The 262,440-nt window shown below is 43.4% G+C and overlaps 3 protein-coding genes across 18 annotated transcripts; 1 reads left to right on the top strand and 2 right to left on the bottom strand.

Moving 5' to 3' along the window:
* Positions 1-43,252: 43,252 nt before the first annotated feature.
* LCLAT1 (lysocardiolipin acyltransferase 1) lies at positions 43,253-173,041 on the bottom strand. 16 transcript variants are annotated; one of them, XR_004971894.1, is made up of 8 exons: positions 172,874-173,038; positions 158,353-158,413; positions 126,448-126,616; positions 115,496-115,694; positions 97,891-98,037; positions 92,606-92,722; positions 44,202-46,931; positions 43,253-44,101 (listed from the first exon to the last, which is right to left on the bottom strand). XR_004971894.1 is itself a non-coding variant. In XM_036334962.1 (7 exons), exons 2-7 carry the CDS (start codon positions 158,406-158,408, stop codon positions 46,429-46,431), a joined length of 1,191 nt encoding a protein of 396 aa, XP_036190855.1. In that variant the 5' UTR covers positions 158,409-158,413; positions 172,874-173,038; the 3' UTR covers positions 43,253-46,428. The 16 variants fall into 16 exon arrangements, 15 of the variants coding, with proteins under 15 accessions (XP_036190855.1, XP_036190856.1, XP_036190868.1 ...); XM_036334962.1 differs by having other exon boundaries at positions 43,253-46,931; XM_036334963.1 differs by lacking the exon at positions 172,874-173,038 and adding an exon at positions 172,687-172,850 and having other exon boundaries at positions 43,253-46,931.
* LOC118669377 (integrin beta-1-binding protein 1-like) lies at positions 108,065-112,396 on the bottom strand. The gene is made up of 2 exons (XM_036335502.1): positions 112,328-112,396; positions 108,065-108,916 (listed from the first exon to the last, which is right to left on the bottom strand). The coding sequence occupies exons 1-2, from the start codon at positions 112,394-112,396 to the stop codon at positions 108,263-108,265; spliced, it is 723 nt and encodes a 240-aa protein (XP_036191395.1). The 3' UTR covers positions 108,065-108,262.
* LOC118669135 (eukaryotic translation initiation factor 1-like) lies at positions 166,792-167,334 on the top strand. The gene has a single exon (XM_036334978.1). The coding sequence runs from the start codon at positions 166,799-166,801 to the stop codon at positions 167,138-167,140; it is 342 nt and encodes a 113-aa protein (XP_036190871.1). The 5' UTR covers positions 166,792-166,798; the 3' UTR covers positions 167,141-167,334.
* Positions 173,042-262,440: the final 89,399 nt, after the last annotated feature.

Consider the following 262,440-nt stretch of genomic DNA (forward strand, 5'->3'; position numbering starts at 1 on the left):
CTGTGCAATGAAGCAGCCACTGGAACACAGAAAGGCCTTGTCCGATGAGCTATGTGAGCTTCTGCCCAGAGCCTGGGGCGCTGAAGACCCTCAATAGTCTACTTTCCTCCAGGTCACTCCCCACAAGCTGTGTCAACAGCTTCAATCTGCCCTTGGACTCTCCAGGCAAGCTGTGGTGTCCACCACTGTGAGCCCACCTCTGTCTCCCTCCTTCAACTACCTGTTGCCTCTGCCTTAGTAAGTGAGGAGGTAGAAGTGTGCAGCCAGACAACACCTCTTCCTCCCCTACCATCAGGCCTGTTTCTTTTCAACAAAGCATGCACCTCCATGGCCACACATGGGCAATGCTTCTGTGAAAAATCTTCAGAGCTATCAAGTTCATACTTTTAAAAAATGACTCCAAAAATACTCAGAGCATCCATAGATGGTCCTTGGACATTTGAGACTATGTTGATTTTAATTGGTTTCCATCTAGAGGTTTAATACACTGCAAGTCACACCTGCTGAGAGTTTGTCCAACTAATGTCATGTACATTCACGTGGATCTACTGTCAACGTGGCAGTACAGCGTCTTATTCTAACAACGTTAGTAGTTATAACAGTTTCCCACTGCGCAGAAATAAGGTGTGGGAGCAACATGCCAGCTTCTGCTACTCTGCATGAAGGTAAAATGTGCCAGCAGCAGCCCTGATCCTGCTGATTTACCAACAACCCAACCACGGTGTCACTGGAGTGGGCTAGCTTCTCTCCTAACAAACCCGCCTCTCCATCCTTCAGACCAACGGAGTGCTTCTCAAGAGTTGGGGGTCTGGACTTGCCTCTTTGGTGTGAAAACTCCTCCCTCCTTTGGCAGACAAACACCTGTTGGTGAGCGGGTACCTTTCAAACCCAGGATGTCCAGCTTCTGGAGCTGGATTTTAAAGAGAAATGTATCCACCTAGGGATACATGACATGGGCCCTCCAAGGGCATGAACCAAGAAGGAGCAAGTTGGAATCCAGGAAAAAAGCGGTCCAGCCGTCCAAGGACCAGAGCTAGGCAGCTGAACAAGGGAGCAAGAGGCCCGGTGAGGAGCAGGAAAAGGGACCCCTGGGGGAAAAGGGACCAGCAGTTCTGTCTGACCGCAGCGTAATCATGGGGAAATGGTGTTCAGATAGATTTTGAAATTCGGCTGGAGAGCTTAGAAGAATTATTAGGATAATAATGTAGTCTAAGCGGATTTTTAGAATGAGGTTATTATTAATTCCTGGAAGAACAAAGAGCTATAGAAGAAAAGTAATATGATCCCAGAGTATTTCTTCCCTCAGCAGTCAACAGTACATATATAATTGTAATAAAGCAAAAATGGGATATTGATTTCACAAAAAATGTGACATAAATCTATTAGAGAATGTAGGGAGCAAAGGCACAGGTATGCAAGTGGGCGAGGAGCATCCCAGCCCCATCTTCCATCATCAGTCAATAGGCATTTCCCATTAATAAGCCAGGGTTAACCACGGGAGCATATTATTAAGAAATATGGAGGTCGCCATCAGAAGAAAGAGTTCGGAAAGAGGAATTCAGGGTAGGAACGGAACAGGGGGCTGCGTCCTTCCTTCCTGCCTTATAATACTAGCTGTATATTTAACTTAAGTACTTGGGCTGGATTTTTATGAAAAATAAGTCAGCAAACTAGCAAATAGTCTGAGACTCCAGAGAAGAGGAGAGAGAGCCAGGCTGCTTTGCCACATGGGCGGAAGTTGACTGATGATAGTTGTAGAAGAAATGTTTATACAGGAATGTCGTTTTAATCCAAGAAATGTAGCCATGGAAAAGTCACCCTCTTACAGGACGGCAGAGCCCTCAGATGGAACAGAGGGCAGAGCTGCCTTTGGTCTTAGCCCTTCCAGCCCATGGTGGGGAGGGGGTCGGGGAAACATCTGCTCCCCAACTTCTCTCCATTTCGCTCCAGACACTCGGGTGCTAAATAGGCTGTGGTTTGCACTCAGACAGGCAGAGTAGGTGGGTAGGTGCCTCCGGGGATCTCTGAAGAATGAGATGCTGACATTCGCATCCACTGGGGAGCCCTGGGCATGATGGGGCTGGTCCAGCCTTACCTGCAGGTGGTACATGTGCTCCCCCTGCTGGTGGTTCTGAACAGTGTTCATGGGAATGAGGCTGGGTCTCTGCAGCCACTCAACAGAAGGAAAAGCTCTCCTCTCCCTGGACTTCTGTGTTTGAGCATCTGTGTCTTCCTCCAGGACAGGCTCCCAGTGATTGGTCAAGACCCTGCCCTCATTCCAATGGGCCATGCTGCCCCCGGGATTGTGATGCAAATGGCATCTGCCTTTTGGCAATGCAGTCACAGCTGCCTTCCAGGAGCTGGTCTGGGTTGCCTTCCAACGGGTCCAGCTGGGTAGCCCTGAGGTCACAGGACAGGTCACCTGAGAGTTTGGGGACACCAGCCAGGAACCTTCTGGACAATGAAGCAGACGTTCCATTTGGGAAATGAGGGGAGAAGCTGCACCTCGGTCCCCTCCCACCAGTCCACACAATTCTTAGAAAAGCCAGAATGAGCCAGTCGCCTACCTACAAGGTGCTGTGGGTGACCCAGGATCAATCCACCGGGTGTTAGCAGAATAATCATACTCTCCAGGGTCTGAATCTGGAATGTTTCACAGCTAAGTGGCAAAATAAAACATGGTTCCCACAAAGGTCTTGGACTCCATGGCGAGTAGGATCTTAGTTCCGGATAGAAAATACATTAGGGGAAGGAGAAATCCAGCCAGCGAGGCAGGCACCTCCCTCCCTCCTTATCCCTCAGCTTGTCATCATGTCTCTCCCAGAGATCATGGCCCATAGAGCGCAGAAGAGGTTCCAGCCAGTGACCAGGCCAGACCCCACTCGGGAGAATCTGCAGTTAGAGAACTCATCCCTGGAAGAGTCTCCCACGTGGGAACCCTCGCAGTTCTGTGTGTCAGGAGGGCAGGAGGGCGGGCCTTCCTGAGTGTGACCTTGCTGGCCAGATGCCCTCAGGAGGCAAAGGTGTGGGGAGGGAGGGAAGTGCCATTATGCAAATTCCCACGCTCAGGAGCCAGGTCAGTTTTCCAAAGTGGACACATCCTTGTACAAGGGACAGACACACAGCCGACTAACCTGCATCGCACAGGGACTGTTGCAAAGCGTCGCAGTCTTCCGTGGTATAGCAGCATCAGACACAGCGAAGCCAGACCAGGTCACGTCGCCTCCGGGCCCTGTGCTTGGCTAACCAGGACAGATGGCCACGGTCAGCACTGTGGGCTTTGCAGGCAGTCAGAGCCCAAAGACCCGGAGTCCTGAGCTGTCAGGCTGCCTCATTACATAAGCTTTTCTACACACAAAGCACCAGTACTGACAGGTCAGCACAGTCTCTGCTTAAAAAGGGAAAGCCAGGAAGAACAAATGAATCATTTTCTGGCAGGATTCGGAGATGAACCTCACCTGAATGCGCAGGTAGGTAGTCCAACACACACCATTCCTGCACACTTCGCTGCTCCGACCACATACCGCCCCAGGCCTGCCTGGGCCCTGAAGACAAGAAGGGCAGAATTCTACAGACCTGGGGTCAGCTGTCAGCAGCCCAGGGGTCGCCATGCCCCCCTCTGAGACAGTGGGGTTGGTGTCCACAGGATGCAGAGCAGGGTCCTATCTCCCAGGGCTGAGCTCAGGGACCAGCGCTTTGGTAACGTCACTGAACAGTGGAAGTGCTCTGGGCGGCAATGGATGAAATGCCTAATGAATTCAAGCTTGTGGCCTGCAATGCCCAGAGCCCCCCACCCACCCCACCCCAGCCACACCGCTGCCTGGGGCATCTTCCAGATCTCTTCCTCCCAGCTCCCAGCTCCCTCCTCCCTTTCCTCCAAGCTCCCAAAGAACTGGTGTCCTGGTTGATTTTTACCTCTAAACAAGCTAATTAAGCAATAATCCTAGAAGAATCCATCACTCTGACAACTTGGTGATGAACCATCCCCAAGCCGAGCCAAAAGTGCTTAATATCCCAGCAGAACGGTCAATAATGAGTACAGCAACAGCTGCAAACAGGTGATGGCTGTATCTGAGAAGGCAGATGCAGAATGGCTGTGGGCCCTCCCTTACAGCCGGTGGAGGGCAGTGGAGAGGAAGGTGGACTGGCTTCCGGCTGCACAGACTGGGATATCTCTAACCAGGTTCTAGATCGTAATTCTGAGACCATCCGGTGCCCCAAGAGAGTATTTAAGGTTATGAACAACTCTGGACCAGGGCAGAAGGGCCAAATGACAGAAGGCTGGACACGGAGGCATCATTCTCCAACTTGACAGCGGTGTCCACTGTATAACTGCTGCGCTGGGAGGAGCGAGATACAATGACTGCCTTTAAGAGAACAATTTCAAGCCCAGACGGATACATCTCTTTCTTTCCCACGTGTAGACTGTAATCTTAAACACCACCACCCCCCACCCCCCACCCCCGCCTGGTTCCTGAAGATTTACTTTCTTCAGTGCTAGGAAAATAGTCCCTTAGAGTCCCCAAGCAGGAGGTGGCCAAACACTGCCTCCTGGTGGTCATAGTGGTTGCAGCTTTGAAGCGTCCACCTTCCAAAGGTTCCTTCCCACCTAAGCATCCAGGGAGGTCCCCAGGAGGCCCGCCCGCCGCCCCGGGGAGCATGCCCCCTCGGAGCTGCCATGTCTGGGAACTGCCCCGCCAGCTGTCTGACTCCGTCTCTGCCTGAATTCTGGTCTCATTTCTGCTGTTTTACATAAAGAGTGGGTGGCGTTGGCCGATCCTCTGGACGAAGGGGAGAGAAACGGAACCCCCGGCTGTGCCGCCCTGACTTGGTCATTGACGTGCCCTGTCAGCTTACGTCTGTAAGGGTCTCCCATTGTGTTCCGCCACCGAGCTAAGAAAGTAGCATCTAGTCCGTGCTCCGTGGTGTTAGGAGAATGCGTGCCTGCACCTATGGCGTGTGAAGATGGGAGCGTGGTGGACTGCATGGAACCCTGGGCCTCGGGTTCAAGTCCCGGCTCTGCCCCCATCCTGCTGGGTGTGGCCGGGAATGGCCCTCTCTTTCTGGGCCTCCTTCTTCACTAAAATGGAGGAGCTGAACTTGAAGACCTCTGAGGTCCTTGCCATGTCACACACTTGGAGAGCCAGGTCCTGAGGATTCGAACCCACAGTCGTGATTAAGGGGCAGCAATTCGCCAGGAAAGAGCCCCTAGCAATGCAGCACCAGCAGCTCTGACTGGGAACCACGCTCTGCGGAAGTAAACCAAACACTGCTCTCCTCCCTCGCTCAGCCTGGGAGCCGCTGCTCCTTTTACGAGGCCGGTGACAACGGAAATGCAAAAGCCCCTTCGCTCGCCCCAAGTTGGCCCTTGGCGTTGACATTGCCTTGGGGAGGTGGGATCCGGCCACAGCGCCGCTGCAGAGGGTGATGAGGCAGTGCCACCTGGTGGCCACTCCCACCAATCACAGCTTCGCAGCCCTTGCCAGCCTCCCATGCTCCCGATGGCAACATGGGCAGCATGAACCACCCTGTGAGGATCGCAGAGCCTTGGGTTGTGGTCTCAGCCTTCCAGTTGCCTCTCTGTCTCACCTTCGTTTCTTCAAATAGGAGTTTGGCCCTTAAGTCCTCCCCTTGCAATCGCCCCGTTCTCTGTGTCTCTGCCTTGGCTCACGGTGAGTAGTCAGGGATCCTAGGCCCACATGCTGGGCCGGATATCCGGGCCAGGACGGTGCAGCACGCAGCTCACGTGGGCTCCCCAAGGAGGGGTACAGTCCTGCCACACATTTGCCTCTGCACGGCTGTGAGACGGGACCATGTAGCTTCGTTGGCTGCAGGTTTCATGCCAAGGCCTGCCACCCTCCTGGCTCCAGGTGCTGCGAGGGAGAAGGTGGCAGAACCAGCCAGAAGGCAGCCTCGTGGAGTAGCTTTGTGTTCATCTGGCTTCACGCACACTGGGTACTAGGATCTACCCTATTGGTGGGCTCCATCGGGCCCATTGTTCCCAGCATCTCTTCTTGGCCTTCTCCTCGCAGTGAGGCAGATGCCCTGTGGGTGCTCTCCGGCAGTGATTCCCAAACAAGACCCCTGGGAGAGCTTGGTGAAAACAGAGGCTCCTGGGCCTTCCTCACAGATTCCAGATGAGCAGACTGGGGAGGGGGCTGGAATCTGCATTTAACAAGCTCCCCAGAAGGCCCGATGCACCCATGTGCGAGGACTGGAGAGTGAGGACTGCCTGTCCTGGGATGGGGGAGGGTGCTTCATGCTAATAAGCTCCTCTCTGCCCCAGCGCCCCGAGGACAGGTCAGTATTGATACCTGGTTTCTGAAATGAAAATCAAACAGGGCACATGGGTCTGCGTCATGGGTGATGAGGTGGTAATGGCTCTACAGAGGCAGAATTGATTCCTGTGTGTCACTGGAGGATGGGCTCTGGGGCACGGCCCCCTGCCTGGCAGCCCCTCAGGCATATTCTCTGAACAGAAGGTATTTCAGACTAGGGCGTGCCAGAGGGAATCCCTGCTGGCTCAGGAATAAAGGCCACCAGCTTTCAAGTGCCCACTATATGCCAGGAACTGTGCCCCGCTGTCTCCAATCCCTACTGCCTCTTGCAAGGATGAACTCCACGGCTCTCGGATGAGGGAACTGCGGGTCTTGCCCAAGGCCACAGGGATTCAAGGAGCAGAGTGGGAATTCAGGGGCAGGTGGGTCTCTGCCCATGGGCCCCCGTGGCCGGGGGGAGGAACCAGCTCCTGGCTCAGGCCCCTGCCAGAGGAGGGCCATGCCGGTCCCTCGAAGGGCTGACCATTTGCTGCCCTGGTGGCTGGGTCAGCACAGCCCGGCAGGAGGGGCAGAACCTGGGCCAGGAGGCCCCAGAAGTGCCTCAGACCAGATTCCTCCCTTCCTCCTTTCACTGAATACACTGCTGAGTGATGACTATGAGCCAGGCAATCTCTGAGGTCCTTCCTACAAGGCAGTGTAAATGCCCTGGGAGAGAGATAAGACACACACGCCCTCCAAGCATAAGGGTGAAGATGAAAAGTTTCCTTGATCACGGTTCCCAGGGATGGCGCCTTCCTCCCAGGCTCCACCCTTTGGACCCACATTTCTGTGCCCACCTTCGTGGGGGCAGGAGGTTTGCTTGGAAAGCGCTCCGATAACTTGGAAGAGGACTTGAGGGCTGGGCTCTTGTCCTCAGTTTCTGTCCAGAGCCGATCCAGAGCAAACAGGCTGCTCCCTGACTCCCCTGAGCCTCCCCCGTCGTCGTCCCCCCCCACCCCCCCTCATCCTCCCCGCCAGGCCCCTACCCCGTGAGCGGCTTCAGAGTTCTCTGGGGAAGCAGAGATGCTCAGACAAGCACGAGCTTAACTCCAAACAGAAACGGTTCCAATCTTAGCTCTGCTGTTTCCTTGCTGTGACCTCGGGAAGTTATTTGACTTCTCTGAACCTTCCTGTCCTCTATTTAATGGAAAAATTAAATCTCGACCTAACATGGTTGTAAGGATGGGGAAAAAATATGACCCAAGTAATGTTTCTGGACACATAAAATAGCAGCACCTCTTTATTTAATGCAGGTTATTAGGTACCTCGGCTTTAAGTGAAGTAATCCCTGTAAAGCATTAGGACTGTGCCTGGTGAAAACTCCACATCCAGTAACTGTTATCTTCATCCTCATCATGTATCAGCCTCTTCAATCCATTACATTTCCTCCTTCTGACCACCAGGTGGCAGCCTGAGGTCATGGACCGGAGCCCTCTTTCTCTAGGTCAGTGGTTCTCAACCTTCCTAATGCCGCGACCCTTTAATACAGTTCCTCGTGTTGTGGTTGAACCCCAAACATAAAATTATTTTCGTGGCTACTTCATAACTGTAATGTTGCTACTGTTATGAATCGTAATGGAAATATCTGATATGCAGGATGTATTTTCATTGTTACAAATTGAACATAATTAAAGCATAGTGATTGATCACAAAAACAATATGTAATTATATATGTGTTTTCCGATGGTCTTAGGCGACCCCTGTGAAAGGGTCATTCGACCCCCAAAGGGGTCGCGACCCACAGGTTGAGAACCGCTGCTCTAGGTGGTCACCCCCCAGAGTGTGTGATCGAAGGCTTTGGGGGACAATAACCACAGTTGCTATTGAGCTCTCACCACACGAGGGCATGGGAGCCACGGACAGACACTTTGTAAGGACGTCAGGAGGAGGGGCAGCCCACCCCCTGGACCAGGAAGGAAAGTGGGCTCAGGCAGGAGGAGAGATAATGGGGCAGAGCCAGGAATCAGACCAGTCCCCCTGCCGGGCGGCACTTGCTCTGAGCGAGGGGCCTCCTGGTGGTTCTGGATCTCCCCTTGGCAGGAGAGATGGGGGGGGGGGGCGCTGGGGGGGGAGAGGGCGGGGGGGCAGGAAGGAAGGCACTAGAAGCCAGGACCCTGACCCCCAGGAAAGTGCCCTTCCACACAGCTGGCCTCCAGGGAGTGCCCATCAGTCCAGGCCCCGCTGCCCTGGGGCTCAGCCTGTGCTCTGTGGGAACTGGGAACCCCAGGGAGGCAAGCACCCATGGCTCCTCTCTGCCTCACCTGACAGGACCTCCTCACCCCCCAGGTAACTTCGCCTCTGAAGCTGCAGTGGCTTGTGGGAAACTGCCTCCAAATCTCAGCTAATCCTGCCTTGACCGAACCCCATTAGCAATTGTCTTTCTGGCTGGGTGGCTTCTAAGCCCTTGGGACCCACATGTTCCTGGGAACACACCTGTGTCCTGCTGGGCCCCTCCGCCAGCAGCTCTGAGCCGGAGGCCTGAGCCACCATCTTGCCCCTCTCAGCGGCTGCCTCTTTTCTCCCCGCCAGGAGTCTCACCAGACAGCAGCCCCAGAGCCCAGTCCCCCTGCCCCTCTACCCCGAGGGACCCTCAGAGAGGCACCCTTGTTTGAAGTGAGGGCTCTGTTTCCACCTCTCTCGATGGGGTAGAACCAGCCCTGCCTCTTAGGGATGCGGAGGAGGGTGTGCTAAGGTGAGACAGGGAATGAGCTGAAAGCAGAGGCTGGAGTCTACAAACAAGCCAGTCACCCCGGAGTGTCTCCCTGCCGCACCCCCTCGCTCTCTTCTCCGGGGTCACACTGGGTGCTCACAGGAAGATTGGGGACAGGCCTGAGGACCCTCTCGTGGTCCGGGTCTGGGTTTGGGGGAGACCAGTGCTTCAGGAAGTGCCTCAAGCTCCACATGGCTCCTTCTCCCTGTATCCCTTGTGGGAAAATGAACCCATTTTCAGGGGAAGAGCCGCGAAGCATGTTGTCCATAGGGCACAGGAGGAGGAGCTGGGACCAGGGAAGGGCAAGCCCTCTACCCCTGGGGGAGGGGGAAGTGCACGGACAGCGAGTCTCCTACCTGTGGAGACACAGGGACGCTCACCCACCTCCACCCAACCCCCAGCCCAGGCTCACGAGCACTAACACCAAAGGCACTCCATGGCGAGGGGAAGACGGAGAGCACGAAGGCACATTCCCTCTAAGATTCAGGTGCAAAGGGAAGCCCTGAAGGGAGGACTCATTAAGATGTCAGGTCGCCCTGAATTGATCTGTGCATTTCATGCAACTGCAGTGAAACTCCCTGCAAAATGTGTAATGGAAATGGACGGGCGCCTGTGGGAACATGGGCGCGGGAAGGCAGGGGAACCCGAATGGCCAAACCCACTGTGAAGGAGAGCCGAGTCGGAGCGACTGACTACAGTACTGAGGTCAGCGTGGTTTCGGAGAAAAAAATGCGTGTAAGTAACAATCAATGGCAATAAGAGAGCCCAGAAATAGACCCACACGTGTACAGTCAACTGACCTTTCATAAGAGTACAAATACCATTCCGTGGAGACAGGATGTTCTTTTTAATAAACGATGCTGAAATAATTGGACATCCGAATGCACAAAGGCAAGAGCCAACCTCGAGCCATGCGTCCACACGAAACAAAAATTACCTGCAAACGGATGCGAGACCTGCATGTGGAACCTGAAGTGATGGGGCTTCTGGGGCCACAGGAAACCTATGGCAATCCGCCTCCTGGGGACGGGGACGCTGTGGGAATCCGTCCCTGCCCTGCCTCCCTGCGGACACTCGCAGGTGGATGTGGTTTTCATTTAAGTGCGAAACAGAAGGTGTTTGTCTGTAGCGGTTCACCTGGTCGTGTGCTCAGCTCGCCCTGCCATCCTGGGTCCCGCTTCAGCCGTCTCGTCCCAGGGCTCAGCTCCCTGCCGGCTGCAAGCTCAGGGCGTCTGCTGGGCAGCTTCCTGGACGCCAGAGAGCAAACTGCTTTCCAACCTGGAGCCCGCACGTCCCCCCTCCCCCCTGGCAGGTGCCCCTCGGGCCTGCTCCCCCACCCTTGCCCAGGTCCCTCACACAGAGGGGGCGGTGTCCTCGGTGCTGTCCCCTCTATTCTGTCTGTCTCCCCGCTTTTCTGTCTGTCTGTCCAACAGGCTAGGTAGGCCAGAGTCAGCCCGAGTCTTGGTTCCTGTTGAACAAGGCCTGCCTTCCTGTATGTGTGTGTGTGTGTGTCTGTGTGTCTGTGTGTGTGTGTGTGTGTGTACGCCTGCGTGGGTGTGCTTACGGCAGAAGCAGAGGCAGGAAGAAATGAGTAGGAATGAGAAATTCTTTTCTTGGAAGGAAAGAGCCAGAAATGACATCTGTTCAAAAATGTCCTGCCTCTCTCACAGAGAAATAGACTGACGCGCGTCCATGTGTCACGGAACGAGACTTTCAAAACGAATCCGGGAAGAATTACTAGAAGGGGCGGTTCGCGCAGCCCCTCCCTGTGCCCTGTCCCTGCTCCCAGACCACGGTCAGGATGAGACCAGCTCTGGCCCCCAGCATCCGGCAAAGCGGGGAGCAGGGGGGGAAAGGGTGCTCCTGACAGGGCCGCGGCCAGAAGGCCCAGGTCACAGATGTGCCCTCGGGGGGGAGAGCTCTAGAAGCTTCTCACGGAAGGGGAGTGAGCTCAGAGCATGAGTGCCGCCCACAGAGGCCTATTGCCAGGCGTGGTGGCTGGAACCCAAGGGTGCCCTTAAGATCATTTGTCCACCAGCAGCAACAGCCAGAAAATGGACTCTTGGCGAAGGGGAGGTGCGGTGGCCACAGTCGGCTGAGACTCAGCTCCCTGTAGACCCACATGCAGTCGATCCTCCCAGCAGCCCTGTGGGGAGGCACTGTCATCCCACCTGTCAGATGTGGAGCCGGAGGAGACGGGAGTGACTCGGTGCCTCGTGCAGGGCCCACAGGTGGTCTGGCAGGGCCAGGCTTTGCCTCTTCTGAGAGTGTCAGGGAAGGTCTTGAGCCTCGCAGCTGCTCCACTTGCAGGAGGGAGAAGTTGTGCTGACCCCCCAGCTCCAGCCCTGCCTGTCAGGAGAGGGCCTGGCCAGCTGGGTCACCGAAGGGGCAGGACCTGGCCCTGATTCCTGTGGGACCAGAGTCATCAGAGCATCACAGGTCCTCTGGGAGGAAACAATCCGAGTCTCACACCTCCCTCACCCCCAACTCAGCCGGACCCCCTCCAGCCTCAAGCATCTGTCCCTCCGCCTCTGCTGCAGGCCGGGGACACCTCGCTTGCCTGGCTAAGCAACAGCTCCTTCAGCTCCTGGGCTCCAAGCTCTGATGGAAAGTCCCTGGGCATCTTCTGGACCTTTGGAGTCAGACAGACCTGGGTTCAAATCCCCCCTCTGCTACAACCCTCCGCTGTAGCCCTGGGGGAATCGCTGCCCTCTATAATCGTCTCCTATTGCTGCTGAAGCAATCACCACAAACTTTGTGCCATAAACTCACAAATATATCGCCTCCCGGTTCCAGAGGAACCCGTCTCCCTGGGCTCACATCCCGTGTCTGCAGGGCTGCGCTCCCCTGGCTCCAGGGCGAATCCACTTCCTTGCCTTTCCCTGTGTTCCGTTCCGTGGCTCCTGGACCCACATCACTGAGACATCTGCTTCCACCATCACTTCTCTTTCTCTGACTCTGGACCTCCCGCCTCCCTCTTCTAAGGAGCCCTGCGGTTGCATTGGTCCATCTGGATAATCGGGGATAAGCACCCTCTCCCCAGATCCTTAATCACATAGGCCAAGCCCCTTTTGCTGTGTATGGGAACCTGTTCACAGGTTTGGGGGATTAAGACACGGACATCTTTGGCGGGGAGCATTATGCAGCCTACCACACCTCAATTTCCTCACCTGTGAAATGGGGATGATAAACCGGAATCTCGCGGTTACTGGGAGGAGGAATATGAGAGCGGTGCCCAGCCTGCACCTGGCGCGAAGTTGAAAATGGGATCATGAAAAGGTGGTCCCTGCCCTTCTTCTTCTCCGTGTTGCTTTCTCTGGATCCCTGGTGCCTGTCCCCAGACCTGGCTCTCAGCAGGGACTTAAAGAATCCGTGTTGAAATGAAACGCCAGGGTGATGGATGGCTCTGACCTCCCAAATGCCGGGGGAAGGGCTGTCTGCAAACTCAAACGCTTCTAGGCAGTAGTGGGAGGAATTTGAGCAAAAACATGGAACGGTATGTGCAGGGACATACATTCCAAGTGATTTTCGTTGGGAAAGCTGAACAGAAAAGCATTCCATCTGCGTTCCTCACGGCGGAGTTGCTCTCTCCCAGCTCAGCTTGGCTGAGACTCACTCCCTCAGCCGAGCACCTGTCCCTGGAGGCAGGTGAGGCTCTGCTCGGGGCCAGGGCAGCTCGGCCCATGTCCCAGAGAAGTTGCTCCTGCTCCTGCCCAGGCCTGGGAGGGTGGTGGCTCCAGGTGACAGGGCTGGAGTAACAGGTAGCTTAGTCCTGGAGCAGGGATGGGAAGACCCCCTGTTCTGGGAAGGAAGTCACACATTGCAGGGGCTGGTCCTTAGTGAAGGAGCATGGGGCGGGGAGGAGACCAGACCCCCTTCCTAATGCCCCCTCTACTGGAAAGCTTGCACCAGCACAGTTTAAACCCATTTTAATCCAGTCCTCTTATTAGTAAAACATCGTTCAGCATGCCTGCCAATGAATACATATTTATTTTTAAACTAGAGGACCAGTGCACGAAATTTGTGCACTCAGGGGGGGTCCCTCAGCCTGGCCTGTGCCCTCTTGCAGTCCAGGAGCCCTCGGGGGATCAGACATCCTTAGCGCTGCGGGCGGAGGTGGGAGAGGCTCCTACCACTGCCGCTGTGCTCACCAGCCATGAACCCGGCTTCTGGCTGAGTGGCACTCCCCCTGTGGGAGTGTACTGACCACCAGGGGGCAGCTTCTGCATTGAGCATCTGCCCCCTGTTGGTCAGTGTACATCATAGCAACCAGTCATTCAGTTGTTCGGTCAATTTGCATATTAGCCTTTTATTATATAGGACTGCATGACATAAATTACTGTAGAAATATATTATACACATTAAAATGTTCAAAAATATAAACAGTAAAGGGCTATAAATGAACCTACCTAGACAATCAATCATTTGATCCTGCATTGGAACCAATAAATGGGTGGGCACCCCCAGGTGAGGCCTCTGGTAGTAAAACAAGCACTGTGTTCATGGCTCTTCTGTTTTCTGGAGTCTTGGTTCTTGATGTGTTTGATTCAGTGAGCACTTCTCCTGCCAAGCAGTTAGTACCCTGTTTCTCCAACTGGCTTATGAAGTTGCCAAAGACTAAGAACATCTACACTTTAGAGAGTGCAATGTGCACGGTACACAGCTGGTGCCTATTAAGTCATTTGGTGAATTTTTTCTGAGCAGGTGCTTTGAGCCCAGCTCTGTGGAAGGCTCAGGGGGTTCCAAAAGCAAGACCAGTTTTCATCTGGTAATTTGGAATAATAACAGCCCTCACCTTAAAACAGTGGTTTGCAACCTTCTGGCCCTTTAAATACAGTTCCTCATGTTGTGACCCAACCATAAAATTATTTTCGTTGCTACTTCATCACTGTAATGTTGTTACTGTTATGAATGGTTATGTAAATATCTGATATGCAGGATGGTCCTAGGCGACCCCTGTGAAAGGGTCGTTCGGTCGCGACCCACAGGTTGAGAACCGCTGCCTTAAAAGGTTGTTTGGGGGATGGAAGGAACTTATGCGCGTACAGAGCTTGGCTGGCTCAGTAAATTCCTCCTACAACCTGATCCTTTTCTCTGGACAAGAGGTGGGCACCTGCCACAGCATCCTCCCCACACACGCCCTCCCCACGCTTTGCTTCTGAAGGAGCTCCCAGACACAGGTGACCTGGGAGCTGGTTTTCTCCACCCAGGCCTGAAACTTAGTCCTTCCCATTTTCCAAACATGTCCGTTGGCATTCACTGGGTGTTTTGGTAGCAGCAGCAGCAGCTAACCCAGACGGTACACACTGTAGCTATTATCTAATCGTCTGATAATTAGCCTGACATTTATAAAGGGCCCTGAGGCCCTTGGGATGACAGTGCTGTTTTCAAATGCAAGGATTCTGGGATTTTGCACCTGTGCCGGGCAAGATGCCAGCAGAAGGGAAAAGGGACCCAAGGCTGTGCATGCCCTCAGCCGTCCGTAGCATGTGCAGGCAGAGGCAGATGGTCCGGGAGCCAACGGAGCGTAACCTTCAGAGCCCTTGACTTGCACAGTCCCGTGTTCTCTGTGAGGTTTGCAATGGTAGTATGTGTTTGCATATTCTGTCCTAAAGACGCTTTCCAAAATTGTATGAACTCCACACAATACCTAACCCACCCCTGGATTTAAAACCGAAGTTGGCTGTTGGGTCTTCCCTGCCTAGAAGCCAACCCTGCCTATTCTTGTCATTTAAAACTGGCAAATAGATTTGGGGGTGCAAGCCATAGAGGGGGTTGCACTGCGGGCTAACGAATGTGGTGATTTGTTGGAGCAGAATGGAGCCCTGGGCCCTGAGGTAATCGGTTTCCTGCCCTGCCACCTGCTGGCCAGGAGACTTGGGTGCAACCACATAACCTCAGCCTACTAGTCAGTCCTCCACCAGAAAATGAAAACACCATTTGAAGGATATATGCACCCTTATATTTGTAGCAGCATTATTTACAACTACAAGCCCGATGCACGAAGATTCATGCAAGAATAGGCCTTCCTTCCCCTGGCTGCCGGCACCGACTTCCCTCCAACACCCAGGACCCGGGCTGCTTCGCTCCGGCTGCTGCCGCCACCCACCAGGGCATGCTCCGAGCTGCACGGCTGCTCAGAGCACGCCCCCACCCCTGGTGTGTGTCTGCTGGGGCTGGCACGCAGTCCCCTCCCACCCATCTGCGCACACAGCTCCTCCTGAGCAGTCGTGATGCAGCCTCCTCCTGAGCTGGTCATGATGCCTGGCTAATTTGCATATTACCTGTTTTTATATATAGATGGTCACGATATAGAAGCAACCTAGGTGCCCATTGATAGATGAATGGATAAAGAATAAGTGGTTGCCCCAGCTGATTTACCTCAGTGGCTAGAGCATCAGCCTGTGGACTGAAGGGTCTCAGGTTCGATTCCAGTCAAGGGCACATGCCCAGGTTGCAGGCTCGATCCCCAGTATGTGCAGGAGGCAGCTGATCAATGATTCTCTCTCATCATTGATGTTTCTATCTCTCCCTCCCTCTCCCTTCCTCTCTGAAGTCAATAAAAACATATTTTAAAAGAAAAGAAGCAGTGTATATATACGATGGAATATAACTCAGCCATAAGAGAGAAGGAAATCTAACTGTTTGCAACATGGATGAACCTAGAGGGTACTATGTTAAGTGAAACAAGTCAGACACAGAAGGACAAATACCACATGATTTCATTTATATGTGGAATTTTTTAAAAATTCAAAGCAAATAAAATAAAAATAGACTCTTAGAAACAAAGAACGAACTAATGGTTGCCAGAGGGGAGGGGTTGGAGGGATGGGTGGAAAAGGTGAAGGGGAATATAGTTGATAAGATTGTAATCACTTGGCACAGTGATATTTGGTTATTAGACTTTGTGTGGTGAGCACATTGTAAGGTGTGTAAATGTCAAAGCACTATGCTGTACACCTGAAACTAATATAATATCGAATGCCAACTGTACTGTAATAATAAACAGCACATAAAATGCTTCTGAGAAGCCTGATCTGCCCACAGCGCAGGTCAATATAAGGAACAAATGGGTTATCTGTCAACATGCTAAGATGCTGTTGTCGGTGGTGATTGCAAAAACACATAAAACACTGACTAGGGATGCAAAAGCCAGAGAGAAACTCCCTACCTCAGCCCCTGGCAAGTCTTGGAGCGAGGTACTCACCTGTGTGTGCCTTACTCGGCTGAGAAATGAAATGGGGAAACACTAAATACTCCCCTCACCATCATATCAGGAGCACAGGGCTGTGGAGGCGAAAGCAGCCATTGCTGTCCTCGACTGTACAGCCTCAGATCTCACAGGGTAGCCCCAGGAACAGATGACCAGGGAAAAGCCTGTGGTTTCAGCCAGGACGTGGAGGGCAGAGGGGAGAAGTAAATGAACAGCAACAAGGCCAGGCGCTGCCATGATTTCTGTTCATGGCCACACATCCCAGCTGGGCTCAGACCCACAGCCCTCTGACACCTTCCCTTCCATTTCTCCCACATCTAATCTGTTGCTAAGTCTAACACTTCCACCTCAACGTCTGCTGCTGTGTCCCCTCCTCTCTGATTCTGCCGGCCATCATCCATTTCTTACCAGGCCTAGAGCAACAGACACCGAATGCAGGGCTTCCAAACAAGTAGGTGTGGGTGTGCGGAGTTCCATCTTTTTCGCCCTCTGGTGGCCAGACCACGCTGGGGAGGGGAAAGGGGGAGCTAGAGCCTCTAGACTAGCATTCTGCAGCCTCAGACAGTCTGGTTAATCTCAGTGTGCAATTCAAACAGCATCAGTTTTTATGTTGCTTCCATGTGGGAAATTTGGGGAAACACCAATCTTCCAAGTGTCCCCTGCTGCCCACTGAGACCATCCATCCTAGACACTGCGGTCAGCGTCCTCTCCATGGAGTCCAACAACAATAGTGCGGCTTGCCCCCAGAATGGCCACCAAGAGCCTATACAATATGAACGTTACTGAAGCTACAAGGTCAGGCAAGGGGAACCAGCGCAGGGTCTTTTTCACAGTGAGGGTTGAGGTGATGTGTGGAGAAAGGCTGCTCGGAGACACCTGGGAAGGTAGCTCTCAAACTCTGAGTGTACAAGTACCCCTGCAACCCTTGTGGAAAACGCGGATCCCAGGGCCTCCTCCGGCCCCACCACAATGTCCAGTCTGTGTTGCAAGCAGACCCCGCAGTCTGCATTTTCAGGGAGCAGGCCGGTTGCAGACTCAGGTGCTGCCCAGACTTCACTCTGAGAAGCAGCACCCTGATCAGCTAACCGGCAGAGACATCACTTTTGAAATATACATAAGAATAAGGGATCCTTACAATGTGGAAGTTGGTTGAAAGGAAGACCATCTGGACGAACCAAATTTACTCATTCCCAAGAACATTCTCCCAAAAAAGGTAAACTGCATGGAAAATACACAGTGCAGTCTTAAAGAAAGTCTTGAAATCCTGGAAAGAAATGATTCATAATCTATAACCAAGGCAGCGCAGGGCCAAGATGGACGTCACACTGAAGACATGGACTTATGTGTGTGGCCAAGTGCTGATGGGCCAGGGGGACACATGCAGGTTCCTTCAGGAGGTTTCCTGAGTGGAGAGGACTTGTTTGATGGCATTGTTGCCTGCAGGGGGTGATGTCTCAGCAACAACTCCAGTGGCTCAGGGGCTGGCGCCCTTACTCCGCCGGCCGGCCAGCAGGCTGCCAGACTTTTTCTGATTCCCAGATGGAGACATGGTCTGGCTCACAAGAAGGCCATCCACACCAGGCAGGTGGCACCAGACATTTGCAATCCGGACTCATTTGAAGATCATTGGTTCACCCTGATTTGGGGGGGGATGTTTGCATCTTCCAGTTGGAGATGTTGGCCTTCCCTGTGGATTGTTGCTGCTGCTTCCTCCTCTGCCTTCATTATACGCTGCACGAACCATTTCATCAGAGTTCAAAACTCCTCCGGGACACAGAGTGGAGCCCAGGGCTCACGGGTGAACGGGCTGTAGCTAAACAGTGACCCGGGTTGTAGCTTCCTTCAACCCGGACAAATGCCGTGGCCCTTCCTCTGCTGGAGGAAGACAGGGGAGGGGGGAAGGGGGACTCTGGAAGGGCAGCTCATGGGCTGATCCGGGCTGGTTCCACGCCAGTGGGATGGGCTCCCACTGACAGTTCCCCAGGGAAGGTGGCATTTCTTGGCGATGATTCAGGAGGCTGAGAACCAGCCAGAGGAAGTGATTAAAGAAACCTGTGTTCAGCTCTTGTGTGAGGCTCTATTTTTAACTGTGATAGCTTATCTGTCTAGGGAAGAAGCACAAAAGGCTCAGCGGGTCCTTTTGGAGGTGCGCTGAGTACTCTGCTGGCCCCGCACAGAACAGCCTCATGGCCGCCACTGCGCGGGAGCCAAATACTGCCATCATGGACACCCTTTGGGATGCAATAGTAAACGTAACATTTTATTTTAAAATGTGAAATTACAGTGCTGCACTGTTGTTATTAAAACTATTTTGTTATTAATTACTATTCAGATTTCTAGGTTGACTGGCGCAGGAACGGTGTCCCAGCACTGTCTTCGGGGAGATGGCTCCCACCTCACTGTGATGGCGTTTACAATACTCACAGATGCTCGTGTATCTGAGGTCTCTGCCGAAAGGCTGCTTGTGAGGCGAGGTCGTCCAGCTGTCGAGCTTCCATTTGTCCTGAACTATAACCCCTGACATCAATTCCTTTTTGACTCCTGGACATATAGAAGTCTCAGCCAGAACTTCCTGAAAGATTCATGGCACATGTTACATTAAATAACTTAAAAAATCACACGTAGCTTTTATGCGCTAATTTGTTTACTCAAGTGCTTCTGACCCCATAGAATTCCATCAAGATTAGAATGGTAATCTAACCTAGCCTGTGTTCTTCTGCCTTGTGGTACCGATTTCATCGTTATGAACTGCACTACAGGTGGCCACAATCAAATCCCCACTCAAGATCTTTCCCCCACGTGGGGCTCATGGAGGGGCCTTTGTGAAGCCTCAGGGATCAGAGCTGGAGTAGACTTGGAGCACACGACCCAACCTCCGGCAGGCTGCCTGCCACCGTGCGGGCCATCAGCACAAATTCGCTGAGTGAATGAGTGGCAACATAGATGAGTAAATGAAGGAATAAATAAAGATGAAAGCCAGAGCCAAGTTAAGAGGAGCCGGCACCTGAAGGCTGCATGCACTAGGTAAGGTGAGGTGTGAGAGGACTAGAGCAGGCAGGAGGATAAAGTCAAGCCTATTTGGAACCCCAACATATACAGAGGAACAGGGGGGAGGCTGCGACAGGGCAGCCTGGCCAGAGGTGGGGGAGAGGGTATCCTGGCAGGTAGGTCCATAGGTGTTCCAAGAGTAAGAGACGTGTGAAGGTCACACAGGGGACACAGAGCCTAGAGCAGGACTCCAGACCCCAACCAGGGTAGGTGGTAGAGGAAACAGGCCTTGGGCCAGGTGGAAGTCTAGGAAGCTATAAACATATGACACCAAACAGGGCACTGCACTCAGCAGAGAAGGTGAGCTTGAGCCTTTAAAATGGTTTCAGGCTTTGATTTAAATTGACCAGCTGTCCAGGGCCTGGGTTATCTTAACTGATAATCAATTGGCCAACAGTGATTTGGTGAGACCTACAATGTGGCTAGAATTGTGCTTCCTGTTAGGGACTGGGGGCATGAATAGTCTTTGAACAGACGAGTTTATACTACACATGCGTAATGTGTGGCTATGCACAGAGAAGAAAACGAGGTGTTAAAGGGCCACAGCCAGGTAATGCTGCAGAGGAGCATGGGCAGCAGAACTCAGGGAGGGCTCCCTGGAGGAGTGGGATGTGCCATGGACCTGCATAAGACAGGATGATGGAGCAGAGAGAGGACATTTACCACGGATCCCTTTGGGATTCCTGACTGCTCAGAACACACCCATCAGAGCTAAGCAAGACAACTTACTAAACTGCAAGATAGCCGAGGGAAAGAAAAGAGAACTCCTTCTTGCGTGGTGTGCTCACTGAATTCCACCTCACAGGTGAAACCCTGAGGCACAGCAGGTCAGGGCTTGCTAGTGATAGAGTCAGATGAGCAAGGGCCTCCCCTCCCACAGGGCCAGAGTCACCACGGTCTGTTCTAACACAAAAGAGCGGCCCTCCTTTCTCCTGCTAATTGGAGAGTTGGCTTTGACTTTGAGGTGAATGTAGGGAGGGGCTATTGGGTCAAGCCTCAGACTGACCTGTGGCAGAGCCACATACTAGTACAAGTCCCAGCTTGGAGGCCAGAGCCCTCCTAGCACAATTAAGCTTGACCTTATAGTCCTCCCTTGTTCCTAGGTAGTTAATGGGCTGTAGGAGGTGCAGTAAGTGCTGCCCAAAACAAGGCTTGACTAAAGAAATAGACTTGAAACTCACAAGAACATTGTAAACATGTTGACCACTCCCTTTGTTTTGCTTTGTATGATCTGACTATAAAATAAAGCTTCAGCTTACAGGCTGTGTCACTGTTTCCTCGTCCAGGCACAGTGATCCTACCTTGCCCCAACTGTATTCTCTTGTCTGTTTTTTTTAATCCTTTACCACCCCACCCCTTCTCAGGTTCACCCCTGGCTGTGCCAGACACGGTTCATGTGGCGCCCAACGTGAGGCCTGAGTACGGGGGAACTACAATTGCAAGGTGAAATGTCGCTCCAGTGAAGCATGTGCAGAAAGTGAAAGTAAGGTAGGGAGCGAGGTTTGGGAGCAGCTGGGTGTAAAACATGGGAAATTCAGGATCTCAGGAAAGGGATCTCTAAAACAATGCTCAAAGAAGCGTAGTCAAATTCTAAATTTCTTAAGTTGTGTCTAAGGACTGTAAAGAAAAAAAAAAAAAAGGAAGTCCTGATAGCAATGCTTAAAGCTAAGCCAGAGCATTTTGCTAAGGACTGTAAAGCTGAAAATGGAAGTCAAAAGGACTGAAATGTAAATAGTGAAGGTACTAACTGAAATACTGCTTAGAAGATACAGATTAAGTAGAAAAGTAGAAGATAGAAACTGAGATACAGATTAAGTAGAAAACTGGGAGAGGAAGATAGTACAGGAATGAAAACAAGGAGGAAATTGAATGTTTAATAATTTATATGCTCATGGGCACTGGGCCTCATGGGGCTTTGCAGGCTCAGTTAAAGTATAAAATTTATAAAGGTTGCAACCCAGGGAAGCCTAAACAAAGGCCAGCCAAGCCTACCTATAATTAACAAGCCATTATTTTCCCCACCTGAGGCAAAGAGGGAGGGGAAGGAAAAAATTTAAATTGGATATATTTGACAGCTTTCCAAATGTAATATTTCAAGAATTTAACTGAGAGACAGCTTTGTGACATCTCAAGGGCCCTGAGGTGACACAAAGATCTACTCTCTACAAAAACAAAGAGGGGGAGAAGGATGTTATGTGTTAATTTTTTTGAATTACGATGCAGAGGGTTGTGCAGCAGCTGAAAGGCATCGGACTTCCAGTACAATAGCCTCCGCTGTGTTAGCCCAGTGGAAGGATGCACAAACCAGACAATGATTTGAACCAGATCCAGTAATGATGTGGGGAAGAGGTTGTGTTTGTATCTTTCCAGAAGGAGCAGCGCAGCCAATTTGGGTGCCAGAGTGTTATGTGCATCACCACAATGGACCCAGAGAAGCTCCTCGTCGCCCCGTTCAAAAGACTGAGAGTTGCCCCGATGATAGTGATGCGGAAGAAGAAAACAAAGGCTACGTAAGGGGCCGAGGTGCCAACATGGGGTCAGCTGAAGAAGTTAGCGACTGAGGCCCAGCAGATGGTAGAAAAGCAAGACGTGGAAGCTACTCTCTCAACCATGTTTCTGGCCATGCTAGCGTTGGTGAGCTGCCAGTTTTCTGTGAAGTCTTGCGCAGACAAATCTGAGGATTCTGAGTAGATATACACCAGCAGCAAAAGAAACTTTCATTTTGTAGAAATAGTCCTGAAAAATGTTAACATTTCTGTAGTTTGGTTTCTCTCTTATTGCTGTGTTGTATTGACATTATTTTGTTGTTTTGTTAATAACCAGAGTTTTGTTCTTGATGTTTTGGTTATGCTGTGTAGTTTGCCTAGACCTTTGATGCCAAGTAAACAGGAGCAAGTTTTTACTTTTATGTTTATTGTAGTAGCTTAAAATTTTCAGAATTCCTAATTTTGGAATAATCCTTATAATTCCAAGTAATTATAGTGAATACAGTAAATGGAAGTAAATAAAAACAAAAAAAGGGGAAGATGTAGGTAGCAGCTATAGGGTTAAGCCTCGGACTGAACTGTGGCAGAGCCACATACTAGTACAAGTCCCAGCTTGGAGGCCAGAGCCCTCCTAGCACAATTAAGCTTGACCTTATCGTCCTCCCTTGTTCCTAGGTAGCTAATGGACTATGGGAGGTACAGCAAATGCTGCCAAAACAAGGCTTGAGTAATGAAGTAGATTTGAAACTCGCAAGAATATTATAAACATGTTGACCACTCCCCTTGTTTTGCTTTGTGTGATCTGACTATAAAATAAAGCTTCAGCTTACAGGCTGTGTCACTGTTTCCTCATCCAGGCACAGTGATCCTACCTTGCCCCAACTGTATTCTCTTGTCTGTCTTTAATCCTTCACCCCCCCGCCCCTTCTCAGGTTCACCCCTGGCCATACTGGACATGGTTCAGTGAAGGTTTTGGCTGTTTCATTTGTTTGGGCTTTTTCTTTGTTTTGAAAAGGCCACTGAAGGAGGGAAGGAGAGAAAATGACTTTTTCTTCTCCAGTGATAGGACTGGTTCTGCCCTTAGACATGAGCAGGCCATCATAACATGGTTGTTGTATTAGTTTCCTATTGTTGCTATAGCAAATTACCACGACCTTAGTGGCTTTGATTGACACAAATTTATCATTTTAGTTCACAGGTCAGAAGTCTCACAGGGTGCCGATAGGATTGCAGTCCTTCCTGGAGGCTTCCGGAGAGAATCCATTGTCTTGCCTATTCCAGCTTCTAGAGAGTGTGGCATTCCTTGGCTTGGGGCCTCTTCTGTCGTCAAAGTTAATCATGGCTGGTCAAATATCCTCACATGGCCTCACTTTGACCGTGTCTTCTGCCTTTCTTTTCCACTTTTAAGGACCCCAGTGATTGTATTGGGCCCACACAGATCACCTATGATATAACCTCCCCTTCCTAAAGTCAGTTGATTGGCAACCTTAATTCTGTGTACAACCTTCATGAGATATATTCACAAGTTTCTGAGATTAAGACCTGGACATCTTTGTTGGGGCGGATGAGGGGGAAATGGGGACACTATTCTGCCTACCACAGTTGCCAAACTCAGAGGATAGAATGTATGTTATCGAACAATCTGTTAGCTTGGTTTATAATTTTAATTACTTAGAGAGATATTGTGTGGCCTCCATTTGTGCTCTTGACCCAGGTCCTGCAAATGTTAGGGCTGCCCTGGTGGGACTGGGGACACTGAGTACTAGTCTTTGGCCAGAAGCTTCCCCCTCTGGACAGTTTCAAAGGCCTCCCCCTGCCCTGTGGAACACATCATCTTCATTGTCCTATCTCTGATTCAAGCTCTGACTCCCAACACTCTGCTCTCCTTACAATAGAATTCCTCCCCCAAAAAGTGAATTTCTAGTTCTTTTTGCTTTTTACTTTTCATAAAAATGTTTGAAGCAAAGGAAGGAACCTCCTACTCATCCCAACCCAGTAGTACAGACACATCAAAGGATGCCAGGCCCCTTGGGAAACCAGACCTCGGCTTACATCATCCTGCAGCACATCGCTAAGCAACTGTGGGATCAACATCTGTTTCCATGGAGATGTCACTTCATCACCATTCTCTAGGCAGAGCAGAGAAATGCATCTGGGAGAAATGAATATGCTGGGCTGTGCCAGAGAATAACACACTCTGGAGACCATGAGCAAAGAGCTATAATCAAAATGAAAGGTTGATGAGAGAGAGAAGGGGCTAGAATGAGAAAGAGGGAGAATGGACTGGATGGATCCAGTGGGGGGTCACCTGGTTTACCTCCCTCAGCACATAGAGTGGCCAATCCTGTACCACGGTTCACAGGTGGACCTGGGCCAGGACCCAAGCCCTGTGCCTTCCTGTCCAGAATTCATCTCCCATCTAGGGGAGGCACTAAGGAGCCAGTGGGTTCCTGGCAGGCAAAGATTGTCCTTTACCTTGGCCTGCCTACCACATGCCTTCCAGGAACAAGGGCTCCCACTCACCTAAGACAAACCCTATGGTTTCAAGGCATGGCCTTCTGAAATGACAATGCAGAGGGAAATGGAAGGAACTACTGTTTACCCAGTGCTTGCTATGTGCTTTTCACAAGCTGTCTCAGCTAATCCTCAAATTCCCATGTGTTGGGGGGAGTGTTAAAGCCTCATTTTACAGACAAGGGACTGCGGCTCAGAGAGGCAAGGTGGTTTATTCAAGGTGATGATAATAATAGTGAACTTTTATTATTTTTTTAAATATATTTTTATTGATTTCAGAGAGGAAAGAGAGGAGAGAGAGATAGAAACATCAATGATGAGAGAGAATCATTGATCTGCTGCCTCCTGCATACCCCACACTGGGGACTGAGCCCACAATCCGAGCATGTGCCCTGACCAGGAATCGAACCGTGACCTCCTGGTTCATAGGTCCATGCTCAACTATTGAGCCATGCCGGTCTGGCAATAGTGAACTTTTAGAATTCACTTACTTTGTGTGGAGCTGAAGTCCTGGACACTGCTGGGCCTGTGAGGCCTTGTACAAGATTAGGCGGGAGTCTGAGGCCTCTCTTGGCCACTCCGTGTACTGAGAGAGGTAAGCCAGGTGATGTGTCCCTGGGTCGGCCCAGTGACTCCCCACTGGACCCGTCCAAGGCTCATTCTCCCTCTCCTCCTCATTCTATAGGCTCTCTCCTTCATCAACCTTTTACCTTGATTATAGCTTTTTGGTCAAGGCCTCTTTCGAAATATTAATTCATTTCATCCTCACACCAAATCTCTGAGGAGGTATTCTTATCTATGGGTCAGTAAGTAGCAGAGTCCAGCTTTGCAGCCTGGGGTGCCTTTTCCACTGAAAACTCTGACCCACTATCCATGCCCAGGGTAGCAGGTCAGGAGACGGCCACACAGGAAAGAGCTGATGATGGATTGAATGTTGAAACCGGATGCTTTCTGTCATTCAACATTGTGTTTTTATGCCTCATCCATGCTATGCCTGACTCATTTTTACTGAGGAGAGGGAAAGAACTGAGAACAGTATAATTTGTTCTGGGTGTGTTTGAGAAGAATATGTATTCTCTAATTAGTAAGTGGCAAATTCTACTTTTAAATCAGGTTTGTTACTGGTGCTATTCAAATCCTTGATATCCGTACTGGTTACTTATCTTTGTGATCTAACAATTTTTAAAGGAACATGATAAAGGAACTCACTATGATTATGGATTTATTAATCCCTCTTTTACATGCTCTTAGGCTATTTTTCTGGTATGACTATTTATATAAGACTAGAGGCCTGGTGCACGAAATTCGTGCATGGGGGGGGGAGGGTGTCTTCAGCCCGGCCTGCACCCTCTCGCAATCCAGGACCCCTCGGGGGATGTCTGACTTCCAGTTTAGACGCAATCTGGCAGTCAGACATCTCTCTAGCAATCTGGGACCACTGGCTCCTAACCGCTCACCTGCCTGCTTGCTTGATCACCCCTAACCACTCGCCTGACTGCCTCATCACCCCTAACTACTCTGCCTGCCTGCCTGATCACCCCTAACTGCCTCTGCCTCAGCCCTGCCACTGCGGCTTCGTTCAGAAGGATGTCCTGAATGATGTCCTGAAGGTCGTTCAACTGTCTGGTCTAATTAGCAGATTACACTTTTATTATTATAGATTTCCTTTAGCTCACGTTTCACTGATATATATTCTCCCATCCTTTCATTTTTATCCTTTAAAACCCTTATTTTTTACATATGTTTCGTGGGGTTCCTTGTTTTTTACATGTTTCTTATGAGCAGAATATAACAGAATATTATTTCTCTCTTTCAACCAATCCAACAATTTCTATTTAAACCAACATATTTAATCCTTTCAAATTTAGTGAGATGGTTGATATGTTCAGATTCAATTCTATCAGAGCTAAATTGGTTTATATCTATGTACACATTGCTTTTTAATGGAACTTAATTTTGTGTTTTAAAGCTTTGTTGAGATATATTTGACATATAATGCACTGCCAGAGGGAAGATGGTCAGGAAAGGGAGGCTCTGGATTTGTAGAGCCAGTGAAATAAATCATCCATTATTGTCCCAGGAGACATTGTCCTCTTGTGGAAGCCCCAGGCCAGCCCACTGGGCTCAGCTAGCTCACTGGCAATAGAGCAGTGGTTCTCAACCTTCCTAATGCCATGACCCTTTAATACAGTTCCTCCTGTTGTGGTGACCCCAACCATAAAATTATTTTTGTTGCTACTTCATAACTGTCATTTTGCTACTGTTATGAATCGTAATGTAAATATCTGATATGCAGGATGTATTTTCATTGTTACAAATTGAACATAATTAAAGCATAGTGATTAATCATAAAAATAATATCCTATACTAATAAAAGACAAACATGCAAATTGACTGTACTTTTGCTACCCCTTAAGCCATGACCACCAGCCAATAAGAGTGACTATATGCAAATTAACCGAACCAAGATGGCAGCCGGCAGCCATGGAGCTGGAGTGAGCAGGAGGCTTGCTTGCTCCAGTGATGGAGGAAGCCAGCCTGCCACTGGCTCTGAGCTACACTCAAAGCAACAAAGTTTCAATTATAGAAGGTAAACAAACCCCAGATACCTGCTTTCAGCCAGCCATGGCCACGGAGCTGGAGTGAGCAGGAGTGGGTTGCCCCTGTCGATGGAGGAAGCCAAGCTTTCCGCAGGCCTCTGCCAAAGGCAACAAAGTTTCAATTATAGAAGGTAAATAAATCCCAGAATAAAAAGGAAAAAAGGAGAGGCTGGGAGCTTACTTCGCCAGGGTGCTTGGCCAGCCTGAAAATGGCCCTCAGCCCCTCACCCAGACTGGCCAAACCTCCATGGGGTGAGGGTCCCCACTGGGGTGAACATCCTCCGAGGGGTCCCACACTGCAAGAGGGCATAGGCCGGGCTGACGGACCCCCTGAGTGCACAATTTTTTGTGCACTGGGCCTCTAGTGTAATGATATATGTGTTTTCTGATGGTCTTAAGTGACCCCTGTGAAAGGGTCGCGACCCACAGGTTGAGAACCGCTGCAATAGAGGACGACACCACAGCTCCCTAGAATGCACTCTGACCTCACTCAGCCCTGACCCTGTCCCATCTGCCTGTGGTCCCTGCTCTGGCACAGCACCCACTCTGCTGCTTCCCCCACCCTTCCACTCTGGGGCCAGATCCCAGCAGGCTCCCCTGCAGGCCTTTAGCTCCTCAAGAACCTGACACAACACCCAAGAGACAAGGGGCCACACCAACACCCCCAGACCCATGTGTGGAGTCCACCTAGCTGAGAGCAGGCTCCAAAAGAGTGAGGACATGGAACAGCAGCCCCACACGGGTGCAAGTCCAAGGCCGGACACACAGACATGAGACAGTGTGGAACAACGCAGTTAGTATGAGCCACGTTGTAAAAGCCAACAAGGGTGGGGGAGGGAGAGGAGCTGAAAATATTTTCTTATCCCAGACGCCTATCCCCAGCTTTGGTCCAGGAAGCAAGCTCTATTATTAGTGTTTTGTGAATTCTTATTCTTCCAAAGTTACTCCACACAGAAAACAGGGTGGGGCAAATGTAGGCTTATAGTTGTGAGTATGGGAAACACAGTTCATTCTTGTATTATTTATTCATGATTGTATCATTTTTTCATATGAACAACTCTAAACCTGTATTTTATATATCTAAATAGGTTGCATATACACCCCACACATTAGATTAAATCTTAGCTCCAAATGGAGCAGTGTGTTCATTCACTCATTTGTTCATTTTAAATGGACTGGATGCTAAGGATACAGGTCCCTGCTGTCACAGCGTCCAGCACACACACACAAGCACCAAAGAACCACACAGATGACGCTGTCACCGGACCCTGGGACCCAGCGAGGAAAGAGGTGAGACCATCTGAACTGAGAAGCCCTTCAGGTGACAGGCACATCTTTCATTGTTTAGCGGACAGTTACCAGCATGCTGGGCCCCAGACCTGGCCGTGGACACATTCTCCTCTGGTTTCTAATATGCTTCCGATGAAGAAGCAGAGCTGTGACTCACCGCCCTCCTCTCCTCTGCTGCCCAGGGCTCACATGACTCACCCCGCCCCGCCCCGTCCCCCAGGAGGGCTGCAGAGGAAACAGACAAAATTGTCCCTGTGACTCAGGCAAGGAAGCTCAGCTTGGCCTGGCTCACGCCCACGGCTCCCTCCCTGCCTGCAAAGCCGTGGTGGGTGCAGGGATGTGCTGATGGAGTGAGTCCCTTCCTGGCAGGTGTCCTCAGACCATGAGCTGTGATGCGGGGATGAATACCCCTGGCAGGGCTGGGCTTGTCAGGGGGAAGCAAGGAATCTGACTCGGTTCCACCTCCTGCCTCAGCAGGGCCCTCCCTGACCAGACCTTCCAAAGGGAGAATTCCCAAGCTGGGTCCCGGGTGCTCGGGGTACACCGAGCCCCAGGCTGGTGTGCACATGCGTTTGCGAGGGCTGCCTCTGTTGTCAGCACTTCAAACAGAGCAGGCCACCACCCGGCCACAGCTAAGTGTAGCCACAGGGGAGCCACGGTCCCAGATGGGTCACAAGGACCCAGCTTTGTCTGTAAAACCTCTTACTTCAGAACATTTGGTAACTAATTCACATTTGAAACACTGGAAAAATATTCTTAGTCCTGCATTTTGGAATTTCCTCTGTCCGGATCTCACCTCCACTTCAGCACCATCTCCCAGAGCAGTGATGGCGAACCTATGACACGCGTGTCAGAGGTGACACGCGAACTCATTTTTTGGTTGATTTTTCTTTGTTAAATGGCATTTAAATATATAAAAAATATCAAAAATATAAGTCTTTGTTTTACTATGGTTGCAAATATCAAAAAATTTCTATACAGTGGGGCCTTGACTTAAGAGTTTAATTCGTTCCGTGACAGAACTCATAACTCAAATTACTCGTATGTCAAATCAATTGTGAACGAGTGAGACATGTGATGCTGGGCTGATGTTGTGGCGTTCACTGTGACGTTCGCTGCGCCAACTAGCGGTGGGGTATCTGAAGATGGCTCGTAACCCGAATTTTAGCTTGCAACTCAAAGCAAAAAATCGGCCGAGAGACAGCTCATACCTCGAAAAACTCGTTAGTCGGGACACTCGTAAGTCAAGGACCCACTGTATGTGACAGGGCACCAGAGTTAAGTTAGGGTTTTTCAAAATGCTGACACACCGAGCTCAAAAGGTTCGCCATCACTGTCCCAGAGCAGCCATCCTCCCTGCGTATGACCCAACCTGGGCCATGCTGCAGCACACTAGGGCACTTGTCACTTCCGTTGCACTTCCACGCTCTCGCCGATGCTGCTCCCTGCACTGCCCTGTGCTTTCCCTTCGCATCTGTCCAAATCCCAGCCACTAGGGAGGGTCACCTACCACCCTGCCTCCGCCCAAGGCCTGGCTGTGCCTTCCTTCTCCGGTTCATGCTTCCCCTGCACGCTGTGCCTCTGTCCTAGTACAAGACACAGTCCCACCTGCCATCGGCTGTGCGTGTGCCCGTCCTCACACAGTGGGAGACTCTCAGATACAGACACTGTGTCTTTTTAAAAAATATACACTTTTATTGATTTCAGAGAGGAAAGCAGAGGGAGAGAGAGCTAGAAACATCAATGATGAGAGAGAATCATTGATGGGCTGCCTCCTGCACTCCCCACACTGGGGATCGAGGCCGCAACCCTGGCGTGTGCCCTGACTGGGAATCGTGACCTCCTGGTTCATGGGTCGATGAGCCACGCCAGCCAGGCCAGACTCTGTGTCTTATTTGCAGCCCCTGGGAATTTGGTAGAGACCCCAGAGAGGGGTCAGGCATCGTGCTAACTAGAATCGAGGAAAGTAGACTAACACAGCACCGCATACAAATCACTTCAAGTGCTACAGTGTGGGTTTGGGAGTTTGGGGTGTCAGTGCACCCCCTGCACACTCAGGGCCTGCCTCTGTGGCATGGCTCCCTGGGCTGCACACCCAACTTCCCGGGGCCTCTAGCCCTGAGTCCCAACCCAGCCTGTCGGGCGTGGACATCAGCACCTGCGGAGGTTCTGAGTCACCCTCTGAGCATCAGCCTAATGCTCTTCGCAGGCCTTGTCGTTAGCAACCGGACCGCTCAGTGCTTTGCCGTCCCCCCCCCCCCAACCCCGGTTTATGGCTAAAAACATCTGTATGCAATCGGCCTTGCCAAAGTGTTCACACTCACTCCCCTGCACCTGAAGTCCCCGCCGCTTCCGGCCCTTTATGACTGTTTGCTGTGGAAACGGCTGGCTTCAGGGCTCAGGAGGGAGCAGGTGCAGAGGAGCCTGGAGAGCAAATGAGTTCATGCGAGTCAACGAGCCTGCTTCTCATTCTGAACCCGGAGCGGGAATGTGAGCCAGCGCAGCCGGGGAAGGACGTGGAACACAGTAAAACCTGGGCTGATTCTCCGGGAGGTGTGAGCTGGACGTGAAATGGCCTCCAGATGTGGGTCTGAGACGTCCCCTCAGACTGAAGCTGGACTTCCAGCAAAATCCCTGCGGGGACCGGAGGGCCCTCCCGAGGCCGCAGCTCCTGCTCTCAGGGTCCCCGGCTCTAGCGCATTCACATGGGCCGGGCCGTTCAGACATGAGCTTCTAGGACACAGCTGCCCACCTGGGTGATTCCCCTTCCACCCCTCTGCTCCGTTCACAGATGGGAAGGGTTGTCTGAGGACTGAGTGAAAGGCTTGATGGGCCCGGGGGGTGGGGTGGGGGGGAAGGGGGCACTATTTACAATTGGCGATTCTACTCAGAGGCTGAGGAGTAACCTGCGAAAGATAACAGCTAAAGGAGCAGCACCCATTAGCAGATGCTCTTATTCCAAGTTTGAGTTCAGATCTTTCCTTCAACAAGCCCTTTCCAAGCTCCTCCTGAGTGCAGAGCATGGAACTGAGCACTGCAGGACACACCGGCACGAGGTCCCTGCAGCCCACCAAGGGAGAGGAAAACATACAGATTGCTTCAAGTGCTGAGGCCATAAGAAAGGAGCTCGGGGAGGGAGGGGCAGCACCTGTGAGGCTGGCAGGCAAGGAGACAGTGAGGATGCTGGGGAAGGGTGTTGGCAGACAGTGCAGGGGTGGGGTGACACTGGGGGAAGTTGGGGGGCAGGGTTGGAGGGTGTGTGGAAGGCCTCAGAAGGCTGCCTCTTCAAGCACACGTGGCCCCTGACTTTGTGAGTTGGTGGGAGTCCTGTTTGTGGGAGTCCTTGAATGGTCACAGACAAGAGCTGGGGGTCAATGAAGGAGTTGGCTGATGAAAATGGGAGGTCACCTCCTTTTGTTTCATGGCTGACATGGAATCACAACCCAGTTCTGGACAAACAAAGGACTCGGACCCCATTAGCAGTGTCTGCTTTGGGACTCCAATCCTGCCAGCCCCTTTGGTATCAGGGTGCTGACCTGAGGGGGCAAAGCTAGGTCCTAACCTCTCCTCCTTCAGGAATGGTCAGTGGCCAGGCTCCTCCCCCATAACTACGGTCTTGACAATGCCAAGTTAAAGGTTTTCTTTATGTTCCAAGAGAAAGGAGGCTTTCTTTTTAAGCCTCTATAACCTCATAAAAAGCCATGTTTCTACGTGGGAAGTGGGCATCTGCCTGGATTGTTTCAATATCTCTCCTACTCAAGATCAAAGCATTCACTATACAATAAGAACATGACCATTTTCTCCCTGATAATTATGAATCACTAGAGGCCTGGTGCACAAAATTTGTGCACAGGAGGCAGGGGGACGGGTCCCTTATCCCAGCCTCCTGCACCCTCTCAAATCCGGGAGCCCTTGGGGGATATCCGACTGCAGGTTTAGGCCTGGCAGTTGGACATCCCTCTCACAATCTGGGACCACAGGCTCCTAACCGCTTGCCTGCCTACCTGCCTGATTGCCCCTAACCACTCTGCCTGATGACCTGATGCCCCTAACTCTCCCCTGCGGGCCTGATCACGCCCAACTGCCCTCCCTACTGGCCTGGTCACCCCTAACTGCCTCTGCCTTGGCCCCTGCTACCATGGCTTTGTCTGGAAGGACATCCAGAAGATGTCTGGTCTAACTAGCATATTAACCTTTTATTAGCATAGACTAGAGGCCCGGTGCACAAAAATTTGTGCACTCAGGGGGGAGGGGGAGTCCCTCAGCCCGGCCTGTGCCCTCTCGCAGTCTGGGACCCCTCGGGAGATAACGACCTGCTGGCTTAGGCCTGCTCCTGGGTGGCAGAGAGCAGGCCCAATCCCTTGGTGCAGTCCCTGGTCGGGCTCAGAGCAGGGCCGATTGGGGAGTTGGGGCGCCGCCCCGTCATGCACAGTGCAGGGTGGATCGGGAGGTTGCGATGCCACCTTCAGTCACGCTCAGGGTAGGGCTGATTGGGGGGTTGGGGCACCGCCCCCTGTCACGCACAGAGCAGGGCCAATCAGGAGGTTGGGGCGCTGCCCCCTGTCACTCATAGAGCAGGGCCCATCAGGGGGGTTGGGGCTCCGTACCCTGTCATGCACAGAGCAGGGTCGATCAGGGGGTTGAGGAGCTCTCCCCGTCACTCACAGAGTAGGGCCAATAGGGGAGTTGGGGCACTGCCCCTTGTCACACACAGAGCAGGGCGGATCAGGGGGTTGGGGCACCGCACCCTGTCACACTCAGGGCAGGGCCAATGGGGAGGTTATGCCTCTACCACGTCACACACAGAGCAGGGCCCGTGAGGGGCGGTTGGGGCACCGCCCTCTATCACCCACAGAGCAGGGCCGATCAGGGGGTTGGGGCACCACCACTGTCACACACAGAGTCACAAGGCGATCAGGGGTTTGGGGAGCTCCCCCCTATCAGGCACAGAGCAGGGCTGATCAGGGGGTTGGGGTGCCTTCCCCTGTCACGAACAGAGCAGGATGGATAGGGAGGTTGTGGCCCCGCCCCCTGTCACACACAGAGCCGCAGGGAGATCAGGGGGTTTGGGCGCTGCCTCCTGTCACGCTGATCCCAGTGCTGGGAGGCCTCATGGCTCCGCTGATCCAGGTGCTGGGAGGCATATTACCCTTTTACTATATAGGTTAGAGGCCTGGTGCACGGGTGGGGGCTAGCTGGTTTGCCCTGAAGGGTGTCCTGGATCAGGGTGGGGGTCCCGCTTGGGTGCCTGGCTAGCCTGGGTGAGGGGCTGATGGCTGTTTGCAGCTGGTCACACACCCTTCAGGGTGGGGGTCCCCACTGGGGTGCCTGGCCAGTCTGGGTGAAGGGCTGAGGGCTGTTTTCAGGCTGGCGGGTGACTGAAGCTCTCAACCGCTCCTTTTTTTCTTTTTTATTCTGGGCCAGCTTTAGCTCTGAGGCTTGGCTCCAGCTCTGAGGCCTCAGCTTCTGAAAGCAGGTATCTGGTTTGTTTGGGATCTATAATCGAAACACTGTTTCAACTCCAGCTCTGAGATCCTGGCTGGCTGAAAGCAGGTTTCTGGGGTTTTGTTTAGCTTCTATATTTGTAACGATGTTTCAAACTGCAAGCTCAGAGGACAGCAGCGGCAGGCAGGGAACATTGGCTTCCTCTGTCACTGAAGCAAGCAAGCCTCATGTTTGCTTTAAGCTGCCTGGCTGCTGGCCGCCATCTTGGCTGGCAGTTAATTTGCATATCGCCCTGATTAGCCAATGGGAAGGGTAGCGGAGGTATGGCTAATTACCATGTTTCTCTTTTATTAGATAGGATTACCTTGAACAAGGTAAAGTAGAAGCTCTCAACCATCCCTCATTCCACACTCTCACACACCTCCTTCCCTCATGGTGAGTTCCTATCTTCTTTCAACTTCTTCTCCACAAGTTGAAAAGCTGACTTCTGCTGGGGTTGGGAGGGGATTTTTAATTTTGGCAGTAGAGGGTTTAGTTATTGTTTCCAAGACTCCTTACCAAGATTTCCCACAAAGCCTGGGAGGTTTATGCAAATTAAGCTCTCCCTCCAAGGCCCTGCTCCCCACCTCATGCCAGAATTCTTGAGCAGGTTGGCAGGTCAGGCACAACTTTGACCCAAGGCCACATATCCGATGAGGAACAGCTTCCTGATTCCGACAGCATCTGTGCTCTTTTACGTAATATGCTCCCAGTTCTGCTAATTAATGCTTTACCCAAAGAGAAGCCTTGTATGTCCTGAACCAACTCACCCAGGACCACAGTTGTCAGATCAGAGGAGGCCTGTGTTGTGTTCTATGCTAACTACTTATTTCAAGAATATTCTAGGTCTCCATTAGCTGCTTTTGTGATCAACTGCATGTGCTCTTCCCACAGCACCAGGTTGCCCTCAGAGAAGTTAAAGGTCCTACCCACAGACCACAATGACCTTGAGTCTCTTCTAAAGACAGGTAACTAGCTTAGCTTTACTGACCTGGCAGGGCAGAGTTGTTATCACCAGAGGGCAAGCTCTGGTCAAGGTTGCAAATGAGGGCAGAGGAGCAGAGCCAGGGGTAGCTCGTCACATCGTGTTAATCACTCCTCCTTCTAGTGCTCTTTCCTTCTAGCTTTAGTAGCACGAGGAAGGAGCTGGGGAAGAAGCCAGCATTGAAGCCCACTCTGTGGTACCCCATGGCCTCTGTTCTATGAGGGGAAGTCTTGCAAATGTAAGCACGTCTTTCTCCTTTAATTTCCCAAGACTGCCCAGAATTTCAGAGATACTAGCCACAGGTGTTGTCCCAGATATCTACCATTGGGGGTGAGTGGAGAAACCAGCTGTGGGTATGAGGGTAGGGTCTGGGGCCCAAGAGCCTTTGTCTGAATCAGCACACAGCAGATCTTTGACATGTAGCAGGGAGCTGGTTGGATGGCTGGGAGGTTGGGTGAAGTCACTAGGCCACAGAATAAGGAATCTAAGGGTGAGATTCTAAATTAAATTTGGCAAAGGATGGGGGAGCATGAAATACTGCTGCTCCTTGCATATGGACAATACATGCCTCAGCCCAATGGCCTCCCCTGAATTGATGAGCTGATCTCCCCAGTTCCACTTCCAACCACTGCAACCCATCCTCCATGCATCACTAGGGTGACCTCTGTATTTAGAAGATAAGCCAGATTGATACTCCCGGTAACATCTCTTCAACATGCATACACTAGGCCATTTACACTTTATGCTGGAGCCTGCAAGGCCTGCATGGACTGGCCCTGCCTCCTCTCCCCCACTCTGCACCTCAGTAGCTTTGCTGCAGCGCACTGCCCCTCACAGCCCCCGCCCCCATCCTTCTGTCCCCAGTAGACTCAGTGAGTGCTGCCTGAGTGAGGGGGTGAGCAGCAGGTCTGAGCTGCTGACCCGATTATGTTTGCCCTCAAGCTTTATTGAGACACTAGAAGCCCAGCACGTGAAATCACGCAGTCCTGCCCACCCACCCTCTGCCCTGCTTTGACACCCTAACCTCTCCACCCAGAGCTTGAGCATGCCTGGCTCTGACCCTGATCCCTCTGGCCTTCTCTGGCCGCTTCAAGCCCCACCCTTGGTCCCACACGTCGCCTCGTGCTGGTCCCGCCTCCTTCGGGTGCCTCCCCGCTTCTGCCCGGTCTCGGGAGCAATGAAGTGGTGCACAGCCTCCTGATGAGCAGTCGTTTCGGCATGAGGGCATCACGACCGTTAGCATATTAGCTCTTTATTATATAGGATTATTAACATATAACATACTCAAGTTTAAGGTATAAAGCATGATGATTCGATACATGTATGTATTGAAAAATGACTTCCACAATAAGGCTAGTTAACATTTCCATCCCTTCACACAATTACGATTTGTGTGTGTCCATGTGTGTGTATGTGTGTGTGGTGGTAACATTTAAAATCTACTCTCTTAACTGCTTTCAAGTATGCAATGCAGCTTTGTTAATTATAGTTGCCATGCTGTACATGACCCCCCAGATGTTATTTATCTTATAGCTGGGAGTTTGTACCCTTTGACCAACATCTCCTCATTTCCCCAATCCCCCAACCTCTGGCAGCGACCATTCTACTCTTATTTCAATGAGTTCAGGTTTTTTAGAATCCACATATAAGTAGAATCATAGGGTATTTGTCTTTCTCTGACTTGTTTCACTTTGCATAATGCCCATACATGTTGTCACAAAAGGCAGGATTCCCATGTTTCCGTGGCTGAATAATATTCCGTTGTGAGTGTGCCTGTGGGTGCCTCACACACACACCCGTCGATGGACACCTAGCTCATTTCCACATCTTGGCTGTTGTGAATAATGCTGCCATCTCTGTGAGTTAGCGTTTTCCTAAGTGGGATTGCTGGGTCATATGGTAGTTCTATTTTTAGCTTTTTGAGGGCAAGCCATACTGTTTTCCATAGTGGCTGCACCAACTTACATTCCCACCAACAGTGCCCGAGTTCCCTTTTCTCCACATCCTCGCCAACACTTATCTCCTGTCTTTTCTTACACGTGTGAAGTGACATCTTATTGTGGTTGGATTTGCATTTCCCTGGCGACCAGTGATGTTGAACACCTTTTTATGAACCTAAGAAATTTGAGTATGCTCTATAAATTAGTTCACATTACGGCATCATTGCTCATTTCTTGGTTTTACTGACTGCTCTCTGGTTAGGTAAGAGGGTAGGGCTTGGGGGAGCTGGGGGAGGTGTACACTCCTGCCTCAGCCTTCTTTGCCCTGCGGTTCGTTTTGCCAAGCTGCCTTTCCCAGAGAGCCACGTGGTTTGCTCATTCATCCCTTTCCCGTCCTTACTCATATGCGAGGCCTGAGATGTCATCAGTTTTTCCACTGTGGGCGAATGCCATTCAACCAAGCCACGCGCTTCCCATTCACTTTTTAGGAAATGTTCCCACAATCTTCCTATTGAGATGGGAAGGAAAAATATCACTGATGGGAGAGACTGGCCAGTGCGTCATCTTTCTTGGCTGGAAGAAAGGAAGGTCAAGGGCAGAAGCCATGAGGGGGCCTGCAAATGTCCAAATGGGGGGTGGTGTTAGGCAGAACAATGGTCAGCTTCTGCCCACCACTCCTCCTCACAGGGCCTGGGGCCAGAGTCAGAGCTGGTCAGTGACTGAGGCCAAGAGCTCCCATTTCCTAGTCACCACCAGGGGTCAGCTGTTCCCAGACACTAAGTGACTGGACTGCAGGGCCTATAGGCATACTGCGTGCCCTGTCTTGCGCGGGATGCATGTCCACTGTGGGGATGGGAAGAGGCCAGGCCCTGTCTGTAAGTTTACAGACGCCTGCTGGAAACCTTTCCCGTTTCCCACCCATTCTTTGATTAGAACCTCATAGTATTCCGTGATGGAAGGAAGCCGGGTGGTGGGCATTTCCAGTTCTCAGACATGGAACCCAAGGCTCACTTTGAGTATTTTGCTTAAGATCACAGTTTGGAAGCCATCCCAAGTCAGCTTCTAATAGGAAGCCAGTAGGTCTCCACACTGTCCCGTTCCTTCCCAAGACTAGTCGCCTTGCACGTGAGGAAGTGCTTGGAGTTCAATGGCACTATACTGGGACTATGGGGTTGTGAGTTTGAATCCTGGCTCAACCACTTAGGAGCTGAGCCATCTTGGGCATGGTCCTTAACCCTTTGGGGCTGATGTTGTCATAATCTGGATAAAGTCTGAGAAAGTGCTTTGCAAACTGCAATCTATCTGCCTGTCACTCTTTAGTGCCTGTGTGGGGACAGCAGGGGGGTTAATATTCCGGGCTTGTTGGGATTATCAAATGGCCACGGTACAAGTAACAGCTCCATTAAGGCATGCCCTGTGCTACGGTCCCCTGCAAATTGCCTTTCGAGTTCTCACTGTAACTCAAGACAGCGCTTGGGTTTTCTGCTGCTAGGTTCCCAAGTTCCCAAGCCCTAGTGACTTACATTAGCAACAGTCGTGTGTTATCTCTCAGACCGCCTCCCACCAGCCATGGGATGGAAAAGTCCCACTGTGGGCTTTGTCGTTTTACAGTCGCTTCTGGAAGTCGCACCACCAGCTGCTGTGGCAACACCTACTCAGCCATGTGCCATGGACTGAGGAGCGCAGGGCCGGTGCCTCTGTGGCCAGCTGCTTCCGGGGCACCCACACTTCAGCACCAGACATGGGCCTTGGACATCACGTCCTCTCACCTTCTTTATTTCGGTCTCGTTGGCTTCACACCCGAAAGCTGGTGCTTCCTAGGTTTTTTGGAAAGAAGGAAAGCATGTATGAGGGCAGAAGGGCAAAGAATAAAGCACATTTTGAGCCAAGTTGCTACTTTTAAGAGTTCATATACTAATATATTTTGATAAATTATATCATTAGTCAAAAATGATTGGATTCTTGTAAAAAAAAAAAAAAGCAGTGGATGGGCTTGCGGCTCAATTTTTTGTTATTTTTAATTTGTAAATTTCTGCACCCAGCTTTAGTTTAGAACAGGATCCTTTCTGAATGACTTCCAGGGAATCACTACTAAGAATTTCTTGGGCAAAAAGAATGGATAAGATGCTGGGATGAACGCTGTTTGGGCTAAGCGAAATATGAGACATCCTTATCTTCGCTTTCCAGAAGCTTCTAATCCAGCTGAGGCGATAAGGCTGAAAAATAACTAACACAAGATAGCAATCCCGTCTAGCGGGCATTGCTGAGAAATATCACCATGGCAGGAGGCCATTTTAAGTTACACGGATCAGGAACAGCTGTAGGCAGAAAGTGGGATGTGACTGGATGGGGTTGGTGAAGGATGAGCAAACATGGGACAGGCGAGGGGTACGTGAGGTTTGGCACCAATGAGGTTTGGGCAACCAGTTGTGTTGATACAGAAAGGTTCATGCCTGGGGGAGTCCCTGGCTGAGGAGGGTCTGGGCTGTCTGACCGTCAGCAGGAAACCACTGAGGGTGCGAGAAGTGGGGAAACCACTGAAAGTGGCCCATGGAGAGCGTAGAGCAGGGAGAGCGGATAGGAGGCTGGCAGACCTGCAGAACTAAGGCAGCAGGAAGGGCTGCCCCCCAGGGGAGGGTGTGGGTGGGGTGACATCTTGCCTGTCCAGGCAGACGAGGGAGGAATGGGTGATACGCCGAGATCCTGCTGGGGGAAAAAGTGCAGCAGGCGACAGGGGGAGATGACAGGGAGAGGCGTGAGGCTGCTGTGTCCAATGGGTTTCCCAGGGGAAGAAGAGAAAGGCTCCCAATACTGAGTGGCTTGTCTGAGTGAGCTGCGTGGAGGTGATGACTGAAGCATTCAGATAGAGGGACTGTTGATGAGATTACCTGTGCACAGCCAGGGGGACTCTTGGTTCCCAGCTGTCCCTGGTGTTGTTGGGAAGCTGCTGGGTGGCTCTGTGTGTCCCACTGTGCAGGGCCGGGCCCCGGGGGTTTGGGAAGTTCCATAGTGAGGTGGACAGCTGGCCACCTATTCTCTCATCCTATTCTCTCATCCTAGTCTTAAAATTCATCCCTCCAGAGGCACAAGCTTCACCCCTGCCCCTGGGGTGGGGTCAGGGGGGCCAGGCAGCGAGTAACCCCCATCATATTTCTGGCCAAGCAAGTGGTTCAGGAATGAGCACTGAACTCAACTTAGGACTTGGGTTGAGCCATGTGGAAAGCAAACTCTCTGGGTCTTTCCCACTGGACTTGAACCGAGAGAATGTGGGGCTGAAGCAACTACAGGCACCAAGCCCCATGTGGATGCTGCCAATCAAGTTGGCCTGGCTGGGAGCAAAAATTTGTCATAGTAATCCTATCTAATAAAAGAGAAACATGGTAATTAGCATACATCCGCTACCCTTCCCATTGGCTAATCCCATTGGCTAATTCCCATTGGCTAATCCCATTGGCTAGGGCGATATGCAAATTAACTGCCAGCCAAGATGGCAGCCGGCAGTCAGGCAGCTTGAAACTAACATGAGGCTTGCTTGCTTCAGTGAAGGAGGAAACCAACGTTCCCCGCTTGCCTTGCCGGCCTCTGAGCTTGCAGTTTGAAACATTGTTACAAATATAGAAGCTAAACAAAACCCCAGAAACCTGCTTTCAGCCCGCCGGGATCTCAGAGCTGGAGTTGATACAGTGTTTCGATTATAGAACCCAAACAAACCAGATGCCTGCTTTCAGCAGCAGAGGCCTCAGAGCTGGAGCCAGAGCTAAAGCTGGCCCAGAATAAAAAGAAAAAAGAAAAAAAGGAGCAGTTGGGAGCTTCAGTCACCTGCCAGCCTGAAAACAGCCCTCAGCCCCTCACCCAGACTGGCCAGGCACCCCAGTGGGGACCCCCACCCTGAAGGGTGTGTGACCAGCTGCAAACAGCCATCAGCCCCTCACCCAGGCTGGCCAGGCACCCCAGTGGGGACCCCCACCCTGATCCAGGACACCCTTCAGGGCAAACCAGCCGGCCCCCACCCGTGCACCAGGCCTCTAATCTATATAGTAAAAGGGTAATATGCCTCCCAGCACTGGGATCAGAGGAGCCGCGAGGCCTCCCAGCACTGGGATCATTGTGACAGGGGGCAGCGTCCAAACCCCCTGGTCGCCCTGCGGCTCTCTGTGTGACAGGGTGCGGCGCCCAAACCCCCCCCCCCCCCACAGGCCCTGCTCTGTGTGTCACGGGGTAGAGCCATAACCTCCCCATTGGCCCTGCCCTGAGTGTGACAGTGGCAGCGCCCCAACCCCCTGATCAGCCCTGCTCTGTGGGTGATAGAGGGTGGCGCCCCAACCCCCTGATCCGCCCTGCTCTGTGCGTGAAAGGGGGTGGCGCCGCAACCTCCCCATCGACCCTGCCTTGAGTGTGACAGGGGGCGGTGCCCCAACCCCCCAATCGGCCCTACCTTGAGCGTGACTGAGGGTGGCATCGCAACCTCCCAATCAGCCCTGCACTGTGCATGACAGGGGGCGGCGCCCCAACTCCCCAATCAGCCCTGCTCTGAGCCCGACCAGGGGCTGCACCTAGGGATTGGTCCTGCCCTCTGCCACCCGGGAGCAGGTCTAAGCCAGCAGGTCGTTATCTCCCGAGGTGTCCCAGACTGTGAGAGGGCACAGGCCGGGCTGAGGGACCCCCCTCTCCCCCCCGAGTGCACAAATTTTTGTGCACCGGGCCTCTAGTCTATACTAATAAAAGGGTAATATGCTAATTAGGCCGATAGACCAGGCATCTTTTGGACGTCTTTTCAGATGTCCTTCCTGACAAAGCCAGGGGCGTGGCTGGCCTGCAAACACCCGAGGCACCTCGCCCAGGCAGGCCCTACCCCCCAGCAGGAACCCCCATCCCGATCAGGAGCGTGGCAGGCCTGCAAACCCTCGGCGGCCCTTAGCCCAGGCCAGTCTTGCCCCCCAGCAGGGACCCCAATCCTGATCGGGGGGTCTGACCTTCAGACTCCTGAGGGCCCCTCGCCCAGGCCGGCCCCGTGCCCAGCAGGGACCCCCACCCTGATCCAGGGCCTTCTCCAGGGCAGGCCAGTTGGCCCCCACCTGTTCACCAAGCCTCTATCCTATATAATAAAAGGATAATATGCAAATTGACCCTAACAGCAGAACAAACCAGAACAACCACTGGACCAGTCATAATGAGGCTCACTGCCCACCTCTTGGTCCCTTTCCCTGGCCATCAGGAACCGATCACCCGATGGTGAACGGGAAACGGGGTGGGTGGCGACGGGGGGTGGGACCAGCTGTGGGCAGGTGGGGAAGATGGCCATGATCGCAGGCCAGGCCTAGGGACCGTACCCACACACGAATTTCATGCGCCGGGCCTCTATTTTACTTTAAAAAGGTTTCTGCGTGAGGAGTGTGTTGTCTGTGTGTAAATGCCGTCTGTGCATGTCGCAGGGCTTCCTAACTGGCCTTTGAAGTCCTTGCATCAGAAACCCACCCACCACAGGGAGCTGCATAAGCCCCGTGTGTAACTCATCAGTGAACTGAGTCAAGTGGAAGAACATGAGGGGCTAGGAGACGGCCATCGATGAGCCAGTTCCTGACAGGGCTCTAGAGGCCTGTGCTCTTGCGCCCCACATGGAGCCTCTTTCCCAGAGGATGGCACTGTGGGTTCCCCGCAGGGGACTCCTTCAAGCCGAGTGCTTGTTGCACAACCAGGAGCCAGTGAAGCCTTGCAGAGCTTAGAAGTAGGTTCTGTGGGGGAGGAAAATAATTGTCCTGCTGCCCTTCTGAGTTCTTGGCTGAGGCCCCGTAATAAACAAGATTAACAAGAGAAAACAAACAAAAGTCTACTAATATGTGTCCCTCGTTATACATGGGAGAAACCCAGGAAAAAACTACTCCCCAAGGTGACTTCAAATTGAGGATTAGATAGGAAAAGGGGAGGGGGAGTAGAACTCTTAGGGGAGAGTGACTTTTAGGAAAGGTGAATGGGCCCTTGGGAGGGATGGAAGTATGAGTCTGGGTGTGGGGTCGGCTTCTGGTGACAAGAGGCAGTCTTCCCTGGTTGACGACACTCCGTGGAGGGGATTTATGGGAATAAAATTCCTTGTGGAGGATCACCTTAAGGCAGAGAAGGGAAGTTCAAAGAAAGCCTCTCCCTGCACCTGCTGTTTCAAATGCCCTGCTCAGAATAATATACCAGAGCAGCATGCTTTGGGGTGCTGTGTCCTGAATGCCTACTGACACATTTTGGGGCGGCATATTCTGCTACCCTTCAGTTCCATGATTTCTGTGCATGTATCTGTTTGCTTAGTACATTTTTTACATTTTCCAGGTTTGGGTCTAAGATTGGCTTCATAGGAAAACCCCGATAGTAGGAGGTGGGGCAAGTAGGAGTCCCATTTACCTCTTTCAGCTGTTGGTTCTGGTATTAGCATAGAACCCAAACCTGCCCTCAGGGATGAACTGAGAGAGGGAAGACAGTCCCTAATCCTGAATTCAACTGTGGCCTCTGGACTCCCAGTTAGGGAGGCAATATATTCCCTTCTTGCTTCGTCATTTTTAAACAGCTTTGAAAGGGGTGACTAGTCTTTCTTGACTATTACATATTACAAGACTAGAGCAACGTGTAGAAACAAAGTAGAACCCTGTCTTTACTGCAGAAATGGAAACATAGCCCACGTGTAAACTCTAATTCACTCTGATTTATTCTGAGGTTTACATTACAGGTAACACAACTCACAAACATACCAGTGGACACTGAAAACTAAGGCCTTCTGTGAGTTATTTTTAAAACTTGGTGTTTTGCACATAATGATCCTTTAAAAAATAAATTACCAAAACCAAGACTCTCTTCTGAAATAAAGATTTAAGGTCGGTACAAGACACCTTCTGGGCCACATCTAACCTGAAGCGCACCCTGTGACGAGACCATGCATGTTCTCTATGGCAAATACTAGTTCCCAGGCACCCGGGAACTAGTATGCCATGCTAGTTCCGGCTCTTCTCCTGGTGGCATCCAGAGTTGTGTTTACCATGGTGCCCGGTGGCTAATGAACCACTCCCACTGAGTAGCGAAGAGACCTAAGAAACACCTTGTGAAATTCTTGGAACAAGAAAAAGAAAGGGACCTATAACTAAGGCACTGAGAGCACATTATTTATATAAAGAAATGTAAACAATTGAATACCAGCAGGCACCTCCCTCTCCCCACCTTCAGAGTCTCTTGTGAAAGTGCCGGGGCATGAGGTGGGGCCAGCGCTCAAGTCCTTTCGGCAGCGTCCAGTCCCGGCTCCCAGGTGACTCAAGTGTACGTTATTATTTCCCCCTAATCTGTGTGTAATAGTATTACACACAAGGAGGGTTTTATTAGTTTTAAATTACGGGCTCTAACACTTATTTTTCTTCTAACCTTTTACCGTGTTCTTCCGCTGAATCTCACAATTCCTTTAGCTGTTTCGGGAAAGGTTTCTGGTGGAGGAACCCGGGTGCCTTCCTCCTGGGCTTTCGTTTCCAGTGGAACGTTCACAGCCTCTATAAACCACACGCACGTTACTGAAAGCGTATCCGGGTGGTAGTGATTTAACAGCTGGACACACAGCACGGTAAATACTTCAAAGGCCAACGAGCTCACCTGCAAAGGCCTGACAGGGCGATGAGTGGGTGCCAGCAGCTGCTCTGAGTCCACAGAGACGATGTGGGAAGGTGTGCAGGGGTCCTTCCTGAGGCCACCACAACACAGAATCTAAATTCATTTCTACTTGACATTTCCTTGCCAACTTCAGATGGCTCTAAGTTCCAAATCAGAAACCGTTTAGCTCTTTAATTTCTTTAAGTGAGAGAAAATACAAGTGTGTTGGAAAATAAGCAATTTTTTTTTTTCTGAAGTAGGGTCTCTATACCTCAGTTTTAGCGCTTATGAATATGGGGCAGGTTAAAAAAGTTTGCATTTTATCTTAAACGTGTTATTTTTATGAGAAAAAAACATTTTTAACAGAAAGGAAAGGATTTCCCTTCCACCAGTGCAGCGTTAAGGAGGACATGCCCTGGGAGCAGTGAGCGGTGAGGTTGGAAGAGGGGCTGCAGTGTGAGCACCTCGCCATCCTGATTGTTAAGACTAGTTGTGTGTTTCCAAATATAACCAAAGGAAGCCTGAGAGAAACCTCCTTTATTAGGAAAAATATTAAAATAAAAATACCCTAAAAAACGACACACAGCTGGGCTTGCAGCAGATGCACACAATAACTGATTAGGAGCTCCTGGCGGTTTAACAGCCTCGAGGGCTGTTACATATAGTTGGTGCGTCTGGCGGAGGTCCTTGCTAGTCCTCCCGCAGTGAGGACGGGGGTCCACATTGCCCTGCGCAGACAGAACTTTCTCAAAGAAGCCACTCGGTAAGTTCAGCTCACAATGTGCGTACCTCATGTTTCAACTGTTTGTAAAAGTCACCGTCCAGCAGAAATGAGATGGAAGTAAGGGGAAGGCATTCGTGCCAAGAGTACTGGGAGCAATAAACAGCTTTTGAGGCGGGTTCCAGGCAGGAGTAAAGCTGACAGGTTTGCTAACAGCTAAAGCCTTTCAATTGCCTCCGATTCTCTGCTGCTCTAACAGCATCCTCATTATGTGACAAAAAAAGCAGTGGCAGCTTCAGGAGAGGGGACATGACCATGTGCTTCTCATGCCTTGGAGGCTGGTGCTGTTGGTTTACTGAGTTTTCCACTGACTCCAAATGACTGAAATAGGTGGACAACTGGTCAAAACTGGGTTTAAATTTTACTATTGAAAGAGGAAGCCTAGGATTAAAAATGAGATCGCTCCCTTGTTATTAAAAAACACACAAAGGATTCATTTTTGCGTTATTTTGGTTTTAAGAGAAGAGCTTGTCAAGGCTACGAGAGTTCAGTAATTTAGGATAAACCATTACTGCCTTGTCTGCAAGGGTTTTGTTGTTGTTTTAATGGCAAAAGTTAGAGTTCCGTGCACATGTAGAAAATGCACTAACCTTCCTTTTGTAGGCAGGTTTTGGAGAAATATTTCAAAAGAGACAACTTCAAAGAAGAGTTTCTGACTGCAGCAACAGAATGTTCTACACTTTCCTTTAAAAAAGTGACTTTTTACTGTTTTTAACACACAAGAGGCTACACCTGCTGACATGCTGTAGCGAAACCAGCACTAAGCATATGCAATTAAATAGAAGTGAAGAACTACACTGTATTAGTTCCTATCGTTAAAAAGTAAACGAAGGTTTCTAAGTGGAAAGTCTGCGGTTGCCCTGAGACAGCCCAGAGCTTATTCTCCACAGGAGAAAAGGGCACAGGTGGTCTTCTGACTCCCAGGTCGCGCAAGGCTAACTGCCACGGTCTTATGAATAATGAAGGACTTCTATCAAAATGTTTGGTCAAAGGACAAGAGTTTTGTTTTCTGGTCTGAAGGAAGGATGCAGTGGTTTGATTGGCACAGAAAGGAGTTGGGAGGGAGGGGCCTGGAGGAAGTGCCAGCAGCTGAGCTGGGCCAGTGCTGCGCCTCTTGTACACAGTTTGTTAGAAAATGGGATCGAGCCTTTGAGAAAACCTTGTGCGCACCTTGTCTGTGAACAGCTTGATGATTGTTTAAGAATACTCTGGCCCGAGTTAATTCACAGCAATTGCTCCCTGCTCTGCATGTTGAAATTACATTCAGAGATTTAAAAAAAAAATCATGTGTGTGGCAATATTTTCCCACAAAACTAAGTTCAAAGTATCTTCAACAAATAATGATGGTAGTAGGAAATATCTGACATAGTCATGCAAAAACGCATCTCAGTTTACAAAGGCTTACATTTCCCAAATATTTCCTAGGTTGTCACACTGGACCGTACAATCTTACTCATCTTTCTTTGCAGTTGAATGTGACTGTTTGTGTAAAAAACGGTAGCATGCAAGTTCTATTATCTCCAGCCCACCAAATATTCTCTCTTGCAATACAAAGATGACAATGGTGATTATAAAATACCATCGAACAAGACTGTACAAATACACGAGTAGGCACATGGCAGGGCTGAACAGGGTCCAATACAGTATAGAGAGAAATTTGACCACGAGGACCCTGAGCTCAGACTTGCATGGAGGGATGACAGGCTGCCCGGTGAAGCTGAAATTCTTCTCCCCTTGGTAGAAGGAGCGCAGCCTCTCCTCCTTCTCCTCCCACCGCTTGTGGCACCAGAGCTGCAGGTCCTCCTTGGATGCGGGCAGGGTGTCTGCTGGGTAGCGGTGCACGTGGAAGTGGATCTCCCTGGGGAAGTCCCCCTGCAGGAGGTGCCTCTCCGTCTGAGGGATGTTGTGAGGGTATGCCACCGTGATGTCGTGGACAGCGTCAAGGTTCTTCCCTAGGTGTGGAAAGATGGAAGCATAGGTCGAGTTAGATAATTGGGCAGCAATACTGACTCACAATGCAAGGCAGCACCAAAACCTGAAAAACAATCAGAACAGAGTGAACCGTGAGGAACAAACAGGGCTATAAATACTGGCGTTCCAGGCAATCGGGTCAATATTTACCAGTCATTTTGGTTTTAGAGAGAAATGATCTTCATTCGTGGAAACAGTAACCTACATCCTAGAACTAAAAAGGTAAGCACAGAAGTCAGGTTTGAGACAAATGAAAAGGCACAGGACCAGCCCTCTTATAGGATTCACTGCTTTGATGCCTCCTATTAATACACCCTTCTCTCCAAATACACCACAAATTGTCCACCTTTAACCCAATATTACCATGACAGCTACTGCACAGAAAAACTCAGAATCAGACTTGATAAAATGCCAGAAACCGATTCGGAACCAAGATGGCGGCATAGGTAAACACCGGAGTTAGCTGCCTCGAACAACCACTTCACAAATACAAGTAAAAGACGGAACGGACATCACCCAGAACCACAGGAAAGCTGGCTGAGGGGAAATTCTTCAACTAGAAGGAAAGAGAACAGCATACGAGACTCAGGGGAGGCGCAGTGCGGAAAATATAAAGGTGCGGAGGTACGCGCGGAGCCGGCTGGTAGCTGAGGGCGCGGTTGTCCGTTTCAATCGGGAGGAAGTCTCAGATTCTGAGCTCTAGTTCTGGGCGAGTCTCTAGGGACCCAGACTCAAAAGGGAGAAGCCGGACTGTCTAGCATCGGTCGGAACGCGAGGGCAGCTTTCTCTCCGAGGTTTGCAGCGGTTGCTGGGACTCTGAGAGGCAGAGCCTCTGGGGACGGGACTGAGAGCAGCCATAACTGCTCCCTCCACCCGCCCTGTTTGATCCCGTGCGACCTGCCCCGCCCAAGCCCTGCGCAGAGCCATTTGCCAGATAGCCTCAGGCACCTCCCTAGAGGACAGAAGTTTTCCCACTGCAGACACAGCTGACTTTCACAGCCAGTTGGCCTGGAGGTCAAATCCCCCTAGTATTAACTACAACAATCAAGGCTTAACTACAACAAGACTGCGCACAAAGACCACTAGGGGATGCACCAAGAAAGCATAAAAAATGCGGAGACAAAGAAACAGGACAAAACTGTCAATGGAGGATATTGAGTTCAGAACCACACTTTTAAGGTCTCTCAAGAACTGTCTAGAAGCCGCTGATAAAGTTACTGAGATCCTCAAGAAATCTAACGAGACCCTCGATGTTATGATAAAGAACCAACTAGAAATTAAGCATACATGGGCTGAAATAACGAATATTATACAGACTCCCAACAGCAGACCAGAGGAGCGCAAGAATCAAGGCAAAGATTTGAAATGCGAAGAAGCAAAAAACACCCAACTGGAAAAGCAAAATGAAAAGAGAATCCGAAAATACGAAGATAGTGTAAGGAGCCTCTGGGACAGCTTCAAGCGTACCAACATCAGAATTATAGGGGTGCCAGAAGATGAGAGAGACCAAGATATTGAAAACCTATTTGAAGAAATAATGACAGAAAACTTCCCCTACCTGGTGAAAGAAATAGACTTACAAGTCCAGGAAGCACAGAGAACCCCAAACAAAAGGAATCCAAAGAGGACCACACCAAGACACATCATAATTAAAATGCCAAGAGCAAAAGACAAAGAGAGAATCTTAAAAGCAGCAAGAGAAAGAAACTCAGTTACCTACAAGGGAATACCCATACGACTGTCAGCTGATTTCTCAACAGAAACTTTGCAGGCCAGAAGGGAGTGGCAAGAAATATTCAAAGTGATGAATGCCAAGAACCTACAACCAAGATTACTTTATCCAGCAAAGCTATCATTCAGAATTGAAGGTCAGATAAAGAGCTTCACAGATAAAGAAAAGCTAAAGGAGTTCATCACCACCAAACCAGGATTATATGAAATGCTGAAAGGTATCCTTTAAGAAGAGGAAGAAGAAAAAGGTAAAGATACTAATTATGAACAATAAATATGCATCTATCAACAAGTGAATCTAAGAATCAAGTGAATAAATAATCTGATGAACAGAATGAACTGGTGATTATAATAGAATCAGGGACATAGAAAGGGAATGGACTCACTATTCTTGGTGGGGAAAGGGGTGTGGGAGATGCGGGAAGAGACTGGACAAAAATTGTGCACCTAGGGATGAGGACAGTGGGGGGGTAAGGGCAGAGGGTGGGGTGGGAACTGGGTGGAGGGGAGCTATGGGGGGAAAAAAAAGAGGAACAAATGTAATAATCTGAACAATAAAGATTTACTAAAATAAAAAAAAATGCCAGAAACCCATGAAAACTTCCATATGATTTTTTTTTTATTTTAAAAAACTTATCAACTTGAAGTCCTAGTAAGACTGTGACCCAATATTACCATCAATCTTAGCACTCTCGTGAATTTTTCTGGGGTTGTTTTCAGCAAAGTCATATGTTAGATGCTAGAGATAAAGAGATAAGTAAAACATGGGCCTTAACCTTACTCATGAGTTTACAACAGAACTAGGGAGACAGGCATGCGTACTGCCCTAAACAGACCAGAGTGCATCTGTAAGGGGGGAGGGAACAGGTGAGGCAGTTGGAGGGGGCAGGGTGAACCTCTGGCAGAGAGCAGGGTGGGGCTGTGGCACTAAGAGCAGGCTGGAGGTGGGCAGTAAAGGCCCTCATTGTCAAACTTGGGAATTGGAACTGAGTTCTGCAGGTGGGAGAAACACTCAAGTGGTGGAGAACCACTTCAGGATTTTTAACAGGAAAAGATCCATGGTTTCATTTTAGCAAGAATTACCTTGAGGGCAATGAAAGAATGATTTGGAGAGGACCAAGAGCAAGAGAGGTAGGAAGAGTATTTGATGGTCATTGTAAGACAGGAAAGACAAGAAATAGAAGGTAGAGGCCAAAGGAAGTGACATGTCTGACAAAGTTACAAGGAAGAACTGATGTTACAGAGTGAAAAGGTGGATGGAGCCCAGGTTTCTTGCTGGCCCAGGGGATCAAATGGATGGTGGGGCCTTTGAGATTACAAATGTATGCAGAGTGTAAGATCTTTAAGGAATCATGAGGATCACCTAATCGAACACTGCAGGCAGGGCCCAGAGAGGTTAAGTGTTTTGGCCAAGGGCACACAGAGTGTTGGTGCAGTGTCTGAATGTCGTTTTGTTCTGTTCCATATTATTGTCAGTGATAGACTTTTGATGTGGACTTTGATTCATTAAAGAACTATATGAGGCAGGAAAAATTAATCCATGGTACCGTAGTGGGCTGTGGGCACTGATTGAAAGGGGGTCATGAGGTAATATTCTGGGTGGCAGAAACATTCTATATCTAGATTAGGTATGCATTACATCAAATTGTACATTTAAATTTCAATGTACAATTTCACTCTATTTAAATTTCTTTAAATATTAATAATAATAAAGAGATGCAGCAACTTCCCCATCATCTCCCACCATGCTACCCTTTCTACTGAACTTGTTAGGTTGTGCTCATTTTATTTTAGTGTTTCTTTACGTCTTCTGTCAATGTTTACTGACCATCCTATTTACTTAAGGGTAAGGACTGGGTTTCAATTTGGTGTCAAAACTCTCTTATAAAGATAATCAGATAATAAGGGCTTTGTTATAAAAAGTGAAAATAACTGCACAGACTTCGAACAAAATTAAATGTTCATCATTGGAAACTAGAGGAAAAGCAGAAGGAAAACAGAGGGTCAGGAGGCACTAATGGTCAAGTCCAAGGAGCTAAAAAAACAACAAAACACATAACATTCATGCCCATGGAGGCCCCTAATTCAGGATGTTTATTTACAATCTGTTTGTTTCTGGTGACACTGAACTTTTGATAAAAGAGAACAGCACATTTAATATGTTGAAATATTTGGAATGAAAATTGATTCCTAAACCCAAGGAACACAGAATGTACTAACTCTAAGCTCAATATTATAATATAAAACAGAATCAGTGTATTGTTTTCTATGATAGCCTGTTACAGCACTTGTGATACTCTAAAATTTAGCAAAGTGACATCAGATGTAGGTTTACAGGACCATTCAGACAGCAAGGTCTTACATACTGGGGAGATCTATGACTATAAAGATGACTTTAATATTTCTAATCCTCTGATGTTAAAAACAATTTCCACCAGACATTGATACACAAGTGGATAAATCACATGAAATTAAATCAGTCTGTACTTGGAGAGCTATCTTAATCAGAAAGAGATTTAATGAAAAGCCTCAGCTTAGAAGAATACCCTAATTATTACAGGCTAATATTTGTCCACAAAGAAGGATTTGTTTCAGGATTAGTCAGAGACCAGGAGAAGCCAGAGACACCAATTCAATAATGGAATGCCTAATTAAATGATAATGGAATCCTAATGATAATGTATTGCTTTCCCCTGCACATGATTTATTTACCACAACTGCTTTTCACTTGGTTCATTACGGAAAACTAAATAAAATGCAATTACTAAAAATAAACTGGGAAAGAAAAAAGAATTGGTAAATTAGACCTCTTTTTTAACATGGAGAAATTCAGATGTAACAAAAAGGCTGTTAGAAAACAGTCCTGCTGCAGAAGACACAGCAGTTCTATAAGAGAGATCTAAGTAATCTGTATTCGTATTCGTGTGCATTGTTTTAGTTTTTGGTTGTGAGTCGAGTGAAACCTGTAAAGTATTTTTAAATTTTAAGTGCTTTGTGGTGGCACTTAGCTTTCCTTAATTCTCACATATAAATCTAGAACTTTTAGGTCTTTTCTTTATCTTAAAATGCAAAGAATTTATACTATATGAGAATCCATTATCTTTCTTTTCTTTTTTAACTTTTGCTTTGAAATAATTTCAGGTTTACAAAAAATGTTGCAAAGTACTAAAAAGACTTCCAGTAAACTTCACGCACTTCTAGCATCTTATACAACCACTAGAGGCCCGATGCACAAAATTCATGCATGGGGGGGTGGGGATCCCTCAGCCTGGCCTGCACCCTCTTGCAATCAGGACCCCTTGCTCCTGCCTGCTCCCTCCTAACCGCTTACCTGTTCACTCCTTACCGCCCGCCTGCTCACTCCTTACCGCTTGGCTTGCCATTTCTTAGCACTGTCACGGAGGTGGGAGAGGCTCCCACCACCGCTGCTGCGCTTGTCAGCTGTGAGCCTGGCTTCTGGCTGAGCGGTGCTCCCACTGTGGAAGTGCACTGACCACCAGGGGCAGCTCCTGGTGGTCAGTGTGCATCATAGCGATCAGTCGTTCTGGTCGTTCTGCCATAAAGGTCACTTGTCTTTTATACATATAGACAGTACACTTACTGGTAAACAAAATTACATTAATGTCGACACTTTGCTATTAGCTAATCTATATATGAAATTTTATTCAAATCTGCCAACTGTTCCACTATTGTCCTTTTTTTGGTTCCAGATCAATCCAGGAACTAATGCTGATAGTTACTTTGTGGAATGTTTCTCAATTTGGTTTGTCTGGTGTTTCCTCATAATTAAAACCAAGTGATGCATTTTGGCATAAAGTGAAGATGCCCTTCTCCGTGAATCCTCTCAGGACCTGTTATCTTTTCAATACAAATGGACACAACCTGGAAGGGGTAACAGCCGCTTCTCACGTACACATCACCATGGTTGTGTTAATAATGTAACATCCCAAGGTTATGTTTTACTCTCTGCTGGTCGTCGGGACGCTGGGATTTGATGAGAATGTACACATTGTTTTCCTTCTCTAAATCCCACCGCTCTCTATGTGAGCTTCTCTTATAGTACTTAACCATTTTTCTAGTTTATACTAAGTGTTTATGTCAAAATCATATCTCTTGGATTAGACTTTATATGTCTCAAGGGCAAGCTGCAGGTCTTTCTCATCTTTGTATTCTCCACATGACTCTGAACATAGAAACAACTATTAGAGAAATGACTCCTCAATAACTATGAGACTAAGAAAATGAATAAATACACGGAATTCCAAACAGTATGTAGGTACTCTTTCATGTTATTTTATTCAATACTCTCAATAACCCCATGAAGTGGATCTTAAGACCCAGGTTAAGTATTCTGTCTGAGGCTGCAAAGCCAGTAAGGGGCAGGGATGGTTTAACCTAGGTCACTCTCATTCTACAGCCCTGGTGATTAGGTTCAAGAATTTAATATTGGGAGACAGTTGAAGACTTGCTCATTTTCAATTTAGTAAACTGAAGATCAGAGAGATTAAGTACTCTTTCAAAGAGGCTTAGAGTTGGCTGAATAAAAGGACTAAATTTAGAATCTAGTTTTCCTGCCTCCCAGTGTTAGTTAGCTCACTCCATTGCATAAAAGGACTGGAGCAAAGGCCCCCAAATTGTAGTTTGGTACTCTCAACAAGCACCACTTTTAAACTTTAGAATCTGGAAGAATACAATTGGTCTTTACATTATCTTTTTTTAAAGTCTCTCAAAATGTTAAGTTTGGGAGCAAAAGTCTTTTAGACAAACTTAAATATATTAACTTAATTATACTGCAAACATAACTGAAATTCTTTCCATTTCTGAAACATATTACAAACAAAAACATCAATTAATCAACATTTACCCTCAGTGGAAGAAACACACTGTTCTAATTGAGAATGTGTCCAATGGAAAAGGACTGAATTATGATGTGTTTCTGCATATGGTTATGAAATGAAAAAGTTTTCCATTACTCTTCTAGGTATGACTATGAAAACCTAATTATATTTGAAAGAATTATGGCCCACATGTGAATTTTTAAATGGGTCCTTCACTGACCTGTAATAAAGGGAGAAATGGTATAATCTATCACATTCCTATGTTGAACTAGGTTATCTTTTATTCCAGTGAATTTACATTGCTTACAGTAAATTTGCTACTTAATATTATGAATAAACTTTCTTTTAGTAAGTATCTAGTCTGACAGAGGAAATGAAGGTTTATAAGTGAGTAGAATGACCATATAAACAAGTATTCTCTTGTGGTTCATTTATCTCTGCCTATAGCTTTTTCTTTATGGTGTTGCTACTATCCATCATTCTTATGAAAATTTGTCAGTGACTCTTGGGGCAATATTTTCCTGTCTCTCTACAGAAATAGAAATACTCTGTTATCGCTGGTTCAGCTACAGTCACAGTATGACTTCCAGTCTCTCTGGCTGGACTATCTTCTAAGTCTCTCTCTGGATGTAACCTACACCTTTCTTAACCCTTGCTATACATACAAAAATACTGCCCACACTGGGAAGGGCAATTTGATAGCAAAAGTAAATTCACTAAGACTCTCAGAAACACTAGCTTGCCATTCACAATGAAGGCTTAACTTGCATTCTGGTATATTTTTCAGCCTAGAAAACAGCTCAATTATTCTAAGGCTAATTTGTCTCATATACTGTTGTGATGTAACTTATTCTCACTTAAGTGTGTGTGTGTGAGATCCTGCTCTAAGTTCCAAGGTCAAAGTCAGTTTCAAAGTCAAACTAAGCTGTCCCTGCTTTAGGGGTGGAGTGGAGTTCCTGAAAAGACAACATTCTTGATCCTATTAAATACTTAGAATGACTTAAAAGTAGTCTCAGAATCAGCTCTAGACCCCTGTGGAAATAGAATATAAATGAAAATTAACACTTGAGACTTCTAAAAATTGTCATAGATCTCAGGAATTCATCACTGAATCATAGGGAAACAGGTTTTTCATCTCATAGTTTTTTCATTGTTTTTAAAAACTTATCAACTCAATCAGGGATTTTACCAGATCTTATAGGTTTCTCAAGAGTAATGGGTATTATAATGCTTTTGTATGTCCGATGGCACCGAGTTCAATGCTGTCTCATTATAAGCAACCAGTAAGTATATGCTGACTAAATGGATAATTGTCATAATTGGCTTATAAAAATGTCTCAACCTTGTTGACATTCCTTTTCATTGAAATATCAATGAGATAGTAGTAAATTATATCTTAAAATGGCAAATTTAAACGTATGTGGCTTTAAACTCATTATCGATTAGTGAAAATGGTATCAGGTTGGCCAGAAAGTTGGGTGCTCTATTTTTTTTTTATTGCTTCTGAATTATTAGCCCAGTTGTATTTGAACCTCAGTCATATACATGAAAAAAAGAGTTGCATCCAAGGGTCGCACTCATCCAAGAAATAGAGTGGAATGTTATTTGCTAAACTCCTATTTTTAAAAGTAACTAGGGAAGGTCTATTTGCAGCCAATAGCCCTGGGCCAACCATTCGTTATAAAGCTTGAGAACAGAGTAATTTCAGAATTGTGTTCATTTTAATAAAAACTTCAAATGATTTGCAATTCTTGATCATAATAATGGCTTGTCCCCCAACCCCCCATGCCTAATGATGAACAACATAAATGACTGCATGCTGCTGTGGTGGAAGCTGAGGGTACATGACTGAGCACTAACAATAATCTCACTGGGCCATTATTAATAGGAAAAGATTTTTCTGGTTATACTTGGGCTGAGAAGAACCCAACTCTGTTCAATTGACCTAGGCCAAGACAAATTTTTGGCATTCATCAAAAGGAATAAACTAAATATTTGTGAGCCACCTACCAGAACATTTCTAGCTAGAGAGTACAGAGGACAGTGACGCTAGCAAACAGAAATTAAGTTGGGAAGAAGTAAGGAGTTTGGTATAGATATAGTTGAGGTGATAGACTGAAATGAAATGATCCCATCCACCTATGGGAGACACAGGTCAGACCTCAGGAGACAGAAGAGTGGAGGTAGAGTCTAAGGGAGAAATGAATCCTATATAATAAAAGGCTAATATGCAAATTGACCATCACTTTAACACACAAGATGGCTGCCCCCATGTGGCCACAAGATGGCCTGCAGGGGAGGGCAGTTAGGGGCAACCAGGCCAGCAGGGGAGGGCAGTTGGGGACAACCAGGCCTGCAGGGGAGGGCAGTTAGGGGTGACCAAGATGGCAGGGGAGGGCAGTTTAGGGGTGACTGGGCGGGCAGGGGAAGGCAGTTGGGGACGACTGGGCCTGCAGGGGAAGGCAGTTGGGGGTGACCAGGCCTGCATGGGAGAGCAGTTGGGGACAACTGGGCCAGCAGGGGAGCAGTTAGGGCAGGGGTGGGCAAACTTTTTGACTCGAGGGCCACAATGGGTTCTTAAACTGGACCGGAGGGCCAGAACAAAAGCATGGATGGAGTGTTTGTGTGAACTAATACATGTTAACACTGCTGCTGGTGAAGGAGCGGAGGGGAGAGCAAGAGAACCCTCCACTCTTTCGGCTCCACAGGCCGGATAGAACAGCCGAACGGGCCGGATCTGGCCCGCGGGCCGTAGTTTGCCCACGGCTGGGTTAGGGGGTGATCAGGCTGGCAGGCAGAAGCGGTTAGGGTAATCAGGCAGGCAGGCAGGCAGGCAGGCGAGCAGTTGGGAGCCAGCAGTCCTGGATTGTGAGAGGGATCCCAGATTGGAGAGGGTGCAGGCTGGGCTGAGGGATTCCCCCCAGCCCCTAGTGCATGAATTTTGTGCAACAGGCCTCTAGTATAATATAATGAGAGAAGAGCCAAAAGGAGGACAGATTTTTGGGAATGGCTTTTCCACTGGAGACCAGAAAAGCAAAGGAAGGCAGCTCAGGAGACCTGAAAGGAGAGAGCAGTTAGGAGGAGAATCAGCAAGATGAAAAGATTGGCAAATACACGAAAGAAAACGTCCAGGATACCCACAGGGTCTGGGCGCACTAGCACGTTTTTACCTGGACTTCCTGTAGAGCAATCATTCTGATCACTGGTTTCAGGGCACTGACTGGGAGAGCCTAAGTCTCTATCAGGGAGGCAGCAGCCTCTTGGTTAGATCTTTTGATTAACCTTCCCTTTTGGGAAATCAGTCAGAATTTAAGATTTGGGAAGTAAAAATGTGAACTTGGTATTAAACTGGCACGGATAATGTAGAGGACACCATAGAACAGAAAAGATTCTGCTCATCCATTTTCTAACCTTGCACTATCCAGATTCATTCTGATCATTCACTGAAACTGCATTTGAATCTTTTTTTAAAGATGGAGGTTCAGGGCTGCGGGGAGAAAAAGGGGATGTATATTTCACTCTTAGAAGTGGAAGTTATGTCACTGATGAGAAAATTGCTTTCAGAATTACTTTTAAAACTCATTTTGCTAGGCTGAAATTGCCTGAAGTATCTAAAGATATTAAATATCTAGGAATAGCAATACACAGAAATCTAGAGAAATAAATATATTAAAATGCGACATGCAAATTGGTCTTCTTTAGAATAAATCTGCATATAGTGTCCTGCAGTGGTACATTTTACAAAGGAAATTAAATCCATGAAATTAACATTTTAATGAAGCAGAAAGACTATTAACACCAAGACTACTTACTGATTGCAGTTTCCAGGTGGCCTAATGAGATGAAAATGAAGTCTATACCTTCAGCTAGTCTAGGCTAAGGATGTTTGGAGATTATGATTGAATTTAACTTAGGAAATACTGCTGTGTGCAAACAGGTTTAGGCTAGCAAGTAGTCTTTGCAAACCTTGGCACCATAGATTCTTAATTTAAAATACTTAAGGCAACACAGGCACATACACACATACCTAACTTTTTCTAAGAACTGTCCTAAACTGTGGGAAGTGACTGTACTTTGGAGAACATTAAAACAGTTTTATCTGAATGATCTAATTTAATTGTTATAGAGCCATGAAATGTAAGAATTAAAAGGGAGCTGAGCAACCTCCCACCACTATGGGAACATTTCAAACACAGGGACATCTTGAGGCAGCCTTTTCTGCACAGGCAGTTCTGATTAGTAGAAAACCCCCAACTCCCACTCTTTAGTTTTACGTCTATCCTCTAACAACAAACAATATATTAGCTTTTCTGCACAGCAATTCTTCAAATATTTAAAGCAGGGTAAGCAGCTTTGAATCCTGGTTAGGGTATGTGCCTGGGCTGCAGGCTCGACCCCCAGTAGGGGGCGTGCAAGAAGCAGCTGATAAACGATGTTTCTCTCGCTCCCTGTCCCTTCCTCTCTGAAATTAATAAAAACATATGGGAGGCTGTTTCCAAATCTTAGCTATGGTGAATTGTGCTGCTATGAACATAGGTGTACATATATCCTTTCTGATTGGTGTTTCTAGTTTCTTGGGATATAGTCCTAGAAGTGGGATTACTGGATCAAATGGGAGTTCCATTTTTAGTTTTTTGAGGAAACTCCATACTGTTCTCCACAGTGGCTGCACCAGTCTGCATTTCCACCAGCAGTGCACGAGGGTTCCTTTTTCTCCGCATCCTCGCCAGCAATTGTTGTTTGTTGACCTGTTGATGATAGCCATTCCGACAGGTGTGAGATGGTACTGCATTGTCGTTTTGATTTGCATCTCTCAGATGATTAGTGACTTTGGACATGTTTTCATATGTCTCTTGGCCTTCCTTCTGTCCTCTTTCAAAAAGTATCTATTTAGGTCCATTGCCCATTTTTTGATTGGGTTGTTTATCTTCCTTTTGTTAAGTTGATGAGTTCCCTGTAAATGTTGGAGATTAAACCCTTATTGGTGATAACATTGGCAAATATGTTCTCCCATGCAGTGGGCTCCCATTTGACCCAGTGATCCCACTTTTAGGAATATATCCCAAGAAACTAGAAACACCAATCAGAAAGGATATATGCACCCCTATGTTCATAGCAGCACAATTCACCATAGCTAAGATTTGGAAACAGCCTAAGTGCCCATCAGCAGATGAGTGGATTAGAAAACTGTGGTACATCTACACAATGGAATACTATGCTGCAGTAAAAACAAAGGAATTCTTACCATTTGCAACAGCATGGATGGAACTGGAGAGCATTATGCTAAGTGAAATGAGCCAGTCAGAGAAAGATAAATATCACATGATCTCACTCATTTATGGAATATAATGAACAACATAAACTGATGAACAAAAACAGATCCAGAGACAGAGAAGCATCGATCAGACCGTCAAATCTCAGAGGGAAGGTAGGGGAGGGTGTGGGGTAAGGGGGAGAGAGCAACCAAAGGACTTGTATGCATGCATATAAGCCTAACCAATAGACACAGACAACAGGGGGGTGAGGGCATGAGGGGGGGGGGGGGAGGGGTTGGGGGGGGGTAATGGGAGATAAGGACACATATGTAATACCTTAATCAACAAAGAAGTTTTATATATATATATGGCAAAAATAAAGCAGGGTCAGTAACTAAGGCCTAAGGGCCAATTCCACCTGTGTTTGCACATCTTGTGAGAGAAGAATGTTTGAAGAAAAGTAAAAAGAATATATTTTATGACACCTGAAAGTTATATGAAATTCAGATTTTGGTGTCCCTAAATAAAGTTTTATTGGAACACAGACCCACTCACTCATTTGCACTACAATAGCAGAGTTAAGTAGTTGCAAAAGTAACCACATGGCCTGCACAACCTAGAATAGCTAGAAAAGTTTGCCAGACCCTAGCTCGTTTGGCTCAGTGGATAGAGGATCGGCCTGTGGAGTGAAGGGTCCCGGGTTCGATTCTGGTCAAGAGCATATGCCTGGGTGCGGGCTCCATACCCAAAGGGGGCGTGCAGGAGGCATTCAATCAATGATTCTCTCTCATTATTGATGTTTCTATCTCTTTCCCTCCTCTCCCTTCCTCTCTGAAATCAATAAAGATACATTAAAAAAAAAAAAAAACAAGTTTGCCAAGTCCTCCCTTCTTTAGGCTGCGAAGTCACAGTTCAAGAACACAGGAAAGGCTTCCAGACTACTGGGTACACTGCAGTTTGTCCTGGTCCCTTGCAGGTTGCTAAGGCACAGGAAGAGGTGCTGAAGGGCCACACCACTGTAGCCCAGAAATGACACAAATCACTTCTGCTCTGTCTAGGCCAGAGCTGCTCGTTTGGCCCTGACAAACTGGAAAGGAGCTTGGAAACAATATGCTCCCGCTTTTCCAGGAATGAGAGAAGAGCCATATGATGAGCATTAGTTATGTTTGCTGTGGCTTTTAATCAATACAGGAAGCAACCACCTGCCCAATTCCTCCATACTTTGTAAAGCCACTTCACAAGATAACCATTTCCAACATGTCAAACCGTTTATTCTCATATTTACATTTATATAAGCTAAATAAAATACCTACACAGACATGTCATTTTCTTCACGTTTCCTATTATCTATCAACTTCCTACTACAAAAAAATAAGGTTTTACTCTTACAACATTTCTCCCATACCCCCTTCCTCCATAGTTATACCATAAATTTAGCTATACCATAATTCTTGGTAAGGTTAATATTTAGTGTTTGCATTATATAACAAGGCAGATATTCACAGTAGAGCTGTGTAGTAGCTTTTCTTTTCTTTTTTCTTTTTTTTGCGCTATAATTTTCCCTGGAGTTAATGATCAGCATGCTACTAGTTCATCCCCAAACTTGGCTTGAGTGTAAATCTCCTCCCAGCACATTCAAACACATCAGACAGTGTGTCAGCTTCATCAGCTTGGAGGCATTCTTCCAGGAACCTTCCATGCTCCTGCACAATCTATAGCCAGGGCCTGCTGCACAGCTATCGCCCTGACCTCCTAGCACATTCTTGGACATTCCCTTCCTGTGCTGTTTCCCTTGTCTCCTGTATCCTCTATCTTCCTCATCTCTTTAATTTACTTTTTTGTAGGAACTCATTCTCCAGTTGCTCCCAAAGAAAGGTATGTGAGAGGTGAATTTTAAGACCTCAAATGTTTGAAATGTTCTGTCCTCACACTAGATTGAGAATTCGTGTATATTCAGGATTCATGTTTGGAAACCATTTTCCTTCCCCAAATTGAAGAACTTCCTCCACCTTTTCTACCGTTGTTTCTTTGGACAATGTGATGCTATTCTAGTTTTTTATCTTTTGAATGTTATTTCCCCTCTTTGGAAGTTTGTAGGATATTTGTTTTTATTTCAGGCATTGTGGAATTTAATAATGATTATAACTTCTGGTAGTGTTTTTCATTGTATTGTGTACTCACTGGGATTTCTCTATCTAGACATTCATGTTTTTTAAAAATTGGGATCATTTCTTGATTAATTTCTTTGATAATTTATTCCCTGTGGCAAAGACTGCAGTTTTAGGAAATAATTTTTTTTTTTTGCATGTTTACTCTGCCAGGCACTGTTCCTTACATATTTTGTTTCTTATATAGTTTGAATTATGTATTAGTGCTAAGTGTCTTATATATATTTTATTTCACTAAAGCATCACAATAAGCATTAAGTAAATCTTTAATATCCTCATTTACCAATGAAATGATAAATAAATCACCACGGTCACACAGCTAGGAAGACATGGAATTATGATTCTAGTTCAATTTTTTCTTAATTGATAAGCTGTAAATTATTATGCTTTCCTGTCTCCACTTCTAGAGATTTTATCTTTCTCTAAATTTATATGTGATCAATTTAAGGACAAGGGATGGGGAGCCAGGGCTGACCTTACTGAGTCAGTGACTGGAAGAACACCACTCCAGGATCAGCATGCTATCAAAGCCTCTCAAGTAGATGGCCACAAGGCTTAAACTTTCCACCATTAGAACCACTCCTTCATTTCAGAGCATTAAAATAGACGTTCTCCTTATTGAATGTGCATAATACATAGAAAGGAAGGAAAAGAAAGGCATTCTTGGGAGAAACAATGGACTGGGTGATTTGTGTTGGACAAAACTCTGAAAGAAATGAGACACCCCGTCTGATTTTGGGTAAGTACAGAGGCTAGAACAATCCCCAGTGCCTGTGTGTCCGGGCAGAAGCCTAAGATGGCCAAGGAACAGCAGGACCTCCATCAAGGATGGGAGGACAGAAAGGGCAGGTGATGGGCTTGAAACAAACCTCACCTCTTTAACCATTTTCCCAAAAGCCGGTATCATGAAAGAACTTCTCAAAGTTCTCTTTAACTCTTGGACCTGAAACCCTGTGGACCTGGCTCTGATGCTGAAGGAACAAACTATGCTCTCTTCTGAGGGGCATTTTCCAACTTGCTGGAAAGATAAGTAAGATCCACAGTTGCAGGGAAGTGATCAAGGTTTTAAAAGCTCAGCAATCTACTCTGCTGTGCTATTAACACAGCTGCAAGGATACTCTCTCAAACACACTTATCAGCCCATTGCTTCCTGGTGACAGGCCAATTCCATTTGTCTATTTGATCGAGTCTAACTACTGTAGCACAGAACTACTGGAGAAATCTTTCCGAGAAAGAACTGGATGGATACCAACCAACCAGTCCCCGCAACCTAACAAGAGAGGTTTGGCAGCTGCCCCCTTTCCCTCATCACTTATATTCACCCCAAAGCTCACTGTTGAAGTTGGCCCCAAACATGTCTTGTTCTAAACTTTATCCTATTTCTTCTGCAGGTTTGAAATTCATATTTTGACAATTATTTTATTTGATATACCAACTGAATTATACTATTTACGAAGAACTTACATGCAACACATTGTCACTTTGTTCATATGTCTCTGGCACCGCATTAAAAAAAACACAATAGAAACCTTGCCAGTTAACTTAAATGCTTTCATTGAAATGTACAGTTTTCTGCATTTGCTAACCTTGAGATATGAAGGTTGTACCCTGACAATGATAAATGGGTCTGCGCTAAACTAGTCATATTCATGTGAATATGGAAAAGTATTTATTGGTGGGAAGTTAACTGGCCCACATGGGATTAAACCCACAATCTTGGTCTTGTTGGTCTTTAACCAAAAGAAATAATATATTGAGGTAAAGTTAGTGTTCTGCTTTGGTTGTTTTACCACTTCAGTAATTATCTTTGCTCCCAGAGCAACTCAGTGTTGAAAAATTGCCCAGAAATATTACAACAGTTCTTGGCATGCAGTAAGAAATATCTGAAAAGTGATAACATACCATATTCAAATTTAGAATCCTGAAATGCAGGCTTGCTTCTGGAAAACTATGCAGACCTATTATTTGAAACCCTCAGTATAAGTATCACTTTATATAAATAAATAAAGCTTTCTAACATTATTTTTAAATATACCTATTAAGGTTAGTAAAAACTCAAAGTAGCTGGGTGCTGATGGAATAGGAAGAAATCGGGCCCATTTGGTGTAGTTCAGTGATTGAGTGTTGACCCATGGACCAGGAGGTCATGGTTCATTTCCCAGTCAGGGCACATGTCAATCCCCAGTAGGAGGCAGCCAATCAATGATTCTTTCTCATCATTGATGTTTCTATCTCTTTCCCTCTCCCTTCCTTCCTCTTTGAAATCAATAAAAGTATATTTTATTTAAAAAAGAAATATGGAGGATGGATGAGAAAGACATTGCAAGAAAGGGCAAATGTTTCAGTTGGGAGTGGGCACAATGTGTTCAGGAGGCACTGAGAATCCAAGTTCAGCAGAATGGAGAGAAGGTGGCGGCATCTTTGTGCAGCTCCAGTTAGTGCTGGCACATAAATGCACTCGATACATCAGTGATGGAATGAATGACGAAAGCTGGGTCTCCCCTGAAAATCAGGAAGAGGATGGACCTAAGCGAAAGACAAGGAATGGAAACCACACAAGCAGGAAAAAGGTGAGGAGGGCTGCTGTACACCAGTAATAATGTATTACAGAGCAGTAGCTAGCAAGAAAACAGATGAAAGATGAGAGAAATTCAGTGGTAAGAAATGGGTGTATAACAGACAACAAAATAAAAATTGATTCTCCTTTAAATATCAGGAAGACAAGAAATAAACCTCTTTTTCACAAAAAGACTTTTAAGCTGATCTTCAAATAACATAAAAGGTAAGGGAAAAAAGGTCAAACAAACTAATAAAATCTATAGGCAATTATTTCTGAAAATTAGAATAATCAAGGTGATACCCTTTAGATTCATGGTTTATGGGGAAAATATATGTACATAATGCTTATTTTATGCTTGGTTAAAATACTTGAGAATTATATAATAAGATACCAAAATACCATAAACTTTGCAGAGATGACTTTAAAAATATCCGGTAAAATTTGCTTCATTGTTATTGTTTTTCCTAGAGAACTATTAATTATGTCCTGTTTCATTTCTATTAAAATGGAATTCTTGAGACAAGAGTCGAAATAGGGAGATCACAATTTTATACATTGTGCTGAGAAATAAGAGACCTTCCCACGTGCTGGTTAATTCATAGAAGTAATGTGTGTACATACCTATAAATGTGCACACACAAATGATTAAAGGCATCTTAGGAAATAAGACTAAATGAACAACAATACAACTTGATACAAATTAAGAAAAGTAAGCCAAAAAAAAGGAATTCATAAAAGTGATCTAAAAGGGGATTACAGTAGGTCTTCGGGTTATGTCAGAGATCTGTTCCTATGGCGAGACGTAACTAGATTTTCGCCATAAGTAGGAACCCACCTACATAAGCATCTACATCACTCACATGGAGCACATACACAGCAGTAATGAAGTGAAACAGTAAAAAAAATTAAAAAGATAACAATTCCTAACCTTTACTTGTGGTAAATAAATAATAAAAAACATAAAGCACACATGTGCATACGTTGAAATGACGGAACTTTTTTTTTTTTATAAATAAATGGGAGATGGCGACGTAACCCCGAAACAATGTACGTCGAGTCTGACATAACCTGAAGACTGTCTGTATTAGCAGATCAAGAAGGGTAATGTTAGGGTAGAATCTATGGTGAGTGGAGGGTATGCAAGATAAACCTTTTTTAACTTTGCTTATCCTTGAATTTTTTCATAATAAAATGTGGGGTAAAAATTAGGTGAACTGGCAGGGCTATTTGAAAAGCATACATCTGTCATGAACATATTTATGAATCATTTTGGGTTTTTTCCCTTAATTTTTATTAGAATAACATATACATATAGATTAAAAAGTCATATGGTACAATAAAGTTTATAATGAAAAACAGCAGGCCCCTACCATATTCCTATAAGTTCTCAAGTCCTAAAAACACAAGGGTGAAATCATTAAAGCTTTATTAAAATATAAAACCTATTACATTTCTTGTGTAATTTTTTTTTAATGAGTAGGAGGGAATAAAACCAATTGGAGAGTCATGGAATGATTAAAATTTTAGAATTAGAATATTACATGTTCTGATGAAACACAAAATTGTCTTCTAAAATGATGTCACAGAAATGTCTTCTGCATGTGACTGGAGTAGGAGTGAAGTAGTCACAGGGAAACCTAAGGAGCCTGGTATGGCAGTGGTCTCTTAGTGGTGCTGCTGATTGACACCTTAGGCAAGGGAAAGAGGAGAAAGCTCAGCTGATTAAGAAGCCAAATCAATTTAATAACTGAGACCAGAAAATGTATATCATTGTCCAATCCACTGATTAAGAGCTCAACCTGAGTGAAATACTATGTGAGAGGACTGGGTTATATTGGATTGGATTACACTTCCTTGAAATTTGTTTCAGGCAAAATTTTCTAGTTCTCCAACTAGATAAATGCTTGGATCAGTCCTGGGGAAATATAAGGGCGATATGCCATTTTGCCAGAATTAAAATTTTTTTTTTTTTCATAATGGAGTTTGCAGACATACTACGATTTAAGTAGTATGGTCAAATTCTTGATTTGCTAGCCAGGGACACTCTTTTTTAAAAAGTGATTGTTAAATTCTAATTCATTCTGCCAATAAGTATAATGAATAATTTACCAAGCATAGGAAAACTATTTTCTTTAATGTGATTTCCTTTGGAAAGACAAAATATAAGCAATCTGATATTTTACTAAAGTTTCAGTATAATATTCTCCTAGTAGTGTTGGTATTCTCTTAATCAAGTTTAAGACATTTCATTTTGCCTTAGACAATTTAGACAACTGAAAAAAGCCTGTATTTCTTGGCTATACACTTACATGAACGGAAGGAGTTAAATATAGAAAGGTGGAAGAGATCGGGATGATGGGCACGCAGGCAGACTGATATGAAGTTAAACAACACAAAAGTCCAGGAGATATAACTCTATTACTGTTTTTATCTACTCCAACTTTGTCACACAAATTAAACCTCATTTTAGTATAAATGTAAAATACACCTTAGTTTTCAAATAACAAATTTGGTTGACCAGGAAAAACTTAAGAGACATGGAACATTACCCTAAAATATTTAATTTTTTATATAGAATCATAGGTCAAATCAGGCAACATTAAAATAAAAATGAGCATTAATAGTAAAAGTAATTATCTTTCCTAAAGGAGCTTAGACCTAGGTCATTAATTAGTTTAATCTCACAAAAAGTAGCTTTCCAAGTGTTGAGAATAATTCTTGAAAAATAAGTTTTATGTGATAGATCTATAATCCTTGTAAAATTAACCACCAGTAAATGCTTTATCATAAATATTGAATATTGGTTTTGAAGGGATATATAGACTCTATGATCCATGTGCCACAATATGATATATTAGATTTTATTATAAATTAATAGAGCTTTCCAACTAAGCTTTAACTCTATAGCCACTCATCACTGAGGGAAGGGAGTTCAAGAGCTCTTTAATCTGGATTAACTGGGAAGAAGAAGTATTTTCCACTTCAGATTTCTTCAAGAGTGGCATTTTGTTGCTTCAAGTGTATTTTGTTAAAGGAACTGCTAGTAGCTGGTTGGCAAATAATAGTTCCTATTGGATGTACTTATAATAAAAGATCACCTATTTATTACATTTATAATCTATCAAGTAACTGAATATTTTTAAACGGATGCTATTAAAATGTATGAAATGTTTTAACAACCCTCCAGCATTTTTATTCACATTGAGCTTTGCTTGGCAAGCCCCTTCTTCATATAAGAAATAATGATATATTTCAGTTCTGGTCTATAAACAATTTAATTCATTATAAATTGTGAAAGTCACTTTAATAGGGCTACACTATGCATGAATATAACTATTAATCTAGGAAAAAATAATGTTTTCTTATCAATCAAATTGATTATTTGCTATTCTTTTTTGTTAAAGAGTTTTGGTTCATTTCTGTGATGTTCCGTCACTTCTCTTCAAGGTGCATGTTGGAATATGGGAAAGGGACTGGAGAGGAAAGAATAGTAGACAGTAAAATTCATCCACATTTATTAAGTGCTTGGTAGGTAGTAAGTCCTGTGCTAGCAGCTAGGATCACAAAGATGAATGAGAACTCTCATGACTTTAACAGTCTTATAGAAAAGATAGGCATGTAAATAAACAAATTACTATACTATCGATATAAGAATTACAAGATACAGAAACATTCAAAGGAAGGAAGAAACTATGGTGAAGGGGGTGACAAAGAGAAATTTCTAAGAACAGCAAAACCACATCCAGTTTTCTAGATGTATAGGTATTTATCTCCATGCTAAATGGGGTAATTAAGGCAAAGAGAGAGAGAAAGATGAAATGGTGTAGTGTGTTATTATTCACATGTTTGTCTCCCTTAATTGCCTGTAGGCTTTAGGCTATTAGGGAAGACAGATCTATGTTTTATTAATTTGAAGTTTCAGGGCCTGGTTATAGCAAGTGCTCAATAAAACTTTCATAGAATTATTTCCTCTACCAGTTACCCTAATATTCCAAATATATTACCTGAATATAAACACCTGTTTGTTCATATTTGTAGAAGATAACCTAAATTTTAAGATTAATAAAATCCATTATTTATTGAATGCAATAAAAATAGTTCCTAAAAGACTTTCACCAATGACCTTAAAGAATACAACATAAATATTTTACTTAAATTCAATGCTAAACTCAAAGCTCAGCAGCTGATATCTGTCCTTGAACAGATAATCCTATATAATAAAAGCCTAATATGCTAAGTGTCCAGTCATCTGTTCAACCAATCTAAGCATAATATGTTAATGATATGCTAAGGCTGCTCAACCACTCGCTATCATGTGCACTGACCACCAGGGGGCAGACAGTTGACGGATCGACCAGTCGTTATGGTGTGCACTGACCACCAGGGGGCAGATGCTCCGACCGGTAGGTTAGCTTGCTGCTGGGGTCCAGCTGATTAGGGCTGAGTGAGATGGGCCAGACATGCCCTGGAGCCCTCCTGTGATCCCTCCCTGGCTGGCCAACCTCCTGTATCCCTCCCTGGCTCCAATCATGCATTGGAGGGGTCCCTCGGCCTGGCCTGCGCCCTCTCGTAATCTGGGACCCCTTGGGGGATGTCGGAGAGCCAGTTTTGGCCCAATCCCGCAGGCCAGGCCAAGGGACCCCACTGGTGCATGAATTCATGCACCGGCCTCTAGTTAGTAATAATTATGGTGATGTGTTTATGGAACATTAAGTGTGGTTCAGGTACTGAGCTAAGCCCTTACACAGATGATGTCATTTGTTCCCGATGATAATCCTATGAGGCAGGTATCATCATTTTACAGATGTGATGGGGACAGTTTAGCAAGTTGATCACCACACTCTAGTTTGGAAAGTAACAACATTTTTTCTTCTATAGTTATAATATATATATATTTATTTATACAAACTGTTTTTACAATACCCAAAATGTGAAAGTAGCACTCTTCTGCCTGCTGATTGATAAATGCAAAGCAAATTACTTATCAGCTTTCCACTTTTACCTCTAAGTTGAAGGACTAAAAGGAAGGGGAAAATTCACACATTAAACTTGTAACATCACAGTATTGATGCTACAAATTATAGTGTATTTCATTTGTGATATCTAGATAAGTAATGGCTGGCATATTAATTAGCTTTGGCCTGGCATATCCTTGATGGGTTACTAGTTCTATTTTTTCTTATTTTAATATATCAGGCACCTTTGAACCTTGTTTTATGGTGTAAAAATAAATTGACTTGGGCCTTGAGTATCTGAGTTTTCTATGTATATTTAATGTATTTCCATGTCACTACTTGCTGCTAGATAATTAGTTCCTGAAACTCTTACTGAGTTTCAAATAGTGAAACATAAGATGATTTGTTTGAATGTCAAGTTTCCATTCCGAAGCAAAGTGGTAATTTGCCTATTAATTTCCCTCCTCTGTGTCTGAGCCGTGCCTCATCACTCCCAGAATATATGTTAGGTCCACCTTCACATAAGAGTGGGTAATAAATAGGTGTACTGCCTCTTGGTAGGGCAAATCAAATCTCTTATTCTTTCTAATGCATTCTTCACTTCTTTTAATAAATCAAGTGACTTCCTTGCCGCCTATAACTTTAGCTTAGGAAAAGAACAACTAAGCAACTATCTTTTTTTTTTATCTGAAAAGCAATCTCTCAAAAGCCTTAGAGTATTATAAGGTCAACAATGGAAGTTTAAAGTAAACAGCTGGCAAAAACTATTTTTAATAAGTGATACTTTAAGCCACATATTTTTCAGCCATAAATGTTCTAGAATCATTAGGAGTATGTTTGGATGAAAGCCCTTCCTATGCAGGAGAATTCATAACTCTATAGACACAGCAGGTTCCAAACATCATCTTCAGATAGTCTCTGAGTAGAATGATTATATAAGTGAAATAAAATGCACCGAGAAAGGCAGCACGGAAGGCAGATGCCCTTGAAATCTTCTTGCTCATGAGGAAACATAATTATCACCTGTTTCAAAACAAACAATTTAATAAAAGTGAAAATGTCATACAGAAGGCAGAACACTTAGTCTGAGTCACCTCTTGGATGCTGGGTTTATTACAAGGGACCTTTTCAAATGCTGGATGAGCAGCAAAAAAGAATCCTGGCCCTTTACTAAATAATTGTTAAAGACAACACAAAGGACACAAACTTGTAAGAGCAACAGTAGATTCAAAGCCAAAGGGCACTATAAAATTACTGGGTAAAAGTTCATCCTTCATAGTTGGATACTTTCATATGTTCTGAATAAAAAACATAAAATAGCTTTTATTTATAGTTGTAGCTATGTTTTTCTCCTGAACATGGCACCCCTTGCTTATTCTCCAGGCTTAGGATAAATACATATTCTAGTTATCACTCTTTCCTCAATTCATCCAATTAAACATAGATTTAAAACCAGGTATTTCGCAGAGTGCCCTAACACTATATCCTAAAGAAACTTTTGATTACAATAGTTTCAAATAGTTACAAATGTGCTGCCTACGCTGATTATAAACCCCAGCATGATAACAACATTTTGTTCTCAATAAAACTAAATGTGGAACAATTATTTCAATGGGAAGACATTACATAATATTTGAAGAGTGTTCTGAAACACCCATGAAAGAGCGATGGCATAGGAAGTCCCAAGTGAACCTGAGATTTAATATCTGATGAACTGGAAAGCAGGCCAATTTGCTAAAGGATCTAAATGCCAAATAACCAATTTGCAGAATTTACAAAATGTCCTATTTACCAAAATCTTGTTTAACTGTCAAGTTTGTAGCAGTTCACATTGGAAAGGAAAGATTTTTGTAACAACTTTTGAAGACTTCTGCGGTTTTATTTGACGGGATTTCATTGGGTGTTTTATTAACTTGCAGCAGCTGGACAAAACTAAGTGTGCAGAGGGACTTTAAGGAAGGGAGAGTTGGAAGCCTCAGACTCCTGAAGCTCTGGCTTCAGACGGCTGCACTGCTGTTAATAACTTTTCATTCATTCTCCCACTTCCTCCTCACCCCCTTTATGTGCATGAATAATAGGGCAGTGCAGAGGCCTCTGAAGATGACCTTTGGGGCCCAGACATAGGAGCAGAAATTGGTAAAAAAGGGCAGAAAAGGAGGGCAAGGAATAGGTCTGAGTCCCAGGGAGAGAAGATTCTAATTAAAAGCTGAAGGAACTCTTTCCCGGAGGGACTTCCACCGGGACAGAGGAAGGACAGGGCCACCTAGCCCTTGGAGGGTGGCAGCTTGGGGGAGCACATGGAGTCATGCCCTATGCAGGGAAGCAGTGTTTCCTGGCCAGTGCCAACATGAGAGGACCGGTCAAGGTGGATTCCCTGCATGGATTCCGAGTAGACTTCTACCAGAAGGTCAGAACCAGTGGAACAGAAATACTTAGAAAGTACTGGTGGACACTTGGAGAGATGCTGAAGTTCTGCAGCCAGGCTGCAGGGGGCTCCAAGACAGGGCCTTTTGTATTAATACGATTTCATCAGCATCTTTAGGGTGGGAACATTTGGAATGACTATGACAACTTGAAGACTAGCCAGTTATCTCTTAAACACTGTTTTTGGGTAAAATCAAATTGCTCCAATTCTAACAGAGGTAAACTTTTGATCTAAAAGAGCTGTTTTGAAAAAATATTTTTACCATTAACAACTGAGTTCTTCAGACTATTGATATTGTTAGGAAAGGGAGGAAACTATAAACTATTCAAATTTTACTTACTTCTTTTATACCATTTAGTTTCCATTTACTCTTTTTGAAAAGTTACATTGGATAATAAGTGTATTTTTATAGATATAAAAACCTTATATTACAAGAGAATTTTTCAGACTTCAGAACTTCAAAAGATAACTTTATACATCAAAGTCTATATCTTCAGATCTTAGGATTTTAAATTCAGTACAGCTAGATTCTATTTCAAGTTTCCCTAGTGTGTTTTCTATTTCTGAGAAAATTTACAATAACAAATACAGTTACTAAAAATAGTATCTTCAAAATTACAGTAACCACATGTGAAAGATGTTGCATTCTCTAGTCTCAACATTATTTTTTTAAAGCACTACCATGTTGAAATAACCACAAATTGCCTAAACATTTTATAAACAAAGAGAACTAAAGTTCCTGAAATCTCAGAAAATCATCAAATCTTCTAGTTCTACCTCAATTATTCTCTTCCAATTTCTCCTAAATTCCCCTCAAGTCAAAAGATGTTTTTAGAGGAAGGGGCTGTCCATCAGGGTCAAGTGATAGTGACAGGGCAAGAGGGGATAAGATAGAGCTGGGTTTACAAGCAGGCAGTCACTTGAAGGGCTGTTCAGTTAGAAGATAAGGGGTGGAAGACTGACTGCAAAGGGTTGAGAAGTTTTAGGGGATAAGGATGTGGTGACAGAGTCCACAGCTGTTCTGAGAAGCCTGTGTCTGTGGGGAAGAAAGGCAGATGAAAGCTGGAGTAGGGGTAGAGATTAAAAACAACCCATTTCCATATAGTTGCACAGCTGTATTTTTTTTGGTCTTTTCTTTTTAAACATTACAGATATATCCCCTTTCTCCCCCTCCTCCCAGCCCCCACCCCCATTCATGTCTTCACTACCCTATTACCCCTGTCCATGGGCTATGCATATGAGTATATAAGTTCTTTGGTTTATCTCTTCTTGTCCCCCCAACCCCACATCAAGGTATGTCAGTCTGTTCCATGCCTCCATGCTTCAGGTCTTATTTTGTTGGTCAATTCATTCTGTTCATTAGATTCCACAAATAAGTCAGATCATGTGATATTTGTCTTTCTCAGATTGGCTTATTTCACTTAGTGTCCATACTGTCCCAAAGGGTAAGAGATATGTGCCTCTTTTTCACAGCTGCATAGCATTCCATTGTGTAAATGTCCCACAGCTTTAATATCCATTCATCTATTGATGGGCACTTGGGCTGTTTCCAAATCTTAGTCATTGTAAACAGGACTGCTATGAACACAGGGGTGCATGAAGTCTTTCTGATTGGTGTTTTTAGAGAAAAAGGAAATTTTAGATAGGAGCCCACCCTAATCTAGTACAGCCTCATCATAAATAATTACATCTGCAAAGACCCTATTTCCAATGATCTCTTTCATTACAACAGGAAGAAATAATGAATGCAGACTCAGGTCACCTGAAGGTTTGGAGAAAGAGAAGGGGTTCTGGTTTGATGGTTCTGATTTCTTTGTAAATGAAATAGGTGGGGGAGGGCTGAAGTGCTGAGGATGGGCAGGGGCGGCTTGGAATTTTTGAGGTCAGCAACTATACTAGATTGAAAAGTGTCATTGCCTCCCCCCCCCCCCGCCAAAATTCATGCCCACTGGAACATCAGAATGTGATCTTATTTGGAAATAGGATCTTTGCAGATGTAATTAGTTATGATGAGGTTGTACTAGATTAGGGTGGTCCCTAAATGCAGCATGAGTGTTCTTACAAGAAGAAGAGAGACACGGGAAGAAAGGCCATGCAAAGATGCCAAAGAATGCCAAGGATTGTTGGCAACCACTAGAAGCGTCAGTGAAGGATTCTTCCCTAGGGACTTCAGAGGGAGTGTGGCTACTGACACCTTGATTTCAGGCTTTGAAATTGCAGACCGTGGAAAGAATAAATTTCTATTGTTTTAAGCCACCCCAGTTTGTGGTAATTTGTTACAACAGTCCTAGAAAACTAATACAGCAACAAAGAATTGGTTTTGGCAGTGATGTGCACAGCATGGGGAATTTTCTCCAGCAGAGCTAAAAGCTAGTGCAAGTATAGACAAGGCAGCATCTGGCAGAACCCAGGAACCTCTACCAGGTTGTGGGCAATAGGGCTAAGGTACTAAGGAAACTGTCAAGAGTATTGTTTTAAAGGATGGGCCACTGCCCTGGCCGGCATGGCTCGGTTGGTTGAAGCATCATTCCATGCACCAAAAGGTTGCAATTTCGATTCCCGGTCAGGGCACATACCTAGATTGCAAGTTCTATCCCCGGTGGGGGTGCTTACGGAAGGCAACTGATCGATGTCCCTCTCTTCCTCCCTCTCCCATATCTCCCATCTCCTCTCTCTAAAATCAGCAAAATCTTATCCTCAGGTAAGGATTAAAAATAAATAAAGGATGGGCCACAGAGTATAACTGGGATGGGAGGAAAGAGGGAAGGCAGGGGGATGAGTATAAATGGAGCATAAATATTAAGGGAAGAGAGATCTTAATGAGAGTAAAGAACAGCCATAAGGAAAATAACTTACTGACAGTTGTAATGTAAGAGTCTGTGGTCAGAGAATGAGACGTTTAAATTTAAAACTCAACAGATCGGTTCCAGAAGACAAAACTCAAAATATAAAGTAGCATGGACAATGGGGAGAGCAAGGAAATGGGCTAAATGTGCCATCATGTAGATGGTGAAGTTACCTAGGAGGATGGCTAGACCAGGAATGGAATGGAAGGCTGAGCCAAGAGCTGTCTCCTCTCTCCAGTGAAATGAGGGCTGAGGTAGAGGGGTGGAGAGAAGGGTCGGTTGATATATGAGAGGAGTACAAGTTGCAGTTATCAGATGCAAAATGCTCAAAGAAATCAGGACTTTTTCTTCAACTCCCAAGTATAATTAAGAAGACCAAAAGGTAATAAGATTTAACAATAAACTCCTTTCAGTTAAGGCAATAGGGAAGAAGCATGAGATCAGGAGATGGTTATGTTTTAATAAAGGCAATAAGGCAGATAGGGTGGTCAACATAGGGGGGATTGTTTGAAAAATGACCCATCCCCTGATGATTGAGATTATTTATTATTTTACCTATATTTTTTCTATAGATATTGTAACTTAGCTATTACAAAGTCACTCTGATATCTAAAACTTTACCTTTATTCATGTCTTTTAAGGAAGCTTACAGTTCTAGTAATACAGTGATGTTGACTCCTTATTGGGACAGCAATTATTTCTTCATTTCCCAACCCCCAGTTCATGGATACCAAATAACATTGTTGGAAAGATCACGATGCAGAGGCAGAGTTAAAAAAACCTTTATATTAGAGTCTGGAATATAGCTAGTTCTAAGGAATTCTAATCATTACAGAGGTCTGATGACCCTAAAATAGAAAGTCAGATGCAAAGTTTTTTTCTAAACTGCATCAGCAACTATGACCAATTTCTGTTACTTGGAAAGAACTCTAGAATATTACAACAAGAAATCCAAAGAACCTTCCAGAATTCTGTCACCGTTTGTACAGCCATATGCTATAGATCTCTACATTATACAAAGCAGTGATCATCTTTAATCTTCTTTAAGACTGTGGCATTTATTGCTACAAAACATATCTTGAATGGATTCACTATAATCACCAAGAAGTCCACTTTAATATTACTAAAACCATTCTACATAAGAACTGATGAGAATAATTAAAAACAAGAACTGCAAGCACAAAGCTCTTGCTTGGCTCTATGTATTAAGAGTTGGAAAAGAAGCAAGAGAAGGGTATCCAACAGGCTAATAGTGTAGAAAAGTGAGGTCTATGTCTGCAACTACAACACAAACTGAGGTGTCTTTTTTTTTAAATATATTTTATTGATTTTTCACAGAGAGGAAGGGAGAGAGATAGAGAGTTAGAAACATCGATGAGAGAGAAACATCGATCAGCTGCCTCCTGCACATCTCCTACTGGAGATATGCCCGCAACCCAGGTACATGCCCTTGACCGGAATCAAACCTGGGACCCTTCAGTCCGCAGGCCGACGCTCTATCCACTGAGCCAAACCGGTTTTGGCAGAGGTGTCTTAATAGAAGTACATTAAACTGCTATAGGGATTTAGGAAAAGGAGAACCTATTTCTGACTGACAGCATTGGTAAGATCATGGAGGAAATGGCTACAACTAGTAATTACCCCTTTTCTCTCCTTGATCATTTCAAATATCCCTACATCTACTAGTATAGTGTTTTGTTTGAAAAATCCCTCAGGATTTTACCATTGCTTGGGTTTGTTTTTTCCTACTGAAATTATCTTACATATATACCAATACACAGGAATCTGAAAGGCAATGAGTGGAGATTTAATAGCATAGGCAGAAATGCCACAGAAATTATGGCAGTTTGCTTGTTAGGATTCCTTTTCCTCTTTTCTCTGTATTTTATTCACTACACTTGATAATACACGGTCCTACTCTGGACAATTTTAACAGACAAACCTAGAATTTGAGGGTTTTATCTTTCCCCAAGGTAAGAATATGTTTTAGTAATATCTTTCCAGAGACTACTGGGGTTGAGGTGGGATAAGCTGGATATAAGTGGATGGATCGGTATCAGTGAGACAAGGAAAACATTCAGGTTGTGCTCTCCAGGCCTCAGATAGGTGCAATGGCAGTCAGAGAACAAGCCTGCTGTTGTAGTGGAGATGCAGAAGAGGACTCTTTACTGCATTCCCTGAAACAAGGAAGCCCATGATCCGGGAGTTTGTAGAACTGGAATTTGAGTTATGATTGCTATCTGTATCTCTCTGTCCAAAATAGCAAAACAGACATTTAGAAGCATCTAAGAAACTTCTGGTTTAGCTACCCAAATGAATAATGCCAAATAAAGTTCTATAATGCAAATTAAGATGTAAATACTGAGCTTTATTTTAACAATAAGCTACAATAATGTCCTTCTAATTAATATGCAATAAATAGCTAATTATATGTTGGCTAATTTAGCTGTATCTTAAATTTGTGTGTGCCAACACCTTAGATAAAAACAGCAAAGAAACAATTAGAGGATAAATAAAATGAACTAGTTCACAGGGCAGAAAAATGGTTAGCAGAATACAAATATCTGAATTATTAAAAACTCTGAAGTTATATAAAAGATGAGTTTTATAAGAGAACAGCAATCTTCAATTTATGGAAGTGTTATGCACTCCTGGACGGTGGGAATCAAGGCTTCATAGAACTAAGAATTCTCAGGCATGCTCCATCATACTTTGCTAGGTCGAGTATTGACACTTCCTATAATTGCTGCCTTTTTGTCATTTTCGTTATGGGTTTTCCTCTCCCAGCCAAACCTTGTAAGGCCAACAGCATAAGATACTCATATTGGTACCCAAAGTTCCTTCAGCACAGCACAATGAGTCACTGACTAAGAAACTGAAAAGGAATTTAAAAAGGAAATCTAATCTTTGGGTGTGTGGTGCATTACTGGCATTATCATCTTTACCATTAGAAAAACCCACATAAGAGCTACATAATGAAAAAGTTGGCCAGAAAGGAGATTGTGTTTGGTGTGAGCTCTTCATACCTAGGAGAATACAAATAAGGCAGATACTAAAAAACTCGAGCCACCAAGTTAGAGTAACCATGTACAGACACAACATATTTCCCTGCTAGTATGAAAGGAAAGTTAAATATATATACAAAATAATATTCTCAAGTTGATGCCTGCGGATTATTAACCTGATAAAGAATCCTGACATAATTTACCTTCCTACAGAGGTCTATGGCTCTCTTACAATTTGGTTGTAGTAGATTTGCTTCATTCATTAATTTATTCATTCACTATTTATTGAACAATATATCAGCACTGCCCTAGGCAGAGAACAGAAACAGAAACACAGACACTGACAAACCCATGATTCTTGCCCCAAAGGGAATTATAATCTAGGAAGGAAGATAAAATGTATTTGCAAATTGTATGATTCTTGAGAGTGGTTCAATCGCTGTAGAAGACTGGAGGGGATCAATAGCACTTCCCCTGACAATATACCAAGCTGGGCATAAAAGAACAGGCCAACTGGGTCAAAGGCAGAAGAAATGGGAATGTAGCAGCTCGTGACAAGGAGTGAGGCCAGTGCAGGCAATGTGAGCCACCACTTTGCATGGAGCTTGGTAGGAGTCAGGTGGGCCTGGAGGTTAGAGAGTTCAGCAATGCTTTTACTTGTTTTCATCAGCTTCCTTCTCATTTCCACAGCGACTCTTCCAAACTTTCATTGACCAACCTGCCCTCTCCTCACCTTCTATCATCATCAGAGTATGTAACCTCTGATCTGACAGAGAGAACAGTCTTCCAATCAAGTAATCCCTCATTCCTCACTACCCACTCCCCCAAACCAAAACAAGTATTCATGTCCAGCCTTGCCTTAGAAAATGAGGAATTCCCTTAACTGTGTTTCTATCCCCTCCTATTTTTTCAGAAAATCTGCTCCATCATTACTTCATTTCACTTCCATCTTTTCCCTCTATTGAATTTGCTCAACCTTTAAAAATAACACACCTCCCCTAGTCATCCCTGAGGTGGCTTCCTTGCACTCACTACTCCAACTCTCTAGAGCCCTTTATCAGCAAACTCCCTGGAAGAATCATCTACACTTTCTAGCTCTACTTACTCACATTCGTGTTCCTGCCACTCAAATCTGGCTTCCAACACGCCCATTCCTGTGACCCTATTCTCTGTAAGGTCAACAAATACATCCAGGTTGCTGCACTCAGTGACTCTTCTATTTCAGATACAGTGCTGATGTTTTAAAGAATAAATCCATAAAGTCCATGAGTATCTGACCTTGCAAACAGGCCAATATTGCTGAAAGATTAATTCATGTCAAATCAAAATTTGAAAATATAAAATTATGACCATTTACAGCCATATACAGAAAAGGCAAAGTTGTTTTTGTTTTTTTAAAAAAGGTCTCAAAACCATTTGTAAAAACAGAATTAAGACATTTCCCCAAGGACTCTCTCCTAGGAAAAAGCTTCATAATTAGGATGAATCATACTTTTTCCTACTATATGCCATTATACAGTCTGTACATACCTCACTTGTGGATTGAGATATAAAAAAACACGAGATGCAATTACTTTTACTGAGTCTTCCTCTGACCTGAACATAATTAATGCAGAAATCTCAAAAGAAGACTATTTTGGGATGACTACGATGATGATAAAGCCAACAGATCTTATTTTATCTGAGAACAAAGTAGTAAACTGCTTAGGAAGATAATCAACTCCCTTGGTATACTAAGCAGGGCACAATTTACTCACGAGTTCCATCCAGAATACTTATAGAGTCATAAATGTCCTAACTCCCACCACTTCTGATTTCCTTTTTTTCTTACTTTGTTAGACTACCTCTCTAACTATAGGTCTTACCACTTGAAAAGATGGACTCTGGGCTCCAATCAGGCCCGTCTCCACTGTTGGATCTGCAACACTGACTGTACTCTCCCAATTTCTTTACCAAATCAAATCCTGCTATTCTTCAAGATCTAATTCAAAGTCCAGTTCCCTGCACTCTCCCTCTTACTCTGCTGCCCACCACAAATCTTCTCTACTATGAGCTTGTACATTGTTTCTGTGGTACTTAATATGGGCATAGGAATGGATTCATCATAAATTTTTATTTTGATGCTGCCACCAGCATGCCTTGTACATAATTAACATTCAGATTGTATGCATTTATAAAAAAGACATTTTATTTAGAATATTTAAATAAACACCTTTAATAAACACAATTTTAATGGTAATATGTTGAGGACAAACTTCATGTTTCTCTCTTGCTAAATTCTGTTTAAGTCTAAACATAACTCAGTGTTTCCTATCAAGTCTTCCCTAATTTCAATTCTCACCAATGTCCATCCCTGAGGTGGCTCAACTTACAACTTTTTTTACTTTATGATGGGCAAAAGTGATATGCATAATAAATAAATTATTCAACACTTCATTATAAAATAGGCTTTGTGTTAGATGATTTTGCCCAACTACAGACTAATCTAATTGTTCTGAGCATGTTTATGGTAGGCTAGGCTAAGCTATGATGTTCAGTAAGTTGGGGTATTAAATGCATTTTCAACTTACAGTATTTTCAACTTATAATGGGTTCACCAGGACATAAACTCATCAAGAGTCAAGGAGCCTCTGTATTAAAAAAGCCTTCATTATGACTGTTTAGTTACATAAGAGGTGGCTACAGTCTACTTGAATTACTAAAGGAACTAATATTGGAACCAACATATCAATGATGTTTTTACTGATCAGAAAAGTTATTTATTAATAATTAGTCTAACAAAAACTAACTGGTAAACTATTTGGAAACTTTGTTTCGGTTTACTATTATGAACCAATTATGGTTGTTAAAATTCTGTTCCAGATGAAAGTAAGTCTTATGACCGAGAAAAAATGTTCCAAGTACAGCAGGTCCTCGAAGAATGTCATTTTGTTTATTGTCTTGTTATGACATCGATAGGAGGCTGTTGGAACTTAACTGTTGTTATAGCTTTGTGTTTAGCCTATGGTAAAATTGGTTTTCTATATATCATTTTGCCACAGTTCCACAAATCTACTGGAAATGTTAAATGAGGACTTCCTGTACTTTCCATGTACTCACATCAACAGTATCAAGTTTCTCTCCTGAGTGGAAGCATATCATGGCCAAGTGACAGACCTTTTATAAGAATGACATCTAAGAGCAGTCTGCAAAGACTGGAATAGTTTGTTGTCCAGATTTAAAGAATAAGTGGTTGACCAAACTCAGTCAGAAACTTAACACAGTGAGTAAAATATAGGAAGGCCTTGACTTCTAAGAAGGTCACTGCTAAGGTTCATGTTTGACTACAGCAGCTTTTCTTAGCTTGGATAATAAAGCCCTATGCACACATACTTGAACACCTGGCTTTGGTACAGTGAGCCAAGTTTTCCTTATTTTATCTTCTGCTAAAGGCTATTTCAAATCTATGAGGAAATAGGGAAGATGTGGTTCATAAATAAACTATGAGTACAGGAGTTTTAAATTTTTGTAAAACATTCTCAAAAGTCTTGTCAAAGTTTCTAAATGGAATCCCAAACTACTTTCAGACTACATTTATACAAAGCAAAAGTAATCCAAAGAATGGACAGTTTTGGCGGATAAAATCAATCACTTGAAAGAAAGCAGCTATTAACATGCAGATACAATGCTCCACACAAATTTCTCATATTTAGTCTCTAAGAAATTGTATAGCACTTTCACAGTATCCAAGGCTGGTTGTTTTAAAAGTCTAAAAATCCTCAATGTTTTGTGACCTTTTAAAATGTGTTATATATAATAAAAAGGAATCACCCAAGTTTCTGCTAGAAAAGTATTGTGGTCACCATAAACAGACATGGAACACGAACAGAGAGAATAAAAGACAGAGAGCACAAACATGACACTTGTTATCAGATGTAAGAGCAACTTTTTCATGTAAAATATTAGGATAAAAAGAATCCAACACATTGTAGATTACTGTTAGTTCATTCCATTCAAATGAGACTCTAACTGGAAAAGGTACTTGAAAAAACAAAGATTAAGAAATAAATGTATGTTAGTGGTCATATTACTTTATTTTTTCTTTCAATTACTATTCCCTATGAAAAAGATGACCAAGCCACAATGAAAAGTATTTGCATTAAGTTATAACTGTCACAAGATAAATTCACTAACATAGGCATGCTGTGTGTTTATGCATGCTTTGCGCATGCTCTGACAGCTTCTCTAAGTCAGTCATCTTACCAGGCAGGACAATACTTGGGATTTGTTCCATGTGGTCAAGTGTAGTAATAATTTCTGTGCAGGGAATGAAAGCCATTGAGAACATGTATGCTTTCCTCTACTACATGGTTTTGTTAGGAGAAAGCAGGCGAACTGGAAAGTCACTAACATACTTTCAACATCCTGTGCTACATTCAGTACATTGCAGCCAGCTTATGACAACTGTACCAGGGCTTGTTCTACTCAGCCCAAGTTCTATGACAAAGTGAGTTTGGGTGCTTCCAAAATCAGATGATCAGTGTAGGGTTCCCATGTTATAGAACACATGCAATAACATATATACATCATGTAACTTTATATTATGATTATTTTATAATATTCTATATAGAATATAATTATGCAGAATAAAATGGAGAAAATGATTCATTTTAGAAAGCTGTTCAAACGATTTTCAACATTAGTAAGTGAACAATTTCTGTATTTAGTTTCATGTTCTTGTGGGACTGATTTTTTTATCTGAAGATATTTTTAAAATGTAAAGACACATGAGCTTGGTTTGTATGTGTATGCGCGCACGCGCACACACACACACACACACACACACACACAGCAGCAAGGTCAGTATTGTTTAAACTATACCTTTGCAATACACAAAACAAACATCCATTTTTTTTTTAAATGAGAAAAGGTCCTAGCAACTGGAAAAAAAAATACAGAAAAGTTATTTTGAATAAGGAAGAAAAAAAAATCTATAAAGCCAAAAGAGAAAAGGCACAACCTTTATAAATAATGAAATGGACACATGCCCAGAATAAAGGAGAAACAAGGTAAGCTTTTTTGGACAAACCCAAAAAAGAAATGTAATATATGCACAATGAAATTGTACACCAGAGAAAACCAAAGGCAAGCATGAGCTCCTGTTAAGATGAATTTCTGGATTCAAGGATCCACAGGGTTTACTAGTAGATTCAGGCCAACATCTCAACTTCAGTGAGAATAAATTTTGATTTTCATGTGAACAGGAAGCTAAAGTATATTGTTACATACATTTTTGCATATGCACGGAAACTCTTATATTTTGCTCCAAAACAACATTATAAGGACATAAAATTTAGCGCGTAGCTGTCACGTAGTGCGTTAACATGTGACGGCAGAGCTACTGGCATCCTTGGCTGTGTCATCTCCCTTTTGTCTTCAGAGGGAAATCTGACAGAACATTTTAGTGTATGTAACAACATTCTTTATAGTCAGTCTACAGTCTACAGAGAGTTATCACTCAAAGGCAGTGCCACAAATTTTACTTACAAAGCTTCTTCCACAATTCTGGGATTTTAAAATAAACATACTTTGTGTCACTTATCAGCATTTTTCAGCAGGTTACTCGAGAAAATAATATAAACATTGTAACAGGACATCGATATTTAATTAAGCACAGACAAGCTTTTTGAATGCATAAAATGCATGTATATAATTTTCACTCATCTATGAAAATGATAATCTTCTAACCAATAGAACTTATATTTTGAGAATTTATTAATGTGCCATAAGACATGCACTCATTATCATTCAGGGCTACCTTTCACACTCGTGGGCGTTTATTACAAAGATTCATGCATACTTTGGTATTATTAATAAGTGTAGAAACAATTTTAACAATAGAGGATTAATTAAACAGTGGTCACTCTATCTGAACGACTATCATGCATACATTAACATATCACACTTATAAAAATTATGTAAGGATAGCAAGAAAATGTGTACATTATAGTAAGTTATAAAAAACTTTATGAAACAGAATATGTGTTTTGACCCCAATTTTGTTTGACCTATATAAAAACGTGGAAAAACACAGGAAAACTATGTGTCACAAGGCAGGCACTGAGAAGTGATTGAAATGATTATGAATGCCTTTTTCTTCTTTGTAAATAATTTTCCTTTTTTAAAACAAAAATATGTTGTTTTTATAATAAGAATTAAATATCCCTTTTTTGTAGGAAGTGAGGTAGTGTGAGAAAATTAAGTTGTAGGCTATTTTTTTTTTCTGAGAGTTAGTGGGGAAAAAATAGAACTAACATGTGAAAGGACAGATAGTTTGAGCACCATGTTTTTTTATTTTGTTTTACTTTCAGGATTAGAGAAATGGAGGAGAGGCTGGTAAAGATAGGATGCAGGAAAATAAAAGATAAGCTTACCAAAAGGATATCCTGGATGTATTTTTCCACTTAACAAAATGCACAGTACAGCTAAAAATACCAAGGAGAAATCTTAGAAAGAGAGGGGGAAAAAACCCTACAAGATGACATTTTTATAGCATTTGGAATAGAAAAACTGTTAACTTATTATTACAAAGTGTGAAAAACGTGGGCTTTGGCATCAAACAGACCTGGAGTTAAGTCATGGTGCCTCTACTTAGCAGCCATGTGACCCTGGGCAAATTGCTAAAGTGAGTCAGCTTCTGAGTGTAGGGCGGTGCAAACCACCATCTAGGGCAGTGATCTGTGTGAAAGTGGCTGTTGAGGTAGCTGTGAGCCCAGGACCCCACCACCAGACTGTGACTCAGCAGGTCTGAGACTGGTCCTGGGCGGGTCTACTATATGGGCAGGGGAAAGAAACATGTGAATGACTCAATGCCTGGCACAGGTAGATACTTGGTAAATGTTAGATTGTTTTTATGTACAGAATATAGGGCTTCTATCATGTTTCATTAAAGCTCTCACGACTTTTTTTTAAATTAAATACAATGACAAGATCTGTCTTAAGTGACTCAGACTTTTTTGCTATGAGAGAAGGGAGGCAGAGAATGAACTAAAATGAGAACAAAGAAAAACCAATATAAATGCCATTTATAGATCTAAAGCAGTACTACAGCATTCAAAAATTCAACATGAGTGACTCCAAAGGTCTTTGACATATGGTCCTGCATAATTTTGCTGAAGCAAATTTGAATCGTTTCTGCTTCATGATGCTAGAACCAAGTCATTTAGTTGATCTGTATGCTTTCCCCACTGATCAATATCCAAATTTCGCTTAGGTTTTGTTGTATTCTATTCATCACTATAAACAGAGAAAAGCTTCATTCTTTACAAAATGGCCCCAAAGAGGGTCAACTGCTATGCTACAAAGATATCTGCAAATTTGGGGAAATGTAAAAGGTCTCCAAAAATATTCTAGCAAATGTCAAAGATATACTGTACAATTACATTTTGTAACATAAGGGAAAGGTCTTATCCTATTTCATGAATAGTCTCCAGCAATAAAAAGTCACATGAAAAGGTCAGAGTACATGGCATTTAGTGCACCCAATATTTCAATAGTTTGTCTGCCTTTCTTCGTGCCTCCTAGAACATGCTGGCTGTTAGAAAGGATCTTAGAGATGCAATCCTGGGGGGAGGTGGGGGGAGGCACCCTAACTAAGATAAATGCAACTGAGTCACAGAGAGGGGTAGCTGCTGGCTATCTTTACTCCACACTGTATAGCCACTATAGGCAAGACACAGACTGGATTATCAGAAGATAGTTATGTACAAAGCAAAAAGTTCAAGAAATTAAATAGTCTAACCATGCTGCTAAAGACTGAGCTGTCTATGATCAGTATAATGCATTTCCTTCTTAGGTCATCGCCAACTTTCTCAGGGCAGAAGAGAACTACTGTAGATCAAAATGAGGGAGCCAAAGAAAATGATAAGATACTGCACCTGTAACCTGGTGTTAGTCAGAACTTTTCTCTCCCTGGATATAGACTGAAAACTTGATCAAGGGTGCTGATCCAAATTACCTAGTGGGAATTTATTTTTTCTTTAGTGGTTAGCCCTATATCCCCTTGTTTAGTGGGAAGATAGTGTCCTCATTCCTTCATTTTTAGAATTTAGGCATATGAAGAAAATATGGATTGAAATATGGGCTGTTCTACTTTGAATTAAAAAAACATTTTATTTATTTCAAACCCAAAATTTAATAGATCTATATGATGTTTTAGAGTATTAGCACATGAGCTGATTTACTTGAGTGACTTGAACTGGAAATGGATAAACTAAAAACATGACTATTTGGGGGCAGGAATTAAGTTTTTCAATAATAATGGCTCCACAACCTTCTTAAATATTGTTTGTTACTCTGTAACACAGGTCTTCAGCTCAATGAGATTGCTTTTGCCCAGCTGACTGCTCAGCTCCACAATGGCCCATATTCTGTGCCCTTTCTTATATACTCTTCTTTTTCTGCCCTGAGCTATGCTTGGTTTTTCTGCCTATCCAATCACATGAAGTCTCTAAGGTCCAAGGGAAATTCAACTTATTGAGAAAGCCTTACCTGAGTATTTTAACACTCCGTGATCTCTCTTTACTAAACACTCCTGGAATTAGTCAGCATAATATTTACATATTATATGCCATAAAACTTAGCATGTAATAATATTGTCTTATATTATTTTTTAAAGTTTTCCATGTGTATTACTATCAATCCATGAAGATGATAAACTTCTTGAAGGCAAGGTCAATCTTAAACAAGACATGCCTTCAAATAAATATGACATGGTTCATCCTTAACCCCAATTACCTGAACCTAATTTCGAGTTGTATCAAATGTGCACACTTGTACTGCCTAATGGTGAAAGTAATTATTGCATGGTTACAACTCTAATTAACTTACAAAACAGCAAAACAAAATAATGGTCACACCAAATCATTATTTGTCTTAAATCAAGGAAGAATAAAGCTATTATTGCTGAAAAAGATGAAGCACCAGAGATGAAATAAACATAACTACTTTTTAATGCAATGAGTTAAAAGTTTATTATTAAATGTGCAAAAACAACAACAAAACTTTCTCATATAAAAGCCTCTTTAAGTTAGCAACTTCCTTTTAGGTTTGGGTTAATCTACTACTGAAAACAGTTATGTAATTATATAATGAAACTAGAGGCCTGGTGCACAAAAATTTGTGCACTCTGCAGGGGGGTGGGTCCCTCAGCCTGGCCTATGCCCTCTTGCAGTCTGGGACACCTCGGAGGATGTCCACCTGCTGGCTTAGGCCTGCTCCCTGGGGGATCGGGCCCAAGCTGCCAGTCAGACATCCCTCTGGCAGCCTGGCAGCCCTCGGGGGATGTCCACTTGCCAGCAGGGAACAGGCCTAAGCTGCAGTCGGACATCCTTAGCGTTGCTGAGGAGGCGGGAGAGGCTCCCACCACCACTGCTGTACTGGGAGCCGTCAGCCTGGCTTGTGGCTGAGCAGAGCTCCCCTTGTGGGAGCGCACTGACCACCAGGGGGCAGCTTCTGCATTGAGCGTCTGCCCCCTGGTGGTCAGTGTGTGTCATAGTGACCAGTCATTCCCAGTCGTTCTGCTGTTGGGGTCAGTTTGCATATTATCCTTTTATTATATAGAATAGAGGCCTGGTGCACGGGTGGGGGCCAGCTAGTTTGCCCTGAAGGGTGTCCTGGATCAGGGTGGGGGTCCCGCTGGGGTGCCTGGCCAGCCTGGGTGAGGGGCTGATGGGTGTTTGCAGGTTGGTCACACCCCCTTCAGCGTGGGGGTCTCCACTGGGGTGCCTGGCCAGCCTGGGTGAGGGGCTGATGGCTGTTTGCAGGCTGGTCAAGCTCCCCCCCACAAGTGGGGACCCTCACCCCATGGAGGTTTAGCCAGCCTGGGTGAGGGGCTGATGGCTGTTTTCAGGCTGGACACACCCCCTTTAGGGTGGGGGGTCCCCACTGGGGTGCCTGACCAGTCTGGATGAGGGGCTGAGGGCTGTTTTCAGGCTGGCCAAGCCCCCCGGCGACAGAAGCTCCCAGCCTCTCCTTTTTTTCTTTTATATTCTGGGATTTATTTACCTTCTATAACTGAAACTTTGTAGCCTTGAGCAGAGCTCAGAGCCGGCCAGGGCAGGCGGGAGGGAAGCCTCCTGCTCACTCCAGCTCCATGGCCACGGCCAGCTGAAAGCAGATATCTGGGGTTTATTTATCTTCTATAATTGAAACTTTGTTGCTTTGAGTGGAGCTCAGAGCCGGCAGGAAGCTTGGCTTCCTCCATCATTGGAGCAACCAAGCCTCCTGCTTGCTCCAGCTCCATGGCTGCCAGCCGCCATCTTGGTTGGGTTAATTTACATATAGTCACTCTGATTGGCTGGTGGGTGTGGCTTAAGGCATAGCGACAGTATGGTCAATTTGCATGTTTGTCTTTTATTAGTGTAGATGCTCTATGACTAGAGGTACAAACGAAATAAATCATCTATGACAAATACTGATGTAGGACACTATGTGCTTGTCTTTTCAGATAAAAGAAAATAATATTCAATTCAGCTAACACTGAGTCTCTATTATATGCAGGACATTCCATAACCTTAAGATGGTTATGATCTAGTAAAAGTATAAAGCAAGTACAGTGATTATGGAAATCAAGGTACTGGTACTGGGGTGGGGTGCACTCTTTGGAGTTATTATTCCAGAAATAACACATCTGTATAAAGTTATATAATGGGTTTTATAGTTCAAGGTGTTTACTTTCTAAGTGTTCTTCATCTTGATAAAATATATTCTAAACAGACATAGAATTTGCATTTTTTCTTATTCAATGCTGCCTAGTAAGACTTCTTATCCTTAATTTCTTAATGTCATAAACCTCTCATTTCCCATTTGTGCTGACTATTGGATGTCAGCAACACTGAATTCAGTTACATGTGTGAGCAATAAAGATGTTACTTAATGGTAATTGGTTTTAGTATGTGGTTCCAGGATTCCATTAGTGTATTTATTTATAATGGTCATTTGTTTTAAAAGCAGCTTCTTTTTAAATTTTTTATTGAATTTATTGGGTTGACACTGGTTAATAAAGTTATATAGGTTTCAGGTGTACAATTCTATTTCAAATGATCAGAAGCAGATCTCAGGGGCCTAAAGACCAGAAAATTGTGCTGGGCCCTTTCTGAGTCAGATTCCTTTTCTAAAAGGATACTCTGGCCTAGGTGACCTCTAAGATCCCCTTCACCCCTGATTCTTGATGAAACTTTTTCTTTCTGTTTACTTGACACTACCCCTTCCCCAAACCCCTGCCTAAAGCAGAGCTGCCCTCACTCTTCACTTGACACCTCCTTAGGTTGTGCTGGCTCCCCTTGTCATCTCAGGCAGCATTATAATCACCTCCCTGTGACCACCATCCCTTTATGATCTGACCACTTAGGCTTTTTTTTTCCTTTTTAAAAATATTTTCTTGAAGAAAACCATCCATATCACTATTATTACCAAGGTGCTTTATTAACATAATCATGCTACAAATACGAATGTTATAGTAGAAAAGAGCATTGCTACTCAGTCAGACAAACCATATTCCAGTAACTCTGATGAACTTCACCTCAATTTGTTTCACTTTTGCTCTACAAGTTAAATATCAATAGTGGTAACTATCATATAGAGTTGTTGTGAGGATTAATTGACAGAATACTTAGCATAATGCCTGGTACTTAGCAAATACTCAATACATGTTAACTGCTGTTCCTAAAATAATTGTCATCATATTTATTATTTCTATTATTATTACAGTAAATAGGTCCCATTCTACTTTTCTAACTGCAGCAAACTGAATCATCTGACATGTGTCTTTTATTGATACATAGTGGGGGGCGGGGCGTCAGTTGCCAGTTCTGGTAAGAAAATGGCATACTGTGATTATTGACGAGTACTCTGAGTGATGACTAAGTGAATCACATGCCGCACAGTGATAAATCATTTTGCTACTAAAATATTTTCCAGATTTCAGAACTATAGATATATCCTTATCCACTATAAAATAATCTCTCAATGATTCTACCTACATTTAGAAAGATCTTTATTAGCAAAAGATGTGTTCCAACAGCATACTTCTATTAACAGAGAAATCCAGTAGATGAATGTGTTCCATGATGTCAGAAATACCTTTAATGATATAATTAAATACTATAAAATATCAGATTATGTGAAGAAATAAGAAAACATATTGCCAAATGAGAAGGGTGATTCTGAAGTGGAAGCCACAATAAGTGGTACAACATTAAAAAAAGAAGACGACAAAGTAAAAAAACATCACTGCTTTAATGTCTCTGTGCCTCCCCATGCCCTTCATGGGAACACAAAGCTGCATTCTCCATGAGCTCTATGAGTGGACGAACACTTGCTCTTCATACACAATACAACTGTGAAGCCCACACATCCATTTCATACTATCTATAAACAGAGAATTCCAAAAGCAAGCCAAACTAACAGGGTCGCCATTTTCAGTTTTTACTGTAATTTTCGATTGACTGTATATTTCTTTAAAACCATGGGTACTTAGCTGTAAAGATGCCTCATTTTGGCAGGGTGCATTAGCTGTGCTTACACTTAATATCTTAAAGCACATTAAACCCTAATGAAACAACAATGCCATTTAAGGAAAGAAGACAGAACTTTATAGTACTTACATATACCTACATAATGTTTCAAGGCCTTTCATGTTAGGAACAAGCAGTTTTGTGACAAGGAAGTAATTACCAGATCAAAGTGATCATTTGTCATAGATGTCACCATTATACAACATGGTCTGCCAGAAATCAGAGTGGAAAGCAGAAACATGCAAACAAGATTTTTCTTCTGCTAGGTGACTATGGGCTTTCAATTGTTCTTGTAAAATTAATTAACACTTCAGCATGTTTCTGGATAGTTCCTTTTACAAACACATTAATATGTGTGCTGTTTATATGTACACGTGTGTATGAATACATATAAATCTGCAGCTATAGTAAAATGTACTATTAGTGTTTGACATAAAAACATCAAAACATAAGCATTTAAATGGGTGTTGGGTATAGTATCCTCAATGGAATAACCTTGTTCCCATAGGTCCTTCAACCCAGCGGTCGCCAACCTTTTGGACCACTGGTTGGCGACTGCTGCTCCAAAGGTTTCCTTAAACCAGCAGTCGCCAACCTTTCGGACCTCACGGACCACCAGTGGTCTGCGGACAACCGGCTGGCGACCGCTGCTTCAACAGACAAGGCTCTAGAAGAAGCAAGTGTGAGGTAGTTAGTAGTACGAGCCAAAAACTAGGAAGCAGACGAATGAGGTTCTATCTCTGACCTACAAAACTTTACTAACCACCATAGATGCCAGTTTTATCCTATCTAATAAAAGAGAAACATGGTAATTAGCATACGTCCGCTACCCTTCCCATTGGCTAATCAGGGCAATATGCAAATTAACTGCCAGCCAAGATGGCGGCCAGCAGCCAGGCAGCTTGAAACTAACATGAGGCTTGCTTGCTTCAGTGACGGAGGAAACCAACGTTCCCCGCCTGCCTTGGCGGCCTCTGAGCCTGCAGTTTAAGAAACATTGTAACAAATATAGAAGCTAAACAAAACCCCAGAAACCAGCTTTCAGCGAGCCGGGATCTCAGAGCTGGAGTTATACATTGTTTCGACTATAGAACCTAAACAGATCAGATACCTGCCTTCAGCAGCTGAGACCTCAGAGCTGGAGCCTCAGAGCTAAAGCTGGCCCAGAATAAAATAAAAAAAAAGAAAGAAAGGAGCAGTTGGGAGCTTCCATCGCCCGCCAGCCTGAAAACAGCCCTCAGCCCCTCACCCAGACTGGCCAGGCACCCCAGTGAGGACCCCCACCCTGATCCAGGACACCCTTCAGGGCAAACCAGCTGGCCCCCACACGTGCACCAGGACTCTATCCTATATAGTAAAAGGGTAATATGCCTCCCAGCACCGGGATCAGCGGAGCCGCGAGGTCTCCCGGCACCGGGATCAGCGTGACAGGGGGCAGCGCCTAAACCCCCTGATCACCCTGCGGCTCTGTGTGTGACAGGGGGTGGGGCCACAACCTCCCTATCCGCCCTGCTCTGTTCGTGACAGGGGAAGGCACCCCAAACCCCTGATCAGCCCTGCTCTGTGCCTGATACGGGGGAGCTCCCCAACCCCCTGATCGCCCTGCGGCTCTGTGTGTGACAGGGTGCGGCACCCCAACCCCCTGATCGGCTCTGCTCTGTGTGTGACAGGGTGCGGCGCCCCAACCCTGCCCCCACCCCACAGGCCCTGCTCTGTGTGTGACAGGGCAGAGCCATAACCTCCCCATCGGCCCTGCCCTGAGTGTGACAGTGGCAGCGCCCCAACCCCCTGATCGGCCCTGCTCTGTGGGAGATAGAGGGCGACGCCCCAACCGCCCGCCACGGGCCCTGCTCTGTGTGTGACGGGGTAGAGCCATAACCTCCCCATCGGCCCTGCCCTGAGTGTGACAGGGTGCGGTGCCCCAACCCCCTGATCCGCCCTGCTCTGTGTGTGACAGGGGGCGGTGCCCCAACTCCCCTATCGGCCCTACTCTGTGAGTGACAGGGGGGAGCTCCCCAACCCCCTGATCGGCCCTGCTCTGTGCGTGACAGGGTACGGAGCCCCAACCCCCCTGATGGGCCCTGCTCTGTGCATGACAGGGGGCAGCGCCCCAACCCCCTGATTGGCCCTGCTCTGTGCGTGACAGGAGGTGGCACAGCAACCTCCCCATTGACCCTGCTCTGTGCATGACAGGGGCGGCGCCCCAACTCCCCAATCGGCCCTGCTCTGAGCCCGACCAGGGGCTGCACCTAGGGATTGGGCCTGCCCTCTGCCACCCGGGAGCAGGCCTAAGCCAGCAGGTCCTTATCTCCCGAGGGGTCCCAGAATGGGAGAGGGCACAGGCCGGGCTGAGGGACCCCCTTTTCCCTCCAAGTGCACAAATTTTTGTGCACCGGGCCTCTAGTTTAACTATAAAATGGAAGTTGCATTACTGCCTTCCTACCAACCACAATCATTTGTTTGAGTGGATTAATGAATATAAAAATATTTTTAAGCTATAAAGAATTATACTGTAAGTAAGATACTTTCAAGATAGTTTTGCTGCTTTGAGAACATTTAAAAATGGAATGATAGCTTAACTGTAGATATCATTTTCTTTCTATTCTAAAAAGGGGGGAAAGCATTTTTGTTTTTATAAAGACAACTTTTATATTTCTAAAGAATATATAATACTAGAGGCCCGGTGCACAAATTTGTGCAGGACCCCACCAAATTCATGCAAGGGTGGGGTCCCTTGGCCTGGCCAGCGATCGAGCCAATTGAGGCGGCAGGAGGTTGGCTGGCAGGGGAAGGGGCCATGGGAAGTTGGCCGCCCTGTTCAAGGTCATCAGCTGGCCAAGGAGGGAAGGCCACGAGAGGTTGGCTGCCCGGGTCGGGGACATCGGGCCAGCCGGCCGGGGTGGAGGGGCTGTGGGAGATAGGCCAGCTGGGGGGGGCGGGGGGGGGGAGAGGGTTGGCGCGGAAGGGGCCACAGGAGGTTGGCCAGCCGGTCTGATCAGAGCCATTGGGGCAGGCTGGCCAGGGGGTGGAGGCTGCGGGAGGTTGGCTGTGGGAGTGCACTGACCACCAGGCAGCTCCTGCGTTGAGCGTCTGCCCCCTGGTGGTCAGTGCGTATCACTGCAACTGGTCGTTCAGTTGTCTGGTCGTTTGGTCACTTAGGCTTTTATATAAATTTTAGTACACGGGGTCAACTTAGTGTAAAAAATATAATATCTCATTAAAGTATCTCTATAAATATAAAGAAGTGCTTTGTAAATTCTAAAGGAATATGTACATGTAAAGGTTAGCAATTTTTGCCACTTTGAAATGGGTGCTTACCTTCTCTTAGACGGTCCACTACAAAAGTAAAGCCTGTAGTTCTTGGATGTAAGACATATTCATATTTCTGAAGTCCATTCTTTTCAGCAAAATCATTACTTCGAGCCTTGCTGTTTTCTAAACAAAACAATAAACCATTAGAAGCCATAAAATAAAGAGAGATAATCTGAGGTAAGGAAACGCTACACAATTTGTTTAATAAAAATGGCAGTTAATTTTTCTGTAATTACTGACTACAGTATAGTGAGTCAAATGAGAAGATACAAACACTTAAGTAAATCCCTACCAAAGATCCTAGAATTATGTATTTATTGGAATTCTGAAAATTTTGTAAGGTATTAATAAACTTTTTATAATGATTTATAAATTCATCTTTAAAATTCTTTAAGAGATTTCATAAAAGTCCATATTCAGTGAATACTAAAATACAAATAAAATCCTAATAAATGAAAATTTTCATAAGATAGTCTTTACATAATAAAAATTGAAATACTAAAATATAAGAAGCTAATAAAACATAAAGGGATTTAGATATGCAAAAGAAATAACTAGCAATCTGCCAAACGTATATCAACTTTTTTCAACCCAATAATTTGGGGTTTTAACACAAAGTGAAATATCTTCCTTGCTCAGGCACAGAACATGCTAATATTACTAACCAAAACGAGTCCATAACAGATTGGGCACATGATTAGCACATCCTGTACAAACATCTGAATATGGTTTGGCTGAGTATAGTTACAAAGTAAAGTATGTGTTCTAACTGTTGGCAAAAACTTCTTTTTCCAATCCATGAGGTAACTTTATAAGTTCCAAGAAGAACCAAACCCATGATTCAGCAAATATATTTGGAAAAAGTAAAGTGTTCAGAAATCTGGCCTCAACCCCTGGGGGAGATCATGAAATAGCTTCTGATGACAGCAGATGTTAGAACCTGCAATCTTCAGCTGTATCCTGAAATGTATAGACTATTCCAAGTCACAAGAAAAAGACACACACACACACAACTTTCCTGGCAGTAAATTTAAGACCATGGAGTCCCCAAACCTAAAAACACCACGGATGGATTCAAAATATTCAGAGAACACTCCTAAAAAAGATGTGTTGTTGTTTAATAAATAAATGAGGAATTAAGTCACAGAACTAAATACCCAGAGATTCCCAGCAAGTCAAAAGTAAAGACCTAAACATGAAAAGTGGTAAGCTCCTTTCACATTCATTTGAGGAGAATATCCTGGGCATGGGAGTATAAAATACTACTTTATTGACAGCTTACATGATGAGGAAGCCCAGGGACACTAAAAGGATGAGTAGTTAACTACTCTTCACTTTGCTCTTCAACTCGTCACAGACTTTAGGGAACTGAAGACAAACTGAATTCTGTTGTAGAATGTGCATACAAATCCAAGTAGTTCTAAAATATACAGTCTCAATATGAGAAGGTAGAAATAACGAGAGACAGAGAGATTAGAGATGCAGATTTTTCCCTCCATCCCTGCTTCAGCTGCTCACGCCCAGACTCTGGGGTTACTGGTAACTGCACAAGCATCCCTCTTTCTGACCACAGCCTCCTGTCCTGTCACCTCACTCCCTGTAACACTCCAATGCCAGCACTCGCTTCCACTCCAATGGGCAGACAGGCCACTTTACTGTTCTCAAACCAGCCAGACATGTTCCCACCTCAGGGTCTGTGCATTTGTTCTTCCCTCTACCCAGAATGCCTTCTCCCCCAATGTCTGCATGGTTTTCTGGTTTGTTCATTTGGTTTCTACTTAAATCTAACCACCTTTTATAAAATAGCACACTACACCCCATCTTCTATGACTCTCCTTATCTTTATTTGTCTGCACAGCTTTATGAATGCCTAACATATTTTTATTAACTTAATTTTTTATCTAGCTTTCCTCATAGAATTTAAGCTTCATGAAAGTAGGAACTTTGTCTTGTATATAAAGTTCCAAACACTCATATATAAATAAAGAAGTTTTATGTACAAGGGTGTTTAATTGCATGTAATGTTTGTATTTGTTAAAACCAAGAAAATCTTTCCAAGTCAGAGAAACAGAACCCAAAATTATGGTATACAAATTATGGTTAATTTTATGTGTCAAATTGGCCAAACATTATTCCAGAGGTTTCTGTGAAGATATTTTTGATGAGATTAATATTTAAACCAGTAGGCTTTCAGTAAAGCAGATTACTCTCCATAATGTGAGTGGGCCTCACCTCTCTCTCTTTCTCTACATGCACACACACATACACACACATATCCTTTTGGTTCTGTTTTTTAGGACAACACTTACTAATCCTATATAATAAAGAGCTAAAATGCTAATTAGGCTGAACAGAACAACCAGACAGGGCTGTGAGGGACAAGCCCCTTGCATGAATTTTGTGCATCAGGCCTCTAGTAACCAATATAATAGAAAAAGAAAAAAAACTAGCCAATTTTTAAAATATGTTTTCAAAAAATGAATAATGATGTGAGAGATTACAATATAAGTACAAAGAAAATTATAATTCTAATTTTCCAATTTTGTTTAAAAGTATATGTATGTTTATATGCTCATACATATGCCTGTGTGTGTGTGTGTGAGTAACCAAATGACACAAAAACAGTGGAGTAAATTCAAAATAGTGTTTCTTTATGGGCAGGAGGATTAGAGTAATTCTTGTACTTCTATATGTCTAAATTTCTCCAAATTAACATAAATTACTTCCATAAGCAAGAAACAAGTTATAACCAACAGTAACATATGAAGGTAGAATATATGTTAAATATACTTATTTGAAAATGTGCAAGCAAGCTGGATTCAGAACTTCAAGAGGATTACAAAACATTATTCTCTTTGGGCTTAAGAACCCAAATTTCAAGTTAACTGTGGTTAACTAAAAACACCTTTGAATTAATAGACACTTTTTGAAAACTGAAAGGATTTTGTATTTTGGTAGCTACTCGAAAAAATACGTTTATCCCAACTTCAAACTATCTGTATAATACTGTTTTTTTAAAAAAAAGCTTTTTAAGGTTTCAGAATTGGTCTGTTTTCTCTATTTGACAAACAGTTTGGCTTTTGCAAGTTAGCCTTACAAATGTATATGCCATTTTAACTTAAAAATATGCAACTACATCATGTAATGGTGAGTACTCTGGACCCTGAAAATATGCAACTAGATGTTAATTAAGTTCATCACCTAAAAAAACCACTTGAGAAAATATAAACTGAAAAAAGTTTAAAATGTATATTGTGTGGGCTCTGAAGGTCTAATGTATGAACATTTAAATCTAATGTACCAAAGAGCAGCAACCCGGGAGCTCTCACTCCATTAGCTTTTAATTATTAAATAACTTCCAAAGTCCCCATTCTTAGTGCATTTTGGCATTCACAAGTATAAATTAATCTATCATTTCAGTAAGTGATACACTAATATAGCAATTTAAAACCCAAATTTAAGTACTGTTCATTGTAAGTATTATAAAACTTAAATATGGCTCTGTCCATTTTAAGTTCCCAGTGATAGTTTACCTCTGGTAATCAATCAACTTACAATATATTTTCAAGCTTACACAATATTATCCTCAGTGATCCAACTACTTTTAGAATTTTAGCTATAAAAATCAAATACAACTATACAGTAAGCATATATTTAGTATATAATACTAGTACATTAAAACTGCCATGGTTCATGTAGCTCAGTTCCATCTGCAATAGATGAGTCAAAGAGTTCTTACTTGCTATCAGTGTTTCCCAAAATACTTTTATTTCCTGTATTGACACAGTATGGCTTAATCACCCATTCACTTCCTTAAATAGTTGTGTAATTTGTATTTTTCATTGAATTCTCTTTTTGGTACTAGTTCCATACATTACTATGTCCAGAGAGTGAATTAGTATGTTCATTTACATATTCTCCTCTCTTAAGCTCTAAGTTGCCCTTCTTAGTAGCTCTTAGTTTCCTCGATCTGGTGTTGAGGATTTGGAAGACAACTTCATTTGCCATCTCTCCATACTATGTGATTTTTAGATTTTAGTTCTGTCCTAATTCAGTCTGTCTTCCTTTGTACAGCAGACCTTCATCCACTGGATCAGGGGTCCTCAAACTACGGCCCGCGGGCCACATGCAAATACAAATATTGTATCTGTTCCCGTTTTGTTTTTTTTACTTCAAAATAAGATATGTGCAGTGTGCATAGGAATTTGTTCATAGTTTTTTTTTTAAACTATAGTCCGGCCCTCCAACGGTCTGAGGGACAGTGAACTGGCCCCCTGTTTAAAAAGTTTGAGGACCCCTGCACTGGATCCTCCTCAAATTCTGCTGTATCTTTCTTGAAGTAACCAGGGTATTAACAGTTTGCAAATTTTGCTCTTTTGAATGGAAGAATTCTATAGAACTGCTTCTTGTCCAAGCTTACCTCCCCCCAACCCACACCCACATTCAACCAGAGCAGTTCTTCAATCCAGTGGTCGCCAACCTTTCGGACCTCACAGACCACCAGTGGGTCCACGGACCACCAGTTGGCGACCGCTGCTTCAATCTGTCTTAAATCCTAACCTACAACAAAAGGCTTCATCTACAGAAATCACTCGTGGTTTAAAACATTGAAAACTACTGGCTTAGCAAAGATGAAAGAATGCATTTTATTTTTAATCTCTTAAAGAACTTGTGGAAATCCAATAGTATTCTTGGCCTATGTAGTTTGATATCTGGGCAGGTAGGAAGTCCTAACTATGTCTTTCTGTGTCCATTCCATAACTCAATTATGGCTGAATTTTACTGAGAAAGAACAAAGCATTTCTTGCTTATATTAAAGATAAGGCTTTAAAATAACTTAAATCAACAATAAATGAAATTGGTTACTATCACATGCTTTTCTAATAAGAAGGAAGTGGAGAAAAAAAAGGTCTAATGGATAAGTATATCTAGGAAGAGAACAGAAAATATAAAGAACAGGAAGGGGGTTCTCTTCTTTCTCAAGATTACTTTGGCTATTCAGAGCTTTTGTGGTTTCATACACATTACATAAAAGGCTGGTATCTACAATATATACTGAGACTCAAAATAGAAAGCTCTAGGATAGCAAGTATATGTAATAATGATCTCCAGGGTTGTCCGTCATATATTCTGGGGAAGAAGCAGTTTAGAACAGTGGTTGCCAACCTTTCAGACCTCACGGACCACCAGTGGTCCATGGACCACCAGTTGGCGACCGCTGGTTTAGACTAGATGATTCCTAAGTTCCTTTAGTTTTTAAAATTCTGTAATCCAAACCCAGGCTACCTTACCTGTGAGATCAGTCCCTTCTGGGAATATGAGGAGTTGAAGTGGTTCACGGATATCACAAAAATAATCAAGCATGTCTTCGAAATGGCTCTTGTCATCCTTCCATTTCCTATGAATGAAGATATAGGCAGCAGCTTGCATGGCCCAACCTAGGATCAATTTAACAAGAATTTACATACAATTTTATTGCCAACATCCATATTATTGAATATAATATGGATGTTTTTGTTTACCATGATTTACTACAATAATAAGAATATCATACTTTAAACTCAGCACAGATCTTGAGTTAAATTAACACATACACCAGAAAATATTCTTAAAGGAGTTTGTTAAATTCTGGGGTTTACCAAATTCTCAAAAACCTCTTTTCAAGACAAACCTAGCTATTAGAATATCAAAAAAACAACAAAACAAAACACAAACCTTCCCTAATATTTATCAGTAACTCAACCAAAGTTTTAACCATCATAATTAAATACAGTGGGGCCTTGACTTACGAGTGTCCCAGCTAACGAGTTTTTTGAGATACCAGCTGTCTCTCCGCCGATTTTTTGCATTGAGTTGATAGAGTAATTTGAGTTAACGAGCTCAGTCTCGGAACGAATTAAACTCGTAAGTCAAGGCCCCACTGTAGATATTTTAACCAAGCTACCTACAAGAGATATTAGACTATCAGATTGTTCTCAAATCATGTATACGAGCACACTTTAATATTCCACTTCTGTACTACTCAATCTCTAAATTCAACAGCTATTTTCAATGCTAGCCATTTCTTTAGATTTTATTTAAAAGAGAAAATGTGCAGTGGCTATAAACATGTTCATCATAGTATATACGTTGTGATCACATTCCCTTTCTCTAGGCAAATCAACCTTGTCACCAAAGAGGCAGCCCTAAAGGAGTTGTGTTTTATCCAACAGCCATCCCTCCCTGGCCAGAAATTACTAGATATACTGTGGTAAATACCTAACTTAAGTCATCCAATCTAAAGTCTATTTAACAGTCTATGGAACATGAAATGCTTGGCCCAAACACATGAACTATCTTAGCCAATAGAATGTTCTCAGAAATTTTGCCTGGGACCATGGATAAAACAAGTCAGTAATATAGTATATGTAAATGCAAATGGATGAACAAAAAAGCAGATAACAGAGACAATAGCAGCTAGGCAAGATAAAGATAGTATACTGTAGTAAATATCTAAAAAAAATCTTGCAGCTGAGGTGCCTAAAGTTTATTGGCTTCTTTGCGTATCAGTGTTTCTTGTATCTTACTAGAGGTCTGGTGCATGAAATTCGTGCACAGGTAGAGTCCCTAGGCCTGGCTGGTGATTAGAGCTAGTCGGGGCCTTCCTTCCCCCGGCTACTGGCCAGGGCTTTCCTTCGTTCTGTGCTGCCCCCTGGTGGTCAGCTCACGTCATAGCGAGCAGTCAAACTCCCAGTTAGTCAAACTCCCGAGGGGACAATTTGCATATTAGCCTTTTATTATATAGGATAGGATGTCCTTCTATTAGTCCTCCTGAAGGAATTTCAAGAAATGTTTGAGTTTTAGCATTCCTGAAATGTATTTGTTCTCAATTTTGGAGGCTACTAAAGCTGAAAACAAAATTCCAAATTCCAAATCATTTTCCCCTCAGAATTTCAAATTTAATTTCCACTGTTTTCTATCATCTAATAAGGCTCACAAGAAGTCTGACATCGCCAGAACCGGTTTGGCTCAGTGGATAGAGCGTCAGCCTGTGGACTCAAGGATCCCGGGTTCAATTCCGGTCAAGGGCATGTACCTTGGTTGCGGGCACATCCCCAGTGGGAGGCGTGCAGGAGGCAGCTGATCGATGTTTCTCTCTCATCGATGTTTCTGGCTCTCTATCCCTCTCCCTTCCTCTCTGTAAAAAATCAATAAAATATATTAAAAAAAAAAAAAAGAAGTCTGACATTATCCTGATTGGTGTAGATAACCCAATTCCTTTCCTCTGGAAGCTTTAATGATCAATTTTTAAATATATTTTTTTCCTCTTCATTCTCTCAACCTTGCTGTCCGGAGCTTTTGTTAAATGTTAAAACTTCTGGAACTGTCCTCTCATACTTTTCATCTCCTTTCATTTTGCATTCTGTTCAAAGGAAATCCCTTGGCTTGATCATTCAACTCACTAATTTGATCTCAGTTGTGATGGCCTACTAATTGAGCTTATTGCAGCAATCATCTCTTTAATTTTCAAGATTTACACTTGGTTCTTTTTCAATAGTAGCCAAAATTTATGGACAAATAGCAAAAAAATGTTAATGCAAATACAACAGTTTTGCATTTTAACCGTTTTGCATATTAACAACTTTAATAAAAATATTTATTGAATGATTACCATGTGCCTAGTACTGTTCTAAGCATTTTTCTTTAATTCAATTAGTTCTCAAGACAGCTTTATGAATTAGGTAAAATCATCATCCCTCTTTTATGGATAAGGAAACTGAGGCACATTTGAGATTCAAAGAACTAACCAAGTGGTAACACCAGGTTTCAAATGTAGGCAGTCTGACTCCAAAGCTGATGTTTTTAACCAGTGTACTAAACAGCAATATATACCTGAATCTCTCTAAGGGTACTTATTAAACATAGTGACATCATTTACTCAGAGAATTTAGCTACTCCTTAGAGGCTAAACTTGGCATTTTTTAAGTACTAGACTATCTTTAAAGCTGTGCATTTTCCTCAAATGTCAGTTCTGAATTGTCTTCGTCTTTGTAAAGGATGTTCTACCATTGAACAATACTGGCAGACAGACTGTATTTCTTTCATCCAAGTGAGGGTATCTGTTGCTCCCTTAGGGGAGGGAGTAGTAGCAAGATCTGTGGAGCTGTGCCATAAAACTCTTCTAATGCTCTGTATGTTTCAGGAATCTCAAAGGGAAGTCAAATGGCTGAATCAGTCAGCCTCTTGGACCTCTCCTTTGAGGATATGATTCTTCCCCTTGGTGCCTCTGCCTTGTCGTGTTCCATTTATACATCACTAATGCTTTTGAATTTTTAATGCTTTTAGCTTAAACATTTTTTCCCCCTTTCATAAATATCACAGGAACACCTCGTGAAGTCCCCCCCTCTCTCATTTCATTGCCATCAGGCATATTTTATTCGTTTAAAGCAATATCCAGATATTTCTTAACATTTAAAATCTTAAAATGTACATTTTTATGATATTTATTTCATAAGTCTGTGAGCTGATAAATGACAGTGCAACTGATCATGTCATTTGAAATTAGGCTATATACTAGTAACTTGACTTTTCCATACGTTTCCATTAAAGGACATTCCCTCTATCACCTCAATTTCTCAGACAAGGGCTAGGAGCTGGCAAGTTGATAAAGACAGATTCTGTGCATGCTGGCGTGGTATTGCTACTATCTTCTTTCTAAGGCCCCATTTACGTTATCAGCATTGCCTTCTCAAGTAGACAGAATTCTGACCTCCAGCACTGTGAGACAGTAAAGATGTGCTGTTGAAGCCACTCCATTACAAGCAGTAACAGGAAAGTGATACAGAGGATAAGCAGAGCCCAAGTCTTAGTTTCTAGTACTATTCATTTTTTAATTTTTGCTAGCAATTGATGGTGTCACTTTCATTGCTTTTATTGTTATTTTTTGTTTCAATATTCCAAAACTTTAATTTGCATTATACTAATTAACATAGTAACTTTTTGTTTTTATTCAATTTATTTTAATTTTCACTTGACATACAATATTATTAGTTTCAGGTATAAAACAGAGTGATTAGACATTTATATAACTTACAAAGTGATCACCTCAATAAGTTCAGGATCCACCTAGCACCATACACTTATTAAATATTATTGACTATTTTCCCTATGCTGTATTTTAGCTCCCTGTGACTTTATAACTGCCAATGTGTACTTCTTAATCCTTTCACCTTTCACACCCATCCCTGGACCCTCTCCCATCTGGTTACCATCAATTAAGTTTATTTTTTAGATTCCACATATAAGTGAAATCATACGGTATTTGTCTTTCTCTGACTTATTTCACATAGCATAATAGCCTCTAGCTCCATCCATGTTGTCACAAATGGCAAAATTACATTCTTTTTTATGGCTGAGTAATATTCCATTATATATATATATATATATATATGTACACACACTACCTCTTCTTTATCCATTCAGCTACAGATGGACACTTAGGCTGCTTCCATATCGTGGCTATTGTAAATAATGCTGCAATGAATATAGGTGTGCATATATCTTTTTGATTAGTATTTTGGATTTCTTTGGATAATACTAGTGGTGGAATTGCTGGGTCACATGGTAGTCTATTTCTAATTTTTTGAGGAACATCCATACTCTTTTCCACAGTGGCTGCACCAATCTGCATTCCTATTAACAGTGCATGAGGATTCCATTTTCCCTACATCCTCTCTAACACTTGTTTGTTGATTTATAGATGATAGCATTCTGACAAGTGTGTGATGATATCTCATTGTGGTTTTAATTTGCATTTTCCTGATGAGCATCTTTTTATATGTCTATTGGCCATCTGTATGTCCCGTTGGGAAAAATGTCTGTTCAGGTCCTCTGCCCATTTTAAAAATCAGATTTTTGGGGGGTTTTTTTGGTGTTAACTTGTAATATCCTTACTTTTTTTTATATTAACCCTTTAAAGGATGTATCACTGGCAAATATCTTCTTCCTTTCATTCAGTGGATTATCTTTTCATTTTGTTGATGGTTCCCTCTGCTGTGCAAACACTTTTAGTTTGACTTAGTCCCATTTATTTCCACCCCTCCCTCCCCCAATTGTCTAAGGAAACATACCACCCCTTCCAAAAAAAAATTTAAGACCAATGTCAAAGAACTTGTTGCCTATTTTCTTCTGGAGTTTTATGGTTACAGGACTTAATTTAAGTCTTTAATCCATTTTGAGTTTATTCTTGTATATGTATAAAAAAGTGATCAGTTTCTTTTTTCTTTTTTTTTTGCATGTATGTATCTGGTTTTCTCAACATCACATGGGTTTATTTCTGGGTTCTTTATTCTGTTCCATTGATCTATTTTTATGCTAGTACCATGTTGTTTTCAGTACTATAGTATAATTTGAAATCGGGTAGCATTATACTTCCACCTTTGTTATTCTTTCTCAAGACTGCTTTGGCTATTCAGGATCTTTTGTGGTTTTAAATTTAAGGATTATTTGTTCTATTTCTGTGAAAACAGCCATTGAATCTATCTATAGCTTGCTTTAGGGATTAACAATATTAATTATTTCTTTCCATGAGCACAGTATATCCTTCCATTTATTTGTACCTGCTTTAATCTTATAGTTTTCCAACTGCAGGTCTTTTACCTGTTTGGTTAAATTTATTCCTAGGTGTTTTATTCTTTTTGATGCAATTGTAAATGAAATTATTTTCTTAATTTCTCTTTCTGATAGCTCATTATTGGAGAGTTCAGATTTAGCACCCATGTGTCACTGGTAGGTTGGGAGGGAAGAGAGTTCAGCAGTGGCTACTGCCAGTACTTCTGTCTGGAGAAAGCTGCCCCTACAGCCCTCACCCTGAAACTAGTCTATTAAGTTCCTCCCTCTATGTCCCTGGTGCTTTGTGAGTTGCTGCCCCTATATTGGGGGTTAGAGCAAGTGAGTCCATGTGCAGCCCAAGAGGAGTGTCTAGGTCATTAAAAGCCCTCCATCTCTCTGGGATATAATCCCTGCTGTTTTCACAGGCAGATGTTATAAGGATTCCTCTTCCTGACACTGGAACCCTGGGCTGGGGGAACCTCATGTGGGGCTAGGGGTGGGCAAAGGTTTTGACTCGAGGGCCACAATGGGTTCTTAAACTGGACCGGAGGCCCGGAACAAAAGCATGGATGGAGTGTTTGTGTGAACTAATATAAATTCAAAGTAAACATCATTACATAAAAGGGTACAGTCTTTTTTTCTTTTAGTTTTATTCATTTCAAACGGGCTGGATCCAGCCCGCGGGCCGTAGTTTGCCCACGGCTGGATCTCTCATTCACTGGTGACACTTTCGCAGCCGAGATGTCCCTCCTGACTCTCAATTGCCACACCATGGGTGTGGGACCTGATGTTCCACTTCTCCACCTCTCTTCTACCCTTCTCAATGTGGATTCTTCTTTACATCTTAGTTATAGGACTTTTGTTCAGTTAGTCTTCAGGTGGTTCTTATGATGGATGTTTATAATTTAGTTGCAATTTTTATAAAGGAGGCGGCGAGCAGTGTTTACCCACTTCACCATCTTGACTGGAAGTTCCCCTAATACCATCTATATATATATATATATAAAGCCAGTGTCCGTGACAACCAAAGGACCGGTCACCATGAGGTGCATCGAGCACCTTTCGGTCCCTCCTCCCCGGCCCGTGAGCAGGGCGGGGCAGGACTGAGGACTGGTGAGCGGGCTGAATGGCTGACCTCTTGGTCCCTGCCCCGGGTCTGCAGGCTTCGATGGATCAGCGATGGTGAACATGGAAATCGGGGTGGTTGGCAGGAGGGCCAGGCTGGCTGTCAGGCTGTTGGGATCATCAGCTCATCCCCGGCTGCTCAGGGGCACAGGCCTGCGGGAAAGCAGGCACCGGCGACTTTACCTCCATGCGCGTGCACCCGGCAGGCCACTGATTGAAATGCGCTGCCTACTTGGGGCCACTCACACTGGGATGGGTAGGTCACAGGCGCACCCCGCAGCTTCCATCAATGCCTCAAGCCCCACAGCAGCGGCAGTGGCGCCCATGTGAGCAGCCCCAAGCAGGCAGCGCATTCCATCAGCTGCCTGCCGGCGCATGCGCATGGAGGTGAAGTCGCCAGTGCCTGCTTTCCCACAGGCCTGCGCCCCGGAGCAGCTGGGGATGAGTTGGTGATCCCAAGACCTGACAGCCCACTGGCGGGCTGGCGAACAGGCAGAAGAGGACCCTGATTGCAGGAGGCTAGGCCCTAGGGGCCCTACCCGCACGATTTTGTGCGCTGGGCCTCTAGTTTTTAATAAAAGGAACTAGGCTTCCTTAGAGAAATGCTGAGCCTAGGACTGGGGCAGGGAAAATACAAGATTCTTGTACCAAGAGAAAATGACATATATAATAAATACAACAGCTAATTCAGTTTTCCCCAGTTTTGCAATGTTGCTTTCTCTTTTAAAATGCCATTATAATTTAGAGATACTAAAGTGACTTCAGTAAGTGACTGATTGGATAACCTTAAAATCTAGAGCCATTTCTCTCAGTCGAAGAAACTGTCAACTTCCACACAGCTTAGGGCTTGAGATTTGTTAGGAAGGCAGCTAACACATTCAAAACAGAAGCTTCATTTAAATTACTTAGATCTCAATGTAATCCTAGAAAGAAGTATAATCCTGGTATACTGCCTGGCACATGATTTAGCTGAACTGAACGATAGTGCCCAATGTGTTTCCTTCTCTGGAAAAAAAAAATCATCAAACTCATCTCAGCCAAACAACTCTGGCAACTGAAACTGCAAAATCAATAAATTTAAGAACTTATTTTTCACCTAGCAGTAGACTTGTTAAGATGAAACTGATCTCTGTTACATATCTGAAAATACACAGAGATGTGTATGGGATATTCAGCCATAAAACTAAATCATGTTTATATACTGTCTATTATATTTCATTTGACAGTTTTCATTAAAATCTTGACTCATAAGCATTTATAAAATTTACTGAATGAGTACATCAATCATGAGATACTTTTCCTTATAGATTGGTGAAATGGGGAAAGCAAGTTATAACAGAATGCTTTTGGCTATAAATAACAGAATACCATATGAAAGTCATACAAACAATCTGGTCTTATGTTTCTCACATAAAATTAAGTCTGGCCCCAAGGCTGGTTCAGACGCCAGGCTCTCCCTTTCTAATCTGCCATCCTCTTGGGCTCAAGACGGTTGCAGCAGCTCCAAGTATGATGTACTCTCACAATAACATACCAAAGCAGGAAAGGAGCACACCAGCCCTTCAATCAACCTTTCATCTTAGTAAGGAGGAAAATCTTCCCTAGAGCCGCCTGCCAGGCTCTCCACATTAAGTCCCTTTGGGAGATTGGCCAACAGGAGGCTGAAAAGGCAGTATCGGGTGATTTCATCCTCAGTTTGGGATGTGTGTATCAGAGATTCATTTTAAGCATTCAAATATGCTTGCTGTAGAGAGTCCTTCCAGAAAGGCCCAAGCAGTTGTTAGTTGGTGATGAGGATCATTTACCTAATGTAAGTGACAAAACCGATACATTGGTTACACTAAAGAAACTGACAGGATGAAGTGTTACTGATACAGAGTCTTGTGGAGAGTTTTCTCCAAATCAGAAATATATTGGTCTTATTTTTCTGAGTTGTAAAGCAGGAGAGCAGCATAAAATTTTTTTAAAAAAGGGTCCACCAAGGAGAAACCAAGATGGCAGCATAGGTAAACACCAGAAATTGCTGCCTCGCACAACTACTTAAAAAATACAACTAAAAGACAAAACGGACATCATCCAGAACCACTGGAAGGCTGGCTGAGTGGAAATTCTACAACTAGAAGGAAAGAGAAAAGCACACTGAGACTCAGAGGAGGTGAGGAAGTAAAAGTACAGAGGTACGGAGGCACACGTGAAAAGGGCTGGCAACTGAGGGCGCAGTTGTCTTTTTCAATCGGGGGGGAGTCTCAAGCTCCCAACGGCTCTGAACTCCAGTTCCAGGCGAGTCTCTGGGGACCCAGACTCATACGGGGAGAAACTGGACTGTTTGGCATTGGTCGGAACTCGAGGGCAGCTTTCTCTCAGAGGTGCTTGCAGCGATTACCAGGGGACACTGAGACCTGGGGCCTCTTAGGTTAGGACTGAAGATCAGCCATAGCTGTTTGCTCCACCCTGTTGATTCTCTAAGACCCTGCCCCACCCAAGCTGTGCGCAGAGGCTTTTGCATATGAAAGGCCTGGCCCTTTGCAATCTGAAAATTACCTAACAAACTGCAGCTGGGTTAGAGAGACCCAGAACTTCCAAAAGAAGGCCCAAGGCCTCACAGCAGCTTGCATTGCTTCACAGCTGGGCCTCATCTAAGCACCTCCAAACACCAAACAAAGAAGAGGAATCTGCAGATTTCTCCATAGCTCCTGCTGGGTAGCCTCAGGCAGAGGCTAAATTAGCACCTCCTTAGAGATCCAAGAGCCAGTGTACCCAGTGGTCAGAGTGGGACCATCCAGATTACAACTCCTCAGATCCATAAGGGACACACTCAGGGGGCAGACTCAGTGAGCACCAAAGCCCCACTGAAGCAAGTCTTGCCCCTAAGAGTGTCTCCAGCACAGAAGTTCTCCCACTGTAGACACAGCTGATTCTCACAGCCAACTGGCCTGGAGGGCAATTCCTCCCACTGATACCGACAACAATCAAGGCTTAACTACAACAAGACTGTGCACAAAGCCCACAAAAGGGTGCACCAAGAGTATCCACCCCAGGTAACTGGGGAGGCTGAGCCACTGGGCCCTATAGGACACCTAGCACAGAAAGCCACTCTATCAACACAAGGAAGCATAAAAAATAAGGAGACAAAGAAACAGGTCACAAATGACAGAAATGGAGGAAAGCAAACTACAGGATATAGAGTTCAAAACCACACTTATAAGGTTTTTCAAGAATTTCCTAGAAACCGCTGATAAACTTAGTGAGACCCTCAAGAAATCCGGTGAGACCCTCAAGGATATTAAAAAGGACCAACTAGAAATTAAGCATACACTGACTGAAATAAAGAATATTATACAGAGTTCCAACAGCAGACTAGAGGATCACAAGAATCAAGTCAAAGATTTGAAATACGAAGAAGCAAACAACATCCAACCGGAAAAACAAAAAGAAAAAAGAATCCAAAAATATGAAGAAAGTGTAAGGAGCCTCTGGGACAACTTCAAACGAACCAACATCCGAATTATGGGGTTGCCAGAAGAAGAGAGAGAGCAAGATATTGAAAACCTATTTGAAGAAATAATGACAGAAAACTTCCCCTACCTGGTGAAAGAAATAGACTTACAAGTCCAGGAAGCGCAGAGAACCGCAAACAAAAGGAATCCAAAGAGGACCACACCCAGACACATCATAATTAGAAAGAAAATGCCAAAAAAAAAAAAAAGACACATCATAATTAAAATGCCAAGAGCAAAAGACAAAGAGAGAATCTTTTTTTTTTTTTAATAAGGCACATTTTAATAGAAAAACAAATGGCCGATGTTTTAAACGTTGCATTTTCTTCCCAGAACATCTAGAACAAGGGGTCACTTCATACTTTCATGCTAGTTCAGCGCTGCAGATTGAAAACCAGTTTAGAAAAAAGCCAAACCTTCCTCCCGCGATGCGGATCTGCTTGTGGCAGACTCACACCTTCTCAGCCATCAGCATGGAGTCAAAAGCGGTGGACAGGACTTTGCAGATGGCCTGTGCTTGTTCCAGGCTGCTGCACTGGTACACCCACAGGCTGACTTCCTCGTTGCTGGCATCGGTGGTCTTCAGTGCCAGCAGGCTTTTCCCCGCCCGCAGGCCGTCGTCATAGCACACCATCCGGATGATCAGGTAGAGGGCGTGCCTGTGCAGCACATCATACTGATCAGGTGTGGATACTTTGATGCCGTACTTGGAAACGCCCATAATCACTTCTTCCTCCAGGGGAACGAAAGGCAGCTTCCCATCTTGCTGGGGAACATCTATATAATTTAGCAGGTCCAGTGGCCCTTCCAGATTTTTTCCTTTGGAGAGTTTCAGTTTCTCAATGGCACCAACGTATCTTATTCGGAATTCCGCACAGGTGTCTGAGTTGTTGTTGCTTTGTCCTGAGCTTTTGGGGGAGTCCTTGTCGAGGCTGGCCACCGTGCTGGACCGAGAAAGGCCCCCAAGGCTGGAGTCCACAGACTCACAGCCGCTGGCCCATCCCTGGGGTCGTCTGCGGTCGGACACCCACCGCCTTGCTGCCCCCACGCGTGGGGGCAGCCACTCCCGCTCCCGATTCCAGCGCCAGCTTCTCAAAGAGAGAATCTTAAAAGCAGCAAGAGAAAAACAGTCAGTTACCTAAAAGGGAGTACCCATACGACTGTCAGCTGATTTCTCAACAGAAACTATGCAGGCCAGAAGGGAGTGGCAAGAAATATTCAAAGTGATGAATGCCAAGAACCTACAACCAAGATTACTTTATCCAGCAAAACTATCATTCAGAATTGAAGGTCAGATAAAGAGCTTCACAGATAAGAAAAAGCTAAAGGAGTTCATCACCACCAAATCAGTATTATATGAAATGCTGAAAGGTATCCTTTAAGAAGAGGAAGAAGAAGAAGAAAAAGGTAAAGATACAAATTATGAACAACAAATACACATCTATCAGCAAGTGAATCTAAAAATCAAGTGAATAAATAATCTGATGAACAGAATAAACTGGTGAATATAATAGAATCGGGGCATAGAAAGGGAATGTACTGACTATTCTTGGGAGGGAAAGGGGTGCGGGGGGTGCGGGAAGAGACTGGACAAAAATCATACACCTATGGATGAGGACAGTAGAGGGGGTAAGGGCAGAGGGTAGGGTGGGAACCGGGTGGAGGGGAGCTATGGCGGGAAAAAAGAGGAACAACTGTAATAATCTGAACAATAAAGATTTAATTAAAAAAAAAAAAGGGTCCACCAAATTGGGTGAAGTCAAAGACCTTCATAGCTTAAAGATAGTTCTAGTTTTAATGAATATCCATTTTAAGTAGGAGGAAGCTGGGTAGAAGCGGGAGAGTTTTATTTCTCATGGGAGATAAAGTCCGGTATTATGAACTGTAAATATCTCAAATAGAGAAACATTCATTCTTTGTACTTGATACATGATAAATAATAAATTTAAGGTGCTTCAATAAATTTAGTACTTCTTAAATAAGCAATGACATCTTTAAATTTATACATTACTAACACTTATAAATACATTCATGAAATACAGTTAAAACTGCAAATTTGACCACACAAAATGGATTATCTTTCCAGTCAGCATATGGACCCTGTGTTGCAGCATTTTCATGTTTAATAGCAAGAGGCTCTATCATTGTTTCTCCAGTGCCCTGGCAAAGTATACAACAGATCTGAACCAACTGGTTTTTTACTCATGATCTTTAAAAAGAGAGTGCTTATAAAACACCAAAGGCATTTAAAATAAATTTTCAGTTATTTCTGTAAATCAAATTTGACCAAGAAGTTTTTAATATTTTAGCAGACTGAACTTATGAATAGCCTCCTACCCAGTTTAAAATATCCTGCTAAAGCAAACACAATAGGACCTTCTGAACATGCACACACTCACAGGCTCTGGATGCCTTTAACAAAATGAGATTCGCAGAGGCGCTTCTGACTGTCGCTTCTGACCTGTCGCTTCTGACTTCTCCCTGATCTCATTCCAAACACCCTAGATATATTTCAGAGTTGATGACTTTCCTAGCTTTCACCATTACATTATGTTGCAGTTTTAGAATTGAGTTACACAACAATTTACTTTGTCAGGGAGATGTTTAGTTTAATACATGATGTGGCCACTTTTTAAATCACAATCTCTTTACCACTTTATGCTTTCTAAAAGCCTCAAACTCTTCTGCTACTCTAGTGTGATTAATTAATGATCCAGAAAAAGCAAGAAGCATGAGCTGGGTGGGCACAAATGATACATGCATTTCCTGGTACAAACTCACCACAAATGGACTTTTTATGCCACCTTTGGGTTTAATTTTTCATTTCATTAGATTTTGCTAAGTGGTTTCAAGTTGGTTAAACATTAGAATCTATGTGTGCATCACCATTAGAAACAGTAGATATCTAACCATAGGACATTTTTTCTTAAAATCTAATTGCATATATCTTAGCAAACTCTAAACAGTTTCGTTAATGTACCCAAACTCTTTGTTACTTGACCTAGAATCTAAACACTTTTAATGATTTCTTTCCTGGCTTGCTGCATAAGTCTGTTACTTTTATACTTTAAGAAAAGAACTACTTTTAAACTTTAAGAAAAGAACTTTAAGAAAAGAACTTTCAAATTCCCAACTCACACATTCTTCAACCTGGCACTATAGATACAAAATATTATTTTCCTTTAGTCATTATATTCCAGACATCTGGTAAGCACACATTTGTTTAAAAATAATTATAAAAAGCAATATTAAATACTCCCTAAAGTCATGCCAAATTGTCAACAAGCTAAATCTAGCATAGTCTGAAGCCAGACATAGCTGTGACCACTAAGATGCATTCATTCTTTTCCCTTTCTTTCATTTCCTCCTGCAAATTCCAACTGTAATACTCTCATTTGCAAATGAGTTTTGTTTTGGGTTTGTTGTTTGCTGCCTACACTTTGCCCTGCTTAATTTACTTTGCTCTAGTCACTATAGAAATACTAAAATCTTGTTTCTCTCCAATCCAAAATCTGTTCTCATTAATGGTTTGCATTTTCATGAAATCCTATTAAGTCTGCAAATATTTAAGAGCCTACAATATGTAAGATACAATATGCAAGAAGCTTATAACTCATGTGAGAAAAGAAAATAGGGAAATGGAAAAGCTAAGAATGACAGACTTACATAGGAACACAGGCAAGAGGAGAGACAGGTTTGCAATGATAAAAATGGCTATAGCAGTGCAGAGTAGGTGGAAATAAAGATGAAGTGATCAGGAAAAGAGAATATGGGTCTGTGTGGCACTGGAAAAATCAGAGGTCTAATATGAATCTCTGTAAGGTAAGAAGTGAATGTTCCAGATGGAACTACAGGAAAAAAAAAAAGGCAGCAGCAAATAATACTCTATTGGCGTTTAATTTAATCCTCACAACTATCCAATAAAGCAGTACAACTTCTTAAAAATTGAGATGTAATTTGATGTGGTATTAATTTCAGGTATATGACAAAATAATTCCATATACGGGTGGGCAAAGGTAGGTTTATAGTTTGGTTGTATGGAAAATAATATTAAGAAAAACTGTTTCATATTAAAAACCTACTTTTGCCCACCCCGTATGTGTATATAGCAGTGATTTTCAAGCTTTTTCATCTCATGGCACACATAAACTAATTACTAAAATCCTGCAGCACACCAAAAAATATATTTTTTGCCGATTTGACAAAAAATAGGAATAATTTTGGTTCATTCACACCAGACAGCTATTGTGTTGACATTTTTTTTATTTGACAATCTAAGGAAAAAGAGGTCAATGTCCCTGACTAAATAATCAGGTGCTGCATGTTTTAAACATTCTTGCAGCACACTGGCTGAAAAATCACTGGTATATAGTGAAATTATCACCACAATATGTCTAACATCTATCATCACACAACACAGTTACAAATTTTTTTCTTTTCTTATAATGAAAATGTGTAAGATCCACTAGCTCAGTAATTTTCAAGTATAGAGTATGGCATTATCAATTATAGTCACCATGCTGTACATTATTCCCAGTTCTTTATTATGATTAGAAGTTTGTGCTTTTTTACCACTTTCACCCATTTTGCCTACCCTTTAACCCCTGGCCTCTGGCAACCACCAATATGTTCTCTGCATCTATGAGTTTACTATGGTGTTTTTTTGTTTAACTTCACATATAAGATCATATGTATTTGTTTTTCTCTGACTAACTTCCCTAACGCCCTCTATGTCTATCCATATTGTCACAAATGGCAGGATTTAATTATTTTTTATGGCTAAATAATATCCTATATTGTGAGGATATTTTTTATGGCTAAATATATCCTATATTCCACTTTTACTTATCAATTCATCTATCAATTCACAATTAAGTTGTTTACATGTTTTGGCTATTGTAAAAGTTAGAAATAGACTACCATATGACCCAGCAATTCCACTGCTAGGTATTTGTCCAAAGAAATTTAAAACACTAATTGAAAAGATATATGCAGCATTATTTACAATAGTCAAAATATGGACACAACATGAGTGTCCATCTATAGATGAATGGATAAAGAGGTGGTATATATATATGAATATGAATCAACCATAAAAAAAGAATGTAATTTGTGACAAAATGGATGGACCTAGAGAGGCTATGTGAAAAAGAAAATACCATACGATTTCACTAATATGTGGAATCTAAAAAATAAATGAACAACAATACAGAAACAAATTCATGCCGGGGTCCAACCCCAGCAGGTCCAGGGGTCCCCAAAGGTGTGGATGGAGTCGGCGAAGAAGGAAGGACACGGAGACAGCGTTCAGTTGATCAGCAGCCTAGCCAGGATCTCCAGCCAAGTTCTGGTCTGGATCTCCAGCGAAGTTCTGCTTAGGATCTCCAGCCAGGTTCTGTGTCCATGTTCTCTTGCTAGGTTCTCCAGCCAGGTTCTGTAGCCATGTTCCCTCGCTAGGTTCTCCAGCCAGGTTCAGTCATCAGGTTCTAGTCAGGTTCTCTTGCCAATTTCTGTAGTCAGGTTCAGTCCAGGATCTTTTGCCATGTTCTCTCCAGCAAAGTTCTTCTGTCTCTAGAGAACGTTCTGTGTAGGTTCTGTGCCTAGGTTCTGTCTCTCTTGGTTCCGTATTCTAAGTTCTGTGTTCTAAGCTCTGTATTCTAAGTTCTGAGTTCTAAGTTCTGTGTCTTGCTGTCTTGTTGCATCTGTATTTATACCAGTTGATTCAATCCTATCAGTCTCTATTACAAAGGTTAGGGCGTTTCTTATCTTCATTCCAGGGAGTAAAGATTATGTAGCTTAACCAAGAGACATATGAAAACATGCTCAAAGTCACTAATCATCCGAGAGATGCAAATCAAAACAACAATGAGATACCATCTCACACCTGTCAGACTGGCTATCATCAACAAATCAACAAACGACAAGTGCTGGAGAGGATGTGGAGAAAAAGGAACACTTGTGCACTGCTGGTGGGAATGCAGACTGGTGCAGCCACTATGGAAGACAGTATGGAGTTTCCTTAAAAAACTGAAAATGGAACTCCCATTTGACCCTGTGATCCCACTGCTAGGAATATATCCCAAGAAACCAGAAACACCAATCAGAAAGGATATATGCACCCCTATGTTCATAGCAGCACAATTCACCATAGCTAAGATCTGGAAACAGCCTAAATGCCCATCAGTAGATGAATGGATTAGAAAACTGTGGTACATCTACACGATGGAATACTATGCTGCTCTAAAAAGGAAGGAACTCTTACCATTTGCAACGTCATGGATGGAACTGGAGAGCATTATGCTAAGTGAAATAAGCCAGTCAATGAAGGAAAAATACCACATGATCTCACTCATTCATGGATAATAGAGACCATTATAAACTTTTGAACAATAATAGATACAGAGGCAGAGCTGCCTCAAACAGATTGTCAAACTGCAGCAGGAAGGCCGGGGAGGGTTGCGGGGCAGGAGGTAGGGGGGTAAGAGATCAACTAAAGGACTTGTATGCATGCATAGAAGCATAACCAGTGGACATAAGACATTGGGGGATAGGGGAGGCTAGGGGACTATCTAGGGCGGGGGGATAAAATGGACACATATGTAATACCCTTTGTAATACTTTAAGCAATAAAAAAAAAAAAAAACTAAAAAAAAAAAAAAAAAAAAAGATTATGTAGCTTAAGCACGATTGTTCGTAGTTAAAGTGATTAATTACCCGCCTGGCACTTAGTTAAGAGGTTTTATTCCCTCCCTAACTTCAGGGGAAAATCCCTACCTGGGGAAATAACCTTTCTCAGAGACCTTGGTTAAAACACATAGTGCCAAGAAGGTGAGCAAACATATTAAGAACAGTATGCCATATATGCCAGGTCCCTTGAAACAGCAAGCATGGACCGGCTCCCGGCAAATTCAGGCACAGGTCTATAATGTACAGCATAGGGAATATAGTCAATAGTATTGTAATAACTTGTGGTGTCAGGTGGATACTGGACTCATCAGGGCAATCACTTCATAAGTTATATAAGTGTCTAATCACTATGTTGTACACCTTAAACTAGTAATATTATATGTCAACTGTAATTGAAAAATAAATATATAAAAAGAAAATACCAGTACTTCATATAATGCTTAAAATCAATGGGTATTCAATTTGCATTTACCTCATCAGCACAAGCCAGTTTCTGGCCTAAATTACCACAAGCATGACATGCAATAAAAAGTTACTGAACTATCATTCTGGCTGGTGTGGCTTGTTCCAGACACTCAAAGGTTGGTGGTTCGATACCTGGTCTGAGCATATACAAGAGGCAAAGAATCAATGTTTCTCTCTCTTTCTCTCTCTCTCTCTCTCTCTCTCTCTCTCTCAATGAATCAATGTTTCTCTCTCTCTCCCTCTCTCTCTCTCTCTCAAAATTAAATATGTCCTAAAGTGAGGTTTTAAAAAATAAAAAAGTTACTGTTGGTCCCTCTGGAACCATATCTACTTTCTTGAAAACAATTTTATTATCTCTTTCTACATAAAATGTTTCAAAACAGGATTCAAATAAAGTAATCTGTTCTGATCCACTAAGAAACAATGGGAATGGCTTTAATGCATCAGTGGAGTTTATTCAGTAAGTTATTCTTTTTTAGGTGGGTACATCCATCCCATATAAAATGAACAACTTAATTTGTGAATAACCTACCGAATCCAGGAACACTTTTGAGACTGGCTTTGAGGCACACCTTCTCCAACCTGAGGTAGCTGTATCTCATCAAACAATTCCACAGGAACATCCAGTCCATTCTTGTCCGATGATTCATGATAATAACACTTCTTTCTCCAGGAACAAATGCATCCCCTGTTATAATCACTTTTACACCAAATAAGGTTTCCAGCAATGCCTATGGCAAAAACAAAACACATAACAAATTAAAGTTATGGTTTCCCATGAATCTTCTATATTGATCCAGAAGAATGAGAATATGAAGACACCAATTCTATTTTTAGTTTTACTAATTTTAAGTTTCTGGCAGTTTCCTAACTAAAAAATGCTAACTTTCCTGGGGTAAGTTTCCTCAAAGTGAAGGCCATAACAAGAGAAGGAAGGCCATTTCATAATACTAAAGGGATGGATACAATAAGAGGATATAACTCTGGTAAATATATAGGCACCCGATGCAGAAGCACCCAAATACATAAAAAAAACTTCTGGAAGATATCAAGGGAGAGACCGACAGCAACACAATCATAGTAGGGGATTTTAATACCTCTTGACATCACTGGATAAATCCTCTATCCCAGGGGTCCTCAAACTACGGCCCGCAGGCCACATGCAAATACAAATATTGTATTTGTTCCCATTTTGTTTTTTTACTTCAAAATAAGATATGTGCAGTGTGCATAGGACTTTGTTCATAGTTTTTTTTTTAAACTATAGTCCGGCTCTCCAACGGTCTGAGGGACAGTGAACTGGCCCCCTGTTTAAAAAGTTTGAGGACCCCTGCTCTAGACAAAAAATCAGCAAAGAGCCCTACCGGTTTGGCTCAGTGGATAAAGCGTTGGCCTGTGGACCAAAGGGTCCCAGGCTCAATTCTGGCCAAGGGCATGTACCTTGATTGCGGGCACATCCCCAGTAGGAAGTGTGCAGGAGGCAGTTGATTGATGTTTCTCTCTCATCAATGTTTCTAACTCTCTATCCCTCTCCCTTTCTCTCTGTAAAAAATATCAATAAAATATATTTTTTTAAAAATCAGCAATCCTAAACGACTCACTAAATCAGATAGACTTAATCGACATCTTTAGAACATTTCACCCCAAAGCTACAGAATATGCGTTCTTCTCAAGTGCACATGGGACATTTTCAGAAAAGTCTCTTCAAATTCAAGAAGATTAAAATCATATCAAGCATATTCCCAGATCACAATGGCATAATATTAGAAATAAACTACAGTAAAAACAATCAAAACAATTCAAACACTTGGAGGCTAAAGAGCATGTTATTAAACAACCAGAGGCCCAGTGCACAAAATTCTTGTGCTGGGATTGGGGAGAGGGTACCCTCAGCCCAGCCTGTACCCTCTCGCAGTCCGGGAGTCCTCAGGGGATGTCTGACTGATGGCTTAGGCTGGACATCCTTAGCACTGTCGTGGAGGTGGGAGAGGTTTCCGCCACCACTGCTGTGCTCACCAGCTTTGAGCCCGGCTTCTAGCTGAGTGGCACTCCTCCTGTGGGAGCGCAATGACCACCGGGGCAGCTCCTGCACTGAGTGTCTGCCCCCTGGTGGTCAGTGCGCGTCATAGTGACCAGTCATTCCTGCACACAGAAAATACTCAAATAGTTGCTGTATATTTTAATTAACTTTTCTGATGGCCAGCATATAGTAGGTATAAAATATTTAGTAGAAAAGTATACTATACTATAGACTGGAGTTTTTGAAAGAGACACAACAGGTGATAAGAAAACCTAATTACTGATTTTAGTCCCCATTTAAATTTTCAAATAATCTACATGTAATAAATTTACTAGCTAATATTTGACTTTACTATTATTTGACTTCCCTATTAATGGAGAGAAAACTGGTCCTATGCAGATAAGAAAATAAAAAGTTCCTTGGCAATATCATGAAAACTTTGATCAAACTGTATCAAATGTATTATGGTGCAGTCATAAAATGGAATATAATCCTATATAATAAAGAGGTAATATGCAAATTGACCATCACACCCTAGCACAAAGATGGCCACCACAAGATGGCTGGCAGGGGAGGGCAGTTTGGGGGGACCAGGCCGGCAGGGGAGGGCAGTTAGGGGCAACCAGACCAGCAGGTGAGGGATGTTGGGGGCGACTGGGCCGGCAGGAGAGGGCAGTTGGGGATGACCGGGCCTGCAAGGGAGGGAGGGCAGTTGGGGGTTACCAGGCCGGCAGGGGATGGCAATTAGGGGCAACCAGGCCAGCAGGGGAGGGCAGTTGGGGGAACCGGGTTGGCAGGGGAGGGCAGTTGGGGGCGATCAGGCTGGCAGGGGAGGGCAATTAGGGACGACAAGGTTGGCATGGGAGGGCAGTTAGGGGTGACTGGGCTGGCAGGGGGGTAGTTAGGTGTTGATCAGGCTGGCAGGGGAGTGGTTAGGGGGTGATCAGGCTGGCAGACAGAAGGAGGTAGGGGCAATCAGGCAGGCAGGCAGGCGAGCGGTTGGGAGCCAGAAGTCCTGGCTTGTGAGAGGGATGTCCGACTGCCGGATCGGGCCTAAACCAGCAGTTGGACATCCCTCAAGGGGTCCCAGATTGGAGAGGGTGCAGGCCGGGCACAAATTTTGTGCACCGGGCCTCTAATACAATATGAAAATAAATGAAGTACCGTAACAATAATATGGTTAACACACAAGCATAATGTTGAGAAACAGAAGGAAACAAATAATACATACAATAAGTGTTCATACATAAAACTTTCTAAAACAGACAGGAACTAAGAAATTTTAGGGGTAAATAGATGGGTAGTAAAAGTATAAACAGCAAGGAAATAACTACCTTTCTAGTCAGGTTAGTGGCTACTTCTATCAGGTAGGAGGGTGTTGTGCTTGGGAAGCTAGGTAGGTAGCTTGCTGGAGGGCTAGCAATGCTTTACTTCATGACCTGGTTAACAGTTATACTTTAAAATTATTTATTAAACTGTGTGTGTTTATGTTTTATTAACTTTTCAGTATGTTTGCTACATTTCATACAAAAAGCTACTTTTTTAAAGAATACGATACAAAACAACACTAGGACTTCAACATAAGAATAAATAGGATTTTCTTAAAAAGGTTAAATGTTAGCTAAAGGAAAAATAATGTTAGAAATGTTATATGTCCAAAAAGTACAGTGTTAAGATCTTAACAGAATTAAAAAAAAAAAAAAAAGGTCAGCCCTGGCAGGTGTTTCTCAGTGGTTAGAACATCAGCCTGCAAACCAAAGGGTCATGGACTCAATTCCTGGTCAAGAGCAAGTACCTGGGTTATGGGGTTCACTCCCTACCCCACAACCCAGGGTGCATAAGGCAACCAGTAGATGTGTCTCTCTCCCTCTCCCTTCCACTCTCTCTGAAAAGCAATGAAAACCATATCCTCAGGCGAGAATTAACAAAAACAAAAGATCATTTGAGCTAACACAGCTATAGTTATCCCACAGGTCCCCATTAAGTCACTTTCCCTTGACTAAGATTCACATTAGGGCCTAGGTATTTAACCTGGCATTCATTAAACTCTAGAAGGATGGCCTTCAAGAGGTCAATAAAGATGTACCCTCTTGAAACTGTACACAGGTATGTTGCTAGGCAAAATGCCTATAGTTTCATCAGATTTTCAAAACGGTCCATAAGCACTCAAATAATTATAACTCCGAAGTCTCTGGGAAGTTAAGTCCCTATGTGGAAGACTTCAGTAGAGAGAATCATGGCAGAGACTTCTAGGCTTGGACCCATAGTAAGAAATATCTCTTTTTCTACTTGTAAATATAAAGGACCATCAACTACCAAAATGAATCACTAAATTGTATGTGTTGGCCAAGAGTATATGTGTGACTTCGCCATCCAAGGTTAATTTGAATCAGCTCCCCGCTGCTTTGCAAAGAACTGAAATGCAGGATATCCTTTCCTTAACTGGTTAGAAAGAGGAAGCTGACTATTAATTGTGTCGTATTATAGAAAAGAGTTTCACATTTTAAGCCTATAAACTCAAAACCTCAACTCTAACCTTTTATGTGCAATTTCTAACATATGTTTTCTATGGATCCCAAAAACAATATTTTGCTTTTAATTATGAAAAATGTCAAAATAAACAATTCCAGACTATTTGTCCAGGAGCATATCAATGACATTTTCTCTCTTACCATCTAGCACTCTATCAGAATGTGCCTGAAAGTTCTATATAACCTTTTAGGCAGCTTAGATCTCAAGCTCACATTAATCATTTTTAATACCAGACAAGACATATCCAGTCAACATTATTTTCAGCTCCTGCAAGGCAGAAGAATAACAACTACATGACACAAAGATATAGCTGTAAAGTGTATAAAGGACTCCAGAATTCAAATAATCCAGATTAAATGCTAAAACAAAAAGACACTGTTCTCATATTTGTACTATTTCTATTTCATATTTGCACTATTTCTTCAGCAATAAGAAACTAATCTTGTAAAATTTTATAATGCTGTATTTCTTCTGTTGAAATAAGAACTACAACTCTCATGACTTTTACCTAATTGGGCGAATATTTCTCCTAGAATTAGAAATATAGGAGCAATTACTGAGGATCTTTTATGTACCACTATTTACTACCTCTAAGAGTTCCACCATGTATAAAACATTACAAGGAGAGGTTCCCCTCATGATCACAGAATAGATTTTGCCATGTCCTATGCTCTCATTTATCATTCCAATGTGATTATTATTTCTGTGAACAATAATTAGTCTAAGTGCATTTATCCTAATTTATTTTTAGTAAAAACTTATTTTTAACTGTTTGGGATTGCTTAAAATAAAGTATACCTACTATGGTGGGAAATTACTAAATTTCTCCTAGATAAAAAAATGACCTATTTGCTTCAAAATAAAAACTCCTTTAGTACCTTATAAAAATATGAAATAAACAGTCATAAAAGACACCTTGACAGTTTTTCTCCATTTCTTTGAACAGAGATGTATCTATCTCAAAACTATAACATCAGTTTTCTGTAACCTACCTGATGTCAATAAATTTCTTAACTGGAAGATTCTCCGCCTGATAGGCTATTACCAGTGAGCAAGGCACTGAGTTAAACATCTGGGTAATAGAAGTTTTTCAAATACATACCAATATAATACTATGGTGGTAGTTGAATCGTGCCTATATGTTAAGTTCTCGAATCAGGTAATAAGGCAAAAGTAAGGAAGAGATGAAATTACATTTGAAAATCTCATAGGAAGGTGCCTCACAAATGACCAGCACCTTTGAATATTGAACTAGATTAGTTTGCTGACCACCAGATGAAGTGATTAGTTTACTTGTTTTAAACATGTGAATCATACTCAGCACAGGACCACTCACATTTTCCATTTCATCTGACATGAAGTGGAGGTTCAGGAGGAATCTTATATTTAAATTATTCTCTCTCCACTTTTCCTTCACCTATCCTAGTATATGTAATTGAAGTTGTTTAATGTAATTCTGTGGTAATAACAATGGTACTGGTAGTAGTTAACAGCAGCTATGACAGAATTTGTCCAGTAAAATCCAGCATTTTTTCCAGAACAATATATTTTAATTATGTGCATGACTGCTCAGAAAAAAAAAAAAGGACTACTTTTCCCAGATTCTATTACATCTTTTACCTGTTCTCACCAATGGGTGAGCAAGAGAGATATGTGCACCTTGTAATTCACTGATCTAAATGAAACATGCTCTGGACTTCCTCCCATCCCCACTGACTATACAGTGGGACAAAAAAATGGCAGTGACCAGACTTGACCATAAAGAGGAGGATATTATGCCAGGCTGGGTAGAAGGAATCTTCAGCCCTTAAATGACATTAGGGAGCAGAGCTACGCTGTCAACCTGGACCTGAGGATAAATAAAGTTCTACCTTATTCAAGCCACTGTATTTTGAATTTCCTTTGACAGTAATTTAGCCTGCCCCTTAAAATGAATATAGGAGCAAACATTTGCTACATAATTTACAAAGTCTGTATTATCAGCTCATTTAGTTGTCGCAATAACTCTCCGAGACATGTAGATAGAATTAGAACCTCCTTTTTTACAGAAGAAGAAAGAGAAATTTAGAGAGGCTAAGGAGCTTAGCCAAGTTTAAATGACTAGAAAGTTGTAAGGCCAATCCTGAAACCAAATGTGTGTACCAATAAGCACTCTGCTTATAATGGCTTTCCAAGGAAATCTGAATGACACTGTAAATCATTACAATTACAATGATTTCTACCAAGATAGTAACTATAAGAAAATTCTCAAGAGTCTGAAGGTTTTGGTACAGAGGTTCTGCCAAAATCATGATATTCACAACCAAAAGATTATATACTGTGGAAAACTGATGACATTAAAGAAAATGAAGTGTAGGAGCAAAATATGACTATTACTAAAAAAATTATTTACCTCTAAATGTTTTTTTTAGAATTCTATATACAATGCTGACTCTGGAATGGATATCAGAGATTATCTACTCTAACTTCCTTATTTTACAGATGATAAAACCTGAGAAAAGTTAAACATTTTCAAAATGAAATTTCTCTGGTTTTATTAATGACTACAAATGGGATTATTTAATATCTGGACAGTTTGTAGATGACTTTTTAGAAAAATCTACTCGTGATAATTTTATGTGAACTGAAAGTATGCTTATTTTATTTGACATAAATATTTTATGGAGAAATAGTCACTTTGTAAATAAGCGAGTGATAGTGGCTACGCAATACCAGAAGATGGATATTTTATATTAAATGGTATGTATGAGGGCTATAATGAAATATTGGACTTCGTATTTTTAAAGCTGATTTAAAAATCCAACTCTAAGAATTCATGGCCTGAAAAGTCAACTTCTGACCTCTAACAAGGGAAGTAGTCTTTCAGCCAAATGAAAGCCAGAAAAGAAGGTGGCTGTGTAAATGTACAGTTTGAAAAATTTTAGGTATAAGGACTATTACCTCCACAAGGACAGAGGTCATATCTGTCCTGCTTGTCATTACATCCTAGCAAAATGCTTGGTACATGGTGGATACTTAATAGTTGTTGGATGAATCTTCAGGGATCCTGCTAACTACTTGCAATAAACAAAAATTACAACAAAACATCCTCCTAATTCCCTGGCCAGTGTGGCTCAGTTAGTTGGAGTGTTGTCCTGTGCACCAAAGGGTCACGGGTTCAATTCCTAGTCAGGGCACATACCCAGATTGTAGATTCAATCCTGTCAAGGTGCATATGGAAGGCAACCGATCGATGATTCCCTCCCTCTCTCTCTAAAAAATAAACAAAAATCCTTCTATTAAGAAAGGAAAAATAAATTTGCCTAAAAGAATAAGAAGGATCCATACAAATATTCAATGCAAAGTATTTTCTACAGGAAAGAAAAAAAAAAAAGGATGACCGCTGCTTCCAGCCCGGACAAAGTAAATGGTAGTAGACTTACCACCCAGTTGACTTAAAGAAAAATATGGTCACATAATAAACAGATGAAGAACTTCAAGAAAGTAATGAAACCAACAAGAAACAATAAATTCTAGGATTTTAAAGTACACTATTTTATATAGAAATCCACTATGTAAGGAAAACAGCAGGAGAAAGGGTTAGTGACCTTGGCTTTCCTGTGTGACACTACAAGAAATCTAATATATATATAAACTGTAGTCCCAGAAGGACAGAATTGAGCAGAAAAAGCTAGATGAATTAATGGGCCAATTTGGAAAAAAACTAACATGCAGATCTAAGAAGCCCAATAAACACAATAAACTACACATAAAGAAAAATACATTTAGATATATGTATCATCAAACTGCTAAATAAAAACAAAGAGAAATCTTAAAAGCAATCAGAGATAAATGACCCATAAGACAGTAGAACTTTAAAGTATGAAAAGAAAAATTTTATAGCCAGCAACACTATGCTTCAAAAGTGAAGGCAAAATAAGGAAAATTTCAATTAAATTAAAACAATTCAGCTACAGGAGCCCTCACTACAAGAAAAGCTAAAGGAAGTTCTTTAAGCTGGAGGGAAAAGGCACTAGATGGAAACTGTAATAAAGAACACTAGATATGAAAAATATTTAAATAAAGACTGTATTTTTTCTTCTAGTTTCTTTAAAAGACATGACTATTTAAAGCAAAAAATTATAACATTGCATTATGGAGTTAATTATGTAAGTAGATGTAATACAAACATGTCAAACTCAAAGGCCAAATAAACAAGGTTTAAGTTTATGTGGGCTGCAAAAAAAGCTTCAATTTTCATAGAAACGTAGGTTTATTTTGATAGAGACATGCTGAATACAAAGGGCTGAAATATATGAGTAATCGTTCACATAAAATAATAGAACATTTTAACAAAAATTAATATTTTTTCTCAAACATTAACTTACCAGACACTGAATAACAGCACAAATTAATAAGCGTAACACAAATAAACCTATTTTTCTTGTTCTCCAAAAGCGAAATATTTCCTGTTACGCACACCAAACAAGTCAGTCCAAGACTAATGACGTGGCAATCAGGTGCTAAAATATTCGCTGCTAGTATTACTGGAGAGAAAAGGTGCACGTGTGCGTAAGGCGTGTAAGGGAAATGAATGCAACATGATTATAGTAATCAGTCATTAGCGAACGTTGTAGTTCATTATTAATAATCATGTATAACAGGATATTGTAAAAATTAAGTCACGAAATTTTTATTAAAACGTTTCTTACCTACCATTATATTGGCTGGGCCGCAAAAATATTCATTGTGGGCTGCAAACCCATGGGCCGAGAGTTTGACATGCTTGATGTAATATATGATAATGCAGTACAAAGGATGTAAGAATAAATGCATTACACTATTACAAGGTTCTTACATTTTATAAGATGCAATAAATATTAACTCTAAGTGGACTGTAATACACTAATGTTGCATTAGGTAATTTTTAAACCATAATTTAAAAAATTATATGAATATAATTTTCTTTCAAAACTAGAGGAGAGAATGTTGAATGTTTTATGAAGCCAGCCTATTCTGATATCAAAGTTTGGGCAGTCTGGCCTTGCAACTTCTTTATGTTTGTCTACTCATCCAAAAAATATTTTAATACGTACCTTGTTTCAGGCATTTCAGCAACCTATGTCCTTTGCTGCTCTACCAAAAGAGAAGGCTTTCTATGACCATTTCTTGCCAACTTTCCTCTCCACTGTGAGCGAATCATCACATTACTGAGACCAATTTATATTACTAGTTATCCGTTTCTCAGATATTTTTCCTCTTAGACAGGCATTCCCTAGCTCAAAATAACTCCTTACCTCCCTCTGAAACAATCAAGAGGTATCTGTGAACTTCTTGCCACTGAAGAGTTGTTAAGGCTCCATGTGAGTCTGATCAATCCTATCGCTTAAGGCTCTAATGGCAGCAGACAGTCTGGATTTAATCTTATCTGTGCTTAAATAATTTGCTTCTGTGTGTGACCTTGGGCAAATTATTTAATTCTCAAAGCTTCTATATCCTGTTCTATAAAATGGGGACAATGGTGGCACCTGAAATGAAGCCATCCTCCTAAACACAGTAGCTGCCTCAAAAGTGGTCAGCAGCTCTGATCTTCCTTATCCTGGAATTTTTACTTTGACTTTTCCTTTCAACAAAATCTCTTCATTCTTCTCCTTATAACGGAATTAAATATGCAACCACACCACAATTGTTTATTACCTACCAGTAAGCTGTCCCTTTCCCTATGCCTGTAGAACAGACAGCTTTAAGTGCAAATACAGGAGAGAAGAGGACGGAAGGACAGAAAGAGGCAGAGGGCTACTTCTAGTTAAGCAGTATCACATTTCATAAGACAAATATCTATAATTTAAAACAAATTAATCTTGTAAACAAGGAACAAATTAATTTCAAACATTATCCATCAGAGGATTCCTTTTTAAATATGAAAAGAAGGGTACACTATAAATGATTTATTAAAATTAAATTTACAGAAAACTTTTAAGAAATATCTACTCCATCAAGGTAGGTATACCACCACTGCATCTGGAAATATTTCCCAATCAATCTCTACCTGAGAGGTCCATACCATCAGCACGATACTCTCCTCTCTCCTAACATAACAATGGCATCTGCTTGAGGAGATATAGACAACTCAATTCAAAAAAAGCAGGAAAAGAAGACCCTTCAACAAATGAAGGAAGAGGATTCCTTTCTAGTTCTCCTGTTTGAGTATAACACCCACCATAACAAAGTAAGTAAACCAGTAAGAGTAAGTTCTAGGTGTTGCTCAGGAAAAAGAAAGAACATAACACTCACGAAGGATAAACAGCCTATTCAAGGTAAGGACAACTGCATACATGCCAATTTTCAGAGAAGGCTGAAGCCTCTGCAGTCCCAGACAAGAGAGGAGTCTGGACTGGAATCCTCCTGGGAGTCCCCAGCTCAGGATCAGAAGGAATACGCTCACAATAGCATTCACTGACCTTGCAGAGATACCTGGCAGTTCCAGGAATCCACTACACATTTTATATGTACTTTCACCTTACAGATGTTGTTGACCTAGTCCACAGATAGGAAACCACTTTATCCCTAAATTTTGTAGTTATTGGGAAGAATTAAAGCAATGACATCAATATCAGGAGTTTAAAAAATATTTATCTAAATCTTAATTTTTGTTTTGTAAAGTAAATAGAAATGCAAAATTGGTGATGCAAAATCGATGATGCAAATATTCTTCAATCTGTATCTTTAGATTTGTATATTTTGCTATACTTAAAGCATAAAATATGTCTCAATTAGATGTTTTACTTCCAAGGACAATTATTTTTCTCTCTAGTTTTTGTATTTCCTTTAAATCCTAATGCACCTCTTATATAACAGGAAAGACTTAAATCTAACATTTGACTAAATCTAACAAAATAAAAATCTATAGGTTGGGCCACTTTGATAGTCTCCTTCTCTGGTGTGTAACTTACCACTGGAAGTGTGAGCCAGGTTGCCACAAGGCGGTTGCTGATCCAGCGATACCAGGATGGGTTTACAAGCATCAAAGGTAAAAAGGGACCCAGCATGAAAATGCTTCCAAAAAAGCTTCCCAAAAATAGAGTGAGTATGAAGTAAATCCCTTTCCATGACACCATGATTCTGAAAGATGTAAAAAGGAAAGGTACATTTCGTTAATATATGTAATTGTTCAAATTCAATTTCAGAATGATGATATAATAATCTTTAATTAGAGGGCTACAGCAAGCATGCCAAACTCAAAGGCCTACACAGGCCAAATAAACAAGGTTTAAGTTTATGTGGGCCACAAAAAAACAAAAGCTTCAATTTTCATAGAAACATAGGTTTATTTCAATAGAGACATGCTGAATACAAAGGGCGGAAATGAATAATTGTTCACATAAAATAGAACATTTTAATAAAAATTAATATTTTTTAAATTAACATTTTAATAAAAAATTATTTTTTCTTGAACATGAACTTACCAGATGCTGAACAATGCACAAATTAATAAGTAAATAAACCTATTTTTCTTGTTCTCTAAAAGCAAAATATTTCCTGTTGCACACACCAAACAAGTCAGTCCAAGACTAATGACGTGGCAATCGGCTGCTAAAATATTCACTGCTAGTATTAGTGGAGAGAAATGGTGTGTCTGCGCGTAAGGCGCCTAAGGGAAGTGAATGCAGCATGATTATAGTAATTAGTCATTAGCAAACGTTGTAGTTCATTAATAATCCTATATAATAAAACCCTAATATGCTAATCAATGGAACAACCAGCAGAATGACCAGTTGCTATGATGCGCACTGAGTGTCTGCCCCCCAACCCCCGAAGAGGGAGGCGACCCGCAGTGGCGATCGGGGGGCGGGGCCAGCCAGCGGGTGGTGCCAGGTCGCCAGCCAAGGTGGGTGCCAGTGGGGGGGGGGGCTCCCCCAATTGCTCCACCTGCCGGTCGCCCCAAAGAGCCACCCTGATCGCTGGCCAGGCCTAGGGACCCTACCCTATATTTTAGGAACAATCCCTTAGATTTAAAAATTAAAACCTGGCAAGGCTACTCTAACACTGAAAAAAAACAGGATGATGCAGCGATGACATGCATGGACTCTGGCTTGCACATTTTGTGGTCAGCCCTGATTCTGACACTTACAACTGTGTGACAAAGCCAATTACTTAACTTCTCTCTGCTTCAGTTTTTCCACCCATAAGATGGAGAAAATGGTACTACTGCCTCAGAAGGATCATGTTATGTACTACTTTTTATAATCAGGGCAAAAAAATGTAGCTGCCCATACAACAGCAAGATGCCTTGCTGTTGAAAAGTATGGTGTGAAAAGTATGGTCACTGGTGCATACAGCATCCTGGATTGCAGCAGGCTGGACTGAGAGACTCCTCACCTGCACGAATTTCGTGCACCAGGCCTCTAGTTACTAGGTGTACTGGTTAATAATGCGGATTTTGTAATCAAAGAAAACACGATAATTTCAAGAGAAATATCAAAAGTGCTTTATTCAAAGTAATGTGCATCACTAGCTACACATTTCCCCCATCTTTCAGGTAATTTGTGGATACTGTCCCAATAGAACTTTTCTTGTTTTGAGGCAAACCATTCAAAGACCCAATTTTCCACTTCTCCATACGTTTTGAAGTGCTGCTCAGAAAGTGTGTGTGCCATTAATCGGAACAAGTGGTAATCTGAAGGAGCAAGGTCTGGTGAATATGACGGGTGGGTTAATACTTCCCAGGCAAAATCTTTTAATGTGTCTTTAACTGGTTTTGAAGTGTGTGATATTGCATCACCATGAAGCAAAATTACTTCGCCGTGTCTTCTGGCACATTCTGGTCGTTTCACAATCAAGGTGTGGTTCAAATTCATTATTTGTTGTCGGTAGCAATCAGTATTAAGGGTTTCACCTGGTTTTAGAAACTCATAATACACCACACCTTCCTGATCCCACCAAACGCAGAGCATTGTCTTCTTTCCAAAGCGATCTGGCCTTGCAGTCAATGTTGATGGTTGACCTGGATCAACCCATGATTTTGTGCATTTGGGATTCTCAAAATAAATCCACTTTTCATCGTCAGTCACAATTCGATGCAAAAAAGACTTTCTTTCATGCCTTTGAAGCAACATTTTACTGATGACTTTTCGATTTTCCATTTGTCTTTCATTCAGTTGATGTGGCACCCACTTCCTTCCTTGAAAATCTTTCGCATTGCTTGTAAATGATCGGAAATTGTTTGCTGAGCAACGTTTAATCGTTCTGCAAGTTGTTTTTGAGTTTGACATGCATCTTCATCCAATAAAGCTTGTAACTGTTAGTCTCTAAACTTTTTTGGTTGACCTGGACATTCTTTGTCTTCCACATCGAAATCATCAGTTTTAAAGTGTTTAAACCAGCGTTCACAAGTATCTTGAGATGGAGCATGTTCACCATAAGCTTCCCAAAGTATTCAGCAGCACTTTTCTTCAAAATAAAGTAATGAATTAAAACTTCCCGCAAATGCTCTTTTTTTGGGCACAAAATTCAACATTTTTAAGCATAAAAATATCTATGATATTAACACCTTCAGCAAATTTGACATATGAAGTTTTGAAGCTTATTGTCAATACAAAAAAATAGCATACATATCAAATCGCATATATGTCAACATATAGGTAACACCATCTACTGAAAAAAATCCGCATTATTAACCAATATAGCTAGTATGTATAACAGGATAATGTAAAAATTAAGTCATGAAATTTTTATTAAAATATTTCTTACACACCATTATATTAGCTGGGCCGCAAAAATATTCATTGTGAGCCGCATGCGGCCCGCAGGCCGAGAGTTTGACATGCTTGGGCTACAGAATAGGCTCTGATAAAGGATATAAGAGCTTGAATACCATAGAGGTGACCCTCTTACCCTACTGGTCTAACAAGTTTTCAGTATGTTCGAAATTGATACTCTCAAAAGAGTAAATGTCTAACCTCCAAAAATAAAGCTGTCTAGTTTATAAAGCCTTCGTTTTTTAATTGTTTATCAGTATTAACAAAAACCTATATATTTTCTTTTCCAGGATATTATCCAACACAAAATCTTGAAATATTCCCAAGTTTTTTATATTCTACTAGAACAAACAGACTTAATGAACTAAGAACTGCAGAACAGCTTCCTAAAAGTGACTATGCCTAAAAATGATGACAGTTATACAGTGTACTGAAGTTTTCTAATCTAGAAATGTTAATTATTTACATTAGAATCTCAAAGTAATATGTTTGGTCAATTACTCTTAAGCTGGCTTGTTCTGAGCTGAAAGGTTAAACAGAAGTCAGACTCCTCACTCTCTTTCCTAAACTATTTGCCAAAGGATTATAGTCAGCCCGCCGTATCTGTGGGTTCTATATCTGTGAATTCAATCGCAGATAGAAAATATTCAGGGGTGATGGAATAATGCTGCTCTATTTCTAAAGTGTACAATGTAGTTAAGCCTATGATGGTCGTATCTGTACAAAAATGTACAGATTTTATTTCTTGCCATTATTCCCTTAACAATTCAGTGTAACAACTATTTACATAGCATTTACATTGCATTTGGTATTTTAAGTAATCTAGGAAACATTTAAAATATATGGGAGAATGTGCACAGCTTATATGCAAATGCTGAGCTATTTTATTTAAGGGACTTGAGATCCTCAGATTTTTATATCGCAGGGGTCCAGAGAACTAATACCCATAGGTACCGAGGGACAGCTGTACTTTCATGGGTCCTCATAACCAGAAGAACATAATACTGTATTTTAAACTAAACTGTTGGAAACATAGTCTAAAATAATGGAACATTTGATTTTACAACCTAAAATATATTAAAGAAAATATATGGTTTACCTCAGGATAATAAAGCTATTGGAAATATTATTAAACTATGAAAATGATAATGACCTGAAATGTATATGTTAAAAAAAGATATTCTAGTGATCAAAACCTCTGAATATTTTAAAAGAATACAACAAGAAACAAATACAATTTCAAATGTCATAGTGCTTTAAAAAATGTCAGACAAACAACAAAACAGGTCAAATCTCTTAACACAGAATCTAGTTTACTTGGATAACACATACATTGCCAAATCTCTACCAATGCTTACAGATTAATCACCTATGTACAAAATGGTTCAAAGTACAAATAGAATAAGACTGTAAGTGCTTAACAGTTTGTTCACACAGGGCCCAGAATTGTCTGTGTTCCTACCACCCTCAGCTTCGCTTCCTGAGGCTCAGGCCTCTTTGCATTAAAAGACATTATAGATGTACCTCTATAATGTCATGGATGGACCTGGAGAGCAGTGCTGATATGCTAAGCAAAATAAGCCAGCCAGAGAAAGGTAAGTATCACATGATCTCACTCATATGTTCAATCTAATGAACAACATAAACTGATAAATAAAAATAGACCTAGACACATAGAAGCATCGGACAAATTGTCAAACCTCAAAAGAGAAGGCAGGGGAGGGTGGGCGGTGTAAGAGATCAACCAAAGAACTTATATGCATATAAGCATAACCAATGGACACAGACAATAGGGGGGCCAGGGTGAGAGAGGTCAATGGGGAAAAAAGGGGACATATGTATTACTTTCAACAACAAAGATTAAAAAAAAAGACAGGCAGCTTCTCTCCAGTCTATAGTAGGAACAGAAAAGGAACAGAACTTTTATTTATGTACTATTATTATATTAGCCTAATTTTTATAAAGAATAAACATGCGTTACTTTATAATTTAAAATGTTTTAATTATAAAAATTTTAAGCCCTAGTTGGTTTGGTTCAGTGGGTAGAGCATTGGCCTGGGGACTGAAGGGTCCCGGGTTCGATTCCGGTCAAGGGCACATGCCTGGGTTGCGGGCTCGATCCCCGGTAGGGGGCGTGCAGGAGGCAGCCGATCAATGATTCTCTCTCATCATTGATGTTTCTATCTCTTTCTCCCTCTCCCTTCTTCTCTGAAATCAATAAAGATATATTTTAAAAAAATTTTTTTTAAAATTTCTTTATTGGTTAAGGCAGCCGTGGGCAAACTACGGCCTGTGGGCCGGATCCGGCCCGTTTGAAATGAATAAAACTAAAAAAAAAAAGACCATACCCTTTTATGTAATGATGTTTACTTTGAATTTATATTAGTTCACACAAACACTCCATCCATGCTTTTGTTCCGGCCCTCCGGTCCAGTTTAAGAACCCATTGTGGCCCTCGAGTCAAAAAGTTTGCCCACCCCTGGGTTAAGGTATAACAAATGTGTCCTCATCCCCCCGTTAACCCCCAAGCTTCCCCCCCCGACTCATGCTCTCATCCCCCTGTTGTCCATGTCCATTGGTTTGGCTTATACGCATGCATACAAGTCCTTTGGTTGATCTCTTCCCCTTACCCCCACCCTCCCCTACTTTCCCTCTGGGGACTGATAGTCTGATCGCTGTTTCTCTGTCTTTGGATCTGTCCCTGTTCATCAGTCTATGCTGTTCTCTATATTCCACAAATGAGTGAGATCATGTGGTATTTATCAAAATTACCTTTGTTTTAATCCCAAATTAAATACTATCAGAAAAAAACAATCCTTGGGAATCATCTGAGACAAATATATGAGACAAGTTTATGAGTTTCCCAGTACTACTCCAAAATAAATAAGCAACATGGTGGTCTTGATTCAGATGCCAAAATCAAATACATATAATAAAAGTGTAAAATCGAATGTCAATTATTGCATATATGCATATGTAATAACTAGAGGCCCGGTGCACGGATTTGTGCACCAGTGGAGTCTCTCGGTCTGTCCTGTGGGGATCGGGCCGAAACCGGCTCTCTGATATCCCCCGAGGGGTCCTGAATTGCGAGAGGGTGCTTCTCAGGTGATGCAACCTGGAATCAAGCTCCCTCCTCTCTGGTTCCGGTTGCGTCACCCAAGAACCACAGCTGCTAAATCAGTGCAGCTCGGCAGCTCCTGCTTTGAGCATCTGCCCCCTGGTGGTCACTGCATGTCATAGCTACCGGTGGGTCACTTAGGTTTTTATATATATAGATTACTGCAAAATGATCACTTAGCAATGAAAATAAAAATGTTTGAACATATAGCTAAAATAATCACAGCTTGATTGAGATTATTCCACAATGTAAAAGAATTTAACTGTGTTCATTAATTAAGTCAAATGCTCTTTGTGTACTATTCTTGTAAACTAGATGAATATAAGTGAAATATTTATGAGCTAATTAATTTCTTTCAAATCCAATACATTTTTAAATCCCCAAATGCATGTTAATTTGCATGACCTGATTCTGATGAACATTTCTGCATTTTTCAGAATTTAATAACATAAACACATCTGTCTCGCCTGATAAAACGGTATGCTTTATTCCCCAATGAGAACTGAATTTGTTTTCCTTTTAAGTTTCAAAAGACAGGCTCATAGCTAAATTTAACATTCAATTCCAGAAGCAAAGATTATGTCATTATTATCTCCTTCTCCTCTTACAATCTTTTATTTGTATTCTTATTATTATTTGCATTATCACATCTTATTGTAAATCACTTGAAATTCTTAGGAAACAGATCATTAATTAAAAATAAATTTGAGCCCTGACCGGTTTGGCTCAGTGGATAGAGCGCCCGCCTGCGGACTGAGGGGTCCCAGGTTCGATTCCGGTCAAGGGCATGTACCTTGGTTGTGGGCGCATTCCCAGTAGGGGGTGTGCAGGAGGCAGCTGATGGATGTTTCTCTCTCATCAATGTTTCTGGCTCTCTATCCCTCTCCCTTCCTCTCTGTGAAAAATCAATAAAATATATTTTAAATAAATAAATAAATAAATAAATAAATAAATAAATAAATAAATTTGAAAGAATGTCACCATTAGTGACTTTATTCATCTTTACTCACTTTGCTAAATATTTTATAAAAGTCTATGCTAAAGTATAATGTCAGAAAATCACTAAAACTTTTATTTTAGCATTTATATTCAAGATATTCTGAAGACAAAAGGGTACTCCTTTAATAAGCAAAACACAAAAAGAAATTTTAAAAAAGTAAGCCAAACAGAACTTAAAACATCTTTCTGGATCAATTAAGAATTCATAAGGCAGGCAAGGGAAACTGAAATGATAATGTATAAAGTTTGCTCTGACACCTTTACCTTTTTGGGAAAAGGACCCAAACAGTAACAGGAAAGGGACCAACTAGATCGGCGGTTCTCAACCTGTGGGTCGCGACCCTTTGGTGGTCGAACGACCCTTTCAAAGGGGTCGCCTAAGACCATCCTGCATATCAGATATTTACATTATGATTCATAACAGTAGCAACATTACAGTTATGAAGTAGCAACGAAAATAATTTTATGGTTGGGTCACAACATGAGGAATTGTATTTAAAGGGCAAAAAGGTTGAGAACCACTGAACTAGATCGTTTCATATTTCCTAGAGCCGTACAAGAATACCACCTTCCCCCATACAAAAAGAAGGTACAAGGTAAGCAGGCATTCTCCTTAGAGAGAACTTAGATAAAATAAAACCACAGTTTACTTCTATTTTGATAAAACACATGGGTCAGTTAAAGAGCAAAATGGAGTCAAACCTCAAATCTACCCAAAATAAAGCAGGGGATTTTCAGTAAACAAGATGGCTAACTCCCAGGGTTGAGGGGGAGGGAGTCCACTCTGAGATTTCTTAGAACTGTATAAGGACATCAAGGATTATATAAAAATGACACTAAGCTCTTGAAATTTATAATGAGAGAAGAAATATCTGTATACTAGTAAATAATCATAGTTTTCTAAACTGTTATGCAATTCTTAAAATGTACTTAAAGGTTAACACATAAAAGAGAGTATGTCCTGTGTGATTCTATTTATCTACAATTCAAAGCAGAGCAACTATAAGGTAGAAGTAAGGATAATGGTTATCCAGGAAGGGGTGGGTCAGGGTAGTGACTGAAAAGGCCACCAGGGGGCTTCAAGGGTTTTGGTAATGCTTTGTTTGAATTGGGTTATGGTTACACATGGTGTATTCACTTTATGAAAATTCACTAAGCTGTATACTTGTGATTTATGCACTTTTCTATATGTATGTTCTATTTCAAAAATACAGGAAAATGTTATGTATATAATAATTTAAACTGGGTACTTAATGAGCAATACAATTCAATATATGCAGTTTACAGGAAGAAAATACAAATGGTTGACAAACTTATGAAATCTTCAACCTCACTATTTTTAGAAAATTCAAATTAAAACAACAAAGCACCATTTTTTTTTCACAGACCGGCAAAATACGTCTCAATTTTGTCTTTGATATTCTAAAAATCATTTGTTAGTGTCTTTGCCTTCACAGCTGGAAGCAGTAAAACTTTAGAGGGCAAACTGATAAGTAGCTATTATAATTTGAACATCATGAATTCCTTCTCAGCATCTACCCTAGAAAAATACTCAACTGCAAGTATAAAGAAGTTTCATTACAGCACTGTAACAAAAAAATCAGAAACATAAATGAACAGCTAAATAAAATGTGGTACATTCAATGTTATGAAACACTATGCAGCAGCTGGAAAGAATACGGTCAGGCTATATTTTCGAACATGAACAGCTCTCCAAGATACATTGCTAGGTTAAAAATACATCATTTTGGAAGGGTTGAACCACATCCCCCCTACCAAAAACTGCCTTATACTATATGGTTTACTATATAGATAAATGTAAATACACATAAGTCTGCGGAGAAGGATTCACACCAATGGTATTATGGCCACTTTTTTGAAGATGGAAGAGCTGTGACTAAGGATGGTGGTCAAAGAGGAAACAGATCTTTCTGTAATGTTTTAAAAAGAGAACATTTTCATATGATACATAGCACAAAAGAAAGAAGGGACAAGGGGAGAAAAGGAGGAGGGGAAGAAAAGCAATTTAAGCATAGCCGAACTTTATCAGCTTACCAGCAATGCCAGTTATGCCTATTTTTCCATGATCCCATAATCAAAGTTAAAATGATTAAATGTTGAAGAAGAAATAACTCTACCTTGTGGCCAAATTACTCTTTGCCATACTTTGAACTCAAAGTAAATTTTCACAAATTAAAAACCACTGACAATGTAAACTGAAATATGAATGATAAAATACCCTAGGTAAACTGAAACACACCAGACCCCCAAGGATCCTTGGCCTAAAAACAGTCACTTAAAAACATCATTCAATTTACTTCACAGCATTTATCTCTGTCAACTTGAAGTTTAAGCTCATGTTTTGTTTTCCCTAAACAGCCAGTAAAATTTATAAGTAAAGAATGAAGTAATACAGGTACATAGACTGTCAAAAAGCAAATGAGGAGTTTATTGAAACTCTTCCTATATGTAAAGTAAGAGCCCAGGAATGTTCATTTCTGACTATACTGTTTTCTACTTTAGTTAAAAGCATACTTTTAAAAAGAGAAAAGGGGAAAAGTTAAAATATCTGTCTAAATTTACCAAGTTATTTCAATCATTTCATCTAAACAAAGAATGACTACCAATTAGAGTCATTCCACAGTCATTAAAAACTCATATATATTGAAGAGGAAATATAATCACAGAGAAATAAAGTAATTGCCTAAACACCACACACATACACACACACACACACACTCATATAACATTTGCACCATTCAAAAGTAACCATCTTCAGGTACTACAAAGAATAATAGTAAGAGTCTTTACCTTCCTAGGGCATATCATCTAGGTGGAGAGAGAAGAACAAATTTGAAAAGGAGGGAGAGAAGGAAGCAATACAAGAGAGCATATATTAAATGTCAAATTCATGGAAACTCAGTATGTGTAACAATCAGTTTGTAAAATCTTAGAAGTCTAGAAGTAGAATTAAGATCACAAAAACCGACTCATAAATACAGAAAGCATTTTGTTGGTTGTCAGATGGGAGGGGGTTTGGGAGAATGTGTGAAAAAGGTGAAGGGATTAAGGACAAGTTGATAGTTACAGAATAGTCATGGGGGTGTAAAGTACAGCATAGGGAATATAGTCAATAATCTATTTATATAAAAACCCTGGGTGTAACATCACAACCAGGCTCGATCAACCAGAAGGAAGTCAGTCCTGCAGGGGTTGTCTTGGCAACAGCTGTGCCCTCCCCTAGCTGTTTCCCCTGAGGGCAGTGAGTTTTCAGGCAGGAACCGGCCCTAGGTGCATGGACACACTGAGTCCTTGGGGTGGATGGCAGGAGACGGGGCTGGCTGTCAGGCTGTTGGGATCACTAGCTCAGGGCTGCTCGGGGGCTCAGGCCTGCAGGAAAGTGGACACTGGCAACTTCACCTCCATGTGCGTATGCTGGGTCGGAGGCTGATGGAACACACTGCCTGCTCAGGCCACTCACACCAGGGCGGGTAGGTCGTGGGCGCGCCCCACAGCCTCCATCAGCTCCTCAAGCTCCAGCAGTAGTGGCAGCAGCAGTGGCAGCAGCAGCACCCGCTTGAGTGGTCGGAGCAGGCAGCGTGTTCCATCAGTGGCCAACCCAGCACACACGCATGGAGGTGAAGTCTCCAGCACCCACTTTCCCACAGGCCTGAGCCCCGGACCAGCCAGGGATGAGCTGGTGATCCCAATGGCCTGACAGCCTGGCGGTGGAGGTGGCGTTTGGCCTGGGGGCTGGCGAATAGGCAGAAGATGGCCCTGATCACAGGAGGCTAGAGACAGGGGACCATCCCCGCACGATTTAATCATGCACTGAGCCTCTAGTCTAATCTAATAAAAGAGAAACATGCAAATTGACCACACCTCATATGCCCACCAGCCAATCAGAGCGACTACATGCAAATTAACCCAACCAAGATGGCGGCCAGCAGCCACGGAGCTGGAGCAAGCAGGAGGCTTGGTTGCCCCGGCGATGGAGGAAGCCAAGCTTCCCATCTGCCCTGGCCAGCTGTGGCCTCTGCTCAAGGCAACAAAGTTTCAATTATAGAAGATAAATAAATCCCAGATACCTGCTTCCAGCCAGCCTCCACTGGGAGCTTGGGTGGCTGGGGGCCATGGCCAGCCTGCAAACAGCCATCAGCCCCTCACCCAGGATGGCCACACCCTCATGGGGTGAGGGACCCCACTGGAGGGCTTGGCCAGCCTGCAAACAGCCATCAGCCCCTCACCCAGACTGGCCAGGCACCCCAGCAGGAGCCCCCACCCTGAAGAGGGTGTGGCCAGCCTGAAAATGGCCCTCAGCCCCTCACCCAGGCTGGCCAGGCACCACAGTGGGGACCCCCACCCTGAAGGGGCTGTGGCCAGCCTGCAAACAGCCATCAGCCACTCACCCAGGCTGACAAGGCACCCCAGCAGGACCCCCCTCCCTGAAGGAGGTGTGGCCAGCCTGAAAACGGCCCTCAGCCCCTCACCCAGGCTGGCCAGGCACCCCAGCGGGACCCCCCACCCTGATCCGGGACACCCTTCAGGGCAAACCAGCTGGCCCCCACCCATGAACCAGGCCTCCAGACCTCTATCCTATATAATAAAAGGGTAATATGCAAACTGACCCTAACAGCAGAACGACTGGGAATGACTGGTCACTATGACACACACTGACCACCAGGGGGCAGATGCTCAATGCAGGAGCTGCCCCCTGGTGGTCAGTGCACTTCCACAGGGGAAGCTCTGCTCAGCCACAAGCCAGGCTGACGGCTGCCAGTACAGCGGTGGTGGTGGGAGCCTCTCCTGCCTCCTCAGCAGCGCTAAGGATGTCCAACTGCAGCTTAGGCCTGTTACCCACTGGCAAGTGGACATCCCCCAAGGGCTCCTGGGCTGCCAGAGGGATGTCTGACTGCCAGCTTAGGCCCAATCCCCCGGGGAGCGGGCCTAAGCCAGCCGGTGGTCATCCCCCGAGGGGTCCCAGACTGCGAGAGGGCACAGGCCAGGCTGAGGGACCCCGAGTGCACAAATTTTTGTGCACCGGGCCTTTAGTCCTATATAATAAAAGCCTAATATGCTGTGTCTGGTCATCCATTCAACCAATCAAAGCGTAATATGCTAATGATATGCTAAGGCCACTCAGCCGCTCACTATGATGTGCACTGACCACCTGGGGGCAGACAGTCAACTGGTCGACCAGTTGCTATGATATGCACTGACCACCAGGGGGCAGACGCTGGTGGGTTAGCTTGCTGCTGTGGTCTGGCCAATCAGGACTGAGCGAGATGGGTTGGACACGCCCTGGAGCCCTCCCGCAGTCCCTCTCCAGCTGGCCAACCTCCCACATCCCTCCCCAGCCCCAATCATGCACCGGTGGGGTCCCTTGGTCTAGCCTGTGCCTTCTCGCAATCTGGAACCCCTCAGGGGATGTCAGAGAGCCGCTTTCATCCTGGTCCCGCAGGACAGGCCGAGGGACCCCACTGGTTCATGAATTCGTGCACCGGGCCTCTAGTATTGTAATAATTATGTATGATGTCAGATGAGTACTAGATTTATTGGGGTGTTTACCCTGTAAGTTATATAAAGGTCTAATCACTAAGTTGTATACCTGAAACTAATATAATATTGTACAACAACTGTAACTGAAAAGTAAAAAATATTTCTTTAAAAAGATCACTGAACTTTAAACATCTTTTCGTTTCACAGATGATTCTCTCATTACACCAATGAAGAAAGTGGAGAACAGAAAAGTTGAAGGACCTGATTCGTGCTCACAGTGGCACAGCCAGTGATAGTTAGGCTAAGCCCTCTCATCTCCATTAAAAAAATGTTCTAACTGTCAGTGAAAGAACATTGGGACACATACAGCAGTGTTCTTTCCATTAGGAAGGGATCAGAGATGGCTAAGTCAATCAACTAAAACATTCAGAGGAATTAAGATGCAAGCAAGGCCTGGGCCTGGAGGAATAATACTCAGTCAATCTAAGGAGGCCGATCTCTTGACATTATTTATTCTCCATGGTACACACTGTACAGTCATTGGTTAGTTAAGAGGAAGTTTTTCCAAGGTCTCAGGATTTCTGTTCGGTTTTGTTTTTTCCAAATTGTTTCCAACAATATGAATTATTAACAGCAAGCATTTTTTAATGAAAAGTCACCATTTATTTTCTGTGTAAATGGCAAGCACACTCACTACATTTCAACAATTTCCTGTTATTGCACAAAGTTTCCTTATAAGACGTAAAAGTTAAAACCACATACACCTACACTAAGTGGAACACTACTATATGAAACCCATCTCAGAAAGACTGGTTAGTATAATTCTATTATACATCCTACCTGTTATTCAAGTCTACCTCCCTTGTTTGAATTACTTATTATAGTCCTCCAAGTGTTAAATACAGAGCACTATATAACCCAGCAATTCCACTCCTAGATATATATACATAAGTTAAAGGAAAATGAATAGCTACACAAAAACATATACATGAATGTTCACAGCAGCACAATTCTTTAACAGTCAAAAAGTAGGAACAACCCAAATATCCTTCATTTGAAAAATGAATTTAAAAAGTGGTACAGCCATCAGTGGATATCATTCAACAAAAAAAGGAATGAAGTACTTGGTACATGCTACAACATAGATTAACTTTGACAACATTATGTTGTAAAAGAAGCCCGTCACAAAAGTCCACATATTGTATGATTTCATTTATATAAAATGGCCAGAACAGGAAAATCTATTGGGCCAGAAAGTAGATTAGTGGTTCCCTAGGACTGGAGGCAGGTGGAGTGGGGGATGACTGCTAATGAGTATGAAGTTTGTTTTGGAAGTTAAAAAAATGTTCTAAATGTCAGTGGAAGAACATCGGGACACATACAGCAGGCAACCAATTAATGTATCTCTCTCATATCAATGTTTTGCTCTCTCTAAGTTATTTATAGAACTTAAAAGTGTAATTACTCTGTTTAATAAACAAAAGGAGGTAGTTTTCAGAACAGTATAAATCATAAATTATAAAAGCGATCTCTAAAACTTTATTTTAAAATCACCTACAATAGAAAGTCAGTTGAAAGGAGCTTTAGAAATAACTTATTGTACTGGCTTGCAAACCTTTTTGGCCATCAAACCCTTCATTCAAAAATCTCACCAAGAAGTCTCATATATAAAACAAGAGCAGAGCAGATCCGTTCAGATGTATCCTCTGCCCCCAGACCTGACTCCTCACCCTGACTTAGATTCCCTCCTCCCTCAGAGACATTAAAGAACATCATTGGGAACCAGTGGCCTAGACAAACCCGTCATGTCCCAGATGATGCAATGGAAGTCCAGATTCACTTTTCCTTACTGCTAAGAGGGTTATGTATCTAGCCTGCCTAGTAGTTTGTTTACTCCTCAGATGATCTTCACAAAAATCACAACTCACATAATTTTTGAGACAGATGGGGCCTTAGGGCAGGCATGGACTTCTCATTCTCAGTCTAGTGCACTCTGCCTCTCTTTTCAGAATAGATATAGGAGAGTGAGAAATACTATATAAAGTGATTTACATAAAATAATCCTAACCTCACGACTCTGGAAGAAAAAGCACACCCATTTGCAGTTGAAGAAAGTGAACTCCGAAACATTCAAACACGCCCAGACTATATAACTGGCAAGGTTGCAGCAGAGCTAGTATTTAAACCTGCATCCATTTAGCTCCAAAGCTTGTATTCTTCCCAATAAAACAAATTATGTTTGGGTAGCACAAACACCAGACTATAAAAGAAAGGGGGAATCCATGATACAGGCAGAGGAAAATATCAAAATAGTGTCAAGGTGATAGGTCCTATTAACAGCATTGAAATGGGGTTATAAAGAGTACAATTGCTAATACATTAAAAAAAGAAGAAATAAAGCAACCATAAGACCCACAAAGCAAAGCCAGATTTACATTAATGAGGCATAGCTGCTTAATGTAAAGAAATTTTCATAAATATATATTCAAGAAATCAGTAAGAAAAAGAAATCAATAATTAAGCAAAAGCATGAAGTCCAAAAAGAAAATAAATTACAAAGTTAAAAGGCTGCTACAAGAGAGTAAATTACACTCTTCTTAAAATAAAAATATTTATAAAACATAAAATGTCTTTCACATGTTTAACAAAACACCACAGAAGTATCAGTTCTTAATGCAAAGCCTGTCTTATCTCAGTTTTTCTCTAGAACATCACTGTCCTGATTACCTGGAACTTTGATGAAAAACAAATTCAATGTTTATGCTATAGTCAAAAGTATCAAAGTTAAGTTACTACAGAATTCCACATAACTGATGAACTTCAGAAGCAATGTTCTAGAAGTTATAGAGGACAATGCTCCCCCCAAGAAATTAAATGATGAAAGTAAAAAGAAACGCCGAAACCGGTTTGGCTCAGTGGATAAAGCGTCGGCCTGCGGACTGAAAGGTCCCGGGTTCGATTCCAGTCAAGGGCATGTACCTGGGTTGCGGGCACGTGGGAGATGTGCAGGAGGCAGCTGATCGATGTTTCTCTCTCATCGATGTTTCTAACTCTCTATTTCTCTCCCTTCCTCTCTGTAAAAAATCAATAAAATATATTTTAAAAAAAAAAGAAAGAAACTTGAACTGGTGCTAGGGTTGCTTCATATTGTGTTCTACTCCAAGCACCTCTGGAAACACCAGACTATCAGGGAGGATTAGACTACAGGATCAACACAGTACATCTCCCCTGAGTGTTAATTTTACTGTATTTTGGAAATAATACTTTACCTTCAACAAGTACATTAGATTACAGAATTTTCATGGAACCTACATACTCAAATATGAAATCAATTATAATACTAGTAAAGGCTATGAAAGAATGTCATAAAGGCCATATACTATATTAGAAAGGCCAGACAAGTCTTCCTTGACTAGGTAAAGTAGTGAAACTAAAGGGTACTACACTTATTGGGTGATCATTTTGTAAGTTATATAAATGTCTAATCACTATGTTGTATTCCTGAAATTAATATAATATTGTATGTCAACTGTAATTGAAAAGTAAATTTAAAGTAAATTAATTGATAATAACCATAAGAATATGTAAACTGTTGAGTATTAAAATAGGACTTTATAATCTTGGAGAGTGAGAATACCAGGCTTTTAGTTAACACAAATCCATTGCATTTGCGTATCACACAGTACAGTACACCACTTTCCTTTACACTATTTGACACTGTGGCAATCTGTGAGAAAGAAAAGGTAGGAATTTTACAGATGAAGAAATGAGTTTATGCCCAAGGTCACAAAGCCAGAACGTGGGAGCTCAGGAGGTGGCTATAAACCTATAGGACGTCCTCCGGAGTATTACACATATCCACATATCTACCATCCTACACGGTATCCAGCAGAAAGACCCAAATATCTTCATTTACTAACTGGGAGGCTGCTGTGTGCCAAAGGTTTAAGATACAGTTGTGCTGTCACTACATCACAGAACTTCCCTTAGCCAAAAGATTAATTCTGAAATAGTAATCCCATATATTATCTGTACCTCCACAGCCAGCAACATGTCAAATATAATATCCAGTTAACTATCCCATTTACAAATGAAAATGCTTTCATATAACTTTTTAGAAAAACCATGAAACAAGTTTTTTACCTACTGACTGTTTACATAACACCCCTGGGTTCATCACCCATTGGATTCATTCTCCTCTTATGAAGAGTGGCTTCAGAAGCACGCACAAGAGCAGCACAGCAGATCATAAACCTGGGCTCTCTGTTCAAACCCTACCACTAACCACGCTTGTACAATCTGAGAAGGTAACACCAAGCCCCTCAACCAGCACCCCCTCTTCTGCCCTTTCATCCCCATCCCTTCCTTCTTTACTAATAAAATAAGAAAGCTGGGTCTAGGTGATGGTTATTGATGGAACAGTACCCGCCCCTCCCCCACCAGCATTTTAGAAATATGTTGGGTTCTTCGTTTTTTTGTCTTCTAGCATACTCATACGTCATACTGTATTACATTCTCCTTTATATTACAGTTAGAGAATTATATTGATTTATTTTAATTATGTGAGTAAAAAATTTCATTAACAATGAATTCCCTTCCAGGATACTAAAAAAGAATATCACAAAGTATTTATTATAAAAAGGGGGCTTTGGGTTAGATAGAATTAAAAATTAGTTGACTAGATGTCAAAGATTCTTTCCAGTCCTATAACTTACTGATTCTATTAATATTATGAACACTAATAATTAATGAATGATAAAGGCCAGTGTACATGATGATTTGTGAGCCAGAACAAAAACATACTGAATCTGCTTCTGCACTTGATTACATAATTAAATTTGTAGAACAACAATTCTATCCCATTACCTAGGATGTCATTAGAACACTGTGTACTTTTAAGAAAAAGATAAAAAGGTAAAAAAAGAAAATCACTATTATAGTAGGAGCTTAGGAATACAAGTTCAAAAGGAATCCTTGATGGCAAAGATTCAGCCCACATGTCCCAATTATCAATTTAAAAAATCATATTTAATGAAATGGGCATAATGTGAAATGAATCCTGAAATATTAAGATAAAGTTAAATAGATCTGGTGTATTTCCCTCTACCCCAAAACAGAGAAATTGGTGATACATTTCAAATGACACTTATCAAAAGTTATTAAAGTAGAAAGGTGAAGCTTTAAGGATCAACCTTCCCATTCTGGGAGCATGGGGTAGGAGGTAGGGAAGAGAAGATCCAGATAATCAAGGGGACATGATATTCGTTAACCACAAAAGTTAGTGTAAACCTGAGGATATGTTTGTATTGATTTGAGAAAGAGAGGGGGAATAGGAGAAACATCCATCTGTTGCCTCCTGCATGTGGCCCAAGAGAGATCAAACCTGCAATCTGGGTATGTGCCCTGACCAGTAATCGAACCCACCAGCCCTTGGTGTATGGGACGACACTCCAACCAACTGAGCATAGATTTTATTGTCCACTTTTTCTCATGAAGAACATGAGGTTAAAAGATATTAAATAACATGGATTTCCAGCAATCAGGACCAGGTGTAACAAAAGCCTTTCAAAAATAAGCCTAAAGCTCTAAATCAGGAGAAAAAAGTTATCAATGATTACACAAAATTGACTCTATAGGAAAATGCAGTTAAGCTTTATCCAATTACCTAATTTTATATATGAAACTGTTTTGTATTTAGTACCTGGTGCCTCTATATGCTAAGTGCTTTCCTATATACTATTTTATTTTATATTTCTCATATTTTATCTTAGTTGATAACATATTTGATAAAATTTTTATCTTTGGTAGCCTCCACTAATCCAATCATAAAGGAAATAGAACAGTGGTTGCTTGGGGTGAGAGAGAGAATATGACTATAAAGGGATAGCACAAGGAAGTTTTGTGCATGTGTGTGGTTTTTTGTGTGATTTTTTTTTTTTTTTTATTGATTTCAGAGAAGAAGGGAGAGGGAGAGAGTGATAGAAACATCAATGATGAGAGAGAATCATTGATCGGCTGTCTCCTGCACGCCCCTACTGGGGATTGAGCCTACAAACAAGGCATGTGCCCTGACCAGGAATTATTGAACCATGACCTCCTGGTTCATAGGTCGACACTCCATCACTGAGCCACACCAGCCGGGCTCAAGGGAGTTTTTTGGAGTGATGAAACTATTCTATAGCCTAATTGTGATGGGGATTACACAAATCTATACATATTTTAACATTCACAAATGTACACCAAAATAAAAAAAGTCAATTAAAAAAATGTTTAACTGCATTTCCTTAACAAGATGATATAGAAAATGGTAGGTACAGAATATTTGTCCCAGACTTCATTTCCTTTCAATGCTACAGATTACGCTTTTAGCTCATGAAATAAAATACTTTGTAGAAACACTTTAGTCCTTTGATAGTTCACTTTTTTATGGAGATTCTAATGAAATAACTACAAACTTACCTTTTTAAAATCATATGAATGTTATGTCAACTTTTTTTTAATCAAATTATAGCAAATAAAGACTACAAAAGTATTTGCCTTCCAAATATCTTTATAAGTTCCACTACATAAAACTCTATATTTAAATTAAGTAAATTAATAAGAAGTCTCTACTGACAACCACTTCAAAATCAGAAAAGAGAAAGAAACAATTACTGAATATCTTCCTCCATAATATGTCAAACATTACTGCATTCTTTTGAAACCGTCTTATCTCACTGGACAATCTCCTTAGCCCTGGGAGGGAGAGATTTTCCCAATTTTATGAAGAAAGAATATGGAATTCACCAGGTTAAACAATGCAGCTCACAGTTCCTGGGCTAATGAGATAGTGGGGCCAAGATAAACCAGAGCAAAGTTTAACAAGCAAAACTTTGCTTATTAAAATAAGAACAAGTTTAATAAACTACTTTACATTCTTGTTTTTTCATACTACATTTGTGAAATCTGCCATGAATTTTAAATCTACAGTGCATCTCAATTTGCACTAGACAGACTGCAAGTGCTCAATGCCATATGCATTTAATGGGTACTATCCTGGATAGTGTGGCTTAAACACAAGAGTGTTTAGTGCATACTGATGACTACAAGGTAAGATTAAATCTATAATAAAATTTTCATGCTGCAGTAAAATAAATTTGTTGGAAAGTAGTAACAAGAAAAATTTAGGTGTTAAAATTTAAGAGTTCAAAATTTTAGTCTTATTCAACAGGAAGCACTTCAAGGTCCTAGTTTCTTGAAACTCTATTTTACTGATGAAGAAACGCAGAAAAGTAAATAAAGAAACTTGTTGTATCAGTAAGGAACTCCCAGAAAAATCTCCTTTTTGAATTCTAGGCCTCCTAGAATGAAACTTATCATCAGACTCACCCATAAATTAGCCAAAGGTTGATTATCTGGGTTTGAATCCCAGATATGCCATTTAATAATTGTGATATTTCCAACCTGCTACTGCCTCAATTATAAAAATAGGACTAATCGCAGTACCAGACAAGGGGTTGTGAAAATCAAATGAGTTAATACATGTAAAGTACTTAGAGCAGTAATTGGTTGTACATAGCACATACTTGGTAATATTGGTTGTGATTATTGTTATTAAAAACAAACTGATATAGCTAGGTTAAGATGCACCACATGAATTTAGATACAAATGCTTCATCTGAAAGGTAAGAGTGTCACCAGCTTTGCAGTGTTTTAAGAGTAAGGGTGGGTTTCTTGTACACAAACAGCTACCTCTCTTTGGGCCAGGCTGAGGCCACATGGCACTCCTCAACCCCAACTTGAAAATACCCACATGCTGAATTAGCCATTCTTCCTTGGGCCCATTATCCTGCCTATGTGGTAAGAAACGGTAAAGCTCTATTTCGTTATGGAGTGGAAACCCATCCCTTTTCTCCCCTGCTGGGTCTTAGGAAGGTAACGAAGAAACATCACATTTGTTTTTATTTTACTCACACCTTATGAATTATATTCTCTGTACAAAATCCATTCACTTGGAGGGGGAAAAATTCAGCTTATCATGTCTACCTCTAGAATACAAAGTTTCTCTTCAATTAGACAGACTAATATACTTTCCAAGGTTACAGAATAAGTAAGTGGCAAAGCTAGGCCTAGAACAGTGATGGCGAACCTATGACACGCGTGTCAGAGGTGACACGCGAACTCATTTTTTTGGTTGATTTTTCTTTGTTGAATGGCATTTAAATATCAGAAATATAAGTCTTGGTTTTACTATGGTTGCAAATATCAAAAAATTTCTATATGTGACACGGCACCAGAGTTAAGTTAGGGTTTTTCAAAATGCTGACACGCCGAGCTCAAAAGGTTCGCCATCGCTGGCCTAGAACATAACATGTCATGAAAGTTTAACATTTGTAGAAGAGAAAAAGGGAGGCGTAGAGAAAAGGAAGTGGCTTTGTGACTACAAATTTCACTAGTTTGTAAGATCTTAGTTCTAATTTATTAAATTGTGGGTTTTCTATAACATGTTTCTCCTTTAGAATGAAAACCTACCAGAGAAAACTAAAATGAAGTTAATCAAATTTAACACCATTGCAGACATCAATATCTATGCCTTATTTTAAAGATTTGTTCCCAACATTTTATTCCTTATAGTCTTTGCTGAGTGCCTAAACTGTGTACCGAAGAGGATACAAAAGAAATATCAGACAAAGTAACTCAAATCATGCACAAATTCAATACAGGCTGCTTTCTTTTTCTGCTTTTGCAGGTTGTTGTTTTTTTTTTATGTGAATAGCAAATCTACATATATAAAAGCCTAAGTGACCATTATGATCCGTCGACTGAATGACAAGTCGACCGGTAGCTAAGATGCGCACTGATCACCAGGGGGCAGAGGCTCAATGCAGGAGCTGCCCCCTGGTGGTCAGTGTGCTCCCACAGCCAACCTCCCGCGGTCCCTGCCCCAGCTGGCTGGCCCCAATCGGGACTGGGCGAGATGTCCCCAATCGCCAGCCAGGCCGAGGGACCCCACCCATGCATGAATGTGTGCACCGGGCCTTTAGTATCTAATAAGTACCACAGAATTTTGGGAGACAAAGTGATAATCTCAGTGAACTGGAATAGTCAAAAACTGCTTCCTAGAGTAAGTAACAGTATTACAGTAGGTAAAAATTAGGTAACAAATTTTAGAACCCAACTTAACACAATAGGGAAGAAGATTCAGGTTGGTGGACAACTCTCTTCCACCCAGTTATTCAGGAATCCAGGTTGCTTCATTATGGCTCTGCATTCCCCTAGTTCCACACTATGGTATCTAGCCAGCCAGCAGAAAATATAGACAACCACAACCTACCATTTCTCCTCATATTCCACTGGCTAGAATTCAGTCACATGGGCAACAAGAGCTACCTTCAGGTTTGGGAAAAAAAGAACAAATTTTGGTGGACAGCTAGTAGTCCCTGCCACAAGGAGGATTTGAGATGAACCCGGAAGGATGAGTAGAATGTAACCAGGAATGAGGAAACCACATGGATGAAAACTGCCGGGAGCCGGTCCATGCTTGCTGTTTCAAGGGACCTGGCATATATGGCATACTGTTCTTAATATGTTTGCTCACCTTCTTGGCACTATGTGTTTTAACCAAGGTCACCTCTGAGAAAGGTTGTTTCCCTAGGTAGGGATTTTCCCCTGAAGTTAGGGAGGGAATAAAACCTCTTAACTGAGTGCCAGGCGGGTAATTAATCACTTTAACTATGAACAATCATGCTTAAGCTACATAATCTTTACTCCCTGGAATGGAGATAAGAAACACCCTAACCTTTGGAATAGAGATTGATAGGACTGGAATCAACTGGTATAAATACAGATGTAAGAAGACAGAACTTAGAAGACAGAACCAAGAAGACAGAACCTACACAGAACCTAGAGACAGAAGAACTTCACTGGAGAGAACATGGCAAAAGATCCTGGACTGAACCTGACTACAGAAATTGGCAAGAGAACCTGACTAGAACCTGGTGACTGAACCTGGCTGGAGAACCTGGAGAACCTAGCAAGAGAACATGGGCACAGAACCTGGCTGGAGATCCGAAGCAGAACCTCTCTGGAGATCCAGACCAGAACTTGGCTGGAGATCCTGGCTAGAGATCCTGGCTAGGCTGCTGATCAACTGAACACTGTCTCTGTGTCCTTCCTTCTTTGCCGACTCCGTCTACGCCTTTGGGAACCCCTGGACCTGCTGGGGTTGGACCCCGGCACCTGGCGCCTGAACAGGGACACCTAGGTAAGCCCCACTCTCGGGATGGATAGGACTCCACCGTAGGAAGAGGGTGGATAGTCTTCGCCGACTCCTTCCACACCTTTGGGAACCCCTGGAACAGGATTCCCCTAGGTAAACCCCCCCCCCCCCCATTGAGAACCCCACACTCAGGACGGATAGGACTCCACCAGGGTACTGCAGACCCCCCTACAGAGGATAAGTAGGGTAAGAAGGTGGATAGTACAGAACTTAGATTGAGAAGATGTGCCATACTGAGTCCAAAGAAAGAAGACTCTGTATTGATTCTTAGATTGAGAAGATGTGCCATACTGAGTCCAAAGAAAGAAGACTCTGTATTGATCTTTAGATTAAGATGTGCCATACTGAGTCTAAAGAAAAAAGACTCTGTATTGATCTTTTAACACATATGCTTGCTAGCAGAGGAGTTAAGATTACTCCCAGTCAGATGGAACATTTTATACAAGAAATACGTCCATGCTTTTCTGAGGAAGGAAAGGTGCCGGAAAGGTAAATGTAAAGGCATGGGAGGAGGTAGGCCCAAGGAGCCTTATCCTTAACCCCACTGCAGCCTTTCTACCCCGGGAAAGTGCAGGATTGGCAAGCTTTCCGTGAGGTGATAGATCAGGACTCAGGTACTAGCGGAAAGCGCCAATCCTACTCTTAAAATGGATACAAGAGAGCATTTGGGTTTTTTCTTTTTAATGCCTGCTTTTAAAAAATAAAAAAGGGGGAATTTGCCGGGAGCCGGTCCATGCTTGCTGTTTCAAGGGATCTGGCATATATGGCATACTGTTCTTAATATGTTTGCTCACCTTCTTGGCACTATGTGTTTTAACCAAGGTCACCTCTGAGAAAGGTTGTTTCCCCAGGTAGGGATTTTCCCCTGAAGTTAGGGAGGGAATAAAACCTCTTAACTAAGTGCCAGGCGAGTAATTAATCACTTTAACTATGAACAATCATGCTTAAGCTACATAATCTTTACTCCCTGGAATGGAGATAAGAAACGCCCTAACCTTTGGAATAGAGATTGATAGGACTGGAATCAACTGGTATAAATACAGATGTAACAAGACAGAACCAAGAAGACAGAACCTACACAGAACCTAGAGACAGAAGAACTTCGCTGGAGAGAGCATGGCAAAAGATCCTGGGCAGAAACTGGCCTCAGAACCTAGAGACAGAACCTAGCGAGAGAATCTGGCTGAAGACCTGGCTACAGAACCTGGCTACAGAACCTGGATAGAACATGGCAAGAGAACCTGACAAGAACCTGGTGACTGAACCTGGCTGGAGAACCTAGCAAGAGAACATGGACACAGAACCTGGCTGGAGATCCTGACAAGAGAACCCAGCTATGATGATCACCTGAACACTGCATGTCATTTCTTCTTCGCCGACTCCGTCCACACCTTTGGGGACCCCTGGACCTGCTGGGGTTGGACCCCGGCAGAAAACAAGTAAGTCAAAATTAAGCAAAAGTATATCTGGCTATGTTCTGAAGAATAGTGAGAGAAGATGAGGTTGGTTAGGTCAATGGCCCCCCAATGTAAACTGAAGACCAATCCCAATATATGTCAAGGTTTCTACCAGTCTACAATGAAGTGAGAAAAATAGTACAAGTTGATAATGTGTTAAGAATGCTAAGTTAATTTTATTACTTTATACTTATAATTCAATTTTCTATGACTTACATACAATGTGATATCATGAGATTAAAATTTCATGATTTAATTTTTACATTAAAAATGTTTTTAAATAGTGGTTAAGGCTATCTACAGTTCTAAGACAATGCCCTAATGCATTTTTCTTAACTAAAGTCTGTACTTTATTTAAATTTCCTTACTTTAATTTCCTTAGCCTGGCCAGTGTGGCTCAGTGGTTGAGTGTAGACCCAAGAATCAAGAGGTCACCAGTTCAATTCTGGTCAGGGCACATGCCTGGGTTGTAGGCTCGATCCCTAGTATGAGGTATGTGGGAGGCAGCCAACCGATGCTGTTTCTCTCTCACCTCATCTATGTTTCTATCTTTCTATCCCTCTCCCTTCCTTTCTCTCTAAAAACCAATAAAAATATTTAATTTTTTTTTTAATTTTGTTAGTGTTTTTAATGTCCTTGTTCATTTCCTGGATACTATGTTACACTTAGTCATCATTTCTCCCTAGGCTCCTCTTGGCTATAACAGTTTTTCAGACTTTTTCTTGTTTTTTACAAACTAGGAAGTTAAAAAACTGAGACCCTAAATGTGTCTTACTCAAAAGAAGGTGCTTAACAACTTTCTTAAAAAATTTGCTATAATCCAAATTATTTGCCCTTAGAATTTTGAACAGGTCTATGTGTTGGCCAAAGCCGTGGACCTGAGTTGGCAGACTAAACACATTTGGAAAGTAGATCCTACAATATCTTTCCCAGTAATTACATTAATATACAGTATACTCAAAAGAACATAGGAATAAGCTGTCACGGTATATTAAGACCAGGTAACTCTAAAATAAGTAACATCATTCCCAGTGACAGGACCATACAGGCAATGGATTAATTCTCTTTAAGTAGCCATATTACGGAAAAACAAGCTAGAGATTTTTTTTAATATCCAGATAATTCCTTTTTGCTTTTATTTAATGGCAGGAGTACTCATAAAATATTAAATTATATACATTTGTAGGATTAAGTTGTGGCCAGTGCTAATTATAACATGCTTGGGAAAAAGTTTAACCTACACTGATTAAAATTCTATTTCCAAGGAAAAATCTAAACCACAGAAACATTGCTTAGTTTAGAACACGAACATGCACATAATTGCCAAATACAATCCGTTTAGATGTCTCTCTTACTAAAACACTGTAATTACAAAACCAAAATGAATTTTTAAGTGTTTCAAAATGAAATAGTCCTTGCATGATTTTCAAGGCATATAATTACTTTCCTGAAAAGGTAAATACTCCAAGTTTCAACTTAATATAATACGAACTGTAGAAGTTAACACAGACTGAACATTCTATTTTACTCTAAAATAGAAGCCACCTATGAAATTCAGGACATTTTAAATTAACAATCAAATGCTAACTAAAGAAAACTTATTTAGAGGCAAAAGCCAATCCTAATTTCCTACAGCCATTTATGGACAATGCAAACCCACAAGCTTACTGAATGGGTTTTTTAGACTCCTCATACACATTAAGTGATTATCTACCCAACAAAGAATGCACTGTAAGGATATACAACATTTCTCACTTCCCATTCCCTCTTTAATCAACTATAGTCTGGCTTTTTTCCTCTATCATTCCACTGAAACCACTTCAGCAAAAAAGTCCACTTTCACACTGCCAAGTCCAATGGCCACTTCTCTGTTCTCGTTTTAATCTGTCTCTCGGTAGCTTCCCACATGAATGGCCTCTTCCTCCTTGAAATGCTAGCCTCTCTTGGCTTTTGTGACACCACTCCCCTGGCTTTCTTCTGACCTCATTAGTCCTTCTCTCATGCACTCCTTGGTTGGCTCTTCCTCCACTGGACCTGCTGGGGCTTCCTACCACTCAGACACTGGTTGTCTTCTCTTAGTCCTTTCCTCCTCCGTCCTTCCCCTACATTATCTCCATGCTGACCGTTCCAAAATATATATCCAACACAATCCTCTCCTCTGAGCTCCAAACTCTCAGATCCAGCTGATTACCTGATACTTGGTGTCTAATAGTTCTATGAAACTGAACATACTCAGAATAAATGTCATAATTAGTCCTCCCCCTTCCCCTACCCCCACTTGCCCTCAGTTTTTCTCCATCTCCATAAATGGTAACAGCATCCACTCAGATTCTCTACCAAGAAACCTAAGAGTCACCTTTCATTCTTTCTTTTCCCTCACTCCCCAAATTCAGTAAGATCAGCAAGAGACCTGTCAACTTTACCTCCAAAATATATCCTAAAGCTACCATTTTCTATCCATTTTAATTGCCACCACATAATCCAAGCCATCATCATCTTTTGCTTGGACTACAAGTGACTTCCTTTTTTCACTCTTGGCCAAACCAGAACCCCACCCACCCAGTCAGTCCTTTCTCCACACTGTGGAAAAAAATAAAAATAAAAATCTTGACATATAATTCTGATTATATCATTTCCCTGTTTAAGACTCCTTAATGGTCTTACATTAAGCCTAGAGTGAAAATCAAATTTCTACCAAAATCTGCAAGTTTTATAAAAGTTGGTTCCCACCTATCTTTCTAAGTGTAACATCTCCCACTCCCCTACACTGACATTCCAACCACTCTCTTCGGTCAAGTAATCCAATAGGCCATTTCCTGCCTCGGCTTTGTGCAAATTGTCCAGGCAGCCTACAATGGTCTTCGCAGACTTTTGCTTAACTACTACCCTCCTTTCTTCCTTATATTTCACAATATAGCATTCCTTTTTGCTTATAGTTTAGCTTCCTTTCAGATGTCAGCTTTCACTAAGACTGACCAACTACTGGAAGCAAGTTCCCCTTGTAGTTTCTCTCTGCCTGACTTATTACTTCCTTTATGGCTCTCATTACAACTTGTTGTTTTACTCGTTTGTCTGTTTTCTGTTTTTTGGCCTGTCATTCCCTCTAGAATTTTAGTTCTACAGCTCCACAGTTGTGAGGACCATGTTGATATTGTTCACTATTATAGCTTCAACATCAGACCCAGCATACTTGGAAAGAACTCGACTACTACTTGTTGAATGGCTTAGTATTAACACATTGCGTACCGCATAGAAATCTCTAAGACATACGCCAGGGACCGCACGTTTTTGGGCAAATTGCACGTTATTTAAATCATCATAATGCACTTTAGGTGTTGTTTTTCAATAATTATAAAATTTTTATTTACAAAAACAATTAAACAATTAAAGTTCCTAGTACTTTTGTTTGTTTGTTTTGTTTTGTTTTGTTTTTGTTTTTTTTGTTTGTTTGTTTGTTTTTTCTCCTAGTACTTTTTTAACGTATGGTACTGCGTAAAACATTTTCCTCTATGAAGAGAGACCAAACAAAATTTACATAAGTATCTAGATTCGCTCCTTTTTCCATGGGCGTGAAAAACGAGAACACTCGTGAGCGGTCCTTAACAGATGGCTCACGAAACACGAGAAAACTCCTGAGCGGTACAAAATGTGTTAAAAAGAAGGAAAGTCAACTAAATTGCTCTACTATTTTATATTTTTTTAGGAATTCAACACCAGGTATGAACAAAACTGCTTCAGTTTATCAAAATGTCTTTCAACTATTGGTCCTTTTACTACTTTTAAATATATATGGGGTCCATTTTATGTGAGAGTAACAATACTACAAATGTAAAAGTATTAACAAAAATACTGCTTCCAAGAGCATTTCCTAGTCTCCAGTGTGTTTTCAAATATTTACTGCAATTGAAATACATTAGGTAGGCATTATTTCAATTTTAAAGATACAATCATTAAGGTTCACAGAGGTCAATGAATTGCCTAAAATAACAGTCTTTAGTGGTATAGTTGAGGCTTGAACCCAGTTCTCCTGGCTCCCAATCCAGTCAGTCCTTGTTTCTTTTACTTTTTCTATTTTGTATTTTGTTTTGGTGCATACTTTCAGTCTTTTTATTTTTTACATATATTTTTTTATTTTGAGAGTACATTTATTTAAGCTGGGGACAGTGAAACAAGGACGGGCCTAGGATAGAAGAAGCAACAGGAGAGAGCTTAGGCGGAGCTGCTTTGGCTCTTTGGAAACGTTGTGGGAAAGAAGTGAGCCTGGAAGAGGTTGCTGTCAGCTCAATGGAGAGTCAGAGAAAGGGAGCCTTGGGGACAAGTTCAGGAATTAGTCCTGGACGAGCTGCCACTGCCCATTGCTCCCCTAGCTGCAAATTTTGTGGGGTCCCTTAGAGTTTAGGAGGTGCACGCCTGTAGGGGACTAAAAGGGAGAAGGAAAAGGCATACTCCCAGGAAGGAGAACATGCCACTTTCAGCCTTTTTAAAACTAGAGGACAGAGTAAAGTATACAAATCCTAAGTGTATAGCTTGATGAATTTTTACAAAGTGAGTACACCCAGATCAGAGCAGAACATTACCTGCAACCCAGAAGTCTCCTTTATTCATGCTGCCTACCAATTAACTACCCTCAATGGTAACCACTAATGTGGTCACCAGTAATATGTAACTTACTATATGCAAGTTAGGAACTATATAAAAATGCTTTTTACAAAGAAATCGTTTCATAAACTAACACCAGACAAGTATCCAGAAATGAAAAAAGAAACTACCTTATATTTCACAATATAGCATTCCTTTGTGCTTATAGTTTAGCTTTCTAATAATTGGACTGCAAATGTATCCTTTATTATCTCTGTACAACCAACACTGACCTGAGTACACCACAAATAGGGAGATTCCAGGGTATCAAAAAGCCAGCTCCTGATCTGATGAACTTAACTTACCAACAAATGGAGAAATCTGTTTCTACCGGTGATGAAAACCAAAAGGAAAAGAGCTATACTAATCTTAAAATCCAATTAAGATGGTAAATGACTCTGAAAGCCAAAAGAAACCTAAGCCATAAAGCCCTCAAGAGAATTCTTTAACACAGAAATGAGCAGTAAGTTCTCTAAATCTTAAAGAATGGATGTTTTATAGAAAATAAACTAGAAAAGTAAGGCTGTCTCATTCTATCTGTCAAATAAGTCTTTAAAGTAAGCATCTCATGGGCCAAAAATCTTATATAAACACTAGAGGCCCAGTGCACGAATTCGTGCACCAGTGGGGTCCCTTAGCCTGTCCTGCGGGATCAGGCCGAAACCGGCTCTCTGACATCCCCCGAGGGGTCCCAGATTGTGAGAGGGTGCAGGCCAGGCCGAGGGACTCCACCGATGCACGATCGGGGCTGGGGAGGGGTGCAGGAGGTTGGCCAACCGGGGAGGAAATGCAGTAGGGTTCCAGGGCGTGTCTGACCCATCTCGCTCAGTCCCAATCGGGCCAGACCCCAGCAGCAAGCTAATCTACCGGTCAGAGCAACTGCCCCCTGGTAGTCAGTGCACGTCATAGGGAGTGGTTGAACATCCTTAGCATATCATTAACATATTACGCTTTGATTGGTTGAACAGATGACTGGACAATCAGACACTTAGCATATTAGGCTTTTATTATATAGGATTTAGGTACAAATTATTAAACTACTACATCTGTTATTGAAACTCAAGAGAAACCATACACTTAAGTGCAGCAATGTAAAAATAATGTAGCCAAAAGTAATTACCTTGAAACTAAATAACCCATCAGAGAACTGCCAACCTGTAAACAATTAAAAATGACCTTAGCCTACCCACTATTGCTTGATATAAGCTGGTCGTGGTTCCATGACTTACTGACTTTTTGCAAATTATATAACCTCTCTGGGTCTCAATTGCTAGTAACATCCTATCCTATGTAATAAAAGGCTAATATGCAAATCGACTGAACGGCAGAAAGACTGGTCGCTGTGGCACACACTGACCACCAGGGGGCGCCGCTCAGCCAGAAGCTGGGCCCAAGGCTGGTGAGTGCAGCGGTGGTGGCGGGAGCCTCTCCCACCTCCACGGCAGTCAGACATCCCTGAGGGCTCCCGGACTGCGAGAGGGCGCAGGCCGGGACGAGAGAACTTCCCCCTCCCCCCCGCCCTGTGCACAATTTTCGTGCACCGGGCCTCTAGTGGAACTATAAAGATAGTACTACCTCATAATTATTGTGAGGATTAAATGACATAAAGGTAAAATGTTTTGAGCAGCTACAGAAACCGAATAAATGTTCGATAAAGGCTAGCTACTGTTGTTTTCTCCAAACTGATGCAAATAAGTTACTTGAAGTCACATCCATGACTTAACACTACCTTTGAAACCTTCACAAACCTTGATGATTAATGGCTCATATAAATCCAGAACCTTAAAAGCTGAAGAAGATTTTAAAGGTCTCTGGAACATTAATTACACTTAATTCAACAATAATAAAACTCATGAGAGATTATTAAATCTATGCCTAAACATTTCCAGAGACAGAAACTTGCCATCTCACAACACATATAGGAAAAGTTCTAATTACTAGAATGTTCTTTTTAAAGATTTTATTGTATGGATTACTGCCTCTCACAAACTTCTTATCTGCAAAGCTGAACTCACTAGAGGGCATCACAATATTAGGAGAAATCATCTATCAGAAAGAATCATAAAAAGGAAAGCATCACTTAACATGTATTCCAGCTAACAGAGAAATACTGCATCCAGATGTATAAAGCATGCATGTTAACTAAAAAATTATTTTGTTTAAACATACATTAAAATATTCAGAAAGAATTAAAAGTAGGTTAGGTTATAAAATCATAATACTTACACGTTCTTATGTATAAGGTAAGTGATTCAGATTATCAGAAAGCTTGGGTTCTTTCCAACTGCACAATAAGTCATCCCAATAATTTTAAGCAACTTTATTATATCTTTACAAAATCAGAGCATATAAAACCTTGTGACATACTCCAAGTCACCAACAGCTTTTCATAAAAATACCAGTGGCAAAAAGAAAATTATCAACTTCTATAAAAAATTCAAACCTGAATCTGTGTATAACCAATTATTTAAATAAAAACCGAATTATTTTAAAATGTCTGTATTCATTTACAAAGTGATGATAAACTGTAAACGTTCATCAGGCTCCAAGAGTGTCCAGCAGAACTGTTCTCAAATATCCTCTAACTCCCACTTGTAATTCATAGTCACATATACAGGAAAAACATGAAAAACCTGGCACTGTTTATAGCACACCCTTCCACCATATCGCATTCCGATTCTTTCTGAGATTGCGTGACTAAGTTGTAGGTAACAGAGATATGCAGATTCTATCCTGTCAGATAGAGGTTTCTACTGACTTCCCTCACTGCTACCTGGCTTCCTTCCTCCCACAAACCACTTTTGTCTCCATTTGCAATCCAGTTCAACGTTCCTTTATTTCATATAAATTTGTGGGTGTTTTATTTATTTTATTTTTTTACTTTTCCTTTGAACCAATTATACCACTTGCCTGATTCCTTCACTGATTATCAATTAAATAAAATCCTTAAAACATGTTTATCTGTATGCCATTTTATCATCGCTTAACATACTAGTCAACTTTCTTACTATTGGAATGACTTTGTTCAGTAAGATATTGTTAGATTATTAACACAGAAAGATACTCTAAACAGTGAATATGAATTTAACCAGAAAGATCGATCTCTCCATATAAATTATTATACAGACCTCTGGCTTTTGTAAATATCAATCCCTTCTGAATTTCCTTCCATGAATGAAGTCATGAGCACTGGATGAAGCAAGGAAATTAGATTTCAGAACCTGGAAGGCCAAATGCAGACTGTGGATAATGGTGAAGCCAAGGAACAGCAACCACAACAAGCTGCTGCCCATTCGTCTCCATTATCCACTTAATGATCCCTTTTAAAAAGTTAAAACAACTGAGGGCAAGGGGCAATCCAAAAGCAGAACGCATGTGAGAAGACAAAAACATAAGTTTGGTAGTCTGCTCTCTGAAAGGTTTCCAAATTTTGCCATCACTTTGAATGTGTCTACGTTCATCTATCTATCTATCTATCTATCTATCTATCTATCTATCTATCTATCTATCTATCTATGAAAGGCTAATATGCAAATTGTCCCCACGGGAGTTCGACCGGGAAGACGGATTGCTCGCTATGACATGCACTGACCACCAGGAGCAGCACAGAACGAAGGAAGGCCCCAGCCAGCAGCCTGGAGCCAGGGAAGGGAGGCCCCAGCCAACAGCCAGAAGGCCCCAATCGGCCCTGATCACTGGCCAGGCCTAGGGGCCCTACCCATGCACAAATTTTGTGCACTGGGCCTCTAGTCCATCCATAAAAGTAAGTATATTTTCATGTCACTTCAGGAGAAATAAAGACAAAAGTATTTAGTTTCACAAATTATCAAGAATATAATTAGGGAGAATTATAAAGGAAGAGATAAGAAACATATTGACAACAAAATCAAAGAAAATGTTCCAGATGTAAGTGATCCAAATGAGGAGACGTGGGTGGCTTCTAAGTCCACCATGTTCTTCTCCACATACCTGCTCTTTTATCCCAAAGACACTAACTAAAATGAAAAGGATCAGAATAATTTCAATTCCTTTTACTACTAAGAGGCACACTGTAGTGGCTAATTTATGTGTCAATTTGACTGACCATTGAGTACCCAGATTAAACATAATTTCTAGGTGTGTCTGTGAGGGTATTTCAGCACTAGATTAGCATCTGAATTGATGAATTTAGAAAAACATATTACCCTCTCCAGTGTGGTGGCATGATGCAATCTATTGAGGACCTGAATAGACCAAAAGGCAGAGGATGGAGAATTCACCCACTTCTTCCCACCTCACTGAGCTGCATGGGTGGGACATCTCATCTTCTCTGGCCCTTGGACTGGGATTTATTCACACCATTGGCATCGCTAGTTCTCAGGCTTTGAGACTCAGACTGAATTACACCACTGGCTTTCCTGACTCTCAATCTTGCAGACAGCAGATCATGAGACGTCTCAAACTTCATAATCATGTGAGCTAATTTCTCATAATTAATCAGCACATCTCTAAGCATGTCCTCGAGTGAGGATTAACAACAACAACAAAAACCATACCACAATGCCTGACAAAGGGTAAGCACAGTGCATCTGAAATGGGTATCCTACAATTCAATTCTGACAGTCATTACCTGGATTAGCATCAGATCCCACAAGTTAAAGGGCAAAGTACCCTACAAGGCTATCGTTGCTTCTGATATCCACAAGCTAACAGAATTTCTATCCAACTTGGCTACAATTTGGGGCTCCCACAACCCTCCTACAAGTGCAGTAATTTACTAGAATAGACAGAGCTCATTGAAAACACTATACGTAAACGATTATAGTTTTATTATAAAGGATAAGACTCAGGAACAGCCAAATGGAAGATGTGAAGGGCAAGGTCTAGGAGGACAAATTCAGATGTCACCCTCCCAGCAGATCAATGGGTTGATTAACCAGAAACTCCATTGTCCCAGAGTTTATATACAGAGCTTCACTGCATAGGCATGATTAATTAAATCACTGGCTACATGACCAAACTCTAATCCCTCTCTCAGCCCAGAGATAAGGGGGTAACCTCAGAGGGAAAGTGGGGGTGGGTGGGTAGGAGGAGATCCACCAAAGAACTTGTATGCATATATGCATAACCCATGGACACAGACAATGGGGTGGTGAAGGCCTGGGATGGGAGATTGGGATGCACTAGAAGAAGTCAATGGGGGGGAAAGGAGGACATATGTAAAACTTTCAATAATAAAGATTTTTTATTTTTTTAAATAAAAAAATTAATTAATTTAATAAAATCTCCAACCCTCTAATGAAGAGCTAAGTCTTTCTGGTGTGACTAGCCCCTACCCTGGAAACTATTGTAGAGACCACCCTTAGTCACTTCAGTAGCATAAACTCAGGTATGGTTTATTATGAAGAACAAAAGATACTCCTACCACTTGGGAAATTCCAAGGGTTTTTGAAGCTCTGTGATTGAATCCAGGGTTAATGACCAGATATATTTTTTATTATATCACATACACAATAAATGGAAGTTGTTATTTTAGAAAACAAATAGTAGGCTATAAAAATAACACAAGCATAAAGATGAGAAGTAGAGAAAAACATCAAAAGCATCACAAAAGAAGCAATAGAACAAATTGAGTATGAAGGTTCAAGTCTAGATGAATAAATAGACAAAAGCAGATATATCCAGGTGGAAAATTAAGCTGGAATTGAGAATGAATTTAATGCTAGCCCAGTTGAGACCAAAGGTAATGACCAGGGATTTCAAACAGACACAGGACAGATATGAATCTAGAGATAGGAGAGCACATGGCCAGAATTAGTTGTCCGAGTTATCCACGTAGTTAAGATACCCCACTTACCCCTAAAGCCTTCACTACTCAAAGGACACCAGCTAATGATCTCACATAAGCATCTATCTGAGTTAAATAAAAACAAGGTATTGTACACAACATCAAAAGTAAGGGCTGAACTCTAGAACATTGGACTTTAAACAAAATGGTACCTCATTTTTAACATGAAGATTCAAAAAGAATCACATGACCAAATTCGAAACAAATGCCAGGTTTTGTTCTCTGACCAAAATGTACCATTTTATTTTCTATCAACAGGAAACTTACAATGTATCTCTCTAATAGAAATGTTTATTTTTCAAAGAAATGTTTATGAAACAACTATAGAACACTTCAACAACAGCAATATAAACAGAAATGTGAATGATCTATTCACAGAAGCTTCCTGTTCAGATTCATGAAGCAGGATGAACACACTAGACATAGAAACCATTACAAAGACTTACTCAAAGCTTTTAGAAAGTACATTCAATAACTAGAAACTGCCTTGTTAATGGTCCATAGTTCAGAAGCATCACAATTTATTTTCCCCACACTGCACACATCATCTCATCCTTTTGTTGCTAGCTTCTCAGAAAGAGTCCCAACTCTGTCTTTCAGCCAGTGAAGATGACAAATGGGAGAAGGGAAAATGGAGTTTGGAACAGCATACCGGGCTAGTAAGATGATTCACAGTATAAAAAGGCTATCATGGGCCATGGAACTGAGACATTCAAGTACTAACTGGATTAATTAACAGGCTTATTAACTCAGGAATCCAGGAGGATGGTAATGGTCACAATACTTAATATGGGAATGCCGGAAGAGTAAAGCTAGAGCCCAAGATATGTCCCATCCACCCATCCATCCTCCTCATTCCCCTTCCCAGTCTAGGGAGAGCAGGAGACAGCAATGTTAAAACTGGCCAGGCCCTTGAAGCTTCAGCTTTTCCCTAATAGCAATACCCCTAGCTAGAATATGGACAGGGAGGACAAAATCTGAGCCTAGATTCCAATCTCCAGAAGAAATAGAGTAAGGGGCAGCTCCCCTCCCCACACTACATAACACTTGGAGTATTCAAGTTCCAAAGATAGCTATAGGAACTCAAAGAAAGCAGGCATGCATCTACTAATTTACTCTGATTCTAAAGACAAATTACAAGGACCATTTTATTTTGCATAAACCTTTAAAAAATGTTTGTATTAGGCAAACTGCTGCTTTTGTTTATAGTATTTAATTTAGTTATATCAAAATGAATGTATAAACCAGTTATAACTATAGGTATCTACCTATGTGTAAACTCCTTGTTGTTCACAAGATAGACATCTTCCACTGAGGCTTATTTTCATTATCCTAAACCAGTGGTCGGCAAACTGCGGCTCGCGAGCCACATGCAGCTCTTTGGCCCCTTTAGTGTGGCTCTTCCACAAAATACCGACTTCTGCGCATGGGCCATGAAGTTTCAATCGCACTGTACATGCGCGTCCGCATGTGGTATTTTGTGGAAGAGCCACACTCAAGGGGCCAAAGAGCCGCATGTGGCTCGCGAGCTGCAGTTTGCCCACCACTGTCCTAAACTAATAGTAGCCGAGGATGCCCTTGAACCATTCCCTAACTTGTTCCAATTACATAACCCACAGAAGGCTCAGATCTTCCCCAGATCACTGCTAATTTCTGAGGAACTTCTCTCAGCCTCTAAGGAGAGAAGAAGGTAACTGACTCAACCAATTCACCAATTCTACCCTGCTCCTGTCCACTCTCACCCTCAAACCCTCCAAAAAATCCTTAAGTAAAAACATTTGTAAATACTAAGGGTCAGAGGGACTGTTCAATTTAAACAGATATATCCTTGAGCCATTTTTCCTGCTCCTCTCTCTTCTTCAATTATCACACATCCCTACTCACCCTGAAATTGTCTTTGAAAATCCAAATGGTCAACCCTAGGTTAAGCAAAATTCAGCCCTTTCCAGTTCCTACTCCCTGGTGAGCATGCCCACAACTATCAAGATGCTCAGCTCTAAAGCCTTCCATCTATCAGGATCCACCCTCCAAATTTTTTAAGGCAAAAAGGTAATTCTGTTACCCTGCTGAGCCACATTTCCAGTCCTAATGTTTCTTCCTAGTACAAAGGCAGGCAGAATAGGATCTTCTCAATCAATGTTTACTGAGCTGAATTAGCAGGCTGCTGTTCTGAACTAACTGCTCACCAGATCAAACCCTACTTTTCCTACCAGATCAAACTCTACATTTCCCTTACTCTGAGCAGCAAGGTCACTTGCATGTTAAAAATGTTCTTCTTTCCAAAAATAACTATTGTCAGTTACATTCTTCCATTCTTTCCAGTTAGTGCCAGGAACATTTTACAACCTAACAACCAACTAAAAAGTCCCCTCATTTTTTTTTATTTTTTTACAGATTAAGATATTAAGTCTCAGGAAGATAAAATTAGGTGCTCACAGCTTTCTAATAATAAAAAAAAAACAGAGTTCTTAAGATGTATGAGGTACTGTGAGAAGTGTTTTACTTGCAACATCTCTTTTAATCCTCACAACCACCACAGCAGAAAAACAGCGCTGTGACCTCTTTTTATAGTGGGTAAACTGACTTAGGTTAAAAAATAAAATTCCCGTGTCCAAGTCACAATGACAGTAAATGCTACGCAAGCTCATTAGGCTAAGTTCAGAGTTCAAGATAAAAGATAATTTAAACAAACAAACAAAAGGGTAACACTGTGTCTCCCATATAAATATAACTGAAAAAAAAAGAATAAAAAAAGAGAAATAAATAAATTAATTAAATAGATATAAATGAACACCCATCTATGATTTTACTTAATTCATTAATTAATTACAAAACAAATAAGATGTGCCATCTCATTCAAAAGCGAAAGCAAAGAGCACAAACATAGAAGCAATGGGGAATGAGGATGAGTTTGCTTAATAGATCTAAAAAGGGCTTCATCCACAGAAGAGGAAAAGAAATCAATTGTACCTCCAACCTACAAATTTCATTTGCATGTCTAAGGACAAGGATTATTTGCATTGCTGTCAGTTATTCACAACTTATAAAGTTGTAAGATAAATTAAAAAAACAGTAAAAGCTGCAGACACTATAGAATAGATCTCCAGGAAAAGTGCTCGAGATATCAACTCATTTCCATAGAAGACACCCAGTAATCCTTCTGGTACATTTCAAAGATTTCCACAATTCTCCTTACATAGCTCTTAATCACTACGCACATGCCTATTTCTTTGTTTAGAAAATAATGCACAGCTTCAAGATCTCTAACAACCACTAGAAAAACTGAGTTAGTCCCCTCTATAAAACCAATCTTTCATTAAGATAAATTTTTCTCTACCCCAGACTAAGCCAGAAATTTAGGCTTACTATGAATTTATAAATAAATGCAGAAATAAATTAATTCATTAGATGGTCAAGCTTCCTAAGAGATCTAAAACTAATAAGTGTTTGGTTTTACTGAACAGTGACCCTCAGAATTACTCTCTGGTAACGACAGTTAAATTGTCACTTCCAAGTAACTGACCCAAAAATTAACTTCATTAAGTGTCTTAATTTCCACTCTGTTTTCTTCCGTAAGGAAGCATAAAAAGTTACTGAACAGAACCCTCTTTTAAAATGAAGTAGGGAGGCCATTAAGTGGGAGCTCTCGCATCCTATGTCATGGTAAAGCACAATAGGAAGAACTCTTTGTAGCAGCCTTCCCAACGTCCTCTTCCCCTCTATAAGAGTTTCCTCTACTTTATTTTAGCAGACTTGCACATGGCCCACCATGGTTGCATGTTCCAGACTGCAATTCTTTGTTGTTCCTGAATAAGTCAATTTTTCCGAAGAAATAGCTGGCTGACTTTTTGTTTAGTCAGCAAAAGTAATCCCAATATAATTTACACCTCCAGTAAAATCAAGTAAATGTATTTTTCCCTAAGAAGACTGTGAAGGTGGAGAGAAGGTGAACTAGCTAGGGACCTTGGGACTCCTGGAACAACACAATGTTGAGTACCCTGGATTTTCCTTTTGTATCATATATCACATGGACAGAGCTGAAGAAGCCAATAATCCAGAAATGCTAAAGGGGGACAACAACAAAAAAGTCCCTGTTTTTCCAAAGGACCAAGAACAGCATAGCAAAACAGATAACTTTTATACAATAACCACTGCACTTCAGAAAAAAAAAATCAAAAAAGCACAGCACACACTTCTACAGAAAAAACTGACCCACCTGACCCATGACAACAAATGCCAAGGAGGGAACCTAAACTTTCACTCTCACCAGGCTGTAATGTTGTGCCTTGGCATGACCCACCCCAACCCCCTATCCCTGCAGGGGTAATACCAAAGGCCAGACTTTCTTCCCTGCCAGGTGCTAAGTAGTAAGACCCACTTCCCCTGTCACCCTATCTATGGAGACGCCCAGAGAGCCTGAACTTTACTCCCACTACAGTAATGAAGCATCTCTTCTTATCCCCATGGAGATGGTATGAGACAGGTCCAGTACAGTCAGGATTTTCACTCTTCCCAAGGGTGTCAGTGGAGACCACGTGAAGAACAGTACGGAAGCAAGGCAGCATCAGAGGAGGACTAGAAAGAAACTGAAACTTCTACCCCTGCCTCGCAGCCATGAGGAGTCCCACTCTGTGTATCAATGGACCAATTCCTTGAAAGCTCACAACTTACTCAAAATGGAAATAGATAATCTGAATAAACTTGTAACTAGTAAGGAAACTGAATTCGTAATTAAAAGTTTCCTAGAAAAGAAATCTCACCCCAGTGACTGAGCCGCCGCCAAGGACTCAGCAACCTCCCCTTTGAGCCCCCCTCGCTTCCCGATGCTCGGTCCCCCCTGCCCGCCTTCTCCCGCCGCAGCCTTCCGCAGGCCGTTTCCAGGAAAAGGAATCGTATTGCCGGGAGCCAGTCCATCCTTGCTGTTTCAAGGGACCTGGCATATATGGCATATTGTTCTTAATATGTTTGCTCACCTTCTTGGCACTATGTGTTTTAACCAAGGTCACCTCTGAGAAAGGTTGTTTCCCCAGGTAGGGATTTTCCCCTGAAGTTAGGGAGGGAATAAAACCTCTTAACTAAGTGCCAGGTGGGTAATTAATCACTTTAACTACGAACAATCATGCTTAAGCTACATAATCTTTACTCCCTGGAATGGAGATAAGAAACGCCTTTGAAATAGAGATTGATAGGATTGGAATCAACTGGTATAAATACAGATGTAACAAGACAGAACCAAGAGAGACAGAACCTAGGCACAGAACCTACACAGAACGTTCTCTAGAGACAGAAGAACTTCGCTGGAGAGAACATGGCAAAAGATCCTGGACAGAAACTGGCCTCAGAACCTAGAGACAGAACCTAGCGAGAGAACATGGCAAAAGATCCTAGACTGAACCTGACTACAGAAACTGGCAAGAGAACCTGACTAGAACCTAGTGACTGAACCTGGCTGGAGAACCTGGACAGAACCTGGCTGGAGGACCTAGCAAGGGAACATGGCTACAGAACCTGGCTGGAGAACCTGGAGAACCTAGCAAGAGAACATGGACACAGACCCTGGCAGGAGATCCTAAGCAGAACTTCGTTGGAGATCCAGACCAGAACTTGGCTGGAGATCCTGGCTAGAGATCCTGGCTAGGCTGCTGATCAACTGAACGCTGTCTCTGTGTCATTCCTTCTTCGCCGACTCCGTCCACGCCTTTGGGGACCCCTGGACCCGCTGGGGTTGGACCCCAGCATCGTATGGTATGTCCGCTATCCAGAACCTCCACTCTTTCGACCCCTTTGCTGATGCAAGTAAGGGTGATGACCTGCTTCCCGCTGTCACTGAGGATTATATCCATATAAGAATTCAACAGAGAAATGGCAGGAAGACCCTTACTACTGTCCAAGGGATCGCTGATGATTACGATAAAAAGAAACTAGTGAAGGCCTTTAAGAAGAAATTTGCCTGCAATGGTATTGTAATTGAGCATCCAGAATATGGAGAAGTAATTCAGCTGCAGGGTGACCAGCGCAAGAACATATGCCAGTTCCTCGTGGAGACTGGACTGGCTAAGGACGACCAGCTGAAGGTTCATGGGTTTTAAGTGCTTTTGGCTCACAGAAGCTTAAGTGAGGATTTCTTTGCAATGAGTACAATTTCCCTCCTGTCCCTTGTCACAAGTTTAAAAACCTCACAGCTTGTATAATGTAACAATTTGGGGTCTGCTTTTAACTTGGACTAGTGTAACTCCTTCATGCAATAAACTGAAAAGAGCCAAAAAAAAAAAAAAAAAAAAAAGAAATCTCCTGGCCCACATTGTTTCATTAGAGAATTCTACCAAATGTTTAAAGAAGAATTAATACAATCTCTTCCAGAAAACATAAGAATAAAGAGTACTTCTCGATTCACTTTATGAAGCTAGTATTATCCTGATGAAAAACCAAGAAAAGGACAGCACAAAAAAAAAAAAAATTACAGACCAATACATGAATATAGACTCCAAACTCCTTAGCATGTTAGCAAATAGAATTCAGCAATATATAAAAAGCTGAATTTAATCCACGGATAGAAGTTTAGTTCAATATTCAAGAATCAATTAATGTAATCCACAATATTAACAAACTGAAAAGATTACATTATATGATCATATGAATCTATACAGAAAAACTATTTGGTAAAATTCAATACCTGTTCCTGAGAAAAACTCTCAAGAAAATAAAAAAAGGAAATAAAGGGGAACTTTTTCAATTAGCTAAGGAATATCTACAAAAAAACCTAGAACTAATATTATTACACTTATTGATACAAGACAAAATGCATAATGCACTGCCCCTATTATCGGGAAAAGTATTTTAAAAATAATACTTCTAAGAAAGTGCTTGTACTACAACAGGAGAGCAGAAACAGTAAGTCACAGACAAAGCTACCTTCCCCAAGACACCTAAATATTCCTGTGGAGGAAGAGTCACTATAAGGGTTAAACACAATACTTTCACTCTAGCCACAGAGAGCCCTAAGAATGGGTGCCCCCACTCACTTCTCTTCCCTCATCATTCCCTTATTCCTATCTTTTATCCATCATTTGCTTTGTGACATCACTGGATACCAGCTCACCAACATGCTATCTCCCTGCTCCTCAAGTTTTCCCAAGGGGATAAACTATACGCTAATAAACATAAAATGGAGGTGGATCTTCTATTTGAGATGGAAAACTAAGCATAGCCTAAATCTTCCTTTATCATCCTTAGAACAGTAATTTACTTCCTCTGGGAAAGTGAACAATTTATCTTTTCAGAAACCTGAACTGTGAAAGACTGCTGGTTAATCATCTCCAGACAGCTTTCACTGATGGCTGCTCCTCAGAAGTCCTTCCATCTGCCTCCCAGTTATCACAGGAGTATCGCCATGGCCCTCTGCCAGATGGAGAGGACAGGTACAGAGGCACAATGATCACTTTGTCAAATCAGACTGAGGCCCACAAAGGCCTCCTTTGAGCTTTACCTCACTGCCACCAGGAGCTCACCAAAGGCTGTTCTTAGCTCTACTGTGACATTCAAAATCCTGCAGCCAAAGGAATTAATTTCAGTCCTCATTATCCAAGAGCAATCAGCACAGTAGGGTTAAGTCCACACAGTAATTTCTCCTAAACATGGACCACATTTTGTAATGATGAGAAAGAGATTTGATTAGAGTTTTCCCAAAAAGAAAAGCAAAATGTAAATTTACTTTCATAATGTATCTTATATTTAACAAAGTGTAGGTTACACTTGCAACTATGCACTAATTCTTAAGACAAAAAACTAATCAAGTGGTAGAGTTTGGGACATAATTTTGTGAAAAGTTGTAAAACAGCACAACATGACAACCTTGATTTCACATTTGCCCTTTGCAAAACAATTATATAAAAGTCACTTTTACTCTTAACAATTTAGTAGACTCTGCTTTTATAAAAAAAGTTTTAAAAATAGAAAAATAAGTCATTTTTTAAAAAAAAAAAAAACTAGATACATTTCATCATTTATTCCTCCAGAGCCTCTGATACACCTTAAAAAAAAAAAAATTAAACACCTCTCTCATCATTACCCTGCTGGTTTTCTTCATAAAAAGTTAACTGGTCTAACACTGCCAAATTCTCACTAGACTAGTGCCTCTTTTTAAATTAAACTATTACAGTAAAGTACACAAATCTTAGATTTGCAACTTGAATTCTCACATGTACATACATCCCTGTAACCTCCATTCATCTCAAGATATAAAACATTTCCAACTACTCAGAAGGAGATGTCCCTTCCTAGCTAGTCATTACCACCACCACCACCCAAAGGAACCACTATTCTGACTACATCTACTACCAGGAAATAGTTGTACCTGTTTTTGAACTTCAACTAAATGAAATCATATAGTGCTTATGTTCTGAGCAGTTTTCAACCTTGCTCTGAATTAATAAAAATCCTGCATCTTTGCAAGATTTGCAATTTCACCTGGCAGTCGATTTGGAATGCATGTTGTTGGGTGCTAGACAACTCTAGTGTTATGAATGTTACAGTGGAGATTAGCTTTAGAACTAGAGAATTCATTTATGATTAGTTCCATATTATAACAACTTCTGCATAAATATAATAAAAACAATGTAAAAAAAAAGGAAAACACTCAAATACCCATTATTCTTGCATTTTACCCCAACATGACTTAGATAATTCTTCCCACTCCTTTTGTGTGGCTTTTCTCCCATCTCCAATGGAGCCAACTTTATGCTAGACACTGCAGATTTTTTACCATATAGTTAAGGTTTTCTGTAATCTCAGAAATCAGAGACTTAGAGGAAGTTATAAGCCTGGATTTATTACATATTATTTGATCCAACAACCTTAAAGGGTCTACAATACTCCCAAAACCCAGTAACAAAAAACTGCCTGCTCCATCCTTTTTCCTAAATCAGTTAACAATATCTCCCATCTTTAACCATATAGAGAAAACAACAACAAAAAACCTCACTTTTCTCTTTACTATCAGCAGGTCTTCCCCTCCCCCACCTCATTATTCTTTCCACCAGTCAATCTTCCATTCAAAACGTGTGTGGTGGACACTGAACACAGCCAGTGCCCTGATACACTCCCTCCCTATCTCTTGTCTGGAGTAAGGAAACTATCCTCCTTCACTGGTCTCCTCCTTACATTGTCTTTCACCCTGTCATCCTGTTACTCATCTGATTAAGATCTTTCTACAGGTCCCGCTGCCCATAGGATAAAGTCACTCTCTTAGCTGAGAATTCACAAGTTGGCCCTACCTTCCCTGGCTCCCCTCCCCGCAACTCCTGCAAAACTTTGGTCTGACCCCTAGACATTCAAGCACTCTTACTCCCCCTGAGGCTGCATTGCTTCCTCCTTTGGCTAGAAGCCCTTTCTCCTTTATCCTGCAGTCAGCTCCCTTCCTTTCCTGGTCAGTGCCACCCCAGCAAAAGCAACTACATATTCCCTGAATGGGTTCCCACAGCCCTCTGTACCCACCACATCTACATCATACTGCATTAGCTAATCATTTATTTGTCTCATTCACTGGTCTACAAACTTCTAGACCCAGGGGTTCTCCCTGGCCTCCTGAAGGATAAGGTCAGGATTTAATCTTTACATCCCAAGGACTTGGCAGGGCAATTCCATAAAGACTCAATGAAGAAAAAAAAAAAAAAAAAAAAAAAAAAAAAGAATGTCCCTGCCTCTTTTATTCATGTAATCTTTTTTCTATAAATAGAAACTTAAAAAATAAAGTTTTCCTTTAAAAGCCACCAGCAAATTATTTTAAAGAGTTTAATAAAAACTAAAGTATCCCTTATTGATTTGTGCTTCCTGTTAGAAATTAGTCACAGCTCTTTGTTTCAAAATACCTTTTAAAATAATGGATATCAAAGGTAGAATGAATATGCCACTTAACTAAAGTAACTGTAGTCATCACCATATAAATCACTATTAGATGCCAATGGAATGAGTCAGTTATTATTTATACAACTAAAAGATCACAAACAAAATTACGTCAATGAAAAATTTGTTCATATATATCACACGTAACATATCTGCATGGTGGCTAAGAACATAAGCTGGAATCGCAATGCTAGTTGTGCGACTTGGGGCAAATAACCTAAATTTTCAATGTGCCTCAGTTTTCTCATCTGTAAAACAAAGATGACAAAACCAGCCACTTGACAATGTTCCTGGGAAACTGAGTTAGCTCATATAAGGCCCTTGGGACAGTGCCTGGCAGAGTAACAGTGTAGTGCTAAGTGTCCACTGTTAACGTAGAGGTGTTGTTTTTTACTCACAACAGTACAATGAGATCATGTGGACAAAAATGCTATACTATACCCCTTTCAGAGGTAAGGTACTGACAGAGAGCCCATGCCGTCCCTAAGCTATTGGAAGTGGCACAGTAGGAAACCATACTGGAAACCATACTGGAAACCATATGGAAACCATACCTCACCCCAACTCAAAGTGAGCAAACCTCCACAGATCCCGTTAGGAAGAAAGGTTCTCGTGGGTTTTCGGCATGGTTTACTCTTGCCAGCCTACACACCTGGTGGGAACAGGGGGCCTACCCCATTTGCTCAGGTGAAAATCAGGTAGGAGAAGCCTCGCTGTCACCGTGTCTGACACGCAGCCGGCATCACGCAGCTTCTGATGACCGGAACACGCGGTGCCACTGCGCCTGCTCAGTAACAGCGCACAGCACTCGCAGAACCAAGCCTGCTGCCGAAAAGAGAAGTCCCTCAATAGCATGCATACCTGTCACATCAGAGCACAACGAGGCTAGAGAAACTGAAAAAGGGGAAAAGAATTTAAAACGAGTAATTTTCTCTTACTCTAAAAAAAAACAAAAAAAAAACAGAACAGTTTTGCAAAAAGAACTTCCATCAAGACAAGTTTTCGATGTTTGAAAACTAACCCAACTTAGTGATATCTCATGACATGGCTGGACAATATTTCACCTCCCTAAGACCTTCACCAATACTGTATTTTCAGTCGTTTCCTGGGCTTACCCTGAATCCCAATCCTCAGCCTTCATTCCAGTCACGTGCACATGGACTACATAGTTAATGAGCTTCGAGGGCAGATGCCATGCTCCGGACGAACCCGCCTGAACCAGGGACAAGGCTGCAAAAACATCACCAAAACCACACCCGAGTGCCCTCCCTTTACCTTTCTTCTCCTCAAATGGGCAAGCGTAAGTCAGGATATATGCCTGCATGGTCAGACTGGACATCGGCCCCTGAGGAAGGCCTACCTTCCCTTTCCTGTCCCTGCCACTCGGGCACCTACAGGTAGGTAGGTGTCTGGCACCTGGAAGATACACCGACGGCGCAGCCCCAGACCCTCCTTCGACAGCTCACGCCCGAGACTCGCACATGGCGGCCGCTTGGACGCGTTGCCCCTGGGATTGAAAGGCGGGAGAGCTCCGACTGCGTGCGGGGCCGGGCAGCTCCCAGGCCCGCCGAGGTCCGAGGTCGGGCGCAGGAAGGTGTTGCTGTTCACTCCTAATCAGCGACAGGTCACCAAGCCCTCCACATCCCGGCGGCCACCGCGCCCTCGCGACCCGACTCGCGCGGCCCCCCAGACCTCCTCCTGCCTCCGGGAACCGCTTCCCCGCGCTTCCTCTTACCTGCTGCTCCGAGACCCCAATTCCCGGTCAGGTAGGTGCCCGTTAGCCGGGCCGTAGCCCGAGAGGCCGGCCCTCAGCGGGGAAAGAGCCCGCAGGGCCGCTCCCCCTCACCACCTCAGGGATCCCCCAGCGGCCGCCGCCATTTTCCCCGCGCCACAACCCCCACATGACAGTTCCCGTCGCCCACCTGTGACCAGCTGGACGCGCGACCCCGCAGGCGGCGCGTGCGCGAGCTGGGGAATCCGTGGGGGTCACAACCTCCAGGCGAACCCGCCGCTAATTCATCCCGAAGCCGGAGGCGTCCAGACCGTCGCCCTAGTAAGGCGTCCCAACAGGCTTTATTCTGATTGGCTGCGAGCGCCGTGACGCGGAGGCGTCCCCGGCTGCGTGGGAAGCCGGGTCCCCGGCGCCCCGCCCCTGCTCCCCGGCGGGGGCACCCCGGGCTCAGGTCCGCGAGAGCTCCCTTAAAGGACCCGCGCTCTTTTCCTCGCCTGGCCTCGGGGCGAGGAGGGACCGAGGGAGCGAGGGACGTAGGGAAGAGAAACAATTGCAATGGGAACTCTCACAGGGCACTGCCCCAACGGACTGACGGCCCCGTCAGCTTCTAGAGTTTCCGATGGAAAACAAATCCGAGGAATTTAATTTACAAGCCGATTTACTAAGGCGGAGTCGCGGGGCCAGGCAGAGGGAGCAGCAGACCCCAGCAGGTGCAGTGCTTCCCAGAGCAGGGACGTCTCCTCTGCGCAGCAGCCTTTCCCCTACCAGGTCAGGTCTGTCCCTAACCTGTTGCACAGAAAGCTCTGCAATAGTGGGGACCGGTTAAACCTCTTTTGTTGTTGTTGTTAATCCTCACTCAAAGATATTTTTCCAATGTTTTTTAGAGAGAATGGAAGAGGAGAGACAGAAACATCCATGTGAGAGAGACATGGATTGGTTGCTCTTCCCCCCCCGCCCCCCCGCCCCAACACACACACACACACACACACACACACACACACACACACACACACACACACACGTGCCCCGACCAAGGCTTGGGATCAGCCTGCAACCAGGTATGAGCCCTTGACTGGAAACAACCAAACAATGCCTTCCTCCTGCTGACCTTCAACAACTTTTCACTGATTAAAACCTTAAACAGAATGAAATATAGCCACACATCACACACACACAGCCTCTCAGTCATTCGGGTATGTTTGTGAATTTTATTTGTTTTCAGTCAACAAGGGGAAAGGGGTGGAAGTACACGGTTCCTGCCCTCACAAAATTTATGGTGTGACAGTAATGAATACCTAGGTTAGGGGTGCATGGCTTCAGTATGACTAAGTTACATCCCCAAGTTCTCTGGGCGCCAAATTGCCCCTTTCCTAGGCCAGCTTCATAACCTCTCCCTCTGTGTTCAGAAAGACTGAGATATTTAAGGCGTGCTCAAATAGCGTTAGGAAAGGACGATAAACTCTAACAGGGAAACACCAGTTAGCTACCTCTGTGAACTGGAGCCACATTTTTTTTTTTAAAAAATTTCCTTTTTTTTTCATTTTTTTGTGTTTTGTTCTTTTTGTTGTTGTTATTTTTCAAGCCACACTTGTATATATTTAAAATGAGATTGCTAGAATAAAAGATCTCTAACTTTTCTTTCCCCCATGCCTACACGTTTTTAAGTTTCTTGATGTGAGAGACGGGGTGGGGAGGGAACCCCTGAAGGCCCTGGAGATGGGTTTTGAAATCAGGAATTATGTAATAGTTCATCTCTGCATCTCTGTAACTGATCAGACCTGCCAACTGGGAAAAAACATCTCCACACATTTGAATATAGTGGATGTTGAATACCAGTTAACTGACTGGAATGAATCATCCCGGTTCTTTATTTCACCACTTAGCCTGTGGCCTTTCTTGGGGTGAAGTGGTGGAATCTGAGGAAAAGGATGAAAACCGTGGGGTCTAAGGGTATTAGCTCTTTTTTACCCCAAGTACTCCTGACACCCACCACATGTGTGGATTTTCCACACCAAGGAATTCTCCAGTTCTCCATGGACACCAGCTGGGTGCCCCTACAATGTAATTCAGTTCTGCCACTGGCTACTCCAATAATGCAATACTATTTCCCATAGTGGCTGCACCAATTAACATTCACACCAAAACAAACAAACAAACAAACAAAAAAACCACACACACACACACACACACACACACACAAAAAAAACATTCCAACCAACAGAGCACGAGGGTTCTTTTTCTTCACAGCCCCAGCAGTTGCTATCTCTTGTCTTCTGAGTTCTAATTCTTCCCTCTTTGGGCTATGACTTTGGTGTTGGAGATTTGCCTAAGCCAGTGATAGCAAACCTTTTGAGCTCTGCGTGCCAGCATTTTGAAAAACCCTAACTTAACTCTGGTGCCGTGTCACATATAGAAATTGTTTGATATTTGCAACCATAGTAAAACAAAGACTTATATTTTTGATACTTATTTTATATATTTAAATGCCATTTAACAAAGAAAAATCAACCAAAAAAAAAATGAGTTCGCATGTCACTTCTGACACGTGTGTCATAGGTTCGCCATCACTGGCCGAAGCTGAGAGGTCAGCCTTCTCTGAAGTTCTTCCACTCTTACAGCGAAGCCCTAGGTCTGATCTTCAGCTCTGGCTGCCCTCTGCCTGCAGACAAGATTCTCTTTAAATGCTGCCTTCTGACTCTCACACAGTGCTTGCTTAGCCACAGTCACCTAGTTCCACAATCCTTATAAATACTAGTTTCCCCCGTACCCCTCAAGCCCAGCGAGTTTGCACCAGCTAGTGCATCCTCTTTGGTCTGCATCCTTTCCTGGTTCACCAGGAGTAATCTGCCCCCACATCAGGAGCAATGGGGTGATGATACTCATGGCCCTCCGGCCATCAATCGATTTTCCTTCAGAATCCCATCTCTGCAGTTGGCTTCCTAGAAGCAGCAGCTGAAGCAGGGACCCTGGTCTAGGTGGATTTTTTGAGGAAATGCTTTCAAAAGAAAGGGAGTGACAGAAGCAGGATACGTGACAGGAGAGAGAAAGTAGGTAAGGCTATGGTGTCAGCTGGAGATTAACTTCAGCCTGATCTCTGGGAAGCTCTGGAGCGTGAATGACACCACTGGATTATTCAACCTTGGGGCAAGGGGCCAACCTCTTATATGTGTAATCAGTCAGTTATCAGTAATCAGGCTGCCTGAGAGTAGGGATGCTTAGCCAGCTGGGGAAAGGAGCTCCTGCTTGGTTATGGTCCTTGGAGAAAGGGGGCAGCTGTGAGCCATTAGCCACAAATGCTGGAAGCAGCAGAGGGAGAGGGAGGGGTCCCCCATCTAGGAGGGGCATCAACAACATCCATTACAGACACAACATAAATGCTAATAAATCTTTTTTTTTCAAACAGTGCATATATGATTGTATATGCCTAGAACGTCTGGGAAGACTATGCAGCATAGAAACCATTGCAGTAGTTGCCTCTGGGAAGAGAAATTGGCCACCAGGAAACTGCCACATTAATGTATTTCCTTCTGTACTGTCCGAACTTTAGCCAGATGTAGGTAGCACTGTTTTAATTTGGGGGAGAGAAAAATTAAAAGCTTCTTTGATGTGCCAGTGAGCTTAAGAGAGGGTGTTAACCTGCTCTGCTGCTCAGAAGGCTAATCTCCCACGAGTTTCTGAACCTCCCGACTCCTACAACAGAGTCTCACAGCTGATGAATTGTTCCGCTTCATAAGCCGTTGATTTAATAGTCACATTTACTAGGGCCCTCTCTGCAATGCTCAGGGAGACACTGTGACAAGCAGGAATCCCTGAGTCCTTGTTCTTATTGTACTTTTATGATTACCGGGTACTCTCCGTGCCCATGTCATTACTTCCTCCTCTTCAAAATGTGACAGTAATAAGGCAAAACCTGTCCTCAAATAACAGATCTCAGCAGAGAGCCAAGGAAGCGCTGCCACAAGAATTGGAACAACTCTCTTAATGGCATTAAGTGGAAGGAGCAATGCTGGCAGAAGCCACGGACACCTGCCTGGAGGCCCAGGGCTCCCATTTCTCACAGCCCCCTGTTTCAAAACTCCCTGGGGCCTTAGCCAGTTTGGCTCCGTGGATAGAGCCTTGGCCTGTGGACTGATCCTGGGTTTGACTCTGGTCAAGGGCACATGCCCAGGTTGTGGGTGTGCAGGAGTCAGCCTATCAGTGATTCTCTCTCATCATTGATGTTTCTGTCTCTCCCTCTCCCTTCCTCTCTGAAATCAATAAAAAATATATTTTAGAAAATCAATGGAGCCCTAACCGGTTTGGCTCAGTGGATAGAGCGTCGGCCTGCAGATTGAAAGGTCCCAGGTTCGATTCTGGTCAAGGCCATGTACCTTGGTTGCAGACACATGCCCAGTAGGAGGTGTGCAGGAGGCAGCTGATCGATGTTTCTCTCTCATCGATGTTTCTTACTCTCTATCCCTCTCCCTTCCTCTCTGTCAAAAACCAATAAAATATATTTTTTTAAAAAATCAATGGAAAAAATATCCTTGAGTGAGGATTAACAACAAAAAGTTCACACTCGTTGCTTCATGGCCACAACATGGTTATCACAATCCTATCAAAGACAGGAAAGAATAAGGAAAAGGTATTCTCCTTGTGAAGCATTATTGTTTTATCCTCCTGACTGAGCCTGGGGCTTCCCTGTGCGGCCCCCCAGTGGTGTAGTGTGCCCCCTCCTCGGAACTGTAAAGAGCTATCTTTTCTTTTCTTTTTTATTTATCTTTATTGTTGAAAGTATTACAGATGTCATCTTTTCTTTTTTATTTTCCCATTGACCCCTTCCTCCCCACACCTGCCCCTCCCATCCCTTCACCGCACTATTATCTGTGTCTATGGGCTGTGCATATATACATATAAACTCCCCAGTTAATCTCTTCCCACCCACCACCACCCCTGCCTTCCCTCTGAGTAAAGAGCTATCTTTTCAAAGGCAGTCTTCTGATCTGTTGGCCTCACCTATCTGAATGATAATAAAACCTGCAGTGTAAAACAAAACCCTTCTCCATATCCTACTTCCCGTGGTGGTTTTCTACCTATTTGCCCTCTCTACCCAGGGACCCGCTCTGTAGGGTTATGGGTCCTGGACTACAATTGGTAGGTCTTACTGTCCCTCCCCAGAATGAGCTCACAGGTCCGCAGAGCTCCTACCAACAAATACATCTCCCTGCTAACATTGCCCTCCTCTGCTAGAATGACTTACACCAAAGACCTCATGCTTCAGGGTGGAAGAGAAAGGAACAGGGGACATTAGGGGAAAAGAACTCCATCTGCCACAAACTCAATTATTTAATTTTACTATAACCGCAGAAATGATCTATTGTTCTAATTTTACAGATGTAAAACTGAGGCTCACTGTATTAGTCTCCTACTGCTGCTGTCACAAATTACCACAAACTTGGTAGCTTAAATGCATTTTCTTACCAGTCTAGAGGTCCGAAATGCAGAGTCAGTTTTACTGGGCTAACCTCAAGGTGTTGGCAGCCCTGGTCCTTTCCCGAGGCTGTGAGAGGAGAATCCATTTCCTTGCCATTGTGTGTGTGTGTGTGTGTGTGTGTGTGTGTGTGTGTGTTTGGTTTTTTGTTTGTTTTTCTGTGTGTGTGTGTGTTTTTGTTTTGTTTTTTTTTTTGCTTCTAATGGACATTGGTATTCCTCTGTGTGTAGCCCCTTTCTGTCTTTAAATACACCACTCCAATCTCTGTTTCCAACCTCTCATCACCTCCTTTACCACAGTAAAATCTCCCTCTGCCTCTCTCTTAAAAGGACATTTGTGATTACATTTAAGGCCCACCCAAGTGATCAGAATAATCTCCCACCTCAAAATCAAATTTCTTCATTCAATTACCATTGGAAAGTCCCTTTTTGCATGTAAGGGAACATTCATCGGTTGCAAGAATGAGGACCCAGGTATTTTTGAGGACCATTATTCAGCCTATCACGCTGGGTTTCACTGAGCTAAAACATGGTGTCAGCACTCCTGTATGCTGCCAGGGCTGCATTCTTCTGGAACTTCTAGGGGACAATCCATTCCCTTGCCTATACCAGTTTCTTTCTTTCACTGTTTTTTTGTGGTTTTTTTTTTTTTTTTTTTCAAATTATCAGAGAAAGTTTAGAAAGTTACAGAGGTAGTAGAAGTGAGCCAGCTGGGCTGTGTAGGCTCAGGAAACAAGTTACCGAGGCAGAAGAAGGGCCCTTGGAACTTAGGAGAGAGAAAGGCAAAGGTAACTCGCCTGGAGGAGGAAGATGGGGAAGAAAAGGCGTGGCCAAAGCATGCCTACCTTGCCTCTTCCAGGTACTAAAGACCTGAATTCCTGGGTGACGGCTTCTTCCTCCTTCCACAAATCTCTCAGACTTCAACCCTTGCTTCCATCATCACATCTCCTTTGTCTCTGACCCTCCTGCCTCGCTCCCCCTCTCCCTCACAGGCATCTCTGTGATTACATGAGCCCATATTTTCATGTAAGGCAACATATTCACAGGTTCGGAGAATTAGGCATGGACATCTTTGGGGGACCCATTATTTCTGTCTACTGCACTCAGGCAGAAAGCAGCCCAGTGGTTGCTGGGGAAAACAGTGAAGAGGAGTAGAAGGGAGGGCCTGCAAAGGAGAAAACATTTCGGGGAAGAGGGGGCGGGGCGGCATAGCTGTCATTATCTTGACTGGGTGATGGTTTCATGGGTACACACATATATCAAAACTTATCAAAGTGCAAACTTTAAACAAATATGTGAAGTATGCTATATGTCTATCCCTCAATAAAACTGTTAAGTTCAGAGGCTTTGGCCAAGTTTACAGAACTTGGCTGTGGGGGAGGCAAGATGCACACCCAGGTCAGTTCATCCGATGCTGAAACCTATGCCTGTGATAGAGTGTTCTTTCCTTTATCCTCCCTTCTCTATAGTTGGGTTGATAATATTTGCCCCTCAGGGCTGGGAGTACATGGTTAGGTGCCCAGTAAATAGTCATGTGCTCACCTTTCCCCCTTTTAGACTTGCTGACAAGCCAGGGTTTCTGAGTATCACAGTATATTCTGTTTTATAGAACCTGAAAATCACCATTTTCTACACCAGAGAGAGAGAGAAAGGCATCTGAGAAAAATTCCAAATGGAGACAAGAGGGTAGACATAAGTCTCATCATCAAGGATTATCAGCCATAAATGTCCCAGACTCTAAAATGCAAAGCTCCTTCTCTCTCTCTCTCTCTCTCCTTCTCTCTCTCTCTCTCTCTCTCTCTCGACTGGAATCGAACGTGTGACCCTTCAATCTACAGGCTGACGCTCTATCCATTGAGCCAAACCAATCTGCGCTCTTCTCTCTCTCTCTCTCTCTCTCTCTCTCTCTCTCTCTCTCCTTCTCTCTCTCACTCTCTCTCTCTCTCTCTCTCTCTCTCGACTGGACTCGAACGTGTGACCCTTCAATCTACAGGCTGACGCTCTATCCATTGAGCCAAACCAATCTGCGCTCTTCTCTCTCTCTCTCTCTCTCTCTCTCTCTCTCTCTCTCTCTCTCTCTCTTTTTTTTTTTTTTTTTTTTTTTTTAGGGCATAAGGCAGAGGGTTTGGAATCTGTACCAAAAGGAGGGAAAAACAACTCTACTTGGGCACAGAGCAGTCCAGGTAAGACCCCAGAGGCTTGACATAGTGTACAAGTTCAGGAATTATGATGTGTTCCAAGGATGGAAGTATTGGTTTTGGGTGAAGATCCAAAGTATTGTGATAGGGCAAAGTTCACTCTTACACCCTTTTTTTTCCCTGTAGATTCAACCGAGACCACTTGTTGAGGTTAAAGCACTCACATTTGCCTCTTGTTGATCACTGAGAGAGAAAGAATTCTAGAGGGCCCCTGTAGTTCAATTGGGAAATCCCTACATGAGGAGAGAGAAAAGGAGAATATGTCATTTTTTTCCATTTCTCTAATATTCAGAAATATTCCCCTGAGAAAATTGGGGAGAAGAGACAGGGAATAAGATTATGTGTGCCTAGCTGCTGATAAGCCTTCTCAAACTCTGAAAGAATAACAGGATAACTCCCTGTGGACTAAAAGGCAACTCTGGTCAGCCTCGGTCTTGAAGAAAGTCTTGGCTTAACAGTCCTTTTCCAGAGAGCAGGTTGCCTAACTTAGTGAAGAAGTTGTACCATGTGTATGTTTTCCATCCCATTCCTCTGACCTCATCCTCTTAGATTTCTTCTCCGCAAAGCCAATTTAACAGTTGTATCTCAGACTCAGGCTCAAAAACCTCGAGGATGAGTTGTCACACCTGTATCCTACTCTCACCTCACCCTAGGTGTACATGTTTATCTAGATTAAAAGGTGGTGAGAACATCAAGAGAGAATATTGGGAGAGCTATGGGTATATTGACTACTTATTATCTCATCCTAATCCAGTGATGGTGAACCTATGACACGCGTGTCAGAGGTGACATGCGAACTCATTTTTTTGGTTGATTTTTGTTAAATGGCATTTAAATATATAAAATAAATATCAAAAATATAAGTCTTTGTTTTACTATGGTTGCAAATATCAAACAATTTCTATATGTGACACGGCACCAGAGTTAAGTTAGGGTTTTTCAAAATGCTGGCACGCCGAGCTCAAAAGGTTCACCATCACTGTCCTAATCTCTAATTTATTATTGCAGTTCTTCCAGAACACTAGTATTTTGCTGTGCTTTTCTCTGAAGTTTTCCCTGCCCCTCTACTTGACCATTGATTGCACCCACTCTACAGTGACTGTAATGTGTTAAAAGCACAGTGCAACTAATAGAAATAAAGAGTGCAATGCCCCCTCCCCTAAGGTACTCCTTTTAGATGGAGTCTCTCACTGATGGTCAAAGACAAACAACAGGGTAGATGGATGGTAGAGGGTTCAGTGGGAATGGGTAGCAATTGGAGAAATTAAACCTTAAAAGAATGGTTCTTTCTCTTGTTCTTTTCTCTTTCTCTTTTTGGAATGACCCACCTGTTGCAACTCCAGTGTGACTGGTTGAATTAGAAGGAACTGGGATCTTCTCTCACCTCTAAGAATAAGCTTTCCTTCTGAAATGCTAATCTACTAAGACTTTATGAAACATTGACAGTGGAGTGGGAGGGAGAAGACTGCTTAGACCTGCCAGTAGGGGAGGGAAATCATGTTGAAAGGGAGAGGAAGGTGACATTATGTTCTTCTTGTGAAAAAGTCAGCCCTTAGATTCTGAGAATATGGGGTTCTCTTAACAGAAATAGGGTGGATGAACAGCTTGGAAAGAAAGGTTCTGAGTTGAATTATATATATGTTGATTTTATTAATCTTTTTGCTGGACATAAGTAGGTGGATTGTTGGTTCCCAGTAAACTTCTCATTGGAAATACCCTTAATAACTCACCCCTTTCTCTGGGGAATCCTTTTTCTTTCCCCCACCTTCCCCTCACACCTACACATAAAACAAAAATGCAGTCATGTGATTTATCTGGAAGCAGCCATTCTCTTACTTGACCCGGTCTTCTTGACTTTTATAATGGAATAAGAAGAGCACTTGACTCATTCGGGACCTCTCATGGTCTCCACAGTGACTGGATCTGGGATTGACACATGACTCAGCCTGAGCCTACGAAATAAGGGTGTCCCAAAATTCATGCAAGAAGTAATTTTGATAGAAAACACAGGTTTGTAATTAAAAATTGTAAATTTTTTATTGATTCATAAAGTATACAGTATAGGGTTATGTATGGAATAGATATCAGGTAAATGGATTATCATGTCGCGAAAGCGAGCACCATTAACTGTTATTGCCTGAGCAGCCACATTAAAGGGTGACGGCATTGGGAAGTTTGAGAAGCACTGTAATTAGAAAAGAGGACCAGAGTGATTGTTTCCATCCAATATGACTAGAACCATGACAGAGAGGAGCACAGGCTGGCACTGGGCCCCAGGGGAGAGGACCTGGCACAGACAGGAAAAGGTAATTAGAAAGACTCTCCTGGAGTACATGCCCTTGACCAGAATCGAACCTGAGACCCTTGAGTCCACAGGCTGATGCTCTATCCACTGAGCCAAACCACTCAGGGCTCTTCTCCTCTCTTCTTTTTCCCTAGAAGAAGGGAAGGAGAAAGGCAGAGGGTTTTGAATCTGTACCAAAAGGAGGGAAAAGGAACTCTACATGGACTCAGAACAGTCCAAGTAAGACCCCCGAGGCTTGAAATAGTGTACAACTTGGGGAATTATGATGTGTTCCAACCATAAAGTGAAAGAAAGGATAGAAGGATATGAGGTTGGAGAAAGGGGGCGGGGGGGGAGTCCCAGGCGGTCCTCACGTGGAAGTCATTACAAAGCCTCTCTTTCCCATACTCCCTCTTCACTCTCTTTCTCCCTTTCACCAGGTTCACCTATTTGCTTTAAAATAACCCCTCAATTGAAAATTGAAAACAATTCAGGCCTTAGTCAGGATTTTCACCTTTATCCGGAGAACAATAGGAAACCATTTGGCAGACTTAATTAAATGAGTGGTCAGAGCAGGTTTTCTTTTTAAGTTTATTCTCGTTGCTGCATTGAGAATGGTCTGAGAAGGAATGGACAAGAAAGATTTGGACAGAGCAGTCAGGTGGTGATAGGTAAGAGAGATCATGGTGAACTGAAGTGGTGGTAGCAATAAGATAGAAGGAGTATTGGACAGGTGTGGAAAGTATTTCTAAGGTAGAATTGATAGGTCTTCCGGATGGGTTGAATGATCTCTTACCCTCTCTGCATCCACCCCCTTGGCCATTTAACTTTGAAGTGTCCTCTGCCTCTGTCTCTGGACTTGACCATGTGCCTGGCTTTGGGTAATAGAATGAAGCAGAAGTGCAAGTATGGTGCTTCTAAGTCTACAACTCGAGAGGCCTTGCTCTTTCTTGTGTTTCTGTCATCTCCATGAGGACATTCCTGAGGTAGACTACTGGCATGGAACAGATACATGTCAGAGACTTGACGTGCCCAGTCAGCCCTGTTGAGACTCGTTTAGATGAGTGGTCGGCAAACTCATTAGTCAACAGAGCCAAACATCAACAGTACAACGATTGAAATTTCTTTTGAGAGCCATATTTTTTAAACTTAAACTATATAAGTAGGTACATTGTTATTAACTTAATTAGAGTACTCCTAAGGCTTAGGAAGAGCCACACTCAAGGGGCCAAAGAGCCGCATGTGGCTCGCCAGCTTCAGTTTGACGACCACGGGCTAGGATGTAACTACCCACCATAACTGCTTTTAGTTAAAGTTTAATTTTAGACCATCCTTTGTGATTACTGTAGGACTCTGAGTTTGCAAGACTGCCATGCAGGCCTTCCTTGAGCTTATCAGGTTAGCATTTGGCCCCTTTCATCCACAGAGTGTAATTCAAATTTCTCAGAAATCTAGACTGGTTTACTTTGTTGCCTGGAGTTGAGAGACAATGCCCATGAACAAATAAAAAGAGGCAAGCATGGGGAAGCTGCCCTATTCTTACAAATAATGGCATGAACAATGATGGCTGCACCCAAGGTCACAAAGCCCTTTCGACTGATGTACCATGCTTGGTTCATACTGGTGAAATTAAACAGACCGTACTCCTCCTGGTCAAGAAGCCCAAACCTGTTTCCAGAGTTTCCTCAAAAGCAGAAATGTACCCACATCGCCATCATTTATATGTCTGTGTATTAAAAGATAGTATCTTTGATTCCTAGATAAAGTGAAACTGTCTTGAGGAAAAAGTCCACATTTCCATTTTCCCTGCAGTTCTTTGTGAGACACTGTCTACTGTGGCTGCTCCATCCTTGATGGTCTTAGGCTTCTGATTCAGGTTGTAGAGTTCACCTTGGATTAATTTCCTAGTTCTTGATTTCTCTATCTACCTCTTCCACCCCAGGCCATGCATGGTAGATGATCATATTTAGCTTATGTTGGTCACAGCAATCAAATTAGGGAAATAGAAATAAATAGATCAAAAGCATGGATGAAAAGAATAGCAGATGCCACAATCCTCAATTTGTCACCATAAAATACAATCCAGTTCACAGACCTTGAGGCAAGTTACCAATATAAAGTGAATTTAAGATTTATAGCCATAGTTTCCTAAATGGTAAATATAGTAGAGAGAGAGAGATAGGCTCAGTCAAGTGCCACTGCTACTCATCAACCCTGTGATCTGGAGCAAATTAGTTTAACTTCTCTGGGGCTCAGTTTTCTCATCTGTAAAATGAGATAATAAATAGTTTCTGCCTGTGGAGCTGTTTGTTGTAAGGCACTACATGCAGTAAATGCTCAGCAGATGGAAATGGCTTTCTCGTCCCTGTTTCCTCTCCTGCCTACCTTTATCTAATTAGGCTTATGAATTTGCTCCAGCTAAGTGCCCTGGGGAAATGAAAATGTGGATGTCAATCAACCTAGAAAGAAAGTGCTAGTACACTATGACCCATGGTGAACCATTAGTCCTCAAAAGCACGGAGAGTAGGCAGTTTGGCCTGCAGCCACATTCTGGCACTGAATCATGTCCTGTTTTGCACTGTTCTCTAATTGTTTCGTGTCATTTCCTCTCTCTGGGATTCAATTTCCTAGTAAAAGCAGGAGCTTGGATAAGATCCTCTTTAAGCCTCCTCTAGTTCTACTCAGTTCCTTCTTCTACCCAGATATTCTCTACTTGCATAATAAAAACTCAGAAAATAGTAATAGCGATGGAGAGCCAAGCAAAGCCCTTATCCTTAAAGCAAGCTCTCTCCAGCCTGAGGTGGAGGCACAGATCAGGCCTCTGGCTGCTGTCCAGAAAACTGGCTTTTCTGAACCATCCTATTTCAAAGTCATCCCCCACCACAGTCAACTTAATTCCCAAGGAGTACCTGATGGTAAATGAGGAACCTCTGACCTCAGGCAGTTCAAAACCAGTGTCCAGAACTATCCTGTTAAAATTAGGTGGTTCACAAATATTTGCAGCTTCTGCTGCTTCCCAGAAGGTAGCTCAAATGGCCACGCTCTGTGCTTACTCTCAAGAACCGGTTCTGAACATTGACTACATGTTAGAATCACCTAGGGAGCTTTTAAAACAGCAGAGATCATAATTGTATTGGTTTGGGATGGGGCCTGGGCGCTGATATTTTTGAAAGCTCCCCAGACAACCTAAGTGCATTGAAGATTGAGAATCATTGATCTAGGTCAGAGACTGGAGTGTAATTATCGGGATTCACACTTGATTATTGGAACACAGGAGAATTGAACATGTAAATGACTTTGTATCTGAATCCCCGGTACTTAGCCTGGTGCCTCCCACATAGCAGGTACTTACTACTCAATACATGTTTGTTGGGGAAATAAATGGATGAATGAAAAAAAACAAGTATGAGATAGTACAGTGGGAAGAGTATTGAACTAAAGGCCAGAAAACCATGTTCCCGGCTATGATATTGTGATTTATAATAAGAAATATATATTTGGTCTTCTTCCCTGGGCCTGGTACAGAGCTCCTACAACCCTTTGATCTTTTTATATTAATCACGTGGTTTCTTGGAAAGCCCCGAGGTAACCTGAGGATGGGGGCTGGTGGCCAGGGGAACCACTCTGTGATTAGAGGACTGGAATCTTCAGTCCCACCCCTCTGGGGAAGGAAGAGAAGCTGGAAGTGAACTCAATTACTAATGGCCAATGATTGAATCAAGTATGCCTACCTAATGCAGCCTCCACAAAGACCCAAAAGGACAGGGTCCAGAGAGCTTCCTGGTGGAAGGACACGTGGAGATGTGGGGAGAATGGCACACCCAGAGGCCCCTTCCCACATACCTTGCCTTTGCTTCTTTTCCATCTGGCAATTCCAGAATCATACCCTTTTATAATAATCTAATAAGTGAAATGTTTCTCTGAGTTCTGTGAACCTCTGCAGCAAATTAATCGAATTCAAGGAGGGGGTTGTGGGAACCTCTGATCTATAGCCAGTTGGTCAGAAGTACAGGTAATGACCTGGACTTGCTATTGAAGATTGGTATCTGAAATGAGGGGCTGTTAATCTAGTGAGACTGAGTCTTTAACCTGTGGGATCTGATGATCCCCAGGTGTATAGCATCAGAGTTGAGGTGTTGAGAACAACACATCAGACCTGCCGTAACCCAACCACTATCCAAAAATGGGTGATTATTTTCTCTGAGCCTCAATTTACTCGCTTGTGAAGACAGTACTTGCTTTATCCTACTCACATTATTGTGAAGATAATGTACATAAAAGTGCTTCGTATATGTGTACATTATAGTTTTAAGACATTTTTAGAAATGAAATATAACAGTCATCCTAGCCAGTGGGTTTTTCTAACAAACCTGGAAACATGGATTAATGCAAAAAGTGCAGTGTGGAGGCTGGATCAAGGGTCCGGGTGGAACAGACCCTCCTGCTGCAGCATTGTCCCTCTTCCCTCCAGGTAGAGCCCAGCATATGGTTCCTCTTCTTGGGGACCTTGAAGCCAGGCAGGCTGACCTACATCCTAGCTCTGCCAGCAAACCTTGAATAGTCACCCTGCCAGGGGCCACCCTGGTGGCCCTAGCTCCTAACGCTCTGGTTCTCAGCACAGCCCTGGCCCAGAGTGGGTGCTCCATGGGTGCTCCATGGATGAGCTCCGCTTATGAATGTGCCTGGATGTTTCTGGCTCTGAGTGCAACTTTTATACATGCCTCTGTCTCTTTTGTTTTGTCAAATTTTTGGCCACCCATCTGATGGTTGTGGACCTGACTTCTTGAAAGGGACGTGAAACTGCTGGCTCCTCAGTTTGGATATCCCCTGCTGCCACCTGGGAAAAGTTCTCTCTCTCCCACCCACAGTTCTGAGGGCCCCCCACCAGCCAGGCCAGTCCTTGGCCCTTCATGTTGGGGTATTTGGAATTCAAAAACATATGGTGTTTGCCTAGGATCTTGCTGTTTTTATTTATGTTTTTAAATAACTTGGGGTTTTTTTTATTACAAAATAACACATGTTCATTTGAAAAAATTTGGAAAAACCAGGCAAGCAAAAATGAAGGAAGTATAAATCTTTCATAAAACCCCCAGTCTTAAAGGATTACAGTTGAATGTTCCTAGTTTTGTGTATGCATACACACACGTACATGCACATGAGAATACACACACACACACACACACACACACACACACACACACACTTAGAAAAATGGGGCCATTCTGTACTGAAGGATTTGTAACCTGCTTCATTCACTTGACAATGTCTTGCTGCCTTACACGGTCATCTTGCACTATTATCTGGCCCCACCCCCAAGTGTCCACTTCTGTTGTTTCTTACAGTTCTTTACAAAATGAGCAACGTTAGTCAGAACAACCCACATCAACCCGTAATGGAGGGCTTTTCTAGCTAACTGGTGCGACGGTAATCTGTGCTTTGACCAGCGGTGTCTGCTCAGAGAGAAACCTTATATCCTATAAAATGTTTGTTTCCCCAGGAGCTCTAGGGCTAAGGCTGGAATAGAAACGGTTTACTGAGCAGCCATAACCTTAAAACTGCTGCAGTTTCTATGAAACTGGAAAATTCCATCCCCATAGCCAACGTCAACAGCACCAGCAAGAAAGGAATGTAGGAATTCAGAAGAAGGGAAGAATTTGATTAAGAGACACTATGGGTAACTGGCAAAAATTCTATGAAAATGACCAGCAGGCGCCGGCTTCCAGCACTGGCATCGTGAAATTTGATTGCAGGCACTGGCCTTCCCTGAAGTGGTTAAGGGATCAGGCCTGTAACCCGTGTTTGTGTAAAGAATAAAGCTGTTGGACACCGAGGCTAGGTTCTGGCAGCGATGTAACTAAGGTAATAGCAACCCGGGAGGCCCCCCACCCCCTGCCTTGGCGACTAGCTTCCAATCTTACAATGCTCCTCTTGCAAGTGCCCACATGTACACACCTCTGGTCACCTCGTGATCGCTACAGAGGGCTATGTCTCAGAATGGGGATGGCTGGCAGAGGGAAGAGCATGGGGGCTAGCCAGGAGAGTGCCAGGATTCAGTCAGAGAGAAGCCAGGAGGCGTCACTTGCATCATGCGTCAAAAACACAGAGGGGCACCCAGCCGGTGTGGCTCAGTGGTTGAGCATGAACCTGTGAACCAGGAGGTCATGGTTCCATTCTGGTCAGGGCACGTGCCCAGGTTTCAGGCTCGATCCCCAGTGGGAGAGGGCATACAGGAGGCAGCCGATCAATAATTCTCTCTCAGGGATTTGTAACCTGCTTCATTCTCTCTCTCCCTCTCCTCCCTTCCTCTCTGAAATCAATGAAAGAATATTTTAAAATAAAATAAAATAAATAAAATGGCACGGAGGGGCTGCATTCAGATACTCTCTGTTTTCATCCTTGTCAGCAAGGTTATCTTGGAAGTCTCTGAACTGGGCTCCTGTGTTTCCTGATGCCACTCTTCACGATCCAGTCACCAAAATGCCACCAGAGTAAATTTCACAATCTAACTTCATACTTCCTTGTGTGAAATGTTTTCTTCTAACAGCTATGAAAACCAAATACTACCTTCACAGTGTTTAAAAATCAAACAGAACCAAAAGGCCCATAATGGAGAGCATGTTACTAGCTTCTACTCCCCACCAATTCCCTGTCACAGAGCTTGCCTCCTCCTGACTTTCCTCTTGGCTATTCTTCTGAAGTGGGCCCACTGTTGCCTGGATCTTGTGTTTAACTTTTTCTTGGCTTACCCTTGATTTTGATGGAGCACATCTTTTAGTAACTTTCCAACAAAGGGCACCTAGGAAGTAAGTCTTCTGAATTTTTGCATTTCTGAATATATCTTTATTCCGCCTTCATACTTGACTAATAGATTGCTTGATTAGCAAATTCTAGGATGAAAAATATTTTCTCACCAAATTTTGTGAAATTTATTAACTGTAGTCTAGTTTCCCAAGTTGCTCTTGAGAAATCAAATACCATTCTGTGGATCCTTTGAAATTCATTTTTCTTAATACTCAATGGGACTTTTTAATCTGGGCATTCATGTTATTCAGTTCTGAAAAGTTTTATAGAATTATTTGGTTAATAATTTCTTTTTTTAAATGTATTTGTTCTCTTGTTACCAGTAGAGTTGCCAGATAAAATACAGAATGCCCAATTAATTTGAATTTCAGATAATCAACAAGTATTTTTTAATATAAACATATTCTGTGCAATATTTTTCAGTATAAATATATTCCAAGCAATAGTTGGGATATTCTTACCCTGAATAATTTTTTGTTATTTATCTAAAATTTTGAACTTCAAAATTGTGCTACCCAGCCAGGGCCATTAAATCTTCACCAACACATTTTCACAGTCTGGCCAGCTGTTATACTTTTCATCTGTGTCTATGCTACTTCCTACCTCCACCCTCCAAGGAGCAAATGACCCTCCCGAGCAGGAAACCGCTTCATCTCATGATCTCCGTATCCTCCAGACCTATGAGCTCTTTGCACAGAGTCTTGACTAGAAGAAGTCAGAAAACATTTGCTGAATGAACGGTATTGGCTGCTCAGGTGTCCAGGTGATCCCCTGCCAAGTCTGTACTTATAGATATTTTCTCTATAAAACAAGAATAGGATGCAATTAAATAAGGCCATAGAACAAGAAATAATTCTTAAAATTCAAAAGAGTCAGAAAAAAATTTTCATACAAGCTGAAAGTAAAGTCAATAAAATCTTCCAGAAAACTGAAAAAAACAAAAAAACAAAAAACAGTTAAGAGGACAATGAAATGTGAAGGAAAAATAAATGAATTTCAGCCCAGGAGGTCTGATAAGAAGAATCTGATATTAACTCTGATAATAAAAATATCAGTAAGTAAATTGACCAATCTCAATCCCAAGTGTGAGGCATCTAGGAAGCAGCTGATCAATGATTCTCTCTCATCACTGATGTTTCTATCTCTCTCTCTCCCTCTCCCTTCCTCAATAAAAAATAAAAATAAAATAAAAGAACCTGTAGTGCAGCCCCCAGGCCCGCATTGCCTGCAGAGGGACCCTTCACTGGGCACCTGCAACGCAGGAAGGTGGTTTCTTTCATTTCTTGCTTGCTTTGAAACACCAAAATTAATAACACAATCTTTTATTTGGCGGGGGTCAGGGAGAACCTCACAGGAAACCTTTATCCTTGCTGTTGAAATCTGTGTGGAATTTTAGAGGTCGCCATTCTGCTTGAGGTTTACAAAACACCTACTCCTGAAGATCACTTCCTGATTTCATTTCACGAGTCACCGGCGCTCCAGGGCCACTCCTCCAAACAAGACAGGGAGACTGGAACAGAGCACTATGACCTCCAGGGAGTCCTGGAAACACACTCTTCATATTGAGAGCAAGTTGCCCATGGAGTAGGTTTAAACATGTGAGCGCAATATTGCTCCTCAAAGGTACTGGTCCACAGGAAGTACACCCCGCACCCCAGCACAGAGATTCAGGGAGGGAAGGTGTATTTAAGGGCTGCCAACTTTTACCATGACTTCATTTTAATTTAGAGAAGTGGAAAGTTCCAGTGTGTGTCAGAACACCTTCATGGGGACCAGGAGAGAGAGAACTGGAACTTTGAGTTCCTACGTGACACAATTACTTCACAGATGCTGTCTGGTGGCTAGCTCTTGAGACCCAAGAAATGACTTCAGATCGAAAGGAGTACGTAGCAAAAGGTAGGCTGGAACTCTTTCAGATTTCAGGTGTAAAAACAATAGCACGAAGCATTGCTTCTGAAAATCAAACCAGAGAGGACTGGTGAGTGACAGCAAGCTATGGGATTTCTCCATCATTTCTCATCATCTGTATTGATAAGTAGAAAAACAAACAAACAAACAGTTCATTCCTGATTCATCAGACTTTGAAGCATGCAAAACCAAAACCAAGAAAGCCTACCAGAGAGAATTTGAACACGAGACAGGGCACTGAACAGAAGCAAGCAATTCTACAAGTGATGAAGAGATGGAGGACTCCGACAGCATGTGAAGGAGTGTTCACATCATAAGACAGATAGCTCTGGATCTAGATAAGGGAGACAGAGTAGTTATTGCCTGGGCTTGGCTGGCCGTTAAGATAAAGGCTGGCAGGGACACTGGGGAAATTGCAAGCAAGATATTGCAGTCCATTGAGGGTCTCTACTGGAAAGCAGACAGGACTCAGCAAAGAAACAACCACAGGACTCACCTATGAGGGCCTGAAGTGACAATGGCTTCAAGGTCGGGTCTGAGGGGCAAGAGAAAAACTGGTACCAGCAGAACATGGGCTGACCCAAGGGCAGGAAACAAAGGGAGTAATAAAACTAAACATTTCAAGGTTGGAAGAGATGGTTGGTGATGAACTGCCGGAAAGAGATTTGGGAGAGCATTTATTACTTTGGGATGCTGACAGCCACTGTATCATATCCAAGTTTCCTGACCATACAGCAACAACAAAGGCAAAGCAATAATAAAGGACAAAGCAATCAAATTGGAAAAAAGGACTGATTTTATGTAGTTACTAGGGTTAGCAAAGGCAAAGGTAGTACAATGCAAATAAATGGTGGAGACCAACGTGACTGGAGTGAGGGGACAGTGTGTGAACCAAATTGGAAGTCCAGTTACACAAAGCAGAATAAAGAAAGACAGGGGTTAGGATGGGTAGTTTGATCAAGGAAGAAGAAAATTTTGTGAGACATTGGAAAATTGAAAGCATTCACAGGTGTTGGTCCTTTTTAAGAAAAGACCCCTATTGTCCTTAATCATTACATCTATTAATACATGTGGGGCCCCAGAAGCCAGAGATGACCCAGAGGACCCAATAACAGCCCTGCTAAATGTCACAGAGGACCGCAGCTTCTGAGATCCCAAAGCTTTGCAGTTCCTGGGCGAGGACACCAAGGAATTGCTTGATCAATCTCAGCAGTGTGGAATTTAAAAGTTGTCCATTTTAATCACTGGAAATTGAATGTGTGAGATTTTGCACAAGCTTGAACTCTGTATACACCTGACTTGGTGTTTTCTAGATTCTGACCCTCACTTCCTCCTCATCTAGGTCTTTGCTGGGCCTCTGCTAGAAGATGCTGGTCACAGCTTTCCCATACAGGCCCTGACCCCATTCTCTAATCCTGCCTTTCAGATTCTATTCTCAGCTGAACCATTGGTGTCACAACCCAGAATCATCAATTCAGCATCTCCATCACCAATGAATATTGACCACAAGGTACAAGACCATCCTGTTTGCACCCTGAGATAGAAAAAAAAAATTACAAGTTTGGTAAAAGGATATACTTGCAAACAGATATTTCTCCCATGTTCCACAAAAAAAAACCAAGAACCTACTCTTTTAATCCTCCTCCTCCTCCTCCTCATCTTCCTCCTCCTCCTCCTTCTCCTCCTCCTCCTCATCTTCCTCCTCCTCCTCCTCCTCATCCAAACATATTGAACACCTGTGGCTCCACTAGCTAAACTCTTTATATTTAATACATCATATAATCTTCATGATGTATTAAATATAATACTAAGGAAGCACTATTATCATTCCCATTGTACAGATGAGGGAACTGAGGCTTAGTTTGCCTAAGGGTAAGTATCTGGGGAGTGGCAGTTATGGCAACCTTATCAAGAGCCTAAACCTTATACATTAGGCTATATTCCTGCTTACTTCTTCTCCTTATTGTCTTATTTTTTCCAGTGGAAAAAAATGTTATGAATTCCCCTACAGGTTTGGCCTAGGCCAGGGGTGGGCAACCCCTGGCACGCGTGCCAAACATGGCATGCCAGTAACTTTTGCTGGCATGCGAAACCCTCTCTTATAATCTTCCATTTACAATTTTTTTCTTAATATCAACTTTTTTATTTTTCAGATAAATTCAGTGTGGGTGCATCTTAGATAAATAAATAATTTTAAATAACATGTATACATTAAAAATAAATGTATTTTTCATCATCATATACTGTGTTTTTGTCGCTTGAATGAATTTTATTATTTCTTCAAGGTTCTTCACATACGTACACCTTAAGAGATATCAAGTAGGCATAACATGTTCTCAAAAAATTAGGGTTGGCATGCAGAAGAATTTTGAGTCAGATTTTGCTGGTTTTGGCATGCACTCACAAAAAGGTTGCCCACCCTTGGCCTAGGCCAGTGATGGCAAACCTATGACACACGTGTCAGAGGTGACACGCGAACTCATTTTTTTGGTTGATTTTTCTTTGTTAAATGGCATTTAAATATATAAAATAAATATCAAAAATATAAGTCTTTGTTTTACTATGGTTGCAAATATCAAAAAATTTCTATATGTGACATGGCTCCAGAGTTAAGTTAGGGTTTTCAAAATGCTGACACGCCGAGCTCAAAAGGTTCGCCATCACTGGCCTAGGCCTATAGTAGATGCTCGATAAATATTCAACTTAACTGAAATCAATGAGCTCTGAGCTCACTAGTGCTCATAGTTGTATTATGACCCCACTGACCCCACAGATCTTGCTTTTGAGGGTGTGGCCACTTCTTCCATCAGCTCATTCCCTTCAATCAGCTGGCTAACCTTGTGTTGTGTGAGGCAACACTTTTCAAGCCTCAAGCCCTGGCCCCCTGTGACCCAGTGAAGGAAGAAGCACAAGGTAAATCGTCGTTTTGGCAATTCAGTATTTTACGCCAAATGGGAGGGCAAATGCTAAGGCTCAGATGCTAGGAGGCTGCCAGCTTGACTTGGTGTCTTGGCACGCTTAGTGATTGTTGTGGAAAAGCTGAGTCCAGAGAGAACATCTGCCCAGGCTAGTCAGAAAGGAAACAGCTTTTGTTAGCTAATTAATAGCTTTTTCATCTGCATCAGATGGTTCCAGTTTAGTACACTGGCTTGAACACAAGGGCTTGAGAGCCTGGACTCACTTTTTCCTATTTTGTAGGTAGTGCTATTAGGCCATTGGAGCTCTTAGCTCAGCCCCCGACGGCTGGGGCCTTTAGAAGAAGAGGACCTCACATCTGTTGAGCTGACTCAAGGGCTAACTTATTCTTCCTTCAGACCTGCAGGCCTTTGTAGCCCATGATTTTGGGGAGAGGGGGCCATATGTGTCTCTCACTGCTGCTCCGATGATTCCACTGATGCTGGACCAGGCACACCCTGCATGATATGCAGACACAGTACAGGTGCTCACTGCTCTTCAGGAATTACACCTGGTCCGGTGTGTGTGGTGTTGGGGGGACTGCAGAATGATTTATCACATGAAGCAATGGTGGAACAATTCAAACCAATGTACGATGGAGGGCGGAATTCCTCTACAGTCACTTCGAAATAGAGGAGTTCATTTTGGACCGAAAAGTTCTTGCAGGATGGAAGAAATTGAGAGAAGTCATTTTCTGGAATGACAACATGTATAAGGGGATGGAGGTGGTAGAGAGTCAGGAGAGTGAGGGAGGTTAAGCCTCTGTGATATAGTCCGGGCAGTAAGAAGACTGGCTGTATCAGAGCTGGAGGTAACGTCGGGGAAAGCCAGTGTTACTTCCTCCCAGCCTCTTTCCAGAGCCCTCGAGGTCTTACTGAGCAGCACTGCCCAGGTATCCTGCACAAACTCCTCTCAAGCTACTTCTGACACTTCGCTGCTTTTATCCCTCTATACTCATGTTCCCCATTTCTAAATGGTAATCTCCTTAAAGGCTTATCTGTCCTTGCCTGGTACATAAAACATGCTCAATAAATGTGTGTTGAATAAATGAATGAATGAGGACATTGTTGGAGGTGAGGTTGAATAAGTAGGCTGGTTCTAGAATGAAATAGGTTATAGAATGAAATGTGTTCTAACTAGTTCTGCCTTCAGGTGACTAGGTGTGGCATCTTGGGCTTACATTAATTTATTCACTGATTTATTTATTCAACAAATGTTTATTGAAAGCCTACTTTCTATGTTCCAGGCACGGTATAAGAGCTTAGGATATGACAGGGATTAAATCCTGCCCAGGAAGAGCTTACATTCTAGCAGGGGAACACACAATCAGATCTGTCTAGGTAATTTGAGGGGCCCAGTGCAAAACAGAAATGTGGGGACTCTCATTCAAAGAGTAGAAAAAAGTGTTGCTGGAGGTACTCAAATATAAAGTTTTTCTTTTTTCCCTGCAGTCTCTCTCTGGACTTGTCATGACATTTTCAATTTACTATGTAAGGTCATTCTAAGAAAATTATAATTTAAAAATTGTCAGCATGAATTTTACCATTTGTCTCTATACTGTGAAATGCCAGTTTTAAAATACAAGAGCATTTCACTCATATGTGTAATCATGAAATCACATAGCATTTCATAGCTCATACTTGCATATCTGCTTAGCTTTTCCAGGACAGTGGAAATGCTGCATTCAGCCAATTCAATTTTATCTCATTTCTTGATACATGACATTTTACCAACACTCTCTACCTTCAGCTTACTGCTGAGTAAGGAAGGACTAAAAGGGGAAAAAACCCCACTATGGTCCCTTTCCTTCCAGGTCAAGTGTGTGGGGTTGGACTGACCATCCCCAGAGGCCACACCAGAACTCGCTTTGAATGCAGAAATAAGGCAATAGTGTTTAAGAAACACAAATGACTGAGGAACCATATCATATTGCCTCCTCATGTTACTTCCCTGCACTATATTGGGACTGGGTTGGAATGTGCCTTTCTAGAAGCATTGTATATTTAAAAAGAACCACAAAACCTTTGACCCTTTTTCTACTTTGTCTTTCTCATTATGCTTCTTCAAGAAAGAAAGCTCTGTGAAGCTTATGACAGACTTACAGATGTTCATCAGAAAGTTTAAGCTCAGAGTCTATGCTCACTCCCATGGCCCAGTGGTATAGGCATAATACAGAATTCTTTTTGTTTTGTTAATCCTCACCTAAGGATCTTTTTTTCCATTGATTTTTAGAGAGTGGAAGGGAGGGAGGGGGGAGAGAAGGAGAGAGAGAGAGAGAGAGAGAGAGAGAGAGAGAGAGAGAGAGAGAGAGAGAGACATCAATGTGAGAGAAACATATCAATTGGTTGCTTCCTGTGCACACCCTAAATGAAGCCAGGAATCAAACCTGCAATCCTTCGTTGTGTGGGCCAATGCTCTACCACTGAGCCACACCAGCCAGGGCAAGGCATTACAGAATTCTTGACAAAAAATCATGTGTGTTTGCCTTTGTGGCGACGTTGTTGGGATGATGTTGGAAGGCATGGACTGATGTGTGTGGGTGGTAAGTATGTGTTTTGCCTGGGTGAGGGTTAGCCGGGGTGGTCGATATGTGTTTGTGTGTGTGCACAGTATCTGGGGCATATTTTGTGCTTCTGTGTGATTCGTATGTAGAGTTTGTGGCATGTTTGTATGTGTGTGTAATGTGAAATTAATGTTAAAGTTTCCTTAGCAAACATTTCCTCTGCACTGTAGAGCATATATCTTGTGCTTTCCCCTGAAATGCCAGTCTGTTCTCATGTTCTTCTAAGTAAAATAACATGCAGCTTTTTGGCATTCACAAACAAAACCCAGTGGTTTTTATCTGACTCAAGTGCTCCCCGGGGCTTTGTTTTCCCCCTCCTCCTTCCTGTAAATCCATTTTATGCATTAGAGTTAGAAGATGACATCTTGTTACATCATGTTAGACAGCGCCATAATTTTTTCCAGCAAACCATTTCCAATCTGGTGAAGCAGACAGGACGGGACAAAGACAGACAACCCAGCATAAATAAAGGATCAGCTCCTGGCCCAGAGGAGCGTTGTCCCCAAATCCACGGCGGGCTTGCCATTGTAACTCCTGAGACTGGAGTGGAGAAATCTGCTCAGGCTCGCAGCTCTCCCAGTGAGATTGCGCAGTCTCTGCCTGCTGGCAGGAGGATGCCTGTTGGAGGAAGGATGCTCAGTGCAGGGGGAGGGAGCGCCAGGCAAGACTGATGCTTTGCCTGAGGTCCTTTCCATACTATGCACAGGTCAGGCCCATCTTTTGCTTTCCAGCTGCAGCTGCTATTTATAGTCCCATCTCTGTGTGCCATTCTGCCTATGAGCCCTGTGGTCAGCTCAAGGCCTGCGTTTAAAAAGAGGCATTCTATGCTCAAATGCCAGCCCACTGCGTTGGCTTCCCTTTAGCAACCTACAATCTGAAACTGGAGGCATTCGATGCTCAAATGCCCTTCCCAAGCCTGGTATGCCCTGTATCAGATTGGGGGTCTGGTTTCCTCAACCCTGCCATGCATCTATACCCACAGCTTGTGCTGTGGTCAGAATTAGTACAGGGTGGGGAGTTGTGCTGTGTCTCACAGACCTTACTGTGGCTGATCTACCAGATGGCTCCTTCTAAACATTTCATCATGTCAGTCTGTGGCCTAGAAATATGGACTGGCTCACAAGCTGTATAGCTAGATAATAAAGGCACAAAACCCTAGGATCTATAAGATCAGGGGCATGTGAGAATACTGGATTTAGAACCAGGTATCCAGGTTGGAGCCACAATTCTAGGTTGTGTGACCCTGGTGAGTGGGTGGAACTGTCTGAGCTTCCCCTTGCTCCACGCAAAGAGAATGCCTGTCTCCCGGGGAGGCTGCAAGGACTGAAATGAGATCATGCATGCGTGAAAGTACTGTGGAAACTCCCCTATTTTTATATTCCATTATTTCAACTTCTCGTACTTCTCAGAAGTGGCAACAAGTAAATGTAGGAAGGAGTTGAGATTCTCTAGAGATAATAGAGAAAAAGACTCCTAAGTGTATGTAACTCAATCAGCCAGCAAATAAAAGTTGATTTTTAAAAAAATTAAAAAATTAGTCTGGATTGAAACTTAGGAAGCTATTAGTATTTACTGTCAATTTAATACAAGTCAGTAAAGATTGAGCACATACTACGTGCAAGTCAATCTAGTTGACATCAGCGATACCAAGAATAACAAACATAAATAATTAAAACAGGGTGATTTTCATCCCAAAATTGAAAAAAGGGGGTCAATACAGCAGAAAAGAGAATCCAGAACTCAATCTCACTATTTAATGTATGATATATGAGAGCACGTAAAGATTTATTGAGTCATGAACTTAGAAAATGATTGATATTGATCAATACTTTATATAATATCATAAAGGAAACTCCAGTTGGGCTAAGACTTATATGTAAACAGACAAATTATAGGGCAAAACTAAAAATCAGCATAGAAGCTTTTCCAGATCAGTGGAGAAATAGCTTTCTCAATGTTGAAGCAATAAAATAAATCATCTAGACTGACAGGCACAAGTAAATATTTAAGAGCTTTAAAGTAATGAAAAAATGACAACTAATACAATGACCAGCACTAGATGTCACATCACTTATTTCAAGTGGTGAATTCAAGAAAGTAACAGCATAAAATATGGGTGAGGAATTGATTTCCAACAAGGGTGTGAAGACCATTCAATGGGGGAAAGAATAGTCTCCTCAATAAATGGTGCTGGAACAGTGAGAGATGCACGTGCAATAGAATGAATTTGGACCCCAACCTCACACCTCCTATGTAATTAACTCAAAACAAATCAAATACCTAAATATAAGAGCTAAAACTACAAACCTCTTAGAAGGAAACATAGGACCTTCGACTAGGCAATGGTTTCTTATGTATGGCACCAAAAGCTGAAAGAACACACCAAAAAAAATTAGGTAAAGTGAACTTCATAAAAATGAATACCGTTAGTGCATTGAAGATGGCTTCTAAGAAAGTGAAAAGGTGAGAGAAAATAAGAGTCCAGTATCCAGAATATATTAAGAACTCTTACAACTCAATAACAAAAAGTCAAACAGCCCACTTTTAAAATGGGGAAAGGACTTGAATAGATATTTTGTTAAAGAAGATACACAAATAGCTAAAAATCATATAAATAAAATGCTCAACCTCATTAACTATTAGATAAAATACAACTCAAAACTATAATGATATACCATTTTACACCCATTGAGACAGCTATCATAAAAAACAAAAAAAAAAAACACATAAAATAACAAGTATAGGCAAGAATGTGAAGAAATTGGAGTCCTCATATGTTGCTTGTGGGAATGCAAAATGGTGCAGCTACTTTGGGAAAGTTTGTTAGTTCCTCAAAATGTTAAATATAGTTACCATATGATCCTCCAGTTTCATTCCTACCTGTATATATACCCAAGAGAATTAGAAACCCATGTCCACACAAGAACATGTAAACAAATATCCATGGCAGCATTATTCACAGTAGCCAAAAAGTAGAAACAACCTGTGTCCATCAGTTGATGAATGAATAAAAAAAATGTGGTATATCCATGCAATGAAATCGTACTGACACAGGCTACAACATGGATGAACCTTGAAAACATTGACATGAAAGAAGCCAGATACAAAAGGTCACATATTGTATGATGCCATTCATAGGAAATGTCCAAAACAAGCAAATTCATAGAGACAGACACTAGATTAGTGGTCCCCTAGGGCTGGGGGAGAGGACCATGGGAGGAACTATTTAATGAGTATAGGGTCTCTTTTGGGGGACAGAAAATGTTTAGAATTACTGGTGATGGTTGCCCAGCATTGTGAACATACTAAAACCCACCAAACTTTATTAAAGTGGGAATTTTATGTTATGTGAATTCTATTTCCCCCTTCCCACCCCCACCCCCCAAAAAAGAAAAAGAATGAGAAGGGTCCTATACACATCACTGCACTACATTTAAGCTGGCATTTGGGTCTCCACTGTGACTCATAAATGATAAGATTCGGTTTGACAAAAACTTTTTGTGCAGGGTTCTGGGAGTGTGTGGGAAACAATACAAATAAAACACAGGCTCTGTCCTCAAGGCTACGGGTAGACACATACTTCACTACCTGGAACACAACCAAAGACAAGCAACATCACAAGAGAGAGAGATGGTTCTGCTGGGGTACAAGGGAAGGAGTGGTGTGTTCTGACTGAAGGACTATTGGAAAGCCTTACAGAAGAGGAGAAACATTGATCAGTTTTTAAGGATGAGTTGGAGTTTGACCGGTGGAGAAGTTGGTGCAGTCTAGGCCAGTGATGGCAAACCTTTTGAGCTCTGCATGTCAGCATTTTGAAAAACCCTAACTTAACTCTGGTGCCGTGTCACATATAGAAAATTTTTGATATTTGCAACCATAGTAAAACAAAGACTTATATTTTTGATATTTATTTTATATATTTTATATATTTAAATGCCATTTAACAAAGAAAAATCAACCAAAAAAATGAGTTCGTGTGTCACCTCTGACACATGTGTCATAGGTTTGCCATCACTGGTCTAGGCGGAGGGACCAGCTTGAGCAAAGGCCTGGAGGTACAGAAAACATTCACAGATATACCCAAGGTATGATTTGAGCTATGGTTCCTCTCTCCTTGTAGTATTCTGCCATTGCTTTTTACTAAATATCACCACCATTTCTACTTTGCTCCTTGGTTCTTGCCTCAAAGACTATGAGCCTTCAGTTTAAAAGTAGAGAAACAGCCCTAGCTGGTTTGCTCAGTGGGTAGAGTGTCGGCCTATGGTTTGATTCTGGTCAAGGGCACGTACCCAGGTTGAAAGCTCAATCCCCAGTAGGGGGCATGCAGGAGGCAGCCGATCAATGATTCTCTCTCATCATTGATGTTTCTATCTCGCTCTCCCTCTCCCTTCCTCTCTGAAATCAACAAAAATATATTTTAAAAATAAAGTAGAGAAACAGAAATGTGGATCTGGAGCCTTGGTTGGGTTTAGTGCGGCCCTCTGCTCTGTCCACATCCTCTCTGTGGCTGTGGGAGCATCTGGCTTCTATCTGGCCTGCAGCTCTGCTCCTGCCCTTTGCTTCTCCAACCCGGGAACCGTCTTTGTTGCCACCACTGGCTCCATCTACCAGCCAGAGGGACGGCCCTGCTTCCCTCTTGCTTGATGGCGCCTTCTTCATTCTAGCCCCATCTTCCTGCTGGCGACCCAGAGGAGGAGGGAATGAGAAGCTCATCCCATTCCCCTGGGAAGAGTCATCCGGTCTGGCTCCTTGGGCAGCTGGTTTTGTTTGGCTTCTATTTAGATTGTGAACCCATTGCCTCCAGCGGAGGAAGAAAAACAAGTGCTTAAAACAAGTGCTCTTGCAGGAGGAGTTTGGTGCTTAATGAATTATTCAGTGAGGAGTGCTGAGCACAAGGCCTTCTGGGAGGAAAGACACTCCCAGGATGGAGCGCTGAGACCCCAATGCCTCCCGGATGATAAGGCTAACGGAGTGGCCCTGCAGAGTGTGTTTGACTGATATTTGCTCCCCGGTGCACTAAGCATAAGCCTGGTTTATTGTGTTTACATTTTCGTGTCTTCAGAGCCTGACTGATTTATTGCAAACATGAGTGCACTGGACAGTGGAGGCGTCTCTGAACAGGCTTTTCCCTAAAGCCAGGCATAATCCCCTGCACCAGAGATCCAGCCTGATGAACTGTGCCATGTTCCCAAGCCTCAGATGCTGAGGGGAGGTCAGGACAGGGAGACAGACATCTGGTCTCAGGCAGCTCTGCTCAGGAGAGACTTGACCTCCTCAGGGCGGGTCTCCTTAGCAAATGGGAGTGGGTGGGCTGGAGACCCGGCCTCCTGCCCTGAGACCCCTGGGCAGGGAGTGGACCACCAGGCAACTCTGTAAATATGCTCCCCCCAAATCCAGATAAAAAACACACATGGGTTTAACACTGACTTCTCCTTGAACCAGTTGATAATTATTTTTATCAACTTCTAGCCCATTGTCTCCATTTCTCCAAGGAGCGAATGCTCTGACAGTCCAGACAAGGACCAGATGTGCAGTGCAGGGTCAGTCTGTACTGGTAGGGGTGAGGAGAGGGGAGGGGAAGCGGGCCTGAATGTCATTACTTGGAGGGGTCGGGGGGTCAATGACAGTGGCAAGGAACAGATTTTTCCAGCCGCTTTCAGGCCGAGATTTGCACTGCATAATCTGAATGCTTTTATCTGTTTCTGAAAATAGACAGGAATTTTTTCCACAGGCTGCTCCAATCTGGCCGTGGAGACGTGAGGGAGGATTGCAGGGAGACAGTTGTATGCAGTCCAGTAAGTACATTGTGTGACACCCCAACCCCCCCCCCCCACCCCACCCCCCTACACACACACACTAGCCCTTTTCCATATTGGCCATATGGAGTCACATTGTCTTTAACACCCCTCAAAGTAGGGAGTCAAAAATGCTGGGTACTTTTCATCCTGAACGTTATATAGCTCCTGATAGGTGAGGCTATCATGTCTTAATTTTAATAAAAAATACAGGCCTTTGTGAGGTCAAAAGTACCTACCTGTCCAGGGGGACTGGTCTTTAAGTCTGCACAGAACGACCAATGTGGGAAATTTGAATGAGACAGAAATTAAAATAATGTTTTCATCAGAAGTTATAGTGTGTGGTTGTTACCAGTCCCACAGATCATATTCTCCACCTTTGTCCTGGATTTAGACTACAAAGAAGCATCACAAATTATCTACACAGATCTTCTGGAAGGTTAACTCTGGACTAAATCAGACTCCATCTCTCAGCAGCTGGTCCCTCTCATCTCAGATCAAAAGGATCTTGGATCTTCTAAGCGAACTGCTGTCAAGCAAACAGCAGGGGAATCTCTGATATTATTTACATAGCATTTTCTTTTCCCCAGTTATGTATGGGTTTCTTCTTGGTACAAGCCTATCTATAAATACGGAAACCAAGACACAGAAAAAGAAAACAAAGTGTGGGGTCATGTAGAGAGTCCGAGGTGGGACTGGGAATATGCCAAGAGCCTTTACCCCACAGACCCATGCATCTAGACACGGCCTCTACTTATTTCCACAATTCTTTCTCCTCGCCTTTCACCCATGTACCAAGCACACGAAGCTATTTGTGCTGAGCGTGCAGTAAAGCAGGCCAATTTCATTGGTATTTCAGCCTGAAGAGTTTCCTGGGCTCAGAGGAAACTGGGACCAGTCTTTGAGGCTGGAGTTCATTTGTCAATTTCCTCTAAAAGTAAACCTTGTTGTGACTGGAAGCAAGAGAACAGCGCCAGATTATTCCAGAATGCCGCCAGTGTCCTGTGTCTCCGGGACTCCTCTGTGGCCCTTAAGACCAAAAATCTCCATAAGTAACTACGGTATCAGTGAGGAGGGAAGAGAAAGAGGAGAAGTGTGAACTCCCACAGTCACCTCCTGCAGGCGGAGGGCTCTCTCAGAGCCCTGTCAGTCTTGGAGGCTGTGCCTAGGAACAGTGATTTGAGAGTCAGTTTCCTTCAGCTTCAGCCCATGCTGAGTGTCAAGTGCAAGGTCTCCTGCGTCAGCCCTCTGGGCCCTCGCTCTGCACTGCAGTGTCATGGAGATTGCTGCAGTCGGTGGGAAGGTGATCTCAACCTGCTGTGTGTATAATGCGGTGTTGCCAACCACCCAGTCATCCAGGAGAAGAAAGAATGGCACAGAGGCCAGAGGGAGAAGGGCAGAGAGCTATGAAGGAGAGTGGCAGGAGAGAAGAAAAAGGAAGATGGAGAAAACTGCAACAGAGAGGCAGGCGATGGGTTTTGAAAGTCACAGGGCAAGACAAAGAGAAAGGGAGAAAAGGTTTAGCAGAGAGTATGTAGCATACACTGGCACCTCTGCTCACTGCACCAAAGACCTCGTGATGGACCGGGACAAATAGCCTAACCCTCCCAGGGACGTTCAAGCACGAGCAAACATAGGGTTTCAAAAGGGAAAAAAAAGCAGGAAGTTGGTTGGTTTTGGGTCCTTGGAAAAGAAGTGGGCTGGCATCTGACATCCTACTCAGCTCCAAGCACGCAGCACCCACAGAAGCTTTCAAATGAGGTCATCTGACCATCACTGGTAAAAGACTCTAATATGGTGGCTTTTGGGGCCAGAAGCTTTATCAACGTTATTCTTTTTTAAAAAATATATTTTATTGATTTTTTTACAGAGAGGAAGGGACAGGGATAGAGAACTAGAAACATCGATGAGAGAGAAACATCGATCAGCTGCCTCCTGCACACCCCCTACTGGGGATGTGCCCACAACCAAGGTACATGCCCTTGACCGGAATCAAACCCGGGACCCTTCAGTCCGCAGGCCGACGCTCTATCCACTGAGCCAAACCGGTTAGGGCTCAACATTATTCTTTACTGTTTTCAGCACAGCTTGAGGTGGATAGGATTACAGTTCTTTTATAATAAGTAATTTTATGGACAGGAAAAATGAAATACAGAGAAGTGACAAACTTTAAAAAGATGTTCAGTATGAGAAAAACAAACTAACGAACTGGTATTGTTCTCCTTGATCCATTGAGAGGCATGTGGTGTGACAGAAAGCATGTGGGCTTGACCAATTGCTTTAACATCTTTGATCTCAATTTATCTGTTCTATACAATGGGAAAATAATACCTTCCATGGAAGGCTTTTGTAAGGATTCGTGGTGACATGTATGGTACCTGGCATTTGATAGAAGATCAATAACTTTTAGCCATTATCTTTCTACTCTGTTAGCTTCCACCAGCAGCATAAGGACTAACTTCTCCAGGCAGTGTATTTCTTAGAAGCCCACCTCCCCAGTTAAATTTATTCTGAGGTGCTTTGGTCAAAGCCATTCCTTTTTTGGTCAGATAGGTGAACGGTTGATTCAAGGTCACAATGGCTGTAAATTGGTAGTAGAGATGAGATTGGGACTCCTGGCTTCCTAGGCAGTCCTCCCCTGCTAGCCTATGTTCTGGTGATCCTGAGAGTCCTTGAACACAGTCAAGTGTGTTTTTGCTGCTGAATTGACAGCTGGATGGCACTTCCTTGTGATAACTCTTCAGAAGAAAAGATACAGGTAACATAAATGGGAAGGTAATCTTAACTTGCTGTGTGTACAATGTGGTGTGTGTGTGTGTGTGTGTGTGTGTGGCCTTAAGGATTCCCCTGATGACCACCTCCCCGCCACACACACACACACACACACACACACACACACACACACACACACACACACCCTCCTTAGTCCTCTCCTATCCCCATACCACCCCCGTCATGGTACAAAGTAGATAAACCCTCTGTTGGGTGCTAATGGGCAATAGAGACTCCTGTTCTCAGTGTGCTGCTGGCTCCCTCAAGCCTTCACGTGAGCTTTCCCTGCTTCCTGGGAGGAGGCAGTAGCAGGGACTTGCCATGGTGAGAGGCTTGGTCCAGTAGCCTTGGCCTATGGGAGGCTGTCCAATGGTTGGGTGGGAAGTCCTCTAACCCTCTCTGCCAGTAAGAAGGTTCAAAACTGGCCAGAACCTCAGGGCCAGCTGAGCTATTAATGGAAAGTAAATCATCTCTGCGGCCCTGAAAGCCCCACGGAGTATAGAGTACAGTTCCATAGACCTTGAAGCACATCCAGAATTCTAGCCCTGTGCAAAGGAGGAAGGGCGATGAGCTCACCCTGGCTGTTTGCTAGAGTCGGGGTATGGATGGTAGCTTACACATCTTTGTTCAGGGCCCAGAGATCTCTGGAGGTAGAGGTCAGGAGGGCAGGGTATTCAAGATAAAAGGAGAGGAAAACTGCCTGGAGCCACCCCTGGCCCAGTCATCCCTCAGGGCTGAGTTCAACCACAGGCCTCCCTCCCCCCTCAGTCACTAGAGAGAGGAGAGAGCCAGCCAGAAATGAGTAAAATAAAGGGAAGCCTCTTCTCTGTTTCTTGTAAAAAGGGGTCTTTTTCCATGCCCAGGTAAGACTCTGCCTTTTAGAAAAATGGGTGCTTGGGTGCAGATTGGGGCAGAAGTTATCTCCTGATGACAGCTCACAGGGTCCAGATGGTCTGTCCTTTTCACCTGGGCATGAAGGCCTTTGTGTTGGCCAGGTGTTTTCAAGGCTGTGATAGCAAAGCCAAGGGCATTCTACCGAATCTAGGACAGAGGCTGCCTTGCCCTCAACCTGGGAGGACTTCATATGCATATGAAGGGGCAGTTCAGGCCACCTTGGGAATGGGAGGGGTTCTTCCCGAGCCAGGGCCCACTTGAGTTCCAGGCCCTCTCTTCTCCCTTAAGAATTCCGCCCATGACCACCTCCATGCTCAGTTTCCCTCCTCTTGTGCACATAAGGTACCAGACTCAGGGCCTGCAGTTTGGGAGGAAGGCCACCTGTCTACTCCTTTTACACACACACACACACACACACACACACACACACACACACACACGCCTGCAAGATCTCCACTCTTGACTGACTCTATCGGACCAGCCTCATTTCCTTCCATGGCAGGGCCCTGGAGCCCAGTGCTGAGCTGGTGTGTGCTCTAAAAATAACTGTGTCCGATGTGATGAATGGCAAGGCATTTGCTCTCCTTTTCCTGCCTGAGCGTAGGGCCTGAATCATGTTGGGAAATGACATTCTGTTAACACAAGCACTTTTGTTTCCTCCCATGCTCTCTCACCATCCGGTAGGGCCTTGGTCAGGACTGGCTTTCAATTTTTAAAGCCTTCCTGGGGGTCCATTCAACACCCCCATCCATGGACGTAATAGAGAGAAATAGAGAGATGCATCCTGGGCCTCCCCGGGGGATGCTAAGGATGTGCTGCGGCCCAGACACATCCCCACCCAGACTCACCAGGAGAGGTCCGGAGCGCCAGGCAGCCAGGCCAGCAATGCCTTGGTCCAGCACCTGGCTCAGGTAGCCACAGAGGAAGTGACTATAGAAAGGAAAGTGAAAGGGACCCAGACATGACAGCATAGCCACCTGCTTCCATCAGAGAGTGGCTCTAATGTCACCTGCAATCAGACTTGCCGGGGAGCAGACACCTCAGCAACGCAGGAGAAGCATCTTAGGAAACACTTTAAAACATCCCAAATTAAAGAAAGTTTGACCTTGTTCTAAGTTTTGGGAGGCCAAGGATCCTGTTCAGCTTATCTTTCCATCCCCCTGAGCCCCAATCATGGGGCCCGGCTCAGAACAGGTGGTTAGTAAGTTGTTGGGGGTTTTTTTTTCTCTTGGTTTAGAAGAAATAGATAGCATATACTGAGTCTCAGTGGGGAAATTGGGGTCATTGACCTTGAAAGAACGATGGGTGGGTTTCTGGGATCTAGAGAGTTGAGCAAAGCTCACATGCTAGGTCTTGAGAAAGATCATTTCTCATAGCCTGTCCTTCAGCCTTGAGTCTATCCCAGCTCAAGGCCACGGGGGAGCCTGTGATTCTCCGGAGCAAAGGATTTGACAGCTCGCCCCCCTCAGACAGAAACCAGCTCCTCCTGTGAGGCCTCTCTTCCCGTCCCTAATTCTCATTTCTGTTTTTCTGCTTGGATTTGTATGAGGTCTTGGGTTAAGGGAACCTGTTTTAAATGACCTTTTTGTCCTTTGATGGAACAGATCCTCTTACCCTTTAACCAGTTCTCAAACAAAGTGACGGAAGCTTTGGGCTTAAGCAGTGAACCCATAATCATAAGCCTAGGAAATTCACATTCCTCAGTTTCCAGAGAGTCTCATTGTTCATTGTTGGACTAGAACAGAGTGTAAGCTGCACTCACACATGTGTTATCCATAGACCCACATGTGATCATCTCTCCCGTCTGTGTGTCTGGAAATGTTCGAGGAGGCTGGAGATGGGTCTTAGCAGCTGCCTGCACGCTCTCCTGCTCCCTGCACATCCACATTCCCTCCCTCGTTCCCCCAGAACCTCACTCATGCCTGTCCTGAAAGGAGGAGGGGAACGTGTGGGCCTGAGACCAAAAGCACACCCCCCCCTGAGGAGGCCAGGAGAGGCTCCTGAGCTGGCAGAGAAAGATGGCAGCAGATGGGCCCCCTCTCAACAGCAGAGCCTGATGTCACTGTGAGCCCAAGGGCAGAGATATGCTATGTACAGCAGGAGGAGACACAGGTTCAGGCGAGCAAGAGGCTGAGATGGGAGGACCCTTAGGGCAGAGAGACAGGCAGACACCACGGGAGACTCTCAGATTCCAAAAATGGGGGCATAGGGCAGCACACTCTCTGAGTGCCAGGGATGGATGGGGGAGTGGCAGGAATTGGGGCTTGGGAAGGAGGAGAGCTCCGGTTAGGGCTCTTCCACCAGCTCTCGGGGTGGCCTTACGTATCCTCAGGAGTAAAACGAGAAGACAGGATGGGTCTCGAACGCTGTGAAGCTGACACAGGACACTTTTGTCTTTAGGGATGTGGAAGGAATCTGTCAACAGAAAGAAAACAGCCTCTGTGGCTCACCAGGTGGGATGGTCTATGTGGTTCTTAAATAGAAGTCGTTCCTCTGCCCTTTCAATTTTTTGACTCTTTCTCCATAGCCCTTTGTCATGGGTCAAAGTGCTCTTTCTTAGGGTGCCTGGACTCCACTTCGGTGGGCGGAGCTCCATTAAATTCCACCTAACATCTCCTTCTCACTCAGGTCTCCTTCCCCCTGTTTCCTCCACCTCAGCTGCCTTTAGACTGGCTTTCTCCCTCCGACATTCCTGGTTGCTGAGTGGTTGGGGAGCCTTCCTCCAGGTTCTCTGGGCCCTCGGTAGAGGTCAGGTGTGACCTGACTTCAGAACCCCTGCCACCCGAGCAGTGTTCTTCCCCCACCTCCCACTCGCCAGCATTCCCTCAGAGGTGTGTTCTCAGTGTGGGGCATCCCTTCCCCAAGTCAGTTTCTCTGAGCTTTTGCTTGCTCTTCAAACTTCTCTCGTGGCCACGCCCTGAAGGCTTTTCCTGAATCTACTCATTCCCAATATTTCTTCTTTGAGCACATGACTCCTTGTATCTCTGTCTTCTTCATCTTGCCCTTTCTCCAAAACTCTGATTTTCTATCTTTACTCTTGCTTTTATACTAATCGCCAGAGATAATATAGAAAGATATCACCAGGGACAAAGAGATCATTTATACCTGGTTCCCCCCCCTACCCCGCCCCCCCCCCCAGTTTCTCTCTCTCTCTCTTTTTTTATTGCTTAAAATATTACGAAGAGTAGTACATATGTCTCCTTTTTTTTTTTCTTTCCCTTGACTTTCCCCCGGCATCCCCTACCCCCCAGTGTCTTGTGTCCATTGGTTATGCTTATATGCATGCATACAAGTCCTTTGATTGATCTCTTACCGCCCCCCCCCCCCCAACCCTCCCTGGCCTTCCCGCTGTAGTTTCTCTCTTACTTCCTGCACATTAAGATGGCTAATTGCTCTCAGGGCCTTAGCAGAGTGGATATTTTTCAAGATATTTTTACAGAGGTGACCAGAAAGCTCCAGCACTGATGAGTGCGCTGCATTTGCACGCTGTGCTCTCTTGCTTCTGCTAAATCCTCTCTATTTGTAGGAGTCACTCCCTGGCTGAGGGTTAACTGCTCAGGAGGCTTTTGATCTGTATGTGAAAAAGCAACTACCATCAATCCAGCAGGCAGCCCAGCCAGCTAGCTCTCTCCTTTTCTTCTCCGTTTCTAGATGACATCCAAATAGCCCTGTTCTGATGGGTGCCAGAGAGTAACTATTCTAAAATTAAAGGGCAAAGAAGTCTTTTCAAAAAAAAATGTTTTAAAACGTGGGCCCTGTAACTTAACCTTTCCCTCTCAGTGAGGTAGGCTTCCAGGATAGCCTACCTGTTATCCTAGTTTCACTGCTGCAAAGATAAATGAAAGGCCAAGTGCCTGTGCGAGCACCTCCTGGGGCTGGAGCTGGTTACTTGACAAGTCATTTCTTCCAGGGCACAGCCTGGCTATTTGCCAGGCCCTCCAGTGTAAGCCCCGCCAAGGAGAAACCTGAGCAAGGTGGATGACCCCCAGCATGGGTCCCCTGCTTCCCAGCTGGGGCCTTCCTTCCGGCATCTCGTGCATGTGCACAATTAGTAATGCTTTTGAGGATAATGATCTGGTCTCATGGAAAAAGGAGAACTGGTCCAAGATAATGTCTGGTAAACTTTGACATTCCACCCCGAAGTGATCTTACACTCATGTAGAATCACTAAACAGCTGTGCGATCATATTACAGAATCTTTCTCAAGAGCCAACTTGTCATTGAATCCATCCCCAAATTCCAGATTTTCTCAAACAAAAGGAGCCCTGATGTAGAGGGAGCTGCAATCGGCCAGATGGGTGAGGCGTGGAGATCGCCAAGATTGGGAGCACCCTGTGAGATGTTTTGGCCCAATCCTCCTCATTTTGTACATGAAAAATACCGAGATGCAAAAAGGAGAGAGAATTTCCTGAGGTCACCCAGTAGAATAGTCAGCCCTTCTCGACCCTATTCCTGAAAAACCTCTGAGGGTGAGATTCCAGGTTAGAGGAGCAATGATGAAGCTGTATTGATAGAGTCTGCCAGGAGGAGAAATCTGCCAAGAGAAGGAAGAGGTATTTTATGTTTAACTTTGTATTTAAGCCATAAATACAAAGTTAAACAAGATGAAGCAAGTCGTCTAGGTCTGTGACATTGCTAAGAACCTGTATCATTGAGGTCTTTTCAGAGGATCAACCAGAAAAGAGCAAATAATGTTAATCATACAGTACTCTAAGTACATACTTTGTGCAGGACATTGTGTTCGGTGCTACAAGAGATCAGGAGGGTACAGTGTGGCGGGAAAGAGCGGTTCCAAGAGCTAGTCTGGTGCCTGTCAATGACGATATTTTTACAGGTTCACACATACGTACGTGTGCCTTAAGGAACGGAGTATTTCATACATTTATTTTCTTTATTTTGAGATCATGTTCTGTCTTTCGGGGCTGCTGTTAGTACAACATTCTCAATTTTTAACAATATCCTTTTGGTAAAATGTTCGCAATTCAATCGGGGTTCCCTTAAGTGTTTTTGAAACTGTACTGGTTGATGAAATCCAAAAGTTTGGCAACCATAGATGTGGTTGAAAGGGGCTGGACTCTAGGGACAGACAGATATGGGCTCGAATTAGGATTCAGCTGTTATTAACCATGTGACCTTGGGAAAGTGTCTTAACATTCAGAGTTCAAGTTTCCTACCTGTGGTACGAAAAGCCCCCAGAACACTGGGGACTTCCTGTGAGAGTAATCACAAATATTCCCCATCTCTTGGACATATTTCATGTGTTTATATATGCACATGCGCACCTACAGTGTACGAGGTGCTGTGTGGGAAACGGGAGACCTTTAATAGCCTTTGCTCTCAAGGAGCTAAAAATGTTGCTGGTAGAACATTCTACCTCACCAGAAATCATGGGAGAGACATAAAGTCTAGCATATCTTTCTTGTTCCCCTGAACAGTTTCTTTGGTTTGGTAACAGTGACAGAATTTTCAGATATTGCCTTCCACAGTTCACATTATATTGTTTTTTTCCATGGCTGGTTTCAGTTTATACGAAGGCTCCCTCAAAACTCATAAAGTTCCCTTTAAAACCTCATAAAATTTCACCTGTGGATGTTTATTGCCCACAGGATGTGAGCTATGTCCGCTTGGTTTTGATAGGTTTAGCATTATTAAACTTGGGCCCCCATTTCCCACCAGCCTTGTGAAGATGACTGCCTCCCGATTTGGCCCAGGGGGACTCTCTCTTTTGTCCCCCAGTGAGGAAATAGTTCAGTTCCCTGGAATTGAGTTTGGTTTATGGGCAAGATTTTTAATCCCAGCCTTGTGAAGTCCAGCCATTTGCTCTAGCTCTGGGCAGTGGGTGTTCTCTATGAAGGTCACCCCAAGCTCATTCCAGTCTCCCTCGGTGCCAATCCCAGGAATCCATCCACAATTGTTTGCTAACCTAAACAGGGAGAGGCATTTGAGAGCTGACAAAGATGTTAAGAAAGTTTCTGCTAAAGTCAAGGGCAAGTCTCAAGTGCACAAAAACAATCCAAAGTAGTTCCTTCTTCTATTGCCCCCAGATTCATTTCCCTGGGACATTCACCCATTGGCTCTAGTCCCATATGACATTCCTATAAATATTGGCAGACAGAAATCTCGTATCTCCTTTAATCTAACTCTTTTTCCAGGCCAAGTGCCACCCCACTCTATTGAACCTGACTTTAAGGACCTGGTTTCCACACTCCTTGCCATCCTGTTTGGTCCCTGTAGAGCAGCGGTTCTCAATCTGTGGGTCGCCAACCTATGGGTTGCGACCCCTTTGGGGGTCGAATGACCCTTCCACAGAGGTCGCCTTAGACCATCGGAAAACACATATATAATTACATATTGTTTTTGTGATTAATCACTATGCTTTAATTATGTTCAATTTGTAACAATGAAAATACATCCTGCATATCAGATATTTACACTACGATTCATAACAATAGCAAAATTACAGTTATGAAGTAGCAACGAAAATAATTTTATGGTTAGGGGTCACAACAACATGAGGAACTGTATTAAAGGGTCGAGGCATTAGGAAGGTTGAGAACCACTGCTGTAGAGACTCCCATTTGGGTGTATCTAAATCACACTGGAGTTAAGAAGCTTCTTTAGGGGTAGACCTCAGACTGCCTGGCTCAAGACCCTTGTTCCCAGGATGAAGGGACCTGGCTATAGGGAGGCACTTCAGGGGTAGCCAGAGTGTATTCAAAGTTGACAATAAGTTCAGACCTCTGTGAAATCCAAGCAGGCAGTCAGAGCTCCAGACTAGAGAATCCACTGCAATCAGGGCGTTTAGGCCACAGAATCAAGAACAAGGCACAGAGATGTTGACTGGGATCAGGAAAGAGAGGTCACGGTACTTGAAAGCAACTCAGGTTCCTGAGCCTCACGCCCTGGGGATACTGAGTCCTGGATAAGATTGACATGTGGGAGGTTTGGGGAAGAGGCTGGAGAAGCAGTCTGAGTCAATAATTATTTTGGGAATTATTTCATAAGGTATATAAATATCGAATCATTATGATGTACACCTGAATGTAATAGAGTACTGTATGTCAATTATACATCAATAAAAAATAAAGCGCTGAGTAAAGGAAAAGTGAACTTAGATAAACACAATGACTATGGGTCCAGGGGTCTCACTTATCAAAACCTGAACATTGTAATCCCAATTTCAGCTGTTCAGAGGACTTGTGCCACTTCCCCCATCCAGACTTTTTGATTTTGAATGTTTTCTGACAATTGAGGTCAATATAAAAATGCTATTGTAAGTATAAAATAAAAATAGATCTAAAATTTTAAAAAATTGTTATTTAATTCTAAGCTTCAATGGAATGTTGACCTATCCCTTATCTATATTATCAGGATTCCTCTGCTTGGAAGAACAGACACCCAACCTATCCTCTCTTAAGCACAAAGGAAACTCACTGGCTCATATAACTCCAAGGTCCTGGGGCCGAGAGCAGCTCCTGCTTCAGGAACTGGTGGACCCAAGTAACTAAGTTGATGTCCCTCTCAGGCCAATGTTTCCAAGGGGTTGCTTCTAGCAGCTTTGGTTCACTTCCTCTCGGCTTCATCTTCAGCTAAAAATTAGCTTATGTTTCCTAAGAATTCTAACAAAAAGTCCCAGAATTGAGTCATGTGCATATTTCTAGAGCTCAGAGGTAGACCTTGAACCATGTAAGGCAGGGAATGATGGAGGTGGTTTTTCAGAGGGAAATGAAAGCAGATCCTGGGGAAGCATAGATGGTAGGTTTTCACCACTCTGACCAGTCAGATTAGCTCTGGATTTGGGGACACCACGCTTGGGGTGAAGCAATGAGAAGAATTGGCAGTGGAAATGAGTTGAGGGTGTCTGCCAGCTGGAAGATTTCCTCTTTGTCAATAGTCAGCCCAGCACTTCAGACATGGTCCAACCAGTGAGGGGCATAAAGGGACAATCTCCATATTCCTGGCCCTGCTTTTTAATGAAAGTCCCAGCCTGGAAGGCACATGCCTTTCTGAAGCTTTAACACAGCTGCTTGGCACTCAGGTAACACCTTTGGAACCTCTGTTCATGAATTATCACTAAAGTACTCGATCCCCATCCTTTCTCAGTTGAGGTGTTATATATTCAAGATTTTGCTTTTAGATCTGTCCCTTTCCAACAGCAAGGGAGATTTTCTGGGACGAAGAAAGAACATTTAAAGCAATATTGCCTCTCTTCATCTTTCTCTTTCTCTGGAAATAATCACAACAAAACCTCACCATAATTTTAAAATTCAAGGCTTGGCTGGGTTTGGTAAGCCAGGGTCTAACTTGGACTTGGACATCAATGCCAACACCGACCTCAGCTCAGCCTGGATCCTTGCTGAGTTGTTTATCTTCCCCTGATCTTAATCTTAACACTCTTGTGAAGGCTTTTGGGAGAGGGGCACTCCTCAGAACAGGAACTTTTTGGAGAGGCAGAATGACTTCATCCTTCCTGCCCCCAGGCATCCTGCTTTCTTCTTTCTGGACAAGAATCTTATCCTTCCCTGTCCTCCCTTTCAACTCTCCCACTCTTCTAGCTGGAAATTTTCCTGACAAAGTCAAGTCAGAGGTGACAAATCATATATGGGTCATAGTCCTGCGTCTCCGCCTCCTCTTGGCTACCCTTAGGCTAGAGAATCTGGAAAACGTCAAATAATTCAGAAAGTGTCCTAAATGGGTTCTTCATGCTTCACATTTAGTGCCAAGGAGCAGAGCAGTGACTGATGCAAGGATTGGACACAGTAGGAGTTGAGCAAAAATATACTAGTAAAAAGAACCCAACCATAGCTAAGTACCCCTGCACAAAGTACTTAGGAAAAGCACTCAGCAGAGACCCATGCATGGCTGTGGATATTTAGTTGCTGCTGGAAGCCAGGCAGGGTAGGTCTCTCGGCCTGCAAGATGTGCTCAGTGTTCACAGAACTCCCTTCTCTGTGCCTAGGGCCACTGAGAAAGGGAGTGATGACATTAGGCGATTGGGGCCACTGGGATTGGGCTCAGTAAAATCTTAGGGTATAGACAAATGTCACTTATCACATCCACTAGTGACAAGCATGTTACTAGGGAGGACAGAGACTTGCATCCATGCTTCTTGAGTACATTCAATAGGCTGTGTGCACTTGAGTGGTGATACAGCCTACACATGGCCTTTGGGAGCCTGCAGCCCCCGTCAAAGGAGGAGACTCACTGCTGACTTCACTTTCTCCCAGAACCACCTCTTCACCCTATATCACAACTCTCCAGTTCACTAATTTTTCCAGGATCCTGCTTCCACCCAACTCCCAACCCAGGGGACCTTCTCTGGTTTCCCTGGGGGCAGGGTCTAAAGTTGGGTGGTCCTGTCTCCCCATGCTCCTCCCAGTCAATGTTGAGCATAATATTTCAGTCTTGTTTTTTCAGGGCTGCCTCATGTAAAATCCTTCTGGGTGTGTTTGGGGGGAACCAGCCCCACATATGCCCCACTCTTATTAGGGGGAAAAGGAAACTTATATTCACTAATTAGCCCAGTCCTTGACATAGATTTTATTATGTAATCTTCATAGGAAGATTCTTCCTATAGGGGAGAATCAGATGGAGTAACTGGGTTCAAAGTCACCAGCTAGTAAGCAGCAGAGCTGGAGGTTTTAATGCAGGTCTATGTGAATCCAAAGCTATTCTGTTCATAGCTCATTTTCTGCCTTAGGTTGCCTCTGAGAACCAAAGATAACATGGGAGCTGTTCTAGAAAAGTTTCTGAGCTTGGGTTCTGAATTTCTCTAATTTGGGGGAAACCCCTTAGAGGAAAGCTATGCCATCCGCTGGTGTTCACAAAATGTGGTTTTCAAATCACCAGTTTGTCTGCAGTGGCCACAGGTTGACACTCTGGAGCTTGGTGAAGACTTCGGCCATGGGCCTCCCTCAAAAGGAACAGAAGACATGGCCGGAGCAGATTTTCTAGGAACCTTAAAGCAGCAGGACCCCTCAAGACCTGGTACCTAATTTTGCATTTGTAATTTTGTAACCTGTACCTTGGAGAAAACCCCCCAAATGGCATAAGCTTCAAACTCTACCAAACCAGGATCTGCCCCATCCAGAATTTCTTCCTCCTTCTCTCTTGAAGGCAAGACTTCACCCTCCCCTTTCCCTGAGGCTATCCATTCCTAAGTGCCCCTTTAAATGTCAGGTTCCTTGGTTCTGAGTGTCCCCATCATCAGTCACTTTAATCGTCATCTTCTGCACCTCAAAGCAATGTTCCCCAGGAAGGTAGTGGGTGTTGGGGTCTCCAAGGGTGTTCAAACGTTTCGGGAAGCTGAGGGAAGGAGCACATTTACCTGTCATCAGACCTCAAAGGTCAACTGAAATGTCAACTGGCATTGCACCAGGCTCAATTGTACCTGCTCATGTGGGAACGCTGAGTACCTCGTGCTCATGAGAAGCCTGACAGGCAAACACATTCATCCATGATTAATTAGAACATGGAGAAACAAAGTCATCTTCATGGGTCATTAAAAAAAAATCATTTGATTGCCTGGAGACCAAATCTTTCAAAAGCAAACGCTTGGAGGCAAAAATAATGGGAATCTCTCCTTTAAACCTTCAGTCTCCAGAAGAATTCACCTGACCAGGAGCAGAGTGGATCCAGGGCCAGGAGGGAGCAGTTTGAAGACAGTAGGTTAGATTGAGCAGAAAACAGATCTGGTGCCGAAGCTCCCAGTGTGGGGCTCCCAGAGGCTCTCTTGGAGGGAGCCTGATGGCTTTTATTTGAAGGAGGTGATCACCGAATGGCTCTTGCAAATATCCCTTCTGCAACCCTGGACTCTGATCACACAGCCTGACCCTCGAGTTGGCAGGAACTGCTGTCTTTGTGCGGCGTCTGATTCAAGAGCAGTTCATCTTTCGACAAATCCCACATCTTAGCCCATCTCTCAGCCCCACATGATCTACTCTGAAAATGGTAATTGGCCAAAAGAAAAGAGAAAGAAGAAACACAGAGGTGCAGAGTAAGGAAGAAATAATGAAAAGCAAAGGAGAAAAGTGAAGGGAAGAAAGTAAAAGAGGGAAAAAGAGATAAGAAAAGAGAAAAGAAAGAGCATGACTAGGACACCTGAAGAGCAATAAGGTCTGTGAGAGAGACAGGGCCACACAGCAAATCATATCTTTGCGTAACCCCCAGGAAAGGAAAGGGTGCCTTCCCTGCAACTGTAAGATTCCTACTCTACCTCAACACTTGCATACCCCCCTGTCCCCACTCACTTGCAGAACCCACTTCTCCAACACAGGTTGGTAGCTTTGGGGAGACCCCCGAGATGACTTAGACTTTCAGGATCGTGGTGGGATTTTGCAAACCCCAAACAACACATAGCAGAGCAATTGTTCAACTGATTCCTCACATACCACACCTGGGGTAAACGTGGGCCAGTTGTTGAACAGCTGCACCACATCAGCACTCAGCACCAGAGGTGGAGCGGAGCTGTAATCCAACAAGATAAAGAGGAGCCTCCAGGGCAAGAGACATGCGCAGTGAGAGCCGCCACAGAGCCCAGCTGAGCCTCCGCTCAGCCCCTTGGCCTGGTTTTCTTTCCACTTTTATTATAAATACACTCATATAAAAATAAGTACCACTCCACTTTTGTATAACACTTTATAACTTAAGCATTTCCCATGCACTATCTCATTGGATCCTCTAGCATTTAAAATTGTTTAAAAATTAGTGAAATGTTAGTTGTGTTTATAATTTTCCCTACCTACCTCACATATTCCCCTACAAACAACTGTCTATCACTTTCTTATAAATGCAGCACATGCAAGAAAATAAAATTCCTTTGACCTTTGATCTTTGTCTCTGTCTTTTCTAAAGAAGCCTTTCCTCCTCTGGCCAGTGCTCTTGACACCGTAATTATAGGGGTTTTTTGTTGTTGTTGCTGTTTTGTGTGGGTTTTTTTTGCAATTTTGCCGCCTGTCTACATCTTCGAGATTGTAATCCTTTGTCCCCTTTTCCGCTTACGTTCAGAAAAGGGTTTGTTCTTTGCATCTGTGGCTGCCCCGTTACTTCCACTGTTACCTTAGCCAAACATTTTCAAATTCTTTCATGACCAGAGGACAATAAGAGGCACAGAGATAGCTGCTGCAGAATCCCTGCCTCCCTATCTCCTTTCCTGGCAGTTCTGCTCCTAAATATTTTACTGTCTTGAATTCAGTTCTTTCCTTACTAGCTGGGCAACCTTGGGAAAGTTACTTAACCTCTCTGAGCTTCGGTTCTCTCAACTTGAAAATCAGGATACTTGTAGCCCTGGCCAGTGTGGCTCAGTTGGTTGGGCCTTGGCCTGAGCACCCAAAGACTGGCAGTTTGATTTCCGGTCAGGGCCCTGGGCTCAATCCCCAGTAAGAGGTGTGCAGGAAGCAGCCCATCCATATTTTGCTCTCTTGATGTTTCTCACATCAATGTTTCTCTCTCTCCCTCTTCCTACCTCTCTCTCTAAAAGCCGATATAAAAAATACCAATAAAATCAGGATACTTGTAAGACTGACCTCATAGGTTTATGGTTAAGACAAAGAGATAATGATGCCTGGGTACTATAGCGCTTTATCCCTGCGTGTACCTGGCATGGTGGGGGGCCCACAAATGTCAGGTCCTAAGCTCTTCATTGCACTTGCACCTCTTTTCTCACGAACAAGGAGCATAGTATCAGAACACATGCCTATAGAATCACAAGACCTATGTTTAATTCCAGCTTTTGCCTCCTTGGACATTCATTCTAGACTCATGTTTCCTGTGCATAAAATGGGGATAAGAAACATCTGTACTCATTCCTCAACACGGCTGTAAGGATCAAATAGAAAGTGTATAAAAGTGCCTTCTAAACGAAAAGGTGCTCTGCCAACACAATTATTAATAACATATCCCGAGGAGAGTACTGTTTTGTCCTACTTTTTAAAATGTCCTGTAACTTCCCAAGGAGCTTTAAAAAAATAAGAGTAAAATACAAATATAAAATTACTCCTTAACCATTTTTAAGTGTACAATTCAGTAGTGTTAATTATATTCACATTTTTGTGCAATCTCTTGAACTTTGATTTTGCAGTTGATTGCAATCCTTGTATAAGGGCAGGGATATTAAATTTTTTTAAAAGTTAACGATCCCCTGAGAACAGGTTCCCTTGAAGTACTTGGGGATGGGTGAGGAGTTAGCTATCTGAGCAGAAAAGAACTTAGGTGATTTTGGGATTGCACCAAGAACACTCTGTTCAACCAGAAGCTGTTAGTTCTGATATGCAGGAAGAAGATGAGCAGTTTGTCTGTCATGCAAGAGTTAACTTGAGGACAAGATGCTCCTTGGAAGATGGCCAATGATACCCTTTGTGAGAATAGGCCCAAGAAACAAGTGTAGAACAACGGATCCGCAGAGCAACGGTGGGACTGACCAACTCCTGAATGTATTTCAGAGAAATCTGACAAGATGGAGTTGAGTTGAGCCATAGATAAATCAGGGTATTGCACGTGCATTAAGCAGTGGCAGCCCCATCCATCTAAGCTTTGGGACTCTATTTTCATAATTAATGTATTTTGAGTATTTGAGGAATGGAGATTGGGTTTATTTTTCCCAAGCACTCCCGGTCTTCTTTGTAGGTTCCATTTTAAAAACGCCAGTTGTTTCTGTCTGCACAAAGAGACTAATCCATGTTTTAAAGATACTCACAGTGCTGGTACTGACCCACGTAAAGAAGGAGGGAGAAGCCAGCTGAGCTGGAGCAGAGAAGTGGAAACTCAAAGGATAGAAAGGCTATGGAGATTCCGTGTCCACTTTGAGGTTTCACAAACTCTCCCTCCTTGAACCACTGATTTCCTTCCCAGCATCATTTCCTTCCCTGCATTTTAAATTAACACCACTTTGCTGCACTTGTTGGCCATTTTACCACTTTGCTACACTTTGCTACACTTGTAGGAACGGGTGTGCTCTTCAGCAGTGAGGCTACCTGCCCAGGAGCATGTCCCTGTCATCAGGCTGACGGTGCTGCTGCCTTAAGCAGTGACTTCCGGGTGATCATTTGCAGGGCTGTCCTGTGAGTGGCTCTCAAGAGGCAGACCACATGCTGGACCTCTCCCTCCTGTGGGCCACACTCCATCCTTCTCCTTGTCCGCTAAGGTACCTATAGGTATTGTCCTTTTCCTTGATTAGCCTTCTCTATCTTCACTAAATCTCCAAGACCCTCTTTATGGGGATGTTCCTCATTTGTTCTTTTATGTGTGCTATTTCTGCGCCACTTTCTTCACCTTTACAGAAGGAACCTCACTCTGCATTGGTCACTCCTGAGCAAGGGGAGAGCTATTCTGTTCTTTAAAGACTTTGCCTTCATGCTTCCCTTTGGGCATTTTTTTGGTGTATTTTTTACAGGTCCTATTTCTTCATGGCCTCTTGAAAAAAAGGTCTTCTCTCCCTTTAATGATCCCTTTTATAGTTCTAATTTCTTCCTGTTCCAATAGAAATGTGCATATTCTCTATTTGATCTTGTCAGGCTTCTAAGATTTTGAGAATTCCATTTTGATTAGAAGGGAGAATCTTGGTCATCACTCCACTCTTAGAGCCATGTGACTTTAGGTCAGTCTCTTAGCTCTGTGTACCTCTGCTTTTTCACTCACACACAAGAATAAACATATTTTACTGAAAGGCAAAGTGATAGATAAGACAATTTCTCAGCATCTTTACTGCTTTAACACCTGGACTTCTAGGATCAGAAGAGATGGCTTTTATTTTATAATAACCTTCATTTCATACATATCCTATTCTTTTGATTAGCCTATTTCTCCCTCATGTTCTTTTAGTATGTTTATTATCGAGATTATAAAGTTTGTATGGCACTTTACAGTTTTCAAATACCTTTCATATGCAGTATCTAGCTTTGTTCTATTGTTAGCACATGTAACTAATAAGCCTTGAATCCTGCAGCCTTAAAAATTATTACATAGATGTACGAACATGGTATGCTTTCTTTCTGTCACTTCACTTTCCCCCATAACATTATATCAGGAACTCCTTACAAAATTAACATATGTAGCTTTAGTTATTCTTTTTAATGGCTGCATAATATTCAGCTGCATGGATGTGCCATAATATATCTAATCATTCTCCTATCAATAAGATAGGTTATTTTCAATTTTTGCTATCATAAATAATATTGCAATGAATGTGTTTCTGTATATATATTCATGCAATTTTTAATTTAAATTATTTTCCTAGCAATAGGTTTATTGCTTCTAGGATATGCTTACTCCTGGTTTAATAGCAATGAGCCCTACATCTTTGCACCCATACACTACTTTTTCTTTTTAACATTTGGCTCTCTCTCTCCTCTTCATGACAACTGAATTATCTCTACATTTAAAATATGGCATTGACCTAAATTATATATGTCCTTCCTTTGATATAAAAATTCTCATTCTGGAAATTTATCTTATAGAAAGAGTTAAGGATGAGTATAGAAATTAGCAATAAGGGTTGTTTAAATTATGAACATTATTACTAAGTACCTATTATATGCAGCGCATTTTAAATATATTATTTTACTTAATTCTAACAATAGGTTTTGGTATTGGTAATATTATTAAACTCATTCTATAAATGAAGAATATGAGCCTTAAAGAGATAAACTTTCACAAAGATATACAGTCACTATGCAGGGAATCTGGGAGCTGAAGTGAATTTGTCACTGGACTGTAGAAGTTTAACCCCTACACATACTTCCTATAGCACAGTATGCAATAAAGAAGTGTTGGAAATAACGATCTCACAATAAAAGAATGGTTAAATAAATATATCTATACAAAATATTATATATAACTGTTAAAATTATATTGCCCAAATTTATTTACTGTTACCTATATGACAAATATTCAACATGATGGTTGTATAAAAAGACATATTGCAAAATGGTATTATGTTGATCCCTTATCTGTTTTTTAAAAAGGTGATGAGTGAACCAAGTTCCTTCTGTGTGCATAAAAGAATTAGAAGAAGAGTTGAAGATTGTCTTTAGATTCATAGGATTAAGAATATTTTTAAAATATTATCTTTGGGCCCTAACTGGTTTGGCTCAGTGGATAGAGCGTCGGCCTGCAGACTGAAGGGTCCCAGGTTCGATTCCAGTCAAGGGCATGTACCTTGGTTGTGGGCACATTCTCAGTGGGAGGTGTGCAGGAAGCAGCTGATTGATGTTTCTCTCTCATCAATGTTTCTGGCTCTCTATCTCTCTTCCTTCCTCTCTGTGAAAAATCAATAAAACATTTTTAAACAATTATCTTTGGGGTTTACTTCTTCTATTTTTTCTATAATCATATATTACTTTTATAATAAGGTTAAAACTAAGGCTTTAAAAATAACAAAAAGGAGATTTTTCCAGAGAGGTTTGATATTATTGAAATGGGTTTAAATTTCTGAGGAATTTATTTCTTTTTTTTTTTTTTTTTTTTATCTTTATGTTTTTATTTTTTTTTTAATATCTTTTTTTTTTATTTCTTAAAGTATTACAAAGGGTATTACATATGTGTCTTTTTTTTTTCCCCGCCCTTGACTATCCCCTGGCCTCCCCCACCCCCCAGCGTCCCATGTCCATTGGTTATGCATATATGCATGCATACAAGTCCTTCGGTTGATCTATTATACCCCTCCCTCCTGCCCCCCAACTTTCCCCGGCCTTCCCGCTGCAGTTTGACAATCTGTTTGAGGCAGCTCTGCCTCTGTATCTATTACTGTTCAAAAGTTTATAATGGTCTCTATTATCCATGAATGAGTGAGATCATGTGGTATTTTTCCTTCATTGACTGGCTTATTTCACTTAGCATAATGCTCTCCAGATCCATCCATGCCGTTGCAAATGGTAGGAGTTCCTTCTTTTTTACAGCAGCATAGTATTCCATAGTGTAGATGTACCAGAGTTTTCTAATCCATTCATCTACTGATGGACACTTAGGCTGTTTCCAGATCTTAGCTATGGTGAATTGTGCTGCTATGAACGTATGGGTGCATATATCCTTTCTGATTGGTGTTTCTGGTTTCCTGGGATATATTCCTAGAAGTGGGATCACAGGGTCAAATGGTAGTTCCATTTGTAGTTTTTTTGAGGAAACTCCATACTGACTTCCATAGTGGCTGCACCAGTCTGCATTCCCACCAGCAGTGCACAAGTGTTCCTTTTTCTCCACATCCTCTCCAGCACTTGTCGTTTGTTGATTTGTTGATGATAGCCAGTCTGACAGGTGTGAGATGATACCTCATTGTTGTTTTGATTTGCATCTCTCGGATGATTAGTGACTTTGAGCATGTTTTCATATGTCTCTTGGCTTTCTGAATGTCCTCTTTTGAAAGGTGTCTGTTTAGGTCCTTTGCCCATTTTTTGATTGGATTGTTTATCTTCCTTTTGTTAAGTTGTATGAGTTCCCTATAAATTTTGGAGATTAGGCCCTTATCAGATATAACATTGGCAAATATGTTTTCCCACACAGTGGGTTTTCTTGTTGTTTTGTTGATGGTTTCTTTTGCTGTGCAGAAGCTTTTTATTTTGAAGTAGTCCCATTTGTTCACCTATTTGATATTTTAACTTGTTTCAGGTTATTATCCATAAATTGCCATAAAATAATCAATCTTTCCTTTTTTGGGGGGGGGGGGAAGAGTTATGAATATTTGCAAGTTTGTTCTTTTCCTCTCTTTTTCCCCTTTATCCTTTCACTTTATTTTTTCACATTTATCTATCTTTCCAACCGGCTTCCACAACTTTTGAAAATCCAGGTTCCTCTCAGCGCTCTACTTCTACTCTTGGAGATGCTGGGCTCTGATACACCTTTGGTCTATCACCCCGTCTCCTGAGTCTTCAGAGTTTCTATAGAACCCCTTTCTTCATTTTCTAAGAGACTAATTCCAATAACTGCACATTCTCAAATAGGTTTTTACAGTGTAAAATGCTTTTACATGGCTAATCTTATTTGGTTCTGCCAGTAGGCCTTTACAGAAAGTAGAGAAAAAACTTGTGAAACTCATTTTACAGAAGAGAAACCTGAGCTTCACCAAGTTAGACTTAACTAAAGCCATACATCTAGCAAGTGGCAATGCTAGGAGCAAAACATAGGTCTCCTGACTCCAAGCCCAGTACTCTTTCTTTCTACCATCCTATCCACCCCTGGATAGAGTTATCGAAGGCCGCCAGACAGATGACAACGATTCCCCAGATCGAAAGACTTATACCTTAACTGGGCAAGCAGATCCTCTCAACATCAAAAATGGGACCCAGGCAGTGCTACCCATGAAGGTAGCATTGTGTTAATAGACCACCTTTATCCCAGTCACAGAGCAGGCTCAGAGCTATCCATGGTCCTGAGATCACTTGTCCTGAGCCCACGCTGACCCCTAGGGCTCCCGCCTAACTGACTTGTTCATTTCTTGGTCATTATTGCAGCACTTATTCGTTTGAATCCCACTGACTGTTCTGTCTTGTGTTGTCTCTATTTCTCTTCTTGCATTTCAGCAAGCATCAGGATCAGCAGTGTCTACTGGTCCCGAGTTCCATGCATGCTCCATAAACACTTTTTTCTACATACTGCTATTCTTGGTTCCAGGAGTAAACCCACCTCCATGAGAAATAATAAAAAACGAAAAAATCAAGCTGCATCTTTTTTTTCCTCTTTGGCCTTCTGCATATATATGCCATTTGTCCCATGTGCATCTGCTTTCCATCCTTCTATACAGATATTGTGTGAATGTTTTTTACCCTTCAAGGCATTTTGCTTTCTCTTAAATTGCTTTGTTGGTCTCTTCCTTACTTCCCAGGCTTTCTATGATGCTTTACTTCTTTTTTAAAAAAAAATATATTTTATTGATTTTCTACAGAGTGGAAGGGAGAGAGAGAGAGAGAGGTAGAAACATTGATGAGAGAGAAACATCAATGAGCTGCCTCCTGCACATCTCCCACTGGGGATGTGCCCGCAACCAAGGCACATGCCCTTGACCGGAACCGAACCTGGGACCTCTCAGTCCACAGGCCGACGCTCTACCCACTGAGCCAAACCAGTTTTGACAGACGATGCTTTACTTCTATTGCCACTTCCTACGTCTATGGTTTTGGTTCCAGCAATAGCTAACCAATAGGCATCTTAGTGTTAATTTGTCTTATCTAGCACTGTTTCTCAAAGAATGGCCCGGAGTCTAGCTGAATCGAAATCCTCTGTGGCCATCACTAACATTTAGATTTCTGGGTTCCATCTCTGAGTGATTCTTCTGCTTTGACCTGGGGCCCTTCTCCTTCTATTTTCCCTTCTTATGGACTGGGAAACCTCTGTCTCTAACAAAACCCTGGCCAGCAGTGAGAAAGTGGATTTCAGCCCTGTCTTTCCACACTGCATTCATATCAGTGAATATTTCTGCTCTGCTGCCCTCTGCCATTGACTGGACTGTGTATGATTTGTGACCACACCACACTCTCAAATCGATCTCCTTCTGTTTCTCCTCCCTCCTTGTCCTCCACCTTAACCCCCCTTTTCCTTATTTTTCTTCTTGGGTAGCCTGCTTGAATTGTCCTGAGGTTTCCTATAGCTCTAGTATCTAATTGGAATAGTTCCAGCATTCCTATAGTGTTTCCTCTTTTTTTGTCATTTCCAAAGGACACGTGTTTTTATCTTAGAAGATACCATTTACAAGGCCAAGCTAGTTTGATGCTAATGATAAAGTTGTGAGAGAAGTGAAGTATATGTAGACATTTCTCTTTTTTCAGATACAGAAACTGAGATCTGGGAAAGTTATATTTAAGGTCAGTGACAAAATTGATTCTAGAAACATGGTCTGAAGACTTTTATAGAGCAATTCAATTCCACAAATACTTCTTGAGTCTCTTCTATTGGCAAAGCACTGAGTCAGCCATTAGAGATACAAGATGGAGAAAAACTGCCCTCTGGCTCCATGAAGTTTGCAGTGGTTAAGAGGAAGCTAAGAAATGCCCAAATAACAGCACCAAATGCTATGTGCAATGATTCAAGCTCTAAAACATTTACTCATGAAATATGAGGGTCTAGAGCAGCCGTGGGCAAACTACGGCCCGCGGGCCGGATCCAGCCTGTTTGAAATGAATAAAACTATTGAAAAAAAAGACCGTACCCTTTTATGTAATGATGTTTACTTTGAATTTATATTAGTTCACACAAACACTCCATCCATGCTTTTGTTCCGGCCCTCCGGTCCAGTTTAAGAACCCATTGTGGCCCTTGACTCAAAAAGTGTGCCCACCCCTGGTCTAGAGGAAGGAAAGAATGCTCTGCTTGAATGCTTTTAACTAAGAGGTAGGGAGAGAGGCGGAGGGAGGAATTCTTGGGCATGTGGAGTTTGATACAGGCACTAAAAACCATGTAGAAATTCCAGTGGGAGTACACTGCATGTTTGGAGAATACCCTAGGGATTTCAGGCTTGGTGTCTGCAAGTTTTGAGAGTTTAGAGAGATAACTTGAGGTCACATCATGTGAGAACTTCAATGTCAAACTAACTTGGAGTTGGAGGAAGTCTATAACTCATCTCCTTAGACTAGGCTGCCTTTATATGTACATAGGAAGAACACAGAATCCTAAGTATTGTTTTGCAAATAATAGCACAGATTTGTCCACGCAAGATTGAGAACTTGCCCTAATGGAAGAGGGGCCAAACACAAGAGTCCCTGAGCAAGATGGTGCCAGCCACTCTGGGCATCAAGTGGGAAATCAACATTCAGAGTTGCCCTGGAGAGGACAGCCCTCCATCTCAGAGAGAAAGCTGACACATGCTGCCCAGGGCTTGTGCTGGCTTCCCGATGAGTGTCCTGAGTCTGAAATGCAGCTCTTCTAGCCTGAATCTTGGGGTCTTAGTTGTGTCTTTCACATTGTAATAGTGGTAAACAAAAATTCCTACCCATGACTCAAGTCACTTGGGCAGTGAAGTGGGAGGGTGTGGAGAAAGATGATGTTTAAGTACAAGACAAAGAACTGACTTCTCTGAAGTGTGTATTAGCAGCATGTGGGGCTAAAAATAGCCACCTGTTCCAGGTCGAATTCCAAATTGGAAGAGCTCTTCATATACCAGATTCAAAAAGCATCTGTCACCCGGTAGCCATGGCAACAGGCATCCCTGAATAACTGTAGAGAGATGTTTTTGGAATGGGGCTGGTGAAGGAAGTGGACCTGACAGCCTCTGGATAAGGGGTGGGCCTTTCTGCTCCTCCCTTAGGTTGAAGCCTCATCTTTCTCTCCTACTTTCTGGCCCTTCTAATTTTGCACAGTCATTGGTTCTTGGTTTCGTTGAAAAGATAGCTTCCCAACGAGCTGGACTGGGAGAGGAGATAGAGAGCAGGGTGGGACACCCCACTGGCATGAGCAGATGGGATGGGTGAGCCTTGGGTACTTCTGGAGAATGCAGTCGCTCAGAATCAAATGTATGCTATATTATTTTGCTCTTTGCATATTTCCTTTGTCAATGATCCCCTTAAAATATATTTTCACTTCATGTTAACAGTATTCAACACTGGGGATCTTTTTCTTTCTATTGCCTTTTATTCTTTGTAAACTCCTTGAGGGCAGAGAGTTCTCCTTTTAGGTCCCCACACAACACTAGGACACTCCTCCATTTGGTCAGTATAGCTTGCGTGATGCAGCATCATAGATCTATCTTAGGGTTCAGAATACCTACCCAAAGGGTGCATTCAGCCTTCCACCTGTCAATTTCCAGAATCCCCAATTCTGACAAATGTGTTGAAATGTGGTAAATAGGATCTGTTGTTCAGGTCCTCCTGGAAGACATTTATAAACTATGAACTAGACCAGTGATGGCGAACCTATGACACGCGTGTCAAAGGTGACACGTGAACTCATTTTTTTGGTTGATTTTTTTTGTTAAATGGCATTTAAATATATAAAATAAATATCAAAAATATAAATCTTTGTTTTACTGTTGTTGCAAATATCAAAAAATTTCTATATGTGACACGGCACCAGAGTTAAGTTAGAGTTTTTCAAAATGCTGACACGCCGAGCTCAAAAGGTTCGCCACCACTGAACTAGACTAATCCAAATCATTGTGCACAATAAACACTCTTATGTGTGTGCATACATGTAAATGACTAAAGATGCTTGGGATGACCTTGGTGATGAGGACAGAAATGTGAGGATGAAAAATAGCCAGAATCTCCTGATTGTGTTCTTCAGGTGACTGACAGCCTGAATAAGGCAGACATTTGGGCCCTGGAGATACAGGCTTAATATCAGAATCCTAGTCAGTTAAGGAGTCAGCATGTATTTTCTGAAGACAGTGTCAGGAGTCCTGGTGACATTTATGAGATCTTCACTAGACAGAATCTAAAAACTCTGTAGGTTCCAGTAAGAAGAGCTCTTCGCAAGCATAGCTCTAGATCCTGACTATTAACACTACTAAGGGTCTCTCTTCCTTCTTGCTTACCTGAAGAAAATGATATATTTATCATTTTAAGCACCTTCACCTAACCCCCAGGAGAGGGGGGGAGGGCTGCTGAAATGTTCAAACTAGTCAATCCCAAACCTGTGTAACCTGTTTACCCTGCCAAATCCATTCCTTCCTAGGAAAACTACAATAAAAGCTCTTGCCCATGCTTGTTTCTCACTCCTTCTGCCTCCTGACAGGACCCTGGAACTTCCCCTAGTGCAGCGGTTCTCAACCTGTGGGTCGCGACCCCTTTGGGGTCGAATGACCCTTTCACAGGGGTCACCTAAGACCATTGGAAAACACATATATAATTACATATTGTTTTTGTGATTAATCACTATGCTTTAATTATGTTCAATTTGTAACAATGAAATTGGGGGGCACCACAACATGAGGAACTGTATTAAAGGGTCGCGACATTAGGAAGATTGAGAACCACTGCCATAGTGGCTGTGTGGCATGGAGTGCCCCCTCCTCTTGAGAACTGTAACAAACTCTCTTTTCAGTAGAAATCATCTCCTAATCTGTTGGCCTCATCATGTCTGAAGAGTAATAAAAACTACATTTTAAAACAATAAGAGCCCAAGCTCTAGAGTCAGATCACCTTGTTCAAGCTCATCTCTACCATTTCTAGGCTGTGGGATGTAGCCTCAATTTTTCATCTCAAAGACAGAAACAACCATACCGAACCCATTGGGCTGTTAGGAGGATTAAAGGAGATAATACATCTAAAGCATTTAACCTATAATAATTGCCATAAATGAATGCTAAATAAACAAGATCCAGATATATATTTGAGAGGAAATGGAATGCCGGGTCCATGCCCTTTTGAAGTCTATAATCAAATGGAACTTTCTAGATTTTCCCAAGAGTGTTGATATTCATTATCTCATTTGGTCCTTATAGCTCTGTGAAGGGGATGGGCTAATGAGGCACTCCTGTTTTACGGACAAGGAAATCTAGACTAAAAGAGTACTACCTGGTCAATGAAAAGGTTGGACTTAGGACCCAGCTCCTCTGACAACTGCTCTCCACCAGGCCTTTCTACTGAGATGAGGATTTGGCAGGCAGACAGACTGGGCTTAGAATCCAGCTCCACCACTTCTTAACCTTGCACACTCTGGGGCAGGCTGGAGGTCTCTGAGCTCATTAATCAACTGTTGAAAATTGGAAATAATTTCACTCATTACTTAATTGAGACTTTTCAAAATAAATTTAATCAAAGCTGGTTAGGGTATGGGGAAATGAGCACGCGTATATCCTGTGAGCACTCTCATTTTCTTACAAAGAAAATCTCAAAATTACAACAAGAAAATAAAGCTTTATGCACAGGGTTGCTCATCACAGTAGTATCTAAATACAATTGGGAAACAGATGGCATGTACAATAACAGGAAGATAGATAAACAAAATGTAGTAAGTATAGCCACACAATGGGATAATACGGAGCCATTAAAAATGATGTTTACAAAGTTTATAACAAAACCTGTGTTTACTGTTAGGTCAATAAATCATGTCTCATCCCCCTTCAATGAAGTTGTTACATTTTCACCAAAGTTATATAAGGATTAAAGAGGCAAGCAGTTCAATAAGACTTCCTTCTTTCCAGAAGCAACTGTTTTCAACTCTCTTAGATGATTATTTGGTATATTTTATCTAAAAAAATACAATTTTATAGTTACTTCTTGATTTTAAAACTCAGGAAAAGAGACAAGAAAGAGACAGTTCCCCTTGTGCTCTTTCCTTGATCTCACCGATCAATCGGCGATGCTAAAAGAAGTCTTCCCCAAAGTGCCCGTCTCATGGGAATGGAGTGGGTGTTCTCTCTCCACATGTAGAATGTGCAAGAGACAAGCATTCTGTCCTAATGTTTTCAAAGTATGAAGTGACATGCGAGAAATTCTCCTACTTTAATACTGAGTGGAAAAGGAAGCCAGTGTGATTTCTACTACTTACACAAGAATCAAGGGGCAGGAGGAGAAAAGCTAGTATCTCAGGTAGTTTCTGGATGGTAGGAATATGGGTGGTATTTTACTTTCATTTCTTTTTATGTTTTCTGAAATTTTATTGTGGATAAAATTGTTAGTTTTAAAAATCTGATGAGAATCCTATTCACTTGTTACCAATTGCTAGAAGACTACACCTGAACAGAGCCTAGAACATATTAACTGGGCACCCCAGAAATGGCAGTGTTCTTTCTCCTACTAGCCCTGACCACCCCTATGGGCTCCACTCCTGGTAGAATGGACAATGAGGTGGACACTTACGGTCAGATCCAGGAGTGGATCGTCAGGGTGCTATTGATCTGCTGTTGGAATTTGACCCCACAGCACCTGATTTGAATACTTGCAGAGTATTAAGGCCCAGGGTGAGGGCATGACCAATAGGAAGCCACCCAGACCCAGGTCCACTCCAAACTACTGGTGACTCAGTCCTGCACCTACTCAGCTGGGGAAGCAGGAAGGGTTCTGGCAGGAAGAATTGTGTAGGCAAGTGAAGGGCTGAGGCTTGTGGGGAGAGGAATGGCTGAGAATGCTGTACAGGGAAAGAGGTGCAAAGGAAGTTAATAATAACAAGGCTCATTAGGCCCCAGGGAGGAAAAAAGATGTAGCTCAGTGTCTCAGCTTGGGTTCCCCCAGAAGCACACCCTGAGGCAAGTATTCAAGGGCAAGGTGTTTTTATGGCAAGTGCAGGAAACACGGGTAGGGGAAGGAGGAAGTGGGGCAGGGGCGGGGCAGCTAATAAAGGGTGTGATATTAAGCAGTTACTCCTGTGGGTGAGCAGAGCAGAACCCTATGGGGAAATTCTGGGAAAGGTGTAGAGCCTGGGCTCCCTCCTGCCCCAGGGGTGAGGATGCTGGGCTACATCACACACATTCCCCTCCATCACTGGTTGAGGGCTGCTCCTGGGAGATGCGGACTCTCTGGCACTATCAGTCCAGTGTGACTTGGCCAGGGTAGCTCTCTCTGTGGCTTAGGACAAACGCAAGCTAACAGAGGCAGCTACTGGCTGTTGCAGGCAGGACTGAGTACTGAGACAAAGAGGCTCTGAGGGGAGGCTCTGAGGGGAGGCTTGGTCACTCCACCACACCTGAAGCAGGGCCTCGGCTGCCTTTCGGACTGTGTGCATCTTCCTGCTTCCTTCCAAACAGCTTATCCCAGCTGGATCACACATAAGTGGACAACATAGCTGCATATTTATAGTCTCTGTGAATCACTAGTGACTAATTTTTCCCATTTTTTAAATCCAAATAGTTTTCTCTTTAGACTCCCTACGAGGGCACAAACCAATCATTTAGATGACAACACAGACTTTTATTTTATATATATATAAAAAAATCCTTTTCTTAACACAGGACAGATGGTTCGCGAACACAAACATTTAACCTAACAATTCCAGTTTCCCTTCTTTCTTTAGAAGTGGCATTTTTATCTGCACTCAGCTCGGGGGAGTCAAAGAATTTTTCTTACTGATTGTTTTGACTCCTAGAGCTTTTCAAGACTCTAGGTTCTGTCCTCTAACGGAAGATTGAAAAATAAACTCCCAGAGAGAGAGAGCTATCTCCTATTTTTCCACTGTGTTTGTTGGCTGGGTCTCCTTAGCAAAGAAATGGTCTTCCAGTATTTTGGTTACATATCATTCTGTTCCATTTAGAAAACCCAACTGACAAAAGGAGGCAGGGCAGCTCGTTTCCAATGCCCTGGTGCCTCTGACATGGTCTCATTTAATACTAATTGCTCCCTGTAAAATTTGGCCTCTTGAAATGTGTTTTTCCATGATTAGCATTCTTCAGCGTCTCCTACCAAAAGGCTCCATCACTCATGCATATCTCAGATAATTTATTGCATTGCCTCTGAGGAATTTATTTCTGTGGTGTGTTTCTAGAAAACTCATTCAACTCCTAAATCAAACAACGAAGGGCACGAGGGCTGGGAAGAAAGGCCTGGAGAGGAGATCTGGGGTAAGAAGAGAAAATAGCTGAGGATATTGTTTAACCAGAAAACCAGACTTTCTGCATTTAGCATATCTAAATTGCCGAGAAACTAACTGACTGAGGGTTTGGCATAGGAGCAAATGCATGGCTTGAACATGGCCTGTGTGTGCGTACAGGTGAAAGCAAACGTATACCGAGGAGGCATGGACAGCTGAGTGGTAAGGCCCAGGCAGAAGAGGGTGGCTGGAAGAGACAAGACTTGGGGGGCCAGTGGGCTTCTGAAAGACAGAGAGGATGGGTTCTGGGAGGCCTTGGGCTCCTCTGACCTGGCTGAGGCCCAGCCTTAGGAGAAAGCTGGCATCCTACACCTCCCCCTAACGACTCCAGCTAGGTCTGGCTGCCTCTTCTGAATTCCCATGGCAATGGATGTGTTTGTGAGCTGGCAATCCTTAACACTTTGAGGCTCACAATGTCATTTTGCCCTAGAGAGCTGAAACCTGCCACCTTGGGTTTGAGTTCATTTCTTGCTCCCAGAAGCAAATGACTTTTCACCTCTGGATCTCTGCTCGCGGCATATTTCAGCCATGGAGCCAGGCAGCCTTCAAGAAGCCAGGTTTCCCTGCCTGCCAATGGAGACTTGCCAGTGCTGATTTTACACATTCCCATTAGTTTTTAACAAGTATTTTGTTTTAGTTTTTAAAATGCAACTACAGGGCCATAAACTTACAGGTCATGTGATTGGAAGTGCATGCTTTAATTTTCTAAAAGTCTGTATGTAGAACTAGGTCCTTAACTTTTCATTGACCCCTATCCTTGGTCAATGACTTCACAAGTACTAATTGAGCAATTACTGTATGCACAGCCCCATGCTAGATGTTATGAAGACATGAAAAAGGTTAGAATCTGCACTCAGGATTTAAGACTGGACGGGAGTGAGGAAGTGAGTACTTAGTTGATGCCCTCAAACCAGGTGCACTCATTCACCTCTTACTGGTACCCTCTTACTTCTCAAGCCTCATCTTCCTCTGTCCTGTTGCCCTCTGTGCTCCAACCATCAACATCTCTCAGCAGCGGATTTATCATTCATATCTGCTGTTTTCTTGGCTTAAAACACCAGTCTCCCCTTAAATTTCACCTTTCCCAGGAAATCTTCCTTGACTAACCTTAACCACTTCTCTCCCACCAAGTGCTCCTAGAGACCCATGTGTTTCCCCGCGTGGGTCACAATATCCATCATTCTTCATTGTTCTTTGTTTCATTGTCTATAACTCTTACAAGCTCTGGGAGGGCAGGCCAGTATCTGTCTCATTCATCACCATGCCCCCAGTGCCCAGCACAGTGCCTGGATCCCATAGAAGAGACCCAATAAGGATGTGTTGATGGAGGGAAGAAATGTCTTCTTCCCAAGGTAGATGGAGAAAGGCTCTGTAGCAGCTCATCATGGCCTGTTCTACTTTAAAGAAAGCCTCCATGTTTATCTTACCCATTTTGATTTCAGGATGGTGTCAATACATTTCTCCCTTCACGCCCCATGGATTTAGAAATCCCACACAGATCTTCCTCAAGCCTGGCTGGGTCAAGGCTGTGGAGATCTCAGATCCCAGCCATTGGCTCAAACATCTACTGACCAACACCCTATGAGAGTTTTGGGAAAGCAAAGGCCAGGTAAAGTCCCCACACTCATCAGACCTTGATCAGCCCACAGATATAAAGATTCATGGATAACTGTGAAGACCAGACAGGGACACGTAACATCTCAAAGGAGGACTCAGGGCAGATTGAGCAGAGGCACAGCCTCCCTCTCTCCACAGATGGGGTGAAGGGAAATGAAAGTGAAAATCCTGAATTTGATAAAGCTGAGAAGTAAAATGATTGAGAAAATGACTTAAGTGACTGATTCGCCTGGAAGTAACTGATTTACCTGGAAGTAATTACACTAGTTTTTCTGCATCTGCCAGAATAGGGGCTTGAGATACAAAATAAATCTGATGGCAAAAAAATAAAGAAAATGACATTGCACATACCAGCCATCCGACTGGGAAAATTAAACCCTCTGCATTTACTTCTTGTCTTCTCCACCCCCTTTTCCATTCTGCACTCCATCCCATCCACTTCAACTTGCTTAACTATGGCTACTGTTCATAGGAGAACTGTGGGCCTTGTAAGAAACTAGGAATTTATGGCCTAAAAATAGCAAAGCTAGAAGAGAACTTTGAGAATGTCCAACCCCTTCATTTCACCAATAAGGATAGTTGGACCCAAGGAAAGGACATGATTTGCATGGGTCCTAATGAAGTTGGGTGACTGAGCTGAGAAAACTTGGTTCTTGAGGTGTCCCAAACCAGTCCTTTTCTCTACTGGTCACCCAGGTAGGCAAACCACTCCATGGCCCCTCCTCACCAATCCTTGGCCTTGCCCCCTCCTCCCCGTCCCCCCCCCCCCCCCCATTAGCAGCCCTCTCTAAGTTCAGACACAAGCCACCCAGTCTCTCTGGCTGGATCTGTGATCCAGAGCAGATGGCTCTGGGGACGGGTTAGCTGCCCAGCATACAGACTTATGGGCGACCCTCCCACAAACTGACCTCTTGGTCCCGGAACAAAGCACTTTTCCAACACACCATGGATCATGGCTTGTGGAGGACACATGACACATGCCAGAGATTCTTTCCAAGCCACAATTGCTTTGCAGCCATGGCAGCAGCTCTCTGCCTGCGGGGCCTACGAGCTCCCCCCAGGCCATGCTAGAAGGAAGAGGAGTCTTAGAACTCATTGAGTTAGGAGCACTAGCTAGTAGGAGACCACCCTGAACATTGACAGCTCTGGGCCTTCCTTCCCTGAGGGTCAGCTCTAAATCAATGCCAGCTTTATGAAGAGGGAAAGTGCCAGTACTGAGATTACTCTACTAGCCCTGGGCTAGGAGCCTTTGCTCGCTGTTCTCAATTAATCCTCACAGTCCAGTAGGCAGGTACAATGATCTCCTTTTTAGATGTGAAAATGAAGCTCAAGAAAGATTAAGTGACTTGGCCAAGGTTACACATGTTTTTTAAGAGAAAACCTGGGATTAGGAGTCAAGTGTGTCTCTCTCATTGGATACTGTCTTTTAAGATATTCTTGTGTCTCCAGCTGCAAGACAGTCTTGGCCATCCTTCAGAGCTGCCCTGAATCTCTCCCAGGAATCTGTTTCCTAGGAGTCCTTCCCACCAGAATCTGGGGTGTAGACAGGGGGACTGTGAACAGCCCAGCCTTGCAGATTAGGGGTTGGGCGTCAGCACACTCAGGCATTTGGCTTTACCTCTCACTGGCCATGTGCCCCGAGCAGGCACTTCTCTCCCAAGGAGGCAATTTCTGGGCAGAGATTGGAACCAGTTCTCAGGATTCCCTTAGGAATGTTTTAAGTTGTGAGCACAGCAGCTCTGTATCAGGATCAACACTCAATGAAGGTTGACCACCTATCAGCAGAGCTTCATGCCATCAAATAAACCTACAACAAAGTCAGTCTCACATGAAATTTAATGACAAGCATAATCAACACCGATCTATATGGAAATTAGACCTGAATGTTGAATAGCTCATGAAATTGACTGTAGTGTTCAATTTTTACTTTTCCTATTCTCACTTGGTTGACTCTTTAGTTATAATCCATTATCAAGGTTGAAAGTTTTCCTTGGTGTCATGAATAGTTTTACTCTCACTCTGCTCCCACTCTTCATACCCATATACACACTGATCCCTGCACATATGAAAGATAGAGGTTGGCCCTTCTGTAACCAACACTGGAGGCCTTCACCAACCCCTCCCATGGTCCAGGGATGAGGTTCCTGATTATTCTAGTTTCTTCTACACCCACATCCTCCCCCATTACACGCGCGCACACACACACACACACACACACACGTGTATGAGCCCAAACCATGCCTCTGACATGGGAGGAATCCTTGAAATGATGTCCATTCTCCACCGCCAACTTCTGGGTACTGGGTGGGCTCCAGGTGTAGGTGAAGGTGCAGAAACCTGGGTCCCAAGGCTGTGGGAAGGCCTGTCCATAGGATCACAGGTTGAATAGTTCCCCTGCATCCTCCCTTCAGGCCTTCAGCTGTGTCAGCTCCTGTTCTCTGAAGGGTTAAGGTGCCCTGCAGTGACTAAGTGGGGCCAGAGCCTGGCTCCCTGGTGGCCTGACTCAGAGAGCAGTGTGTGGTCCCCCTGCTACATCCTGTTGTGAAGGATGCTGTTCCCTGTTTCCGAGGCCCTGCTCTTATCCCCAGGCAGGCAGAGGAAGTAAGGCGAGGGAAACAGCTTGGGGGTTTATATAAAAGTCTGGCCCCTGGCCTCCTTCCTGCAGGATGGCTTTTCTGGGCCCCTGTCATCTCCCTCGGAGCAGTGTGCTGTGGAGGAGCCCTCCTGGTCAACGCCAGAGATGAAGGAAAAGTAATTTTGGCACAGGCTATAAATAGGCCTTGTGGTTATTTTAGAGCTGTTTTGCTTGAATCAGAGGAGTAAATCTTGGATTTTGCTCAAACATCCTGTCAGTCCCATGGGTCTCTTCCTCCTCCATGCTCATTCTCCAGCCTGGGAGACTCAGAGGTTTTGACTATGGCCCACAGGGATTTTACGTTCAGGCTCTGTACACAGGGAACTGAAAAGTATCATGAAGCAGTACTTCCCTTTATGAGGTACTCTATTTTCTACCCTACTCTATTTTATTTTTTAAAACTTCTGGTTATAACTCACCAATGACTTTTTTTTAATTACCCACTAGTGAGAAGCATCCACCGTTTGAAAAACAATCAACCTATTCTTCCTTTTTTCTTTTCTCTGATGCTGTCACAAATCAGTTATTGGCTTTGGGCAAGCCACCTGAACTTTAAGAGCCTTTTTTAATCCATAAAAAACAGGGTTGGTCAATAATCTCTAGATTTTCTGAAGTTGTTTGTTTTTGTCACATTCTTCCTGTAACTAGAATCACCTGTGGCATTTCCCTGGAAAGCCCAGTTTGGGACTCAAAGTCTCAAGTTAAAACATAAAGAAGAGAGGCTGGCGTCTTCCCTCCATTGGTCTAGCTCTGGCTTTGTGATAAAGAGCAGAGCTTTGGACTCGGGCAGATCAAGCCCAGCTCCCAGCAGATTAGCAATGAGCCTTCCTTAGCTCTTCTGTGCCTCAGTTTATGCATCTGTAGATGAGGATGAGACTTCTATAGCAGGGGTCCTCAAACTTTTTAAACGGGGCCAGTTCACTGTCCCTCAGACCGTTGGAGGGCCGGACTATAGTTTAAACAAAAAACTATGAACATATTCCTATGCACACTGCACATATCTTATTTTGAAGTAAAAAAACAAAACGGGAACAAATACAATATTTGTATTTGCGTATGGCCTGTGGGCCGTAGTTTGAGGACCCCTGTTCTATAGGGTTGTTGTGGGTGTTAAATAGGATAATGGCATGACAATCCTTATCACTCCTCTCCTCCCTTTTCCCTCTTCTCTTCCCACCTCCTCTCCACTCCTCTTCTTTCCTCTCCCTCTCCCCTTCCCTTCCCTCTTGGATTTACTAAACTTCTTTGTGGAGAAATTTTACCAACACCGCTTCCTTTATCTAGAGTTTTATGGTTTTCAGAACACTTTCACCCATGATCTCCTTGATCCTCACAAGAACCCTGGTAGGGTTGATATGATGCCCATTTTATAGATTATTAATAAAAAGACTAAAGTGACTTGCTCATTCAGCTATTTAGGGCTGTGGGCTCAGGGCTTCTCGTGCCAGAGCCAATGGTTTTCCCTGCAAACCTGTTGATTTAAGTTAGCCTGAGGCGAGCCCTTGGCCTTGGCAGAGGCTAGTGGTGATGACCAGGTGAATCACCAAGTATTATCACAGGCACTCTGACTTCACACACAGGTATCAATTAATTTCACGGACAGTTATCAAAACTTGTTTACAAAAAGCATAGAAAAGTTTTTACTCTTTCTGACCCTTGCTATAATTTCCAAGCATCATATTTGTTCATTTAGTTATTGTTGCTTCTTTTTCTTACCAAAATAAACACTTTACCTGGGCAAGGACCCATGTTTGCTTACTTATCATTGTATCCCCAACACCTAGCACAGTGTCTGCCAAAATAAATATTTGTTGCTTGAAAAATGTCTGTTGAATATATGACTAAACACACCACCTGTGAAGAGACTGGGCTGGGAATGTCTATCTTTATTTACAAGGTTTATTTAATACCTGTGTTCTTTGACCCGGCTGATATTAATGATAAATGTTGTCTCGTACACCCAGAGTGAATGGGAAAATCAAGGTTATTATGTGAGTAATTTGAACAGAATGAACCACTTACTCCAACCTTCCTTATCTGGTTATATTAGGTAGAAGTAGTTTAAAACCTGAAGAACTGGAATAATTGCCTAATAACTCCATTTCACGTGATTCTTTCAATTATAGCTGCAGACAGACATAGACATGCTTCCCAGTTAAGAATGTGGCCCTACAGCAGACACAGCAGCACACGCACGCGCGCACACACACACACACACACAGACACACACACACGTGTGAAGGAGGACAGGAATTTAAAAGACTGACAGGAAAGGCATCTAGAAGGCTCACTCTCCACCAGGAGAAAGCCTCCATGCCTGACCCTCTGCAGCATTCCATTTCCCAAGTGTGCACTGCCCAAGCCAATGTCCTCAGTCTTTGACCTTGGCAAAACAGACTAGGTCTGAGCTAGACCCTCACAGATAGAAAGGACTGGGCTGACAGACAGTTCTAAAGGAGATACATTCTTCACTCTGGGATTTTTATAAAGAGCAGAAAAAAAAAATCAAGCCCGAGCCAAGAAGTTCGGCTTTGTCGTGTCAATGGCAATGAAAGAACTAGAAGTTGTGCAAATGAAAAACAATGTGGCCCTCCCTCTTCTCTCCCTTTGCCCCCTCTTCCTGTTGGTTCCCAGCTCCACCCTTGGCTCTCCTTGGAAGCTTCCTCTCCTGATGCCTTGTGAAGGCACTTTTTATTGGGGGAAATCATGTGTACATGTGATGCCAACCTAGCCCATAGCTAGTTTCCCCCTCTGTGCTGCTTGCCTCTGAGGAATTGGGACATCTCAGTAACCCACCAGTCTCCTGAGGATCATGGTGTAGATGGGGGAGCAGAGCAGCTTCTTGGCATTGTAGGGAAGGTGAAATAGGAGGAGACATTACCTACTGCCTACTGTGTGCTAAGTAGGCACTGGTAAGCTGCGTCACATGATAACACATCTGAAGCTCAGAGGACCCTGTGAGATGGCTAATGTAGGTAGTAAGATGAAAAAAATGGAAGCTTAGAGGGGTTAAATGATTTACTTAAGATCACATGGTTAGTATATGGTCAAATCTTTTAGATTCCAAAATTCATGTTTCTTCAACCATGTACAGGGAGGTGATTGGCTCTGAGTCAGGGGGCCATGTGATGACGTATCTACCAAAAATGTTTCCAGCCTTCATTTATTCTTGCCTCCAAGTCTTGGCTGACAGTATTCCCTCAGGCTTTTGTCAATACTCTAGCCATCTCTCAGTGCTAGTTCATCTCTTTCTACTGATGAAGCTTTCCTCCATTCCCCAAGCCAGAATTACCACCCGCTTCCATGTTCCTACAGTGGGGTTGTTCATTAAGCCTGTATTGAAGCATCTGTGTGGCTCTGGCCTGTGGTATGGATGCTGGGAGCATGGGTGCCATTTAAGGCTGGGGTGCTGTGATCCAGCCTGGCACCAGCTTGGGAAGGCACAGGTGGAGACAAGGTGTAGGGTGCACTGGGCAACGAGGTCTTCTCTACTCCAAGGCACTGAAGGAGACTCAAAACCCACAGGCTGGACACTCAGTCCTCCAATGGACTTTGCTACACGGAGGCCTACTCATATCATGCTCAAAGGCTAGGAGAAGGCCTCCTTCATCCTGCTGGGAAGTCAGCCGTGCAGAAAAGATAGCTCTGAGCTTCCCCAAAGCAGGATATAGGTCTACTTTAGATAGGTGTTCGGTGAACGGAGGAATTGCTTAATGACTCAATGTTGCTATCCTCAGGAGTGACCTTGCATGGTCCTGCAGCAGGAGAGCCATGGAAGATGACTGTGACTGTTACCCTGAGTCTCCTTGGTTTTACCCAAAGCATGAAGGTGTGACCTGAGCATTGGCTAATCTTCTAGGGCCTTCCAGGGCTAAGCCTGGCATTCTGCCCTCTCTGGGTGCATCTGGGAGTGTGGTAAAGCCAAGTCCCCACACCCTTGCCTCCTGACTTGCCTCAGGTGGATACTCATACTCTTCTTCTCTGCCGCATTCTCCTTGGCCCAACTGCTCCCCTCACCACAGGGATAATGCAGAGACCAGATAGGAGAGTGGTCCCAGGCCTTGGTCCTTTTATCACCTGGGGAAAGGCCTAACAGCAGCAGCACAGATGTGCCCACGCCTGGAACTCAAGCCCATGGTTTTCCACAAAGATCAGCTTATTCTGACTTGAACCCATGGAACAGAATGTATGTCAGTGTGAGCAACTGTGCATCCATGTGAATGTGCATGTGTATATGTATGTGTGCATATGTAGAGTGTTTCTCCATGTATCTAGAGACACCAAATTGTAGTTGGACAGAGCTTGAAGTGCAGCCCATCCAATCCCTTCACTTTATAAGTAGAGAAACAGTTTATTTTATTAATAGTAGTCTTTGCCTGATACGCGAGAAATAAAAAATATGTAGGCAGACCCCATGGTCACCAAGGAGGAGGGGTCCCAGCTCCTCCTGGCCTTCTTCCCTGCACCACCACCCTGTGTTCTAGATCCTTCCTCTCCTCTCAGGGAACTCCTCTCCGATCCTCAAAGTCTCTATTAGAAATGAAACAAACAGAAGACATCATTAAGGAAGCAAAGATCCTCTCCATTGTCTGGGGTCCTCACCTGTCCTTCTCTGCCCCCACACCATGTGGCCCAGCCTATCCCAGCAGGCTCTCGCTCTATGACACACCTTTGTCCTTTTGTCCCTTTTCTCGTGTAGCCTTGCCACAACCTCGTGAGGATGGTCTTATTATCCCCACTTGGCAGGTGAGAAGACTGAGGCTCAGAAAAGTCACGTGTGAGTTGTCCGCAGCGCTCAGCCTAAATCTAGCAGGAATGGGATGGGAGTCTCAGCCTTCCAGACCCCAAGTGTGTGCTCTGAACGGCAGCCTGTAGACAACTCTGTGGTGAATGCACAGTGTCCCATGACTCTCTGAGCTCCTCTGGGCCGCTGAGCTGCCAGGGCGGAAGCCCCCAGCTGCTTCTCTCCCTCTGCCCTCTCTCTGCACTCCAGCAACACTCAGCCTGAGCTGATAACTGTGGCAGGTGCTTGGGAATGGCTCTGACACCATAGGAGGTAGCCCTCAGAGGGGCCAGCCGGTGGGTATCTGCAGAACGCAGAGCTCACCGCTGCAAGGGCTCCTCCCGCAGCAGGACCTCCGGCTCCTGGGCTCTTGTGCTGTGAGCTGCCCCAGAGCCCTGGCTCCCAGCTGTCAGCACCAGCAATCTTCACGCAGGAGCTAAGCCCTGGCACTTCCCAGGTCTGCAGGAGGCCAAGATTCCTTTTCCAGAGAAACACTTATCTGTCTCCGAGCCCAGGGCCTTGTCCCCTATCCAAGTGTCTTCATAGTTCAGATTCCTGTGACTAGGAAGGGGTTGGCACCCTCGAACACGAATCCTTCCAGCTGAGTTCCCTGAGAAAGCTGACGCCTTTTCCATTAACTACCTGGCCCTCAAGTCCTTGTGGCCATTACAGGATTGGAAGAATCCCCCAAATTCTGGTGGCCTGTGATCCAACCCAGATACTCCAGGGAGCCCCTGTGACGGGGCAGTTGGCCTTCCATCCCAGGCAAAGGCCTGTGGTGGTGTCAAAAGCTGGGCACCAGAGGATGGAACTGGATGGGAAGAGAACAAAGGAATGCTGGCAGCCAATGAAGCAGGAGCTGGGATCCCACCTTTCAGGGTTACTTTCTTTAAAATCAGGGCACAAGGAAGGAGTGTGCGTGGTCAAAATCACCTTGACCTCTCCTTCCAAAGGTACCTTGCTGGCCAGGCTGACTGGCTCAGTGGTTGAACATCGACCTATGAACCAGGAGGTCACGGTTCAATTCCTGGTCAGGGCATATGCCCAGGTTTCAGGCTCGACCACCAGTGGGGGTGGAGGTGGGGTGCAGGAGGCAGCTGATCAATGATTCTCTCTTATCATTGATGTTTCTATCTCTCTCTTCCTTTCTGAAATCAATAAAAATATGTTAAAAAAATAAAAAGAAGGTACCATGCTGGAGACTGACAGACTCTCTCTCATTAAGTCCCACCAGCTGGTGTCCCCACCAGGGTGGGGACAGGTGCTGTGACTTTGGGTGAGCATGCATTGAGGTGGCTGTCTTACATTTGGGGACCATGTTGTGTGAAAAGTGTGTATGTTGAGCACTAGATTCAAGCTCACCCGTGACTCAGGCAGACCCACGTCCTCCGGCACCTCTGCCCACTCAGTGAACGGCAGGCCCAGTGCTCCCACGATTGCCCCTAAGCTAACGTGATGTGATACTCCGCTCAGCATGCCCATGCCTGGTGTGTGAGGCTGGGCAAAGCAGCAGGATCGGGGTGAGCCCCTCCCAGAGGGGCAGACCCTGTGCACCTAGCCCGCCCCTGCTTTGCTTTTCACAGTTTCTCATTTTGAAATGCTCCCTGTTGCTGTCTCCTCGCTATGTTACACCTGGGCACAGCCTGACTTTGTCATGAATCAATGATGTTTCTCTAGCACATTCATATTTCAGAGCCTCTTCCCGCTACCCCTCCTGCACTGAGCTACCATTTGCTAAGGGGGTAAGTAACCCTACACCCTGGGGCAGGTTTCTTCTTGCTATTGAGGACCAAGGGGTGAAAAGAGATCTCTGATGTGTTGGTGGCTGACAGAGCACCTGGGCATGCGTGGGGAAGAAGGCAGGGGTGCTCGTGATGGCAAAGCCACAGTAGGGAGAGAAGAGCTGATTAGACCTAAAATGCTTTCTGTTGGGAGAGTGAAGGGTAACCCCAGGATGAAGGAAGCTGTCCTTGAAAACAGCTCAGATAAGGGAGGGGCACCAAATTGTGCCTGGGCTGCTGTGATTTGGAAATCTTCCTCCAAATGACTGATTTTCCCCGAAAGTCCATGTGAGCGCACAGGTAAATGGTGTTCTGCAAATATTTACACTAGCATTTTAAAAATTCATTCTTTTTTTACGACAAAAGTAGTACAATGGTTGTTAGGAACAAGCTAAATATCAAAGAAACAGATGACCAAGGAAGTGAAAGTCCTCCCTAATCCCACCAGGCTGGAAGCAAGCACCGTGAACAGTTTAGGATATTTATACCAGGGTTTTAATCATCGTTTATTTATACAGCAAAGACCCAGGCAGGAAAGGAAGCACGCCTTTACCTTGCCTTTCAGCCGTCTCTGCCTGGAGGGCAGCGTGCCAGGCTCTTTAAGACAAAGTGCCACTGTCCACCTGGTGGCTCCATCTGCATTTCCTGGTAGGATGGACTGGACCAAGTCTGGGCTGCCTGTCTGGTCAGAAGCAGCAATCTCACCCCAGTGCCCTCCCCGCACTTTCTCCCCCAGCCACCTCTCACTAGTCAACATATGGCATCTGGGTCCTTCCCCAGGACCCCTCTGGACAGGCAACACCCCCAGGGCACCCCAAGTCCTGCCTTGTCCTTAAGGCTCAAGGATGGTCGGAATTGCAGTCCCACTCTTGCTCATAATCTTCTCTGTCCATCACTGTCTAGTAGAAAGTGGGCTGAATTTGGGGTAGGGGCCGGGTAGGGAGAAGATTGGTGTTTCTTGAACACTTACACCATTGAAAGAATTTAAATACAGTACATTTAAGTGAGGAGGTTGGCTCTCAACTTTGACCTCACTGGAATCACCGGACAAACTGATAATACATGGGTTCCAGCCAGGGATTCAGATTTACTAAGTTAGGATGTGGTCTGAGTCCTGCCTTCGATGGTTCCACTGTGGGTCTGAGGGGCCGAGCATGGGAAGGCCAGAGCTGGACTGCCCCCGATACATCCTCTCCCTCCGTCTGCTTCCTCGGACTAAAACCTGCCCTGCCCAAGAGCGCAGTGCAGCACAAAACCTGAGGGTTCATACCGCATTCCCTCACCTGGTGACCTCCGGCACACTCCTTGACCCTCGGTGACTCCGTTTCCTAACCTACGAAAGGGGGGTAAACAGTGCTTGCCTATTTTTCTGTTGGATGAGATACCGTGCTAAGTGCCAAGCTCAGTGCCTGGCACTGGGGAGGGCACTTCTCTGTCTCCTTTCCTGCTTCCTCCAAAGAAGCTCTCCTGCGATTGTGGCTCAGTGGACTGACTTGCATGCACTCTGTACCTACAAGTCTGGGTTCAAGGATCACACTAAAGAATCGTGGACATCCAAGTAAAGGGAAACCAGGAGAAGGCCCAGAGTGAAGATGGGCAGATGCAGCCAGAGGAGGTGAACCATTGAGAGTTTTTTGGCTGATGAAGAGGATGCCTCCATGACCTCACTGGTTCTCACTGGCCCTGCCCCTGATATGCCCAGATGCAGGGCTTCTTTTGCCACAAGGAAATGGCCTTATCCCACCCAACCACCCAATCTCTGGCATCAACTGAAAGACTTGCCTCTTTGAGATCCAGAGAAGGCCCTTCACATCTGAGAGCCTCAGCCAGTGATAGGCACCCCTCAATCCCTGCCCCCTTTTAGAAATCCAGAAATGCTCCCCACCCCCACCCCCCCACCCCCACCCCCCACACACACACGCTGTCCTTTTTATCTTCCAAGTGTTGGATTGTGACTCACTGTTTTTTGTAATCCTGCGGTTGACGGCTGGCCAGGAGGAGGCCTGGCTCCTTCTTCAGGACTCAACCTTCACCCAATCTCCGCTCTGCCCCCGGTGTGGCTGCCAAGCTAGAAGGCTCTCTGCCTCCAGGGAAGGAGGGAGGCCGAGCACTGGGACCAGACACACCTGTGTTCCCTCCTCTGCTTGGATACTTGTTAGCTCTGTGATCTCGGGCCTGTGGTTTGGACTCTGGAGTGGAGCTCATTAACCTGTTTGACTCCAGCCTCCTCTTGCCGAGCTTGATCACGGCGCATGGTTATTTCCTCATAACTGGGAGGCGATGGGCCAGGATCAAAGTTAAATTTCTGGGCCTCCCAGAGCCAGACCCTGGAAAGAACACAGTATACAAAGTCTGCAGGCCTGACACGCAGTCCCACACAGCCACCAGCTGACTGCCACCTTGGGCAAAACGACTTCTCGCAACCTCATTTACAACAGCTGTGCTATAAGGCAGCTGGTCTAAATCAGTCATTCCCCAAAGCTACTAGTAAGTATTTGGTACACTAGTTTTGCATGCTGCTTTAAAAAAAGGAAGAAAAAGAAAAAGAACAAGAAAGGTCTCTAAGGTCAGATAAGTTGGGGGAATACTGTAAACTCCACCCCCAATTAACACATCGTAATGTATACATCACCTTATTAAAGGCACCCAGAGATCCAGTAACAGGGAAGCCAGTTTGGCTTTGTTCAACTTGCTCTTTCCTAAACTCATTTGACCATGAAAGCTTTCCTTTCCTATTAACATGCTGGAGACTAGTAATCAGACCACATCTAACCTAGAGCTGGGCTTCTCAGACGTGAAGATGCATACAAAATGGCACGGGCTCTTGTGAAAAGTGCAGGGCCTGAGACTGCAGTTCTAACAAAATCCCAGGTGATGCCATGCTGCTGAGTCTAGTGGACTGATTTCTAAGGTGTTTTTTTTCCCCAGTCTCAATATGGAAGTTGTGTAGAAATGGTGACTCGAGGGCTCTAGGCTCATAGAGACCTAGGTCAGGGTCCTGGGCCAACCACTGAGCAGCAGTATGACCTTGGACAAGTCTCTTGACCTCCGTGAGCATTAGCTTTCTCACCTATAAAGTAGAGATACTAACGGCACCTGTTCCACAGGTTTGTCTGCGGAATAAATAAGACTGCAAAGAAAACATGCAGTGCTAAGACCTAGCCCATGACAGGACCTACTGTAGCAGAAGTCGGGTGACACAAGTCCTCCCTGACCCTAGACAAAGGGGTCCTCATTGACCAGTGAAGCCCCAGTGCTGGCAATGCCCCATCACGTTATCCGAGGCATGGGCTCTGCCACCTGCCGTGTGTGTGTGTGTGTGTGTGTGTGTGTGTGTGTGTGTGTGTGACGTGCAGCTATTGGGAGAGTGTAAGTTTCATTGGATTCAACTTTGTGGTCCTCAATACGCGGTTCCGCACTTGAATCACATTAAAACTTTCACATGAATCTGCTCACATGGTGAAATAAATCATAAATATATTTGGGCTCTATTAAGATCCCAGCTTGTCTGTAGACAGTGGATTAGGACCACATCACCCTGGCTGCCCAGATCTGGCTTCATATTGGAATCAATGGAAGGAAGGGGAAGGGAGGATAACCGTATATTGATCACCTCTTGGTGTTTGGCTCCTGGTAAATATCATCTCATTTAAACCTCTCAGCCACCCTGTGCTATAGGCTCAGAGAGACTAAGTAATTTGCCCAAAGACACACAGCCAGTAAGTAGTGGAGCTGGGATTCGAGTTCAGTATGATTTGACTTTGTTCTCACTAGAGGCTTTCTTTGTTCCCAATATACATGGCAGAAGATGGCTGTTCACAGCTTCTGAGTTTTACCTGTTACTGGAACACCTGAAGAGAAAACAAGTCCTCTCTTAACTTGATTCCTGTTTTGGGTCAAGTTCTGCATCTGGACCAATCAAATGTGGCCATAGGGGCAGGGCCGCATTGTGCGAACTTTGCAGCTTCTGTTCTGACCCTGTGGGATGGGAGTGGAGGTGGGGGAGACAGGATTAGTCTATGTCCACTGTGGACTACCCCTCACTAGGAGGAGTAACTGGTAAGAGTGACATTTAAAAGGTAGATGAGGTCTGGCCAGTGTGACTCAGTGATTGAGTATCTATAATAATAAAAGGGTAATATGCTAATTAGACCAGATGTCTTCTAGATGTCATTCTGGACGTCCTTCCTGATGAAGCTGGGGCCAGAGGGAAGCTGGTGCTGGCAGCTGGGGGAAGGAAGGCCTACTCTTGCACGAATTTTCATGCATCAGGCCTCTAGTCCTATATAATAAAAGCATAATATGCAAATTGTCCTCTCGGGTGGTCTTTTGATGGGGAGTTTGACCGCTCACTATGATGTGTGCTGACCACCAGGGGATGGCGTGGAACATGGCGAGCATCAGCGACCCAACGCTGGCACTGGCAGTGGGCAGTGGTGGAGGCACTGCCAGCCCTGATGGGCCCCCGATGAGAGTGGGACCAAGGTGGGATGGTGGAGCAGGTGAGGGGGCAGCCAGGCCAAGGTGGGGTGCCAGGCAGGGCTACAGGGCTGCGAGGCTGGGGTGTGAGCTGGGGCCCAATTTCTGCAGGCCACCCCAAGGGACCCCACCCATGCATGAATTCATGCACCGGGCCTCTAGTTGATCTATAAACCAGGAGGTCTCAGTTCAATTCCCAGTCAGGGCACCTGCCTGGGTTGCAGGCTCAATTCCCAGTAGGGAGCATGCAGGAGGCAGCCAATCAGTGATTCTCATCATTGATGTTTCTGTCTCTCTCTCCTTTCCCTTCCTCTCTCTGGAATCAATAAAAATATAACATTTTAAAAAGGTAGATGAGAAGGAAAACTTCACCTTGACTAGATCCAGATGGCTTGCTGGCTACCTTCTGTCCTGGTGGAGATTGGCACAGCCAGCTATCCGCCTACGCTGATCTTCTCCAGCAGCCTTGTCCCTGGAGGGTCCCAGGGATGGAAGTAAATCAAATCCTGATTCCTTACTTCTGGCCTAGTCCTGAGCCATCCTCCGACTGGTCACAGAGACTGTGTCGGGCTGTCCACACACAGCTGCACACATCTGGGAGGTTCTGGACCCTGGATCCTGGCGACACTGTGTCACGTGCTTTGTTTCTCTGCTTCTCAATTTTTCCAGTGATGGAAGGGGGAGTGAGATATGACGCATGTCACAGGCCCATGTTGAGAAACCGTTTAAACCAAGACTTTCTGGAATCTTGATAGAGTTGCAGGGTAAAACAAAGGGAAGGGTGAGTTGCTTCAGCCATACCTCCAGGCACCTGGGAATTGGCTTTGGAGAGCCTTCCTGAGCCCCATCGCCAGCAAGTGGTCCAGATGCACAAACACCATTCAAAGCTGACAGCTACCAATCTGATGATTGTCCTCCACCCCCCCCACCCCTCCCTACCCACCCAACCCCCCCCCCCCGGCCCCCGCCAATGTGAGCGTGCTTATTTAATAACCCGGGATGCCCTGCCCGCCCCACACTCTGAGCTCAGCGCCTTTTACTCGGCTGCCACTGCAAGCTGATTTTTAATCATCTTTTGGGACAGTCGCCGTTTGGAATGCTGGAAAGGAAATGCTCTCCCCAGCTGGGCTGGGGCCAGGCTGCTGGAGAACAATGCCCACCTCCGAGTCCATTGTGTTTATCTCGAGGCTGGAACGCTAGTTCTCAGACAGGAGGGGAGCGACTGCAAACCAAGAAGACCAAAAAGGAGTGGAGCCTGGTGCCTTGTCAGCACTTCTGTGGCTGCGAGGCTGACGTGATTCACATGCCGACCCCTTTTTAAGCTCTAAAAACTTTGCTCCTTGGAGTACTTTGTTGAACAAGGCAACTGGGGTCTTTTATTATTTTTCTAATCAACACCATTATGATTATTTTTCCTTTAATTACAGCAGCTGCCCTGTGGTAGGCACTGTGTTTTCCATGCCTCACTTCATTCAAGTCTTGCAACTGTGTGAGGCAGGTACATTCACTGTTCCCATTTTGCAGATGAGAAGACTGAGGCTCAGAGCCGTTAAGCCCATTTCTGCTGCCTGAAGTTGCAAGTGGCCAGGAGGTAGTGCTGACTCCAGACAGTCTGACTCCAGATCCTGCCCTTTAGCCACAACCTCTTCCTCCCTCCTTGGAATCAGGTGTATGTTCAGTTCTATGGGCCTGGAAATAGGTACTGGGAAAACACCCCAAACACTCCAAGCTTCCGGCTTATAACCTTTACCCACTTCATCCCAGCAACCTGCGCTAAGCTACTTCTGAGCAACAGAAGGACTGTGCAGGGTCAAGGTGTCACATTCTCCCATCGCAGTGAGGGCCAGGGGCTCGGCAGACAGAGGCACAGACAGATGTCTATTTCTAGGACGGGCTGGCTAAGCTCCTGGGCCGCCAGGTTCTTGCATGTGCTCTTGCCAGCTCCACTGGATGTTTCAGGAAGGAGAGGGCTCATTCATGCCTCATCTGGAAAAGAAGAGTCTGGGGTGCTGCAAAGAGGGAAGGGGTGAGAAATGGGGCAGGATGGGAGCAAGGTACTCCAGACACAAGATTCTCCTGCCTCTGCTTTTTATCATTTTCCACTGTCTTGACCCTTGGCCTGCAAGTCTTTCCCCTTTACTGCCTCTGTAACCCTCCTCTCTAGCATTTTTAAAGCCACAAAGCTAACAAGCCAGGATTTTAAAGTAGCCCCAGACCAAGTGTGATGAGTTAAATTTTATCCCAAAAGATATCTCCAAGACCTAACAGCCGGTGACCTCATGTGGAAATAGGGCCTTTGCAGATTTAAGTGAAGGATCTCAAGGGTGAACCCTAAAATAAATGATAAGGTCCTTATAAAGGAGAGGGGAGGAAGATGAGACAGACCCACAGAGAGGAAGGCCATATGAAGACAGAGAGAGATCCTGACATTGTACAACCACAAGCCAAGGAACGCCGGGAGCCATCAGAGGGTGCACGGCTGTGTGGGGCACCTTGACTTTGAACCTCTAGCCTCTAGAACTGTGGGAGATTAGGTTCCTGTTGTTATTAGCCAGCCAGTTTGTGGTGGTTTTATGGCAGCCCAGGGACACAAACCCACCAAGGCAAGACGTCTGCTCCTCCCCTAGGTCCCTGGGAGGGATCTGAGGAGCACTGTAGCCTCCTTGGCACAAATGTCTCAGTTGGGAATTTCAGGCTGACCAAGGTGCCAAGCTTTTCCCACAGTCAGCCCCTGGGGCTATTACCTGCCTGGCTCCTGAACTTGGAGGACAGGTGGCTCATGGCTGGGAAGTAATGCTTGTACCAGCTGGCCACGGTCAGAACTGCTCTGGAAAACAACTCCCTCTCTCACATCTCCTCACACCCCACACCAGGCACAGTGTACCCTGGCTGGATAGGAGAGGACCGGACAAAAGGAGGGTTAAGTTGGTCCTATAGTACAGTAACAGAAATTCTCAAAACTCAAAAAGAAAGAGGCATGGGTCTTTCCTCTTGAAAGGTGGCAGAATCTAGAAGCGGGGGGCGTGTCCCTCAACCCTGGTGGAAAAGAGAATAACATGGAAAAAGCTTTTTCTCTTGGTTCCTCTAGCAGCTGCATTAAAGGATGTATGTGTTCCTTGTTCCTTTGAGAAATGTGAGCTTTAAGGACAGTCGCAGTTTACATCAAGCATGTCAAACGTATGGCCCACGGACCGCATGCCTCATTTACAGTATTTGGCCGGGTTAGCCTTTGAGTTTGACATGCTTGGTTTACATGGGACTAACTAGTCCCCTTGGAGTTCAAGCAGGAACAGCCAATATTTGTCAGCATTCTTTTTAAAAATATATATATTTTATTGATTTTTTATAGAGAGGAAGGGAGAGGGATAGAGAGTTAGAAACATCAATGGGAGAGAAACATCGATCAGCTGCCTCCTGCACACTCCCTACTGGGGATGTACCCGCAAACAAGGTACATGCCCTTGACCAGAATCGAACCTGGGACCTTTCAGTCCACAGGCCGTCACTCTATTCACTGAGCCAAACCGGTAGGGCTGCTAGCAGTCTATTAACAAAACATGTTATGGTTCCGGCGTTTAATTAGCCTTCTTACAGAAATCCCGGGCAACCCTAAGAGTCTCCCTATCTTCTAGATGAGGCTACTTGCCTAAGGTCACCCCACTAACAAATGATGGAGCCGAACCTCCAACTCCGGCCAGGTTTCACTCCCCTGTCACCTCACCTAGGATCTTCCCTTTTGTCACCAACTTGTTGGGGACTTCAAGGGGACCCTTTTCCTACATCTCACATTCCTGCTAGTAACCCGGACACCTGAGGCCTCAGCCCTTCCCACGCCTGACTTGGACTTTCAGGGCCTGTGCGGGCCGCATGGGGCTGATTTGGCAAAAACCGGGCTCTGGATTTTGCTTTAGTTGTTTTCTTTCCCACTTCATTGTTTCCCTAGGATGTCTGTCTTCCCAAAATAGCCTGGGGCATTCCAGGTAAACTCAACATCTGACCAACATCCCCATTCAGCATCAAGCCCTTTGCCTCTGTTTTCCTCCCTTCCTTTGATCCCTGTGGTTGGGGAGGGGCGGGAGTCTGGGACTGGCTCACTGTGGAGCCTGGAGGGAGAGGGAAATGGGAGGGGCTTGGCAAGGTCTCTTGGAAGCCAACCAACTCGCCGCCAACTGTCTGCCCCATCGCTAGAGGGCGCTATGTCCCTGGCCTTAGGGAATGTTATGACTGGAGAAAAGAATTAGACAGAGCCTTTGTTTTGATCAGAGAAAGGAAAAAAACCCTAAGGTGGATTCAGATACTTTTCTGATTTTTAGAGGCATCATAGTACAATGGAGAAGCACTGGTTTTGAATTAAGACAGAGCTGGGCTGAGTCCCGGCTCTAGTGCCTACCAGCTGTAAGTTGCATCAGCCACTCACTTACCCCTTTGAGCCCTCATTTTCCTATCAGTAAAATGGGGATAACAGTGCCCACCAGGAACAATAAAGACTGGTGGATACAAAGCCTCTACTGGGCCCAGGTCCATGGTGGGCACTCAGTCATTATATGTTGGCTTCCCATCTACTTTCTAGAGTTCAGAAGAAACAGTTGTTTATTTCTTCATTGCCTTTTTCAAATTCAGTTTTTATAGTGAGAACATTTAAGATCTACTCTCTTTGCAAATTTTAGGTATACAATACAGTGTTATCAACTATTGTCTATATCAGTGATGGCGAACCTATGACACGCGTGCCAGAGGTGACACGCGAACTCATTTTTGTTTGGTTGATTTTTCTTTGTTAAATGGCATTTAAATATATAAAATAAATATCAAAAATATAAGCCTTTGTTTTACTATGGTTGCAAATATCAAAAAATTTCTATATGTGACACGGCACCAGAGTTAAGTTAGGGTTTTTCAAAATGCTGACACGCCGAGCTCAAAAGGTTCGCCATCACTGGTCTATATGCTGTCCATTAGATCCTCAGAACTTGCTCAGCTCAGAACTGATAACGTGTACCAACACCTCCCCATTTCCCTCACTCCCCTGTCTTTATTGCCTCTTGATGTCATCATTACCCAAATATTGAGGCAGTCCTGGGGGCCAGTGTAGAGAAGTGAGAAAAAGCATAGACATTCACCCTTATGTATGTACCCCTAACATAATTTCCTAAAACTATCCACTCCCACCTCCAGTACATTTTAAAAATGAAGTCTAAATATTGTTTAAGTTTAAATAGCTGCAGAGAGGGATACTTTCTGGCATATTGTAAGTATTGACATTTAAAGCTGTCACATCACACTTTTCAAGGTATCCGGTGAACTATATAACATCTATGATTTGATACCCACTATGATTCACTTAAAAATGTAAGAACTCACTTAACATTTAGAAACGTTCCATCCTTTTATCTCCTTGAAGGTGTGTTACTATTCCTAGCTCCTCCACAGATTTTTATCCCGTATTATTTCTTATGTTTCTAAGTAATTTATTGATCACATTTTTTAAAATGGAAAAAGCCATTTTTAGCATTTAATACTTTTCCTCTTTGCTCTCACAGGCCTCTGCCTCAAGCGTTTGCATTCTTTGATGAGAGTAGGAGCGAGAACAAAGTCATTCAGTGACAACTGAGTGCAGCTCCCCCCCTTCTTTCGTGAAGTGGGGAGAGCCCTAGTGTGTGAATACAGTCTTATTCCCAGGTACCTCCATTTTAGGAAAGAGGGCGATGGACGTGGAGGATCTGGAAAGTGGTTTCCTGATAACTATTTCTGTCCAGTCACCCTCTGGAATGCCCGGTGTGTTCCAACTAGAGGGCATTCTTCCTTCTCTACATTCTCATCCACTCCCAAGACAACACACTATTTCTGCACTGTCCCATCGGGTAGTCACTGGCCACAAGTGGCTATTCAGCACTTGAAATGGGGCCAGTGCAGTGAGAGGTGCTGTGGGTATAAAATACACACTGGATTTCAAGGACTTATATGAACGAAAGAATGTAAACTTTCCCAGTAGATTGAGAAGTACAAGTTGGTAGTTACAAGAGAGTCACACGGGGATGCAAAGTACAGCATAGGGAAGAAATGTCAATAATATTGTAGTAACTACGTATGGTGCCCAGTGGGTACTAGACTTATCAGGGTGAATAAATTATATAAATTATATTAATGTAAATTATATAAATGTCTAGCCTCTATGCTGTATGCCTGAAACTAATATATAGTAATCTATAATAATAAAAGGGTAATATGCTAATTAGACTGGACGTCTTCCAGATGTCATTCCGGACATCCTTCCTGACGAAGCCAGGGCTGGAAGGAAGCCAGTCAGGGTCCCGGGTGCCAGAGGAAAGCGGTGCTGGCAGGCTGGGGGAAGGAAGGCCTACTCTGCATGAATTTTCATGAATTGGGCCTCTAGAATAAAATAATATTGAATATCAACTGTGATTGAAATGAATTAAATTAAACTAAAACCACTTTTGTTTGGAGCCTTTGCAACATGCAGTGTTCCTACCCCAACTTTGGCATCTTACTGTTTTGATAAGACCTTCTTATCTTTTACCAACTTATTACTTGAAATGATAATGCAACGTGTCTGTTTGCTGTTTCAGGACTGTGACATATTTTCCTTGTGGTCTGTTCTTTTTTTTAAAAAAAAAAGGTTTCATTTTTTCTCCTAAATAAATAAAAACAAGTAAACTATCCCAATAAAAATTTAATATTGATTACATGTAAAATTGATAATATTTTGTACATATTAAGCTAAATAAAATGCATTATTACATATAAATTTACCATTTTTTATTACTTTTTTAATGCGCTTGCTAGAAAACTTCAACTATATAAGTGACTTGCATTATGTTTCTATTGGATGGCGCTAATCTAGATGGCTGCTTAAACTATGTCACAGTTTCCTCATCTGTAAAATGAGGCTGACAGTAATACCTTCTTCCTCTTAGGCTTGCTATGAGGATAAAATGAGTTACTATCTGAAGGACAGAACAATACCTGGCATATAGCAAGTCCTTCTTAGTGTCTGTGAAATAAGTAAATGATTCTTACCATATTTAACACCTAAACCCCTCATCTTAGCCCAGTCTCCTGCAACACTGAATTTGAGGCAAAGCCCAGGGGCTTACGTTTTATTGGAAGATGTACAACCAGGGAAGCAGGACTGAGGGAAAAGGGCAATGAAGGGAGGTAGGGAAGGAAGGAAGGAAGGAAGGAAGGAAGGAAGGAAGGAAGGAAGGAAGGAAAGAAGGAAGGGAGAGAGAGAGGGAGGGAGGGAGGGAGGGAGGGAAGAAGGGAGGGAGGAAACACAAGGTGGGGTGTTGTGGAACTGGCTACAGCTTCTCAAGAAAATGTGTAGCTGGTTGGCTGACCATGTAAGCCATCCAGTGAGGCCATATGGAACCACCACATCTTGAAAGAGTTGTTGGAGGGCAGAAGGCAAACTATTTATCTGCCAGTTCCTTCCTATCACCTGTCTTACATTAATTAACATTAGCCCTTTTGCATTTTCTGGTTATGTCACTGCCCCCCCCCCCCCCCCCCCCCCCCCCCCGACAGCAGTGGGGAAGTTGGAGGCTGCAGGAGCCCAGGGGGGCTGGACCTGGGCTCCGGAGTCACTGAGCCCCCTGGCACGGCAGGTGTCATGGAAATCTTGATGAAGCCTGACTCTTATCCCTAGAGGGTCGGTCAGCAGTGTCAGGAGATGAAGCAACAGCAGTGGCCGTGAAGCTTTGTGACTGTGGGGAGGTCATCCTATGCTTGGGGTGGGTCCACCCAGGCATCAGGGCCAAGGCCAAACCCAGGGCAGATGGAGCCACGTGGAACCAGGGAGGGAGGTACCTCATGGAGCCCTGGTGCACCCTCCTCTGAAATCCTTGGATGTCTCACAGGCATCTCAAGTTTAGCCTGTCTGAGACTAAACTCTTGATTTCCATCTCCAAATCTATCCCCTGACCCCTGACCCTAGACCCTCCATGTCTTATCTTCTATAGCTCAGTAAATTCACCTACTTGCTCCAGCCAGAAACCTGAGCTCCCTTCTCCCCGGCCCCACATGCCTCCATCAGCAAGTCCTGTCGATTCTACCTCCAAATCCTATCTCAAAGTCATCCACATTTTGTCCTGTCCACCCGATGGTTAGGTCTCCAGCTCTCTCCCTGGACGAAGATGGTCTTCCTGCTTCCTTTCTTCTCTCCAACTCCATACAATAGCCAGAGTAATCTTTGCTGCTTTAAAACCTTGCCATGGCTTTCCAGGGCATTTAGAATTGAACCCAAACTCTTTACTTTGATCTACAAGGCCCTCCACAACCTTACCCTCACCTGTTGCTCTAGCTCACCTCAAGACACTCCTTCCTTGCTCCCTATTGGCCAGCCTGTTCTTTCTTGACACATACCCAGTGCTTTCTTGTTTTAGGGCACACATTGGCAGAATGCTGCCTGCATCTATTTTGTAAATAAAGTTTTATTGGAACACGGGCAATACAGAGATTTATGAGGCATGCACCTCACATATTTACCATCTGGCCCTTTAGAGGAAAAGTTCACGGCCCCTATTCTAGGGCCTTTGACCTTGCCTCAGGCTCTTTTCCCCTCACTTAACCCAGTGGTTCTGTGACTTTCATCTCAAACTGAGCTTCCTTGGCAGCCATGTTTTAATAGGAGCTTTTCCCCCCACTTTCTCCCACACACCCCTTTATTCTCTACCACACCACTTTCACAATTTGATATTACATATTTATTACTGTACCTACTTATTGTCTGTTTCCTCTCTTATGATGCTAAGCTCCACAAGGACAAGGGCCAGAGCTGTTTTGTTCATATTGTACCCAAGCACCTCCCCGTGTCTTCTTTGCTAATGAACTACTGGGATAAACTTGACCTCTTTGTAGTGGTTCTCCCCCTCCTCACCACCACTGCAGCCTGTACACCAACCCAGTGATTCTGCTTTTGCTGTGAACCCCTAGGGGATGGGTGATGCTTCCAGAGAACAGTCAAGCATTGAGCCTGAACGATGGTGTTGGAGTTCTTACAAGTCTCACCCACTGAGGAGTTGTCGCCGCACCTCACTATGTATTTGACTCTTTTTTAACAAGTCTACAATTTCCACACACACCAGAACATACAAAATGAGCGCAGGGAAGCATGCGTTTACCTTTCTATTGAAACAGCCCAAGAGCCCAGCTGGCGTGGCTCAGTTGGTTGAGCATTGTCCCATGCACCAGCAGGTTGCTGGTTGGCTTCCTGGTCAGGGCACATGCCTGGGTTGCGGGCTTGGCCTCCAGTGGGGGGCATGCAGTCGGCAGCCAATGTTTCTCTCTCTCTCTCCCTCTCCCTTTCTCAATTAAAAAAGTATTTAAAAAAATTTAACAACAACAACCAAACTAAAACCAGCCCAAGAGTTGCTCTGTTGGGAGCACCAGAGGGCTGAGGGAGAAGTCCTCAGCTAGGGCACTTGCAGTTGCCTCCTCCACAGCCACTAGGGGGCTGTGCCACCTTCCAGGGTCCTGACTCCTTTCTAACTTCCCCAAAATAGAAGTCAGGCTCCATGAGCTGGGAAACCAGGCGAGCAGCCCAGCTCAGGGGGATGAAGGAGGCAGGCCCGGCATCCCTCCTGGGGACAGACTGAGCATGGGCAGAAAAGCCTGTGGATACATCAACAGGTCAGACTGAGGCACAACCAAGCACAACTGCCTTCAGACACCCACAGGCAGTCATCGGTGGAGGGGTTAGAGCAGGAAGTGGCTCAGAAGGCCACTCCCTCTGCTTTACAGTGGAGAACACCGAGATCTAGAGAAGGGAGCTGGCTAGCTGATTAAAATTAGAACCAACTAGAGCTCAGGTCTCCCCATTCTCTCATTATCTCCCTCTAGGCTGGATCTTCTAGGCTGTTCAGTGCTTCCAGGTTGTTTTTCTGGGCAGCATCTAGAATGATGGACACAGGTAGGATCTCTCTGGAAAGTTTTCATGGGGAAGGCTTTAGAGAGCACTGGACTTAACCTCAGACAGAATTCTGACCACTCAATAGTTGTGAGGCCAAGGCTAAGGGCCCAAGCCTCTTTGAGCCTCAGTTTCATGTCCATAAATTGGAATAAGAGTCCTGAATTGCTGGCAGTTTTGAGGATTAAATGAAGTAACACCTGAGGTGTGCCTAGCAAGTACCAGGCCCAGAGTAGACATGTGGCCGTTCAATGGATAGTAGTTGAATTTTGAGCAGCCAACTTGACAGAGAAGAGGGCAGAGGCAGGAGAGCAAATATCCATGGGTTAAAATGTCCTCTATAATAATTACAGATACGTTCCCAGAAGGAAGAATCTGCAATAAATGCTCCTGTCCCAGACCCTCAATCCTGACCTCCCAGAAGGCAAATGCACTTTGTGAGTCTGGGCCACCTTTGGTAAACAAAAGAATTACCTCCTGAGAGGACGGGGCTGCGCTCAGGTGCTGGGAGGGTGGCGGCATCTCCTCTCCAGGTCTTCCGAGAAATCAGGATGTGTTCTCATAACATTTCACCTCCTGGGATCCAGGCTTCAGTATTTCTAGACCCCACTCTTATCTTTGGATGTGTCCTTAGGAAAGGCATTCCAACCTCTCTAAGCTACCATATAATTATAAGGTGGAGCAATGCTATTATTAATAACGTGATTTTTTTTTTTTTTTTTTTTTTTTACTTTCCTGGAAGGCCTAAAACAAACGTGTCTACACAAAATGTCACTATTGCCTTACTGGACCACTGGCTGCCTAGCCAGGGGTGGAGAGGGGTGGGTTAGAGTATAGCAGTGGATGTCAAGGTCATGGGTTTGGTCCTGTTTCTGCACTTTATATTCCTTCCTCTTCGCTGGCCAGGTGACCATCTGGGAATAAGGCAAGAGGGACCTGTATAAACCCATTAGCCCTTCTCGGTCATTAAGGTCTTCTGTGAGATAAAAGGACACCACCTGTTTTAAGGTGGGGCATTTATTCCGAGGCCCTTGAGATCTCAGGGTATCTTGCTCCCATTAGCTCTGGCCTGCCTAACTGCTATGAAAACTTGTGGGTGCTCAGCAGGGTCCCTGCAGGAGGGAGGGGGCCAGGCTCCCTCCAGAGAAGTCCCACTTTTAGCTGTTTGCATGTTGGTCATTTCTGTAAGATGGCATTTGAACTAAAATTTCTGCAGCGAGAAATTAGTGTGAAAACTGGTGCACGAGAGAGTTAATGGCCCACAGGCTCTGTTCTAGGTGATCTGAGTGTGTAACCTTGTGACATAGTACTCCTCCTTATAACCAACTGAGCAGGTAATATTAGCCCCATTTCACTGATGGGGTTACCAAGGCTCTGAGAAATGAAGGGATTGACCCCAAGAGCTAAGGAAGGAGCTCCAGACTAGAAACGGAAGTCTGCTAACTGGAAGCTGTGCCTCAGACCCTGCAGAATAATGAGGGCGTGGTGCAAATAACATTCGAGCAGGAGATCTGGATTCAAGTTGGTCTCCTGCCTCTCCTTACCCGAGAGGCCCCTGACTAGACACTGTGTTGTGAGCCTTGTTTTCTGCCCCCACAAGATGGGCCTGCTAATAACCCCAGGGAGAAGATGCACACAGCACAGCACATCCTAGTGGGGCTGTTGTGTGGAGTCTCGGGAAACAGACCAGACGCCTTGCTGAGGACCCCGCCCCCAGTTAGTCTGGTGGGCACTGCAGCCAGCAGACTCCCTGACTCCCAAAGACCCAGGCTCCTGGTTGCTGAACTGCGAGGATGGAGTCTCTGGGGGAAGGGACTGGGCCACAGCTGAGGCTCAGGATCAAAGCGAGCGCTCTGCTCTTCCCGGTGAGATGCACATCCCTTCACCCCGCATCCCTCTTTAATTAGCTGGGAGCCTGGGAGAGGTACCTTTTTCGGGTACTTATCAGTGCTTCCTGATAAAGTAATTAATGGGTTTCTCTTCTCCACTGAGCATCCTGCAGCCCAGAGAAGGCTGTGCTTGGAAGGACGGTGCTAATTAGTTCCTGTGTGATTATCTGGTTGAAGCAACTGCTCCAAGTCTCTGCACATCATCCTCAGCCCTGCTCTCCCCTCGGGGAGAGACCAGCTCCCTGTTCATTCCTTTGCTGGGTGCCAGCTCTGCCTACAGAGTTCAGCCTCTTCCGCAGACAGCCTCTCTCCCTCTTATTGTCTGCCTCTGCAGGTGGCACCCTGGCACCCAGGGCCCTGCCTTGAGCTAGTGAACCTCCCTGAAATCTTCCTGGAAACACTTGGAAGCAAGTCTGGACTTCCCAAGCCTGCCTCGATGAAAAGGGCAAGGGCCGCAGAGTGTTATGGTGAGAGCACACAACGGGGGCCAGAGAACTGACTCTAGACTGAGCTGTGTGACTTGGGGTAAATTAGGCTTTCTCTCCTTGTCTCAGACTCTTTAGCTGTAAAAAAGGAAGAAAAAAAAAGAAGTTGGTCTTCATCAGGGATGGCACATGTGTTGTTTTGCCACCTGTGAGGAATCAGTCACAGCTCTGCACCGTGTTGAATAATGAAGCCACAGCCAACCTCAGCGGGAACTCCGAGTTGAAGAGGTTGATCAGTGCCATCTGTCATGTTCCGTGCAGGTGCCATGTTTCCTAACAGCGGCACTATTGGCTTTGGGGTGAGAGCAGTTCTTACTGTGTTTAACTGTGCCGCGGCTCTCAGGATGTTCAGCATCCTTAGCCAACATTCACTAAATGGCAAACAAACACTCCACACATTTCCAAACATCCCCGGGGGCTATGCCACCCCTGGCTGAGAACCACAGGTAGGGGGATGAAAGTATGATTCGGGATTCTTTTGGCTGCAAATGACAAAGATTATATTTAAATTAGCTTAGCTAAAATGGAAATCTATTCGTTTATGTGCTAGAGAAACCACGGGAGACGCTTGGCTACCTTTCTCCATCCAACAAAGATAATGTCACCCCTTCAGGGAAATTTGCAACAGGGCAGGTTTTTCCATATGTTTGCCTCCTCCTAACCCTTTCTTTTTAGAGGGAACTAATCAAACAGATGAACAGCAGGGCTCTCCCAACTATGGAAAATAAGTCGGGGAGAGAGAGCCCTTTCCTCAGCCCTGATATCTGGAATATTAGCAGGGATTTAAGTGCAGCCAATGGCAGGCGCCTGCCTGGGACTTGGAATCTAGAGACACCATGAAAAGTCTCAAGGGCCCATCAGGAATTATTCTTGGCAGCAGTGCTGCAGTTGAGGCTTGGGGGATTGCTAAGTGTTCAGGGCTGATGGGCCACAGCAGGGCAGCAGGGGGTCCTGTGGCAGTGGTGGCTGTGGCAATGGTGAGTGTGGCAGCAGTAGCTTGAGGTACTGGACTTAGCTGAGCCTTTGCCACCCTTGGTTCCTGGCTCTGCCCTATTCTTCAGCCTTTCTGTTGATTCTGTGAGTGACCCAGTTCCCTTCCAATGAATGTTAACCAGAGTTGGGTTCTATCGCTTGCAACCAAAACTCTCACGAATGCAGTTGGAGTGGGGGTCAAGGCAGGATGGGAAACCAGAAAGCAAGCGGGATGCTCCAAGTACTGAGGAGGCTTAGGAGAGGCAGATTGGAATCAAAGCCAACAGGACCCAAAGGCCACCAAGGCAATTTTCCCAGATGGTTACTGTGCAGTGATCCTATTAAAGACTGGAAGTTCATTCCTACAGGGACAGACTCACTTATATTTAAGGCTTGGCTTTTTGAAGCTAGTTCTTAGCACCTCATCTCATGACTTACCTTTTTGCTAGATTCAAGTCCCAAGAGCAAACACAGTGGCAGATGGGACGAGTCTACATTGTACTCACCACCCATGATGTCCTTTTCTTTGCCACGTAGGGCTAGATGGACAGGTGGCTTCACACTTGCCATTGCCAGTTCTAGAAAACATCACGTGACTGAACTTAAAGAAGCAACCACATCAATCCCTGGTCTTTCCCTCCTCCCCAATCAACATAGACACAGCAAAAGTAGGGCTAGGTTTGCTCCCATGGGATCTGTGGGTAGGGAGAGTTCTCTTTGCAGTGGAGGTGATTATTATACCTCCAGCAGTAAACGGCAAAAGGTAAAATTCTAAAGAAGCTGTAGCAGGAACAATAAGAGCATCCTCTGTTGGAGTTGCAAAGAGAAGAGACCTGGATGTTAAAACTGGTTGTTATCCTGTGAGGTCCTCTGCTTCACTGTTGGATATCAGCTGTAACTCCTCTTTGAGTTACCTGTTAATTGTACACACACACACACACACACACACACACACACACACACACACCTCACAAGCGCCTGGAGCAGCAAAGCCCTGTGGCAGAGATTGGGGGCTAAGACCATAAACTCTGGACTCTAGAACCAGTTTCCTTGGGTTCAAATTCCAGCTCTGGTCATAAACTGTGTATATTTGGGCAAGTTATTAAAAAA

Source organism: Myotis myotis, unplaced genomic scaffold (assembly GCF_014108235.1).
Source record: "Myotis myotis isolate mMyoMyo1 unplaced genomic scaffold, mMyoMyo1.p scaffold_m19_p_14, whole genome shotgun sequence".
Taxonomy (NCBI): Eukaryota; Metazoa; Chordata; class Mammalia; order Chiroptera; family Vespertilionidae; genus Myotis; species Myotis myotis.

Excerpts from the sequence above, each read along its gene's own strand:
- LOC118669377 (XM_036335502.1), bottom strand. The coding sequence starts at position 112,396 with ATGGGTGAAAGTGGTAAAAAAGCACAAACTTCTAATCATAATAAAGAA. Across the intron at positions 108,917-112,327 it reads TGGGAATAATGTACAGCATG|ATTCTCTCTTTGAGAAGCTG; the intron begins GTGACTATAATT and ends GCTGCTTTTAAG.
- LCLAT1 (XM_036334962.1), bottom strand. The coding sequence starts at position 158,408 with ATGACTTCATTCATGGAAGGAAATTCAGAAGGGATTGATATTTACAAA. Across the intron at positions 126,617-158,352 it reads GATATTTACAAAAGCCAGAG|AATCATGGTGTCATGGAAAG; the intron begins GTCTGTATAATA and ends TACATCTTTCAG. Across the intron at positions 92,723-97,890 it reads AGAAGGGACTGATCTCACAG|AAAACAGCAAGGCTCGAAGT; the intron begins GTAAGGTAGCCT and ends TGTTTTGTTTAG.
- LOC118669135 (XM_036334978.1), top strand. The coding sequence starts at position 166,799 with ATGTCCGCTATCCAGAACCTCCACTCTTTCGACCCCTTTGCTGATGCA.